This window comes from Panthera onca, chromosome B1 (genome assembly GCF_046562875.1).
Source record: "Panthera onca isolate mPanOnc1 chromosome B1, mPanOnc1 haplotype 2, whole genome shotgun sequence".
In the NCBI taxonomy this organism is placed as follows: Eukaryota; Metazoa; Chordata; class Mammalia; order Carnivora; family Felidae; genus Panthera; species Panthera onca.
Window position 1 is genome coordinate 100042738 of NC_138342.1, and position 288358 is coordinate 100331095.

Consider the following 288358-nt stretch of genomic DNA (forward strand, 5'->3'; position numbering starts at 1 on the left):
TATATTTATTTATTAATAATGATCTCATATAACCCATTTCTATTATTTGCCCATAAGGACATAATGGAGAATTTTTAAAAATGCAATTCTCAAGTACATGGTCTCTGATATTTCCTAGACTGATTTATTCACTTAACACTTCCCAACCCTCAAAAAAAAAAAAAAAAATAGTTTTCCCCATTTTTTCTTAGTGAGCCTTGTAAACAACTTTTATCCAAGACACAGTATGACCCTTATTTTAAAATCTCAAAATACCTAAAAAATGATCTCTACCTGTTAAGAGCATATGAAGTGATTTATTGGTACTGGTTAAGATCCATTATATACAGGTAGAAACCCTCAAAATTGTACAGAGAACCATTAAGAATATAGATAAAGACAGTTTTATAGACAAAACAACAACTGGAAAATAGTTTTAACATACACAACATATAATTATGAAAAAAAAATGTAGAACACAAATTGTTCTACCAAATAGATTCCAAGGTTATTAAAAGTCTGCTATGCAAACCTTAAGTTGAAAAACATGTTCAAGGGGTGTTACATGGTTTTAAAAAATTAGGTATAATGTAAAAATTGTTTTTTTTTCCCTCACTGCAAATGGGAGAGCCAAGACAACTTTTTACCCCAAATCTATACATTTTGAAAAATAATTTATATGTCTAGCACAAAGAAAGAAAATTAAGAATGTTTACAGTTCTGTAAACTATGCCTTTCATGAAATGCAAACTGTATCGATTTTAACAGTTAAAAATTGTGCAATCAGAAATAGACTGTTCCCTTTAAAAGGTACCACTGTACCTTCATTGACTTTATACCTGAGCACCAAAGCTGAAGTCCTAAATGTCCTCTTGGAAAGCTATTTTGAAAATGAGCAAGAAATCAAAACTAGCCTGTTATCATCTGAAGAATTAGGCACCAAGAAGGAGATGATCTCCTTAAAAATGCAACATCAACAACAGAGAAGATTCAATTAATTAAGCAGCTGGCAGATCTCTTTGTGAACACAACAAAGGAAATCCACATAAGATGATCCTCCATAAAGTCCTTTGTCTTCTACCAGGTACTGTCGGAAAACCATTTCTGGCTGCTCTCGCTGCTTTACTATTGTCAGCTAGGAAAAATAACAAGGTAGGTGATTTATAAACATTCTCTGAATGTGGCTCAATTATACATGCTTCAATTTCACCCAAATTACATAATGTCCACTGTGTGTAAGGCCTTATAAAATGATGGGACAGTGCTTATTATCTAGAGTGGAGGGAGGCACTGACCCCAAAACCATAAAAACCCAAGACATACAACTGTAAGTTCCAACAATGAAACATGAAAAACCATTATGTGAAAGGCTTCACAGTGGTAGTTAACTATCGCTTGAGCCTTAAAGAATAAGGTAGGATTTCCTTAAGGATGGGGGTGGGGTAGGGTTTAAAGAGCATTCCATAACGGGGTGCCATGTACCATGTGCCAAAGACAGACATGGCTAGATGTGAGTTAACAGTCTTACAGTCAGTGGAAGGTTAGGGACAAACTACCTTAATGAGTCTAAGCTTTTGTAGGGGTTGTGATCCAGTGAAAGTGCTGCAGAACAAAATGAGACAGTGAACTGGTAGCATATAGAATGCATTAGGAGATGAGGGAAGCTAGGTAGGAAGCAGTTGGGAGGTGTCTAGGTGGGAGATGGTCAGGATCTGAATTACAGAGCAGTGATGGTGGAAAGGGAGGAGATCTGAGAGGCACCACCGAGGTGGATCGCACAGGGGACTCTTGTTCCCTGCTTATAGAAATTATCTAGGGCCATGCTGTCCAGTACTGTAGACACCAGCTATGTGTGATTATTGAACACTTGAAACATGGCTAGTCTGAACTGGGTTGTACTATAAATGTAAAATACACGATGGATTTCTAAGACATAGTAGGAAAAAGAAAATGCAAAACTCAGTAACTGCTTATACACGTGGAAATGATATTTTGGATATACTGGATTAATAATATATTATTAAAATGACTTTTTTTTTTTTTACATTTTTAACATGGCTTCTAGAAAATTTAGAATTACATCTGCAGCTTGCATTATTTGGACAGTGCTGCTCTAGGGGAAGAAGCGCAGGGGAAAGAAGCCCAGAAGGGGGTAGCTTTGTCATGAACACTTGGAGCCCTTCTATCTAGCTGGTCCCTACTCACTCCTGTTTCAGGAAGTCAGAGATGATGGTCTGATGATCTGATTGAGCTGTGAGTGGAGTTAATGGAGCCACACATGCAAAACAATGTCCCCCTGCCTGCTTCCTGTATAATTTGGAGGAGCCATGGTATCCCCTCACTTCCTCTCACCAGGTGAAACCACCAGAAAGGTCTGCAGTTACCAGCTGCAGCAAGGAAGGTATCTGCCATTTTGATTAGGAGGGCCTGACCCTCCCCACTTTTGCTTTAGTTATCAAGCAGGATAATTTTGTCAACACAGTTTGCTTTTTTCCTTTATGTTATTTTGGCCTGGGCCCTAGGCTGATAAGCTTTAAACCACCCTGACCTGATTAAAATACAAAACTGCTGCTGCTGCTGCTGCTACCACACAACTCAGCTAATTCTATGTGGATATGGACACGTGTGATGTCTTGGCTTTCAGGTGTCAGTGCCTGGCACGGGGAGGCAGCACGGGAACAGCTATGTTGGACAGGTGTGCTCCACCCCAACATGGGGGAGCAAAACTAACCTTCGAGGGAAACTTCTCCAAAGGAGTTTAAGACTTGCATTCTGGTGAGCCTGAAGCCAAGGCCCTTTTCTTTTTCACTGGTGGTATCCACTTTTTCCCACATGCCACTTGGATTCTACTATTGGCCGTGATGGGCAACGGCAATGTGTTTGGCCTCAGTGAAACAGCCCAGGCTGAGGCTGGGCAGAATGAGACATTATGAAGAGAAGAATTTGAGGATCCAATTTCTTTAGAATTTAATTTCTCTATGGAAATTAATGGGAAGAAGTTCATACTACACATCTGAGGGGTATTCTCTGTTGCTGCCATTTTCCCATGATGCTCACTGTAAAACCTCCTTTGATGAAGTGTGTTTGGCTATGATCTGAGGTGGGAAATAGAATAGGAAATGAATTTCAGCCTTGGGAGAAACTGAGCTTTAAGTAACAAATATCCTGCTGTACCATTTGAGTCTCTACAAAGTTGAGCCGGCCACCACTCATTCCTTCATGGCACAGAAACTATAGTGGATGGTCTCAGGAAGCAGATTCATGGAAGTATGGCAAACTGTCTTAGCTGTCTTGACATGTTGGTGGTCTTAGATCACACAAAGATGAGGAAAAAAATACTGGGGTGGGTTGGGGAATCCATATTTTATAATCCTTCTCCCTTTACATTTCCATAGGGAGGGACATAGCTTTGTAGAATAGGAAGAGAATATTAAAATGATCATTGCTGGTGTTCCTCCCAACCTCTTAGGTACCCTCTTCATGGAAGTACTATTTCAAGTGGTCCCAGTTTATATTTTCCAGGTCACAGTACCAGTGGCCTTAAGGAATCATTGTCCTTCAGGGGCACTTGGGTGGCTCAGTCGGTTAAGCGTCTGACTTCGGCTCAGGTCATGATCTCACAGTCCGTGAGTTCGAGCCCCGTGTCGGACTCTGTGCTGACAGCTCAGAGCCTGCAGCCTGCTTCAGATTCTGTGTCTCCCTTTCTCTCTGACCCTCCCCCATTTATGCTCTGTCTCTCTCTGTCTCAAAAATAATCATTAAAAAAATTTTTTTTAAAAATTAAAAAATTTTTAAAAAAGGAATCATTGTCCTTCAAAGCCATTCTCATTTCTCATTGCCTGCCTCATAAGAAATAGATAAATGATGAGAGTGATTAGGGTGGCCCCCAAAGAATGAACTGAATGGGAAGAGAGCCACAAACACAACTAAGGGGAACACCAGCTCTTCTTAAGGGGCAGATAAATGAAAGGAAGCCAAAGAAAAAGTTCAGTGAGAAAGGAGCATCATAAGAATATGATGTTCTAAAAGCTGACAGAAGAGAACATTTGAGAAAACAGGTAGCATTTGATTTTGTAAATGCTGTAAAGGGACTGAGAATCAATTTCTTGGCGGTTTGGCCATTTTCAGATAACTGGAGACATGGGAATAAGGAAATAGAAGCAGTTAACAGATGACTTTTTCAAGAAACATGCAATGCCTGGTACATTGCTAGCATTTGATACAAATTTGTAGAATGAAATAAAAGGAAAGGGAAACAGAATCCTGGAGAAAGAAGATTCAATGAAAGTAGACTTGAACAGCTTATAAACTAGAAAGAAGCCAGTGGGAGGGGAGTTATGTAGAAAACACACGAAGAAGAGAATGGCAAACACTTGGAGCACAGAGAACTTTGAGCAGGGCAGGACTAGAATTTATCAGTGAGACGTTTGATTGAGGTAATATTCCCAGATATACTGTGAGAGAAATCTTTTTTTGCTCCTCCACAAAGTAAGACTATGCAGACAATGATGAGGTCTAAAAGAGTCGATGGTCTGAAAAGCTAATTAGCATAGCCTAGAAGGTAGCAGTGGCTTCTGGATTTGATTTTGTGTTCTTGACCCTTCCAGTCCAGTTTTTGTTCTCCTATTCAACGTTGACTCTTTAGAAGAGATTTAAAGATTCTATAAATGTGTTTTTATTTCCTTTATGTAGTCTACTTTCAAATGTCAGAGACAAAGGTATCAATGCTGAGTGCATTGGAGTTAGGCCTTCATCTGCCCTGATCTAGCTCTGAGAGAGTAACCAAGTGAGTGAGCTCCTCTGAGTCTCACTTTACTATCTGTTAGATGGTGTTAGAGGGAGCTGAAAGGCAGCAGGTGAATGAGGTATCTCCTAGCTTCCTTTCAACTCTAACATCTGTAGATCAAATTTGTTACACAGAAAATAAACCTCTTGAAGAAGCTAAAGAAATCTTATAAACAACAGATACATTTGCAAGTGGCACATAAAAAATCTGATTTAAGTATTCAACCAAAATTATTTAACATGCAACTGCTTTTATCTTATTCACATATATTCAGAGCTTATCCCAGATTGATTGATTGACTGATTGATTAAGTAGGCTTCATGCCCAGTACAGAGCCCAATGCAGGGCTTGAAATCATGACCCGGAGATAAAACACCTGAGCTGAGATCAGGAGTAGGAAGCTTAACCCACTGAGCAATCCAGGTGCCCCCCAGGTATTTTTATAATTAAAGCTAACATGACCTCCCACTATTGGAGCAGGTGGGAGAAAGCAGAGAGACAAGTTTTATCTTTCCTAGACGGAGAGGCTCTTGGGCACATGATCTCTATGTTTAGTCTAGACTCTTCTCTGCAAATGAGGCAGGTTGTGGGGATGTAGCTGCTGCAGCTAGGATAAAGGTATACGGATCATCACTGCTATGTATTCAATACCAGTGCTTTTCAATGTTTGTTTCATGAGACCTTAGGTTTCATTACATGCCTCGAGGGTGTTCAGTGTCATGTGAAGAATGTGTTTAGTTTGAGCCTTCTCTGCCATCTCTAGGTCTTTCCCTAAAACTGAACCCAAGTAGGGGCACCTGGGTGGCTCAGTTGGTTAAGCGTCCGACTTCACCCAGGTCATGACCTCACAGTTCATGGTTTCGAGCCCCACATCAGGCTCTCTGTTGTTAGTGCAGAGCCTGCTTGGGATCCTCCGTGTCTCTCTCTCTCTCTTTCTTTGCCCCTCCTGCAAACATTCTCTCCTCCCCACCCCCTCCTCTCTCCCTCAAAAATAAACATGAAAAAAATTTAAAACTGTGTGTGGTGTGAAAATAGTTCTGGAAAGGTTCTGTGCTCACCGAGGCACCCTAGAAGTTATAAAGCTCTTCATTAGTTCAATTTACCTAAGCTCTGCCTAAAGTTGATGTTTGCATGCATGAGTATCTTTCACAGTCAAGGATACTGACTTAGATTACTATCATATTTATGTTTCAGGGGAAAATGGCCCATAATATCCTGAATGTTGTAAAGGCCTGCATCTAGGTGAATGTCTTACACTTCTGCAGGGAATAGCACCATAATAAACCACCATCATCTGTACATTTCAAATTCTAGGAGACTTTAATATTGAATCTTCTCAATATTAACTTGAGAAGGAAGATGGGTGAGTAGCTGGGACTTGGTAATAAGGCATAATTTTCCTGAATTATAGATATTTTATATTCTTTTACCCAAATTTGAGGCCTTGAAGGGCTTAGAAGGGCTAGGATAACAAAACTCAGAGATCACAATTCTGAAGTTATAAAAAAATTTTAAAAATGTTCTGAATGATACTTCTGTAATTAAGTAGTTTTAAGCACTGAAGCAGTCATTCCACAGTCTGTTAATGAAATCAGTTGCTATTAAGCCATGAAGATCTGCATGATTACTAAGTTAGTACTTACTAAAATAATCCATGGTTAACCTGTGGTGATATCTATTTTTTTTTATGTTTGTATCTGTTAAGTAGGTAGATTTTTAAGGTCAGTGTGAGTTTTCTATCAAAGATCATGTTATAAAAATATAGGACATGCATTTTAAAAGTCTGTAATGAAATTAAAAAAAAAAAAAAACTTGAATAGCCAAATTATGGAAACAGCCCAAATGTCCATTGACTGATGAATGGATAAAGAAGATGTGGTATATATACACGATGGAATATTACTTGGTGATCAAAAAGAATGAAATCTTGCCATTTGCAATAACATGGATGGAACTAGAGTGTATTATGCTAAGCGAAATAAGGTAGTCAGAAAAAGAAAAATATAATATGATTTCACTCAGATGTGGCATTTAAGAAACAAAACAGATGAACACAGGGAAGGGAAGGAAAAAGAAGATAAAAACAGAGAGGAGGCAAACCATAAGAGACTCTTAAATATAGAGAACAAAGTGTTGTGTTGCTGGAGGGGAGGTGGGGGGATGGGCTAAATGGGTGATGGGCATCAAGGAGGGCACTTGTTAGGATGAGCATTGGGTGTTATATGTAAGCAATGAATTACTGGGTTCTATTCCTGAAATCAATATTACACTGTATGTTAACTAACTTGAATATAAATAAATTAATTAAAAAATAATAGTAAAATCTTTTTAAAAATTTGAATAAAGGAAAAAATAAAATCTCATTCTTACCTTCATTGAATATGGCCTCTTTTGTTGGATAATACTCATTATCATTCTGAGTGTTTGAGAGTACGGGTTTCCAATCTCAGGCAGTAATGTCTAAATTTGAGAAAATCAAAGTTTAAGCTTCAGTGTAATTGGTAATGAGATTATTAGAATGTTAAAGTTAAAAAAAAATCCTTCTAGACCATATATTTGATTTTTGGCTTAGTCTGTTTACCTAAAAACCAAAAATTGTGAAAAAATGCACTGAAAATTATTCATTCTTATTGGCATACATTTCCACCAATTTACTCTCCATCATTTGAAAATAAATATTGTCTGAAATTTGACACATGTACATCACTTAAATGACACAACGGGTATATGTTTTATGCAAAGGATATCTTTGGATCATACACCATGACGTTTAATCCCTCTGTAAGATGTCTCTTTCAAGGCTTTGTCACAGGAGAAAAGGATGTACTTTATTCCTTCAGTGGATCAGTTGCAGGACCGTGAATCATGACCATGTTTAGAAAACACCATCCAAATACTACTGTTCCAAGATTAAAACAAACCACCAAATGCTGATTTCTCAAGGGGAATGTGCCCCCTGAGATGTTTCTGAAATCTGGCTAATAGTTTATAAAAGATAACTACTGCACATGGCCTTCAGGGGACATGAAGAATCTGAATTTCATTTCTTCCAGTAAGACAGTAAAATTCAGGGCACCTGGGTGGCTCAGTCAGTTAAGTGACTTCAGCTCAGATCATGATCTTGCAACTTGTGAGTTTGAGCCCCGTGTCGGGCTCTGTGCTGACAGCTCAGAGCCTGAAGCCTGCTTCAGATTCTGTCTCCCTCTTTCTCTGACCCTCCCTCGCTCATGTTCTCCCTCTCTCAAAAATAAATAAACATTAAAAAAAATTGTTTTAATAAAATAAATGGGGAAAACTTAAAAAAAATGTAGAACATTTTACCACAAAGTCTCAAGCCTCAGGAAAAGATCATGGACGGTATTTTTCACAGGAATTATAAAAAAAAGAAAGAAAGAAAAAGGCAGAAAATTCATTATTTATATTTACATTCCATCCCCTATGTGTATTTTTTGACATTAAGGTAGATCTTTTTATGTAACAAACAACATAAGTATACGTCACATACATATTTCGAAGTGCCAACTGTCTCTAAAATCAAAGTGACATTTGCTTTTTCTTTTGTTTTATTTTTTTGAAGAAGGTCGAAGGAGGCACACTGGTACAAGCACAAACCTACTAGTCTGCTGCTCTGTGGTAAACAGACTGGTGATTTCATATGTACATTCAGCAAATTCAGCAAATACGCATTTAACACTTACTCTAACAATACATTGTGACAGATGAGGAGGCTTCCTTAAATTTTATATAAACATTCTTCAGATTCACAGTCCTTTGTCTATTGAACTTGAACTTTTTTATTTTTTAAAAATTGCATTTCTAATCATTCCTTAATTTTAACCACATGCAAAGACCTTACTATTTCTAAGTCTTTAGAAATAGTCTCTTAATGGGATATGGACACCTTTAATTCTTTTAAAATATAAATATATATATGTACACACACACATACACATATATATATACATGTACACACACACACACACACACACACACATATATATATATATATTTTTTTTTTTTTTTTTTGAGAGGGAGAGAGTGAGAGTGTGGGGGAGGGGGGAGAAGGGCAGAGGGAGAAGTAAAGAGAGAATCTTAAGCAGGCTCCACATCCGGTACGGAACCCAACTCGAGACTCAAGAGTCACAACAGTGAGATCATGACCTGACCTGAAGTCACGAGTCAGATGCTTAACCAACTAAGCCACCCAGGCGTCCCCAAAATATATTTTTGACATTCATAACAGATATGCAGCTCCCTAAACTGACCACCTACAGAGGTGGAATTTTGATCCTGCTCGTTCCTCCAGGATATTATGTATTTACCTTCATAACAGAAATTGGGGAATTAACTAGACTTAATTCATCTTGCCATCATACAAGTGAGGCATCAGGGAACAAACTATCTGCTGAGTTCTACATGTGAATTCGTAAGAAATGCACCATGAAGTACAATAAGACAATAACCTTCATAGCAATGGTGCTCATGCAACAATGGTCTACAAATAAGATTTGCAATAAATACTCTCAAACAAATTACAACTGCTGGTTTTTCCTAGGATACTTTAAAAATAAAGTCATTTGTATTCATTTTACAACAAATCCACAATCTCTTTTGTAATGAGTGGAGTATATAACTTATTTAAAACAAAGGGGAATAAAACCTGTTTTTGTGAGATTGTTATTCTGCAACTCATTAATCTGACACAGTTTTAGTCTGTAGCTAAATATGGATGCAAGATTTCTGCTTTCTTTTGAATATTGAGTTCAACACCAGAGAAGAGTACTGAGTGTAAGAACTGAATTCGCTTTCTACCTCTGCTACTTGCTACCTGAAAGAACTTGTCTCCAAAGCTCAATCGATTCATGCACAAAATGTTGATGATGATGTCTGTCTCACTGATTTGTGAAAGAATTAAATGCAATGGTGTATTTAAAGTATTTAGAGCACAGTGACTAACACATAGCAAATGATCTGGAAGTTCTGGCAATCCCTATTTAAAGTCATATATTTTGGTTATTTGATAATACTTTATACAAATAACTTTATACCAGCTCATTGTTATTCATTAAAACATGAAATTCTCTTTCTTATAAAGAACTGCATGCCATTATCGTTTCCTCTACTTTGTATTATATGGTTGCACATGAGCACAAAACATTCAAGACTTTGTGTGTTACCACAAAAATAATGAAAAAAAAATACTCACCATATCTGTGTTGACATGTGCAAAAGATGGCACGTTAAATATTCCTTGGATCAGTTCTGGTGGGCTACTAACTCCTAACCATAAGAACATGTTTAGACCATTAGCCAATAAGAATATCCCTTCTTCTGAAAGACGGGCCTCAGAGCAACGAATAGCAGCAGGTAGTGTAGTACTCTTGATATCTAACATGTGCTGTGCAGGCAAAGGCAAGAGAGTTAGTAAGTGTGTTCTCCTTCCCTTCCTTTCTTCCCCTCTCCCCCTTTTCCTTTCACCTCCCTCCTCCCTTCTTTCCATCCAGGGCATATTTAAGAAATGCCCACCATGTGCCAGGCATTATTCTAGCTATTAGACAGTCACTGTTTAAGCTGCCTTGAACAGTTAATTTTTTTGGGGGGGGGGAAGAAATAAGCAACAAATAAGAGAAGTAAAATACATCGAATTTTAAGTGGTTTTAAGTGCTGTGAAAAAAAGAAGCAGGAAAGTGGGATAGGGCGTGTCAGTGCTGGTGCTGGTGGTTACAATTTTAAATAGGGTAATCCAAGAAGGCTTGTTGCAAAGGTAACTTTTTTGAGTAGACTTAAAGAGGTGAGAGAAGGAGCCATAGGGATAACTGAGGAAGAGCATTCCAGATGGAGGGGACAGGTGGTGCAAAGGTCCAAAGCAAGAGTCTGTCTCCGATGTTTCAGGATCAAAAGATGAGGTCAGATAGAAAGGAGGGGAAGATAGTATAGATGACACTTGGCAAAGGCAGTAGGAGATTTGGTGTTTACTGAAATGGGAAATCCAGAGTGTTCTGAGTAGTGGAGGGATGGCCAGTTATTTTAAGAGAATCACTCTAACTTTTACGCCAAACACAGACTGAAGAAGCAAAGGTGCGCACATGAAGGCTTGTTAGGAGAGTACTGCAGCAGTCCATGGGAGAGATGATTGTGCTTGAACCTGGGTATGACAGACGAGGTGGAGAGAAAGTGGTCAGAATCTGAATATTCTTGGAAAGGAGAACTGACATGTTTGGTGGTAAATGAGATGTGATGGATGCGGGAATGAAAGCAGTCAAGAGTGACCGCAAGTTTGGGCCTAAAGAATTGGCATGAGAGAGTAGTGGTAAATGGGGATGGAGAAGACTGCCGGAGAGCAGGCTTAGAGAGGCAATCAGGGCTTGGTTTAAGGTGCCCATTGCACACCCACAGAGAGATGCTCAATAGGCTGCAGGATAGACACATCTAGAGTTCAGGACCCATATGGTATGTATGGACATATAAACATGGGTATCATTAGTATATAAACAGCATTGAAAGGTCAGATGAGGCCTACACGGGATTGAATGTAGATAGACAAGAGAAGCTTCCCAAGGACTGAACCCCAGGGTAGCCTGACAGAAAGAAGACGACAAGCTAGCAAAGGCAGAAAGGAGAAGTGGCCGGGTAAGCAGAGAAGCTAGGTGAAGAAAGTGTTTCTGGAGGGAGAAATAAACTGTGTCAGATGCTGCTGACAATAAGAAGAGAGAAGGACTGAGAACTGCCCTTTGGATTTAGCAACATGTCAGCCACTGGTGACCTTGGTAAGAGGATTTTAGTGGAGTGGTGATGTTCTTATCCCTCAGAGTTCTAGTTTCTCTGGCATACAGATTGTTGCCAATCCAACTTTATCTGAAAATCAATCATTTTGTAATAATTTATACCTAACATTCATATTGATTGAAAGAATTATAGCTTTCAATTTCCAACCTAATTTAAGTCTTTCTAATACTGACTGCATTGTTACTGAGAGCCTGAATATGAGTTTCAATATAAGAATTTGAAATAAGCCATCAGTCTTCCTCTCTTTTATCTCTCAATTATAAGTTGAACTTGTTAGGTCTCAAGGGGAAAGGGCTTAGTCTAGATTACAGGGGCATTCAAGACATTAACGACTGACTTCAAATAAGTAGAATACATTGCAAAGTAAATTCTCTGAGGGCAAGTGAAGTTGGTCCCTTATACAATGCAGGTGCCCTCAAATATATGCTGATTTGTAAATCCTTAATTGTATTTGGTCAAGGCTAATCATAGCCATTCTAATGAAATGTTGTGACTCTTAGACATTCATACATTGTATAGAAACAAATACATGTGTGCACATGAGATCCCATACACAGATACAAATCAGTTGCCTTTAATGCTGTAAGGTAGATTTCTTGAACAATTGAAGCTTGGCTTGCTCCAACTTGTTACTGACTTTTCAATCTGCCAATGTGGGAATGAGGAAAAGAAAAGCAATCATCTGAGCAATTCACTGAAGTAGGAACACCTCAAATCCCCCACCATCACCATCACCATCACCATACTGAGCACATGTTGACGCATGTACACAACTTGCTCAAAGAGCCCACATACACATTCTGAAGGCATTTGTGACTTTAAACTTCTTCTTAAGAAAATATTCCAGACATAACATATGGAAAGGACAAAATACGATTCCCTTCCAGACTCCTCTAGGAAATGCACCACCACAGTGTACTTACGATTGGCAAAAGCTGTGGGTAGAAGAAAAGCTGAGAGTCGGCCACATCCATGGTCATGACCAGCTGCCTCTGGTACGCCCGCTCATCTGTTGAGATCTCTGGTCTGCTAAGCAGCACACAGTTTTTTAACAAACAGTTCATGTACACTGGTAATACTTTCATGGAATCTGGTAAAATAAGCTGAAAAAGAAAGTCATTTGTTTCATGTGCTTGACCTTTATGAGAAAGAACCCCTGAGCTTTTATCCTTAAGACGGAAACATTAATTGTTTTTGAGGTGATTTTGAGGATTAAATGATAGATCATACAAAGCACCTGGACCATATAAACTGGCACACAGTAGGTACTCACAGAACGGCACTTAGTTTTATCTAGCACTTTGGCAGCTTGGCATGGTGGCTGTCAGCACACTCTGCCTAGAATGCAATCTCAACTCTGCCTTTTACCAGATGTGTGACCCTGGGCAAATCATTCTCTTTTCCAAGGTTTTCTCATCTAAAAATGGAATAGCCATGATCAACAGCATGATCATGGGATTAAATGATTATTAATTTGTGAAGCACATGTAATGGTACTTAGCATATAGTAAGTATCACACACGTTTATTAGATAAAGTTAAATAAATGATTCCTAATCAATTTTACCACCTTCTACCTCTTCAGTTCAAAAACAGTGTTTTTTTCGACTGCCTGTGAGATATCTCTTCCTTTATGCTCTTCATGCATCTTAAACTCACACAGTTAGTCATAAACTCATCAAACACTTATTGAATGCCACTGTGTCACATGTTCTATAGAGCAAAGTGTCAACGATATTCAGAGGAACGAGGGATAGTCTACATGACAAGATGCCTGAAGTCAAATAAAGATGAGAGACATATAAATAGATAAAACCTAACAAGAATATTGCAATACTACAGATACAAACTAAAATAGGAAATGCTTCCTGGATTTAGGTATGTCACTACTGAATGGTAACAAGCAAAATCAAACTCCCACAATTCCACAAACATGTTCTTCCTCTTACATTTCCTATTTGAGATACTTAACTACCAGATGAACCCTAATTTCATTTTTTCTTTACCTTCAATTAGTAAATGAATTATTTTAATTTTGTCTTTAGCTTATGTGACCTCATTCTACTTCAAAATACGTATTGTAATGTGATGCTGCAAATAACAACACAATGCAGCACTTGTAGAAACATAACTTGATGGGTAAAAAAATTACAAATAATCTGTCTGTGTTGTTTAACCTTCTCTCAACTCAATTTTATAAAAATAGGTAAGAATCAAGATTGATCTGAGTGTCACTTCCTTCTATTTAACAGTAGGTCAATGGAAAGGATATACTCAAAAGAAAAGGAATACATAGGGAGATAATGACAATTTACAAACAGAAACATCTGGTCTATAAATTCACGATTTATTTTTTAGTGTTCTATCTTAATGATGAAAAAGAATATACACTTATCAGAATCCACCCTGAAAAGAAAATTTCCTTTGGGGCTCTGTTAGGATTTACTCCTCAACTTAAACCTTTACACCCTAAGTTTCTTCTCATGATCTACTAAGTAAGGAATGTGTAAGACAGTTTTCCAACTGGTTTAGTAAAACATTTCAGGACATTTCTACTTTGCAGTTTGTTCCTCCTCTTCTAATCTCTTCAGAGAATCAAAGACAGTTAAATGCATGTTTCCTCATACTCTTCTTATAATTTTTTTTTCTCTAGTATAAAAGATTTTTATTTGACAACACTTGCTACCACTTTTTCAACCAAGGAAAAATATGATCAAATATGTAGGAACCAGATCATAATCATATCCCAGAGCCATCCAGCCTTACATATTATGGATTAAGAATATTCTTAGAAAAACACATGGTTTTTCAAATATTATCTTGTAATTTCACTGGTTGCTTCTCATTAATCAGGCCATATTAAGACAGTTTAGAAATCTGTTGACCTAAATGCCACCGAGGGATGAGCCTGGCTCATGATGACCCTACAGGACTAAAAGTCTGATCAGAGGAGCCTGGATGAGAAGGGGTAGAAAGAAGAAAACTGAGGAGGTAAAAAAGGAGGAAAATTGATATAGAAGAATGGAATTAGGGTGAAAGAAAACAAGGAGATAGCGGGAAGGAAATGTGGCAACAGATGGACACTATTCTTGGGGAAAAAAGGTACCGGTGAGGAAGGAGTAAAAATGAGGAGTGCCTGGGTGGATCAGTTGGTTGAACGTCTGACTCTTGATTTTGGCTCAAGTCATGATCTCACAGTTTGTGAATTCGAGCCCCATATGGGGCTCTGAGCTGAGAGGTCAGAGCCTGCTTGGGATTCATTCTCTCTCCCTCATTCTCTCTCTGCCCCACCCCCACACTCTCTCTCTCAAAATAAACAAATAAACTTGGGGCGCCTGGGTGGCGCAGTCGGTTAAGCGTCCGACTTCAGCCAGGTCACGATCTTGCGGTCCGTGAGTTCGAGCCCCGCGTCGGGCTCTGGGCTGATGGCTCGGGGCCTGGAGCCTGTTTCTGATTCTGTGCCTCCCTCTCTCTCTGCCCCTTCCCCCGTTCATGCTCTGTCTCTCTCTGTCCCAAAAATAAATTAAAAACGTTGAAAAAAAAAAAATTAAAAAAATAAATAAATAAATAAATAAATAAATAAACAAACAAATAAACTTAAAAAAAAATTCACATAAGTCCAGTTTGCTTGAATTGGGAGAATTCTTCTGTAGTTTTGAAATGACAGAAGTAGTAGTGAATTAAAAAAAAACTATTACATTGCAGTTAAGTCCATTTGACTTTCCTTTTGAAGTCACTGTACTCCCATATGATGTAACATACTTAAGTTCAGAACAGTGAGTTATTAGATTTAAGAATCTACCTTGCTTATGTAAGCTTAACAAATTGCTTTAATGTTGTTTGTAGTTATAGGTGTTAAACCAGCATCTATAATATGACCTCCAGAGTAGGGGCCTCCTTAAACTTTGCACACTAAGTGCCTCTCTTGCCTCAAGCTAGTCCTGGCCCTGGAGATTCAGTAAAAGCAGATCTTCCGAGATCCAGTGTCATATAATCCAAGTATCCAGATCCCTAATAGTCCTGCTTGGATCAAAGAAACTTTGGACTCTACAGTAAAGGAGTGGAATTCCTTAGGAATGTCTCCCCAGATATTATTTCTTACAAAGGAACTCTGGAAGGGCAGCACATTTGAAGTTACATTCTCTGAAGAGAACCCCAAGTCCAGTCATTTCATGTATTTAAAATAATGCTATATTTTAATATACTATTGTTACTAAGTTTTATAAGCCCTACATTTTCCCCACTCCAAGCTGGATAATCATATCTAAATTATGTCATTTCTTAAAGCACATCATTGGTTGAAATGTACCTTTTACATGTGCTCATGGAGAAAGTAAAATCTCATCATAAGAAAAATAATCTCTATCAACTTTTTCAGAGAAAATTTGGCATCATAATATTTTTCCTGCAGAAATAACTAAACTGCATGAACAGATGATCTAGTAGTAGAGACAAAGCTTTTAACTTTTAAATCAGAAGGAACGGACAGATTTCATTTCTTTTCTTAAATAGGCAACAGATTTGTTTTTAACTTAAGGTCTTTGAATCCAATTGCTTTAACGTTAGCAAATAAACTTTCTGAGGACACTAACTGTACCTGTTCTTCTTCAACTAATCCTTCTGAAGCGTGAGACACTCCAGAGACAGACTAATGTTTCCAGAGCCATAAAACAAATAGTAAAACCGGGGGTGTAAAGTGCTCATGATTGGACTGTATCCAGGTACATCTGGTGGGCTCTGTATAAATTGAACAAGTACACTGTGAAATAGTACTGGTATTGAAGTTTAGTTACTAAAGTTCCAAATCTCCTGGATAATAAACAAGATCGACACTCACATATAGATTCAAGAGTTGCTTATGCGACTGTCAACACCAGGAGACAGAAGAAGAGATGGCTAATTTAATCACTCAGAACAGCACAGAAAGGAATTTTTGTGAAAGGTCCAAGATAATAACTGTGTTTTATTTTCCTTCTTTACTAAGATTATGAAAGTTGGCCCCCAATTTTATCTACATGATCTCTGTTGCTAAGGGCTTACTTGTGAGTGGGGTTTCAGATGTCCTCTCAGCACCCACTTTTGACAATGAGCTAACCAGAAAGTTTCCCCATCTGTTGCTCCCTGTCTTCTCTTTCAATCCAAATTCTATATTCGGATATTCAACATAAAATTATGAAAAGTGGCATCTAGCTTTGACTGACATAGGGAAAAATGTGAATAAGAGAACAGATGCAAAAATAAATGGGAACATGAGGCTCTGCTTTTTCTTTTACAGGAAAGAGTCTAAATGAGATTTATGTAAAGGATCTTCTAAAATTTTCATATTAGTAGATGGTACCCAGAGACATTTCCTTTAAAACTCTTCATACCTATTATTAACCTTTAAATATAAAAAATTCTAATATTTATAACTTACATTCATGTTTATAAAATATAAAGAGGTCCTTCCTGCCATTTGCTCATGTCAACTATGATTGTTAATATGCCAAAATATATTTATGCATACACATTTCTCAACTAAATATCCCTCTTTATAAGCAAAAGAGAATCCCATTTATATTATGACATTTCTTACATATAACATTCTGTTATTTATATATAATGTAGTGACTGTCAACCCAAAATGCACACATATTTTTTGGTTCATGCATCTTGTAAAGCCACCGAGTTTTTTAATGTTGGCTATGAAAAGACGATAGCCTCTCCAAATAGCAGACTTGGTCTTCTTAGTTGTGCAGTTTACTACATATAGCATCCAAGTGCCTGGAACAGCATAAGCCTTCGGGAGCTAAATGCTGAAAGAACACCTAATCACTTGTAACGCTTTAGAATCTAAGTACAACAGGTGGCTTACCTGGCTTGCTGCAGATGGACTTGCACAATTCTTCCGGTAACATGCCAACATGTGGGCAGTCTGATTAACCAGAATTTCCCGGATGACCTTCAAGGGCTGGTATAGAACTGCTTTGAATGCTAGTTGCATAAAACAATGAAAAGAGCATGAAAGCTCTGGCTCAGAAATCAGTCCCTTCAAATGGTAATAATAATAACAATAAAAAAAATGCTCTTATCTTCAGACCATCCAGCAAGGAATAACAGTGTTTAAAAGGTTAAAGTCATCTGCTAATGTTCTCCATTTTACTAAGTATGACAACATACCCAATGGAGAACAACGGCCAACCTCTAACAGAAGGTAGGTCATTAGTTCAGACTTTTTCCACAGAATATTATAAACAGAACTCTACACACAGAGAAAAGAAAGACCAACGTGCCATCTTCTGATGTCCTGAATTCCTACGGACTGGACTGCTGTTTCTTCTAAACCTTGGTGTAGAATCTCAAACGGGGGTTATGAAGGGGAGAAAGAACCAAAGAGGGGTCAACTCAGACCCGTGGAATTTCATAATTATCATGGTGTGGATAAGCAAGTTCAGCCTAACATTAGGGACAGTCTCCTTCCATTAGCCCCAGGTGCCAGAGGGCATACTCATATACCATAATAAGAGTCTAAGTATCACCTTCCTAAATTTCAACTCAGAATGCCCCCATGCCCCCAAGAAGGAAACTTTGAATAGAACTGTATAGTGTGGGCCTGACGGAGATCTCTCATTATTAATCTAGAATTGGAGATGCTGAGTATTCTCCTTAACACTCTGTTTTTATAAATTCTGGATTTGCCCACCGAAAGGCTGTGCTTCCACAATAGTTGCCAGTTACTAATTCAATTAACCAACAAGTCTGACTGAATTCTTAGGCAAGATACACAGCAGCACAGGATTAGTGGAGTGTTACCTGACTTGGCGAAGAAGTTGATAAGGGCATCTGTCTCACAGCTCTTATAGAGATCAGCCAACTGGGAGCTGCAGTTCAAGCCAAGATTGTGAATCCGCAGTCTTCTCTGACCTCCGACGGTTGTGTAAAGCACAGCACACTGCAGAGGCGACATCAAGGACACATGCTTTTATGCTCAGCCATGTCCACCCACGCTAGTCTGATCTTACATTTACAGAGCACTATATATGGGTCAAAGACCTCTAAACCCCTCCACAGACTTTTTTTTGTATATTGTTGCTAATGACTGAATAACAACAAATAAGGGAGGAATAATGACAATTCATACATTGAGCATCTATGTAGCATTTCACTGGTTTAAACTTAAATTTTAACTGGGCTTTCACGCATATTAGTGTACTTTCACATATCTCAGATTTTATTACCAGGGGTTCAGGTCCAAAAATAATACTTTTCATGTTCAAAAACAAACATCTAACTTTGATGATGTACTTAAGTCTTATGCTGATGACATATATATTTCAAGAATGCAAACGAGTATCTACTTCTTCAAATGTCTGTGATCAAAAATAAATATTAGAGTTCTTCCTCAACTTAATGACAAACCTCTCTATTATTTAAGGGTGATGACAGTATCTGAAAACTATAACCATTCAATATAATTGTTCTTAATTCAAAATCTCCATGGCTTCGACTTAATTTTATTTACTACAAAACCAAATTCTATTTATAGCTGCATATAACATAATAATGTACTTAACATGGTGTCTAACATTTGGTGGGAATGCAACAAATGAATGAATGGGTTCTAAAGCCTTAAAGAATTGAACTCTGCTGGCAGTCAGTTTGCTAATGCTTACAATACTGACCACAGTTTGCTGGGCTCTCATGTGAGGACTTACAATTATTACTTCATACAAGCAGCACATATAAATCAGGCTCTGGAGAATACACAATGGAGTGCTATAATCTAATGACTTTTGTCTTTGGAGAAATAGAGTTCAACTTCTTTACAAAAAGACTGACATAGTTGATGGTATTTTAGTCTGCCCAGTGATCACTGTAACAAACTAAAACACAAAAGATGGGAATAAGCTTTAAATCACCTGGATTAAGGCTCCACTGTCTTCACCAAGTTTGTCATCATGCTTGAACTCCACAGTCACTGCCTTATCACAATCAATGGCTGCCATTTCTACATCAGTGGTGTTGTTCATAAAAATTCCACCAAAGAAATCAGTGGCTCTGAAACCTAATGATGAGGAAAAAGGGAATTTTTCTTCTATTTAATTTATTGTTATTTTCTCTGTTGGCCTATTATTAATTTGAATAGGAAACAATTACCAATGGAGACCTGAAAAACAGTATAATTGAAAATTACCTGTGCTGGTACGAACCCTCATAATAGCATCGAATCCTATTTTCTTTTCAATATCATTTCTGAGGTCATTCAAAAATTGTTGGCTATCCATATGCATCTAAAAAATAAAGTAGCATCAATCCCCACCAGATGGCAGCAAAACATTTAAAATAACAATCCTTATTTTTTAAAATCTTGATTAATACTCTTATCCAGAAGTCTTAAAAAGGGTTCTTAAAACTTTTTCAATTTTATTTCATTTGCAATCTTTGGCCTTAACAAATCCCTTAATTAGTTTACCGTATAAATCTGTAACTAGGTGATTAAAAATAATTTTATTGATGATAAATAAAAACAGATGATGATTAACATTTATCATTTATGTTGGGGGAACACTTATTCTCACTCCATGTTTCCATGTATAGGTACGTAAGTTAGAGACATTCCCCTGACCCCTTCCTCTCAGGTGAGGGCAGGTGATTTATCTGATTAGTAAGTTTGAGTAAAGGAACTGGGTGGACATAGCTCAGTCTACTCTGTATCTTCTTTCTGAGGAGACAGCCTGCCTGCAGGAGGCACACATTTATTACCTTTCAATTTGCTAAGTTTTGAAGGTACAGTTGTCCACAGGAGAAGCTTGTAATATGCCCACCTTGTGCCTGGGTATACAGGTTTGTCACATTGAAAGGTAAAGCATTAGCAAGCCCACTTGCCCTCAGACATATGTCTGTACAGTGCTGACATTTTTCCTATCTCATGACTCTCTCAATCCAGGGTTGGAAGAGAAAGGTATAATGAACTGACCCCAAAACTGTAACAATTTAAAACAAATACACAGTCACTTTTAAAAACAATTATCTCAGGGGCGCCTGGGTGGCTCTGTCAGTTGAGTGACCGACTTCAGCTCAGGTCATGATCTCACAGTCCGTGAGCTCAAGCCCCACATCGGGATTTGTGCTGACAGCTCGGAGCCTGCAGCCTGTTTCTGTTTCTGTGTCTCCCTCTCTCTCTGCCCCTCCCCCATTCACGCTCTCTCTCTCTCTCTCTCTCTCTCTCTCTCTCTGCCTTTCAAAAATGAATGTTAAAAAAAAATTAAAAACAATTATCTTAAATATATTTAAAACACTAAACTTTTTATATAGAATATATGTTTCCTCATCATGGAAGCTTACGCTGAAATTCACCTCTGAGACTAAATGAGCTCAATCTGTTCCCAAACACTTAGGGAATAAGAAAGCAATTGCCTAATCACATATACATGGTCTCCACTGGCTCTAGATTTACATTTGTCAGTTACCCACAAGGGGGCACAGCGTTCTTATGATTTAAGCACCAAAAGTTAAATGGCAGTACAAAAACCTGAGGTGAACGCGTTGCTGGCTTTTACCTGGAAATTGTTGTATTTGTAAAGGGTTCCTCCAGTGAGGTGAGGCACAAGACCCAAAGAGGCTACATCCACATACTGACTGGGAAAGAGAAAGAGGGTCACACAGCAGCCGTGAGCCACACAGTCCTTGGCCAGTGCGTCGTAGACATTTGTTTGGGGCTGGAAAAGTATCTGAAGAAAAAGATGCACAAAGGGAAAAAGAAAACCACAAAATGTTTTTGGTTTCAATTTTTTATTTCTGTTGAATTCTTTTAAAATGAAAGAAAATTTTTTTCCAGTCAAGTGAACTGGGCTGAAGGAATGAATTACGGTAATCATCAGTGCAGCAGCCATTTATTGAGCACCCAGTGTGTGCCAGGCTCATGTTGTGTGAAGTGTGTGTGTGTGTGTGTGTGTGTGTGTGTGTGTGTGCACGTGCGCGCAATTTTATTTGATCCTCCGACAATGCTAATGAAACGGGACATTGCTGTCTTACCTTTACAGACCTAGATGAAACAACCTGTCTGGTGTTATGTGGCCAGTAGCTGGATGCCTATATCCTGGTCTTATCCTTCCCACTGATTTGTCTACTCCCCACCCCATGGTGATTCTGTCAGAGGGTTTGAGCAAAGCACACTGTGAGCATCAGGCACCTCTATTTCCTGTCTCAGGAGTGCTATTATATGGTCCCAGCTACATTCTCCTTCTACCTTTATCTTCTTCCTGCATTTCCCCCCATTTCTCCCATTTGTATTATCCCAGTCTCATACACAGTTTATACATGAAAAGTTTGAGGCCTTATTTTAAGTTTATTTCAGACATTGGTTTCTCTGGGAATATAAAATTTCTTAAATTATTTGCAATTCAAAATACTCTCGTTAATATACAATGTCCCAGATTTATACATTACATTTAGCTTCTCTCCCTTTCTTACTCAAAGGACACATTCCCTCTTTCTTTACTCCCCTTTACAAACTGACATATGGATACTTCAAAGAGCCATTGTTTACAAATACCTTCTCTTTGTCCGTATTAATCAGTTTTTTGTCATCTCTGTTTTTGAGCTTCCCTGGTGCCTCTGCAGTGGGTAAGGAGGAATGGAAGATGAACAGCTTCCCAGGACAATCTGCTGCCTAAAAGAAAAAAAAATTACAGAAAATGTTTTGGGTGGGAAAGTTCTACTTTAAGGGACTCAGAAAATAAATTAAAATACAGGTATTTTCTATGAGCCAAGCACTATACATATCTCATTTAATCCTCTCAGTAACCGTTGTGTCCTTAGGCAGGTACTATTCTCTCCATTTTATAGACTAGGAAACTGAGGCTTAGATAGGGACTTGCTTAAAGTCATATAAGTTGTAAATGAAACAGCCAATATTTGATTGTAGGTCCATACACATGATGCTTTGATAAACTAAAAAGGATGTACTACAGGGAAAATACTTTCTTGTTTAGCCTAGACTTTCAGGGTCAAGTGAATCCCATGATGCAAAAGTAAAAGAATTCCTAGGATGATGATGCAACAGAAGCTCCTCTTTGAAACCTTTAGTAAACATAGATTAAACCTAAAGTGGTATTTCAAGGAAGAATGCACATGAACGTAGCAACAGTAGATATAAGGAACCAGCTATCAGACAAAATGACAAAAGGGAAAATATGTGACCAAGATTATGTATCTGTAGTCCCTGGGAAGCAATAAAAAGATGAACTTAGGTTCCACAAAAGTCAATTCCATATTAAGAATATTTAAAATCTTAAGGACCTAAGAAGTAATCTACTAAGCAAAATTTACTGAGATTAAATGATTCATTATATTGACCCCTCCAATCTTGCCTTTCTCCAAACTATCCTGACATATTGCTGCCAGGGCACTCTCTGAAATAAAGCTAACTGTTCTGATCATGTATGGGGCAGTTCTCCCTAAAAATCGTGGAGACTTTCTACTATGTGATAAAGTCCACACTCCTTTATCTGTGTGGGAACAGGAAGGGTAAAAAAAAGTGAGATGGGTTGCTGCAAGCAATTGCTGTGTGCAGCTAGCTCTGTGCCAGGCCCTTCACACACATTTCTTATTTAATACAACCTTGTGGAGAAGAAACTGTTTTCTGCATTCTAAGGCTAAAAAAACTGAGGCTCATCCACTATGCCCCAGGTCACACAGCCAGTGACCCTCTTGCCCTTCCAGGCCCTCTGGAGTTTAGCCTGAATATACCTTTCAAGTCTAATCTCTACATTTCCTCACCCCTGCCACCCCTTTCAGGGGAAGTTTCCGCCACACAAGCTTCTTGCTTTCCTGGAATATACCACGTGCTTTATACACCTCCACATCTTTGCACATTTTGTTCCATTAGCCTGGAATCCATTTCTCCCTCTTCTTGGCCTGGAGCTGTTGTGTGCAAAAGACGGGTTTAGCAGCACACAGTGGTATGTCTGGGTCAGCGGTAAGATGTGTTGTAAATTATTTGCTATTACTAATAAGACATGTGAGTTTGTGCCTACTTCCCTAAAATACAAATGGATAAAATTCAAGGTTAGCCCTGTCCTAATGTGTCTCACTAAGTGACATTCAACATGTGTGGTGAGTGGGTCACAGAGGTGGGGGTCACAGCTGACACATGGGGAAGGGTGCATAACCCATGCCCCGTCTTCTGTTCGTCATGGCCAGCAGTGAGCAGTGATTTTATCGCTGCACTAGTCTTCTACTTCTACAAATTATCGATACAGGTAAATGAGAAAAAAGGCATGGATGAATGAAGAAGCAAAGATAGTGACCCTACCTGCATACATAGGAAAAAGATGCTAACAACACTGTGGCCAATTAAGACACATTAGTTCCTATGACCTGGGTAAAATTTATGGCAATAATGAAAAAAACATGCTAAAGTTTTTAAATTCTATGACTAATTTTTTCATTTATATCACTTTCATTGTTATGAAAGTATTGTTATGTATTTCATTGTTATGAAAGTTATTTTAATTAAAGTAGCAGAAAAGGTATAAAATGTTTAAGTTCATTTATTTATTTTAAGAGAGAGAGAGAACGAACAGAAGAGAGGCAGAGGATCCAAAAAAAGCTCTGTGCTGATAGCAGAGAGCCTGATGTGGGGCTCGAACTCAGGAACCGTGAGATCATGACCTGAGCCAGAGTCAGGTGCTCAATCGACTAAGCCACCCAGGTGCCCCTAGAACATTTTTTAAAAGTCCATCTTCTCCCCAGCTTTTCTTGGCTGGCCCACCCAGTTCCTCTAAGGAGTTCACTGTCAACCCATCTAGATATTCCCTCACTTCTATCCATCTAGTCTCTGCTCATACAAGTGTTGTAACTGTATACCACAGTACTTAAAAGCATGAGTCCTGGTTCCTATCTGCATGGATAAGAGTCCCAACCATTTTATTAGCCGAGTGATACTGGGAAAATTACTTAACTTCTCTAAACCTCAGTTACCTAATATGCAACATAGAAAAAATAGTAACTATATAAAATATTGTTGAGAGAATTCAATGACCCAGTACATGGCGTTAATCATAACTAACTATATATAATTGCCTTGCTAAGATTACTCGAGAAAAATCAGGCTCATTAACAAAACAAAGTCAAATACTGAGAAAAATAAAGTAACCATATTTATTTCTAATTCATTAGCCAATTATAATGGCTTAATTTTAGATTTATAATTTCATTAATCGCATACTTACAAAATCTTCTGTAAGTAGCAATAAAAGAAAAAGTTCCCAGGGCATTAATGCCTTACATCCCTATAAAATGTTATGTTTTTACCAAAATCTTATTGTGCCCACACAAGTGTATCATATAGAATTGATAAATGACAATGACATATGACATTTTTATTACAATAGAAAACAGTTTGAGAAAGGCTGGCCTGGAGAACCCATTGTTCAAAATTTAACTCCAACGTCCATTCCTCTGACAGATGTGTTAATATCACCCTCAACAGAGTTGGCTGTCTCTACCTCCATGTCCTCCCTCTACTTTGCAGATAAGACTTAATAACACCATATCACAATTTATGTGTCTGACTATCTTCTATAAGTCACAGGCTCATGAGAAAGAAAGGACCTTAATTTTTCTACAGCGAGTTTCTCCAAGCCCTACAGGGTCTAGAGCTTTCACTCTATAGGTGCTCCATAAATTTTAGAAGGAATGGAAGAAATGCTGTGATGCATCAACTGGAAATCAAATTTAGATATACATGAAGATACGTTAAAGATAAATTTCCCAATTAGTGATATATTTGAAGCATAACCATTAAAGGCCACTTCCTTCCCATTTTTTGCCTAATACTACTTATTTAGTTTTCTGGTAGAAGTAATAAGAAACTCAGAAAACTATTGTTTGACCAAGTTAAAAGACAATGCCAGAAATTCACACATAATTGAGTTATAAGTGTCAAATTTTGAGAAGAGATGCAGATTTTGAAACACTGTGGAAAAAAGACACTGGAGAACAAGATGCTGTGATCACAGAAGCATGTGCAACATTAAAAAGTGTATCAAACCCTGCAGTTGAATAGTTCAGGGACTTTTGAGAAAGTATGTATAAGAATTTTCCAAATCTTCCCTCTTTATCTTTGTGACAAATCAGCACATGTTTTTTGTTAATTTTTGTCTACTTTCTGTGCTTCAAGAAGTTTATTACAGCTAATTATATATGGATTTTACTTGGCATCTATCTAGTAGAAAATAAAGCTCTAATTCAAATGGGGGAGTCCAGTTCTAAAATGTCTTCACTCGGACACATAAAAACGCCTACATTTGGATGTTCTTTCAGTTTCTACTCCCTGTCCACAGAGGGTGAGACTCTCACCTCTGGCCTCTTGTGCATAATACCCTGAGCAATTCAGCTGAACACCCACAGCCCTGGGCTTTCCAAAATTATTCTCTGCTCTCCCCCCACCTTTTGAGGAATACAAGCAATAAATATCATGTCTTGTGTTACAGAGTTACATCTCTTCTAGCACACTGTAAGCAACTTAGAAGTAGAAACAGTAGTCCTGACATGCCTCACAAAACATTTAATAAATCTTTCTTGATTGAAAGAACAAGTAAATAAATGATGAGGTCTCCTTAATATTTAGATAATACCCTGCAAATTGTCAAAAATGTTAGCTCTTTGCCTAATACTGACTTCAGGCAAGCATTTTAGTGCCCTTGTATACAAGGTACCCAAATTTAAGTCTGACTGCTTGTTGCCATAGAGGACCTAAAAAGATGATGAGATAGTATCACTGTCAGAGGTAGATAATCACACATACACCAGGTACACGTGTGCACACACACACGCATACACATTTTGACCTTATTTTGAAAAATTTGTCTTCATCCAAACCTATAAAGCTGCTACAAGGCAGAAAACACAAACTGCAGACACACTCCAATTATATTACAGCAGCTTCTGCTCTTGTACAATGAATTATAATGACCCAGAATCTTTCTGGCAGATGCAGGGGAAACTTTTTCATTAATCTTTTTTTTTTTTTTTAATCAACTATCTATTATTTATAGAAAAGTTTTGAGGAAACAGGGGCACCTAGGTGGCTCAGTCAGTTAAGTGAAGGACTCTTGATTTTGGCTCAGGTCATAATCTCACAGTCGTGGGATTGAGCCCCACGTCAGGCTCCACGTTGCATGGACCTGCTTAAGATTCATTCTCCCTCTCTCTCTCTGCCACTCCCATGCTCTCTCTCTCTCTTTCTCAAAAAAAGTGTTCAAGAAACAGATTAAAGATACATATACAATGGAATCACCAAAGCAAATGTAAAGAACTAGAAATCAGGAAGGTAGTCATGGAAAGAAAAGAATTAAATTTAGAAAATTTACCCTAAGTATCATTGGTATCTTTTTTGGTAGTTGAGGCTAGAAGAAACATTAAGAGTTAGAATGCTTATAAAATCTGACTCTAGGAAACCAGCCAGTGAATCTTTCTACATGTAAGAAATTGATTCATATGCAATAATATCTTCATTTAATGTTCTACACAAGGAAGAAACTGTCTTCTTAGTGTTTGCTCTTAATTTAACCATTAATGAAAAGCTTAGGGCAAGATGTTAAATCATGGTTAAGTGAAAGCATTCCTAGTACAAAAGTAACATACAAAGTTGTACGGGGCAGGTATGGGTCAGGCAATTTGCTGGTGAGTTAACATAATGCGAGGATGTTCTCAGAGACTGCAGAAGGAATCATTCCTTGTGCTGGTAGTCCTCAAATACGGATGATCAGTAGAACAAATTGAGGAGTTAATGAATTAGAATCTCTAGGAGTGGGGCCAGAAATCTGCATTTTAAAAATGTAGCCACCCTTTAACACATGACTCTGTGACTCCTTAGTTGAGGAGTTACTGTGTCCCTTACCCTTGCACAGAGCGGAGCACCATTCTGCTCTGCATGAAGACATGTGCTGGTGGAACAAGGTCTGCTCTGCCAGCAGGCACACGACAGCAACTGCCACCAACATGATGTCCAACAGTGTCACTTTATAGGCAGTTCCCTATCTTTTTAATAAGACAATTCTTTACCTTTTATAAAGATAGTTCTTCTACTTTGTAAGAAGAATGCTACTTACCAACTTTGATATTTGTGAAGTTATTCTGAGTTGCTACATTTAGATATGAATTCTTCTCATTTTTAAACTTCACTGTAAAAGTATACGTTACTCTAACAAAAGAATTGCAAATACAACAAAAAATAGCATGCAAAAGATACAAAAATCCACCGGATGAAAGGAACTGGCCTCTGCTGCATGAGCACTGAGACTGCTGACTGCTCCAGCTGTGGTGAACGAGCAGTCTCAAAGAACATTACAGTTATTACCAACACAGTGGGTTTGCAGTAATGCATCATAAGGAACATCACATTTTGGACACATGCAATGCATGTAGGCAAATTTGCTTTACCTATATTTTTCTTTCAAAGCTGCCTCTAGACCTCTTGTGTACTGCCAGTGTGAACCCATTGTTACAAGACAGTATTATTCCCTTTCAGAAAAAAAGGGGGTTGAGCTGGGATTCTGAACTTCGGTGCTCTAGAAGACATGCCCATATTCTCCTTTCCACTCTACTGTCTTAACTGATACACTGGCTTATGGATATCCATTCATCTTTCCTCTCAGGCACTAGCACATGAATACAATTCCCTGTACTAATATCTGAGAGTAGAAAAACTCATTGGGCCATGTACAGTGATCATAAATCAGGAAATTTACATGGCAGTTCTAGACACCTTACTGGAAGAGAGAACAACAACAAAACACTTTCAAACTGAAATAGAAAATATTTGCTTTTTGTAATGTGGAATAAAATAGGAATTCTCAAGTCTTTCTGTAGTTCAACCAAGATCACTGTTGGTTTCGACTACATGGACCTAACATGTCCAAATCACTTTATGATGTAAAATTTATTTTTAATTTTATGTTAAATTGACATGTATTCTGAGGCTTTTTGAGGGACATCTGCAAGAGTAAATACTCTGAAGATCAGAAAATCCAGGTAAGAATCAGCGTACTAAAACCAAACCACAATGTTTAGACACAAAATTTATGTGGAAGGGTTTCATAAATTCAGTTTTATGGCATTACTATTGCTGTTATTATTGCTATTGTTATTACCAATAGCCATTATATTTTAGAAGTTAATTTCAATTTAACTTTAATAATAAAATTAAAAAATAAGTTTTTAGGAACTAGCTATGCAGGCTAAAGTGATCTGACTCTTGTGCTAAGGTAATAATGATGAACAGTCAGTACCTGTCAATCATTTTGCCTTCTTCAGATTGCTGTTTTTATTACTATGAAAATGGCCAGAGTCATTAGGGCCCGGCTCCCCAAGTGAAGACATGACCAACCTCGCATCTGCTTTTGGCATTCAGCAATGCCCTGTGTGGCATTCACATCTGTCACTGTCAGAGGCCTTGCCCTTGCATGTTTGAAAACCCTAAGGAAGGAGAGGATAATACAGGTATTTTCCCCTTCATATCTGGTAGTTCTGATACTGCTGAAGTATTTTTAAAATAGATCATATAGGGCACCTGGGTGGCTCAGTCAGTTAAGCATCCAACTTCAGCTCAGGTCATGATCTCACAGCTCATGAGTTCAAGCCCTGCGTAGGGCTCTGTGCTGACAGCTCAGAGCCTGGAGCCTGCTTCCAATTCTGTCTCCCTCTCTCTCTGCCCCTCCCCTGCTTGCGCTCTCTCAAAAATAAACGCTAAAAAAAAATTAAAAAATAAAAATAGATCATATAAAGTTCATATAAAAGCCAAAGGGAGGAGCTAAACTGGAAATACTGACAAAATCAGTTACTCAGATGATAACAGTTCTGGAATGTAAACGCTGGGAGCAATCCATGATTTTGGCCATTTTCCTCCTGAGATTTGTAGGGAAGTTTGGAACGCGCCTCTAGCAAACTACATGCTCTAATGAAGGCTGTAATTTCTTTCATAGATGAAACTTCCTGTGTGTGTGTGTGTGTGTGTGTGTGTGTGTGTGTGTGTGTGTGTGTGTTCCTGGTTTTAAAAATTTATTTATTAGCAATTAAAAAAGACTTCTCACCTTTAGCGCTTCCATGCCAGCCTGGATGACAGGAGCAAAGACAGTCTCATTCTCATTAGAGTCTGCAAACATCTCTGGAATCTGGTCCAATAAACTGTAATAAGTGAATGAGTAAAAGGTTTTAAGTGTTAAGCATATTTGTAATAAACTTCAAGAAATAAGGCATTAACATTTCAAGTCTGAACACATACGGTTTTATTTTATGCGGAACACCTATGGGTGACCTTCACAGGTCATCCCTAAGGGAATGATATCTTGATATGTTCTGGAACCAAAATTTATGACTTATTTGTAACATTTACAAAAGCACACTCTTTGTAAATATTTTTTCACTATTTACATATTTGACCTCTTTGACCATTAATTCTTGGAACAGTAGCTATATCTTTAGCTATTACCATCATCATTGAATAGACTCATCAATATGCAGAAAATATTTCCTTTGCATAACTTTTTTAGCAAAGAGAAGGGACTGGTTGAGTGTATAAAAAAAAAAAAACAACTCTTCCTTCTAGATACTGGTGTACATTTAAAATAGAACTAACATAAACGACAGAGTTTTACAATCCATACATTAAAACTCCCTTGCTAATGCCAAAACAACATGTGATTGAATCAAAATAATTCAGAACAGATATCTGATTTTTATCTAAATTATAAAATACTTGATATTTACTTGTGAATCACAGATTGGGATTCTTGATAGTTGACAAGGAAACCATCCAACAGAGGAACAAAGACCTCTCCAACATCAGTCACCACCATCATCTGAGGCTGGGCCAAATTACTCTTTACATTAAAGAAATGCAGCACTTTGTTATATGTGATAAAACCAACTCGGATTGCAGAAGTTTCTTCTTGCTCTTCCCTATGAGAAAAACACAGTGTTTGAAGTTCTTTCATATATTTATGAGACATGTTTCTATCCGAAATTCAGTAAGTATACCTTCTATAAAATAAATGGAAGACATGTTTAAAGTTTTGCTGTTAATGAATGTTTACTGTATATAAACAATACTGAGTCACAGTAGGGGGTGGGGGATATTACAAAAATAAGTAAGCTGATAAAGGAAAAAATTCTCAAAATTCTAGGCAAAAAAAAAAATCAAACAGATATGAAAATACTTATTCTTTAAAATATTTCTTTAAAATATTTATTTCTTTAATATATGTATGCTCAATCCATAGCAATTACAAGATGTGCTTTTTTTTTTTTAATAAACAAGCTAGGCTTATTACATTCTTTATAAACAAAGTTCTCTCAGAAGTCACAACAAGGTCAGAAGAACAAATGGAACATCTGAAGCAAGAGAAAGGCACATTCAGATTACAAACAGGATAGCTATTTTTATCAAGAAAGGACTTGCTCCTTCTGTGTGATTCTTTTCTTACAGATTCTAGAGAATCGCAATAGAAATTGGACTAGATTTTGAGAGCTATATGCCATATAAACATATAATGTAAATATATTTAAAAAGTCACATATATGAATTGATGATATAGTTCTAATTAAGTAAACATTTGTGATGTCTTGGCAAGACAATAAAAGTAATAAAAACCCTAAAACTGTATTCATTTTGAGAGAGGGAGACAGTGCACATGCAAGCACGGGGGTGGGGGGGCGTGGGGGGGTGGGGGGAGAGCAAATCCCAAGCAGGTTCAGTGCTGTCACCACAGAGCCCAATGCTGCTCCATCTCAGGAACTGTGATGTCATGACCTGAGCTGAAATCAATAGTCAGTCGCTTAACAGACTGAGTCACCCAGGCACCCCAAAAAGTAAATTTTTTAAAGAAATCCAAGATAAGGCCTTAATCTTCCTGAAAAGAGTATAAGGCATGAATGTTTATTTAAGTCTACACTTGAATTGAGTGGTCTAAACTCTCTTTAATGTTTACCCAGGTTTCTCTTTGTCTCCCTTCCCCTCCCCCTTCCAACAACACTTCCTGATTTTCATTGGTGTATACAGCAGTGCTCAATGACATGACGGCCACAAAAGATACATGCCGTTTTCTTTGATCCTTAGATATCAGTAAAACTTATTTTGCTTAGGGACAATTTTTTTTTAAAAAAGAACCTAGTATGCTCAGCTCCTAAACTTTGTACATAGCATACTCGAGTATGAGAGAAAGGAAAATAAAGTACACAGATGAAAGTATCTGAAGTTCAAATTGTTGATCCCACTGCAGACTTCCCAATTTCAGCAGAGTACATGATGACAAACTATTGACTTTAAACTCTTTATTTCTTCTCTACTTCCTTTGCTAATTGAAGGTATTTGTTCTTCATTGTGGCCTTCACGAATGGGTGGGCAGTTTAAACAGATCCTCATAATCCGTTCCAAAAGTACTTGGTAAATGTTTATATTATGGACTCTTAGAACATTTTCAGAAATAGTACCTAATCCTTTGTAACTGCACATACACAGACTTATACACACACACACACACACACACCCTTGAATATCCTAAACTGGATGATTTCATGCAACTAACCATTATATGATACTGTACTCATGTTCTCCCTGCCCCCCTATTCATTAGAATTTTACTCTTTAAGACCAAGCACAGATACTCTTCCTCTCTCAAACCTCCCCTGATGCTACCAACCAGAAGTTATTTCCTCTTCTAAATTTCTACAAATCATTCTCACTGGGTTCTTAGTATATAGTACCTGTTAGTTAACATAGCATGAATCCTTGACTATAAATCAATAAAGTCTCAAAGTTTATGCTCCCTGCTCCTGAAGGGTCTAGTATAACGCAAAGAATTAGAGGTTTGCTCAGGATGATTATCGTGAAGGTGAAATGCTGTATTTATTTAGGATGGCAAGTTAGAGCCCAGATTGATAAACTGATTGTATGCATCTTTTCCCAACTCCTGTTTAGTGATGTCGCCTTGCTAGTTTAAAATCAGCATGGCTGGACATATTTTACACCACAGGAATGAGCAAACATTATAGTAAAGGCTTTATTTATTTGAGATCCAGTTTACCAGAGCACCACTGGTTAAGCTCCCATTTCCGAGTAAACCTTTTATTACATAAGGTGATAAATGTCCGGCAAATCCCAAGGGCATTTATTCTCTTTTAATAGTTAAGTTAGAGTCAATTAAGGCAAAAGACACAAAAGAAAAATTACAGAGAAGAGTCTGGATTGCTATTTCCCATTGGATTTGAACATTTTCAAGTGATGGGAAAGGAGTATCCTGGGATTCACAGGGTTCACTTAAAATCTAAATTAACATTTTTAAAAACATCCAATCAGAACATTTCACATTATTGCAAAATATTATAACATGTTTTCATGGGAACATATTTGTTTCAATTTGTTTGAGAAACAAAGAACTATCTTAAAATTTTCTTTTCAGCAGTATAACTGCCTTGTTAAATCATGACCAGAAGAAAATGAAATCTCAGCCTCTCCTTCATATTAATTCTATGCAAATTTTATAAAGGTATATAAGGGATATCACAGAAAACAACATGTGTTTCTTCTTCTGTTTTTCAATTACCACTCCCCTCAACACTTGTCCTTATTATTTTAATGGAATGAATCCGACAGAGCAAAACTGAAGATGTTAGTAACTGGATGAACTAGAATATTCCAAAGTCAAGCATTTTGAACATTTTTGCTACAGGAGCATTAAAAACAACAAGAAAAAACCCGATTGCTTGATCTGAACAACAGATAAGATATTTCAAATCTTTTCTTTCCTATTTCAGAGAAGTCAGACAGAAATGACATCTGGCAAAATCAAAGATGTAAATTCAAAGTTTAATAGTAAAGAATGGGGCCTTTACTTTTCAAAAGATCAGCTAAGAGATGAACATACCTTAGACAATAATCAAGACTTATACTGTGCTTTAAAAACACTATTTGGCATATTACCTGGTTCAAAGAAGTAAATCAAACTGATGGCTATCTTACAATAAAAAGTATAAAATTATGTATCTACAGATCCCAAAATAAACTTTGGGGAAGAAAAAAAGCAACCAGATTTGTTTTAAAATCGTTTTATTGTTTTCTCCTATCTTTTTGCTGAAGCCACAATCTGCTCTCCAATGAGATATAAGTCATAATGACATCTCAGGAAGGAGTGTGATTTCATTAACTCATATCAATAGGTTATACACTTCATATCAGCACTGTGTTGAAAAGGAGCTAGGGGTTGGCAAGGTAACCATGAGAATAGCATTGTCTAACTTAACCAGTTTGAGAGAAGGGAAAGAGAGAGACACCATTTCCAGAAATGATAGTTTTCTTTCATATGAATCAAGCTCCAACTTCAGATTTAGAATTAAAACAGCCCTGTGAGAGAAGTCTATTATAAAGTAAGTCCTATTCAGCAGAAAGTCCACAGTTCTCAAGTATCCGGGAGAATGAAGTAACAGAAACTAGAGTCACAAAGTGTCAGCAGGCATCACATGCCTTTCTTATGCCCCATCTTCAACTTGCTCCCAGCTCATTCTTCATTTTAGAATTCAGTTTGAAATCACCTCAATGTTTTTTAAACATCCCCAACTGCTTTTCCAAACCATCCTTGAGAATATTATGACTTTAGCTTCACAGATACAAACAAAACTACTCCTGGGAGGTCCAGAGTTCATTCATCTGAGCCTCACATGCACCAGTGCAGCAGCCACATGTGGAATGAATATAGAGGAATGGACACCCAAGGACTCAGGGAGCCCTAAGGGCTATGGATAGCCCATCCCTCAAAGCATCCCTTTTCAGAACAGAGATCATTCAGGAGATACGGAGGGGGGGAAGATGCTGAGACTGGTATAGACACTAGGTTTCAGATGATATTTCTTAGACTCTTTTATTTTCTTAAGCATGTCTCCTCTCATAAAGGAAGACTTTCTCCACTCCCAGGTCTCCTTACTGGATGGCAGCTCCCATCTTAAATAACTAGTTTGTATATTATGAAAAATAGCCATGTTTGCTGAAATACCTTTCCACCTTTCCTTTTGTGTACTGCTCCCTGTTGTGGCAAGGAAAGTGATCTACCTTATGCTTTAAGTCATAGGACCTAGAGGCAGTAAAGTGACAAAGGGGTTTGATGGTGTATAATACAGGAAAAAAGGAAATTTGCCTAAAAAGCTACCACGTCTGCCATACGACAATGGTACAGTTTCCTGGCACCCCTTAGAACTCTACCTACCACATGTCACAACTAGCAGTTTCCACTGAAAAACCAGCCCCTTTGAAAGCGGACAGCAGACTTCCAAAGTCTTTCCCAGCACACTGTTGGGATTCTCCTTATAATTAAAATGTACTCAGAATGTTGTTTACCATAGCATTAATTTTTATCAGTTTGTTTCTTTTGCTTTGCACAAAAGATAACTCTGACTTTTTAAGGACTCAATGAGCTGGTGGCTGTTTAATTTAGAAATACTTACCCAATGTCCTCATTAGCAAAAGATATCCACGGGGCATTCAGCACTTGCTTTCTGGCCAATAAATTAATTCAGTAATATTGTGCAAATTAGAAAAATAATGGCAGTTCCCTTACTTTGGAAGTTTTTCCAGCACAGTCTTCAGTTCTTCACATATGAGCTTCACAAGTCCATTCTTGATGTTACTATATGAAACATCAATCATGAAGATAAAGGCTGGTGGGTTGGGAGGCTTATTTTTCTACAGGAAAGCAAACAAATCACATAAATGTAATTAAAAAGTATATACATTGCATAATCAAATTAAAACACTCAAACCCTTGAAGATATCATCAAACTTTTCATTTAATATTTTAGGATATAACATCTGGGGAATTAAATCATTTTTTAGAACACAGTCTCTGATGCTATAAAAAAAGATAAAAGCTGTTTGTTTTCCAGGGTACGACCTGCGACACTGTATTGAATTTGGCAGGATTATGATATCTAACAGTGAAGCTTCATTTTTGTAGCACCCTGAAGACTTTCTCACTACAATTACCCAAGGGTGAGTACAGTCTAGTGACCAGCCTTGCTTACAACCCTCTCCTTCTAAGAAGAGGTGTGTCTGGAAACTTGACAAATTGTGCCCCCAAAGAATACATACAATAATTGGTATTTGTCTTGAAACTAGTAGAATTTCATTAACTGGATCATGCCATTTTCAAATCTCTTCCTTTGTAAGCTCTCTCAGTTTTAAGGATATGAAATTGTATACTAAAATATAATTGTATACTTTAAAATTGTACTATATTACCAAATATTTACCTATTCTTTACATATTTATGTTAAAAATAGAATATTGGGCCTTTTCTCTATCTGTTTCAAACAATCACTACAACATAAAGCAGCTGCTATATAAATGTTTGATAGTTGTTGGTCCCTTTACTGGCTGGTGTTCAAAGAGCTCTTAGGAAGCGATTATTCAGTTAGGTCTTACAAAATATTTAGAAAACAGCCTCAGGCAAATTTAGTGACTAAAAAAAAAAGAGTTAAGGTTAATTCAATTTTTAACTTTATGATAAATGACAAAAAATGTTCCAAAGTAAAATTCTTTTAACTATTATAATTATAAAATTAGATGATGATGTCTCCAATTCATCTACTGGTTCATTCTCTAGCCACTACAAGCTTAGAGGTAACAGCCTTCTAATAAAAGTCTACCATTTAAAATAAGAAAAGAAGTGCAGGACTTAAAAATCATCAACACAGAAGCTTCATTGTTTTGCCACATTCAAAATCAGGCCAACAAAGAAATGAAAGAACTCTACTGCTGTCTATCTGAGCAACTTTTTTGCAAATCATTCCTGATTCCCACCTAATCTAACTTATAACACAGAGTTACATTAATTTAAATCAAATAAAAATCACTCTCATTTCTATTAATTAAACCAAAGCCTCTTTGTGACCAACGCAAATGTGTGTTACCATTCTGTGATCTCTTAAGTTCAGCATTACTAGTTCCCCACTGAACAGTTTCCATAAATCTATGGAGTCCTTCACTGTAACTTGTTTTCTACATATGTGAAACTAATTCATCATTCCTCTAAATGATATTCTCTTCCAACATCTCTATCAATAACATCACTACACATCAATTCAAAGGCTTAAAAACATAAAATTAGATTTAACTATTCCTTTTCTTTCAACCACTGAGTCCCTTTGACTATTCTTTCAAAATGCTTCTTTTACATGTTTTACCCAGTCCTTACTCTTAACCATCCAGAAGCTTGTCATCTCATGCCTAGAAAACTCTAATGACTTCATTATTGGTTGTCTTTTTAATCAATTACTCCTTTTAATCCAGCTTGTTTTGTACAGTCAAGCCTAACAGGTATGAACTTTATAAAACCCTGGTTTTCCATGATACTTTACCAAAACCGCTCTGTTAAGGGTCACAGACCTCTTGACTGCAAACGAATGACTTTAAGTAAAATCCAGCTCTCATCCCTAACTCTCTTTTATCTATCCAATTTTAGGCATCACGGACCATTTTCACTTTTTTAGCTATCACAGCGCTGTGGTGTCATTTCCTCTCCCACTTTTCTGACTGCTTTTTCATTTTCTTATCTTCCTCAAATGATATCTTCTCTTTTGTTACCACCTGCTTTATCACAGAAATCTCTGTGCACCTCTTTTAACTAGCACCTCTATATAGGCAACTCCTCAAATTCTTTCTTATCATGGTCTCCTTTCTGAGCTCCAGACCAGCACTCCATTTAACTATAGCACACCTCCACATAAAGATCCTGTCAGCATCTTCATTCAGAATTTTGTAAGTAAGACAACATTTATCCCATCATATTCTTTACAGAAAGCATGATCCTCAAAAGTAATCTGTGTTTCAAATCTCATTTTCTCTGTGGAATTGTCCACCTTCCTTACCATCCGTAACCAGTTAATTGTGAAGCTTTTCTGGTTCCAGTACCCAAATTTAGACCCTCATTTACTGTTTTTAAAATTATTTCTCTTTTTTATAGGAAACTTTTTAAAAGATCTTATGTATGTATGTATGTATGTATGTATGTATCTTTGAGAGAGATAAGAGTGAGCACGCGCATGTGAGCTCAAGCGAGTGGGGAAGGAGCAGAGGGGGAGGGGGGGGGAGAGAGAGAGAGAGAGAGAGAGAGAGAGAGAGAGAGATCTTGAGCAGGCTCCACCTCTAGCATGGACCCTGACTTAGGACTCAATCTCACCACCATGGGATCCTGACCTGAGCCAAAATCAAGAGTCAGATGCTCAACTGACTGAGCCGCCCTGGTGCCCCCCAATTGGATTCTTATTGTGGTAAAATATACATAAAATTTGCCACCTTTACTATTTTTAAGTGTACAGTTCAGTGGTATTAAGTACATTCACACTGCTGTGCAACCTTCACCACCATCCATCCCCAGAACTTTTTTATGTTGTAAGACTGAAACTCTATGATCATTAAACAATGACTTACATTCCCTGGTCTCTCCAGACCCTGGCAACCACCATTCTACACTTCTACATTCTTGTCTCTATGAATCTGACTACTCTAGGTGCTTCATATAAGTAACAAGTAAAATCATAGTATTTGTCTTTCATGTGACTGGCTTATTTCATTTAGCATAATGTCCTTAAAAGTTCATCCATGTTTTTAGCATGTGTCTACATTTCTTTCCTTTTAAGGCTGAATAATATTCCACATATGTATATACCACATTTTGTTTATCCATTTATCCGTGTATAGACTCATGGACTCCTACTCCTTTTGGCTATTATGAATAATGCCACTATGAACATGGGTGTGGAAATATCTCTTTGAGACTCTGTTTTCAATTATTTTGGGTATATTCTATTTTTAACTTTTTGAGGAACTGCTATACTCCTTTTATTTTCTCCTGCATGGACCACTGCATTAATTTTCCAATATCCTTCTGTCTCCAATCTCTTTCCTCTCATTATACAAACTGCTGTCAGAATAAATGGTCCAAAAGACAATACAGATCACAGTACCACTGCCTCTGAGGACAGGATGTTTACTGAGTCCTCAGAGTCAAGCACAGAGCATGGCACAGAAGAGTGCTCAGTACTGCCAAATGAATGAATAAATGTATGGATGAAAGGATTAAGGAAACAACTTCCTCTTTACCTTTAAGGATCCTCATGACTTACTGAATTAACATAAATTTCTCTATGGCCTGGCATTTAAGACTCCCTATAATACCCATTTAACCAACATGTATAAAAACCAGAAGATCACAGCTATGATGCCAAACCCAGTGGAATATAAAAAGTTAGTCTGTATCTCAAAACAACTTCCCAGCTTTACTTCCCATTATTTCTCAATACACATTCCTTCAACTAATTTAAGTGTTTGCCATTTTCAAAACATTTCCTATCCAGAAGTCACAGTCTAATGGGTCTGGGCCAAGAATTTGGCCAGAAAAGTATTTTATTTGGCATAGTGTTTTAAAAAATATTCGAATATGAATGTGTTTTGGGGGAAAGGGAACATACTCTCCAATTATCCTAGTCCCCATACTAACTCCACGTCACTCATTTACAATACCGGCCTTGCCCCTGAAGAAAGTGGAGTAAATGGCAAGTCCTCTGCTTCTACTGACTATTTAGTTTTCTCTTTCATTTCCACATGTCCAGACTCTGCTCCTGGTATAACCAGCTCCAATATCACTTATCCCTGATCCTCCAAATCATACATTATCTCTTGTCTGTTTTGTTATGGCACTGTAATTATTTGACTCTTACAGCATTTATCATATTTGGATTTATATCATAATTATACACTTACCAGGTCTATATATGGGAAATATCTTGAAATCAGGTTCATTATCTTGCTAGCTTTGGTATCCCTCATAGCACATAACCAAGTGTTTTGGACATGTTAGGTATTCGTTAAATGTCACAATGAATTAAAATTAAGTGGAGGGGTACCTGGACGGCTCAGTCCATTAAGCATCCAACTCGTGATGATTTAGGCTCAGGTCATGATCTTGCAGCTCATGAGTTTGGGCTCCATGCTGATAGCATGCTATCAGCCTGCTTGGGATTCTCTCTCTCCCTCTTTCTCTACCCCTCTCCCTCCTTCCCTCCCCTCCCCCTTTCTCATTCTCTCTCAAAATAAATAAACTTTTAAAAATAAAATAAAATAATAAAATTAGGTGGAGAGATGATATCTTTATTTAGAAAAGAAAAAGGCTGGCTTGGAATGGGGTTTTATATTTCAGGTACAGTTTGTATGTAGATATATTCTGTAAAATTTTATATGAAAAACTTAAGCAACAGAGCTGGGATCTTTTCTTCCAGGGGAGCACCATGGTGATTTTCTAAATAATTGCTTACAGATCCACCCTATACTGATAAAGAATAAGGACATGCCAACACAGTTTTCAGTCTGGCTCCAGCATTTTCTATGTGTGTGATTTGAGTATGGCACGTAAGAGCTCTAGGCCTCAGGTTCCCCATGTAATGGTGGTACTTGCCACATGGGGTCACTTGAGAACTAAACGAAACAACACATAAAAAGCACTTAGCACAAAGCATCACAAATAGTAAATATTCAATCAATGCTAATTTTATTATATAAAATTGGTATCAAGATAAAATAAAATTAATACGGAAAAAATGTAATTTTGTAATTCTCCTTTAAGTTTGTAGTTAAAAATTAGATGGCAAAATTAAATAAAACCTTTTTCATTGTCCAAATCCCTAAAGCAACTAATTATTATACATTATTTACATTTTTAATTATAATTAAATTTGAAGATACTTACACCATCTTTTATTTTAAACCTTATTTGGAATAATAAAAGGTAAATTAAGCTTACAAAAAAATTCTTCAAAATGTATATAGATATTTTTTATTTGGTTCCTTGCCTGCTGGGTGAAATTTCCCATCAATTAGACATCTGGAACGTTTCCAGATAACAGAGTTTGAAGATACTGAGACTTTTGTTCCCAGAAATAGATTTGACTCTCTGCCTGAGTTTCTACTAAAAAAGCATAAAATCAAGATAATATAGCCTTTTTGGCAGAGAACTAGTAACTGAGAGCATAGTTATTTTTATACCATGGTTGCAAAGATCAATCAATAAATTTTCCATATCACTAGTTATAATGGTTTTATTACATTTAATTAGAATGCAAGTATTTATGGTCTACTTAATCATTCACCTTCAGTCAATAGCAGTAAAGAACAACAGTAGTTGGTACTTTAGGATTTTTTTGGTCTGTTATAAAGCATGTATACCAATAATGTTCTTGTGTTTCTCAAAATATGTTCAAAGGTTACATTTTGAATTAATAAAGTATTAACTCTTCTTTAATAACTCGTTATAGGTAATGTAGTGAAAAAATCATACAAAACACTAAAATACATGCAAAGTTATATGAACTGAAAAACATGTAAATCCAATCAGTTCAAAACACTTCTATTTAGGAAAAATGTTCTTTGCAACTTATACTCAATATGTGGACTAGGCGTGTAGTAAACACCTGATAGAATCCTGTGGGTCGGAGGCTGTTTTCTGAGAACTGGGCATCAGTAAACATTGATATTTGGAAGGGAAGTAAGAAAAAAAGTCAGGATGACTCTTTCTTCAGGTCTACCTACATATGGTACTTCAGATATAAGCCGAAATCTGAACTGATTGATACCCAAGAAAATATTTCCAAATCACTGAAGAATTTTAAAGGCCTGCAAGTTACCCATAATGATGTCACTTTCACTGTGACATTGGAAAAGGGAAATAGCCAGTCCTAGGAATAGTAACAGACCTGCAAATTCATTCATTCGTTCATTCATTCACTCCACATAATCTGATCAACTGTCTTTCCTGCACTAGACACTGTGGTAGATGCCATAAAGACAAGATTCTTGTCACCAAGGATATTGAAATCTATGAAGAGGGAAAACATTTAAGAAGATTTAAATTTCATGGAGATAACTGCAAAAACAAACATATGAACCAAATTCTATGGGGAAGAAAAAAAATAGAAGACTTAGTAAATAACTACCATAGTGAAATCAAATAAAGTTGTACATGTGCACACATGCACACACACTCACATAAAATAAAATTTCACCTGGGTATTACACAAAGAGTAGGAGTTTGCTATGTGGAGTATATATAGATGTAATAGGAGGATGCAAAGATAGTCTGGTCAAAACAATCTTGTCTAAAAGCATGGGGATGTAAAAAGGAGTGATGAGTTCAGAGTACGTGGTGAGTGTTTTATACAACTGAAGAGATAGCTGAGGTGGGAGTATGGAGTCCAACAGTTAATGTTTTCTTATAAGGAAAGCTAAATTTTTGAATTTAATTTTTTAGATTAAGGACGTGAGGAGGAGTCTCATGCATACATCATAAAGGAAAGAAACCAGAAGCCAGAATCCCAGGCTCTCAGATAGTCCAAGGAAGATTCTAAGAGCCTTAAATCATTGTGGTGACAACTAGCGTGCAGAAAGGCAGTAAAGAAACCTGTCATTGTCCTATTGGCCATATTGATTGAGCTTCTGCCCTGAAAGGGAGAATTTTCTGAGAGTATTGACAAAACAAAAAAAGCAGAGGCACTATATGGAACTGTTGCTTTAAGAACCCAGATTACATTATCTGATAGGGATACAACAATTAAATTACTGTTTTCTATTTCTGACACCACTTTTTAGTTTTTAAAAATAATCACTGCACTGAGCAGTTTGGCAATTTAATCATGTCAACAGCCTAGAAGCCTTGATCTGCATCTGAGGCATTTCTACATCCCCATGACACCACCAAAATCTTTGGTTGTGAATCAAGAGTCAGTTCTTTACATATGAAAGTTATTCACTTGAATTTGACATCAACATATAAACACTTGAAGTCCTGGGAACACTTACTCTGCAGTAATCCAAAGTAGCAACATATTCATAAGATCCTAGAGATAGTTCCGGCTTCTCATAGTGGTCCAGTCTTCTCCCGATGTGGTCCAGATGTTGGAAATAGAATGGTGGAACTAATAAAAACAAAATAAGAGAGGAAATCTTTTGTTTTCATAACACAGACAACTTAATAAGTTCTCAAAATTTATTATGGGAGGAAAAGAATTAGTTGAGGAAAAAAGAGTATTTTAAAGCTAGAATGTAGTATATTCTAAATATCCACTATTTAAAAAGCATGTGTTGGAAAGTACAAAGGTTTTCTAAAAAATCCTCTTGCAAGTTACTGATGACACATAACATTTATGATCTGGACCACTGTGAAGAAACAGGGGGTGTTTTTTAGTTGTCACAAAGAAAATTTAACTACCCCTATTTAATTACCTCTTTTAAAAGGAATTCTGGCTTTTCTAACTATTTAAATTTTCAATACACCTAACAGAAATATACATTGGTTATTTGGACTGTACTATTAACTACAATATTTATTATCCTTTAATTAATAGACGTCTTCAGCCATGGAAAGTTTGCATGGTAATCTTTTAATGTTTGGGCTTCAGAGTAGAGAGGATTACTGTATTAGGGAAAGACTATACCACTAAGACCTCAGCTGAGGAACTCTTAATTTGATTCAAATGTCTAAGAAGGTTAGTTCTGGCAAAGACCTGGAAGTCATCCAACAGCACAGGAACACTTATGAGTCACACACTGAACACTTGGACAAATATGGCCTGGTATCTCTGTGAAAACAAACTCCTGTTGCCTTGAGATTAATAGGGCTGGCTATTAAACCACTGACAATAGAAGTATTTAGAATAACCAGCAATACTCTGGCTTTAAGCGTTTCATAAAGAACAACATTTTCATTTGCAAAACCACAGAAGTAATATGTTTTCTGTTAAAATGAACAACTCAGTCTACTTTATTTTTAGTTGTGAACTAACACTTACAAGACCATTTTCGCAGTTTGGACTTAAAAATAATCACCAAGATTTTTCTATTTTCCTACTATATCGTGGCCATTTCTTTTAAGCAAGTTTTATAACATTCTTATGTACATATGGATCTCTGAATTTGGAAAATTCAATGTTTTGAAAAGATGAGGGAAGTGGGAAACTAACAGTCTCAGCTGAGATAAGTAAACTATGAGGGCCTAATCCTGCTATTTTGTTACTTTTAGTTGAGGTAGATGATGTTGGCTATTTACGATTATGGTGTGATAAATTCTACATAGTGTAACCTATAGTTAAGTTTCATTCACACATCTACATGTAACGCATGAAATTTTTCCTTTTAAAATGAATTTCACATTCATTAGCATTTAATATTATCTGTTGTGTTTATAAGACAAAATTCAAGTCACACTGTAAATTATGCACTACAGTTGTCTCCTGCATGCCTTTTGACCCTACATGCTTCCCACTGTGTCATCTCTGGACACTTTGAAGAGAAATAGAGTGAAACCATGTGATCAAGCTTGCCGGGTTCTTTCTAACTTCCATAAACCTCTGTCTTCTTTAGACCTAAATGAAGAATGCAGGTGTCAGTGTAAATCTATGGGAGTCTGGCTCCTCTTAGGGACAAATGTTTGAGCCTAGTATGAATAACCCTATAGGAAAATGAACATAGCAGCCTCCTAGGAGCGAATACCCAAGGAAAGAGAATTCATTACGGGGAGATACAAGAATTCTGAGTGGTTTTTCTACCAGGAAGTGGCTGTGCTCTGAGCTGACACTTTGGGTGTGAGGCCAGGGTGTTACACCAAACTGAGGATCTTGGATCTAGAAGCCACATAGATTTCTGATCACCTTTCTAAGAAAGTTGAGGGCTTGGATAAAGACACAGAGGTGTGGGTGATTTTGGGGGAGGCATTTATACAAATGCTGCAGGAGAGGTCTCTGCCTTCTCATCACTCTTCCCCAAAAAACTAAAGTATAGGGAAATGAATTGTCACAGGGCTCCTGAAATCCAGGTCCCAACATTAAGTAGTAGCCAATGACTTGGTTGCAGATTTCATCCAAGATGAAACAAGGAATAAATTCTTCCCTAGAAAGAGAAGTAAGGGTGGAGAACCAAAAGAATCTGGCCTCACAGGGAGACCCAACTTGCACTGAGTGGATGCCACAGTTATAGCAAGGAGAGAGACATCCCAAGAGGATGGCAGTTTTTGAGATGAGGCTAGAAACCAATGCTTCCACTCCATAGCAAGGCATTTTTAAGAACTGACCAAAGGTTTTGTGAGACTCACAGTGCCACTTTCTAGCCCTGTAAGTAGGACAAAACCATGGGCTGTAATAAGGGGGCAGGGAAACAAGGAGCTCTCCCACCAGAAAACACTCACGGAGCTGAGGTGCCATGAATGCAATGACCTAGGCAGAAAGTTGTGCCTTAGCTCACTCATCAGTAGGGAGTAGCCAGCAGCCACAGGACACATGGCTCCTGGGCAGATAGGGTACTATACATTCTTCAGATTTAATGATCTGCAGGGAAGCATGTCTACAAAGACAAGGAACAAAGGAAAACATGTAGAAAGTTCATGCTCTCATAATCATTACATGGTTCTAGAAAAACTCTAGAAACGTAAATGAATGTGGGAATGTTTCAGGCTGAGTATGTGCTTTACTTAACACAAAAAAACTAAAAAAAAAATAGACACATTATGAATATAATAAATGCTAAGTTGCTTTTACCAAGTTTGTGGGGTTTTTTTTCCAACATCAGTTAGTTCATACTGGAATGAAACTGAAAATACAAAGAATCTGGAAAAGCCCTTCATAATAATGTTTTTTTTTTTCCTTGTTAAACAATGCAACATTCATACTGAAGGGGAAAAAAAAATCTATACACATATTAAAGCCCTTAGTTATACCAGAGTTTTCCTAAATACTGATGAGCTCACATTCAGGAATAATTCAGAGGAATAAAGAGAAAAAAATCTCTCCAACTTATCGTCCATAAATACAGATAAAATAAAAGTTCTTTATAATTTCCATGGAAGGAAACCAATCAGAACGTGCTCTATGCCCCTCCCAGACTCATATAAGTGCATTCATTTGCACCTGCAGTTTCCCACATAAAGTTTCTGTGTTTCTCATTTTTATAAGAAACATTTCAGAAGTGGGTAAGTCCTTTTATTTCCTAATCCCCTTCCACAGAGGCTCAGTTAGAGGCAAAATAAAATTTTACCTCTCATGCTTATAGATGATAAAACTGAGAGACTTTTTCTTTCACAATGCCTCTGAGTTATTCTTGAATGTGAGCTCACCAGTAGTTAGGAAAAGCTCAGGTGTAATTAAAAGCTTTAATATATATATTTTCCCCTAAACTAAGAAGTATAATATATTTCAATTAATGAAGAGCTTTTACTAAGAGCATTTATTGGCATCACTTACCATCATTCACACAGTTGCAAAATCCACACTGATACCTCCTTCCTCCTTCAATGAACTGCATAAAGGGGCACATGTAGGCTTTGCACCTGTTGCATCTGACTGGTCCATTCTCTCCATGATTTACCAAGTAAAGGGGAGTCTAGAAGAAGTGAAATGAAGAGACAGGTGGGTATAGGACTTCAAGGTACTTCAGAATGCTATGCAATAACTGTAATTCGAAAAGTCTTCCAAGGGATTCATTAAGGAACTCTTAACTCTTAGTGTTTGCCAGGAAGGTAAAGATGCCTCTCTTGATACCTTCTGAATTCAAGGCCATACCCAAACAAAAATTAATTTGTATTTTTATCTCACTAATAAGGACACATGTATGTTTGTGTATTTATGTATATGTGTGTATATATATTTATCTGTAAGTGTGTGAAGACAGAGAAAAAATACAATGATGGCAATAATATTTAATAAAGCATATGTTAAAAATGTCCTGGACACCTTGTATCACATATTTTGCAAGGTTTGTTCATTGATTATAAATAAGGCAGCGAATTGGGTCTGATTTTAAAAGCATTCGTTTGTATACAGGTCTAGTTTGTCTAGATAGTTCCATCAAAGAATACAAAATGTTTCTTCAAAAATGCAACTATCTGAATAAATATGCAATAATATTCACTTATTTAGGCAAGGACGCTGATTCTGCCTTTTCTGCTTCTTTATCCCATGACAAAATTACTTTCAGTGTCATTGGTCATGCGTTGCCAGAACTGGAAAAATAAATATTTCCACTGCTCTTCCTATAAACATGCATAAAAACCATTACACAGCTTGAACGTGGAAAAACTCAGCATTAGAGTCTGCCTTGTTTTTCAGCCCTTCTGGCTTTCAGAATAAAACCACAAAGATTCTTCTTGTTTTTATAAATCTCCTTTAAAGATAACATTTCTAGAAAAGCTTGAAAATTACAGGGTTTGGCATGTTAACTATGTTTTTCTTTAAAGAAAAAGATGTAGCAGACTGCTTTTTAATGGAGACCTGAGGAGGAGGAAGAAGGTGGCGGATGAGGCTGGGTCATAAGGCCATTTTCTACTCAACTTACAAAACTGAGATTTATTGTTTGTCCCTGTCCAGATGTTCAGTGTGAAAACTAATCTACTGCTGAGGTTTGAGAAATGAGTTGTGAGGTTTCATAGCAGAAAACAATAACACAACACATAGCAGAAAACAATAACAACAACCACAGGTTTAGTATAATACATGAAAGAATCAGGGAAAGGATAAAAAAAAAAAAAATTCAGGATCACTTCCCATTACCTCTGCATTGGCCTCTGCCCCTCCTCTTGCCTCAAGGAAGCCAGAAAATGGATTGGATTTTCTTATATGGGGTCTCTTCTGATCCACACCATGGGCATAGCTCTCGTGCCCCACTGGTAGGATTGTGACAAGGATTAAATGATGGATACATGTGCAGTACAGAGCATTGTGCCTGGCACAAAATTGTTGGACAAAAGGTAACTGGTGTTGTCGTATCTATACAGAACAACCTTTCCTCTGTCAAAATCACTCAGTTCAGAAGAGACTGTGTTTAATGAGAGAATTATAGTTTGATAAGTTTAAGATAGGTTTGAGTTTCTAAAGGCATTTGTTTATATAAACATGTTAATTAGCTAACTTGTTACTGTAAACTGCCACTGTTAAAATGATCTAGAAGAGAGGGAACCTACCTTCCAGGATATTCTGATACAGGCTAATGGCTAAAGTTGAGAGCCATGGAAGATTTTAAAAACCCTCCCCAGGAATTTGACTTAAATGCATACATATTCAAATATTGACACATACAATACTTTTTAATATACACTGTGTTTGAGAGGCAAAAACTGACAAATGTTTGTCCTCTTTAGCTGGCAATGATAACTAATCTGAGGGAACAAAAGGAAAGCAAGCAGAAAGATACAGGACCCAACCAGAAATTGTCAGGACAGTGAATGGAGGATTAGAATAAGAAGTGAAAGATAACAAAAATGCAATAACAACATAGCTATTTCTGGATCAAAACTATCAAGCATGATTTTGTTGCTGTTCTTCTCTACAGCTGCAACCTCTGAGATCAGAAGATGTTTTCAAGAATTAAACCAGGGAGAAAGTCTGCAATTTGCCTGCACTCCAGCCAACTTTACTTCTCTCATCCTTTTATTTTGAGAGTTCAAAGACTATAATCAATTCCCTGAGAGACTTTAGAAATATGATGCCATTATTTGCCAGACAAAGCAGAGGTAACAGGAGGAAAATTAACCATATTTTTACTGATATGATTTACCCAAAGACAGGCCCAGCCTAAAATTACTGTGAAACTGTCGGCAGCTAACACCTTAGCATTCCAGTCCTGGCAGATTCAAACTTGCAGAACCAAAAAGTAATGTCTAGTAATAAACTGGAGTCGAGTAGTGACTGTATCTAGGCTGTTAAATACATTTACATTTTTTTTTTTCTATTTTCACTCTTTGGAAACTAGATGATGGATAGGTAAGTAAGGTCTTCAGACAATTGAGGTGACAGTAAAGAATGTTAAAAGCTTTTTAACTGTTTACATTTTCATTGGGGGCAACAGAACAAAGTTTCTAAGTTACACTGCCTTGTTTCATCTCTCTCAGGCCATGTTGAAAACTATCAGAGATTTTCTTTGCTCTCTCCAGATGTCCGCTTATCTGTTGTACAGTAGTCTGTGTGAGTTCATAAATAGCTAATCTCACTTTTCTTCTCAGTTCAACTTTAGTGTATATGGCTTTAAAAAAAAAAATCTAATTAGTTTCCCAAAAAATCTCTAAGTGTTTTTTCCTTATCAAGAACATTATATCATATTTACTTTAAACTTATTTCCAGATTTTATAATTTTGTTTATAAATGGGCTTTAATCTTTTGGCTTCTAGTATATTTCTGCCTGTTCTTTCTTTTCTGTTCTCCTCTTTAATAGAAAAAGTATTGTTGGTTCTGATCCTGTGTGGCATGAACTTATACAACATGAAAGTGATGGGGAAGCTGAGTTAGGAAGAGGAAGAATAACATTTGAATCTTTTGCTTGTAGTTTTGGATTACCAGGGCTATGCCAAATATTTTACTGATACTAATTTTAATTAGGATGCTTTAATTGAATAAAATGTCTCTCTTTTTTTTTTGTGCATGTATAATACCATGCTCAATTCTGGGCCACAAGAAAGTATATAACTCACTGAGAAATAAGGTTGAGTGTTAAAATGATGTGACTTAAAAGCAAAGCAAACAAAAAACCTTGGGGTTATTTTTCCAAGTAAAAGGAATAGATAATAAGATGTATCAATCAATAACTCCTTGGTACTACTACTACAATTTAAAATGTTTTCTCATATTAATATATTATCAGTTTTCCCAATATTCCTGTCATTCTCTCAGGTAACTGTAACATTTGTACAGTAGGGGCTGGGTATATGATGTGCCTTGGTGGGGTAGTCAGTCGATCAGGATAGAAAATACACGAAACAAACAAGCATGTAAATATGCAATTAAAAGAGCAAAGTAGGATTAGAATAGTTGAGAAATAGTCATTAGTAAGAATTGTCTTTAGCTTAAAAAGCAATGTTAAACTATTTGAATCGCATCCCCAAAGAAAAATACTCAAGAAAAATGAAGTACAATGTAGAAAGATCCCACATGAAGAATTCTTATAATTTGTAGCCTATGTCCTTTGTTTTGGTATCTCTATAACTAAGAAAAGTCTGAATACACAAGTCCTGCTGTGTAGTCTCTCTTTTAGGCAAGTAATGAATACCAGAAAGCACCTAAATATTAAAAGCTTATAACCAAACCTGGAAAGCTAAGGAAAATATGAAGGTGTTTTTATAGCACAGATCCAGTAGATGGCACTGTGCAACTAAAAATTAAAACAAAACTACATAATTTACCCGGTAGGTAATAAAATACTCAAAATAATTATGCTACATTCATTTAATGTAGCTCTAATAACATTAAACTTCTGTCAGCTATTACTGTCACAAAATTAAGAAACTTATACTTCTCTTGAAAGAAAAATTAATGGTTAAAAATATTGAGGGAAACAAAATTAAACAACATGAAATACAGGTTACTTTAAATATAAATTATATAGAAATTATAGAATCTGCCTAAATTACTGAAGATAATAGTCCAGAAAAATTTACGTTACGTTTCTAATCCCCTGCCAACTTTTCCTTGACTCCATGTGGGGAAACAGGCAGCCCCAAAGCACAGCGAGCAACCTGAAGACAGCCCAGCCCGGGAAGAGAAGGGCATGAGGAAGCTGATGCTCCTGCTGCCAGCGTCTACCTCCTGCTTGCCACATTAGCATTCCAAGCACAAAATAACAAAGCAAAGTCAGAGAAGCTTGCATCACGGTGCTCAGGAGCACACTGTGATGAAGAAATTATTTTCTAAAGCAAACATCTATTTCCTGCTGGAACATCAAACCATAGGCAGTGATGTGCGTGAAGGGAGGGGTAGGGCAGAGAGGCCAAATCGGAGATTTCAGGAACACCCTGCTGTAGGAAGGTTACACTTGCCCATATCCAGGATATGGCTGGGCAAAAACTGTCTCACATTGCCCCACTACCTGCCTCCTTATTTTTCAGCACCAGAGTTCTAAATAAGAGTCCTGGAAGTTCTAATCACGCACACACAAATTCTGTAACAACCTACCCTCCCTCTGTCTTTTAATACTTGTTTACTAATTGTGAAAAAATACATATTTTCCATTTTCAACATACATTTCTCTTTCCTTTTTTCTCCCTTTATTTCCTTCAATAGAAGTATCAAAAGAGGGGCGCCTGGGTGGAGCTATTGATTAAGCATCTGACTCTTGATCTCAGCTCAGGTCATGATCTCACAATTCGTGAGTTTGAGCCCTTCATCAGGCTCTGTGCTGATGGTACAGAGCCTGCTTGGGATTCTGTCTCACTTCTCTGCCCCTCTCCCATTTGTTCTATCCCCTCTCTCTCTCTCTCTCTCAAAATAAATAAATAAGCTTAAAAACATTTTTTAAAGTATCAAAGAAAGTAATCAGTCTCCTTCCTGGACTCTACCGTCGTCTTCACATGACCAATAGTCTACTTTACTTAGTGCCTGAAAGAAATACCTTAACAGAGAACAGAAGAGAACAGAAAAGAAAGAGCAGGCAGAAATATACTAGAAGCTAAAAGATTAAAGCCCATTTATAAACAAAATTATAAAATCTGGTAATGGGAGATAATTGTTTTTGCTTATAGTGGGCCCTAAATCAGATCAAAAGTTTTATTTTTTTTAAGTGTATTTATTCTGAGAGAGAGAGAGATGGTGAGCAAGAGAGGGGCAGAGAGAAAGAGAGAGAGAGAGAGACAGAGAAACAGAGAGATTGAGAGAGAGAGAATCCTAAACAGGCTCTGCACTGTCAGTGCAGAGTCTAATGCGGGGCTCACATTCATGAGCCATGAGATCCAGACCCAAGCTGAAACCAAGAGTCAGACGCTTAACCACTTAACCGACTGAGCCATCCAGGCGCCCCTCAGATCAAAAGTTTTAAAGTAAGATAACCTGCTGAAATGTAACACAGTCCTCCAGCTTGATAAAGGGTCGTATTTAACATCAATTATATTCCCCAGTAAACCACTATAAATAGATATCTCTAGCAGCAATAGTTTCATACTATCAAATGTATTTTGGCATGTAGCTACTTCTTGGGATTGGAGTACTGCTTATTTTTTGGATCTATATCAAGAAGAGGTCAGCTGATAACTTAGATTAATCAGGGGGATGTAAGGAGAAGCATGGAAATGGTATGTGAAAAGATAATCCAGAACCTGTGATGAACAACTACCCTTGAAAAATGTTAAACATTCAGACTATTAGACATGCTGGAAGACGAGCAGGGTTAGATTCCAGAGGATTATGCCCAGAAGCTAAAATGAAAAGAGAACCTGTATCAAGTGCACTTAGTAAAGACATTTCCATAGGACAGAGAAATAGGAAGCAGCTTGTACGTGTTTTCTATTTCTAGCCTTGCCATATAGGATATTCAGTCAGCTTACATGGAAAGAAAGGGTACAGAGCAATAGGTACTTACTGTATACATATTTCCTAAACAGCAGTACTGTTTTGTTTGACTTTTTTAAAATAACAAATATAGCATGAAAGAATATTTTCTGAATGCCTTTTAAAAATGTTATGCATCTTCTGAAAAGAAACAGAGCCTGATAATAAAAACATTCAGTGCACTGTACTAATTCTAAACATACACTTTCTTTTTTTTTTTTTTAGAGAAGTATGTTTTATTTATCATACACACAATGCACCATAAGAAAGCACGCAGATTATAATTGTCTCTGATTTCAGTCCAGGGTTGTCAAACTGTATTTTGGAATGAAGCAATCTTAACATCTCTTGGGAGTCATAAAACTTCTTCTCATTTTGTGAAAATCTTTATCCACCTTTTTGCCCAAAAGTTATTGCCTATACACAAATGTAGCCAAACTCTATTACACCACACAATGAGATGTTAAAAATGCCATGACGATGTTCCATATTTACTTTCATAGATTTCCTATATCAGCATTTTTATTTATTTTTTTAATATGGAATTTATTGTCACACTTTCTAAGGATGTTTGTAGTTGGCCTTTGTTAACCTAAAGCTTTGTGTTTTCATATTTCCAGAAAAGTATCCTCTTGTTAAATGCACTTCAAAGATGTTTTCAGCTTTTTTCTCTTCAACATCACTGTAAGCCTATTTATTCCTATAGCTATATCTAGAGCTTGTGTTGGATTTGAACATCTTTTTAATTTGAAAATGGATCCTTTGGGGCGCCTGGGTGGCGCAGTCGGTTAAGCGTCCGACTTCAGCCAGGTCACGATCTCGCGGTCCGTGAGTTCGAGCCCCGCGTCGGGCTCTGGGCTGATGGCTCGGAGCCTGGAGCCTGTTTCAGATTCTGTGTCTCCCTCTCTCTCTGCCCCTCCCCCGTTCATGCTCTGTCTCTCTCTGTCCCAAAAATCAATAAAAAACGTTGAAAAAAATAAAAAAAAAAAAAAAAAAAGAAAATGGATCCTTTGCATTGAGGGGATGTGTTTCGTCTTGTCTATCCAGCATTGAAAAATTCTGAGAAATTTTACCGATTAAAACCTACAATACATGTAAGATCATAATTATTATGTATTATCTATAGTTTAAAATGCTTTCAAATATATGAAAATATCAATTTGATATTGAGATACTCCACCTTGGGAGTTGGAATTGCCATCCATGGGTTGAGAAGGGAATGGAGGGTCCGTGACGAAAAGTGACTTGTCCAATAAATTGCAGGACCGCAGCTTGAATTCTCACTCATTTATTCCATCTATTTGCCTTCTCTGTGATACACATACAGAAACTGCTTTGCAGACTGTTTCTATAGAAAAGCCTATAGTTTCAGAGAAAGGCTCCATTATTCATGATCTTTGATTTGAATCAAGCACTCAGTGATCCCTGGTAACCATTAAATTTCTCTTGTCATTTTTCTCTTCCTCTACAGCAGCTACTTTATACCCTTCCAATCTCCAAATAAGCTCTCTTTCCACATCCCTTAGCAGATAATTTTGCTTCCTTGTTCAAAAAGAAAATAGAAGACCTCAGACAGGAACTTCCTTGACTTTCCTCCACCAATTTGCCAGCTTCTACCTAATATTTTCCTTTCTCTCCCTCTCGTTACAAGGGAAGGGGTGTCCTCCTCCTGACTTCATGGAGACCTTGTCTCAACCTGGCCCCTGAGGACCGGCTTAGACATTTGAGCTGTACATTCCCATATTATCTTGTGCCTGACAGCACTCATCACACTGCTTTACTTTTCAGTATCACTACTAAATTCTCAGGTCCTTGACTTGCAAGTCTCATTTGTTTATCATTGTATTTCCAAGAGCACAATACCTGCGAGAGTGGGCAGTCAACAGTTTTTGAATGAACAAACAAAACATCTATCAGGTACTCACAAACACACTGTTGTAAACCCAGGGCAGCTCATGATAGTCATGTAAGCAAAAGGTGCAAATAAGAGAAGAAACCACTTGTGCTGAGGGTCAACAAAAGCGTCTTTCAAAAAGAGATAAGCAGTTATGAGGAGTTATAGTTTCAGTGATTGACAGAAAAAGACAATTTCAATCAGGAAGAATAGTGTAACACAGGAGGAAAAGCTTGGGTATGTTGGTACTTAGTAAGCAAGTAGCCTAATTCAGCTGAGATGGAGGGCGATAAATAGGAAAGCTGGACTGATTTTGAGGAGAGCTTTCAAAACCAGGTATGTCCCAAATGGCTGTGCTTACAACACAGGCCACAAAACAGACTATATGGTAACGATTCAGAAGACAACTGAGATTTCCCCATTCAGTAAATTAAATGATGCCTTTAGAAAATTGGTTCATTCGGTAAAGGTCTTAAAACCTTCTTATAAATTAGTGAATTCGATCATGTTTTACAATCAACACGAGAGACTTGTAAAATTTGTTTCATCATCTCCTATATTTTATTCAATTCATAAAACTCTTTAAAAAATAAACTCAAAAGATATTTGAATATTAGTTCTAATTTTTATTTTTATTTCTTTAAAGTTTACTTATTCATTTTGAGAGAGAGAGCACAAGGGGCAGAGAGAGAGGGAGAGAGAGGGAGGGAGAGGGAGACAGAGGATCCCAAGCAGGCTCTGAGCCTCCAGTACAGAGCCATGCATGGGGCTTGAACCCATGAACCGCGAGATCATGACCTAAACCAAAATCAAGAGTCTGATGCTTAACTGAATGAGCATTTTTAAAATAAGTATTTTTTAAGTAAAGTAAGAATTTTTAAAGTAAGTTTCTAACTTAAAGAATTCACTCCTTAATACTATATGTAAGTTTCAAGTTCACCACTGATCCCTAGGGCCTTAATTACAAAGTAAATTCTCAAAAAATACTTGTTGAATGACTGATAAGGAGGGAAAGATAGAAGAAGAGAAAAACAGGTTTAAAAGAAGTCTGAACAGGGGTGCCTGGGTGGCTCAGTCAGTTAAGCATCCGACTTTGGCTCAGGTCATGATCTCATGGTTCGTGAGATCAAGCCCCATGTCAGGCTGCGGCGCGAAGCCTGCTTGGGATTCTTAGTCTCTCTTCTCTTTCTGCCCCTCCCCCACTTGCAGTTTCTCTCTATCAAAATAAATAAACTTAAAAAAAGGTTTTTAAATAAATAAGTAAAAAATAAAAGAAGTCTGAACAACAAGAAAACTAAAAAATGAAGGAAGAAGGAAAATACAGAAGTCATGTGTAAACCTGAGGATAATCACTGAAGATTAGGTTTGGATGAAATAAATCCTAATATGCTAAGTTCACCCTAAAATATGCACAAATAGGAGACTCTTTTCCTACAATGGCCAAAAGCATCTCAAAGCAATATAGCTGTAATCTTTCTATTTGGGGCCTCTAATGCCAGGAAGGCTCTTTAGTGGAAAGGCCAAATTGGACCATATGCTAAAGTTTAAGGAAGGGGTGCTTTTCTAAGAAGGTACCCATGGTTTCAAAAGAGAAAATAAATACAGTGAAGAGAGCATTATATCAGTTTTCCTGACTGGCAGTCCTACTTCATGACTAGATTATAAATGGTAGATAATGATCCTAAAGCAAAAAAAAAATGGTCAGTTTAGATTGGTTTTGCTGACCCAGGTTTTCAAGTTACAGGTATATTTGCAAAGATCAGCACCACTTTTCTTGCTGGAACAGATGTTGGAAACTTCTGAGTAAGACACTCCTTCTTAAGGAGCTATGATATTTAGGAATTCTACAGTTGAGAGATATTTTCCCACAATGCATTTAAACCTTGACCTATTATAGTTTATCTTTTATCCCTAAGGAAGAATTCTATTTTGTTGTCTAATTATAGACCAATTGCAGAAGATATATTTGCTATAAGAATGCGTGGATGAAGAAAATATATTTTAGACTTAAAAACTCTATGAATCAAGTTTGTTTCTTCCATAAAAAAATAAGTGGCAGTTTTCTGTTCCTCAAAGGAAAGTTATAAAATACTACACTTTAAAGGTGAAAGTGTTAAAAATAATAAGCCTAGGAGCACACTCCCTTTGTCTCTCAGCAGAATTGTAAGTTAACCAAAGTCTTCCCTCATTTATATCACTTCTTCATATGGCCATGAAAACACCTTCAAATCACTGTCCTCTGTGCATAAGTCAAGTCTGTATTTAAATGGCAGCTTCTCAATCAGGCCTATCCAACCACCCAACTTAATCTGAAACCTGCCAACTGCCCTTTTCCCAGGCAGCCCTCATCTTCCTAACCCTGCTCCGTTTTTTCCTTTCTCCATATGTTACATCATTTTCTCATTTTCAGGTTCATAGTCTTGTCTTCTCTCAGTTAAAATGTAAGCTCCATGAGGGTAGACAGAGATCTTTATCCGTTTTGTTCACTGACATGTCTCGAGTAACAAGAACAGGAAGTGGCACATATTGGGTGAACAATAAATGTTTGTTGAATTAAATCTTCATTGAATAAGGCAGACTAAGTAAATTACTGGTTCTTCATGCAATCCAATCTGCTGTCAATGTAAATACTGCTCAGTTACCGTCCCTGGTGGGCAGCCCCATCTACTGGCTAGACCACTTCCCAGTGACACAGGATATCATCCTTTATGAGCTAATTTCATTTGGGCAAATAACCACAAGCCATTTGGAGGAAAGACTTAAAAACAGGGTTAAAAAAAGTTGAGAAAAAAGTTTTCACTTAAAAAATGCATGTGACCAATTCAAAAGCATCTGGAGGAATAAGTACATCTATATATTTATTATATACCATTAATGAGTTGAGAGGGAAGATGGCTGCATAATTTATCAAATAAATAAAATTGATAAATATGATCTAATATACATTTTATACCATTTTCCTTTAAGGAGAAATGTGGGGAAAAAAGGAGAAAAATAGTCAAAATTATATATTTGAAGTATTTAAATAAAAGGTTGGTTCAAAACTTGTAAAACTGTAGCAGCAAGAGAGTATGGAACAAAGTAAGCCAAAAGAAGTTTAGATCTCATCCCATGTTCAAGACTATGATACGCTACTTCAGTTTACCTCCGTAGTTCAGTTTAGGTCTAATAAAAGTGATTTCTGGTGGAGGAGTTCTATGATATCTACCTACACTAGATTTTATAATTATGGCTCTTCTATTTTACCTGCTTTTGCAGAAATATTGTCCCAGGATGCTCTTATTTTCCCAAACAATGAATAACATTTTAAAGACTCTACTCTTCTTTTTTTTTTCACATGTCTCATATATACCACCTTTTTTCTCACTCTTCATAAATATACACACATATACACAGTATATATTTTCACATTTATAGTGAAATAATACTGAAAGAAACAACCATCGGAGGGATAAAATTGAAACCTAAGCTAAACTTAGGAAGAATTTAACTGTCCAGGAAATTCTTTAAGCAACTGTTACCCAGTCAGCACAGGTGGTTTTGTCTGCCAGCAACACTAAAAGCAAGGATAATTTGCAGTGAGTCTCCAAATGGTGATTTTTCTTAAGAACATATGTGTGGGAAATAAAACATTTTCTTTGATATAGAACACAGAGATGCAAGTAAATGTCAGATGCCTGGATAGAGATGACTCCAAAATGCAAGTCCTAGCCTTAGCTTGGTTCCTAGATAGTTCAATTTTATTTACTTTTAACTCATTTGGTTAGAAATATAGCATTTACACATGAAGTGGATGTTCAATAAATGTTTACGCAAAGATCTCTATTCTGCAAATCTCATCAAGTTACTTGGCTTCAAAATTCTAATTTTACTCCCAAATATAAATGATATTGTGTAATGAAAATGTATTAAATATTTATTTAGCGCAAAAATGTTCCAGGAACTATTTCAGGCCTTGGGAAAGCAATAGTGAGGAAAATTCACATGTGGTCCCTTCCTTCAGTCAAATACACAAGCATAAAACCACAAACTGTGACGTGCTATAAGGGGAGCTACAAGGAGTATAAATGTGGGGTATCCTGGAAAGCTCTCCTGAGAATGTGACTTTGAACCAAAATCTGAAAGTTGAATAAAAACTAATTAGGCTAAAAATACAAGACAGGGTGTGAGAGATTGAGGGGAAATTATTCCAGCAAATGTCCATGAAGCATCTTATGGAAAATCAAAAGTTACATAAATGTTTATGTAATGGTGAGTGTTTATCATTTGAATAAAAAGAAAATTATGATATACTATCCAATGACAGGTCCTATGCAACACTTCTTTTTAAAAATATAAATGAGCAGCCAACTCTTTCCACTTATAAATGAATATAAATGTGGCATATCTAACAGTTTCCTCCTTCTTATGTAAGATGTATAACTGGAATCACTGAAGGGGTGTGATAACATCTCTCTTAAATGTCCATTTCCAGTAAACCTAAATTACTGTAGTTTTTGTTTCTCTTCCTTGTATATAGTAGACTCCCAAAATCAGTGATTGCTGAGTTAAAATTTTCCATGGAGGAATTTAATATCATATAAAAAATAACCACGACAATAATGTAAAGATGATAATAAGAACAGCTATCGTTCCTTATAACAGCTTATTTTATTTTTAAGTAACTGTCATGTAAGGAGGTTATCATAATTTCATTTATGAGAGAAATGAAACCCAAAAAGTTAAGTAAATTTTTCAAGGTCGCACTACTAGAAGTGGTAGAGTGAATTTGCAGACCCAGCTTCGTGTGATTCCTACACTCCTGCCCTTGTTACCTTACTTGTAGTTATGCTAGGGGCGCCTGGGTGGCGCAGTCGGTTAAGCGCCGACTTCAGCCAGGTCACGATCTCGCGGTCCGTGAGTTCGAGCCCCGCGTCAGGCTCTGGGCTGATGGCTCGGAGCCTGGAGCCTGTTTCTGATTCTGTGTCTCCCTCTCTCTCTGCCCCTCCCCCGTTCATGCTCTGTCTCTCTGTCCCAAAAATAAATAAAAAACGTTGAAAAAAAAAAATGTAGTTATGCTAAACTCCTGACAAAGAACTGCTTCAAAACTCACTTGTGGTTCAGAAAAACTTCGGAGTCATTTTCAGATATGAAAGGTTTGCATAAGGTTTTCTTTCTTCTCTCCTTTCCTAACTACTCTCCTGCCCTCTTTCCTTCCTTCTCAAAATAGGATTTAATTTAAGTTTTTTGGTTTTAATCAGTGGGATGCCTAGTAAACTTTCAAATATGAAACTTTGAAATATTTGCTTTTCTCGTATTTGAGCACTACAAGGACATCAACTGTATACATTTTAAGCCCTTGTATTATCAAGTCCACAAAATTTGAGCAAAGTTAGTAAAGCAAGGCATAATTAGTGCATTTCACTAATTCTAAAATCTCATCAGTTATAAGAGACAGAGAAGCTTCCAGTTGAACAGGACACAATGCTAAGAAGTCATTGTTAATAGGAGATATTCCTGTTTTAGAAATGTTAAAATGTGAGGAAATGTGGACCTTAGAATTGATGAAGGGGCTCTTGGGTGGCTCAGCCGGTTAAGCATCCGACTTCAGCTCAGGTCATGATCTCACAGTGTGGGTTCCAGCCCTGCATCAGGCTCTGTGCTGACAGTTCAGAGCCTGGAGCCTGCTTCGGATTCTGTGTCTCCCTCTCTCTCTGCCCTTCCCCCACTCACACTGTTTCTCTCTGTCTCTCAAAAATAAACATTGAAAAAAAATTAAAAAAAAAAAAGAATTGATGAAAACGGTAGCAAGAGGCACTAAAATATTTCCTCTCCAGTGCAGCCCCTCATGAGTGCCCAGCGCTCTATGTCTAATGAGACTGGTCTTGGCTCCTACGTTATGGATGTTGCACACTAAATCACCAGGCATGGAAAGTCATAAAACCCACAGCCACTGAAAATTAAATCAAGGCATGATATTCTCTTTTTTATTCTTATTTCTCCTGAAGGTATTCTCCATTTACTAAAAAAGATTCATGTGAATAATTTAGTGACTAAGAAAATAAGCTTGGTGCAGTTAGCTTCTAAACCATAACTTAAAATAGAATTCTAACAACCTTTGCCCTGACAAATGTGACTCTTTCTGTATGTCTGCTATAACACCATTCTAAAAAGGGACAAGATTCTGTTCTTCAGCTGCCAAACTTTTTCATAGCACTATATCAACAGTAACCACAGTCATCAAGGGATAAAATTCAGTTTCTAAAGTAACTTTATACATTAAAGTATTTTAAATGTTATATTCATAATTCTACTTCTATTTGAGTATATGCATTTTATTTTTCCAAGTTTTTATGTTAATACCTTTTTAAATACTGCATTAAAGCAGACAACTTCAGATTATAATGCTCATATTAAAAATAGATTCAGACTCTTGAAGCTTTCCTGTCAGAATGAAGTGAAATAACTTCTAATTTAAGTTATAAGCATTCTTTAAGTTTTTTAAAGGACACAATATTATGTTGTAATCAATTTCATTTCAGAGCATGTTTTTCAGTAAAGCTAGCTAAATTTGGGCTATATGTAAAAATGCGTAGTCTCACAATCTTCATGTGTTTTTTAAGCAAATAATACACTTCAGATTTCTTTTATTAAAAGTATAATATAAATGAAACCACTTTGGGTTAGATTGTGTTAGATTGTTCACAAGAATTTCTAACAATATATAGGATGTGTGATAAGTTCATGATAATCCACACTGAATGCACCATAGAGTGGAAAAGTAGACACTAGCAGTCTTCTAGATCTATAGGACATCACAGCCAGACTTCTCCCTCTTGGGAATAAACACCCAAGATCATAATATAAGGCACAGCAGAGACCTAAGTCATTTCCTGGATCCTAACCCTGTGTCCCACCATTTGGTTACCATCTATTGTACTTTGGAGAAGATAGTCGATTTTTATTGGTTCTGGACATATCTTTATTATGATCAAGATTTCTTCCTACTTGTTTCACTGTTCTGCTCTTTATAATGAAATATAACCCCTCATTAATATGTGATGGAATATACTGATATGTGTATTCATTAGTATGTGCTAAAATACATCTATAATCTCTCAAATGATTTTTTTTCCTTTACCCACAAAGTCTGATCAGACTGTAGTCATTCAAAAGTACAAAATAAAATCAGATAGCCAAAGTAAGATAAAACCCTTACTTCATTAAGTGACATGTTTATCAAGAGACTCAAAGTGCTACCAAGGAACTTAATAATTAAGACTTACTGTACAAAAAATATTATTAATTTAGAGGCTTAAAATATCTAGATATCAACCACCACTCTATAGTTTGGTTTATCTTTGTCTTTTAAATATCTATCTAACCCTGAGAGTGCGTTTATTCAACTAGTAACTTTACTGAATGCCCAGCCTATGGATTTTGGATAGCCTTTGCCTTCAAGGAGTATGAAGCAGTAGCTTAAAGTCACAAGGCTGCAAGAAAAGAGGTTAAGACAGACATTTCACGGTAACTCACAAGTTTACAGGAGGAGCAAGAAATCCACTGCTAAACTGACTGCCAGCAAGAAAAAGGAATGCTATTTTATATGTTTAATTAAATAAAACCTCAACAAGCTCATTTATAGCCAGATGTAGTAAAAGAACTTGGAATCTGAAATCTCGAATTCCAGCAGCATTGCTCATTAGCTCTGACTTTAATAGCCTCAGAACCTGTACAGCTTCTACATCTATAAACTTGAATAACACCTATTTCACAAGTTGCTATCTTCCTGAAAGAAGGGTAACACACAGACATAATACTATAGTGAGACAGAATTGTTTTTCCTCTGATGCTTAAATTGCAGTGCAAACTCTGCCAAAATGTTAATTCATGCCGGCAAGACTGAAAAGTCAAATGCATGACCAAGCAATCCCTCCCGCAAATGATGCATAGGAAGTCCAGCCCTGATGTAATGTGTTAGTGTTGGGTCTAATCTGACAGTCTTTTCCTTTTTTGTTAACCCCATTTGTCAGTTTTTTGACATCCATTCCTTTTTCTTTGCAATCACTTCTTCATATCTACTGAATCTATGAGAATATGAATAATCGTTAAAGAAAAAGAATTTAAGGGCACCTTGGTGGCTCAGGTGGTTGAGCATCCGACTCTTGATTTCAGCTCAGGTCATGATCCCAGGCTCATGGGATCAAGCCCCACATCAGGCTCCATGCTCAGCATGCTTAAGATTCATTCTCTCTCTCCCTCTCCCTCTCTCTCTCTCTACCTCTCTCCCTCTCTCTCTCTCTCCCCTTCTGCCCTTCTCCTCCACTCGCACTGTTTCTAAAATTAAAAAAAAAAAGAAAAAAGAATTTAAATAGTATTTAATAACAGAACAAGCTTCTTCATTAAGTCATAACTAAGGTAAAACTTCCTGAAACCTAAACTCCACAGAACAAAGTTGTACCCATCAGAGTTTTTTCCACACTGCACCAAAATTAGCTGGGTACTTGGAAATTTTCTGTAAGTCCTAGACAAGAGTAATTGTCTTGTCTTCCCTCATATCCCTAAAGTTCACCTCAGTTCCTAGCACAGAGTATTAGGGGATTATAAATCAAGTGAAATTTAAAGACTTGGATAAAAGCTTATCTGCACTATATTAATTCAGCAAGAAATTACTTTGACTATTATATCCATTTACAATTTTAAAAATATACACATATTTCAGATTTCTAGTCACAGATGTAGTAAAAGCTTCTGTCATCTGGTTTATAGGTGAAATTACTAAATGCGATGTATAATTAAATCTATACACTTGTCTAAAATGTAAAGATTTCCTATTTTGAAGAAAATGCAAAATTAAGTATAATCTTCAATCCTTTTACACTGAAACCTGTGTCTACCTCCATTTTTAAAATACAGCATCAAAAATAAAATCACAAGTTACTAAACAAAAGATAACCAATTACTTTCATAGTTAATTACACTGAATGTGGCAATGGGTTTCACTTGAAAAACATACAAAAATTAAAATTTATGGTAAGGAACATGAAATCTTAAACAACAATGATATATATGCTCTTGGAAATAGCATACATCTCCAAAGCAAATGCTCACAGGGAACATCCTCTGATCATAACTGCTTGGATTAGGTTTATTTTTATCGGCCGTTGCTAACACAGTGGCATGCTTTAAAAGGTTCTAATAGAAGCAACTAAAAAAAAAAAAAACTGTATTATATCCTTTTGATAGATGCCAAATCAAGATATCTTTAGAGATATCCTTTTTTTAAATTGCAGCAATGATGGCAATTATTACTCAGATAAGGAGTAAAACCTTAAAGTTTACTATACCTAAAAATAGTAAATAAAATATTGTTCATATGGAGAATAAAAGTATTCATATAACCCACTTACCTTTAAGAAAGATACTTTAAATTTTATTTACTTGATTATAGATTATAAATATCAAATTTCAGCATGTTCCTCATTCTCTATTATTAACTATAATTGCTTATTTAATTTTTGGTTTCTGGCTCAAGCAGTTAAATATATAATAGTATCACTTATAGATACATGGAACAATGAACTGGTTTAGGGTTAGAGATCAGAAATCCACCATTGAACATATTAAGCTTGAGGTTTCTATGAGGTACCTAAGGAGAGATTTCAGAAAAGTATTTGGGTATGTGAATAAGTAGGAATGACTGAGTGAGACAGTAACAGCACAGTGACTGGAGTTAAGGACCTGGGTGTCTGACTGCCTGGGTTGGAATCCTACCTCTGTGACTTAGTAGCCATTGGCCTTAATGAGTTACCTGACTGTGCCTCATTTTCCTTGTATCTAAAGTGGGATAATAAATAGGTTGATGTGAAGAACAAATAAATGAACATACATTAAAAAAAAAACAAAACCCTTAGAGGAGTGCCTGCATGGCTCAGTCAGTTGAGTGTCAGATTTTGCCTCAGGTCATAATCTCAGGGTTCATGAGTTTAAGCCCCGCATCAGGCTTCGTGCGGACAGCTTGGAGCCTGGAGCCTGCTTCAGATTCTGTGTCTCCTTATTTCTCTGCCCCTCCCCTGCTCACACTCTGTCTCTCTCTCTCTCAAAAATAAATAAACATTAAAAAGTTAAAAAAAAACAAAAAACCTTATAGGGGCACCTGGGTGGCTCAGTCACTTAAGCCTCTGACTTTGGCTCAGGTCAGGATCTGACAATTCGTGTGTTCAAGCCCCACATCAGGCTCTGTGCTGACAGCTCAGAGCCTGCAGCCTGCTTCAGATTCTGTGTATCCCCCTCTCTCTGCCTCTTCTCTGCTCACATTCTGTCTCTGTAAAAAATGAATGAATGTTAAATTTAAAAATTAATATAAATTTTTTAAAAACCCCTATAATTTTACTCATTAGTACTCTGTAAGATTGACTACTATTATTCCCTTAAGTAATATAGAGCAGCTGTTACAGATGATATTTGGTCTTTGGAAGGAAAAGAAGCCTAAAGAGAGAAGAGAAGATCCCAAGTCCATGCCTTGGTGAACCGCAATATTACATCAGGAAAAAAAAACACAGGGAACTAAAATGTTTCCTGCCTGTGAGGTAGAAAAAAATACACCAGTAAGGTGTCATGGAAACCACAAAGTGAGAGTCTGTCAAGGAGCCCTAAATCCTACTTCACCCAGCTCATCACTAGTGGAGCAGGGATGGTTCCTTAATGCTAGTGGCTCGCCTCATTCAGGTGAAGTTAATCCCCAAAGAGGAAGACAATTTTTTTGAGAACACAACCTTTAGGAACTTCTTCCTTGTGTTTTAATATCCCTTTAATATTTCTTATTTTTTTTTTAACTCTAAGCCTATTTCAACATATAAAAGTAAGTGTAGTTCTTTAAATGGAGAATGTCTTCATTCAACCCAGGAGACACTGCTATGTAAGAGACAGTAATCCTTTCTAAATATAGTATATTCATTAAATATCTTACAATTTTATTTGTCAATACATATATATATATATATATATATATATATATATATATATATGTCAGTACATATATATATGTATACACACACACACAGTGTATTCAGAGTAATCCTGTTTTTAAAGGTCTAAAGAAAAGGAAGAGCTTCTGTAGAGAGAACTGCAATAGAAAACACAGTACTGTCAAAATACATTTACTTAGTGTGCAGAGTCTCTAGCAACATGAAAAGAATAAAGTGTGTTATTTTCTCAAGCAGAGCTTCTCCCTAAGTCAGATTCCAAAAATAAGCCACCACTCTAAACTCATCCATTTATTACTTTGGGAAGCACAAGACTAAAATGCAGCATAAATTTTCACCAAAGGAAGGAAAACCTCATGCTGGTGAGGAAATAGTATTTGGTCAGATCAAACAATTTTGGAAAATAGAAAGCACACACATTTGGTCTGTGTGAGAAATGTGTATATGATGGGACGCCTGGGTGGCTCAATCAGTTAAGTATCCGACTTCAGCTCAGGTCACAATCTCACGGTTCATGAGTTTAAGCCCCACATCAGGCTCTCTGTTGGCAACGCAGAGCCTTCTTTGGGTCCCCCGTCTCCCTCTCTCTCTGCCCCTCCCCTGCTTTTGCTTTCCCTCTTCCAAAATAAAATAAAAACTTTTAAAAAAAGAAAAAGAAATGTGTATACGTATTGGGGGTGGGGCTTGAACTAAGATTTGAAAGCTTTTCTCAACTAAATACTACATTTCATTTTCAGGAACCTCTTACTGAATAATTTCATTGTTAATACTAAATGGTGATAAGAAGGTGGTTACAGATTCTGGTGTTGGGTATGAATAGCTGTTGAGTTTTGTTCTGTTTCGTGGGAGTTTCGCCTGGGGCACCTGGGTCATGGGGAGGAGCAAGGAGGAGAGGTTTTTACTAGTGTGTAGCTGAAAACTGTGCAAATTCATTGCTGTGAACAAAGTGCACAGAAGCTAATACTGCCCAGGGGCAGAAATCCCACGTAGCACACACACTGATACATTACAAAACTGCTGCACAAGCCTCTTTCAAGGTCCAAGTGTTACCTTCTTATTATGAACAGATTACTGCAAAATGATTCAGGTGGCATAGGAATGAGTGAGGTAGAGAGTGTACATCCAGAGCAATCCTTCCTCCCCTGCTCCCCGGCCGCTCCCTCCCGGGAGATGTGTCAAGGGTTTGATCTGACATTCTTTAAAGCACACTCATGTTACTATATTTCCCTCAATTTTAGGATTCACATTTAAAAATTGTAAATCCCTGGGATCTTACATATTTTAAAATTGATACATACAGTTGACAACAGTGGTTATCTTGCTAATATATCATGCCACACAGCTGTTGGAAAGAATAAGGCAGCAGCTCTGTAGGTAGCAACATGGTAGGAGTGCCAGATGTTTTGTTAATGTTTATTTTATTTATTTTGAGAGAGAGAGAGAAGGGCAGAGAGGGAGGGAGAGAGAGAAAATCCCAAGCAGTCTTTGCATTGTAAGTACAAAACTGGACGCGGGGCTCAAACACACAAACCGTGAGATCATGACTTGAGCTGAAATCAAGAGTCGAACATTTAACAGACTAAGCCAACCAGGTGCCCCCCAGACACTTTAATTGAAAAAAGAAATGTGAAAAAGAGTCTCTATGCTATACGACCATTTATGTATTTATTTTTTTAAAGGATGTATACTTACATGCTGGTATATGCATTTTTCATTTCTAGAAGGAATCATAAAGAATAGGTAAAGGTCATCTGTAAGGGGGAGGATAGAATGGTAGGAAGAGACCTTTTTTCACTGTAGACCCCTTTCATATAAGTTTATATTTTACTTATTTAAAATTAATTGATTCATTAAAAAGCAAAACAATACTATGTATTACCATGGACCCATGAGCATGAAGTCTATATATAAAGTCACATATAGGAAGGATAGATACAAATTCATTATAGCATCTGCCCCTAAAGGGGAGGGAGGAGAGGAATGGCCTGATAAAGGAAATACCCTTTATAGCTAGGAAGATTTAATTCCCATAAAATTATTTTAAGAAAATATCACAAAATATTAATATTTGTTAATGATGGGAAGTAGGTATGTGAGTGTGATATTATTCACTAGTCCTCTTTTAATTTAAATTTGTTCAAAGTATAAAAAGTGAAATTAAAAATACATCTCACAGTTACTACTACAGAGCCATCAGAACTTCCTAAAATTAAAAAGACGACTACGGCAAACAGAGAGGCTCTCTGATACAATGTTAGAAAGACTGTAGAGCGGTACACCCATTTTGGAAAATGGTTTGGTGGTTTCTTTTTCCTTTTTTTTTTTTTTTAAGTTTATTTATTTATTTTGAGAGAGAGAGAGAGGAAGAGAGAATGCACAAGGGAGGAGCGAAGAGAGAGGGAGAGAGAATCCCAAGCAGGCTCCGTGCCATCAGTGTGGAGCCTGACTTGGGGATTGAACTCACAAACTGTGAAATCATGACCTGAGCCGAAACCAAGAGTCAGATGCTCAACTGACTGAGCCACCCAGGTGCCCCTGGCAGTTTCTTATAAAATAAATAAACATGTACCTCATGAGCCAGCAAACTACTCATAGGTATTAATCCAAGAGAAATGAATATATGTCCACAGAAAGACTTGTACAAGAATATTCATGGAATCTTTATTCACAACAGCCAAACACTGGAAACAGCCCAGATGTTCATCATAAAAGACTAGCTAAACAAACCGGTATGCCCATACAGTAAAATACTATTCAGCACTAAAAAAAAGAACACAATACTAACACAGGCAATAGCATGTTTATGGTGCTCTAAAACATTAAGCTGCTGGCAGAAGCCTAACACAGAAGAGTGCATACCCTAGAAGTCTGTTCACATGAGCACCTAGAAGAGACAAAACAAATCTATGGTGGAAAAAAAATCAGAACGATGCTTGCCAAGGAAGAAAGGTTGTTAGGGGAGGCTGGTGGAAAGGGCAGGAGACACTTCTAAGAATGACAGTAATGTTTTTCATCTTCAGAGGAGTTTGAGTTGCACAGATATATCCATTTGTCAAAATTCAGTTAATCGTATTTATGTGCATTTTACTGTAAATCAATTTTACCTCAAAAGGAAAAACAATCTGTAAGAAAATATTGAACTCTTATTAATGCCATGAATGCTGGAGTATTTAGGGGGAAGTGTACTAATTAATGTCTGCAATTTACTCTGAAATGCATTTAAAAAAGGCAGATTGATGGACAGATGACTCAAACAGTGACAAAGCAAGAATAGTTAAATATTAATGGTGGAATCTAGGTGGCAGATATATAGGTGTTCACCATAAAGTTCTTTCAAATTTTCTGTATGCTTGAAAATTTTCATAATGAAATGTGAAAATAGCTAAAAAATTATTTCTAGCTATTATTTGAAACACATATCATATTTAAACATGGATCTCTTTGTCATTACATATTGGTCTACCTTATCCTTATTAAGCATAGAGATTCAAAGAGAACTTTATAGCCATTATATTAAATTTCTGGGTCCATCATATAAGAGGCCACACTTAAAATAAGTATAGTAAATACTGAATGTACTTCTTGATTTACAAATATGAGACCATAGTGCATGTAATATTGGCTTCCAGGAATAGCCCCTTCTATGCTCCACTCTAAACCAGTTCACTCCACTCCCAAAGAGAGGGCAGCCTTCTGCCATACTACAAGGAGAATGAGTGGACATCTCAAAGGGCATGAAAGCCAGTGTCCACACGGACGCGTTCTCTCTTCTGTTTCCTCCATCCCTGAGGTGATGTAAAGCAGACCCCTCTTCCCCTTCCCACCATGCTGCCCATACCAGCTGGCATGGCCAGACCACAAAAGGGGACAAATCTGTTCTCCTGTGCAGATGGTCTGCCTTTTGCTCAGATGCTGTTAGGTGTTCACTAGATCAGCCAAGCTCAAAGAACCATTAAAGGGAAGCTGAGGGTTCAGTTGGGAAGAGAATCTGGGTGCAGCAAAAGGAATCCAGGGTTCAATGTAGCTGACTGGACTAGTGCAATAGGGTTATGGCCAAAGCTCCAGCCAGAATTAAAGCTTTTCCTAACCTATTTTACTAGCTCTACTATAGTACCTTATGTCTCTGTGTATATGTGGGTATCCACCATTCAGGACATGAAAAGAAAGAATCACAGCAGTGTGGGGGGATGTCTTAATCACAACATCCATTAACTCCATCCTAATATCAGAAATTTAAAATAAACACCCAAATGAATTATATATTGGCTACATCTTTCCAACTCAAGACATACGCTTTCTAATCATACCGACTTTTTAAGTAGGAGTTTATGAACAGCTTGGCCCCATGACTATTAAAGCAGCTTAATAAGACCATGAACCTTGGGCTCTGTTAACTTCCTTCACCAGAACACCTAGATGCTGGGGCTTCGAACTAGGCTATAAGGGCCACATGAGAAGTCTGAGTATATGACATTCCATATTTTCTGAGTATTCACATTGTTACAACAGAGCCAAAAGTGATCCAGTCCATTAGTGTTTGGTACACAGGTTGCCAAAAAAGATAGCTTGTCAGATTTTTGTCTTCCTAGTGAATTGAATAGTTATTCTATTGAATATTCATCTATTTAGATGTTTTTGCATTATATAAATATTCTCCAATTTTCTGTTTATAATACAGAATAAGAAAACAATGATGAAAGAAGGATTTTGAATTGGTAAATTGTTGAATTGCTTTTTTTTTTTTAAGATTTTATTTTAAGGAATCTCTATACCCAACATGGGGCTTGAACTCACAATCCCAGGATCAAGAGTCACATGTTCCACCGACTGAGCCAGCCAGGCGTTCCTTGAATTACTATTTTCATCATTCTTACCTCATTTGAAGGAACTGTGGCAAAAGGTTTGATGACAGCAGCTAATGGAATCTGAGCTTGCTTGGCCATATCTGATGTGCATGGGAAACAGTAAGTTGTGCAACGAATGTATCGAGGACTAGCATTGCCTGAAAAGGTCAAAGGAACACACTTAAAATTTGCAGAGAAAAAAAATCTGCCCTATAATGTTTAAATATTTATCAAGGTAATTCTAGATAACACATTGCCTTATTTATATAACTTTCTTCATGATTTCTAAAAAAAAGTAGTATTATGCAATTCTACAATCTATGCTCATATTTATATTTATTGAATGTCTACTAAGTTTTAGACATTGTCTAATTGCTCCCTTGTAGAGCTTATGTTCTTACAGAAGATACAGACAATAACTATAAAACCCAGTAAATGAGTAAATTACATAGGTCATTAGAAAATGATAAATGCTATGAAAAAAGCATATCTGGTTAAGGTGAACTTTGGTGGGAGGCAGACTGCAACTTTAAATAGTTATAGAGTAGGCCTTATTTAAAAGGTAACATTTGAGTAAAGACTCCAAGGAAGCAAGGGATTTACCCAAGGAGGTGCCTGGGGGCAGGGCTTGTCTGGCCTGATGGAAGATGAGTATCAGGGAGGCCTGTGTGGCCGGCATGGAGCATGTGTTGGGCACAGCAGCTGTTAAGGAGTTCAGAGAAGTAACAAAATTTGTACAGAAACCAGGGGAGGAATGGTGGTGGTAGGGACCAGCCTGATAGCAGTAGAGGTACTAACAAATGGCCAGAATCTGCACACATTTTAAAAGTCCACTGATTGTTGATAGGAGTGATGTCTGAGGTGTGTGTGAAGATGGGAGGTGAGATAGAAAGAGATCAGGAATGACTCCAAAGTTTTTGGGTTGAGGAACCAGAAGCATGAAGTTGCACCAACTGACAGAAGAAAAGCAGGAAGGGAAGGAGTGTGTTAATGGGTATGTAGGTGGAGATCAGGGATCTGGCTTTGGACATGTCCACTTTGGGAACTCTATTAAGCAATCCCACAGTGAAGGTGAGTAAACAACTAGATATGTGAGTCTGGGCACTGGGATGAAGATATACACTTGGGAGTTTTCAGCATATAGATGGTATTTGAAGCCATGAAACTAGGTTAAACCACCAAGGGAATAAGTGTGGCCAGAGAAGAGAGGATGGCCAAGAACTAAGCCCTGGGTCCTCTAACATAAAGAAGCCAGAGAAAAAGGAGAAACCAGCTAAAGGATTGAGAAGGATAAAAACAAGCACTAACCGGATGTCCCAGAGGTGAAGAAAGCACATCAAGGAAAAGCATGATTATCTGTTCATGGTGGTGCTGCTGGATCAATAAAACCACTGGATTTACTTGTCATTTGAAATGACGTGGATGGAGCTACAGAGTATTATGCCAAGCAAAATAAGTCAGAAAGAGAAAGACAAATACCATACGATTTCACCCAAATGTGGAATTTTTTTTTAATGTTTATTTACTTTTGAGGCAGAGAGAGATAGGGTGCAAACAGGGGAGGGAGGGGGAGAGAGGGAGACACAGAATCTGAAGCAGGCTCCAGGCTCTGAGCTGTCAGCACAGAGCCCGACACGGGGCTCAAACCCATGAACAGCACAGAGCCCGACACAGGGCTCAAACCCATGAACGCAAGATCATGACTTGAGCCGAAGTCAGATGCTCAACCGACTAAGCCACCCAGGAGCCCCCCCAAATGTGGAATTTAAGAAACAAAACAAATGAGCAAAGGGAAAAAAAAAGAGAGAGAGGAAAACCCAGAAACAGACTCTTAACTACAGAGAACAAGCTGATGGTTACCAGAGGGGAGGTAGTTGTGGGGATGGGTGAAATAGGTGATGGGCATTCAAGGAGGGCACTCGTTGTGATGAGCACTAAGTAACCCATAGAATTGTTGAATCACTATATTGTACACCTGAAACTAATATAACACTGTATGTTAACTAACTGGAATTTAAATATAAACTTAAAAAAAAAAAAAGACCACTGGATTTAACAACATGGAAGTTGCTAGAGATCCAGAAGAGAGTTTTGGCAGAATGAGGGTGGGGTGGGAAACCTGCCTATAGTGAGCTTGAGAGACTCCTAACTTTTAAGGAGAGGAATTGGCAATAATCCTTCCAAGTTTTGTTGTGTAGGGTAGGAAAGAAAAGAAGGGTAGCTATAAGGGAAACAGGTCATGAAAACATTTTTATTATTTAAGAGGGGAGAGTGTAACACAATGGGATAATCGTGTAAAAAGAGAGATACTGATGGCATAAGAGAAAGAAGGGAGACTTATTGCAGCAATATACTGGAGTACTGCACAGCAAGAGAGGCTGGCTTCTGACTGGAGCACAGATCATTCCTTTTCAGCCAAAACCAGAAAGGCAGAGCACAGGTGCACATTTCAGCAGGGGCTGATATGATGGTGAAAATTCATGGAAGGGTACTCATGACTGTGCAGTTCTCTCACAAAGGAGGTCATATGAGCAGGTAAAAGGTTGGGAGAGGAGGAGTTGCAGGTTTCAGGAAGGAGTGTGAAACAGGAGAGTGGAAAAGTGAAAGGACTTGGCAAGTACAGTGTGCTGGGAAGCGCATGGTCCTGAGTTTGCATGGTTGACTGGGTACTGTGGCAGGGCTGGGAGCCTTTCCCTGGCCAGGTTTTGTGGCACAGGTAGGCCTGGAATGAGTGGAAGGTTGGACATAAAAAAGCTGAGTTTCTTCTATTTAGCTTTAAACTATTATTGCCAAATTTTACTTTTTAGGACTCGCTAGAAATCTGGATTTTACATAAAATATTCTGATTTTACATAATGGCAATGACTTCAAATAGAAATAAGACAAAATACTGTGCATGACAAATTAACATGACTGCAGGCTGAATCCAGCTGTTGTTGGTACCATGTTTCTGTTGTCTCTCAGATTCTCTGCAGGAGAGCCCAAAACGGGACTCATAATTATGACAGTAATTGCCAGTATATTAAGCATCATTCTAGGATGGTTACATGTGAACCATTTTAGTCTCACAACTGCCCTATGAGATTGATACCTGTAGGACCCCATTTTACAGAGGAGAAAACTAAGGCATCAGGATGTTAACTAACTTGACAAAGATTAAGGAGTCAGTAAATGACAAAAGTGGTATTAGAACCTATCACAACTCTTTACTATATCCCAAGTAGGTTGGGATATAGTTATGAAGGCCTTGAATTCTGGATGAAGAATTAAGATCAATCCTTCTGCCCACAGGCAAAGATGGGACCTTTTCTTTTTTTTTTTTTTTTTTTTTAGCGCGGGTAAGGTAATACTTGAAAAAAAAAACCTAAACTAGCCAGGCAGCTTCTGGAGGCAGGAAACCATTGGAGACAGGTGGGCTGGTCATTACTGTTAAGAGTCCAGATAAATACCAACATGGAGTAAAACAAGAGTTTCGGCAACAGAAATAAAATAAAAAGAAATATTAGCAATAAATGTAAATATGCTCGAGCCCAAACCCTATTATTTTACACATTTCACATAACTCAAACCAAAAAAAAAAAAAAAAACCAACTTAGAGAAGATCTTCCTCATCACATGATTTTACAGACTGTGAAATAAAGATTTTTGAAAATTTTCAAGTATATTTTAATTTTTCATTGTACTCAATTTTTACTAGCCAAAATTACCACTAACATATTGAAACTGAGTATTTGTTCTTTGAAAGGTTTAGTTCTTGAAGGTGCAATATGCACACAAACGAGCTCCTAACAGTGACTAAACAAACTTTTGTTTCAGGAAGATAATGTGCACAAAGATAATTTTGAAAAAAGCCACTGAGCATTTGTGTTCATAAATTGGTATGCAAAAGTGGGGCATGAAAGATATGGCTAGAGTAGATAATTTTGCAAGTTCAGTAATTAAGATTCAAAACTCTTTGAGATGCTTAATAAAGAGCATTATGGGATAATCTGACTGGAAAACATTCAACAGATTAATCATTCAATAAATATTTATGAAGCTAAGCCCCCTGCTACAGGCTTAGGGACAGAGCTAATGAAGCCTTTGGTTTCAAAGTCTGGTAGGAGACAGCTTTCTGCAGTGGCAGTATTGTAGCCAAAGAGGTTTATCCGTGATGCGATTATTGCTAATTCAAAGTCTGGTAGGAGAGAGTGATAACAAAAACAGGTAACTGTAATACAGCATAGTAAGTATCATAGAAGAGCAAATTCATTAAGAAGTGGCCCAGGGAGGCAACGAGCCACCATGTGGATCAGAGGTGACTATACAAAGTATGTGGTACCTGAACAGGGTCTCATAGGATAGGCAGAAGCACAGAATCAAGGGACAAGTTGGGTCTTACATTCGATACTGTAGCCAAAGAAACATTATCTACATTTTTTGTAGGCAAACAGTGTTTTTTAAGTAGATGCTTTTCTTTATAGGTGCCACTCCTAAACAGTTGTGGAGTTTTGGCAAGTCGCTTAAGCTCCTTGGCCCTTAGTGCCCTCACACCTGTAAAGTGGAAGAGCTGAGCAAATGGAGGCCAAGGTTCCTTCTGCCTCTATATCCTACGTGTGTCTGTGACTTTCTGCACATGTCTGAGATTTGGGCTCCATCCCGAAAAATGCACGAGTAAGTATCGGCTAATAAACCAGGCCGGACAAAGGGTCGTCACAGCAAAGGGATGTGGCTGGGCCAACTTCAGGGCTCCAAGGCAGGCAGCTGTGTCTCCCCACCATGGGCGGGGCTACAAGAGACATGATGAAGACCTGCACCTTGCCACCTCACCAGTCCTTGCTTCTCTTCCTAGCCTTCCTCATACTCTTCCTTACGTCTTCCTTATGTCTGTATGATCTCAATTCCATGTCTCGAGATACACCCCAAATAATTGAAAACAGGGACTCAAACACATACATGTACACCAATGTTCACAGCAGACATATGGCTGCTATGGCTATTCACAATAGCAAAATGTCCAACAACAGGTGAACGGATAAACATAATGTATTTACATAAAAGTGAATATTATTCAACCTTAAAAAAGAATGAAATTCTGATACATTCTATACCATGGATAAAAATATTATGCCAAGTGAAATTAGCCAGACACAAAAGGATAAACATTGTATGATTCCACTTACACGAGGTACCTAGAAGAGGCAAACTCATAGAGACAGTAAATAAAATAAAGGAGACCAGGGGCTGCAGGGAATATAGGAACGGGGAGTTATTGTTTAACGGGTATAGAGTTTCAGTGTAGGATGATAAAAACACGTTCTGGAAATAAATAAATAATGATGTCATCAGGCTGTGTTTTAACTTGCCACAAGCGGTAGAAAAATAATATATTCCTGGAAAGAACAAACCTGTACAAGGGCAGATATATTAAACTGGCGGTACACACAGAGGACATCTAGGTAGGGATAGAGCTCAGCCTTTACTCATCCCAATTCAAAATTGGAAAAACAGAGCACCCATGTTAAAGAACCTGCTGAAAAAAAAAATATCACTGGGGCTAGAATCAGGTATGCTGATTTCTCATGTTCAATCCCCTACTGCTCTACTCATGCTATCTTTGCCATGTTTCTAAGGTAGTAAACAAATTAAGCCAAGGTACAGCATGTATTATTTTAAGCTCATAACTTAAAATAATTTTCTTAAATTAGTACATTGAACTATATCTCACCAGACACTCTTTAGACTTCTGTAAGCAGAAAATAGAATTAAGTTGATAATACATTCTCAGAACTTGAGCAATTGATGGCAAAATTGGTCCCCATTATCAGCTATAAAGAGGTTCCCTGTCAATGATAGGATTACTGAAGGGTGTCAGTGTATCTGCTTTTTTCAAATGGTGAAAAATTTTGGGGCACCTGGCTGGCTCAATTGGTTAAACGTCTGGCTTCGGCTCAGGTCACAGTCTCATGGTCAGTGAGTTCGAGCCCCACATCCAGTTTTTTAAAATGGTGAAAACTTCTGGGGCGCCTGGCTGGCTCAGTTGGTTGAGCATCCAACTTTGGCTCAGGTCAAGATCTCATGGTCAGTGAGCTTGAGCCCCGCATGGGGCTCTGTGCTGACAGCTCAGAGCCTGAAGCCTGCTTCAGATTCTGGGTCTCCCCCTCTCTCTGCCCCTCCCCAGCTCATGCTCTGTTTCTGTCTCTCAAAAAATAAACAAACGCTAAAAACTTTTTTTTTAATGGTGAAAAATTTTTAAACCTCAATGAAAAACATTTTTGAAAATAAATACCTTGGTCTTGTATCACACAATCTGTAGTGACCAGGGGAGGGACTTGGCCTCTGGTATTGGTGGCATAAACTTGTCCTCCTCTGGTGGCTCTGTCATTCTCGATCACTTGAATCTGATATAAGATATCAAGAGCAAGTTAGTTAAGACTCTTCTAAACATTCCCTCTCTCTCCCTCCTTTCCATTAGTCACACACATACAAATAAGTATTTTCTAAATCCTTTCAGTTCATTTCAGATCAAATTCTCACTGAGAGCCTACCAGGCCTTCAGATCCACCTTTGTTTACTTTCATAATTTTAGAGCAGTAGCTGCTAAATTCTGTTCTGTGATACTCTGAGCTCTGACTTTTCAGAGAACTTTTACTCAATTTGGTCACTGGGACCTTAGATAAGCATTAATATATATAAATATATATATTCTGGTAGAAAAGGAAATTGAAAATAGTTTATAAAGAAAATAACTTTTGTAGTTAAAGGAAATATACAAGGCTAAAATCATTAAAGGCAGAATAAATGATTTACAATATAACCTAAAACACCTTTTTACTTTAAGTTCCTCTTGATCCTCAATTTGCCATTCAAGTTCTTCCACCCCCACCTTGAGACTGTAAAAAACGAACAACATAGTGTTTCCACATGGAAGTTGCCTATTGTACAGATATGAGAAGACACGAAAGTCCTTAGGTTTTGTCATCTAATTTGGACACATATGTCTCTAAAATATATATTGATGAATAATGTAGAGATAAAAATTTGTCTTTCTGTTGTAGTTGTCTAGGGATGAAAATAATAAGCAAAATCTAGTAATTGGAGTTAAGAAGAAAACAAGAAGGCATCCTAATAATTACCTTCCTCTACCTCTTTATCTTCTCCCTGCCCTCACTTCTTTTGTGACAAGAGACAAGGGGTTAAAAAGTAAAAAGAGGGAAAAAACAGAAAAATGTGACAAATGCCCAGACTGTACTACACAGCTTTGGAGGATATATAGTTTTTCATATTCCTAAAGAAACTATTAATATGAAAATTGTCTTCCCCAAACTCTGAAATGTTACCTTCTCCATTTTCCCCTCCCATCTCATCCAATCCGGGCCCTAGCTGGCACTGACATCATTGGTTTTATGGCATATCAGAAATAAATTTAAACTGCTTTAAATCCACACATTTCTGTTTTTCTAATTTCATAGGATTTGAGTTCTTATTAATGATATAGAAAGAATATGCTCCAAACAGAACTACCATAAGATACAGAAGAGACCAAAAGCTACCATGGACAGAGACAAGAAGCAAACAGAAAAATCAAAACACTATTACATCCTATATTTCCACCCTAAGGTTAACCTGGTTCCTTCAAAATTGGAGTACTTTTTATATAATCAAAATTTATGGTAATCAATTCAACCAATGAAGTGTCAAATATGAAAGCAAATTAAAAGGCATAATAATCTACATATTGAACAGTTTCCAACCTTAAAATAGACTATATTTCCAAAAAAAATTTGTTTTTAAATTAGTTGTCTGCAACTTATAAAGCACAGGCTCCAAAGAAACAATGTCATATGTGGTAATTATATTTCTAAACTAATTCACATCTTGGCTAGAATATTATAAAGGGAGTAAGAAATACTAAAACACTTCTAGTAATTTTGGGGGTGCCTGGGTGGCTAAGTTGGTTAAGCATCCGACTTTGGCTCGGGTCATGATCTCACAGTTTGTGAGTTTGAGCCCTGTGTCAGACTTTGTGCTGACAGCTCAGAGCCTGAAGCCTGCTTTGGATTCTGTGTCTTCATCTCTCTCTGACCCTCTCCTGCTCACGCTGTCTCTCTCTCTCCTTCAAAAATAAATAAACGTTAAAAAATTTTTTTTAAAAAACCACTTCCAGTAATTTTTAAAAATATACTATAGGTTTTTAATTTTACCTCAAATGCATGTTCTCGAAAAACAGGCCTGGAGATTTAACAATGCATGGAAATTTCAATAGAGATATTTTACTATGACTTGGTACTTAAAGGATTTTGATTTGATGACAGTGACTTTTGATAATGTCAAAGATACCTCAAAATGTATAGATTTCCTTTTCCTTCAGAAGATCTGCCACTAGAGTTACTTTTATACTTCCCTGCTATGAATAGAGTATTCTGGGATCACAGAATTGGGAAAGAAAAAAAGAGTGGTTCTCTTGAGATAAATGAACAATAAGGGAGAAGCCAGGTAGGAGATGTGTGCACACTTAAGGCAGGTTGCTCAAAGCAGAATTATGTAAGCTTCAGGGTGGTGAGAAAGAGGGGAATAGGAAGAGCCCCACTTCTCAGTGGTCCTCCTGCAGATACAGAAAGGGAGTGAGGAAGAGTTTCAATGGTGATACCAGTGATCTCACTCTCAAAAGGTGGATAATAGCACTACCTAAAAGGATTAGAGTGAGCACTTAGCTCAGGACTAGCATGTAACAGGAATTTAGTAAACATGATTTTACATTTTCTTCCCAGAAGGAAGAGATTATTTAGTCAGTTAAAGCAGGTAACTTTGGGAATAGGAAAATAAACAGGCTCTATCTGGTATTGTTATTTCATTACCTTAATGATAAAAATTATACTGGACTGACCTGTATGTATATATTTTAAGGGTCTCAGATGAATCACAGCACTACTGGTTATTATTGCTTTTGTTGTTAACACTCATTCATTCATTCATTCAACAACTGTATGAATGTATATACTATGTACCAGCCTGTGTTCTAGCTGTTGGAGACACAGTAGAGAACAAAACCAAATTCTTGACCTCAGGGAACTAACACTGTATGGAAGACAGACAATAAATAAATATATAAATAAGATGGATCTATGTCAAGTAATAATAAGTACTGTGGATATGGAGTGATATGTACAACAGTATAAGGGACACTGGTGATGAGTAATGAGGACAGGAAGGAATTGTGGAAATGAACCATGTCCTGTATATATCTAGGCAGAGGAAATATCAAGTGCAAAGATCTTGAGGCAGGAGTACACTTGGTATGTTTAAGGAATAATAAGGAGGCTGGTGTGGTTGAAGCAAAGTGATGGAGAAGAGGGGTAAGAGACTAAGTCAGAGGGGTGGTGTGTATGTGTGTGTGTGAGAGAGAGATGAGAGGCATGAGGGAGTCAGAGGTGGCAAATAATGTAGGGTCTTTCGGGTCATTGTAAGAACTTTGGTTTTTAACTGGAGGAGTACTGGAGAGTTTTGTTCTGAGTCACAGCATGATCTGATTCAAAATATGAATGGATAAACCTGGATGCTGTGTGCAGGCTGGAAGATCAGGGAGATGAGTTATAATAATTGATATGGAAAGATGATAGTGGCTTGAACGAGGATAGGCACATAAGGCAGGGCCAGGACCAGGACCAACAGAATTAGGTAAAGGACAATGTGCAAGAAAGAAAGTACAAAGGATGACTCCCGGATCTGGGGCCTGAGGAACTGGAAGAATGGGATTGGAATCTGGATTTCAAGGAAATACCTTGACTAGGAATATCTGAATCCTCATTTAAAGCCATGTGAATAGATGAGATCACCTACATCAGTGCTTCTTAGTATAACTAAGAATCATCTGGAGAACTTGTTTAAACACAGATTCCAAGGCCCCACCCCTAAAGATTCTGACTCAGTAGGTCTGGGGTAGAGCCTAGGAACAGGAATTTCTAGTGAGCTCCCAGCTGATGCTGATGGTGCCATCCTGGGAGCAGCATGCTTTTGAGTGGCAATCTATAGAGTAAATGTCGACAGAGAAAGGGACAGGTCCAATGACGAAGCCTTGGGACACTTCTAATAGTAAGAGGTCAGAGAGACAGGGTGAGACCACAAAGGAAATAAGAAAGAGCCATCAGTGAGATAAGCAGAGATTGAGTGGTGGTATCCCAGAAACCAAATGAAAAAAAGTGTTTCAAGGAGGATGGAATGAGCAGATGTGTCAAATTTCTGCTGATATGTTGAGAAAGATGCGATCTGAGAATGGACCATTAGATTTGGTAATGGAAGTCACTGGTGACCTCGACAAGCACCAAGTGTTGGTGGGGCTGTGGTAAAGAGATCTACACTGGTGTAGGTTCAGGACAAGAAGGGAGGAGATGAACTGAATACAGCAGAATCAATTCTTCTGGAGATTTCTTGCTATAAAAGAACCAATAAATGAGTAGAAACTAGATAGAGAATTTGAGAAAATCCAAGGGAGTCTTCTTTTATTAATGATGAAGGTATTACAGGATGTTTATATTCTGCTGAAAATGATGTAGACAGTGAAAAATTAAAGTTTACCTTCAAACAAGTATAGATGATGCAGGAAAGAGGAATGTGATGGTTAATTTTATATGTCAGCTTGGCTAGGCACAGGTTTTGGTCAAACACCAATCTAGATTTTGGTTATTTTTCTGATCTACCCACTTATTCTATATTTATTTGAATATAAACTTGAAGTTTTGTGATCAAGTAGCTGATCCTATAACATGTTAGAAATTTAGGTTTAATGACTCTTAGTGCCTTAGAAAAAAAATGTTTTAATATATTTAACATTTAATCAGTGGACTCTGAGTAAAGCAAATTAGTCTCCATAATGTGAGGACTTCCAATCATTTGAAGTCCTTAAGAGAAAAAGACTGAGGAATCCCAAGGAAGAGGAAATTCTGTCTCTAGATGTCTTTGGACTTGAGCTGCAAAACCAACTCTTTTCTGTGTCTCCAGTCTGCTGGCCTGCCCTTCAGATTTCAGACTTGCTAGTTCCCACAGCTGAGTGGGTAACTTCCTTAAGATAACTCTCTCAGTAGAAAGATAAATGGATAGATGGATAGACGGATGGATGGATAGACAGATAAAGATATACATACACATCCTGTTGGTAGATAGATAAACAGACAGACACATATATCCTGTTGATTGACTGATTGATTGAGTGATAGCTAGACAAATAGATAGACAGACACATACATCCTGTTGATGATAGATAGATAGATAGATAGATAGATAGATAGATACACACACATACATCTTCTTGGTAAGTAGGTAGGTAGATAGAGATACATACAAATATATCCTGTTGGTTCTGGTTTTTTGCAGAACTCTAATACAGGAGATACTTGCTGAAGAGTTATCCTTGAGAGGCCATAAGGAATCTAGGAGGTGATAGCCTTGGTTGGGAGGAGAAGCTCAGTCACAGTAATGGGAGAGGGGGATAAATGGGCACAGATGCGGGGAGACGTGGCAGCGGAGCATGCAGAGGTTCTTTTTGGATTGCTACTATTTTCTCACTAAAATAACAAACAAGATTATCAGTAAAGAGTCAGAGAGGGGAAGAAAGTGTTAGGAGTTTGAAGAGAGAAGAAATGATAGTCACCAGGAAAATGAGTGATGGTCTTCAAACTTGCTACACATTAGAATCAGCAAGAGAGCTTCAAAAAAAAAAATCTCCATGTCCAGTCCATATCCCAGTCTAATTAAATCAAGTTAGCAGGGGGCAGCAAGGCACCAGCACTTTTTTTTTTAATGTTTACTTATTTATTTTTGAGAGATACAGCAGGGGAGGGGCAGAGAAAAAGAGAGACAGAGAAAGAATCCCAAGCAGGCTCTGCACTGTCAGTGCAAAGCCCAATGTGGGGCTTGACCCCACAAACTGTGAGATCATAACCTGAGCCAAAATCAAGAGTCAGACACTTAACCAACTTGAGCCACTTAGGTGCCCCAAGGCATCAATATTTTTATGGCTCCACCATCAATTCTTTTGTGCAGCCAGGTTTTAGAATCACACAACTATAGGTTCACCTTAGTTTAGTGGTCAGAAATTAAAAGTACGGTGTGATTTTTCTCAAGTACCAGGAAGCATCTGGGGTGCAGGCATGGAGTAGGTGGAGAGTTGGTTTACTAACAAATGGGATTTTTCTAGATGAATGCAGTGGAGAGAGAGGGGCAAAGGAGTTGAGAGTAGAGGATATAAGGGACAGACCTATAATCATGGATCAAATAATCTAAGTTGCAAAAGATAAGAGAGAAGATGAAGGCGATATAAGAGAAAAGGTGGTGAGTTATGTCCTGATGGGTGAATCATTATTCAGGTTTGAGTAGTCCTAAAGGGAATGAGCCAAAAATATATGAGGCAGTGTTGGAAAATAAGATGGTTTCAACTGAGATGTTGAAGTTTCCTGTAATTGGTTATGATAAGATTAACGGTAAGACTATGGATAACTGAGGTGGGGTGGATGAAAAGAACACTGGGAGCAAAGAAGATCAAGAAAAGAAAGTTTCTAAAGATGGATAGTAAAATTGCCAATAATTGTGACAAAAACTAGTACTGGAGAGATTAACAGTGAACCTGGAGCTAAAAACTTCAGAGAACAAAGTGGAATGAGCCAGAGGGTCTATAGATGTTATATAGAAGCAGAGAAACAAGAAGTTAAGATAAAATGATGAATTCAATGTAAATATAGGATATTCCTTTAACTAGAATAATGAAATAATATTAAGCCATAAAAGTAATGGCTGGTAACATAATTATGTATAAAGGCACTAAGAGTCATTAACCCTTAATTTCTAACATGTTATAGGATCAGACACTATCACAAATCTTCAAGTTTATATTCAAATAAACATAGAATAAGTGGGTAGACCACAAAAATAACCAAAATCCTCTACCCTCTGTGTGCCTTTTTCAAGGACTTTTCAGGTCCTCCCATCAAAAGGCAGAGTCTTATCTTTCTACTCCTTGACTCTGGGGTGATCCTATGACTTGCTCTGGCTAAGAGAATGCCACAGAAGTGCAATGTTCTAGTTCCAAGTCAAGGAAGGCCTCAAGAGGCCTTGTATATTCCTACTTTCCCTCTCAGATCTCTCCCACAGTCACATGAACAAACCCAGGCTAGCCTGCTTGGTAACACAGCCCAAGAATTCCCAACTAACAAATGGGTCCAAGTACCAGGCACATGAATAACACCATCAGTGGTGGCCCTCCCAAAAGATATGTCCATGTTCTAATCCTTGAAACCTTTGACTATTACCTGTGATATGGTAAAAGAACTGATTAGATTAAGAGTCTTCAAAACAAGCACTTCTCCTGAATTACCTGGGTGGGCCATGAAAGGATCATGCATAACTTCCTCATGGAGAGGAAGAAAGAGTTTTGAGATGGCAAGAGGAGAAGACACAAAGAAGAGGAGGAGGCGACAAGATGACACAGGCAGAAATAAAAGTAATGTGGCCATAAGCCAAGAAATGCCTGCAGCCACCAGAAGCTAGATGAGACAAGGAATGCGTTTTCCTATAGAGCCTTTCAAGGGAGCACAGCGCTGCCAACACATTGATTTCAGACTTCTGGCCGCCAGAACCACAAAAGAATAAACTTCTATTGTTTTAAGTCATCCAGTTTGTGTAATTTGACACAGCAGCCACAGAGAGTTAATATACCATCCTGGGCCATTCAGGTTCCAGCCAACCCTCCAGCTGACCCCAGGTGCACAAGCAAGCCCAGACCAAATCCATTGAACTTGGCCCAGACTAGCAGAACTGCCCAGAGGACCCATGACTCATGAGTATTAATAAATAGTGGCTGTAGGGTACTAAGATTGGTGATGGTTTATCACATAGCAAAAGTTGGCTAATACGGTAGCTCTTTGTACTCTTTGGGCTATCTCTAACTTTTTCTACTCATGTTTATAGAACCACTTCAAAGACCCAAGTTAACTGTATCAATTTCATTATTCTTCCAAAAGGACTATACATATGGGCTCATTGATACAGACTTGCAGTTTCTCCTGAAGCAGGAGTATACATCCCTGCCCCATTGACCCAGGGCTTTGTCATGACTTGCTTTGGCCGAAGGCATGTGAGTGGTTGTGACATGTACCACATCTGAGCAAAAATTTTAAGAATTCTTGCACCTTTTGGCCAGTTCTCTTTCTTTTCTCCCTTTCTCGTGATAATAACATGTCCCAAACACAGGATTCCCCTTCATGCTGGTTTCTGGAATGATAAGGACACACAGAGCAGCACCTAAAGCCAAACTGCAGCTGCTACAGCCTACAGGTCACCTAAGCAATCAATAAATCTTCATGTTTGGAAGTAAAACTGGGGATTGTGTGTTATGGAGAATAACCTAATAAAAGCTGACTGATACAGTTACGAAAGAGTAATCTTCCAAAGAAAATCACTTGGATGGAGAAGAATGAAGTTATAGCTCTAATTTTATATAGAACAATTTTCAATAGGCAAAATGTAAAATACCTTGTGCTTCCACTTCCTATGGGTATCTTACCCTTATTGAAAAGGGTCCTTTATTTATTTAAACTAGTATGTTTATATACTCTACTAATTATTCATTAAACAATCAATAAGCACTGCTAATATATGCCAACATAAACATCAATAGTATTGTTAAGTTTATGTGATAACAACAACAACAAAAATCTACACAGGCTTTCTGTGATGGAGATCCCTGATATGCCAGAACCCAGTTTCCCCACCCCCATACATAAAGAAGGAAGCCTCTATGTGATGGGTATTGTGCTTCAACAATAAAGGACAGGATAAATGCTAACAAACTGAAGAGTTTCCGAGACAGTGAATAAAGAATGGTCCTTTGTGAGGGAGATGGTGGGAGTGAGAGAGAGCACTTACTGGGCTGGGGATGGAGTCAGGATCCAGCTTCTTCTGGAGTTGTGGTGGACCAGCCATCTGTGCAGGACCTCCAGGGAAGCCTCCTGGGTAGGAGAGCTGCCCACCTGCCATCTGGGGACCATAGTTGGCTGCTTGGAAAAAATTTAAAAAAGAAATGACTAGAACCCAAAGTCCCAGATGCAGTGTTCACTGACCATATTACACTATTCAGTCAAGCATGCTGCATTTTTTCATCTTATTATATAAAGGCAGAGAGTTAAGTGTGAATATCTATGGTTCCCCTTTTCTCTGCATTTGCCACACTAATCGAAAACTAGCTTTCCTTAAAAGTTAAGTGATGGATGCCTAGTAACACAGAGCAAAGCTGCTTACCCTGCTGCGGTGGATATCCAGTGCCCAGGCTCTGTCCTGGAAGAGGCGGGGGCTGGTACTGGGTATTCAGAGGAGCAGGCCCGGGGAACCCGTCCTGCCTGTGAGTTGACGGAGGCAAGGGTGAGGCTCCAGGGCCATTCAGTGTGGTGGGTGGTGGTGGGAGAACCTGAGATCCAGGCTGCATAATAGATGGCTGCGGAGGTCGTGGAGGACCCTGGAAGGAAGGCGCTGGTGGAGGGCCGGGGGGCCCCTGACCAGGGGGAGCCATGCCTGAACCTGTGTGAGAAAGAAGACCAGACCACTGAACACTGAATTTCTCAACTCTCCAACTTCTACAAAGTATGTAACAGGGACACCTCTTTTCCTGACATAAAACAAGAAGGCACACTTATACACCAATTTCTTTTTTTTTTTTTTTTTTTTGCCACAAGATGAATTTTCATTCAGAAAGCTATACAAATGCTATTTGGGGCATTTTACACAACTGGAGAATTTTTAAAGAGTAAAAGCATTTGATGAGAAAATTAATGGGATGAATTTTAACTATGTTGCATTAACTTTACATGATACATGTCACTAATTAAGGAATTGTATTTTGGTACAAAATCTAGAAAATCATATAGAAGAAAATTTTATCATGTAACAAGCATGATCCAGGTAACTCATACATTCAATAAATTATTTGTGGCCTGTGCTTGACTTGGTCAAATAGATTTCAGAATTAGGTAGAAATAACAAGGGAGAAGGGATGGGCCACTAACATGTTTTCTAATCATATTGGAAATAGATGTGACACCAGATTATTTTTTCTATTTCTGATTATGTGAAATTTAGTTGCTTCACTGGAGACTTATCCATCTTGAAATCAATAAAAGATAGGAAATAGAGGGGTTTTTTAACAGATACTTCCAGAAAACTAACTTTAAGTAATGGAAACATTCTTCATCAAGATCAATGGCTGACTATGCTCCTATTACAGTGAAGATTCCTATGACACTTGGAATATACAGCATTTCTATTGATACAAATCTCAGTACTGTAACTGTTTTCTCTCCTATTATTCTCCTTTCTGCCTCACAACATCTGAGCTTCCATTCTTTTCATGATTTAAATACAGAATCAAAACACACTGTGAAACAAGGAGTATTATATTTTTCATTTTAGGGCCCCATTATAAACAACACAAGGTTAAACCTAGCCTCACCTTTCTTATTTTAACTTCACTGTTCTATGTTTATTTGTAAAGTCAGAAATTTTTTTTGTTTTTTTTTTTTTATTACTCTAATATTGAACATAAGGTTTTCTGAGGGTCTTCAAACTATTTTGAAATAAATGGCAGCATCATCAGGAAAAAAATTAATTATAGCCATACGTAATAGATGATTTATATAAAAATGTCAAAAAAATTACTTCAGTATGGTGTGCCAGAGTTATGTACGTTTTAAAGATGGAGAAAACCTTCCTCATTAAAAATGCTAATGAAATAGACAGTCAGTGAACACTAATAATGAAACTGTTACCATAGCTGTTGACGTGCATAGCATTGAGCTGACTGCCCAGCTGGGTGATGGATGAAGTGGAGGCAGGACTTGGATAAGATGATTGTGTAGAGGGTGAGTATGGTGCATAGGAGGATGCTGCACTGTTGACAGGTGGAGGACCCGGAAATCTACGAGAGAAAAAAGAATGTTAAACAGTATCATAGTTTCACACGAAATGATAAACAACAAATGTCAAAAACTTGTAAAATTAAATAAGCCCATCTTGTGGGCACTAGGGCAATGACTGATATTTTAGGCTAAGTCTTTAATTAATCTGAGTGTAAACTTAAAATGAATCATGTAACATCATCTCATATCTATGCTCACAGGTTCAACATGTCAAGATACTTAGCAAAAAATTCCTAATGTAAACAGAGAACCAGCTTTGGAAATGCAGTTGGAAGCTGAGTCCACCACAGCCTTATCTATACCAGGGTTAATGATCAACAGAACGGAAACTAGAAAAATAAAATGCTTTGTAGTTGTATCTTTATGATCATTATCCTTATACCCTACCCAGCTTTTTAAAATAAAATGTCAACTGCACACTAATTTCAGCAATCAGGACATTCCCTGCAAAACAGGACCTGACAGTGAACAACTCAGTAAAAACTTTTGAAGTCATTCATTCTTTTTCATCTAAAAATTTCACCATGCTTTAACCTTTAATTTAGCTTGGACTTACTGTATGTTTATTCCATCTGAACAGTGTTCCTATTGTAGTTCATCTGCTGAATAAAGTTAAAGCTTTCCCTTCAAATTACATTATAACTTCCTTTTAATTTAGAGTGTTAAATAAAAATGTTAAATGAAAATTTCCCAGATAGTATACTCTGATTTCAATTTCTCCATAAACTGGAAACTATATCCAGAGTGGCCCACGCTCTTGCCTTCCATCCTTCACTGCCACTGAGGGAGGCCAGTGGCTTGCCTGAAGTCCCACAATTTGTGTGTGACAAAACCAGGACTAACCTCTCCCTAGGTCTTAAGCAAGCACACTTTCCAAAACATCACACTAATTCTCTTCTGTCATTTTCCTCCATATATCTTAAACTGAATAATTACTATAACAAAACTTACAATTAACCTTCAGACCATTATGCTGTATGGTGTTAAGTATATTACAGAATGATGATATCCCACACTTTGAGTTAAATGGATGATGATCAAAATGCTATTTCTATGTAAAAGTACAAGCTATCGTATAGCAAATACTTGGTTATAAAGGGTTATAAAGTTACAATGATTAACACTTTAGCCCAAACAATATTGCTTAGCAAAGCTGTCAATTTCCTCTCCTGCCAAAAACTGAAACCAGACCAACGCAGTTACATTAAGCATCTTTTGATTTAAATAATTTGTGTAACAAAACTGAATAAAGATAGAAAATACAAAAGTTAACTTCTCACATAAAAGTTTCCTTTATCTCTCTAATTTATTAATGACACTAGGAGTAAAAAAGGCAGGGCAAAACATAACTCTAGTGTTGACACATTTAAAATATTGTTGGTCACTTAGAAATGATTTCAAGAATTGTCTTAATATGTTTTATAAATTCACTGATTAAAAATCTTTTTTTGAAGAAATGGTATTGTCTTTTTACAAAAGTTATGAGAGATACATACATGAAATACTTGCACACAGGCAGAATGTACATTCTATATAAGAATATATTAGTAGATGTAGAATGAGGTATTGTTATAGGAGTTGGATCTAATAAGCAGGAACTGAGAACTGGCAGTTAAATTGGGTGCAGGGGGACATTATTCAATTGCTTAAGAAAAAAATTATCTAAAATATATTCACAAATATTTCACAAATGTTAATCATATTTTTAAAATATAAAATTATATGAATAATTTATTATATAGATAGTACAAACAGGATGAAGTATGTTTCAAATGGAAGTTACAACACAAGCAACCTTCAGTATTTTTTAACTTAACAAAAGGCTGATGATTTAAAATAAAGAATGAGAGAATACACAACCATTAGGCCATGCTTTTAACCCATAAATGCCACTTATCCTTCATTGCTTAATATATGTCCTGGGAATGAGGCTTTAGAAATAAATTGTTTTTCTAACCAACTTAAATGTTATAAATCTTAAACATATTTGAATTTTAAAAGCAATTTTAATACTACTTAAGAGTAAAGTAGTATTAAAGGGCTAAATAAATAAGGGAAAAGAAATTAACAGAACATTTTAAACATACAAATATATATTTTTTAACGTTTATTTATTTTTGAGAGATAGAGACATGGCACGAGTGGGGGAGTGGCAGAGAGAGAGGGAGACACAGAATCCGAAGCAGGCTCCAGGCTCTGAGCTGTCAGCACAGAGCCTGACGTGGGGCTCGAACTCATGAGCTGTGAGATCATAACCTGAGCTGAAGTAGGACACTCAGCCGACTGAGCCACCCAGGAGCCCCTAAACATACAAATACTAAACATGGTTTAATATTTTTCAATTTCATTTCTTTACTAACTTAGTTAATCCAAGGTCACACAGCAGGGAGGTATCAGAGTTTTAAGTGTGAATCCAGGTCTTAAGGCTCCCAGCCTGGAGACCCTGATGTGTGACTATAGGCAAGCCACTTAATCTCCATAGCTCTCAGCTTTCAAACTGAAAAAATGAGCAGATAGAATTCAAAGATCCCCTTCTGTGCTATAAATATAATGTGGTTAAAATTAAGAATCCTATGATTTAAATATTTCTCCTGTTGATTCCTTCATTTAATAGGTTTCTGGCCTAAGAAAACATTCAATTCTATATTTTAATTTACTGTTTCAATGAATGTCAGAAAAGGGCAGATTCACCATAAAAAACAAACAAAAGTCAAAAAAAAATTTTTTAAACGTTTATTCATTTTTGAGAGACAGAGAGAAACACAGTGTGAGTGGGGGAGGGCAGAAAGAGGGAGGCAGAATCTGAAGCAGGCTCCAGGCTCTGAGCTGTCAGCACAGAGCCTGACATGGGGCTCGAACCCACAAACCATGAGATCATGACCTGAGCTGAAGTTGGACACAACCGACTGAGCCACTCAGGTGCCCCCAAAAACAGCAGTCAATAAAGAGTTACTATCAGAGGGTTAATAAAAACATGAATATTTAGGCTCAGTTTAGTCCTAACCCTCTGGAGAGTTGACTCCATTGTCTGTGGCCTGTTCAACTTCAAATACTTCTTATTTTTAAGTTTGCAATGAATTGTTCAAGTAGTGAGTTTTGTGCTGAAGTTTGTTAGAATGTGGAGATAACAAATTTTTCAAGATTGGCCTGAAGTAAAATGGCCTGGGTTTTAAATACTCAGTCCACAGAGTAAACAAAACCTGTACCAAACATCACTGCTTTACACACACACACACACACACACACACACACACACACAAAGAAGAAAGAAAAGAAAACAAAAAAGAAATAAAGAGAAAACAACTATTTCTTTTATTTTTCCTGATACCTCCTTTTCACTGCAACCAAGTTCTTAGCAGGTTTCACCCTATCAGCTTTAACTGGGGAAGATGAGTCTCCTCTTCATACCCTCTCCACCCCAATCTATCATTTTTTGATCAAAATAGATAACTTAAAATTGACTTTTCCTCTTCTAATTAAAAAATGGATTTTTAGTTATAGATTTTATTCATTAGGTTAATCCCACCCAGCAGTAACAGTTTGAAGATAACTTTGGTACCATTTACACGTTTAAGACATTTATTCTGCCTCAGCCAAGATCAATAAAACAAATGACTAAGTATGATTTTTAAATTTTATGAAGCATTGCCTATGAAGGAGCAATATTTAAAACTAAAAATTATAAATTTTTAAATTTTAATCAACATAATAACTGATTTATATCTTGTTTTTAGTAGACAGTTTAGATATGGTAAAAATTAAGAGATTTTTTTGATGGGTTCTCTAAGTACAAACAACACCTATGAAGTGCTATAATCATCAAAGAAATTGTGATGTCACACGAAGATGTCGTGAGCCATCTATACTCTCTGACCATTCCTGTGTGATTCACCTGCATAATCATTGTGTCCTTTGCCCTTTCATTTAACTATATACACATAAATATGTCCCATGAGGGCAAATTAACATGGAAAACATGGACGCTGAGTCTGAATACTTGACTTTTCCATGACTTTTTCATTTTTAAACCCATTTCCAATCTTTAATTCAAGTTCAAGTTGAAGTAAGCAAATAGTAGAGAGAGCGGGGAAAAATCTGTCAAGGTTTCCCTGGGAATCACAATAAAACCAAATTCCTAAGTTAAGTTGTCATGAGTAGCTAGAATGAATGAGTAGGAAGGACAAGCTACAGACAGTAGACTTTCTATATCCACTGAAAATGGTACTGATAACTGCTAACACATATTGAGTCTTTCCTGGGCATTGCACACTATGCAAGATTCTCTGCAAGCATTAATCATCAAAATCCTTACAACCACATTATTACTGTTAAAATTGTGATGAGGGAACTCAGGAACAGCTGCCTCAGCCAAGAGTAGCAAACATGTCCTGACTCTACACAGTCTACACTCTTCACTGTGCCAGACTCTGTGCTGAGCTCAGAACCACACAGCGAAGGTCTGTCTTGATGGCAAAATCCACAGTTTACTTATTTCTAAGGAACCTAATTCAAGTGAAACAAATGGAAAGAACCAAAAAGATCAATACAATGAAGGCTAATATCAGTGACCAAAAGCTTTCTTAGCTTCAAACCAGATGTTTAATTTCTGCATTTCTTCTTAAAAAAAAAAAAAATCTGAAATGCTGGCAGTTCACAATAAACTTTTCCAGATCTTCTCCTCTGTATTCTGGACTAGGAGTTCTATTTCTACATTTTACAAGTGAAGAAAATGAGGAGGCCTAGAGGCCCAGGAACTTCACCAGCATCACACAACTAGTTTGTTTTTGTTTTTTGTTTTTTGTTTTTTGGTTTTTTTGAGCCGGAAAAGGCATCTTGGTTCTTAGCCTTTCTACTCTGATCCTTGTGCCCCACCACCACTGCTAAGGAGACTACTCAGGTCCTGAGTCAGGTCCATTGACTTTGTGTTCCTTGTTAAACCACATGTAAACCAAATTACTTAGACTCACTCATCCTGTTTCCTGCATTAACCTTCACTCTGTATCTCACAGCAACCGTTCCAATGGTAGAAGTTATCATGACAAACGAGCCAGGAAGTACGAACCTCACCAATGGCCTCTAAGAGAATTAACTTGCCGATTTTTAAAATTCCAGAGAGTTTTCCCACTAACAGGGACTACTCTCAGGCTCCTTGAAAGGATAACTAAATGGCTTCAGCAGCAGCAGGGTCCAGATTCACACTGAGGGGTTACTCCTCCCACCCAACCCTACAGCCTAACAGCCTGGGAAAGGAACCTGGGAAATGAAGCCTCCAGGTAACCCTTGGAGAAATTCCAAAGTGAACACTACATACAGCTTGGCACTAGGAGTCTCAACAGTGGCAGCTCACAGGACAAACAATAATGGGACTTCCAGCAGGGAAGGTGTGATGTTGGCTCCCCTCCCAGGTGACAGTCCCCAGTGGGGTGCACATCTCTACATATCTCCTATATCTCCTATCGTGGCTTCTTCAGGCCTGCCTCCAACTTTCAACTTTTTCCTTCCTGAATTCATTATAAAAACACAAACAGAAGATTTATTTCCTCTGTTGTTTTTACTATTGTCCTGCAAAAATCCTTCATCGGCATCTGTGTACCTTCCACATCAAATCCAGTTTTTACCGTTGGCCACAATCTGATTTAATTTTTAAAATATTTATGAAGCACCTACTGGCACTGAGATCTGTTCTATGAAGGATTCAAGAGGATAGAGAATTTAAAATTTATTGGGGAATACAGGCCATAGACATCTGAAGGAATTAGAGATTAATACAGAACTCTAAAACAAGAGGAATATAATCCAAAATTAAAATGTGGTATTGATACAAGTAATTTTTTATATATTTTTTAGTATGTACTAGCATTGTTTTTTTCTTCCCCCTCCTACCTTTTCTAAATGCTTTGTCTCCTAGGGCAGTCTTCTAGCAAGTCCTTTCAAGGGTGTGGGCAGAATCAAGAGGTCAAATTTTCAATCAATAAACATGCAAGTTTAGAAGGGACTTGTGAGACCATTTTAGTAGAATATACAAATGAGGGTTGAAATCTACCTAGCTCACCTTTGGGGAGGATGCCCTTGGGCATGAGCTCCATTCTGGCCAAACTGATGGGGTCCAGGATGTGAAGGGCCCTGAGGCAACATCCCCCCAGGGACAGCAGCCCCCAAAGGCCCTGCTGGCTTCATCATACCTGCAACAGAAGGGCATGAATTTAGAAGAGTATGAATGTGCAAAGAGAGAGGATGCCATGCCATTAGGTTAAAAATGAAAACTAGGAGGGGAAGGAGGGGAAAAAATGGATTAAGACAAGTTCTCCTTTAAATTTGCATTAACCATCACAGACCTATCAACACCAGGTTCTCCCATAGTTATTTGACCATCATAATGATAGGAGAGCAGAAAGAAGAGAATTATCTCAATACTAAACAGAAACTAAGGGACGCCTGGGTGGCTCAGTTGGTTAAGCGTCCGACTTCGGCTCAGGTCATGATTTCACAGTTCGTGAGTTCGAGCCCCGCGTCGGGCTCTATGCTGACAGCTCAGAGCCTGGAGCCTGCTTCAGCTTCTGTGCCTCCCTCTCTCTCTGCCCCTCCCCTGCTCATGCTCTGTCTCTCTCTGTCTCAAAAATAAATAAACATTAAAAAAAATTAAAATAAAATAAACAGAAACTAAAACAGAAGAAATAAACTTGCGTTTGGTAGAAAAACCTTGATAGAACACACAATCACACAAAGAATGCTAGAATATGCAATGAAAAATGCCATTCTGGATTTCAGAAAATAACTCCAAAAACAACAACAACAACAACAACAAAATAATATGAGGTATCATAAAGAGCCTAACTCTAACTATGGGAAAAAAATTCTATGAAAATGCCTTTGTGTTTTATTATTTTTATTTTTTTTATTTTTGAGAGAGAGAGAGTGTGCACGTACACAGGAGGTGTAGAGAGGGGCAGGCAGAGAGAGAGAGAGAGAGAGAATCTTAAGTAGACTCCACATTCCGCAGAGCCGGACACAGGGCTCAATCCCATGACCCTGGGATCATGACCTGAGCCAAAATCAAAAGTTAGAAAATGTCTTTGAATTACAGCATGAGGAAAACAAAAGGAAAGTAGCATCTGTTTTTCCAACAAAGGCAAAGCAAGCCTTCAGAGTTAATAATTCTTCTAAGATTCCAAATAGCTGGGTGCTAAACTGCTGAAGTTATCACACTCAGTCATACACAAGGTGGGATCCCTTGTGATGATGAAATGCTCCTGGCAGTAACTGTTTTCATTTACAAGCAGCTCTTGTCAAATAGATCTTTAAAGGTCTCTCTTTAGAACCATTTGCAGACATTTTTCTCTTCTAGAGTAATTGCAGTACAGAAGAAAAATCACTGAGTGTGGGTCAGAGGAGTTCAAGGCCCCACGTGGCCATTTACTAACACATGCACGGTGTGGGTAAGAATTTTATCTTTAAAGACCTCAGTTTCCCTCACTGCAAAATGAAAGGCTTCGATTAGATCATCTGTGACAACATATGTCTTTATTCTCTCCACTTCCAACCTGCTTGGTTTGTACCAGCTCATTCAAATTACTTTTTCTTTTTAAGTTGATTTATTTACTTTGAGAGAGAGAGAGGCAAAGAGAGAGGGAGAGAGAAATCTCAAGCAGGCTTCAGCACTGACAGCGCAGTGTAGGGCAGGAACCCATGAACCTCAAGACCATGACCTGAGCCACAACCAAGAGTTGAATGCTTAATCGACTGAGCCACCCAGGCACCTCTTGTTCAACTTACTTTTGACTCTACCCTTCTCTCTGGCACCATTATCAGTGACCTCCTAGATGGCTTCTATGCACTCCTCCACTTGATTTCATGATGGTATTTCATATCCAACATCTCCTTTCTTCTTTTATCTTCCTCTAGAGAGCTTATTCTCTCAGATAGTAAGAGAATTACCTGGATGACCATGTAGTTGCCCAATTAAAGTTTCTTATATTATCATCATAATACTTTTGACAGCAAGCTTTCAGATGCTTGGGTAATACAGAATGTAATACAACCAGTGAAATGGTTGTATTCATGAATATTATCAAAACTTTCAAAAAGGTTTTATTTTCTTAAAACAGGATTCCTCAAACTTAAGAAAAATGTTTTATTAATTTTATAGTCACAGTCTTACTTAGCAATTTTTTATATACTAAGAAGAAAAACAATATTTTTTTAATGCTTATTTATTTTGAGAGAGAATAAGCTAGTGCAAGCATGGGGATGGTCAGAGAGAGAGGGAAAGAGAGAATCCCCAGCTGACAGAGCAGAGCCTGACTCAGAGCTCAAATTCACGAACCATGAGATCAGAACCTAAGCAGAAATCAAGAGTCGGACACTTAACTGACTAAGCCACTCAGGCACCCCAATAGTCTTATAACACCACATTTTTATACAAAGTTCTAAACTCCAAAGCCAGCAAAGTTAGAAAAACACGAGATTTGCAGTTACACAGACTTGGGTTTGAATTCCTTCCCCCATCAGTTAACAGCTGTGACCCTGATAAGATACCTCTGTCTTTTGAAACCTCAACTTTTAACACTGTGTCATGGCAGTAATGTTCCCTGTCTCCAAGGACTGTTCTGAGAATTGAATAAGACAACAGGTATAATAGCACCCAGAAATGCCTGATAAATAAGGTAATCAATCAACAAATGTTGGTTTTCTCTCCTCTGACCATATGCCCCTGTCCTCCTTTTTTCAAGGATTTATATTCTAACAGAACATATACACCATAATTATATGTACACTTGCATTTTCATTTTTGAAACATTATTTTGGACAAAAGTAGAAAATCCACAACACTAGTGCCAAAATAATAATTATATGTACTACAAGAAACCAGAAATATTCGAATTCCTTAAGTAATAGCTAAATACCACTTTCATCAACAATCCTCATATATAGTTCCAGAAAATAAAAAAACAGTTTTCAGCATTACTTATGGCTGAGTATTCCCGTATGTATCCATGAGACACACACATTAATAAATTGCTGGTTACAAAAACAAAATTTAAAAAAAAACAGCTTAATATATTCAAGCAGTATTGTTATATACCAACTTCACTAAAATGTTCTTTCCTTTTTGTTTTTGAAAATCAACTCTATGGCAACGTTTCAAACTCATTCTTGTTCAATATACATTCAATGTGCCTTTGAGACACTGAGAGCTCTTATGGAATTCACAACCATGTAAACAAATAATGGCAGTGTCATGTGATGAATGTTACAACATGCAGAAAGACAAGCTAACTCTTCCTAAAGAAATCAAGGAAAAGTTCAAAGAGAAAGGACTGGTTGAGCTGAATCTTGCAAGTCAAGCAAGAGTTTTCTTAGTGTAGAGACGGGAGAGAGGGTTTCAGGCAGAAGGGAAAACTTGAGCAAAGGTATGAGAGAGCATGGCATGATCAGGGACAGGCAGAAGGTTCAGTGCAGAGAGATTATGAAGGAAAGTGGCTGGAACAGAGGTTGTCCAGGTTGGTCGGGTCAGGCTGCAAAGTCCTGTGTGCCATTTGGACTCTATCCTCAGGGCAAAGGGAAACCAGTATCACTTTTATCTGCAAAGTCACAGTCTTCTCCTGATCACGTTACAGGTATTTTCAAAAGTGGTCAGAGATAAAGAGAAATTGAATTCTTTATAGAGCAGTACGAGAATTTTAATAAGAAAAACCATACCAGAAGAAAGAACTAATAACTATGCTTATGCCAAAAGAAAAATATCTAAAATCACAAACTGGTCTTTAATATCATGGCAGATATAGACTGGCTTACTCAATACCAATTCCATTTTCCTTTCTGGCTTGCCCTTCTGTATGGTCCTGAGCTAGAAAGACGGAACATCCATTGCATAAACCTCTTACAAATGTAGTTGCCATGTATTCTAAATTCAGCATGAATTCTTTATAGAGCAGTACGAGAATTTTAATAAGAAAAACCATACCAGAAGAAAGAACTAATAACTATGCTTATGCCAAAAGAAAAATATCTAAAATCACAAACTGGTCTTTAATATCATGGCAGATATAGACTGGCTTACTCAATACCAATTCCATTTTCCTTTCTGGCTTGCCCTTCTGTATGGTCCTGAGCTAGAAAGACGGAACATCCATTGCATAAACCTCTTACAAATGTAGTTGCCATGTATTCTAAATTCAGCAAAGCAACACATCACTGGGAGACCCTGGCCAGGAAGCGGAAATGGTGGTTCTGGGGTAGAAAGGCAGTGGCTCCTAATGGTCCTGTGTGGAGTGTGCATTTCTATGTACCACGGACTCCCAAGCTGGTTCTGGCTTTCTCTATATTCTCTTAGCTTCCTGATACCTTTAACAAATCACTTTCTACTAGAATAGTCTCTGCTACCAACAAAAAAAACTCCTGACCAAAAACAACATCACAGAAAAGTATATCTTGGACTTGGCCCTGGATCTGATAAACTAAAACCAAAATTAAAAACCACTTGTGAAAAAAAAAGTTTATCCCTTTTATTGTTTTCTGTTGTCTAATTGCTGTGGCTAGGACTTCTAGTACTGTATTGAATAAAAGTGGTTGAGAATGGACATTCCTGTGTTGTTCCTGACCTTAGGGGAAAAGCTCTCAGTTCTTCGTCGTTGAGTATGATATAACCTGTGCATTTTTCTTATGAGGTCTTTATTACATTAAGGTATGTTCCCTCTAGACCCACTTTGCAAAGAGTTTTTATCATGAATGGATGTTGTACTTTGTCAAATGCTTGTTCTGCATCTATTGAAATGATCATATGGTTTTTATCCTTTCTCTCGTTGACGTGATGTATCATGTTGATTGTTTTGCAAAAAGTGAACCACACTCGCATCTTGGGAGTAAATCTCAATTGTGATATATGATTTTTTTGCACTTTATTTTTTTATCTTTTTAATATAATTTATTGTTAAACTGGCTTACATACAACACCCAGTGCTCATCCCAACAAGTGCCCTCCTCAATGCCCATCACCCACTTTCCCCTCTCTTCCATCCTCCATCAACCTTCAGTTTGTTCTCTATATTTAAGAGTTTCTTATGGTTTACTTCCCTCCCTCTCTGTAACTATTTTTTTCTACTTCCCTTCCCGCATGGTCTTGTTACGTTTCTCAGGATACACATATGAGTGAAAACATGATATCTGTCTTTCTCTGACAGACATTTCACTTAGCATAATACCCTCTAGTTCCATCCACATTGCTACAAATGGCATGATTTTATTCTTTCTCATTGCCAAGTAGTATTCCATTGTATATATAAACCACATCTTCTTATCCATTCATCAGCTGATGGACATTTAGGCTGTTTCCATAATTTGGCTATCGTTGAAAGCGCTGCTATAAACATTGGGGTACATGTGCCCCTATGCATTAGCACTCTTATATCCCTTGGGTAAATTCTTAGCAGTGCTATTGTTGGGTCATAGGGTAGTTCTATTTTTAATTTTTTGAGGAACCTCCACACTGTTTTCCAGAGAGGCTGGACCAGTTTGTATTCCCACCAACAGAGCAAGAGGGTTCCCATTAGTGTATGATTTTTTTAACATATTGATGGATTTGGTTTGCTAATATTTTGTTGAGGATTTTTGCATCTACATTCATGAGAGATATTGGCCTGTAGCTCTCTCTTTTTTTTTTTTTTTTTTTTTTGTGGTGCCTTTATCTGGTTTTAGTATCAAGGTGATACTAGCCTCATAAAATGAATTTGGAAGTTTTCCTTCCTCTTTTATTTTTTGGAATGGTTTGAGAAGAATAGGTATTAACTCTAGCAAAATTAGAGAAAGAAAAATGCCATATGATATCACTCATATGTGGAATTTAAGAAACAAAACAAATGAGCAAATGGGGAAAAAGAGAATGATAGAGAGACCAATCAAGAAATAGACTCTTAACTATAGAGAACAAACTGATGGTTACTAGAGAGATAAGTGTGGGAGGACAGGTGAAATAGATGATGGTGATTAAGGAATGCACTTATCATGCTTAAATATATATATGTGTCTGTATGTGTATATATATGTGTACCTACACACACACACATATAAAATTTTAAATAAATAAAACAAAGATAAATTCCCTACTGCATGGACATGTAATGACTACTTTTCCCAAGGCACTGTGCCCGGTAGTGTATGTATATAAGTTTGCTATTTATTATAAGCCTCACCACTTCCATCTCCCTACCTTAGTTCCAGGACATCAATATTAGTTCTTGCCTCTCAGCTTCCAGACCAGTGGTCCTCGATCAGGGATGATTTTTCCTCCGAAGACACATTTGGGCAATGTCTAAGATTTTTGGTTGCCAAGGCCTGGGGATGGGGATGGGTCAGGTGGGGATAGGAGGGGGAGTACTGGTATCTACTGAGTAGAGGCCAAGAATGCTATTAAACATCCTACACTCCACAGCACAACCTCCCACGACAAAGAATTAACTGGCCCCAAGTGTCAACAGTGCTGAGGATGAGAAACCCTATTCCAGAAAGCAGTGTGTCCAGGTCTTATGCCTTCTCCATCCTTTCTAATGTAGAATATAACTCTTCTTAAAACATACATGGGATTATGACCCTTCCTAGCTTAAAATGCCTCAGTGGCATCCTACTGACCTTAAAATAAAGCCTAAATAAAGTCTTAAGATGGCCCTGCTTTCCACTCCAGGCATACCCCTCACTGCTGGCACTCTACATCTCAGCCATGCTGAACCTCTTGCAAATGGCTCAAAAGTGCCACCTCCTGACCCCACTAAGCTGCCTCACTACCTGGCCAACTCTTACTCATCTTCCAGGTCATTTCTTCCAGGAGGATGCCCTTTATCCATAAGTCTTGGTTATGTGCCCCTGACATGTACTTCCATACCACCTTCCATCTCCTTTATCATACTACTACACCCCCTGTATTGCCACTATCAAGGTACTTGACACATGTCCCACTAGGTAAGTAAGTACTCTAAAGGCTGAGATTAGGTTTATTTTATTCATTGTTATATTGCCGCAAGTATTTTTCTCACTCAATAAATGTGTTAAATTTTACTACATAGCCCTAGCATCACACAATAGGCACAAATGGAGGTATGATCTGTGAGAAACACAAAACAAGAGTCAGCACTGCTCATATCCATGGCAGAACAGATACTTCAAAGAACCACAACTAGATTGCCTGTATCTGCCAGAAAACCAATAAAAGGGTCACCAAAAGACGAGAAAAGAAGGCACCTGATGACTGAAGATTAGGAGATCTAGGGTCACTCAGCCCAGAGAAATAAAGGCTAGGGTAATGTAGTAACAGCCTCAAATAATTCAACAAAAACACCGTATTTTATAAAAAGGTATATTTATAGAGTCTGATAGGCTGGTATCCATCTGAGAATTGAATAAGCAGAAAAAGGCTTAAACTAAAGTGTGAAGGTTTTAATCCAACAGAGGAAGTTTCCTTGTTATTATTGTTTTAATACTGGTAAACACCAGAGAGTTGCTGATGAATGGAGCAGCTTGTCATTCACACACTCATTTAATGGGTACCTTCCCTGCTCCAGGCACATCTATTAAACTGCAGTGTGGCAAATGGTACAGAGGCCTGCACAGATGTTAGAAGAACACAAAAGGAAAAAAGGACTTATAGACAAGCCTGAGAAAGAACAGTGGTCAGAAACATCTGTAGGCACAGCGCTTGAAGTGAGTCTAAAGCAGGAGTGTGGAGGACAACATGAAGGCATGGATCCACCTTCTGGTAGTGTGGAGTGCAAATGAGAGCACCAGTACAAACCAGACTCTAAATGACTAATGGCTTAGTACCACTGCAATAACAGGCATGATAATTTGGCAGATGAAAAAAAGAAAATGGGTAAATTAATGAAAGTCTATGGAGCCTAAAATTCAATCAGAGGCAATGGGAAGCTATAAAAGGTTTTAAGAAAAAGAAAGGCAAAATCCCTCCAGGGTCACCTGGGTGGCTCAGTGGGTTGAGTTTCCAACTCTTGATTTTGGCTCAGGACACGGCCTCACAGCCCCACTTTGGGCTCTGTGCTGGCAGTGCGGAGACTGCTTGGGGTTCACTCTCTCTTTCTCTGCCCCTCCCCTGCTCACATTTGCATGTTCTCTCTCTCTCTCTCTCTCTCTCTCTCTCTCTCAAAACAAATAAGTAAGCTTAAAAAAAATAAATAAATAAATATCCCTCTAGCACAGGACTGGATGGTCTGGAGAAAGGCAGTACTGAAGATAGAGAATGGTTAAGAGACTATTTTAGTAATCCAGATGAGAAATGGATGGCTTGAACAAGACGAGTGACAAGATAGAGAGGAGGAAGCAGGTAGGAAAGAGGTTTACAATTTCCCCAAAAGAAATAGGGAGGGGGGCGCCTGGGTGGCTCAGTCAGTTAAGCATCCAACTTTGGTTCATGATCTCACAGCTCGTGGATTCGAGCCCTGCATCAGGCTCTGTGCTGACAGCACTCTCTCTCTCTCCCTCTTTCTTTCTCTCTCTCTCTCAAAAATAAATAAACATTTAAAAAATTGTTTTTAAAAAAGAAATTGGGAGGGCAGTTGGATTGAAGAAGGTAAAAGGGAGAGAATGTTTTTAATAGTGAAAATTTCTAATTTGGATAACTGAGTGAATGATGATGATGCTGGGTGAGATATGGAATGCCAGGGAAAAGTAGGTTTTATGAAAAACATTCTGAATTATTTTGGATATGATGAGTTCAATGTGCCCACGTACACAGGTGGGCAATTGAAAATAAGAGTCTGTAGCTTAAGAGAGACATATGGGCTGGAGAAATAGATATGAGAGATTAGTACTTCATATGGAAGGTTACAGCCTAGGGAAATACCTATAGAGTGAGAGAAGAGGGGTGATGACAGAACAAAGAAGGAGAGGGGTACCTCGCTGGCTCAGTTGGTAGAGCATGTGACTCTTGACCTCAGGGTAATGAGTTCAAGCCCCAAATTGGGCATGGAGATTACTTAAAATTAAAAAAAAAATAAGAAGAACAAAGAAGGAGAAACAGCAATACTTATGGTCATATAGAAGGGGTAGGGGACTCCTTAGAAAAAGATGTCCAAAAAGCCACCAAGAAAAATAATAAAATATGGTGTCACTGGAACCAAAGGAGAAGAGAGTTTTGTACAAAGAAGAGCCATAAGCAGTGTCAAATTCAAAAGATGACAGGAGAGTGTCTACTGCATCTGGTGTTAGGGCCACTGATGACCTTGGTGGGAGAAGGGGAAGAGTGGATGGGGCCCAAGCTATGGAGCAGACTACATTGAGCCATGGAGGGACTGAGAGGCAAGGATGGAGAGTCACTGAGGAAAGCAAGTAATTTCTTAAAAACATGGCTGTCTTGAAGAGAGGAAGGAAGAGTGAATGATACTGAATGTTCTACTTAGGTGTGTATTAGGGTTTGTTGTTTGTTTTCTTGAGATACTTGGGTATGCATCCTCGCTACCCCACCAGCTCTGTGACCTTGGATAAATCATAGTATACCAGCCATTCAGTTTCCTTAGCTGCAAAACAGGGCTAATCTATTGCATAGCACTGTGTGAGGATTAAATAAAATAATGCACATAAAGCTTTTAGGACCAGTTTTTGATACATGGTAAGCACTCGAAAAGAGCAGTTTATAATCTTCATCATATACAAATGCAGAGGGGCAATGAACCACCAGATAGAGAGAAACAAGAAAAAGTTCCTACAGGATCCAGATCTATAAATATTATGGGGAAGATTGGTTCTGGACAAGAGGGGGATGCCTCATCTGAAGGTTTTTTTTTTTTTTTAATTTTTTTTTTTTTAACGTTTATTTATTTTTGAGACAGAGAGAGACAGAGCATGAACGGGGGAGGGTCAGAGAGAGGGAGACACAGAATCTGAAACAGGCTCCAGGCTCTGAGCTGTCAGCACAGAGCCCGACGCGGGGCTCGAACTCACGGACCGTGAGATCATGACCTGAGCCGAAGTCGGACGCTTAACCGACCAAGCCACCCAGGCGCCCCTTTTTAAATTTTTTTTTTTAATTTTTTTTTTTTTTAACGTCATCTGAAGGTTTTTAAAAATTAGGGGCAGACTAAATCACAAGAGTCACTTTCCACAGGAAATTCAGTCTTTAGAGCATCTTCTGAAACAAACTTTGTGTGGCTGCTGCAGTCAAGCCTCCCTACAGGGCATTCCCCAGCCCTCAGTGATTTGCACTCCATACATGCTATCCAGCAGAGCCCAGATTCTACATATCCGAGTCAGTCCTAGTGATCCCCAAGAGACACTCACTGATTTACACAACGATTTGAGATGAATTCCTCAGCATTCTGTCGGAATTCCTAATAACTGTCTTAAACAAATATTTTTAGGAAATTTGGGGCCATTAGACCTGAAACAAGCTCTTATTAGCCTCACCCCTGACCCTCAAACTTGGGTCCCTCAGAGCAGCCTCTTGATAAAGGGAGGTGGCTTCATGGTGCCAACTTCCATCAGAGCAATGGTAATCCCACTCCATTAATGATTTCAATCACTAATTATTTCAAGGTAAGGCCATGTTTTTGTTATTATCACTTTGTAATCTTTGACATACGAATCTAATCATATTTTTCCAATATCAAGCCTGATTTTTTATGATTGCCAAAAGCACTTTAGTGTATGTATATATATATATAATATATATAGTATGTATGATATATATGTACATATTTAATTCGGTTTTTTATTAAATGTTTAAATAACCCCACACAACTGATTAATAGCAAGAACAAGTCTAACAGTAAAAACAAAACATTCAGGAGCTTCTTTGTTTTAATCTATTTTTTTTTTTTAATAATCAAAGGTCATATTTATTTTTTTAATTTTTTTTTTTTAAATATGAAATTTATTGTCAAATTGGTTTCCATACAACACCCAGTGCTCATCCCAACAGGTGCCCTCCTCAATGCCCATCACCCCCTTTCCCCTCCCTCCCACCCCCATCAACCCTCAGTTTATTCTGTTTTTAAGAGTCTCTTATGGTTTGGCTCCCTCCCTCTCTAACCTTTTTTTTTTTTTTCTTCCCCTCCCCCATGGTCTTCTGTTAAGTTTCTCAGGATCCGCTTAAGACTGAAAACATATGGTATGTGTCTTTCTCTGTATGATTTATTTCACTTAGCATCACACTCTCCAGTTCCATCCACGTTGCTACAAAAGTCCATATTTCATTCTTTCTCATTGCCACGTAGTATTCCATTGTGTATATAAACCACAATTTCTTTATCCATTCGTCAGTTGTTTTAATCTATATTTTAAAACCAAACTCATTGTATTCCAAGCAATAACCAAACTGATGATGCAGGCTTCTTCTATAATATACTTTTCCAAATAAGCCTATACTCTCAAACCACTGCATTATATAATGACCATTCAACACTCCCAAAGCTGCTCTTTCAGAATGTCTTAAGTCCCCGAGTACTGAGAATCAATAATCACATACAAGCCAAAATAATGCACTTTACCTGGTGGAGAACCTGCATGAGATGGGTCCACATAGTGTCCATAATGTGGTGGAGAAAGACCTATTCCAGGCTGGGACTGAGAATAGGGGGGTGTAGCCACATATCCTTGTTGACTCATTATGAAAATATCATTCCAAGGGATAGCTCTAAAAAAGAAGCCTGCAACAGAAGAAAAAAAACGTCAACAAGAGAGTTTTGAGTTACTTAATGCTATTAAAAATAAGAATGCCGTTAGTAAATATTTACAATGGTTTGAGGAAAATATCAGGTGCACGAGACGTCTTCATATCACACAACATATCATACCATTATCCCCTAAACAGGCTCTAATCATAGCTCTATGGAACTCAGTAACTCGCTTCTATAGGCAAATTCTCAGGCACAAAATATGAATAAGAACTTGCCAATCACTTTTTCTTTGGAAGAATGAACTATTTCACAGATAGTCTCCTATGTTTGTGCCTTTGGTTTCCATGGCCCTGTTTCAGCGCAAAGCATGCCACTGGCAATAATCACAGTCATTCAATTCACTGACCAGCACAACTGCCAGTGGTCTGCAACCAAATGTTTTTTGGCTCCTGTCATTTCAGTGCTATCCTAATTAGTAATTTTCGTTAGGCAGTTAGGACGAAGAGAGATCAATAGTCCAACAAATATAGCAGAAGATAAAGGAGCGGATAATGGACTCACTCTGTGAGTCATGAAATGACTAAGGCAGGTTGCAGCCTACAACAATTTGGGAGTTGTCAGTGGTTTCTCATTCAGAGATGACAGACTCTCTTTCTAATTTAAATATCACACTTCTGAAAACATATGCACATATATTTAAGGAACAAAGAAAAAAAGCAATTTCATATATGTTCAGGCAACACACACACACACACACACACAAATGTAACATACCCACCTTGATTCTACTCAGAAGCTAAACATCAATTTGTTTTAAATTTTCCATTTTTTCCAGGTTTCACAAGACAAGAGACATTTCACACAGAACTACTGTCAAAAAATCTTTTGTAACAAAAAAGGCTGTGAATCCTAGCAAAGGAAGTAGGCTTTCACTATAAATATACTAATACTTAGCTGTGTGACATGGGATAAGGTGAAGAACCTCTCTGGGCCTCAGGTCCCTCTTACAAAATAAAGTTTCTAAAGATTTGGCAGATATAAAACACTGATACTACGATTTCTCTCCGGTTTCTTTTATCTGGCATAGAAATACCCTTCCCGTTGTTATTTTCCGATACTACCTTTTAAGGTAAATTTCGGTGATACCTGCTAAGCCTTGAAATAGACCTACATTCAGGAAATGTCATTCTTTATTCGGTTTCATTTTCCTATTAAACTACGCGTTTCCAAAATTAAAAGCACCAAGCGAAAATATCGTAAGATCGCTTTCCTCTCCTTGGAAGAAAAGAACTGCAGAGAGGAGAGACAGGAAGAAGCCTGCTGGTCCACTTTGTTACTGACAACACTTTTTTCCCTCCTCCCACTTCAGCAGAGAGAGACGTGGCAGCCTGAGCTTTGGTCAAGCTCATCCAACCAAGCACATTTCGGAAGTCAGCAGGAGCACACACCTACGTAGCAGCCTGTTGCTGAGTGACGGAGAGGCAAGGCCGGGATGTTCACTCTGAACAGCAGGAAGCAAGCAGTCGGGTCCCTCTCTACTGGTCCTGACAGGAATTTGCTTCCTCACGCAGCCGGGTTTGCCACGTCAAACTTCCTCACACAGCACCAAGTTACAGAAACCTGACTCAGCTTCAAGCGGCGACATGGCAGAAAGCCACTTGGCAACAGCAGGCCTAGGATCAAAATCTGGGGAGCCCCAGGCCATTGTCACTGGTCGATTATCGCTGAGGTGTGCCTCTCACCCTGGACCAGGTTCGGATTTGGACAAATTGGTTGCACTCTCAGGATGTCCCGAAGCTTGAAGATACAGTTGCCATTTTTACTATCAATATTTCCGATATTGCCTTCCTCCAAAAAGGAAATTAAGTTGATACGGAGACAAGAAAACCGCTGGCAGTGTCCCTGGAATCTTGGGGCTGGTGAGGACCCTAAGCACGCAGTCCCAGCATCCCAAGACAAAAAGATGGGGGCGGGGGCGGGTAAAAAAATGCCCACGCCCACCCACCCCACCCCCATTATTAAACTGCACGAAAGGGCTGTACGAGCTAAGTATGAGGTCTCCTCCGCTGCCCTGCCACAGCTTAGCATCCAGTCTCCCGCCAACCCCCATCCCGGGCCCCGCACCGCACCCCGCTCCAGCTGTGCCTGGGGAGGGGCTGTCCCGCCAGAGCGTAGCTAGGCAGGGCGAGGCATTACCTGTTCTGCTGCCGCACGCCTCTGAACTTCCGAGAGCCTGCGCTCAGCTCCTAGCGCCAGCTGCCCCCGGTGACCCTGCTCCCGCTGCGGCCGCTGCTCCCGCGGCGCCTTTCCCCCGGCCCTGTGTCCCCACAGGCTGGTCTCGCGCACAGAGTTGCAGCTGGGCTGGGAACTGCCACGTCAAACACTCTCCCGGCTGCGCGCCCCCAGCGCCGGGGCTCAGACCAGCTGCCGCGCACACGCCGGCGCACGCGCACAGACGCGACGGAGCGGGGCGGGGCCGGAGGCGGGGCCTGGCCGAGAGAACTGCCGGAGTTTGGGCAGCCCGTCCTTCCTTTTTTTTTTTTGTCTATTGTCCTCTTTCTGTGTGTTTTGTTTGTTTGTTTGTTTGTTTGTTCCCCTATAACAGGTCAAAATGTTAACGCTGTTGATAAATCAGTGTTTTCACAGCGGAGCTGTGTAGGAAGGCGGGAGTGCGTAATGAGGGTTCATTCATTCTTTCATTCAACAGGTTGCAGCTTCAGCTATTCATTACGTATTACTTGAGTAACTGATATTACAGGTATTGCTTGCTAATACTGGAAGGTACACGATTCAAGACTCCGAAGAGATGAGAGTTTAAAGGCGAATCTGGCACGTGTACACGGACAATTTGATGACGCATTTGTGCAATGCACTACAGAAGAAGGAACGTCCGAAGCAGCTTGGCAACGCGTAAAATAGGTAGACAAAGATGTCCTAACTGAAAAGTGTGGTAAGAGGTGCCTTCATTGAAGCTGAAATTGCTAGACTTCTGTGTATTCCTTCAAGGAATGTCTACAGATTCATAGTGAAGGAGAATGATTGAACCCACCCCAAACAGGAATCAATTCATACATAAGGACCCAGTGTTTAGCTCACTGTGTTGTTAAGAAACAGCTGAGAAAGACAACCTATGTGAGACCTGGGACTTGACTTCTCTATCCAGCCTTAAAAACTAGGACCATCTCGCTGGTTTCTCACAACGCCCCACTGCTAGATAGAAAGGCCTTCAGCCAACCCTAGGTTTGGTATAGCTACCAAACTTACACAAAGCAAACCAAATCAGTGTTTTGTTTTCAAAATATGCTTTTCTCTGGACTACAAGAAGATAAAGACTGCTTGACAAATCCCTTTACTGATGAAATCCTTGGGCAAACACTTGCATGGGTATAATGCTACTGCTGAAATGCTACATGAGTTTTTGCAGGCATTTTAAGTTATTCCAGCATGGTGAAGTCTAATGGTCTCTTTCCCACTTCTCCTTTTTCTACAGCTTTAAAGTGTGATGCCCTGCCCATTGGTTAGATTTGAAAATCTACAATAAAAATTTTGTTTTAAATTTGTTTCCTGTATTCTCAGTATAATGAAAATGTTTGATGAAGTTTAGGAAGCTTTGATCTGTGTTGAAGCAACACAGCTTGTAAGAGAAATAAAAAAAGTTGTCATATCACAGTTATGTCACAATGTAAGAAACAGTAGTCTCTCAGAGATAGGAGAGCTGATTCCTATCAGCTGGTTGGCTTGTTGCCTCTATAAAACCACTAAATTTGAATTTGTAAATTCTTTCTAACTCTTTGTCCAGGGATATCAGACAAACAACTTGTGATTTCAGTACTAAGTGTTGAATTCCTAAATATTTAAAGCTGGAAGGGATTAGATATATGGATAAGTCAGTATTCAGTGAGAAGTGAATTCAACTTAATCACTTATAGATTAATAAACCAAATTTCAGAAAATGAAAATAACCTCCTAGTCTTTTAGTTGGAAGTCATGCCTTCTAATTGTATTTCAAAGTAGTTTTTACCTCATTTTTCTTTCTCTTAATATTACTCTGATTTGCTCTTCTCTATTAAATGGTTTTGCCTTTCTCTCCTGTAACTGCCTTATAGTTAAGCTTTCAAATAACTAAGATATTAATAGACCATACAGTTCCACCAGTTACTGGAGTTACCAATCACAAATTTCTTTTTCTTATGAAATAGACTTCTGGTTTCAGGCCAGTTTCCCTTCTCGTGACCTTATATACCACCCCTTTAGTGACTAACTTCTGACATTACACTTTTTGTAGGATTGTTGGCCTTTACCAGACAGGAGGATCAGCCTGGATTCCCAGCCTTCCTTGGTCCAAACTACCCCACTGTCACCTGATGTCAGCCTCTGATGTTCCATGTATAATTAATGTGGTCACCCTGGTAACCAAATCCTAATTGAAAGGTGAGGTCACAGGGAGTGTCCATGTGCTGGAGTTCTGTGTTCTTTAGGGTCTTTCTGTTCTAAATTTATTCTTATTTATTTACTTTTTAGTAATCTCTTCACCCAACGTGGAGCTGGAACTCATAACCCTGAGATCAAGAGTCACATGCTCCACCGACTGAGCCAGAGCCAGGAACCCCTCTGTTCTAACTGTAAAAGGAAAATAAAGAAGATAATCGATGGTGCAAAAGATTGTATAGAAAGAGAATGAATTACCTGACAATACTCAGGGTTCTTTCTGTTATATATATCCTTTGGAAAAAAACTATGGTGCTCTAAGCATTTATGTAACTTAAGAAATTTGGAGTCTCTGGTTGAAAAGCTACAGTTTGAAGAGGATTTATATTTTTTAAAAATGAAATAGCCAAGACTTGGACTGTATTAAACATCTGAAAACACAGTAAATAAGGCCAAATTAAATGGTGGTGGGGAGAAGGGTACATGGTAGGCTAACTTGAGCAGCAACCAATAACAGTAACAATACAGTTTAAATGATCATCAAGAGCCAGATGCAAAGGTACTTCTGGAAATTACTTCTTTCTCTGTTTTTTTAATACCAGTTTTATTGAAATATAATTAACAATTCGCCCATTTAAAGTATACAGTCCTATGGGTTTCAGTATGTTTACAGAGTTGTATAGCCATCACCACAATCAATTTTAGAATATTTTCATCCCTCCCCAATAAACCCTGCCCATTAGTAGTCACTGCCTTTTCCCCACTACCCTCCCATTCTACAACCCTAGGCAACCACTGGTCTACTTTTTATCTGTAAAGATTTCCTATCCTAGACACTTCATATAAATGGAATCATATAATACATAGCCCTTTGTGACTACCCTTTCACTTAGCATAATGTTTCCTTTTTTTTTTTTAAGTTTATTTATTTAAAGAGAGACAGAGACAGCACACGTGGGGAAGGGCAGAGATAGAGGGAGAGAGAGAGAATCCAAAGCAGGCTCCATGCTGCCAGCACAGAGACCAATGCATGGCTCAAATCCATGAAACTGTGAGATCATAACCCGAGCTGAAACCAAGAGGTAGACACTTAACGGACGGAGCCACCCAGGTGCCCCTAGCATAATGTTTTCAAGGTTCATCCATGAAGTAGTATGTATTAGTACTTATTTCCTTATTGCCAAATAATATTCCATTGTATGGATATAACACATTTCACTATCCATTCATCAGTTGATGGGCAGTTAGGTTGCTTCCCCCTTTTGGCTATTATGAATAATTTCATGAACATTCATGTACAAATTTTTGTTTAGATATACATTTTTAATATTCTTGGGAACTTCAAATAAACAACGTAGTTTCAACGTAGTTTTTGGAGCAGTCTGGCTTCAAAGGCTGTGCTCTTAGCAATTAGGCAATGTTGCCACTCTGTATGAGATTTTATTTTTAAAATAAAAGAGGCAATATTACCCCCCATACAAAAAGACAATAAAAAAATAATTAAAATTGAAATCTCTGGTGACAATGTAACTTACCAAAGCTGATTCTAGAAGAAATATTTTTTTAGAGTTAAAATATAGAGTTACCATATGGCCCAGCAGTTTCACTCCTAGCTAGAATTACTTTGCTAATATCTTGAATATCTTGCTCTGAGTATGCTGCATTACTTATGTCATCAGCCATAGATTGGGCAGTGTGACATCACACTGCCAGGTCAAGTTGACTCAGGTTTGAATCCTGAAACTATCACTCACTACTAGCTATATGAGTTTTACTTATTTAACATTTATTAAGCACTCACTATAAGCTGGATACTGTACTAAACACTGTGGATATGAAGTTGGATGAGACACTGCTCTAGCTATTAAAAGTTCATGGAAGAGTACAGGGATTGGCAAACTACAAAATCTGGCCCACCTGCTTATTTTTGTACAGCCTGCAAGCTGAAAATGGTTTTTATATTTTTAGATAGTTGAAAAAAATCAAAAGAAGAATAATATTTCGTGACACATAAAAATTATATGAAATTCAAATTTCAATGTCCATAAATAAGGTTTTATTGGAACACAGCCATGCTTTTCATTATTATACTCTCTGTGGTTGCTTTTGCACTACAGCAGCAGAGTTGAGTAGTTGTGACATTTCCCACAAAACTCAAAAAACCTAAAATATATACTACCTGGCCCTTTAAAGAAAAAGCTTGCCGACACTTGGTCTGGTGGGACCTATAAGTATGGTACAGTGGATTAGAGTTCTATGAGAAGACTAAGTTGCCGTGGGAAAATGTAAGAAGAGACATTGAGCCCAGACTTGGAAAGTGAGAGATATCTCCCTGATGGAGGTGGCATCTGAACTGAGTCCCTGAGGACAAAAATGAGTTAGAAAAAAAAGGAGTGAGAGGTAGCAGGAATGAAAGAGGGAAGACAAGGAATCTGGGGCATTCAGAGGTGAGATGGTCTAGTACAGCTCAAAGGTGGGGTTCTAAAGGAGTGAGGAGAGGAATGAGATAGATAGATAGATAGATAGATAGATAGATAGATAGATAGATAGATTCATCTCTATGAGATCAGGTAGGTGGGCTAGGCTAGCTCTTGAGGGCCCTCAAAGGCTCTGGAGAGGCAATGAAAAATTTTAAGCAAAGGAATGATTCAATGATTTTTTTTTCCCCAGAAATCAATCTGGCAGACAAGGGATAAGGCTCTGCAGTCAGACCAAGTCATGACTTCTGTTTCTGCCAGTTACTGGCTATGTGTTCCCTCCCTAAACTTCAGTATTCTCATCAATAAAAATGGGAGTAATTATAATACTAATCACAAAATTTTTTGTAGTAATTAAAGGAAATAATGCAGGTAAAGTACTTGGTACAGTGTTTGGCACATAATACATGCTCAATAATGTTGTTATGGCACCATCAAAATAACTATCATTATTAACAGCATATCTGTGACGATGGAATTAAGGAGATAAAGTCTAAGGATGAAACCCTGGGGAATCCTGTAATGAATGCACATTCTAAGCTTACTAACCTTGGTGTACTCGTAAATTTGGGATATTACATTCTTCTCATTGTTATCATGAACATTTAATGATATGAAACAAAGTGTTATGGAACAAAGTAAAAGTAGAGCAGGGTGAGGGGGATTGGGACTGCCAAGTGGGTGATGGGTTGTTTTATATGGGATAATTAATGATTGTAGTACTTCATAGAGTACTTAGGGTAGGGGTCTGTGGTGCCTGAAGGCATGCCACTCAGAGCTCCCTCCAAGGTTACCTACTCCCAGGCATGTAAATGGATGACATCCTTCAGCTGTTATGCCTTTCACAACACCATTCATCCCAAAGCAAATATTCTTCTCAGCAGTTCAAGCCAATGACTGAGCATAGTAAGCCTACTGAAGTCAGACTACTTTTTCCCAGCATGGGACCCCTCTAGTAAGACATCTTTCCTCCGGGGTGCCTGAGTGGCTCAGTCGATTAAGTGGTTGACTCTTGATATTGGCTCAGGTCATGATCTCACGATTCATGAGTTCGAGCCCCACTTCAGGCTCTGCACACTGACAGCGCAGACCCTGCTTTGGATTCTCTGTCTCCCTCTTTCTCTTCCTCTCCCCTGCTTACTCTGTGTCTCTGTCTCTCTCAAAATAAATAAATAAACTTAAAAAAAAAAAAAAGGAATCTTTCCTGTGGGGTTTCCATTGTCCTGGCTGAGGTTTTCTCAGAACTGCATCGCAATACGAGGCTCATCCTACCCAGACCTCCTACCTCCTTCTCCTCTTTTCACAGGTGTTGGATCTGCATGGTACCAGAAGCCTTTTTCCCGTCTTCTCCTGCTCTTGTTCCCTCTCTTCTACTCTTCAAAGGTGGTTTCCCCAGTCACTCTGTTGTGTGTCTAATTCCATGTTGGCATCTGCTTTTTGGGAGACCTGGATTGACACACCTGACAGAGGTGAGATTTGAACAAGACCTTAAAGGAGGTAATAGAGTTAGCCACGCAGATCACCTGGGGGCAGAGTATTTCAGGCAGAAGAGCCCCCAAAAGTCCCTAAATCAGAAAGGAGGGTGCCTGGCATGTTCCAGGAACAGGAGTCCGGCAAACCTGGGGTGGAGGAAATGAGGGGAAAGTTGTAGGAGAGGAGAGACAAAAGGTTAAAAAGGGAAGTGAATGGTGTAGGGCCCTTTAGTCCATTTTAAAGAGTTTTGAGGGTGCCCAGGTGACTCGGTTAGACATCTGACTCTTGATTTTGGCTCAGGTCATGATCTCATGGTCTATGAGTTTGAACCCCGTATAGGGCTTTGTGCTAACAGTGTGGAACCTACTTAGGATTCTCTTTCTCCTTCTCTCTGCCCTTCCCCCCCCCAGCGCTCGCTCTCTCTCTCTCTCTCTCTCTCTCCCCCTCTCTCAAAAATAAGTAAAAATAAACTTAAAAAAATAAAGAGTTTTGTTTTTTCTCTGATTTAAAAAGGAGTCATTTCAGGTTTTAAAGTGAGGAATGAGGGAGCACCTGGGTGGCTCAGTCAGATAAGCCTCTGACTTCAGCTCAGGTCATGATCTCATGGCTCATGAGTTCAAGCCCCATGTAGGGCTCCATGCTGACAGCTCAGAGCCTGGAGCCTGTTTTAGAGTCTGTGTCTCCCTCTCTCTCTCTCCCACCCTCACTTGTGCTCTGTATCTCTCTCTCTCAAAAATAAATAAACATTAAAAAAATTTAAAGTGAATGACATGATCTGACTTACTTGCCTCTGTGTGTGTGTGTGTGTGTGTGTGTGTGTGCGCGCGTGCATGTGTGTATTTGCTAATATGGGAAGCAGCATCTCTTTATAAAGAATATGGTGTTCAGAAAACATTTCTTTTACAAAGTCTCAGTGAGATTTTAGGCCTCAGAAATTTATCCTTTAATCATTTGGTTTCTCACAGGTTTTCTTGATGGTGGCTAAGATTTGAGGAGGAATAGTAAATGTAGTTTTATAACCTGCTTTAAAAGCTGGTGGAGGGGCGCCTGGGTGGCGCAGTCGGTTAAGCGTCCGACTTCAGCCAGGTCACGATCTCGCGGTCCGTGAGTTCGAGCCCCGCGTCAGGCTCTGGGCTGATGGCTCGGAGCCTGGAGCCTGTTTCCGATTCTGTGTCTCCCTCTCTCTCTGCCCCTCCCCCCTTCATGCTCTGTCTCTCTCTGTCCCAAAAATAAATAAAAAACGTTGAAAAAAAAAAATTAAAAAAAAAAAAAAAAAAAAAGCTGGTGGAAAATTGAGTCGTGCCTGCTGCACAGCCATAGTTCTATATTCATAGCTCACCCCTTACTCGGACCACATTTCTGACTTCAAAGATTTTCCAATTGATGAAGTCAATGATATATGTCTCAGTATTTTCACTGCACTGATTTTCTTGATCAAAGAAGGAGAGCAGACACTTACGACATGGATGAAACCCAACTTTTGTTTAACAGAATGCTTACAAGAAAGGTACTCTCACCTTTCTAATATTGAAAGCTTGGGGTGTAGCAGGTTTCTCACACAGAGAGTTATGACACCGAGGCTTTTCTTTCCAGGAAGCAACTTTATTTGTGCCGGTATGCGCTCAGTTGGTTTGTACCCAAAAAACTGAGCCCCGAACACCAGGTGGCATAGTCTTTTATATCTTTTCTACTTCTTTGTTTTCCAAATATGGATAATGTATAGGCATACACTCTGATGTTACAGGCTCATGAGGGAAGTCACTCTAGCCAGGTTGCCTTCCCTTAACGTGAGGTCTGTTTCTTTAGGGAGGGGACTCTACCACAGGGGCACCTGGCTGGCTCAGTTGGTAGAGTGTGCAACTCTTGATCTCAGGGTCCCGAGTTCAAGGCCACATTGGGAATGGGGCCTACTTGAAAGAAAGAAAGAGAGAGAGAGAGAGAGAGAGATAGGTACTCAAAGTGCCCTGTCTACCGATTTGAAAGCTTATGATGTGCTATTCTGTAACAAATATTTCCCTTTTTGCTATCAGGATTGAACTGAGAAATAAAAAGGACCAGATAACTCACTGAATAATGGTCAGAAGAAGTAGCAATGGTACTAGCTATTTGAAGTCACTGCTTCGATATATGCTTATTAACAAGAAATTATTTTCTTTTGATTCCTTCCTCAAATCCTCTTACTTGATTATCTAGAAGTTTAATGCAATTCTGTATTGTTATTCTGCAATTCTATATTGTCATTGTAAATAACAATATAGAATTGCATTATATAGTGTTAGAAATTTAAATTGCCAGAAATTTAGATTTGGAATATCACATTGTGGCAGAAACTGCTAATATTTCTGGAGTATCCATCCTTCTTCTGAGTTTTAGCTGATGTGGGGCTGCGCAGCCAGGAGACTGCGGCTCCAGCCTTCCTTACAGCTGGTTGTAGCTCTGGGACTCACTGACCAGAGTGGAAATTATATGCAACTTCTTTGTTTCATCCTTAAAATTTTCAGCCTGATGAATTTTCTCTCACTTTCCTGCAGGCTGTAATGTAGATGGTAGTGGTCAAGCCAAATGAACCCTTGGGGTAAGGACAGTTCTCTGGGATTGGTGGAAAGAATGTGAAGGAAACTTTGGTGCCTAGGTAGCTTCATGAACCAGAGTCACCAACTCACCTTGAGCCCCATGTCTGCTTCTGAGCTGTTACATGAGAGAAAAATAACTGTATGAAGGTTGAGCCACTGGTTTTGTGTGGGGAGGGGGACCTCTTAAACAAATAATCATATTCTTACAATTATATTAAAAAAATTTTTTTTGATGTTTATTTATTTTTGAGAGACAGAGAGTGGGTGGGTGAGGGGCAAAGAGAAAGAAGGAGACACAGAAGCCAAAGCAGGCTCCAGGCTCTGAGCTGTCAGCACAGGGCCCAATGCGGGGCTCGAACTCACAAGCCATGAGATCATGACCTGAGCCAAAGCCTGATGCTTAACTGACTGAGCCACTCAGGTGCCCAAAATTAGTGTATTTAAAAATTAAATAAGACACTTTTAAATTTTACTTATCAGGGTAAATCTACCATAAACCAACATACAGAACAGCATATAGACTAGAATCACAAAAGAACTGTCGATTAGAGTGAATTAACCACAGAGGAGCAAATGAGTGGACAGTTTGGCAATTCTATTGTTTTAATGGAGTCTCATGTTGAAAACATACCCTAATGGGTAAGGGTGGAGTTTTCTTTTGAAAGGAGCTGATGTTTCTATTGTTCACGGTTCACTAGCCAAGAACTAAAGGTGACTTTTTGGACTTTCTCCTTTCCCCTAGATCTAAGAGTTGATTCTAAATACAAGAGACACAAAGAAGACTCCAAATATACTGATCGAACTGGGAGTAGGTCTGGAGAGCTCATCCTGACCTCATAAAGGTTCTGTGTTGGCAGCAGTGAGAGTGGGAGTCTGTTTCCTCTGGTGCACCCTTCAGCCTCCCAGGAGCCCCATCTCCATGAACGCGAGCCAAGAGCAACTGTTTAGAAATGAGAAGGCCAGGCAGGGTTCTCTTTACAATCTGAGAAGTGGAGAAGTCATAGGTGACTGAACATGGTGGCAAGACCCAGTCAGAATGGACGAATCTGAGGACTGTATTCAGAAGTGTATGGAATTCAGCACCCAGAGGAGCCTTCAGAAACAGCTGCATTGCCCTGAATGGGGACTGAATTTAGTGAACGGGTGGCTTATCCCATAATAATTTGGGCTATTTTTAATTTTTTTATGTTTACTTATTTTTTTTTGAGAGAGAGACAGAAACAGAGAGACAGAGGGAGACACAGAATCTGACACAGGCTGCAGGCTCTGAGCTGTCAGCACAGAGCCCCATTCAGGGCTGGAACTCACAATCCTGGAGATCATGACCTGAGCCGAAGTTAGACACTAAACAGACTGAAGCCACCCAGACGCTGCATGGGTTATTTTTTAAAGTGTAACTTTATATTACAATCACAGGCATCTAAGATTTTTATAGATACATATACAATTGTGTTGGAGAAGGTCATCCAGAGGACATGACCGCCAGTTGACCCTAGAGCTGAATCCGGGCAATCAGAAGCTCCTCTTCCCAGCCCCTGTCCTTGCAAGTATGTTCTGCCCACAAGGGCAGATGGGACCAATTTTCAAGGATACAGCCTTTAGAAAGGTTGTTGTTGAACTATCTGGACAGTGTATGTGATCAAATCCCATTAAGGCCTCTATATAAACTTTAAAGATTCTGTCAGCAGGTGCAGAAATCTACTCCTCTAGCGGCAGCTGAAGACAAGCCTCCTAAGTAAGTTCCCTTACTTTTTCTTTTTTTCTTTCAATGTTTACTTTTGAGAGAGACAGAGTGTGAGCAGGGGAGGGGCAGAAAGAGAGGGAGACACAGAATCTGAAGTAGGCTCCAGGCTCTGGGCTGTCAGCACAGAGCCCAACTTACGCAGGGCAGAACCCATGAAACGTAGGATCATGACCTGAACTGAAGCGGGACCCTTAATCCTTAACTGACTGAGCCACCCAGGTGCCCCAGTTCCCTTGCTTATTAAAACCGCCACCTTGCTATCTGGAGTGGCCGCTCAGTCCTTGCCCTCTGTGTACTCCACCAGTTTGTGGACCAACTATGTGTTTACTTCACTAACAAGTGGTATTTTATTGCCTCCTAAGGAAACACCTTCTTTTTAGAGTTAGGTTTTCAAGACTTGTTTAAAAGTTGAGAGTTTTCTTATCTGGTGCAACTGTAGGTTCAAACTTTGTTCTAACTATTAAAAGGAAAATGGAATGGGGGTTGTGAATTGCCTCAGAAATTGCGAAAAGTCGAATTGTTTTTAAATGGTTAAAGATGCTGAACGAATATCTTTGTTGAAAAACTAATAAAATGTCAATATAAATTTATGTTCATTGCCTTTAACAGACATATAGGAACATAATAATTAATTACTTATTATCTTTCTTTGGACCTTCTATCTAACTGTTCAGGATTTATAGGCAACTGGTTTGAACAATAGTACACTTTACTGAGGTGGAGAAAACTATGTGAGGAGGGATGAGGGTGGGGAATAGGGTTCAGGTTAGGACATGTTATATTTGAGATTTATATGAGACATCAAATATTAATATTAGGTATGAATTGCAATATTTCAACCTGAGGTCAGAGAAGTCTGGTCTGGAAATACCAAATGTAAGAATAATCATCTTGGATAAGAAGTTCTGACTGTAATATTTAACAAACTTAGTTTAGGTTCATGGAATATCTAGTTGTATTTCACATTTAAATGACTAACAGAATTGGAGTTCAGGAAAGAATTGAATAGAAGATAAAGAATGCAGCCCTATGTACATCACCAGAGCCCTATGTACATCAAAACAGAGCCAGCTGAGTGGATGCATAAAAGATGTTCTAAGACCATGTCATTTCAATAAAGCAAAAGCAAAAGTTGTTTTCTGAAGGCAACAAGTTAGATTTAGTTTGCATTCTTCCATTGCTTTTTTTGAATTCTTGGCTTTTAAAGTGCACTCATATTTAATTTTTATTGCTAATTAATATTAATATTTAGTTAATTGAAAATTTCATTATTTGAAGAGTGTTTCAAGGTGATATAAAATGCATACATCTTAATTTAACTTGAATAAAGGTTTAGGCTTCAATGCAGCATAGAAAAAAGTAGGAAGGAAATGAAAGAACCGTTCTAAGTTGAAATAATTCACTCAATAGTTTATTTTTTAGCTGGTTGTAATTTTAGACATATTATGTAAATATTAGTGAAACACAAATATACATTTTAAAATACTTTATGCCTTGTATTTCACATCAGAAAACCAATTTTTAAAAAAAATTTTCAACATTTATTTATTTTTGAGAGAGAGAGAGAGAGTCAGAGATAGAGGCTGAGACAGATCACAAGCAGGGGATGGGCAGAGAAAGAAGGAAACAGAGAATCTGAAGCAGGCTCCAGGCTCTAAGCTGTCAGCACAGAGCCCAACACAGGGCTTGACTCCACGAACCGTGAAATTATGACCTGAGCCAAAGTCGAACGCTTTACCAACTGAGCCACCTAGTCGCCCCCAGAAAATGAATTTTAATGAATGCTTTCATATAAAAAAGCCATTGTTCAAAAAAAATAAAGTTTTAATTAAACTAATATATTCTCTGGAATTGAAACAAAACCTAAAGGATGATTTATGAAATAATAAATATTAAATTCATGTTGCTAGTATTGAACTTTAGTTATAGCTCCTTTTTATTTTTTAACATCTTCATTGACATATAACTGACATACAACAAGCTGCACATACTTAAAGTGTTCGATTTGATGTTTTTGACATATGTACATGCCAGTGAAATCATCATAATTAAAATAACAAATACACCACCCCTAAAAGCTTCCTTGTACTCCTTTGTAATCACTTCTTCCTTATTCTCTCTACCCTTCAGCTCCCAAGAAACCATTGATCTGCTTCCTGTCAAAGATTTGTTTGTGTTTTCTAGAATTTTATACAGGTAGAATCATATTGTATATGCTATTTTGGGGGTGGGTGGGATGACTTTCTTTACTTAATTATGTTGAGATTTATCTATTTGTGTATGTGCACTGGTAGGTCATTCCTCTTTATTGTTAAGTAAGTTGCCATTGAATGGATGTATCACACTTTGTTTATCTATATTGGCTGATGGACGTTGGATTATCCACTTTGGGGCTTTTCCAAATGAAGCTGATATAACCATTTATGTACACATCCTTGTATGGACATATCCTTTCATTTCTTTCAGAGAAATACCTAGGAGTAGAATAGTTGGGTCACAATAGTTGGGTTGATGTACGTTTAATTTTTTAAGATATTGCCAGACTCTTTTCCAAAGTGGTGTGGCATTTCATGTTATCACCAACAGTAAGTGAGAATTATAGGTCCTCCGTATCCTCTCCAGAACTTGGTATGGTCAGTGTTTTTGATTTTAGAAGTTCTCATAGTTGTTTAGTGGCATCTCACGGTAGTTTTAATTTGCATTTCTCCAATGCCTAAGGTTGTCAAGCATATTTTCATGTGTTTATTTGCCATCTATACATCATACTTGGTAAAGTGTCTGTTCAAATATTTTGCTCATTTTCATTTGGTTGTTTTATTTCTTACTATTGAGTTTTTGGGATTTCTTCACAAGTCCTTTATCAGACATGCTATTTGCAAATATTTTCAGTCAGACTGTGGCTTGGTTTTTCATTCCTTTTTTTTTTTTAAGTTTGTTTATTTATTTATTTATTTATTTAGAGACCGAGATAGCATGAGCAGGGGAGGGGTAGAGAGAATGGGAGAGAGAGAGAGAATCCCAAGCAGGTTTGGCACTCACAGGGCAGGGATTGACTCATAAAACTGTAAGATCATGACTTGAGCCAAAATCGAGAGTTGGACACTTAACCAACAGAGCAACTCAGGCACCCCAGTTTTTCATTCTTTAATAGTGTCTTTTGAAGAGAATTTCTTAATTTTTATGAAATTCAATTTACTAATTTTTCTTTTATAAATCATGCTTTTGGCATTATATCTAAGAAATCTTTAACTCAATCACAAAGACATCTATGTTTTCTTCTAGATGTTTTATAGTTTTAGGTTTTTCAGTTTTGTCTGTGATTTATTTAGAGTTAATTTATGAAGATAGATCATTCTAAGTCATGAAATAAATCTCAATAAATTTAAAAGGATTTAAGTCATACAAAATTTATTCTCTGTAATTGAATTAAATTAGAAATCAGTTACAATGATCTGGAACAATCCCAGATATTTGGAAACTAAATATTATATTTCTGTGTACCCACTGGTCAGTAAGATCAAAAGGGAAATTAAAAATGATTTTGAGGTAAATGAAAGTATGGCATGTCAAACTTTGTGGGATGTAGCAGAAGCATTATTTAGGGGAAAAATCTATAGCACTAAAATGCTTATTGGAAAAGAAGAAAGACCATTACATTAATGATGCCAGTTTACAACATAAGGCGCTAGAAAAAGAAGAACAAATGAGACCTAAAGTAAACTGTAAAAAGGAAACAATAAAGATCAGAGTTGGGAAACCCGTCAAATAGAGAACAGAAAGATAATAGATAAAAGCAGTGAAAATCAAATGATGGCTCTTCAAGACAGTAAAATTGGCAATCTTCTAGCCAGACAGATCAGGAAGGAGAGAGATGGAGTGGGAGAGAGACAGGACTAGAGACACAACACAAATTACCATATCAGGAATGAGACATAACATCACTATAAATTATACCAATATTAAAAAATAATAAGAGAATATTATGAATAACTTTATGCCAATGAATTTTATAGTTTAATTAACAAAGTTCACTGAAAAAGAAACAAATAACCTGAATAGTCTTACATCTATTAAGCTGAAATTGTAATTTAAAACTTTCTGAGAGATATATTCTAGGCTCAGATGTCCTCATTACTAAATTCTACCAAATATTTAAGGAAGAAAAAAACCCAATTCTATAAAAATTATTCAAAAAATTGAATAAGATATGATAACTCCCAAATAATTCTGTAATGCTCCATTACCTAATACCAATACCAGATAAAGTCATTAAAAGGGAAAAATATACAAATTAATATTGCTCATAAGTATAGGTACAAATATTAACAAAATTTTAGCATGTCAAATGAAAACAATATGTAAAAAGGATAAATATATTTTGACCAAGTGGAGTTTCTTCCAGGAATGCAAGACTAGTTTAGCGTTCAAAAAAGCAATGTACTTTACCACATAAAGAGATTAAAAAGAAAAAAAAAAAGTACGATTATCTCAGCAAACACAGAAAAAGGCATGTGACAAAATCCAGCATCCATACTGATGAAAATTCTCAGTGAACTAGGAAAAAAAAAATAAACTTCTTAAACCTTATAATAGGCATTTTCAAAAAATTTTCAATGATGAAAAATTGAATTACTTTCACCAAAGATGAAAAATGATACTAGAATGTTTGCTCTTATCTCCTTATTCAACACTGTACTAGAGGTTCTAGACAGTGCAATATGGCAGGGGGAAAAAGAGCCATCTTGTTTGGAAAAAATAAAATAAAAACCCTTGTTTGCACACAATGTAATAGTTTATATAAAAATTCATTGGATTCTATAAAAAAAGCTGCTAGAACTAATACACAAATTTTGCCAGGTTGAAGAATATATGATCAATATTTGAAAATCAATGGTATTTCTATATATAGTAGCCACAATTAGAAATTAAAGTTTTAACAAATTTTAATGAAGCAATGCCATTTATATTAGAATCAAAATATGAAACATTAGGGTTAAGTCTGACAAAAGATGTGTAGGCCCTATACATAGAAAAGTTCAAAACATTGCTGAGAGAAATATAGAAGATCTGAAATTTTCTAATAATTTAAATAAATGAAATATACTGTATTGATGAATTGGAAGCTTAGTATTTTTAAGAAGTCAACTCTTTCCTAATTGATTTATAGATTCCATACAACTTCAGTCACAATGCCAGCAAGAGTTGTTTTGAAACAATCACTAGCTATTCAAAAATAAACATGGAAATACAAAGACCTACATGAGTTAAAACAACTTTGAAGAAGAACAAAGTTGAGGGTTTTATACTACCTGACTTTAAGACTTATTGCAAAGCTACAATAATCAGATCAGTATGGTATTATCATCAAAATAGACAAAAACATTAAGGAAACAGATTGGTAGATTTCAGAAATAAATCAACAAAAATATATAGTCAATTGATTTTCAATACAGGTATAAATAAAGGAGGACAGATACTCTTTTTATCTTTTTGACAAATGGCACTGGAACAATTTGATATCCACATACAAAAAATGAACTTTAATTCCTACTTCCTACCTCACCATATAAAAGAATTAATTCAACATAGAACATAAACCTAAATGAAAAACTCAAAACTTAAAAGTCAAGATCACAAAGATTTTTCTGCTGTTTTCTTCTGGAGACTTTTAAGTTCTGAAAACAAAAACATGTCCATACAAATACTCATACACAAATGTTCCTAACAGCTTTATTTGTAAAAGCTCAAAACTGAAATTAACCCAGATTTCTATGAACAGGTGAGTAGATTGACAAATTGTGGTATATCCATATAAGGATAACTCTCAAAACAATTATGTTGAGTGAAAGAAGCCAAACCAAAAGGAGAATATATTATAAGATTTCGTTTAAATAAATATTGGGAAAATGCAAACTAATTTATCGTAACAGAAACTAGATCTGTAAGTGGCTGGAAATGGGGAAGGAGGAGAGAGAAGTGAGGGGGAGAGATTACCAAGGGGCAAGAGTTATACCTCTAAGGGTGATAGATATGTTCATTATCCCAAGATAAGATACATCTTATAGATGTATGTGCATGTGTTGTATCTCAAATTTCATATTTAAATATGTACAGTTTACAGTATTTCAATTATACCTCTATAAAGCTGTTAATATTCTTTCATTGAATTTATTATTTTTCCCAGAGGCTTGATATTTTTGTGATGTTAAGATTTCCCAACCCAAAACATGCTCTGTTATTTGCTTTGTATTTGGGCCCTTCAATAAGTTAGTATAGATTTTTGGGGTTTTGTTTTTTTCAACATATAGGTTTTATATGTTTCTGTTTAACTTAATTCTTTATTGTTATCTGTTTTATGTGGTTTGCTTTTTTCCATTTCTATGTCTCTTGATTTCCAGTAAAGAAAAAACTATAGATTTTAAAATATATATTTATATGAGTAACTGATCAAATTATCAAATTATTTGTTTTTATTTTATTACTTTAAAACTGTAATTTTGGGGGGTTTTAGATGCACCGCTGTATCAACAGCCTACATTTTTTTTTGTATTCCAGTGGTGTTATAAATAATCATTTAAAATTTTTTATTGCATTTAGTGGAACTCCCAAAATAATATTAATTAATAAACATGATGGTGAATATTTCTGTCTGCTTGTGCTCTTAAAGGAAATGTCTTTAGCACCTGTGTTTCGAATGATGTTTTAGGTAAAGGTGATAAGCCTGCCAAATACAGATGCACCAGGTTTGTTCTGGTTTGTTTTCCTTTGCTGAAAAGTCAGAAAGCTAAAACTAAATTTTCCAGAATTCTGCGCATTAAGACTTTTTCCCATACCTTGACATTTTCCTATATTTTCCAAGTTTTCCAGAATAAACACATAATTAATGTGCCCATGTACACAGTGCCAGTAAGTGATAAGCTAAATAAATAGACATAAGCAGATCTGTCAAAGTGCTGTTCTATTAAGTGTTTGCTTCTCACTAGATTACTATTTTATAATTGCATTGTTTGATATGTAAATTTTATATGGATTATCTATTTTACTTGAAAGATTTAATAGGGGCAGCCTTGCATACATGTTGGGATTTGTCTTTTGGTGACCTTAGGTATGTGTTCTTTGGCTTTACTATTTTTAGCCCTGTTCACTTGTAAAATATACTACAAGTGTCTATTAATTGATGCTTTTGTTCCTGTTACAAAGCAAGCCACTCATTTGAAGTGAAGGGGCAATTTCAGTATTTCGGAAGTTGATTTTGTTCCTTCCTGCTCTTACACTTTAGGGGTGCCTCTACCAGGTGATGACGTGCTACACAAAAGGTGCCTCTCTGCTTAACCAATTTCACAGAGCTGGAAGAAGCCCTAGAAATGATTCTAGTCCAATACTTTCATTTCCCAGGTGGGAAACCTGAGGTTCAGGTAGTCAAGCCAACAGTCACATGGATTTTGAAAAGCTGGGACTAGAACCCAGATCTTTTGACCTGCACTCCAGTGTCTTTTCCATGACTGCAAACTCTCTCCACATTTTCTATACTTTCATTATAAAGGCTATTTTAAGAGTTATGCAAACTGAAGTATAATTGCATGTCAAGAGGATACCTTGAAGCAAACTTTTTAAAAAAGGAATCAGCTCCTAAAATACGTATACATTAAGATGTATGTATGCATGCAGACACGTGCTCCTCATCCCCACCTCCACACACAAGTCAGAGAGAGGGGAGGGGCGGAGGAGGGAGGGATAGGAAAGTCTTCCATTTATGGCTCACTTTAACCCAACACCGTACACAGTCCTTGATTTCCTGGAATTTGGCTCTCAGCTTCTGTCTTTCTAGGCGCTATGCCTTCTTTCCGTGGCTTGCATAGACAGTTTCCAAGCCATCCAAAAGAAGGTGTAAATCCGCTTTTGTAGCATGGTGCTTTAATTATAAAAGTCAATTCTTCTGCCTCCAAATTTCAGCTTTAAGATGTCATCTTTACATAAAGCAGGCACAAAGCATCTCTAAGGGAGTAGCAAAAGGTAGAAAACCAAAATCTTCTTGGGATGGTCCTGCAGCTACTCTCACAGAGAGATGGGACAGCCTCTTCCTTTTTATTTCTGAGGTTGAGAGCTTTCTGTCCTATTTAAAAGCACAGTGGTTCCCCACCCCCCCTTCAACGCCCACCGCCCTTATCTACGTTTCACTTTCCGTGGTTTCAATTATCTGCAGTTACCCACAGCCAACCACAGTCCCGAAGCAGATGATCCTCCTTCTGACATATGGGCAGAAAGTCAGTTGCAGCCTAACACTACATCACACTGTCTACATCATTCACCTCACTTTATCTCATCACGTAGGCATTTTATCATCTCATATCGTAAGAAGGGTGAGTACAGTATAGTAAGATATTTTGAGAGAGAACATCACACAAATTTTATTACAGTATATTGTCGTAATTGCTCTATTTTATTATGAGTTATTATTGTTAATCTCTTCCTGTGCTTAATTTATAAACTAAACTTTATCACAGGCAGGTATGTATAGGAAAAAACAGTTATATAGGGTCCAGTGCTCTCTGCAGTTTCAGGAATCCCCTGGGGGTCTTGGAACGTGTCCTCCATGGATAAGAGGGGACTACTGGGTTACCATTACCATTTGTACCACCTTCCCTACCATCGTTTCAAAATGTGGTGCCCTAATAAAGTGACCACGCAGCTTCAATGCAACAGAAACTTTTAAACAGAAGAATAAATGGAGAAAAATCCAATTTGTCAGAGATCTCATCACTGTCATTACACTTTTGCTTCATTAAATCTTGATTATTGTCACTCTCAACATTAAAGGCCCTAACTTCTAGAATCCTATGTTCTTTCCACAAATGCTGGATAATTTCTTAGTCAGTTTTCACATCTTTTATTCTTTTCTAATTCCTAACTGTCTTCACTCCATTACTTATTTCTTGCCTCTCTCCATAAACCCTTTAAAAAAAAACACTCCCCTGCTTTCATGCATAAGATACTTACAAGGCACTGAAAAGCATCACCAGCATTATAAACCTATGAAAAATCTCATGTCAGCAAATCACCTGAATAACAAATAAGTGATGCTTCCCCTGCCCTTATGATGATTATTTTTACTCTTAAAATGAATGTGATGGCCCTGAAGTCTGTATCAGTGAATAAATGTGTGACCTGTCATTTCTATAACTGGGATAACGTCTTCTTGACATAATTAAGTATAAGAGCTGTGAACATTCAGCATCTCCTCAGTAATTTATATATATTTATAAATTTCCATTCAAATTTGTTTTACTAAAGGCAAGACAATAGGCTCAAAATGGAGTTGCTCATGCTAAGCTCCATGACACCAAACAGATGTAATTTAGTTTTAGGTTTCCCTAAAATGGAATCTTAAACCAGTCAGTCAGAAGTTGCCTGATCATCATTAGTTAGGTAGTCTGCCTGATGGACCCCCACCATCTCCTAAAGGAAAGGAAACTTGCAATAAGCCAATCCACTTTTGCCCTACTATAACTTCCTTCCTTCTTTCTTTCTTTTTTTTTTTTTTTTTTTTTTTTTTTTGCCTATAAAAGTCTTTCATTATGTTCAGCTCTTTGGAGCTGTTTGTATCTGCTAGATTGGATTCTGCCTGACTCACAAATCACTGAATAAAGCCAGGAAGATCTTTAACATTTATTCAGTTGAATTTTGTTTTTCTAAGTCTTCAACAAGTCATTTCTAGCTCTCTGTTTAGGCAATTTTTAAATTGATAGAGTCTCCAGGCATCTTATTAAGAACATTGTGCCAGCATTCTGCCTTTAAGACCAAGAAAACAAAAGACAACAAGGATATGAGACTAACATCCTTGCTGGTATCACTATTAGCAATCTTTTTTAAAACAGAATTCTTATTAGTTGTGTGTGTGTGTGTGTGTGTGTGTGTGTGTGTGTGTGTGTGGTAGAACTAGAAATGCCTTCAGAAAGTTCAAATTATTAGGAGTTCATATTCAATGTTAGATATAAGTGAACCATTTAACTGAAGATACTGTATGAAACTAAGCATGTTTCATTTTTTTCAAATTGACTTCATAAAACAGTTTCAAGTTTTTATATTTTTCACAGAAAGCTACAAGGGCTCACTGCTTTTGGGGACTGGAGCCCAATGATGCAGTGAGTCTCTGGCAGGCTTATCTGTACCTCTGATATCACTTGAATTCAGGCGATGGGCAAATACAGCTATGATGTTGCTGCTTAAGAATTTTAATCCTTTTTAAAGTGAGCTGTGAATGAATAGCTATGTTAATATGAAAGACTAGAAATTTAGCTCCGCTTGAGAATAAAAATCTCTCAAAACAAAATATCTTCTGTGATATAAAAGATCTTCTGTCAAATCTATTAAAAATTAAATTTGCATATTTAAGGAACTCCAGCAATACAAAATCATTTGTGAAATACGTTTTCAAGGGACACGATACATATTTAGATATTGCACATGTAGTCTATAAATCTTAGCTCTTTGTTTACCAGTTTATATGTTGGAATGTTAGAATAAAAAGCCTATTTGGCTTCTTTCCCCTAGATAATGAAATTTTCTTTGCTTCTTATTTAAAATGACATGAGGTTATGTAAAGTGCTTCATATGGTAGAATTTTGTGCTGTGGAGAGGGGGAAATCAATAAGAATCAGTTCAGAAACAGATTTTAAATTTTCATAATCACTTTAAAAATGTTATAATTAAAAGAGGATTAAATATATTCTTTTGCTCAGTGTAAAGAAAATGATTTTTTTTTAATTTTTTTTTCAACGTTTTTTATTTATTTTTGGGACAGAGAGAGACAGAGCATGAACGGGGGAGGGGCAGAGAGAGAGGGAGACACAGAATCGGAAACAGGCTCCAGGCTCCGAGCCATCAGCCCAGAGCCTGACGCGGGGCTCGAACCCACGGACCATCAGCCCAGAGCCTGACGCGGGGCTCGAACCCACGGACCGCGAGATCGTGACCTGGCTGAAGTCGGACGCTTAACTGACTGCGCCACCCAGGCGCCCCAAGAAAATTATTCTTAAAGGAAATCATGAGAATAATCATAAATTGGTAGTCTTTGTTAATGGAGCAGGGAAGGGCATTCCTGGAAGAGAAAGTACAGGAACGAGTACATGGCAAAGTAAAACAACCTGGAGACATTTGGAGGACGGCCTCAAGCTCTTTGATATGGCAGAAGCAAGGGATATGTTATGGGTTGAGGAGGGTCCTGGCCAAGCATAAAGAATGGAAAAGTAATCAATGCCAGATAAGGGTTGGCATTTTATGTTCCACTAAGATGCTAAGAATTCCTGGAGGGGGCCACAAAAGGGTTTCAAATTAGGGAAACGACAATATTATATTTTATGTGTTGCTCTCATACTATTGGCTTTGGCAGCAATATGGAGGATGGAATTAAAGATTGTAAGACTAGTGGCAGAAAGAACTAAGAAAATAGTCAAAAGTTACAAACTTCTTTTTTTAAATATTTATTTCTTTTGAGAGAGAGACAGACAGAGAGCACGAACAGGAAGGAGGGCAGACAGAGAAGGAAAGAGAGAATCCCAAACAGGCTCTACGCTGTCAGGGCAGAGCCTGACGCAGCTCTCAAACTCAGGAACCATAAGATCATGATCGGAGCTGAAACCAAGAGCTGGACACTCAAACAACTGAGCAACCCAGGCACCCCAAAAAGTACAAACTTCTAGTTATAAAATAGATAAGTCACAGGAGTGTAAATACAGCATGGTGACTGTAGTTAACAATACTGTATTGTATATTTGAAAGTTGCTAAGAGAGTAGATCTTAAAAGTTCTTATCACTAAAAAATATCTGTAATTATGTGTGGTGTTGAATGTTAAGTAGATTTATTGTGGTGGTTATTTCATAATATATACAAATATCAAATCACTATGATCACCTGAATTAATATAATGTTATGTCAATTATATCTTACTATAAACAAGGGGGAAAGTGGTGCAATAGTATAATAATAATAATAATATATATATAATATATATATATATTATATATATATATATACATATATATATATAATATATATATATATATATATATATGAGAATAACAGCACAACAGTGGGATGGAATTGAATTAATATGGCGGAGGAAGGTGAGAGTGGAGACTAGGGGGAGTCTGCTGTTTTGACCTGAGCGACTCCTGAATGGAACGTGCCAAGAAAAGGGATGTAGGAGAGACAGTGTTTTCCAGGAAGACCTTTATTCCACATGAGTTTTGTTGTGTTTAAGAGGTTCAGAACATATAGTTCTGGAGCTCAGGAGGGAAAGTAAAATGAGTATCTAGGATTTGAAGCCAAGGAGTGAAGTTCCAGTTTTGAGGATGGATGTGATTGGTGAGGGACACTGTTAGAGTGAGAAGAGAGATCCAAGGACAAAGCCATTGGAAGCATCAATATTTATGGAGTGAGAAGGAAGAAAAGCCAAAAAAGAGACAAAAAGAATGGTTAGAAGGTAAGAAAAGAAGCAGGAAAGAATGGTGTATTTTAGCAAACGGAGCTCATCACTCATTATTACCTGAGAATATCATGTGCTTTTCTGTTTCTATGCCTTTACTTGTGACCTCTCATTCTTTTAAAAATAGTTCCTATTAAGATCCTAGCACTTCTCAGAATCTAATTGGCAGACTAGGTCTTTTGTGAAAAACTTTCCTGATCATTACTGCTATAATCTTTCACCTGTTTTCTCAAAAGCCCCAGTGTTATGAAATTGGATTCAGTTGTATTATTTAAGGCAAACTTTATTTATTAATTCATTTAAAAACAGCAATAATAAAGCCATTACCTGTCAATATAAATAAAATTTTAATGAAAAAAATATAAAATAGAACAATTTGTGAGAAAAATGGCATTGTCTTACATTTTTGCAAATCTCTTTAATGGCTGGTTTAAGAGAAGATAGCTGGATTATTGTAAACTTTTCTGTGTTCGGTCTGTCATGATTAGCTATTTTGGTTAAAGCACAGGAAGAAAATTCAGCCTTACACAGAAATGTCGTTGGAAAAAGAAAGCTATGTTGTAACAGTCTTTTCAGAAAACACTGAATATTCTTTATTTTTTTTGGATACTAAATCAAAACTTAGCAAGGTGCTGTGTATTAAAGGTTAGTCATAATGTGTAATGGGAAACTATATCAATAAAATATTCAAATTGTTATATTAAAATCCATTGGTCTGTCTTGCAATTTGAATGGCCATGCATGATTTTGTAATATTACTTACAAATTTGTCATTTAGAAAACAATGATTCACTGAGTTATGCAAGTCTTTGGAGTATTGACATATGTTATGATCACATTTGTTACTATTACATCAGTCTCATCAGAAAAACCTTTAAATATCGGGAAACTGTCAAACTCACAGTAGTGAATATAACTTTTCCAAATTCCCATTTTTACTTGAAAGCTCAAGTTTTATCATTGAAAACAAATACCATCAGTTACTTTCTTCAATGTAGGAGGCTCACTTCCTTAGTTTTCCAGAAAATGTCATGCCATTCTACTCTGAATGTGAACCCTTGAATATATTTCCTGTCTAGAGGTAAGAGGAAGGAACTAGCTTAATTCTTAATTGTCTTTCTTTTCAGCTTGTAGCAAAGGTTCTTGGGATTAGTAGGTCCTGAACAAAAACCTGGGAATTTGAATTAAATTTATTTCCTCCATGAATTTAGACTGCTGTATGGTTTCCATATGTCCCAGTTTACCTGAGGCAATCCCCATTTATGCCTATTCCTCAATGTACCATCCAGTTTAAATTATTTTTTTCCTGATTTAGGCAAGTAGTATTCAGTATTATATTAAAATAAGTGAGGATCAATTTGATGGGCCTTTATTTTGTACTTGCAATTTCTACAATAGTTTCATCTAGAAGTGTGAGACTAGTATGCAGGAACAAGAATTCTCACCTTAGCACATACAAAAACAACCAGAGATAACTTATCTTTCTATTTCAGAACGTTTTAAAATGCAAAATAACAATTGCTGTTCAGGACAGTGTGCAGAGTCTTCACGATAAAATGATACGTGCTTGCACTTGAACTCAAGTGGCTAGGAACAGTTAAATCTTTCTAGTCTTGGGGGTGGAGGAAGAGGCATTCAACACAGTTGCCCCTACAGTCTATTTGGTGTTCTAGCCAGTTATGCCATGACCCATGCTACAGGTTTCAAGATGTAACAAACTTCCAGGCTGCTAATCAGAAGGATCTTAAGGAAATGTGGATAATTATAGAGTAGGTGTCCATGAAATACGTGCAGGAAATAGAAGCTGGTTACCATAATGTAAAAATATTGTAATGATTGAATGCTCTTGCTCCTGCAGTTTTGTCAGTATCCTATGCTATAAATCCTCAAAATTCTGTTTATTTTGTTATCAGTACTTTTTTAAAAAAATTGCAATAAACTCTATGGGCAGTAATGAGTTAAAAGCCAAGACTATTTAATGACAAACTAAGTACTAACTTTCTGTTTCTCAAGAAAGCTTTTGCAAGTGTTAAAACTCCCTATCCAACTAGAGGGCCCTAATGACTGACCACCCGAAAACTGAAAGAATCCACTTCAAAAATTAATATTATTTTAAGATGATTATGCGTGTAGGTCATGATTTAACGTGCAGTTGCAGAAGGTGTATTTACGGTGTCACTCTGTGAAGCATGACTTTTCATTTGGATCGAATGATTTCATTTTAGATTCCAAATTTTCTTATGACCATACTTTTTTTTGTATTACTATTGTATTTTGTATTACTATTTGTAGCTATTACTTTATTGGTTCCTTTAACAGAATAACTTCACGGATAATTAAATGATGCAAGTCTTATAACAACATATCAGGTGTTACAAATAGGACACCAACCAGTTTAAAATGGTTCAGTTTTTCCCCCCCATACAAATCATGGAATAAAAGTAAAACAATTTAAAGTTCATTTTGTTAAGACAAAACATCTGACAATATTGTTAAAGCCATTATAAATTTAAAAGTTCAACACTGAGATAAAATTATTTGTTTTATATATTAATAAAATGAATTTAAATTGTGATGGAGAACCTTGTAAAAACATGGTAAAAATAATGTTCCACTAAATTAAGAAATATACATTGAATAAATGTGATTTTGTATTGGTTGTGCTACCTACAAAATTCATAAATGCATCTTTAAAAGGCTATGATAATCTAATAACTGAAATAGAAGCTATAGTTATCAAATTTCATAAATATTTTGTACATACGTGCATTTAGAGTAACTGAACTTTACACACACACACACATGCACACACACACATATATAAAATAACATATATATGTTATTTTATTTGAGAGAGAGAGAAAAAATGAGTGGGGGAGGGGCAGAGAGAGAGGGAGACAGAGGATCCCAGTTGGGCTCTGTGCTGTCAGCACAGAGTCCAAGGTGGGGCTCAAACTAACAAATTGTGAGATCATGACCTGAAGCTGAAGTCAGACGCTTAACCAACTGAGCCACCCAAATGCCTCAATGTATATTTTTTACAAGCTTGATGTTGAAATAAAAAATAATTCAGATTCAGTGTAGAAGTAGGTGCTTTTTCTCTTTGCTACTCGTTATTAATCAAAGTTTAGAAATGTTTGAAGCTTTAAAGACGTTCTTTGTAAATCAGTATAAGTGTAGTACAATAATATTGAACTCACTTGTAAGTGTTTAAAATTACTTGGAAATGTGAAAACAAAGTACTCAATACATCAAATCCCCAGAAGTTCAACTTTTGAAATGGTTAGCAAGCAGCAGTTACTAAAATCAACACAGTTGATACTTGAAAAATTGGGTTTAAACTGCATAGGTCCACTTATATGCAGGTGTTTTTCAATAAATCAGTTCAGCACTGTTAAATGTATTTTCTCCTCCTCATGATTTTCTTAGTAACATTTTCCTTTCTCTAGCTTACTTTATTGTAAAAGTAAAGTGTCTAATACAGCATACAAATTATGTGTTAATCAACTATTTATGTTATCACTAAGGATTCTGGTCAACAGTAGGATATTAGGAGTTAATTTTGCAGGAAGTCAAAAGATATAGATTTTTTACTGTGCAGGGGTGTTGGGATACTTAAACCCTACATTGTTCAGTGGTCAACTGTACTTGCCAGTAGATGACTTTGCAATTTATTTTTACTAAAACAAAAGAAGAATTAAACATATTAAATAAAAGCTCAAATGGTGCAAAAGATTTGATTTTCAAATTAGATAATAGATCTTTGGGCTGTCTTGAATCTCTTTTGATTATGCTCTTACTTTTATTTGGAGAAAGTAATTCTCTCTGTCAAAATAGAGTGAAATTTGAAAGAATTTAAATTTGGCAAAACATTCAAAGGAATCACAGAGAGAGATAATTTGATGAATTTTTTTGGGAAAACATTTATTGAAGCAAATATACTCTGAATGAAGACAAAATATATTGAGGTTGTTTCCAGTAACTGTGCTTATTAATCCTAACAATTAGTTCATACATTCATTTGGGTTTTTTACATACATAATCATGTTATCTGAAAATAATGACAACTTTACTTTTTCTTTTCTAAAAGAAGTATTTTTGTTTTTTCTTCCACCTTTTGTTTCTTTTATTTTTCTTGCCTTATAGCACTGATTCACTAATTCCTCTAGTACAATGTAGAACGGAAATGGTAAATAGTGATCACTCCTGTTTTAATTCCAACTCAAGAGGCCAATATTCAAAATTCACTACTAAGTAACATGTAGTTGCTGATTTTTAGAAAAGATACTTTTGATGAAATTAAGGTAGTTCCCTTCTTACAGATGACCTTTTACTTACATGGGTATGAACTGCATGGGTCCACTTACACACAGATTTTTTTTTCTTTTATAAATGAAGTGAAGTACTATAAGTGTATTTTCTCTTCCTTGTTACTTTCTTTTTTTAAAATTTTTTAATGTTTTATTATTTATTTTTGAGAGAGAGAGAGAGACAGAGCGTGAGCAAGGGAAGGGCAGAGAGAGGGGAGGTACAGAATCGGAAGCAGGCTCCAGGCTCCAAGCTGTCAGGACAGAGGCTGATGTGGGGCTCCAACTCACAACTGTGAGTTCAACCAACTGAGCCACCCAGGCACCCTGCTTCCTTATTATTTTCTTAATAACATTTTCTTTTCAGGGCACCTGGGTGTCTCAGTCAGTTGAGCGTCTGACTTAGGCTCAGATCATGATCTCACAGTTGGTGAGTTCAAACAACCCCTCAATCTGGCTAGGTACTGTGAATTTGGGGTTCTCTCTCTCTCCCTCTCTCTCTGTCCCTTCCCTGCTTGAGTGCATGCTCCCTTTCTCTCTCAAAATAAATAAATAAATTTAGCCTTAAAAAAAAAGGCTAAAAAAATTTCTTTGCTCTAAATTACTTTATTGAAAGAATACAGTATATAATGCATATAATATACAAAATATGTGTTAATCAACTATACGTTATTGGGAAGGCTTCTGGTCAATAGTAGGCTATTAGTAGTTAAGTTAATGGGGAACCAAAAGTTATATGAGGATTTTTGAATGCACAAGAAGTTAGTTCCACTAACTGCTACATTGTACAGAGGTCAACTGTAGTTAGTTGATATATTTTTTTCTTGATCATACTTTCTCTGCATCTATTGAGATAACTGTATATTCTTTTCCTTTATTCCATTAATGAAATGAGTTACAATGATTAAATTTTAAATGTTAAACCAGTCTTGCATTTCTGAAATAAACCCCACTTGGTCTTGATGTATTATCCTTTTTATATGTCCTGTATTAGATTTGCTCATATCTTATAGAGGACTTTTGCATCTATGCTCATGGAGATATTAATCTATAATTTTATTTTCTTATAATTGCACTTAAGTCATTTTTAAATGTTCAGATAGTCAATATAAAAAGTTTTGAATTTCCTTTAATGTATAGATACATATTCGTTTTTTCCTGGAAAGACTTATATTTGAAAACAATTTTTGAATAAAGCACTTTTTGGTGACTACATAAATATTTAAAGTATTAAAAATATTAAAATGAATATTAATGTATTTAATTTTCATCAGTTTTACTTTTCTTTTAGTTCTCATAGGTGTCACGGATGAATGATAAATTTTTATGGTCCTTTACTAATACATAGGGAAACTGTTGAGTTAGGGGCAAGGCTGGTTCTTCCTTGCTTTTAGGCTCTTTGAAGAGCCCAAAAATAACTTTTTTTCTGTTGAAGCATGACCCTCTGAACGTTTTGCTGGAACCTGAACATATATCCTTTCTGAGTCTTTGCTCTTGCTATTTCCTCCACTGGGAGTACCCTCTGAACTCTTACAGTCTTTGCATTTTGGCATTTTTCCTACACTTTACATTTCAAATTAAATGCTCTCTTTTTCCTCCATTCCAAAAGTATGAGATTTACTTCTCCTCTGAATAGACAATATTAATAATTATGAATGTTTACATGACAATCACTATGTGTCATGTACTGTATATTCTAAGTGCTTTAAATATATTAACTCATTGGGGCACCTGGGTGGCTCACTTGGTTGAGCTTCCACCTGTTGATTTCGGTTCAGGTCATGATCTCAGCATTTGTGAGATCAAGCCCCACATTGGGATCTATGCTGACAGCACGGAGCCTGCTTGGGATTCTCTCTCTCTCCTCTCTCTCTGCCCCTCCCCCTGCTCTCTCAAAATAAACATTTAAAAAAATAAAAAATAAATATGTTAATTCGTTTAATCCCCTTAGCAACCTTATGGGTAGATATTATTACTCTTTTACAGAAACTGAGTTATGGAGAAGTTAAATAACTGGCAAAACTTTATGCCATTAACAACTGGAAATCAAAGAATCCAACCTAAGCTGCTTGTCCTGGAGCCTGCCATCACACTACATCACCCCTCAAAGCAATAGCTGGTAAGTGTTTTCCATTTCTGTTGTCATTGATGTAGTTTGTTTGTTTGTTTGTTTAATTTTAGAGAGTGTGCTCAAGCTTGGCAATTCTTAGACATTTAATTTGGGGGGTGGAGGGGGCTAAGGGAGAGAGAGAGAGAGAGAGAGAGGATCCTAAGTAGTCTCCATGCTTAGCATGGATCCCACACCTCTGGGATCATTCCCTGAGCCAAAATCAAGAGTTGGAAGCTCAACCAAGTGAGCCACCCAGACACTCCTCACTGATATAGTTTAAATCCTCTCCTCTGTCAGTAGCTACTTTTCAATATCCAATTCATTGCTATTAGTAGCAGAAGCAGTATAGAACATACTCTCCCTCCCATACTATTCCCAAAGTAACTTTCCAAAACATGCATCTAAACAGCAGCATCTGGGACACCGGGGTGGCTCAGTCAGTTAAGCAGCTGACTTTGGCTCAGGTCTTGATCTCACGGTTTGTGAGCCTGAAGCCTGCTTAGGATTCTGTGTCTCCCTCTCTCTCTGCCCCAACCCCTGCTCATGCTCTGTATCTCAAAAAATGAATAAACATTAAAAAAAATTAAACAGCAGCTTCCAAAACATAACAAAACAAAACACAGTAACCATAAAAAAAATCCCTCAATGTCTTATTTATTTGTTTAAAAACATTTGTTAGCTCTTCGTTGCTTTAAGATAAAGTCTAAAATCGAGGGGGCACCAAGGACCTTTTAATCTTATCCCAGTCAACTCTTCCAACTAGCCTCTAGCACTTGGGACACCCCTCACTGTCCAGCTTTTATTCTCTAGCTGCACCTGTCAGTTAGTCCTTAAATGTTCATGCCTACTTGTGTCCCCGTGTTCTTGTTAAGATCTCTCTGCCTGCAGTATCCTTCATTCTTCCTCCCTCTCTCTTTCCTTCTCTTGCTTTCTGCTTTCCTCCTTGCCTACCTCCTTACCTTTTACCTCCCTTCTACTCTCTCTTTCTCCCCCCTTCCTTTCCCATCTCTTTCTGTCTACAAAAGCCCAGCTCAAATATCAGATTTTCTCTTGGCAGTGTCCCATAACCACTCCTTTCATCACCAGCAAATTTTTTTATTCTCTTCTGGGATACCATAACATAGCAAACCTCTACTGTCACACATATCCTATTGTATATTGTGATTTGCATTTCTTCCTAGACCCAAAGATTTCTTTCTCTATAAAGGCTTGCTTTCCCAGTTACATAAGCTTTTAGATGCAAAAATAGAAGGTATATGTCCAAATCAGTTTTAAGATACCTGGTTCAGGGCCTTCCAGTATTGACTCCCTTCTTAGTGGCTTCGCAAGTCAACATAGAGCATGTACCCCTTGTGATGTTACCACATCTACAACCTTTCTTTGAATAGTCATGATTCCTGCAGTCTTGAAATTATACAATAAATAAGCCTGAGTGAGGCATGTGTTTCAGATGTCCATAATTTAGCCCAAAGATGCTTGTTCTATCAAGGTTTATAGTCACCAAAAAAACCCAAAAAACAAAAAACCACCCTCTGTCGTTCAACCTTTCAAACTTCCAGTTTTAGGTCCACACTCTGCCTACACTATAACCACCCTCATCCAATAACAAGTAATGGAGGTCTTATCTGGAGGCTCTATGAAAGGGTGAACTTGGCTGTGAGTTAAGCCTCAAGAGGCCAAACCTTTTCCCATGATTAATATCAATTTCAATGAACATCAAAATTTTATATATCCCTCATGTCAGTTAGGGGAAAAATACATTCAAAATGTTTCAAGATAAATGCAGTTACATCACTCTCCGGTTGAATAAACAAGACGATCATGGCTATAATAATGCCAATTCTCTGTATTTACTGGATCTACTAAGTAACTGAAAAGACAAGTAAGAACACCTGGGCATTATGGAGTTAGCAAGTGCAAGAAGGCAACTCTGTCCCTGTCCACCAGATAGGTCTAGGGGAACAAAGGGAAGAAGGTGGAATTACTAAAACATGGAAGTTTGAAAGTGGGACTAAGTGGGGCTGGCCCAGACCTCTGAGGGGGGGTTGCCGCTTGCCTGGTGCTGGTGTTTCTGAGGGGAGTCATAAGACTGTTTCTGCAAGTGTTTGAATAGGTACAAACTGGAATTAATGTCTGCTACTGGAACTTACTGCTGTAGGAACAGGAAACAATCTGATAGGAGCAAGCTGCTTCTCTCTTACCTGGCTTTGCACTCTCCCTCTAGCGCCCCCTATTGGCAGACTTAATAAGGAGCTGCAGGCAAAGCCAAAATGCAGTTTGAGAGTCCTAACCCAAGCTCAAGAATCCTACCCAAGAATGAGTGGATTTGAAGCCAAGAAGCACAGTATGATAATTGGTATACTGAACATAGAGCCTTGAGGGGCGTATTTAGTGGGTGGGGTGGTGAAGGGGGAAAAAGGTTATAGAAGGAGAATCAGCTTAGTAAATGTAGAGAAGGACATAGGAGGCTTTTAGCAGCGCTAAGTACTGTGGCTAAAGGAAGACCATTGGTTTCACAATTGAGATTTGGCTAAGAAGGCACTTGTAGAGTCACTGAAACTGACATTAGATTAGAATAAAGTGGACAAAGTACATGTTGACTGCAAAAGGAAGGAGATAGGAGAATAATCTAAAAAGAAGAAAGACTATTAAAGATGGAAAAAATGAGTGAAGTTATAGAAAAAAATTATGTGGAAAGGAAGGAAGTAGAGCCATTTGTAGGATGATTTTAACCTCATCATTAAGGTAAGTGATAAGGTGTTTTGCTGAGAACGAATGTATCTGTAATGGGATTGGGACCTAGAGGAATGAAGATGTGGAATTTAATAAAGGCAGGAATATTCCAGACCTGAGACTGTAAGAATATAACACAGTGATTTCTAGAAAATGTCTAAACCAATTCAGGATTAAGAATTATATATACTTGGGGGGTATGTGTGTGTAAGATTCTAAGCCTCTAATTTGTTCCCATAGCCCAGGGTTTTTCAAATTAGGTATTGTTGGCATTTGGGGCCACGTAATTTTTATTGGGAATGGGGGTTCTGTGCTTTTTAGGGTATTTAGCTGCATCCCTGGCTGTTACTCAGTAGATGCCCAAAGCAAACCATCCCCTCCCCCACCTTATGATAATCAAAAATGTCCCCAGACATTGTCAGATGTCCCCTGGAGGCAAAATTACCCCTGGCTGAGGATCACCGAGGTAGCTCCAGGAGGTCAACAAAGGTTCTGCTGATTTGCTGGTTCCCAGCTGTAGTGCCCCCTTGGCAAGTCCATATTCTCAGCTTCTCATCTTCTCTGGAACCTCCTTATCCTGATTGGTTCAGCACTTCTGATGTCTTTAAATGGATGTTTAAAAAATTTGGCTTGTCTGGTAGCCTCTGTCACCATTTTGTTCTGCTGAAAGAAAGATATTCTGCTAATATTTAGAAACACAATTCCAAGGAAATATCTTTTAATATTATTATTTTGCTAGTTAGTTATATTATTTTTCCTTTATTCTAACTACTGATCATCAAGCTTCAGCTCATAGGCCAAATACAGCTCTTGCCTGTTTTGGAAATAAAGTTTTATTACAACACAGGCACACTATTACTTACAGATTATCTGTGGCTGCTTTTGTACTAAGACTGCAGAGTAGTCACCACAGAGAGCTAAGGCCCTCACTTCACAGTTTGCCAACGCTTGCTTGAATACCTTGAAGGTAGGAACCAAGAGCTTGTGTCTCTAGTGTCTAATATATTGTAGCCAAATGACTGCAGTTTTGAATTTTCTTAAATTAATCCAAAAATATACATGGAACTCAATAATTTTCTTCTAAATGTCTAAAGGCAATGAAAGATGTCACCATATTTGTCTACATTATTATGTGTTGTTTAAATCAAATGGCATGATTGGTTAAAGAATAATGCCAAAGATTTATTTTAAGAGTAGAGACCCAGTTCCTGGATGTGCCCATTGTTTTATTTTTTTTTGTTTTCAGTCATAGACCACCCTTTTCACTATCTATGTTACAAAAAATATATATATTATTTGTGGAGTGCCTGGGTGGCTCAGTTGGTTAAGCATTCAACTCAATTTCCCCTGAGGTCATGATCTCATGGTGTGTGAATTCAAGCCCTTGCTGATAATGCAGGACCTGCTCAGGATTCTCTCTCTCCCTCTCTCTCTACCCCTCCCCCACTTGTGCTTTCACTCTCTCTCAAAATAAATAAATAAACATTACAAACAAAGGAAAACAGTTTCATCAAAAATAAATATATTATTTGTTACAAGGAGAATAGGACAAAGTGAATAAATTCTTCAGTATGAATCAGTCATTTCTACAGAATTTTTAAAAACTGTATTTATCAAAGGTGGTCATTTACTTCCTTCTTCAATTAACAGAACAGTTCCACATTCATCTTTTATATGATGCATGGTACACGTTTTCTCTGAAATTCTTCTGAACAATATAATAATTTATATTTGATATATTTGATAATGTATTACTTAATAAGAATGTCTTCTATGTAGTTTCCTTCAAGAGTAGATAGCCTTTGAAACAGCTACCTTTTTCTTTCCTTCTTTCACAAAAAACAAAATAAAGGTAATTAGTATAATAGTAGCTCACAAATGGACTCACGAACCAAAGAAAGGAAATTATTTACTAAGATTTACAAGGTTGCTGAGATTAGTTGTCCTTGGACCAAAATATTAGTGTTGTTGTATATACATTTGTTACCTGTATGGTTCCACTTAAAAATCTTGTAATTCTTATTAATGATTTCTTCTACTAATTTTTAGTGATTAATATTATTAGTTGGATGTGATCCTAAATTCATTTTGCATCTTGAATATTAACATTTGTGTATTTGTCATTCCATTAATTCTGTGAGAAAAAAGCACATTTGCCATACTATAAATCTTATCAGTCTTTGAGCAAAAGTTACTTAAAACTCTGAGACAGTGTTATTTATGATTTGGGGTTGTACCTGGGTAGTATCTATCATTTATTTACTCATCTCCTGAGTGCTATTGGTAACCCTTAATGATTTACATCCCAGAGTTTCCTTAGCTAAAGCAATTTTATAAAGAAACTAAAGAGTTTGTTTTTGAAATCGATGGTTATACTAACTAGAAAGCATGCCTCTGCTTTACAGGGCTTAAAACAAAGTGTCTTGCATCATTCGAACATCTGGATTTCATTTCTTGTTAAAGCAGTATAAGATGGATTTGGAAAGAATGAAGTGAAATCAGTTCTAATGATCATTATCTTAATTTTGGACTGAAAATTTCCCTGCAAGTCAGGCTCTGTCATGTTTAACTTTGAATGTGCACTTCATAGGAATAAAAGTTGCAGTGACCTAATCCACTCCAATGCTCCCTCTGACTTTAAAAAACTATGTAATGAAACATTGTGGAGTAAGAGACATAATCTTACTTGAAATTTCTGTGCAATGGCTCTGTTGGATTTCACATTTATATTTTTCATTGCCTGTACTTGCTAAAAATACTTTATTCCTCCAAAAGTACAGTACACTTGCTCTAGATTTTATAGCTTTTTAAATTGATTATCTAAATTTGGGTAATTCTTGGATTTTTAAAAAACATTAATAAATGAGATACCTCAGAAAGAATGTGTTTGAGGTTTCTCATGTGTGCATTAAATTTTCCTGTAATGATAACATAACATTTTTAAACCATCAATCTATGCAAATGTTCATGCATGTTTATGCATGCCTTTCAAAAATTTTTTCCTTTCTTAATTTTATTTTTGATGTCTGATCTTATTTATTTGTTACTCTTTAAAAAAATCTCATTTTTTTTTTATTGGACTCAGACTTAGAGGTAGAAGCTCTCAGAGAAGACAGCCCCTGTCTCTTGGCAATCTGTTCCAGGCATTTTTCTTCGGCCTCCTTCATTCTCTTGGCCAAAAGTTTGGCATATTCTGCAACCTCGTCCTTATTTTTCTTAGTACGCTGTTTCTTTAGAGGAATACACCAACATTTATGCTGGAGGACACGTGGAGTAACAAGATGTTGAATCTTGGGTGCTTTGGTTCTAGGTTTCCTACCTTCTTTGTTTAGGGACTTTTCACAACATACTGGTGAATATCATCTTTAGAAAGACTGAAAAGGTTGTGGATTCTGCTAGCTCTTTTGGGCCCCATGAGACAAGGCATAGTAGTATCAGTAAACCCAGGAATATCCTTCTCCCCCTTTTTTTTGTTTTTACAATGACCAAGTTGAGCACGGTGAGATTGGCATCCACAATGCAACCCCAAAGAGATTCATGCTTTCTTTCCCAAATGCCCCCCATCCCCTCCCAGTCCTCCTTGGTCTGTAGCAGGAATGCCTCTTACTCAGCAGTAGTCAGACAGGGCCATGGGTCACAACCCTCTGCTTCATGGGGAAGCCTTGTTTGTCATTGCCACCACAGATTCAGCCCACAAAACCCTTCCAGTCTTCACCTAGAGCATCAGCAGCCATGGCCGTTCACTTCTCACGAAAGATATGAAGTTTGTGTTCCTTGTCCACTTCAATGAGTTTTGGGCAGCCAGTAGCTGAGAAAAGAGATGCTCTGCTTCATCCTGAAGCAGGCTACTGCCTCCGAGGTGCCACGAAAAAGAGCTCAAAAAAACTTTCCTTACATTTTTTTGAAATTCTATAAATGCTTGACAGGTGAATTTCTCAAACATGACTTTAAAGTTTTTATTTTTGGGGTGCCTGGGTGGCTCAGTCTGTTACGCTTCTGTTCAGGTCATGATCTCACAGCTCATGAGTTCAAACCCAGCATCGGGCTCTGTGATGACAGCTCAGAACGTGGAGCCTGCTTCAGATTCTGGGTTTCCATCTCTCTGCCCTCTCCTGCTCACACTCTGTCTCTCTGTCTCTCTCTCTAAAGAATAAATAAACATTTAAAAATTTTTAAGATTTTCTTTTCTTTTTTTCTTTTATTTTTTTAAAGTAGGCTTCACACCTAACTTGGGGCTTAAACTCACGACCGTGAGATCAAGAGTTGGATGCTCTACTGAGGCACCCAGGTACCCCAAAAAGTTATTTTAAAAACTGCTTTTTAATTAAAAATGGAAAGAAAGACTTTTCAAAGACATTTAAAATTGTTGCAGAGAAGGATTTTTCATATATTATGGTCCTATTCCCAGTAATCCTAACTGTTACTAGTTTCAGCACTAAAAAGGAAGAAAAAGATAGGAAGAGTAGAGCTAGAGATATGATAAGAGACCTGGAAATTTTATTTCAAATGACAAACTTCTCCTGGAAGTCAGAGCTCTTAGATGCTGGCATAATTACACAGATTGAAAAGAAGGAAAATGGAAGGAATTGCTATCCTTAGATATTTTTAAGGCCAGATCTGGCAAAGCGCTGGAAAACAAAATTCAGGAAAATACCCAGAATGTGTTGTCAGGGCAATGGCCTAAGTAACTTCCATATAATTTCTCTCTGTGTACCACTGATATGAGAAGAGGGCTCTGGAGTTTGGTTTGCTCTCTCACTGATTTCAGTGTGACCTTAGGCAATTTATTTGATCTGACTGCCAGTTTTCCCTCTCTCCAGAGAGTTTAGAAAATGACACATACTTGGTGGGGCTTAATGTTTGTAACCACTTCAAGATTTCAAAGAGAATATTTTCATGATGGAAAAAGTATTGTTCTTTGTCACTCTATGTGTTGGTTTACGAAAGTTGAAACCTGGAATTAAAGTCCAGGTTTAATATGTTAAACCAGGTTTAATATGTTAGTTTAAGACTGCATTTACTGTGTTTCCATTGCATTCAATGTATTTCTATGCAATTTCATTCCATGTGTATTTACTGAGGAGCCACTATTGCTTTCCAAAAAACTCAAAATCTTGGGCCCATAGAAATTGGTTCATTGACCATGTTGGAAGTCCACAGGGTTCTCTTGCTTGCAGAGCAGAAAAAGAATCCCCCAAGTCCCTTTCTGGTTTAGCAATTTCATTAAATCTGGATGTGATGCACAGTGGAAGATAGTATAGTCGCCCCATCAGCAAATATATACTATTTGAGATGCTAGAGAATTAGGAGAACCGAAATGAAATCCCAGTCATGGATGAAACCAGGTTCTCTCTCAGGAGCTCATTTCACAGTTCTGCTGAAGAGTATAATAATATTTCTACTACTTCATGTTCTTCTGAGAAACCTGAAAGATAATGAATTGGGAAAATGTCCTTAATCAAAAAATTAATGAATCACTACGAATTATAATAACAACCAAAATACCGAGTGCCTCCTGTATTCCAGTACAGTGATAAGCATCAATTTGCCTCATCATTTCTTACAGTGCATGTAATTTTTTCTACACATGAGGAAACAGAGGCCAAGGAGCCACAGTAACCAGCTAGTGAGGGTGGGGTGTGGTGGGGGCAGAGCCAGGACACAAACCCAGGCCTGTCTAATTCCAAAGAGGTATGAAAAGTCATGAATTCCGGTCAACTGAACATATGGTCCTCAAACACAGTAGTGGCCATTTTACTTTCTCTTTCCTCAGTTATTGCTAGCTGCCTTGTAAGTAATTATCAATTTTCCAGGAAATTCCTCACTTTTGTGGGAAGCCTATTGCACTGACCTGCAATGGAAAGCTATTTCCTTCCAAAACCTGTCAGCTAAGGCATCTGTGTTCCCATCCAGAAAGATCCACCTTAGATAGCCAAGGGAGATGTTAAAGGAAAGGTTTAGGAAGCAGTTACTATATGCCAGGCACTTTTTTAAAAAATAGATGTTTAAAAATGTTTCACTTATTGCTAGAATGACTTTGAAAGAGAATACCAAGGTTCAGGAGAGAAAATGATGCATCCAAGGCTGGGCAGTAAATAGCAGCAAAGCTGGGGTTTAAAGTCACATCAAGCCCCTGACTCTTCATCGCCTCCTCATGACAAAAAGCTTTCTGCTGAAGTAGCCAACCCCATGCCCACAACTTTATTGTTCTTCATAGCACTTGTCCCCATCTGACAGAATATAGGTTGTCTTTATTGTCTGCCCTACCTACTGCAATATGAGCTTCTAGAGGGCATGGGCCTTGTCTGACTTGTTAATTTCCATGTCCCTCCTGCCTAGAACAGTGACTTAAATAAATAATAAATATTTTTTGCATGAATAAATAAATTAAGGCAGGTTTTAAAAACCAGGGTAGATACCAAGCTTGTGACAGGTTGATAGAGTATGGTTTAGTCTGGAAAGCCTTACTTTGATACAAGAAAATGCAGCAATTTGATCTATTTTTGCTTAATAGGTTAAAAGTGATTCCTAACTTAAACTACGACCCATATTTAAAATTTGTCTTCAATATAAAGTTTCACTTAGGAACCCCCTTAGTATTATTTATTTATTAGGCATTATTAATACTACTATTGAAACTTCTAGGCATTTTGACATTATAAATGTAAGCGTATCCATTTTTAATATTATTAATTTCCAGAAGCCTAAGGGCAAAGCAGATATTTTAATTCATTTTGTGAAGCTTTGAAGTAAAAGAGGAGATGGAAAAATTGATGAAAAATGAAAAGATCAGAAGAGGGACAGCTAAGTTATGAAAATCAAAAAAGTGTTTGTTTTATCTATTTAAAAAAGCCCCACACAAATTAGCTAACTCCCACAAACATATCAAAATTCAGATAAATAATACATATATATTTAATATGAAATTTATTGTCAAATTGGTTTCCATACAACACCAGTGCTCATCCCAAAATGTGCCTTCCGCAATACCCATCACCCACCCTCCCTCCCTCTCACCCCCCCATCAACCCTCGTTTGTTCTTAGTTTTTTAAGAGTCTGTTATGCTTTGGCTCTCTCCCTCTCATAAATAATATTTTTATTAACTATGACACACCTCTTTTTCCCCTACTTTTCTTCCTTGAATGTTCTTTGATCTCCTCTCTGTATGACAAAAATTTCATGATACCATTTTTTTCTATTAACATGTAGCATAGTTAACCGATAGCAGTTTTTATTATTGGTAATTGGGTTGCACACAACATGGGACTTCTCATACAGAACTAATCACTGTAATATGGCTACAAGTTTGTGCCCATAAACATAAGAGTTCTAATAAATTCTGTTTTTTATAATAGCCGTGGAGAATGTATGGTGCATTTATAATGTGTGTGCTGTATTATCTGGCATATTTCTGGAAGGGGGCACCTTTGCATTTGAGTAGGCATCAATAAGAAATGAATTCTTCCCTGGCAATTCTTATATTTAGCTATGGGAAGAGTCTTCCACAGACTAGTTTGTGGCGCTGTACATTTCAACCTGTTTTCCTCTACTACACAAATACATAGTGTCAGCACCCTAGTATGGGCTGATGCTATGATAGGACCTCTGGCCCTGCCCTTTAATGTTGTCACACCAGGCGAATGGACACAGCACATGGTGGGACTATGCCTGGAAGCTATTCATTCCTATGCTTGGCAGCTGGCAATAACTTCACATGAATGTGGTTGTGAAGCACATGAACATATTTCATGAAACCCAAGCTCAACAAATCCCCACCTCGTCTTCCCTTTAGCTGGATTCCAGAAAGGCTCATGGCTCCTCCACCATTACTTGCAGGGGAAGTTGGAGCGAAAAAGACAACCATCTTAACCGAATTTGGTTGAAGTATTTTACCTTGGCAAATTTTACAGCGGCATATGAACATGTAAACACATTGCTGGTGTTCCTTCCAGAGACTTGGAAGGGATCCCAGAAGGGAGGGGTCATGAGCTTGAGGTTCACTAACTTCATATTACATTCTCCAGTAATGGGCACACATCTACAACAGTTCAGCTACACTAACCTTTATCTCTTTTTTGTACAAAAAGCATATTCTGCCTTTCCTGCCTCTCTTCCAGTCAAATCCTTATTTGTGTCTCAGCTCTGGGAGGTTTTTCTGATCTCCTGTGTGTATTACTCCCCTTACTCTCTGCCGAATCATCCCGTTCTCTCTTCTTAGCATCTATTTCTCTCTGAAGCTATTTTGTTTACGTACTTATTATCTGGCTTCTCTGGTAAAATGTGGGCTCCGTGAGAGCAGGCATGTTGTCTGGGATGCTCACAAAAAATCATTTGAATGAATGAACTATAAGCTTAAAAATGTGTATCTTTTAAATTAGCTCAAGACTATTATTTTATCGTTTTAATAAATTTACTCCAACTCTGGTCCCCATCTCACTGAATTGGCCACGTCCTTCCCGGGGTTTGCAAAGTTGTTGGGATTCAGCAGAGCAACTGGTCATCAATCATTTTCCTTCACTGGTCACTGAACTGTCCATGGTCTTGGCCAGCAGTCAGGTACCTAACTGCAGCTTCTTGACATGTATGTGGCTGAAGAACGTTGGCAAAGGTTGGGAGCCCTCCTCTTGGTGTCTGGCCTCCCTCCAGAGACCCTATAGCTGTTGCCCTCTTGCCGTTAGTTCCCTGGCAGCAGCATGGTGATCAGCATTACTGGAGAGACCCACAGACAGTTAGACAATCCTAGCTAGGACTAAAGCCCTGCCTTGCTTTTCTCAAGGGAACTTTCTTTGCTTTTCTCCCCTCTTGGGATCTCTTGGAAAGTCATTTCATGGAGGTTAGGCCTTACAAAACAGGGAATCACTGGTGTTACCTTCTATTCTCCCTCAGCAAAAGTCCCTGAGTTAAGGAAGTTGTAAGGGTCTGACTACTTTCTTAGAAGAAGAAGAAGGGGGAAATCTAAAGAACAAAATTATCAAAATCTCAAAAATTATTCTGTCACATACCTTTTGTATATCGAAAAGGAAACTAACTGGTACTTAGTTACATACTCTCTGTAGGCTCTGCCTCCCTGTTATGGGCTGAAATTTATCCCCCAAATTCGTATGTTGAAGTTCTACCCTCCAACATCTCAGAATGTGACTGTATTTAGACATAAGGTCTTTAAAGGTAATTAAGTTAAAATGAGGTCACTAGAGCAGGCCTTAATCCAATATAACTGATTCTATATAAAAAAGAGGGGGTTAGAATGTACAGGTACAGAGAGAAGATGATGTGAAGGCATTTGGAGAAGACAGCCATCTAAAAGCCAAAGAAACAGACTTCAAAAGACTCTGTGGACACCTTTATCTCAGACTTCTCATCTTCAGAATTGTGAGACAATGCATTTCTTTTCAAGCCACCTTGTCTGTAGTACTTTGTAAAGTACTTTGTAGTACTTAGCATCTGCCTAGCAAATGAATATACTTCCTCATGCTGCGAGGTTGGGTAAGGCAGCGTCTCTGGGCTCCACGTAAAGGTAGGAGTTGCCGGTGTATCTCCTTAGCTCTGCAAGCCTCAGTGTTGGGACTTTGAGTCACCACCAGCAGCGGTGGTAGTTTCTCCCGAAACCACATTCAGTCTCCAAGCAAGAGAGGGCATGTAGATGAGCAGGGAAAATGCTGTTGGACTGTTGGAGGGTGTCTTCTTTCACACTGCCCCTTCTCTCTTGTACTGGAATGCGGCAAAGCAGCATCACCACCTGCTCAGATGGCATTTCATGCACGTGCATTCCAGGAAACAGCACAAATACTCGAGTCACAGCAGGCCCTAGTGGGGTCAGCAGATAATGGATTAGTGATTCTCCAATAGTCGCAAAGTTTCATAACTGCTTAATAGGAGTTCGCAAATAGTTGTCATCATGTTGATTATCTGTGTATGTATTTTTTAACACTTAGGATAAAATTCTGTTATCTGTAATTAATTCCAACTATCATGTTTCATCCAAATGTTAAGAATGATCACTTGAAAAGATCTTGTTGTCTTTGTCTGGGATATGAATTTCTTCCCTCATATGCAATTTCATGCCTAATTGCTCTCAGTCCCTTTTTGCAGAAGGAAAAATTAAAACAAAACAACAATAACAAAATACATTGTTTCAAAGCTCCAAATTTTAATCCTGATTTTGGAGGTTAAAATTTAGTGACAGTTCCAAATATTGATTATAACCCATGGAAAAAATGATTTTGTTTGTTTAAAAATATAGATGCTATCATTTAAATTTTATCTTTAATAGTTCATTGACTTTACATTGTACTTAAAAATTATCTTTACTCTTTCTTATGTTTCAGATAATACTATCCGAAATACAAAACATGCTTTGTTTTGTATTTACTAGCATATTTACTAGCTGAAACATATTACTAGTAAAACATATTTACTAGCAAAGTAGCAAAACGATATAGTCAGTAGACATCATGAGTCACATTTTCAGTTCATTTTTTGAACTGAATGCCCTCCAGTCTTTTGGAGAAAACAGATGTCTGAAACTATTTTTTTCTAATATATTTATTTAACCCCATCTTCATTGTCCTAAAATGTACACACACACGCACACACATTGCACGTTTATAAAATATGCTTTTGAAACTAAAACTCTTAATGTGTATGTATCCCATAGGGACTTTAATCCGCGTGGTTTCATTTGGTGATTTATTCAGATTTAACTCACATAAATACATTAGCTAATGTTGTAAGATACCTGCTAGGTTTCTGTTTTGTTTTTTTAAAGCCCCTTTAAAAACAAATGTTTAATAAGTTATTTGAGGGGGGGGGGGTAGGGCAGAGAAAGAGGATGAGAGAGAATTCTCAGCAGTCTCCATGCCATCAGTGCAGAGACCAGAGCCCAATGTGGGGCTCAGTCTCTTAGTTCATTAGATCATGACCTGAGCCGAAATCAAGAGTTGGATGCTTAACCACCTGAGCCATCGAAGCACCCCAAACCCTTTTAATTTTCTAAGTGATAAGAACACTAGGAGTGCCTCTTGTTTTTATATTGGTCTTTGACCTTTGTTCCTGATACAGAATTCCCGAAATCCTTGTAATTTCTGGGGTGGTGAGAGTGTCTTTTGTTCTTATGAGGTGATTCTGGGTGGACTTCTGGATGAGAGCTGGTCATTGGAAAGATCAAGCCATGATTAGAAACTTGAATTTTCAGCCCTGCCACCCATTTTCTTGAGAAAGGAAAAGAGCTGAAAATAGAGCTAATGATCCATCATGCCTACGTGATAAAGTCTGTATAAAATTCCATAAGTACCGGACTTGGAGAGCTTCTGTATTGGTGAACACATGGAGGTGTTGGGAGAGTGGTGTGTCTGGACAGGGCATGGGAATTCTTCATCCCTTCTCGTATACCTTGCCCTACCTTTCTCTTCCATCTGGATGGACATCTGTATCCTTTATTATATTGTTTAATAATCAATAATCATTAATTAATCAAATCCAAGGAGGGGATCTTTGGAACCTCTGATATATAGCTGGTTGATCAGAAGCAAAGGTGATAATCTGGACTTGTGACTGGTGTCTGAAGTGTGTGTGTTGGGGGAGCATATCATGTGGGACTGAGCCCTTACCTATGGAATCTGATGTTATCTCCAGGTAGATAGTGTCTAATTGAGTTGAATTCTTAGATATTTTGCTGGTGTAGTGAGAATTGCTTGCCGGTGGTGTGGGGTACACTACCCACTCCCACCTCCACATATTTTTGAGTAAAATATTGAATTAGAAAAATAACAAAGAGGCATGAGCCAGCATAGGTAGCCAATGTGAAATTATTGTAGAATAAGTCATTCCTAATGCAAGATTTTTGTTTTATAATGTGGCTTCGCAATTCATGTTAGGCTCATAATCTTACTGTGCTGTCAACGTTGGGAAGGATAATATAGGTATTATTTGCTGAATGAATAATAAAGTGAAAGAATTAGTGGATGGTAGTATAAAACAACAGATGATATATTGTTAAATTCTTTAAATGGCATTGAAGTAGAGTTAGTCTAAGAAGGTAATTTTTTAGTTGAAGTATAATTGACACATGTTACATTAGTTTCAGGTGTACAACAAAGTGATTTGAAAAATCTATGTTATGCTATGCTCACCATAAGTGTAGCTACCATCAAAGAAGATCATTTTCAAAAGCACTTGTCACTTTTTTTTCCCTTAAGAAAAAGAGTTTTTACACTTGCCTTGATTCTTATATCCCAAATAAAATAAAGAGCAGGCTGTGTGCTGTTTGACCAGGGCTCTACTTCCATTTCTCCACTAACGTCTTGTTTACTTTGTTGGGTCTGGGACTTGATTTCACCCTCCTTGCAGGTGACTAAGTTAGCTTGTTAGTGTTTCATGGATGCTGGAAGAAGAAATGAGATTCTTCAATCAGAGACAAAGAGCTTTCTTACTCAAGATATAACAAGCAGCATGAACATCACCATATTTACAAGCTTATATTGCCTCAAATTCCATTTATAGGAAATGACCCAGATGCATGCCACACACACACAAAGGATTTCCGTATCAGCTAAGGTACACTAAGCCTGTTGAATCCATTGCTTTTATTTTACTTTTTGTTTGCAATCAACTTGCTCTTTGACCCACCTTGAGATATTACCACATCCTGCTACAAACATAACCCTGAGAAATAGCTCAGGAAATAAGCATTAGGACCTTGAATTCTGACACATCCAGAAAGACCTTCAGGAGCACTGAAGAACCAAGGAAGATTCTCTCTCCCAATATATCTTGTGGTAGTTTCACCTTCACATTGACTTCTCCCATTGGATGTTATCAATATCTATGGGGGGTAATGATATTGCCCCTGACAGCTTTCTGGAAGGCTCTTAAGCTTCCCTATGGTTGGACCATATACAAATTAATCACTAGAGCTGGGGGGATGTCCTTGACTCAAGCCTAGGTTTTGTACCCATTCCTGATCTAAGCTCTGTGTTACAGAGAAAAGATTACTCTGATTGTCTTAGATCAACCAGCTTATCTGTGCTGCTGGGGTGGAAGGATCAATCTTACTGAATCTGGTAGTTACTGCCCAATGGGGGACAGGCAAGATGTTAGGGAGACAGGCACGAAATATTCCATATGGTCTCTAAGTGGTAGAATTCAAGAATTTTGCTCTCTTCCAGATTTTTTTCCAAGTCAAATGAAGTAAGAAAAAAAGAAAAAAAAAATGAGAACTCTTTGACTCTCTCTTCTACACCTTTATTCTGGGAAATCATATCTAGTCTTTCATTCTACTCATAATGAGCACCAGTTTGGCATCAAGAATTGTATTAGACCTGGGGATACAATTTCCAATAAATTGGGGACATCTGCTAATCTCACAGGGTTAATAACCTAGTGTTGGGTTCAGACAATTTAAGAGACCATTCGAATGAGAGGGAAAGTGCAGAGTGATGGCAGCACATGGAAGGAATACCTGTGGGGGAGGAGGGTTAGGAAAGGCTTCCTGGAGAATGTGACCTGTAATCTGAGGCCAGAAGGATGAGTAGGACTTATCAGGTGATCTATGTGTGGGGTGGACTAGATAGCTTAGAAGAATGACTTAACAGATGGAACCAAAAAAGCAGGTTATAGAAAGGAAAAATAGTTCTGTGTGTCTGAGTCATAAAATTCAAGGTGAGAGATGAGGTGGGAGAAGAAGTGAAGAATGGGGGGCAGAATGTGTTCTCTATGCAAAGGAGTTTGGGCTATTCTGAAAGTCCTTGAAGACTTTATTATTATTTTTTTAAACTTTTTTTTCATGTTTATTTTTGAGAGAGAGAGAAGGAGAGGGAGAGAGAAAATGGGGGGGGGGGGCAGAAAGAGAGGGAGACACAGAATCCAGAGCAGGCTCCAGGCTCTGAGCTGTCAGCACAGAGCCTGATGTGGGGCTCGAACTCACAAACCACGAGATCATGATCTGAGCCAAAGTCAGAAGCTTAAGGGACTGAGCCACCCAGGTGTCCCAGCCCTTGAAGACTTTAAACAGAGGGATAAAACAAGATAAACATTGCATTTGAGAAATTTCACCCTTGCTGTAAAGTCAAAAATGAATTGAGGGTGAAACAAAGCTGGGACAGATTAGTTAGGAGATTGCTGAAACCAGGGCCAGAGATGGAAATAACCACAGTAGTGGGAATGGAGGGAAGGGGCGGATTTACATTCTACTTATAAGTTGGATCCATAGGTCTTAATGAGCAGTTGGATATAGGAGATGTGCATTAGGGAATACACAAATCGTGGAGATAGGATGGCAATGATAAGAACAGGCATTTTAAATTCAGGCAGGCAAAGGTTCAAATCTCTACCATGTAGAATCTAAGACTGAGTTAATTACCAGTAAAAGAGAGACACTGATAACTACCTAGCATGGTTACTTTGAAGATAAATAAAACACTCTCTGTCAAGGTCCTGACCCAGATTAAATCTTCACATTAAAGCAATATTTGAGCCCCCGGTTCTCTGGAGGAACTGGTTGGTTGGATGGAGAAGCTATTCCTCGAGTTAGCAGATAGGAGTGTACCTGCTGCAAGTAGCGATGAACTGGACCTACAGCAGGTTAAACAAATAGGGTCATTTTTCTTGCACAGTAAGGAAACTGGAGGCGCACAACTATTGGCATTAATTTTATCAGCACTGGAGTCTTTGCAGTTTTCTTCAGCTTTACCTCATGGTCACAATATGGCTACCCCCGTTCCAGCCTCCAGCCTCACATTTACATTTAAGTCAGGGTTGAGGGGAACCAGACATAAGAGAAAGGTAATAAGTTTGCCGATTATCCTGAGATGGGAAACAAAGGAGGAAAAGCAGAATTTGGAGAAAAAAAAAGGAACTTGATTTTGAGTATACAGAGTTTTAGGTTTCTGTGATAGGTTCACATAGAAACAGGTTTAATGAGCAGTTGCATATATTGGCCTGGAGTTGAGGAATTGTATCTGAGATTGAGGGGGAAGGTTAAATTCTATGGGGTGAATGAAAGAAGCCATAGAAAGGATGTAAAGTGAGAAAAGTAGACCGGGACATAGCCCTGAAAGAGAACACATACATTTAATGAATTAGTAGAGGCTGAGGACTACCCAAGGCCAAAGACGAGTGGCTAGAGATGCAAGAGGAAAGAGCGTGTTGTGTTCTCGAATCGAAGCCCAAGAGAGAAGACAATCTAAGGGGGACATGGTTAATAATCTCAAGTGCTCACAAAAGCAAGGAGGTAGTAAGTGACCTTGCCGAGAGTTTTCCCTCTTGTGGGGATAGAAGCTAGACTGAATTGGGTTGAGGAACAGGAGGGACACGAGAAGGTGGAAAAAGAACATGTAAAAAGTTCTTTTTCTTTTGTTCTCAGCAGTCATACTTTAGGATGTCACTTATAAAATGATATTTTTTCAAAGAAAGACTTTGGGGAAGCCAATTCACCTCTCTGAAGAGAATCAAACTTGAGATGCCTGTCTGCTCCTCATGCCCTTCAAAGGGTCTCTTTGAGAGCCAACAGTCTCTGGTTATGTTGTCTTCCTTACCCCAGTGAGAAAGCACAAACAAAATCACTTGACACGTTTGGCTTCTGGGGAACAAGGCTGTATGGATGTTCACTGCACAGTGCTTCCTAGTACTGAAACAGGCAGAGCGTCTGGAAGTCAATTTTGTTTGGTACCACATGTAACACAAATTACCGTTCCCTACAGGGATGAATGTCATGGAAAATAAAAACATTATGGGAAAATAAAAATGTTCCATTTGTACGATTTTTGGTAGATTGTATTCAGATTTTAAAACATTGAAATCAACTTTTATTTTGGACCACCCAGACTCAGAAGAAGTGATGAGGGATTATAAAAATAAGAAACTTGTAGGTGACATTGTATGTAGTTGGCTATTTTGGTTTAAGAAGTTTCCTTCCTGCTGAACAGGGAAGAAAATGAAACGCTTATTTAAATTTAAAGCAATCCAAACCATTCAAGAGCGCTGTTAAAAGAATATAATTTCCAGGGGGAAATCCTTCCCCTCAACTTTTCTTCTCCTCCTTCTCCCTCTCCTTCCCCACCCCCCAACCACATCCTCCGGCTCTAAAATGTATATACCTATCTGATAGTTCAAAAAAAGCACTTTTCAGAGTAGGAGGTTTTGAGGGAAAAACTCAAATGTTTTGCTTTCTTTTATTTCCTCTTATGGGATTAGTTCTGCAGGCCGTAGACAGTAAAAACTTAGAAAAATAATAATTTCACCCACTGTCACTCCCTTTTGTCTGTTTCAAACGTCAATGTGGTTCTTCTTAAAACATTTATTTGAGAGAATGGAATTGTCTAGTAGTTGAGTTCTCAGAGCTCATATTGGGAGATGACACTCGTGGCCTGGAGATTAAAACCTTCACGTGTTCTCTACTATTTATATGATTATTTAATGAAAGTTTTTCAATCATTCTTTAAGTGCTGGCATTAAATGTGAGTGCTAGGGAACTCTTGCTCCACCGCCCCAAACCCGCCCCAAAAGAGGACCTTCTGCGGTGAGCGAGTCTCCTTCCCTTGCTTGAAGTGGGCTGAACAAAGGAGCGTGACGCAAAAGTGGGCGGTGTCCTCGATGCCAGGGAGCGCTTCTGCCTCCTTGTGAATGATCCTATTAGCTGCGCTAGTTCGCGGCAGCGGCGGCCGGGACCGCGGCCGCAGCAGGAGCTCGGCCTCTGCGCTCCCCAGCCCTGCCACCTTGGAGGCGCCTGGGGCTAAGCACACATCTCAACCGCACCGAAGCCTCGTCTGTCTTTTCAGGCTCTTCATGCTACCCAACTAAAAGGAGAAAATGGGCACGGGGGATTTTATCTGCATTTCCATGACCGGTGGAGCGCCCTGGGGGTTCAGATTGCAAGGTGGCAAGGAGCAGAAGCAGCCCTTACAAGTTGCTAAGGTAGGACCTCCGAAGAGATGTTATCACCGCTCTGTGCGGGGAGGGAATGAAAGCAACCTGTTGATGGTTTTTTCAAGGGCTGATTCAGAAGGTTATGTATGGGTCTGATTTTGGCGCTGATGCTAACTTTTCCCAGGATGCGGGTTTGTTCGTGTTTCGAAAAAACTTTCGAGTAACATATAGCATATATACAATTAACCAGTAATTGAAAGAAAAAACAAACAAACAAACAAACAAGAGTGCCATATTTATCAGCTGAAGAAAAGTCTAGTTAATCAGCTTCTCTGACAACCGGCAAGACACTTGGGAAGTTTCTTCTAGGCAATATAGAATATGCAGTTGCGTTATTGTTTCATGTTACTTTACTTGGTTCTGGCAGAAGAGGAATGCTCAGCTCAGCATAACCAATTAGCTTGGCTTTGGGGGACTCTTACAAAGCGTTGGTAGTGACATTTACAATACAGCATTTCTTAAAAGGCCGATTTGGGGCAATAATTTTAAATATATGATGAAATGTCATAAAATCTATTTGAAAGAATATTCTCTTAAGGGTTTTACAAATAAATGCAAAAATCTACCATCATGTGTACTCACCTAGTTAAGTGCTCAAAATAAAATTCAAAGACATTAGAAATATATTGTAAGTAACTTATAGGAAACTTTGAAATGCATGTAAAAATGATTTTAAATGTTTTAGATGTTTTTGTTTCCATCATATTGATTGTTTCTTGCTACCAGTTTGCTGGAAGGGATCCGATATAGTTTACATTGGGATTCAGATAAAATAAACTTTAAAATGCATGAAATTAATGCAGACTTTTACCTGATTTGGATGCCAAATTGTAGTATTGTATGAAAAACATGTTTGATTAATTTCCTCTTTATAATTATATTAAAAGTGGATCTAGAACTTTATGAAATATGTGGACTACTGGCCTTTGTAGTTATTCTTTCTCTTGGCTTTGGCTTTTTTTTTTTTTTTTTTTTTTCTGTTCACTCTGAGGAAAGGAGTTTCTTTGAAATTTTCTGCTCCCAGGCTTCCATCGAAAAATCCTTTTGTAATGTGATGGTGGAATCCTGCCACCTAGTGAATATTTCAAACATCAAGAATGAAGCATAAGACAGAGGGTGAAAAGCAGAATTTTTAGAACTGGAAAGTTTTTCAGAGACTTCCAGTTCAACCTGCGGAGTTTAGATAAAAGCCCAGAAAGTTTAAGTAACTTTCCTCTGCTTTAGACTAGCAGTGATCGAAGAATCCGGAAAGGAGGTTTCATTGTGTTGCTTTAGGAGTCCATGGCAGGAAGCATCAGACAAAACAGTAATGACAAATTTGGAGTATGCAGAATTCATGACACTGAACTGGAGTTGTTCTGAGTCTAGAATAGCAGTTGGCTGGCTCCAGTTACTGAGATTTGGGTTCTAATTCCAGCTCTGATCTAACTTGTAGCGGGCCTGTGACAAATCTCTCACCCTTCCTGACTCATCTGTTGTGAGGTGTTGGGGGGTGGGGGGAGAAAGAGGCAAAAATTTTGAGTGCTGTACAAAAAGAGAGAAGTAAAGAGGAAATTGTACTCTACCATCAGTGAAGTTCTAATATTGCTCTAGTTTTACTGTCCTAATAGTATGCAACTTTAGAATCACTTGCCTCCCAGTTAAAATGTAGGGACAAAGGTGGCTAGATGCTGTTATTCCAGTAGTTCTTTTGTGGCCAGACCTTAAGAATGGGTCGGGTATTGGGCTTCTCCTGAGTCCGCGATGTGCTTGTTTCAAAGTGGACCTATTGTCCCTCTCTCTCTGCCCCTCCCCTGCTCACACTCTGTCTCTCTTTCTCAAAAATAAATAAACATTAAAAAAATTTTTTTTAAAAGGGAGGTTACCTGAGTAGCTCAGTCGCTTAAGTGTCTGACTTCAGCTCATGTCATGATCTCATGGTTCCTCTGTTAGAGCCCCGCATCGGGCTCTGTGCTGACACCTCAGAGCCTAGAGCCTGCTTCGGATTCTGTGTCTCCCTCTCTCTTTCTGCCCCTCTACTGCTCACACTCTGTCTCGTTCCCTCTCAAAAATAAATAAGCATTAAAAAAATTCAAAGTGGAACTATTGTGTGGTGATTTTTTTTTAAGAACTGATTTTGTTTTTGAAGAATTGCTAGTGAACAGTGCTTTGGGAGCATTTCTCTGCCGATGATGTCTCTGTTGACAGGATTCAGAGAGGATATTACAAGTCTGAGTGTAAAAAAATTCGATCTTTCTCTTCCCCCCAAGTCGAACTTTCCTAAAATACCCTGGCAATATATTTGTGGTTTTAAAAAGACCATTATTAAAGCATTTGAATGTTTGCTTTAGTTTTCTAGTTTGTGATAGTATAGTTAATTGTTGATTTAAAAGTATTATGAAGTCGTCTGGATGTTTGCATTAATTCTTGTGTGTGTGTGTATGTGTGTGTGTGTGTGTGTGTGCGTGACAGAGAGAGAGAGAGAGAGAGAGAGAGAGAGAGAGATAGAGAGATACACTACAGACTACAGTCTGCTTTTCCCCATATGTAAAAAGTGACTAGAAAGCCTTCAAAAGAAGAAAAATTTCTAAGTTACTATGGCAATGCCTACTTTTGTTGGTCTATTTTTTCCACTTAACTCAAACTCACATTTAATTTCTTATGCTAGCATTATTTGTTCTAGAAAACTCTTGGAGCAAAGTGCTTGTCACTTTGTATGTTATCAAGTCTATGACCTCACTGGGATTACTGTTTTTCATTTAAAACATCGAGTCCACTCAGTTCCAGGAATGGTCCCTGGGCTCAAGGTGAAATGAACATGGCATGGACTTCCTCCTCTTCCGAGTTACCTACAAGAAGGAGGATGGAGAGGAATGGGGTAGAAAGGCTGGGTAGGGATGGTTGCTAACAAACACAATGCTCACAGTTTTGAAGAACATGCAAAGGATGAATTTGGAATTGAAGAAAATATACATTAACAAAGAAAAGGAAATTCCAGACAGTGCTTGAATCATGCTCCCTTAAAATGGGGACACTACAAAGCAGTTCTATAGATAACAAATTTTTGGCTTGTTTTAAAATATCTAGTGTTCAGATTTTTTATAATTCTGTATAAAATGAGAATCTAACAAGCTGAAATAGTGAAAAAAAGCTAATCTAATGTTATTAACAATGAGTAGAAGTTGAGTAGATTATAATTCCCTATAAATTATAAATTTATAAATATATATATAAATATATAAATTATAAATATCCTTCTAGTGACACATTTAGTCACTTTTGAGAGATGTTCAAACATTTTTAGTATTTGACTGGCTGACTGAACTGTAGGCAAACTCCAACTTTTAAAGATCACTAAGAGAAATATTAATAATCAAATTTTTATAACATTGAAGCTCAAAGCCATAAAATTTGGATTTGTTTCAAGAATAAATTGAATTTTGGGGGCTCCTGGGTGGCTCAGTCAGTTGAGTGTCTGACTCTTGATTTTGGCTCAGGTCATGATCTCATGGTTTGTGAGATCAAGTCCCTTGTCAAGCTCTGCACTGATAGCACAGAGCCTGCTTGGGATTCTCTCTCTCCCATTCTCTCTGCTCCTTCCCCACCCATGCTCTCTCTCTCTTTCTCTCAATAAATAAATAAACATAAAAAAAGAATAAATTGAATTTTTACAAGGCCCAAATAATCAGTAACAGTTGTCTGGTTTTTAAATGTTTATATATCTTTTAACTTATGTTCTAAATAGATGTTATAGAAAACAAATATCTCTAATACAGAATCATAGGACAATATTCTGTAAGGTATACTTTGAGAATATCATTCATAGAAATAAATTTATTGAGATCTATTTATAACATAAAACTCCATTGTATGTGTGCAAACATTCTTAGAAAAACTATGTTAGCACTTTTACTTTACAAAACTCTTTTTTTGGAATATGTACTTACGTGGCTTTGTCTCTGGGTATGCTCTTGACAATTTGGGAAACCTTCATATAAAGAAGTGGGGAGAAATTTTTGTTTTACAAACAAATCTTATGAGCAATTCAGAAATAACTCACATTTTAAATATAATAAAGAAAGAAATGTGCACACTGTATCCTTTATATGTTAGAATGTTTAGCACTTTAAGCTTTCTTTAAAACATATAGACACTATGGTACTTATAATTCTCTTATTGAATTTCAATTCAAAGTTTCAAGTAGCTTTTATTAAAATTGAGATGACAGATTACAGTCATCTATTTTATGGGCAGAAGTGGATTTAATGATTCTGTTTGTCCTCTCTGTAAAACTTTAAATAAAGATGTGGTATTTAGGTAAGGCACAATCAAGTAACATCATCTTACCCATTAGTACCATCAGTGAGGTCTCTAAAATGTTTCAAATAAAATAATTCCAGAAGCATAGCTACTTCTAAAGGGAAAAAGAAATATTTTAATGTGTTTGAATATGTGTATTTGAGGATAAATGCTCTTTACTACATATGGAAAGCTGGTAACATCTTTGTCACTTCATTTTGTTAAGTTTTTGAGAGCTTTCTAGAAATTCTAATAGCAGGTATGTTTACAGAAGTCAATGCATGCTAGGTAAATCTATTAAGCATATGTTATTTAAATCTTTGTTTTGGAATTGTGGGTTTTAAGACAGAACACTGTTGAAAGACAATGAGCTAAAATAATGACTATGCATGAACTTTACCATTATCGGGACATGGCATATATGTAACCAACATTTATCAAGCTCTTTTCAGGGAAATGTTCTTTGTAATATTTTCTTTGCAGGTATTTTCAAATGACCCCCAAAACCCAAGAAATAGTATGAAAAATATCTTCATTTTAGAGATGAAGGAATTCAGGCACAGAAAGGCTATGTTACTTGCCAAAGGTGAAGCTGTAAAAAATGGTGGGATTTGATTGCAAATCTGACTTCTCCTGAACTGATAGAAAGAGGTACCTGAGAGAATGAAAGTAGGCTAAGATGGTGCCCCAAAGGAAGTTTATAGAAAAACAAAAAACAGTGTGGTCTTCATCCAAATCCGATTTAATTGGCCAAGGGAGCCCTAGGTATCAAGATTTATAAACACGCTAAAGACAATTCTAATGTGTGGTCAAGATTCAGAACCGCTGCTGTAGAAAGTTGAGGCCAGATATGTCAGTCACCACAGGGCTTACTGAAGGGTGGCATGAGACATTCTTCCGGCACTTTCCCACTGCCCCTTTCCCAGCTGATACAAGAGAAGGACCAGAGAGACTCAAGAATTGTCTGGGTCTTTAGCATGGTGATTAAGTCATCATTAGTAGTGGGAAGATTTTCCCTTTCTGAAGCCAAGATCTATGAATTGCAGGGAGGCAAGGAAGTGCTGGGAAGCTTAAAAATGATCATTGTAAAGACTGGAGGTGCCTGCAAGAGGGGAACCTGGCAAGCTATTCCCTAGCAGGACGTCCTCTTTGTCAATAGAATTGCTGGCTTTCCTAGTGCCATGTGAACGGTGGAATAAGAAGTAGGGAGTGGTGGGTGGGGAGAATAAAACTGGATAAAGATGTAAGAAGAAGGAGAGAAAAAGAAAGACAGAGATAGAGACAGAGAGGGAGAATGAGAGAGAACAAGTAGGAGCTTAACTGTTTGCTAAGGCAAGGATTCTTGCATTTCCCAGGTGTGAAAGACTGTCACAGAAGTGATGGGATTTGAACTGCCATGACAGTACCCTACCCAGATGGGCCAAGCTCTTAGCTAGGGATTGGCAGGTGCAAGCTGGCATCCTGAGGGACTGTTAGAGGGCTTGGAAGGGAGCCTAGCAGGAGCCCTATTTCCCAAGTTAGGGAACTGTGGCAAAGCTCTCCATGGCTCTTTGAAGAAACTACACAAGTGCCCTAGCATCTGGACGCTGGCCACAGAGTGGACAGAGATGGCTACTCAATATTAACCAGAGAGAAGTGCAACAACCAGGGAGAAATGCCACCTCATTCAGTTATGAATAAATATATCTACCATCCCCCTCTTTCTCCAATCTTCCTGCCTTCAACTTGGGAGGAGTTCTAGAGAGGCAGAAAAAGAACAGCCAACACCCTCCTGCCCACACCAAGCCCTGGAGCCACAAACCGGCCATGGTGCTTAGGGAGAGAGCCTAGAGACAGACATTAGACTGAAGCTGTAATTCAGCTAGACTGTTTTAATAACCAAAAGCCAACAGAAATGCGTGGGATTTCTGACCAAAGTATTATTAAGGGAGGGATTTGGTTTTATCATAGTTGAAAGCAGTTACTGGAAGACATGAAAGTTTCCTGTTTAGAACTGAATGAGTTGACACTCCTCAAAGACATCAGTTCCGTAGGTTCATATTATCAATTACATGCATTTCATGTATGTTAGCTTGAAAATTTACCATCTTCATCACCCATAGAAGGAAGGTGCCTACTTTCAGTTAGTCTAAAAAAGTGTTTCTCGAACATTACTGTCGGAGTCCAGAACTCTCAATTTAAAAGTAAGTACTCTGGGGTGCCTGGGTAACTACTGGGTTGAGTGTCCAACTCTTGATTTTGGCTCAGGTCGTGATCCCAGAGTCGTGGGATTGAGCCCTGCTTTGGGCTCTGTGCTGAGCATGGAGCCTGCTTATTAAAATTCTCCCTCTCTCTCTCTCTCTCTCAACCCTCTACCCTACCCCCCAAAATTGAAAGTAAATACTCTGAACTTTTATTGGATATTAATCAAGGTGATTGTTGTTCTTAATGAAAGTTTTTGCAAGTCCAAAAGTCAGTATGTAATGTCATTGTGACATACATATTATACCTATCTAAATAATATTTGTATGTTTCTCATGGCAATGGTTTTAAAATATGAGCTTCCAAAATAATTTAAACTTCTTCTATCAGTTAATAAGTGTTCAAAAGTAGAAGCTAATTTATACATTTAGCTAAAAATACTTCACATGTGTATATCTTACAATCGTCCAAGTGCGTTAACATGTGTTATCTCATTTGATGCCACGTGAATAGACAAAGTTTTATTATCCTCAGTTTTTGGATGAAAAAACTGATTCTGAAAAAATAAATTATTTGCAAAAAGATTATATAAAGCAGCTCAAAGTCAAATGTAATTCTTTCCCTATGGCAGGGGCATCATGCCTCTCTCTGTATCACTTTGGATAAAGCGAATGGGCTATCATTTAGTAATGCTGAAAACTGCCATAACTTTGACTTGGAGTTTTTTTTTTTAATTTTTTAATGTTTATTTATTATTGAGAGACAGAGAGAGACAGACCGTGAGCAGGGGAGGAGCAGAGAGAGAGGGAGACACAGAATCTGAAGCATGTCCCAGGCTCCAAGCTGTCAACACAGAGCCCGACGTGGGGCTCGAACCCACGAACTGTGAGATCATGACCTGAGCTGAAATCAGACACTTAAACAATTGAGCCACTCAGGCGCCCCTGATTTGGAGTTTGTATGAAATAGCATGTCACCATCTAAGACTTAACTCTTAAAAGCATTTATAACAATTTTTTCTTTTAATAGGTTCAGGGAGAAGGATTATGGGAAGTGTATCCCCAAGATCATGTGCATTGAGAGACAAGACTGGAAAGCAAACCAGTTTAATTATAAATAAACCTAAAAAATACATGGATTCCAGAAATTTTATTGTATCTATTCTAACAGATTAATGATGAATGCCATGAGATTTTTGTAAAAGGAAATGGGGGGATGCCTGGGTGGTTCTGTTAGTTGGTTAAGAGTTCGACTCTTGATTTTGGCTCAGGTCATGATCTCACGGTTTGTGAGTTCAAGCTCTGCACTGGCAGAGCTTGCTTGGGATATTCTTTCACTCCTTCTCTTTGCCCCTCCCCTGCTTGTGCTCTCTCTCTCTCTCTCTCTCTCTCTGTCTCTTAAAATGAATAAACTTAAAAAAAAAAAAAAAAAGAAAAGGAAATGGAGAACTCCCGCATTAGCCTCATTAAAGAATCCTTAAGAAGGGCTCCTGGGTGGTTCAGTCGATTAAGCGTCTGACTTAGGCTCAGGGCATGATCTCGCGATTCGTGAGTTCGAGCCCCACGTCGGGCTCTGTGTTGGCAGTTCAGAGCCTGGAGCCTGCCTCGGATTCTGTGTCTCCCTCTTTCTCTGCCTGTGCCCTACTCGCTCTCTGGCTCTCTCTCAAAAATAAATAAAGATTAAAAAAAAAGAAAAAAAAGAAAAGAGTCCTTAAGAATAAATAGCTTCATGAAGTTAAAAGCCTTATATGAGAAACGAAATATATTTGATGTTTGGTGGATATTTCATTGTTTGACCTCCTCAATGAGAACATATTTATAGTATTGAATTACCTTAGGCATTTTATTTTTTTTAATTATTTACCATTCTTTGTCATTATGAAAAAGTATAGTTGCTAGGTTCTCAACAAATTGTCTTCAGTGTCTTGTGAAATCCATGGATATGTAGCAGATCTTTGGTGATAGTGGGTATAGTTTGGTGTTATGACAGTCTGGATGTAGTTTTCCTTAACTGGCTTTTATTTTTTTTTAATTTTTTAATTTAGTTTTGGAAAAGAGAGACAGAGTGCCAGCGGGGAAGGAGCAGAGAGAGAGGGAGACACAGAATTTGAAGCAGGTTACAGGCTCTGAGCTGTCAGCACAGAGCCAGACGTGGGGCTCGAACTCACAAACTGTAAGATCGTGACCTGAGCGGAAGTTGGACACTTAACCAACTGAGCCACCCAGGCTCCCTGACCTTAACTGGCTTTTAAATCCAGTGTGTTTCAGATAAATATACTAAAAAATATCATAGGTTTGCCATTTGAAACATTGCGTGAAAGATCCTGTGAGTTAATTATGTAACAAATAGTTTTCCTAACCTTGGTCTCGGGTGTTTAGAATCTGCTGATCCATGACTAGCTTTTCCACTTTTATTTGAAAGTAGTGTGGGTACTGGATTGATAAAACAATGGGGTGGGTGAGTTTTCCTGAAAATAAATATAGGTTTATATTCTGTCTAATTCTGTCTAGGCAACATTTCTTCTTTTACTGCTCTTCTTTCATTCCTTTAAATTTTTTTTTAAAAATTTTACTTATTTTGATATAGAGAGCTTGAGTAGGAGCAGGAGAGGCGGGGAGAGAGACAGGGAGACAGAATCCCAAGCAGTCTCCAAACTGCAGAGGCCGACATGGGGCTCAATCTACTGAACTGTGAGATCATGATCTGAGCTGAAATCAAGTGTCAGATGCTTAACTGACTGAGCCACCCAGGCATCCCTCTCATTCCCTTTATCAAAATTTACCTGGCTTGAATTTCACCATTTTAGGATACAGATTATTTTTTCCCTAAGAAATTTATAACAACAGTCAATGTGTATCATTTTCCCCAAACATCTTACTACCTTTAACAGTATTTTCTGGAGATAATTTTTATTTAAGAAACTCATTCATATATAATGTCTACTGGATGCCAGTCACTTCTTTAATCACGTTTTAAACATGATGAGATAATTCTATGAGGTTATCCCTGTTTGAGATCCCCATTACAGAAGCACGAGGTTAAGTGACTTCCCCAGATCACATATGTAGTTAGGGTAAACTTGGGATCCACACCTGGAGACTTTGACTCCAGGATTTGTATTCCACACACACAACTTTTGTGGGTCTAGTGTAGTTTACTTTAATCATTTTCACAAAGGGGTATAAGCACAATGGATTTAGGCGGTACTGACTATGTCCTCCATGGCTCTTATTCTGTTTCCTGCTCTATGTGTCTATGCTTACTACTTCAGCCCAGGCCCTTATTCTTTGTCCTCTAACTAACTATAAGCCTTTTAACTGTCTCCCTGCTCTAGGTTTCACATTCCTCAGATTTGTGCTACAGAGAGCTGCCAGAGAGATTTTTCTAAATCACCTGTTATATCACTGCTTGAATTACTTCAAAGTCTCCCCATCATAGTCATCAAAAGAACCATAACATTTAAAAAAATCTTATTATGTACAGACAAGTAAGCACTTTATGACTTCTATCATTCACAATAGCTTTACTGTCTCCGCTTCCCCCCCCCCCCCCCCCCAGATGAGGAAGCTGAGACTTAGAGAAGTTAACTAAGTAATTTAAGATCACATAGCTGGTAAATGGCAGATCCAGGACCGAGGCCAGTTGGATGCTCCCTGCTCTATGGCTTGTTCACTGGCTCATGGCTCCACTGTAGCACCCATAACCCTCCATGATCTGGTCCCTGCCATACTGTCCAGCCCCATCACCTGGAACTCCCCTAAATGTGCACTTAGCTATTTGAAAATATGACAGTTCTGTCGGAATGCTCTGCCTTTCTTGCTACCAAGATTCATCCCTGCTGTGTCCTTGGCTGGAGGGCTTGTCCACCCCTTCCTCTGGCACCCACCCGAATACCTTGGAGACATTTTACTCATTCTGGACAACTCTGTTCAGAGTCAGTTCTCTAAGAGATTTGACTCAATTTTCTGGTTGTAAGTAAGCACTTGCTCTGCTGTGTTGCCTTTGTCACACATACCTTTCACCTCATGCTTCCATATCCTTCACTGCCTGTGGCTGTAATTTTTGCTCACATGTCTGTTTCTTCCATTAGACCAGAGGTGTTCAAAATGTTTTGATTGTGCCTCTTTAAGTAAAAGAATTTTCAGCATATCCCATTTATATATCACGTACATATAAATGATGTGTATATATATATATATATATGGAATGTATAAATGAGATGTTATTGACATACATATGTAATGCTGTGCTAATATTTTAGGTATAGTTTCCAATATATCAAAAAAATTTAAAGAACAAAATAAAGATGAAATCAGCAATATTTTAAAAACTGATTTTATTTTACTTTGACAACACAAAAAATCTTCTTACTCTTACAGAATGAGAAGCAGAATGTTGTTGTTGTTGTTGTTGTTGTTGTTTTGTTTGGTGAGAACAATGTGATTGACAGACTCTATGATTCTGAAAATTGTAGTGTGGCCCCATGCGGTGTAATTCAGAGGTCTAGTAAAATTTTAGTTTATTTCAACACTTGAATCTAAAGACTGTCATGACTGAAAAAGATAACCTTTTAACATAGGTAGATCCATATTAAAGAAATTAAACACTAACTGAAAATTAGTTTTCATTCCCAACTGATAATGCAAATGTTTTTGTTGTAATATGATGAGTAGATCTCCATCTTCCCTACTAACCATGACTTGTTCTCACAAACTAATGAGAATAGGCTACATTTTAATATTTTAGTGTTACAATCTCACTGATGTTTTTTATTTGAAAGATTGAAAGCCTGTTAGAAATTCTTTTTTTTTCCTAGTTAAGTGTGCAGATATGAAATTTTAAAGAGTATCAAACACACTTAAATAATTTTCAACTAGAAAAATCACATAGTGATAGAAACATTATAACAGTTGTTCAAAATCTCCTCTCTGTTTCTTCTATTTCTTTTTTTTTTGGAAAGTTGCTTTCCAAGCAATTAATTGTAAGCCGGACATACTGTATTTATTATTCTAAAATACAGGCCAGGTAACTGACAACTAAGAGCCACTTATTATTCCAGAAAAGATCAACAAATTTGGAGTATTCATTTATGTGATGAATAAAACTCTGGGACATCTTTAGCTTCTACAACTCTTACAAAAATTTGCAAGGTTACCACTTGAACCTCAGTGATACAAATTTCTAGGACACAAAACTTTCCTGGTCATTCCCTATATCACTGCAACATGTTTTAAGGATTCTAGTATATTTTACATGTGAATTTTTATAAAATTAATCATACTGATGACATCTGTAGCACTTTTACACTCTGTCTTCAGTTTATTTTGCTGTATGAGCTTGCCTTCAAATTATGCACTGAATGAATTTTATGGGAGGCACCTCCATAACCTTACTCTAGAATCTTTTCTTTGTTAAAGACTGTTAAAACTGCTACTTTCTCAGTGGCTCTATGTACATTTTTTTCCATAAGACATTGATTCTTTAAAAATTAAATAATTCATTAATTTCTGAGAGCTTCTCTCCATTTTCTTCCTTGTTGGTTCTCCAAAAGAATAGTTCTTCATCTGTGAAAGTATTGAAATAGAATCTAGAAAATACCATAGGCTGGGAAACACCAGAAACATGTTCTTTTATTTAACTTAACAATAAACCTTCAACATGTAGTTTGTTCTAATATTATTTGTACCAATTTCTTGGGGTTTTTTTTTTTGCATCTTGAACAATATTTGCTAACAAAAAATACATCTCCGTTTGTTGTCAGTTGTACTGTTTAGCCATTTTTAATTGCATCCACGAAGAACTTTCTAAATATTATCATTTGATTTAAATTCTGTAAAGTTTTAAATTGAATATTGTCTGACTTCAACCATTGTTGACAAAATAAGTCTAGAATGTTTTTATGTTATGGATGCTTTGTTATTAAATATCTTCTTAGTTGACCACTTGACGCTAACACTGGCTGCCATAATTGAGGACAGTGAGTTAAGCTCCTCTCCAACAACAGTGAATATAAATCCATATTCCAAATAGTCTTCTTGGTAATTTGGCATATTTTACCTACCTGTCATACGATTAGGCAGTGATGGTTTTCAATCTCACAATATGGCTGATGAAGAGTAGGATTATAAAGAAGGGTTAACTCTTCAATACTCTTGTTCTCTCGTGCTTGAAATAGAAGTGTTATCTTTGTTAATAGCTTCCTTTCAAGAATATTTTAAAACTTTTCTCATTTTGTGAGTGTGGAAACTGGATAGTAACATGGGGATTCACTTAATCAAGCACTGTAAAACATGATATATTATACTATGCTGAGAGAAAATGAGCATGTGAGGAAGCACATTTCCTTGCCGCTGTGTTGGGAGGTCCTCAGTTCAGTGAGGTCACCTCAGGTACTGTATGAAATTCATAACTGCTTGGACCAGACTAGACCAGGGTACCTGTGTCAGCCTTTACAATAACGTAAATTAAACATTATTTAGCACTCATTTCCTTCTCATTTCTTAGATGAAAATAAATGTCCATAGGCATTCCAGTTGGCTTGGCAGATATGTGGGGGAAGCCTTCCAGGTGCAGTACCCTACAAGTACAAAAGGACCCTGGGACAGAAACATGCTTGGCAAGATCAAGGAATCCCAAAATGCCAATGTAGCTGGCACATATTTCCATGAGAAATTGCTATAAGAAGTCCAGTGATAAAAATGAAAAACTCTCTCTCCCGGGAACCCTGACCATGTGGTTATTTTCCCATGGTGAAATGATTAACATAGTATCCTACTAGAACAACTTGGAACTGTCCTCTTCCTGTTTCCTCCTCATCCATTTCAGCTTTTCATAATGCAGCAGCCTACTGACCAGTGTCTGGAACACTTTATTTAAATGAATAATTGCCATTGCCTCTTATGTAGAAGTTTGGTTAAAAATTATATTAAAGTAATCTTTCTCTGCCTCTGAAATTGATTCTCCCAGTGTGAGGAGAAGAATTTAAGGAGTGTCAAGGAGAATTTGATACATAGATCCTGTTTATTTTGACCTTGATGTCAGGGTAAAGAAAAGTTTTATTATATTTTCTAGTGTCTTAATTTCCTTTCTTCTTCAAAAAAGAGGTCATCTTATTTAGATATTGTTTGAGAACTGACCCATTGAAAGGACGAAAGCATTTGTTTTCATTTGTTTTTATTTTTTTAAATTTTATTCTTAAAAAATTTTTCTTTTAATGTTTATTTTTGAGAGAGAGAGAGAGAGAGAGAGAGAGAAAGGGGGGTAGGGGCAGAGACACACACACACACACACACACACACACACACACACACAGAATCCGAAGCAAGCTCCAGACTCAGAGCTGTCAACACAGAGCCCAAAGTGGGTCTAGGACCCAGGAACCATGAGGTCATGACTTGAGCCTAAGTCTGAAACTTAACTGACTGAGCCACCCAGGCGTCTCTATTTTTTAATTTTTTAAAAATGTTTATTTTTATTTTTGAGATAGAAAGTGAGCGGGGGTGGGGCGGAAAAAGAGGGAGACAGAGGATCCAGGGCAGGCTCTGCACGCTGACAGCAGTGAGCCTGATGTGACACTCGAACTCAGGAACTGCAAGATCATGACCTGAGCCGAAGTCCAAGGGACAGAAGCATTTTAATACTGGCTACCATTTCTATGTATCTTTAAGCACATTTTTTTCTGAGACTTAGTTTCTTCATCTGTAAAATGGGGTGCTATGTAATGGAATTGCTGTTTTTGTAGATAAAAAGTGTCACCAATTTGACTGGATGAATTTGAGATCCAAAGAACTGGTTAATAATATCTTTTTTTTTTATATTCATTTCTGAGAGAGAGAGAGAGAGGGTACATGAGTGCCTGCATGTGAACAGGGGAGGGAGGTAGAGGATCCAAAGCGGGCTCTGCACTGACAGGAGAGAGCTCAACACAGGGCTCAAACTCACAAACCATGAGATCATGACCTGAGCCAGGGTCAGACACCCAACGGACTGAGCCACCCAGGCACCCCAATAATGTATCTTACCATGCTTTGTAAGTATTGTGTATTCAGATATCACCTGGCACATAGTAATCATGCAGTAAAGGAGTCTGTTATCATCATCATTATTCTAATTAGAGGAAGAAGTAACTGTCTTCCATACAAGTTTATTTTTTCTTCATAAATTAATAAAGCACTCAACCAATTCTTTGTACTCCCAGTATACAAATGGAAGAGCACAAAAGGCACATAGAATGATATGTGATGTTTCTTTCACTGAGTGCCAATTTTCTTTTTTGATAAAATGCAACATTTCACAAAATGTTTGCAGTATCAATTACTAACCAAGATTTCTTTGTTCTGCAGTTTAACCAGTTTAAGGCAATGGGTCCTGAAGTTGTACATTTTATAAGGCCAAATAAAATTAAATGATTGTCTCACTTAAAAATAGTACAGATTTTTTAAAAGGAAAATACCCGACAATATAAAGAATTGCATGAAGTTATGCTGAGCTCTAGACTCTGACTGGTTCAATCATACTAGACTCTGTGCCTTGGTTTCCTCCTTTGTAAAATGGGGATAGTGTTAGGACCTATCTCTAAGGATTATTTTCAGTGATAGAAAAGTAAATATAAATGATTTCACAGAGAGGGAACATTCAATGGTTTTAAAAAATTACAAGTATCACCTTTGTGTTTTTTAAATTTTTATTTAAACAACTTTTGTGAAGTTGAAGGAATAGCTGCTGTCTTCCATGCAATGCCTTTTGAGATCTGGATCTCAATGTCATTGGAAGGGCCCCTGCAGTCCTTGGGATCCCTCCCTGTGAGATGGCATTTAATGGTTTCAGAATGTGGCCTTATACTGACTGAGTAAGCCATGCCCCTTTCCTTGGAAACAGCATATGGAAATCATCACAAAGAAAAGGAATCATTTCAAGTGCTTTGAAAATGTAAAAGAAAATAAATTGTCCCTGGTAAGTAAATATAGGACACTGATCTCTGAATAGTTAGGAAAATTCTGTGCCAAGGCCTTTGGCAAAGGCTAATGAGCATTTCATTCCCTCCCCCACTCACCCCCGCACTCTTGTCTTCTAAATTAGAAGAAGTTATTACTATATAAGGCTGTTTTTTCTAAGTAAATGATAATACATTAAGCTCTTGGTGTTTTTAGCTTTCCAAACAGTGGTGAGTTATTTTCATCAGTCAAGCTCAAGCTGAAATGAAAAACAAAATTTGTGAAAGGCTCAGGCCTTGGGAATCAGATACTACCTTAGAAGTCCCCTTTATTTGTATTTCTTTTGTGAAAAATATAACATTTCCCATCAGATGGTGCTTAGCATGACTGATATTAGATTGAATTGTGTAAATATTATATTACATTTATTGGCTGCTGCAGGGAGTCCAAAAGCAGTGATCCATTTTTGGGTCTCCAATCTTCTGGCTGCCTGCCTGCCAGATGGAAAAATGTGGATCAGAACGATTTCATCCTGAGGCAGAGCTGCTGCGATCTGGAAAGGAAGCACTTCACTGGATGCTTCCTCTGTGCCTAGATGACCCTGTGGCTTCATGTTGACTGAGTTACCAAGGTTCCTTCAGGGCTGAGAGTAGACACAAATTCAATTAAAGATCCCATTATGATGTTTATTCCTTCCTGTTCTTTATCACCTTCAGGACCCTGACTCTCTGCTCCTCTTTCTTTTTTTTTTTAAATTTTTTTTTTTTCAATGTTTTTTATTTATTTTTGGGACAGAGAGAGACAGAGCATGAACGGGGGAGGGGCAGAGAGAGAGGGAGACACAGAATCAGAAACAGGCTCCAGGCTCCGAGCCATCAGCCCAGAGCCTGACGCGGGGCTCGAACTCACGGACCGCGAGATCGTGACCTGGCTGAAGTCGGACGCTTAACCGACTGCGCCACCCAGGCGCCCCTCTGCTCCTCTTTCTTATTTGAGAAGGAAAATTCCTTCTTCTCAGTCCTAACTGCGCCCATTATCTTAATTCCTATTTTTCAGTCTAGTTCTTTTTATGCTTCTCATTTCTCACGTAGCTTCCTAAGCAAATTAAAACATCAAATCTGATGTTGCTTTATCTGCAGAATACGCAGGATATACTGTGTGTGTGTGTGTGTGTGTGTGTGTGTGTGTGTGTGTGTGTGTGAGAGAGAGAGAGAGAGAGAGAGAGAGAGAGAGAGAGATTGAGAATAAACAGGAAGTTATGCATAAGTCATGGAAAGGTAACATACTGGATTTTTTGATTCAGGCATAAGATGAAGTAGTATGGAGAATTATTTTGTCTTTGTAAGCATTTTCCAGGAGTGTGTTTTCAATAGTCATAGAAACTCGTTTTTAAGTTTTTTAAGACCCTTTACCTCCTTTCACTGTTTCTGGTCTGAGCAGCTTTCTTCCTCCTGTGAGGCTGTTCTCATTTTGTCCCAACACAACATGCTTATTCTTTCCCCAGTCCTCTGTAACTTTGCCCATGATCTTTTCTGAAGTAGGATGTTCTATTTATTTCTCCCAGGGACATGGTAGGTATGCAATAAAGACTATTACTTTTTAATTGATCAGTTAATACTGACTCCTATTTTTAATTTACCGAGTGATAAAATTACATTCAGGCAAAAATAAATACATGTTATTTGAGGAAGTTTATAAACTTCATCAGAATCTTTAAGGATGAAAACAGGAGTTGAAGTTCACAGTCTGCATCAAAGGCAAGTGGGAGCCTGAAGACACTTATGCTTCAGGATTGAAGAAAAGGGTAGAGAGCAGGGAGAAGGGTACAGGGATGGCAGGGACAGGGGTCTGTAGCACAGCATGAAACAAGGACCTCCTTGCTTTAGGTTTTCACAATACTACTAAACTGGAACTCTTGCTCAGGTCCCGGTGTCCTGGAGCCAAGGTGGCAGAGGGTGACATCAGGGCATGATAAACCTTCCTATTTTGCACTCAGACAAGCAAATATTACTGTTCTGATGGAGACATTTTCATTAGTATTTCTAGTTAAAATATTTTCATTTTTCCACATTTATATTGGCACCTTACTCTTTGAAAGCAAAACCATAGTCATTGGCATCTTCTAAAATAGCGCTCTTCAAGGTAGATCATATACATATATGTTACATAGATGTGTAACTAGGTACTTAAGTCAGGCTTATATAATCATTGAAAGGTTGTTGTGTAAATAAGTGAATGACTGGATGCACATTTGTTATTCTTTAGTGTGAGAATGGCAACCTCTGAAGAGCCTGGTTTTGCTGAAGCTTTGTCTGATGCTTTTTTTAAATGAGCAATTTATTTAAAGGGTAATTAGAGTAATATATATGTTTTATATGTGTGTGTTCATATTTTTATTTGATATTATGTAGTAACAAGATACCAGTCCAAAGGGTGCAGTGAAAAGACTGAACTGAACAGGAAATCAGGAGGCCTGAATTCTAGGCATGGGTCTAACTTGACTTTACTCTGTGACCTTTAAGTATGATGTCACTAAAACTATCTGGCTCTCAGTTTCTCTATTTATAAAATGAAACATTTAGAATAGATGATTTTAAGTTCATTTCAGCTAGAATCTATTTTAAATCAAGAAGATAATAGGTGAAAGAAACTGCCCATGAATGGTCATATTTTCTCCGTTAATTTGAAAAATAAAGCAGTATTTTTTTTGAAAAGGGCAGTTCTTTTTTTAATGTTTATTTATTATTATTTTTTTTTTTGAGAGAGAGAGAGAGAGAGAGAGAGAAAGAGAGAGAGAGACAAAGCTGGGGAGGGGCAAAGAGAGAGCGAGAAAGAAGAAATCCCAAGCAGGCTCTGCACTGTCAGTGCAGAGCCTGATGTGGGGCTCGAACTCATGAACTTGGAATTTATGACCTGAGCTGAAACCAAGAGTTGGATGCTCAACCAACTGAACCACCCAGGGACCCAGAAAGGGCAATTCTTTATACAGCATTTTATGGGAATTTGATTTGCCTTTCTCCAAATTATAATTTACCAGACATTTTGTAAAAAAAAAAAAACCAAAACAAAAAAAAAAAAACAAGATAAAACAAACACTTTCAAAATTATATCAATTTAATGTGTTCTTTCACTAGATTTTTTTTTATGCTTAAAATTGTTTTTCAGTGAATTACCATTGAACTCTGCATTTCTTATGCTTCTTTATTTTGGGGAAATATTTGATTCTTTCTTTTTCTTTATATTTTTCTAAATAATGAGAGTTCCTTAGCATATGCTAATATAACCAATATATTTTTAAAAATATCATTAAGAATTTGTTGATTTAAACACAATTGATGTTTTTAGAAATGTAACTTCTTTACTCAGACTGTGGATCTGACATGATTTATAACTTTAAGTTTTGTTCTCTTTACCTTACTAGAAACCGCAAAGAGACGGTGGATGTGAACCATCTCAAGTAAAACCACTCATTCTGACCTAGCTCTTAACTTCTATGAAGTATTTTAATTAGATGAGGAAGAGGGAATGTATTTGATATTCCTCATCTATTCCTTAAACCTCTCTCATTTGGGGGGCGCCTGGGTGGCTCAGTTGGTTGAGTGTCCGACTTCAGCTCAGGTCACGATCTCGTGGTTCACAAGTTCGAGCCCCGTGTCAGGCTCTGGGCTGACAGCTCAGAGCGTGGAGCCTGCTTCGGATTCTGTGTCTCCCTCTATCTCTGCCCCTCCCCCGCTCATGCTTGCTCTCTCTCTCTCTCTCTCTCTCTCTCTCTGTCAAAAATAAATAAAACATTAAAAAAAATTTAAACCTCTCTCATTTGGGAAAAATGTATCAGAAAGAAAAAGGAGAAAGTTTTTAGCATAGTTGGACTTCATTAGTTTAGTTCCCCACCTCAAAGTGCAGGATTTTGAATCAAATCACGTCTCCATCCTACAAGTGGATTGCTCATGGTTTATGTTTTTTATATAAAAGGAAAATAGCTAGAATTCAAGCCGGCTTTTATTTTTGGATTATAAAAGATGACACATTGTTATTGTTAAAGAAAAAGGTTTCAACATTTACAGAAAAGCATAAAAATAAAGTAAAAATATTACAAACCCCAAATGACACATTATTAACATTTCAGTGAACAATTTTTTAGACCCCTCTCCCACTTCATGAGCTACTACCTTAAATCACACTTACATTCAATTCTATGTGAAATTAATGGTACTAAATGTACTTCCTTATTAAACAATACAACATGAATACCATGCTGTGTCAATGAATATTGGTTTATATCATAATTTTGAAAAAATTTGAAAACATTTGTCTTTTTGAGAGACAAAGAGAGACAGAGCACAAGTGGAGGAGGGGCAGAAAGAGAGGAGACACAGAATCCAAAGCAGGCTCCAGGCTCCGAGCTGTCAGCACAGAGCCCGATGCGGGGCTCGAACTCACAGACCGCAAGATCGTGACCTCCGCCAAAGTGGGACACTTAACTGATTGAGCCACTCAGGCACCCCCTACATCATAATTTTTAATGGCTACATTATATGGACTCACCATAGTTTATGTAATGCATTCCCTATTGAACATGGAGTAATGTCTAACTTTTCGCCATTAAAATTAGTGCTTATATCTATAAAATATATTTGTGCACTCTTCTGATCATTCATATGAAATGGATCCCTAAACGTAGAATTGTAAGTCTGAAGGTATGCTATATTTTAGTTTTGGTGAAAATGAAGACTACCTGAATAAATTTGAGGGCAACTATTATACATAAAGAGAAATTTTCTTATTATGCATATGCTACTCATTATTATACTGGGTATAATTATATACTGGGTATATAATTACATACTAGGTATAATTATTATACTGAGTGTAATGTTTTTTAGCTGATAAAATAAGTAAACATAAAGGTCAAATAATCTATGTAACATATTTTCATTTTCATATCTAATCTTTTAAAAATACTGGTACTGATTTGAAACTTAAAACATGTCTTGAAAGAAAAATTTTTGATAGAAAAAATATCCCACTTGTTTCAGTTCTATTAAATTTCTGGATAGTTTCAGGATAAAGGATAAAAATTTTCAAAAAAGATGATGAGGGTCTTAAAAGTAATGGACAAAAGGTATTAATGTCTATATTTATGATATCTCAATAAGGCTATTTAAAAGACCAAAAAAAAAAAAAAAAAAAAGAGGGGGTGAGAAACAAGAGAATTTATTGGAATTATACCAGTAACCACCACCCTTATCCACCATTCTCATTGAAGGGCACTCAGTAATACAGTATTCTTCCAGGCAAAGCCCAAGGTATCTTTTCTCTAAAGACATTAAAAAAAAATGTGTGAGGGGGTGCCTAGGTGGCTCAGTCGGTTGAGCGTCCAACTTCGGCTCAGGTCATGATCTCATAGTCCATGAGTTCGAGCCTGTGTCGGGCTCTGAGCTGACGGCTCAGAGCCTGGAGCCTGCTTTGGATTCTGTGTCTCCCTCTCTCTCTGCCCCTCCCCTGCTCATGCTCTGTCTCTCTCTGTCTCAAAAATAAATAAAAACATTAAAAAAAAATGTGTGAGGAACATGAAGACATTTCGTGTGGATAATAGTGCCTCAAACACACAAAGCTTCTAGTTAAAAATTGTACAAATGGGAGGCTACCCAAGGATTACCAAGCATGTGAAGAGAGTCAGCAAGATGGAAGGGAAAGACCTAAATATGTAAATGGTAAACATGACCCTAGAGGAAACAGACAATTTTGGGAATAGAAACATTAAGAAAAAAAAAAGAAAGAAAGAAAACGCCTAGTGTAGTCAACAAGATTCAATAAGATTTATAACCATAAAAGAAAAAGGATGATTTACATTGATCAATTAAATACAAATAACATGAAAGAATAGAAAATATGGAAAGCAAAGTTGAGATAATCTTCCAGAATGCAGATAAAAAGACAAAAAAGTATACAAAAACCATCCAGAAGATGCAATAAAAATATGGAAAGCAAAGTTGAGATAATCTTCCAGAATGCAGATAAAAAGACAAAAAAGTATACAAAAACCATCCAGAAGATGCAATACCTAATAGAAGTCCCAAAAGAAGAGAACAGAAAATGGATGGGAGGAAATGATCAAGAACTGGAAAAGACTTTCTCAGGCTTCCACAAGGACAAAAATAAATTCATCTATGAAGAACGAGAATGAAAAAGAAATAATATTTCTCATGATTAACCTTGGATATTAGAAAACTAAAAACAAAAAACAAAACAAAGTAAACCAGAATATATTTTGAAAGAATGTATGGAGATAAAGTAGTTATACATTAAAAAAAAAAAGTGTTAATCAGGGTTTGCAGCTTTCCATGGAGTTATCAAGAGAGGATAATCAGATAAATCAGATTTCAAAAATCCTATTCTAAAGGAGCACCTGGGTGGCTCAGTCCACTGAGCACCTGACTCTGGATGTCAGCTCAGGTCATGATCCCGGCAGGGGTTGTGGGTTCGAGCCTTGCATTGAGCTCTGTGCTGGACGTGGAGTCTGCTTGAGATTCCCCCTCTCTCCCTCTCCCCTGTTCGTGCTCTGTCTCTAATTAAACAACATATTGCAAAACCTCTATTTAATTTGTATAATTTTTAATATAGTTTATGTATTTTTATGTTAATATAGTTTAAAGGTCTTTTTTTGTTCTTAGAAAAGGAAAATTTATTTTGTAAAAGATCAGGACTGTATAATATAAAGCATGGAGGAATGACCCCCCTCTAGTCCACTATTCAGTTCTCTGGCACGACAGAGAACTAGGCACAACAGCAGCCTAGCCTGGAACCCGTGTCTCCAGGAATGACTTTGCGCTGAGATATGAGTGCACGGCTTATATGTACTCTCAAAAGTACTAGCGATTGTAAATTCACTCTGAGGGAAACATAATATGAAAGACAAATCTCCTTTCATGGAAACATGGAAAGGATGGGAACTTATATACATGTGGACCATCTAGTCCATTTACATGGCCGTTAGTTAGTTAATTTGTTTGTTTGTTTATGTATGTATGTATGTATGTATGTATGTATGTATGTATGTATGTTGACACTTGGTTTATTTCTGTGGCGGTAGCGGAGCTGGTCCTGAGGTAGCCCAAGATAAAAACGTATCCGTGCGGGGCTTGACCTGCAGGCCTGTAGGAGTGGACGTGTTTGGGTGTGTGGGAGAGGAGCAGAGCCTGTCGGAAATGGAGATGCCTGTTTCCTGGTCTTGCCCAGGGACAACATCTGGCAGTTGCAGGAAGAGATTAAGTGGCAGCAATAGGAACTATTTTCTGTGAAACTCGGGGCCTTAGCTCTACCGGAGTCCAGGTGACAGTGTGTGATACAGCACTGTGGAGGGGGGTGTTCCCGCCATTCCTTCTCATGGGCAGTGAGGCTAGGGCAGAAGGAGGGGTGACAAGGGTGGAAGACACTGCAGTGTAACCCCTTGAGGGCTTTGCAGCTGTACAGCTTTGTACACGGGAGACACAACTCTTCTGACAGAGAGGCAGCTTTGTCTTGGGGGCCTCTGCAAAGAGTGGTGGATAGGGGTGTCCAGGGATGGATGGGGGGCTACGCCTATTCGCAGGAAGGTGGGAGCTCAAGCATGTGAATTAACTCTACCTGAGCATGGAGGAGGTTGCAAACTTCCAGTTATTGGCGTCCCCGGGGGCATTGTGATTACACTTATATCTGTGTGATTCCCAGAGTACCACCGGCCTGGGTCCATATCTCTGACTCCTCCCACAAGTTGGTATCCACATACCGAAAGCTGTCTGTAAACTAAAATAACTCCAAATGAAATGAGACAGCAATTGCACGATGGCATTTACTGATCACTCACAGTGAGTTCTGGGTCTCACCCATGTGTTGAAAACAGATGAACTGAAGATGATGCCCCACCCCGTTTTTTTTTTTTCCATTTTCAGAGTCTGTGTTCTGCAGTGACCCCCAAATCATTAATCTAGCTAAAGTATTGAAGGTTCACCAGTTCTGTGTTGCTGCCTTTAATCTTAGATTCTGTCTTTGCAGCAACACATGTTGCTGTTTCTCACTCTTGATTTAGCTGTAAAGGTTGCTCCAGGTGCAGAGAGAAACTCTGACATTGTAACTGCAAAGGCTTCCTTTGAACCCATTCCTCCTTTGGATAGGATGGCATTATGAAAAAGGATGTCAGTGTAGAATGCAGACGATATCACTCAACCTTTCCTTTTCTGTGTTGCCTTCTGTCCCCTAATTTGCTTTTGACCTTGCCTACACTCATATCTAAAAGAGGAGCCTTGCACTGGGGATTTCCAGTTTCACAGCATTCAAAATCAATCTTCATGAGCACAAATGCTTAGAAATGACTTTAATTTGGTGTATGTGCATGTGTTTATGGGAAATATGGTGTTTTTAAGACTTGCCAGTCTCAGTTAATTGATAAGAAGGGGAAACTTGTGCATGGATGTCCAAAAAAAGAGAAGAGTGCTTTTAGGGATTAAGTGACTTTAGAGGACTTCAACTGACTACCTGTAAACATTTCATAAAAGGAGTTACATTGTTTAAAAGCTTAGTGTGTGGGTGGATGGGTTGTAGGGGTGGGGAGACCCCTATAGGATAGTTTAAGATAAATTAAAGAGCACAGCACCAGAACAAATCTTTCTTTCTTGTTCTATGCAGCCATTTCCCCCCGAATCTTTTAAATTTTTTTTTTTTCAACGTTTTTTATTTATTTTTGGGACAGAGAGAGACAGAGCATGAACGGGGGAGGGGCAGAGAGAGAGGGAGACACAGAATCGGAAACAGGCTCCAGGCTCCGAGCCATCAGCCCAGAGCCTGACGCGGGGCTCGAACTCACAGACCGCGAGATCGTGACCCGGTTGAAGTCGGACGCTTAACCGACTGCGCCACCCAGGCGCCCCCCCCCCCCCCGAATCTTTTAAAGTCAGCCCAGTTGTTTTAGTGAATCCTTCCAAACAAAATCTGAGTACTTTATTTTCTGAAACTGTCAACACCTCATATTGTCAGTGTGTCTGCATTTGGTATTTGATCATATCCTGTTAATTTATTTGATTTTTCACAAGTGTGTAGTTTCTTCCCCCAAAATGCTAAGTCACTTAAAACACAGGGAGTATATTTTATGTTTCTTTTTTCTCATGGTTTCTTACACGTAGAAGACCCTCAATAAACACCCAAGAAATCTATTCTGGATTTTTCTATTCATCATCTGTCTCTTAGTTCTTTCATTACTGGGTACCACCATTACTGTCATGTGGATAGAGATAAGAAAATATTTTCATTTAGGAAAGTCTGATGGAAACATAGGTGGAATTTTGAAGCAAATTTCTTTGAATTATTGAGATTGCTATCATTTTATGCTATCCTTGGTTCCAATATCATGGATAATTGGAAATTGCATGTGTTATACCTCCATGAACTTTCTTGGGTATCCATTAATATGGATCAGTCACATAGACTTCTCTGCTTCTCTCTTATAAACTCCAGATGTATGTCTGAGATTAATTCAATCTTTGTTTTTCCCCCTTCACCATTTGTTTTTCTATTGAATCTAGTCACCTTTCAAGCAGCTGGAGTGGAAATATCAATATGTTCTTTTGCCTATCCTTTGTTCTTTCTTTCATTGTTTTATTTTCTTCGTGCATGCATAAAAGTTTCTTGGCATGCTCCTAAGATAACATTAAAAACTCTACACTCTGTCTCTATAGTTTGCAGTATATGTCTGTGTCAAGAGTCAAAGGAATACTTTTTGCGTGAGAGGGCATAATGAAGGTCTTGCCATTTCACCATCGTGGGAAGAGTTAAGAAATACTAACATTTAGAGGCTCTGTAGATCATTAATTCTAGGAGTTGAGATGAGACATGTACTGAAAATCATTTTATTTACAAGTCTCATTTTTAGCCAGAGATCTTTTTTCTCCCTTTATAATAGATGTGTATACAATGAGAACACAGGCTTATTTCATAAAGAGAAATTTCCCTTGAGGCACAGGCATGAATTAACAGGTTACACCAATTGCCGGGATTAAGTCTACATGTGAAATAAGATTGATTGCAGAATGCAACAACTGAAAAATAAGGAAAGTATTAATGGGGTTATAAAAATTTAGAGTTGAAAGAGACCTCTCATTTGATGCAACTGGTCTGTAGATAGAGGACTTCTTTTTACAACATCCCTGGTAGATAAACAACCAGCCTTTTAAAAAATAGTCTGGTAGGGGCGCCTGGGTGGCTCAGTTGGTTAAGCGTCCGACTGCAGCTCAGGTCATGATCTCACAGTCTGTGAGTTTGAGCCCCGCATCGGGCTCTGTGCTGACAGCCCAGAGCCTGGAGCCTGCTTCAGATTCTGTGTCTCCCTCTCTCTCTGCCCCTCCCCTGCTCATGCTCTGTCTCTCTCTGTCTCAAAACTAAATAAAAATCATTGAAAAAAATAGCTCTGGTAATGGGACCCAATGAAATCTAAATTATTGTTGGTCACCATTACTCAAAGAAAAATTTTCTTTATATTTAGATGAACTCTTTTTCCTTATAATTCTTGCTCATTGGTTCAAAGTCGCCATCAGTGAAATATAGAATAAATGTAATCCTTCCTATGACAGCTGTTCAGATAAAGACTTCTAGGAATGTCAATTGTTCTTTCCCTATAACTTATCCTTGTAATGGAACACATATACTTCAAAGCTTTAGCTGTACAGGGGATTTATTTAGTTGGCTAAGCTCACTAATTAACACTGAGATTCAGCAGTTATAAAATAGTCCCAGGCATCATTAATAAAGAAAGTGTTGAGCTAAGTGCATGGTTATCATTTATGTTTATAGTTTCAACTTCATACTAAGAATTTTTTTCATGTGATTTTCCAAATTGTGCCCACTATCATTAGGGTTGCTATTTCAGGGTAAAATCAACCTACTTCCCAGATTTATGGATTCCATGTAATTTTTAGCTTCTGCTTCTGTTATTCATTTTAATTCGACAAGCATATTCACCATTTGCTTTATGAAAAGTACTATTTCAATGTGTTTTTCCAATACCATGAAGCATTTCTCCTTATCTCAGCAGACACTGAGTATCCTACAAATTTGACTCAGTTTTGAACTGTCTACCTGGAATAGCATCAGACCCCACAGGCTGAGGGCTCCGTCCTACGAGACTGCCGCCTCTTTAGGCAATCACAAGTCCAGATTGTTTTCTATGCTTCTGACCAAATGGCTACAAATTAGAGGCTCTCAAGCCCCCCTCCTTGGTTTGGGTTAATTTGCAGAGGGCTCACAGAACTCAGAAACATTTACTTACACTTATCAGTTTATTATAAAAGACATTATAAAGAGTACAGATGAACAGTCAGATGAAGAGGTACACAGCGTGAGGTCAGCAAGGGTCCTGAGTGCAGAAGCTTCTCTGTAGCCATGGAACTGGGGTATACCACCCTCCCGGCAAGTGGATGGATCACCAACCTGGAAGTTCATCAAATCTTATTGTGCATGAGTTTTTATAGAGCTTAATCTGCAGTGCTCCCCTTTTCCTTCCCAGGGGTCGGTGGGTGGGGTTGAAATTTCCAATCCTCAAATCACTTGGTCTTTGCTGGTGACCACCCCATCCTGAGGCTATCTAGGTATCCCACCCTAAGTCACTTCATTAAATAAACTCAGGTGTGCTCACAAAGGCTCCTTGTGAGTAACTAAAAACATTCCTATCACTCAGGAAATTCCAAGTGTTTAGGAGCTTCATGCCAGGTGTCAAGGACAAAGGCTAACTATATTTCTGATTATACCACAACTATGCTAGATTTGAGGTGAATAAGACATTGTCCTTGGATTTTAGAAACTTAAACATCCATGGAAGAGGCAGATTTATAATTATTATACAAGATACCCAGGCTTTAAGGATAAATATGTATAATATAAAATAAAAATCATGAATAACCCAATTCTGTATGGTAGCATCATGGAGCACTACAGTGGAATCACTATTCAAACTAGACCCTGAATTGGACAAAGCCATTCCAGGCCTAGGGACCCTGGAGTCCATTGAACAAGGACACAAGAGCTGGTAAGAATAAGGCATGTTTGGTGAATGATAAGCAGCTGCAGAAACCAGAACTGAGACATTGTTCATTTCTGGTATGGTGATGTCTTTTATGAGTATTCGATAAATCTTTGTGAATTATATATAATACAGAATGCAATCAGATCGGATTCAGAATGTTCCTCTTTTATACCTGAGCCTTCTTTCCTTTATTGTTTTGTTTTCTTTGTACATGCATAAAGGCTTGTTGGCATGTTCCTGTGATAACATTCAAAAAAATCTACACTCATTTTCCATAGTGTGCATGAAGTCTAGTTGTCACAGTCAATAGGAAACTCTTCATGAGAAAGATTGTAATGAAAATCTTCCCAGCTCACCACCATGGAAAGAGTTAAAAGAGACTAAATTTAGAATCTCTTAAATTTATTGTCTGAGAAGTTGAGAAGAACAAGAGATTAAAAGTCACTGTCTTCTTCCTTTCAACTCATCATCTTATTTGCCACAAAGTCTTCCTCTCAAATTCATATTAAAGATTTTTAGGGGCACCTGGGTGGCTCAGTCGGTTGAGCGCCGACTTCGGCTCAGGTCACGATCTCGCGGTCCGTGAGTTCGAGCCCCGCATCGGGCCCCTGTGCTGACAGCTCAGAGCCTGGAGCCTGTTTCAGATTCTGTGTCTCCCTCTCTCTCTGCCCCTCCCCCGTTCATGCTCTGTCTCTCTCTGTCCCAAAAATAAAAAAAAAAAATAAATAAATAAATAAATAAATAAACGTTAAAAAAAAAATTAAAAAAAAAAAAAGATTTTTAAACAGGGGCATCACAAGATCTCCTGTGTGCTCAGAAAGATGACCTAATGGCAGCATGGAGATGGCTTGAAGGGTGGAGCTTGGAGGATAGAGAACAGCTAGGCAGAGTTTATAATACTCCAGTGACAGATAATGAAACTAGACTAGACTATAGCACTGGGCTGGAAAAGAAGAAGCAGACAAATTAGAAAGATACAGGATGTGGATGGCAGGAATAGTGGGCAATAATTTGGAGGATGGATGTGGCATTTATTGAAATGTGTAGGAGGAAAAGTTATGAGGAAACATTTATGAGGAGCAGTTATGAGGAAAAGAAAATCAATTTAATTTGAATAAATTGAAGTTGAGTTATCTGTGGGACACCCAGAAGAAACTATATAACAAAGAGCTAAGAGAGTCAATTTGGGCTCAGGAGAGTGGCCAGTGCTAGAGGAAATGTAGGGTTACTAGTTGAAATGGATGAAGCAACAAGCAGAGAACAAAGGATGGAACTGTGAAAAGACCAATATATAAAGTATGGACAGAGAAAGAGGAGACAATGAAAGAAGTTAAAGGAGGTCACTGGAGAGCTAGAACACAAGCATTTCTGATAAGTTAAGAAAGGAGAATATTTCAAAGAATGGGTTATCAGTTACAAAGGAAGAAGACTGTAAGACCATACCATACATACCTGGGAGGTTGTTGGTGATTGTTTCTCTCTGTAATGATAGAGACTGAAGTCATGTTGAAGGTGGCTGGGAAGTGGATGGGAACCAGAGGAGAGCACATGGAAAGCATGTGCATAGACAGCTGTGTTTAAAATTAGCAGTGAAGGAAGGATAGCAAATAAGATATGACTGGTGAGAAGACAGGAGGAGTAAAGATTACATCTATTTGAAGGAGAAGATGGTCCAGGACAGTGTTTTTTCTGGAAAGAGAAAGACAGAAAAAGAGTGTAAGTAAGAAAAAGCAGTTACTCTTACAGCAAAATCAGAGGAGTTGGGAAGGATTAAATCCATTGAACTTAGCGCTAAATGTGTTGGTATTTTATATATTTCATTTTGATAGTTGGAAGTGTTTTTTATATAATGAGAAATATTAAATGTTAAAAAGTCCTATAAAAGAAAAGAAAAACGAATAAGATCATTATCTGAAAGCTTGCTAAAGCATTTGAGTCGTGGACTGTGGAATTAATTAATTTATTTATTTATTCATTCATTCATTCATTTAAATTAAACTTTTTTAATACTTCGGACAACATGAGCCCAGAATTGGAATAATTATACTCCTCAGTTCATAGCATATTTCTTAAGTTATTTTTAATAATATCATAAGCACAGACGACCCCAACTCTCGAAACAAAAACTAAAAAAATGGCCTACATCTAACATTATGCCCCCCTCCATAAATCACTCTACCTCTCCCCACCTGAGATGGTCATCATCTTGAAATATGTATTCATCATTACTTACCTTTGTTTTTATGGAATATTTATGCATACTTAAGAAGTAGGTATTTTAATTTTTGTTGTTTTTAACTTTAAAAAAAGGTATGTTTTATGTAGTCTTTGGAGACTTTTTTTTCTCACTTAAGGTATTGTCAGTAGGATATATGTGTATGGCTGCAATTCTGGTTCATTGGTTTTGCAGAATTCCATTGTGTTAATAAGCCATAATTTACTCACCATTTTGTTTTGTCAATGGGCATGTGGGTTGCTTCAGGTTTTTGCTATTGTGAATAGTACTAATAGAATGTATCTCTGTTGCACATGGGCCAGGGTTTTTTTGTTTTTTTTTAGTTGTATATCCAGGAGTGGAATTGCTGGGTCATATTTGTGAAAGATCAGGTTTAGAAAATGCCAAATTCTTTTTCAAACAATGCATGAGTTTACAATTTATCAGTAATGTATAAGATATCTTGTGGCTATACATTTTTTCCAACACTTGCTATGTTCAGAGTTTTTAATTTTGTCATTCTTCTGGTTGTAAAATGGTATCTTGTTATGGTGTTCATTTGTATTTCTTTGACCATCATGCAAGTTGAATATCTCTTCATACGTTTACTGGCTATTTGTGTTTTCTCTTCTGTGAATTGCCTATTAGTATCTTTAGGATATTTTTTATTAGGTTATTTGTGTTCTTCATATTGACTGGTATAAGTACTTTACATTTCCTTTATATGAAATCTTGTCAGTTGTATGCACAGTGAATGACCTCCAATTTTACAACCTGTCTTTTCATGTTATTTAAGGTTTCTGTTGATGAATAGAAATTTTAATATAATCAAACATAAACATAAATATTTTTCTTTTATACTTAATGTTTTTGGGTCTTGTTAAAGAAATCTTTTATGTATGCCATGCTCTAAGAAATATGCATTTATATTTTCTATAAGATCTTAGTTTTTAAACTATTACTTTAGAACTTTTTTTCCCCGAGATGTTTTACTGGATATGTTTTTAAATAAACTTTTTATTTCTCTTAGATAATGCTGTTCTTTAGATTACAGAGCATTTTGGTTGCTTAAAAATTTTTTGTTTCAGTCATCTTGGAGGTTGAAAGTAATTTGGTTAAAAACAGACAAAAAAGGGGTGCCTGAGTGGCTCAGTTGGTTAAGCATTCACCTTCAGCTCAGGTCATGATCTCACAGCTCATGACTTCAAGCCCTGTGTTGGGCTGTGTGCTGACAGCTCAGAGCCTGGAGCCTGCTTCAGATTCTGTGTCTCCCTCTCTTTCCTCCCCTACCCTGCTCATTCTCTCTCTCTCTCTCTCTCTCTCTCTCTCTCTCTCTCCCTCTCTCTCTCTCTCTCTCTCCTTCTGTCTCTCAAAAATAAATATTAAAAAAAATTAAAAAACAAACAAACAAAATACCCCCTTAGATTCAGAGAATTCTATCATTGCAATTCCCTGACTGAATAATGGTATCAGGATGTTTTGACTTAGCAGATGGGAATCAAGTGTTTTAATTTTTGAATTCTTTTCAGGTATAGTTTTGTTGCTCAGTTGAGAGTAGAAAGAAAGAATTTAGTCAAAAGCAAAACCTATTTTTATACTACGTAGATATGTGTGCATATATGTAGATGAGTGTCTCATATTATATATGACTTCTAGGCAGCAACACTAATAAAATATTTCAATCTGTAAGAATGATTTTGTGTTACTGAATAAACATTAATTACTTGTGCTTTTAAAAGAAGAATTTCCTTATGTCAGGAGTCACTTTCTAGATCATTCTAAGACACTGACAAAAAAGATTAGTGTTAGAAACATTTTGATACAGTGTAAGGAGAAGAAAATGATTACAAAATTTTGGAAACATAGGTAAATATCCAGCCACCATGTACTAAAATTTTATATTCTCTAATTTCAAATTCAGAGAATGAGAAGAGTTACAGAGAAGTTCAAACTGAAGTGACAGTTTTCCCATCAAATTGTTGAGTCAAAGAAGAGGTTAGTTGAATGGTGCCTGCTACATGACCCTTCTTTTAATAATCTTTCCCATTTAGCTTTCTATGCAAACTCTTTGCAAAACCAATTCCTTTATAAATTTCCTAGAAACTGCAGGTTCTCTTTTTTCGCTTAAAAACAAAAAAAACAAACTTCTTTAACAAAGTAGCCAAAATAAATAATTCCAAACTGCAATCAGATGCTTCAATGTTTACAGAAACAAAGCCATCCTTTTATTTTACCATTTTACATATAGCCAGGTGCATATATTTATGTAATGTGTTTATATAATAGAGTATGGTATAGGAAAAGCATTAAACAAACCTACAGATGTATTTGGCTGGGTGGCTCATCCGATAGGTCATGTATTTTGTAGTATTCTCGTTTTCAGTTGTTGAGACTATGTTCAAACAGAAACAGAAAGAGGTTTATCTCTAGAAACAGGTTTGATTTCCTTAAAAGGCAGTTGTTTCTTTTTTCCTTTGCGTCTCTGGAGAATTGGCTACAAACTGGGAATAGTTATCCTATGACTCATTTGTAGAGCTGCACTACAGCATATAGAGTTCAGATAAAATTATAATGAAATAGACCCTCGTAAGACTATGTGGAACAAGAGAGTAATTTTTAAAAGGAAATTTTTAAGATTGTATATTCTTAAATCTACTTTGTAGATAAAATAAGTTGTTCCTATTTTAAAAATGACTTAATCTAAACATTGGAATAACATTTTCTTTTGCCTTTTTAACTCAATACCTAGTTTTTGTATTTGACAAAAGGCATGACACATACAGTTATATTAGGTAATGATAACTTAATTCTTACTCAAGTATTTTAGAGGTAATGCAATGACTATTTTAGATTTCCTAGTCCATCAAATTACATTTTAAAAAATAATTGTACCAATCAGACTTCATTGGCTAAAATTAAGGCTATTATAAAGTTAAATATACACTTAATATAGTAGTATCAAACATTAGTATCAATTAGCCAGTTTTAGCACAGTGCTTCCAATGTGCTGTGTACTCTTAGAATGCAGACACTCCCTTACCCTTGTGCACAAAGTGAGATCTTTAAAAATATTTCCTGAATACTTATTCAAAAAGGCTTGCTTATTGGACACTTGCATTAAGTGAAGAAGAGCAAATATAAGGCACAACCATGACAGAAAGTACTAATCATTGTACTCATTCTTCAGTGCCTTGATTGGACCCTCTGTGTTCCTCAAGCTTGTACTCTACCAGCCATTTGCAATTGATTAAGGTTGGACTTTGAGCCAAAAATCTCTTCGCAATCACCATACTTAGCCATTTCCCCCTCATAGTTTGTATATTTTTATATACCAAAGCGATTCAATTAGAGAAGAAAAATGCACTCATTTAAATATCAATTTTAAAGCTGTTTTGATGTGTTTTGATGTCAATAAACATCAATTACGGGGTCACCATGAATCAAACTAGGTCCCAGGAACACAAAGATGAGTATTATAAGGTTCATTTCTTGAAAAAGCTTGCACTACAGTAGTGGGAGTCACATATGGGATGCAATCAGTGTAATAAGATTTGCAAGTGTTATTGTAGAAGAGGGTATAGAGAACAGTGGAGGCAGGAAGGGAGATAGATGATCAGAACATTAGAAGATGGAATACACAAGCTTCAGCTTGAAATACAAGATGTCTATGAGGACGGAGAAGGATTACAGAAAGTATTCTAGAAACAGGCTTGAGGCAGTAAACCAGCATGGCCTGTAAAGAGCCTCTGACTGCAAGAGCTGGCTACAACCAGGGCTTTGGTGTGTAACTAACTCTGTGGCACAGGCTGAGGGTGAAGTTCAGCAGACAAAGCATATAGCTGGGGAATTAGGCAGAAGGCACATCATGGAGGGACTCGTGGCCCCTAAAGGCAATGGGAATCCCATTAGAAATATTTTATGCATTTAAAGAATAATATGATTGACCCATGGAGAGAGGACAGGTTGGGTGAGAGACTGAAGGCTGGGTGAGCAGTGTAAGATTATTGTCCTAGTTAGTAGGGGACAGGAGATGAGGAGTAGAAAAGAGGAGATGGATATCACTGATCAAAATCATTAATTTTGTAAGATAATGTGGTTGAAGGAATGTAGAATGTAGTGAAGGAGAAAGGAATCTGAGATGACTTAGGTAATTGAGCAAATTTTAGCATCATTCTTGGAGACCATAACTGTAGGAGAAGGAACAGGTATACAAGAAAGATAACGAGTTTACTTTCATGCATTTGAAATGTGAGGTTCCTGGAAGCCATCCACAGTGCCTTGTCAATATTTGTGCATAAGAATCCAGAGCTCAGGAGAAAGGGAAGGACTTGGAATTCATCTGTGTACAGCTGGTGGTTGAAGTCACTGGAGTGGGTGAGATCACCCACATCATGAAAAACAACTTTTATCTAAGTAATCCAGCTTCACACATATTAAAGTAGATATAGCAATACTTGGCACCTACAGTGGGCACACCACCAGGTATTTGTTCTGTCTTGGACCGTGGACTCTAAGAATAAAATAATCCACCATGGACAAAAGGAAAAGCAATCACTTCCTTAGGCATTCTCTCTCAAAACTGAGAAGTAATTTAAGCATCAAAAAACCTCCTTGTAGTATTAGTGTGATATAATAAGAAATATGTATTTCATATTCCGACTTTATTTAGATTGCATACTGAAACAATTTTGCTGCGGGTGCAATAAATCTTCAATCAAATGAACATTTTCACAGTACACATATGAAACCATTTCTTTTCTGGACACCAGTCTAATCATGAAATAACCAGGCAGAATGTGGGCAAAATGGCCTGATCAAGAATAAGCACTTCTGGCCAGGGAAGATTGTTATTAACATCCACCTAGTTTCTTACCTAGCCTTTAAATGTTGGGTTTTTCTAGGGCTTCACAGTTAGCCCCCTGACTTCTCACTCTGGACACTCTCCCTTGCAGATTATGTCATTTCAGAGGTTCTACTATCATCGTTATGTTTATGATGCCCACATCTGTGTTTCTAGCACACATCTTACCTTCAAACCTGTCCTCTACAGTGTCGCCTGTGTGGCTCAGTTTGTTAAGTGTGTGACTCTTGATTTCAGCTCAGGTCATGATCTCATGGTCGTGAGATCAAGCCCCACGTGAGGCTCTGTGCTGACAGTGTGGAGCCTGTTTGGGATTCTCTGTGTCTCTCCCTTTCTCTCTGCCCCTGTCCCCCTCAAATAAATAAATAAACTTAAAAAAAATCTTCCCTCTACACAACTGCCAGGCTGATGTATCTAAAACACATATGGCCCATGTCACTTCCTTGATTAAAACCCTTCCCTTCCAGGCTAAAGCCAAAGCTCTTCAATTTGGGAAGATAGATCCTTTGTTAATGATGTTCTAAATCTCCAGCCTTATCTTTTTTTTTTTTTTTTAACTATTTGAGCTTTGAACTCCAGAAATACCAATTGCTTCTACTTATTTTTCATATGATTTTATTTATTTATTTATTTATTTATTTATTTATTTATAATACACTTTTTTGCCATCTTGTCTTCATTCTTGCTTCTCCCTCAATATGCAGTTCTCTCCTCCACCTGGCTAACTTCTGTCACCTCTCTAATGTAGCCTGTATTGACCCTGAATTAATGACCTCATCCATGTGTCTTCATAATACTCTGTGTATCTTTGTCACTTAACACTTTGTTTCACAGTTATCTGTTTCTTTGACTTTTTCCTTCAGTACCCTGGGAGCACCTTGAGGGTGGGGAGTATATCCTAATATCCTATTCATCTTGCATCCTTGGAGTCTACCATATACTTATAGAATGGTTAAATAAATGAGGAAGGAGTGAAGGTCAAAGGCAAACTCACATGGGAAGTGTGTCTTTGTACTTCAGTGTAATGTTTTAGCCACTGAGTAGTTCCAGTTAACCATGTGAAGATTTGTTTACTGTCAAAGGCACCAGTTCTAATAATTGGATCCTAATTAGAGATACTGCCTGAAGTAGGCATACCTCTGTCTCATAGACAAAGCTGTTTCATTCCCTCAAGAAATCTTTCTGTTTTAGAGAAAAAAGATTGGCTTTCTGCTCCAAGACCTATAAATGATCCTTCTGGAAGTAAAAACATGCTGTATTTGTGGTGCTCCTTATTTTATCCTCTAAAGAATTCCCTATAGAAACTCTAAACTTGACTGACAGGATGGTCAGCAGGCTTTGCTCTTAATTCTTTTTTGATGTACATATTCATGGAACGTACATATTTTTTAAACTATATATTCTGTGGGGACCTACATATTCATACAAAGAGACACATACCATATTTATTTATGAAACCAGAGAAGGTTAACAGACTTTTTCTTGTACATTAACTCCTGGCATTTTAAAATTTCCTTCAGTTATGAATATAAGACTACTATTATAATGGGACAGAGAGACATACTGTTGTCTTACATTTTAAAATTCCAAGGAAAAATGTCCTGTAAGAATCACAGTATATTTAGGGATCTCGGACAACTAATAAGCTCAGCCTGTCAGGAAGAAATAAGGTGTTGTGTGTGTGTGTGTGTGTGTGTGTGTGTGTGTGTGTTTGTTTAACTAGAAGTATCATCCACATAGTGTAGTTTAGCCATATTTGGATTGGCTGGCCTCATCTATGCATATATCTTTAATTGTATACCTGTGCTAATAATAGCACAGAGTAAATCTTTTAAATAAAACAAGAAACTCCCTGGAGATATATATATTATATATATACAATTATATATATATATGGTATATATATATGTATATATATATACAAAATGTATATATATACAATTATTATTATATATAATATTATATATAACAATATATATAATATTATATATATAACAATATATATAATATTATATATAACTGTATCTATAACTGTATCTATAACTGTATCTATAATTATATCTATATCTATATTATATATAACAATATATATAATATTATATATATAACAATATATATATTATATCTATATCTACAACTATATCTATATCTACATCTATATCTATATATCTATAAAATAAAGGAACTGTGATATCCAGGTTCCTTGTATATATTTTGGGGAAAAAAGTTTTCTCTGCCATACATATAGTATGGTGGCTGCTTCAGAGATGTGTTAGCTAAATTTCACATGTAGTGTAGTCCCAGAACCCAAATATTGACCTTGAAGGTTGCTTCCTAGCTCTAAGTACAAATACTGACTCATGTCATCCCTTCCAGGGTGCAGATGGTAACTGTTGAGTGCAGCTGAGGAAATTCCTGCAGATTTCAGCCTACTGGAGAGGATTCTGGCTGTTAATATCACTATAACCTTTGTGCTCTTCCATTATTCAGTTGCTTCTCCTTAGCTTCCTGAACCTTTCCCTGTGGACAAATCCTTGCATGAGGAAAGGACAGACATCTCAACATGGTGTACTAAAACAACAACAAAACTGAGTCCATGTGGCAACAAATTTTTCCAGAAAGTCTTAAGGGGATTGTTATACTACGTTTCAATTAATGCTGATCTCAGCTGGAATAATTTGCACTTCTATGTTGTTTGTGTTTCAGTACACCTGTAGTTGACAGGAGCTGTCTAGATACTAGATAGATTTTACACATCTGTCAGTAAATCAAAGATACAAATGTGAGAGATAGTACCCAGTGGCTTTGTGTGGGTGTTTAGCATTCCCTGGTGCATTAAGGACCAACAGATCGTGCAAAATTAGAGCCATATATCAAAGTCAATCCCTTCTGGTACAAGTACACCCTTACTCCAGGACTATCCAGGTCTGCAGGAAATCTTTGCCCATTCTTTCTGATTGAGAATTGGCAGAAGAGGGTCTTGTGGCATGACTAATGAAAAATATAAAATCTTTTAATTTATCATTGCCTTTTTGGTGCTACCATTTGGGATGGAACAAAGCCATGAAAATTCTGAGTTGATCGTTAGTAGTAACATGGACTTTAAGAGAGTAGAAATAAGGATGGGATGTGTGATTATAATTCTCTGCCCAAGTAGCTTGATAGGGAACTGGTGCCCCGAAAGCTCATGTGACGATTTCCCAACTTTGATGTTATAGAATTCCAATACGTTTTTTAAATGTCTAAGAAGTGCTGGCGTGCCTGGGTGGCTCAATCAGTTGAGCATCCAATTCTTGATTTAGGCTCAGGTCATGATCCCAGGATGTGGGACTGAGCCCCACAGCAGGCTCTGTGCTGAGCTCTAGCCTGCCTAAGATTCTCTCTTTGTCTGCAAGCCCCACCCAAAATTAAATGTCTAAGAACTGCCAAGCTTTTTGCTGGGTCCTGGGAAAAACAAAGATAAAATAGGCACAGGTCCTGCCTCCAAAACGTACACAGTCCAGTCCAGTAGGGGAGAAGCTAACAGATTTTTTACCAGGCAGATGAGGAAAAATGCAACCGGAGCAGATAGGACAGTATTTTCAGTGACAAGGAGGCATAGCATGGCATGCTGTGTTTCCATCTGTGTGGATGGAAAACAGAGCTGGGGATTATAGGAGGTAGACTGGAGAGGTAGGCAGGGGCCAGATCAGGAAAGCCTTTGTAAGCTGTTATATGGATCTTGGGTTCTGTCCTGTGAGTGTGTGATAGGGGCTATTAGCAAGAGTGAAATTTACTCACATAATTCTTGGGTTCTCATGGAGAAGAAAAAAATCTTTTGCTTTTCAATTCACGTCTGGAGGTGCTGGAAAGCTCTTGGCAACCGTGGAGTATGGTGAAGACCTGAACTGTGGCTGCCGTGGTCGGCTGAGGAAAATGGGACGTTGTTAAGATACGTTTAAGTAATGCAGTGGAAAGGTTTTGATGATCAGTTGGAGGTAGCAGGAAAGAATAATAAGAGTGATTAAAGGAATATTTCTTTCTGCCTTGATTAAATGGTGCTGGCAAACCTGTACGACTATGTACGGCAACCCTGAGAGCCAGGCTGCAGCTCAGTCCCCAAAGTCTCTAGCAGTCAAAGCAAAAAAAAAATTACAGGCAGTTAGAGTCACAATAGTAAAAGATGTAACAAAACAAAGACTGTAAAGTGCTGTAAGGTATAAGGTGTAATAAATGTAAATTATTGTTATTATTGTCAAATATGCTTTTCACTGTAGAGGAGCTGGGTTCTGTCTCTCAGCTCTCCTAAGTCTGGCAGAGCCCCATGGGTTCAGGGGCTCATGTTTCCAGAACGAGTGAGGATGCTCTCCACCTCATGGCATCCTGGGTAAGCAAGCGGATGCTGCAGTAGCATTGGCGCACCCTCTTTTGGCCCCCGCGTAGACGATCCCTGTCCCTAGATTGAGGTATACTTATGGACACACCAGCTGTCCTCCATCACGTTTGCTCCCTCTGGAGTCTTCTCCTTGTCCTTTCACTTCACCAGAAACAAAGACCTGTGGTCTCATATGTGGATGAACTCCTCTTGGTCCTGTCTTACTAGTTTGCCTGATGTGCCCAGCAGGTGCTGGTCAGAGGAGCAAGATGAATCTCCTGCCATGGGCATTTGCAAAAAATATGAAATTTGACATTGTTCAGATATTTACTCCCATTTTCCTAACTTGTGGTGACTACGAGATTCTCTTTGTTTTATATTATTAACGAGACATAAATTGTTGGAACCAGAAAGGACCCTGAAGAGTACCTTGACCAGTGTTGTCCTTTTACATGTGAGGAAAATGAAGCCCACAAAAGTAAAGTGAATTGTGGATTGCACTTAGTTATACAACTGGGTAGTGTCTGAGCCAAGTGTTGACTCAAGCACCCTGATTCTCAACATTACCATGCTGCTTCCCAGAGCTTTTTTGAAATTGCACTGGGGGAGAGAGAGAGATACAGGGAGAGGGAGAATGAAAGAGAGGGAGAGACAGAGAGAAATGGAGAGGAAGATAGGGAAAGGGAAAGCAAAGTGTGTCTCTTCAGTTTAAAAACATTGGCCCTCTCTGCTGGGCCGGAAAAGTAGAATTTTCAAAAAATGTCGTTTTAATTGTCTACCATAGTAGTGTGGCTTTAACGTGGTATTGTATTATGCCCCTTGTAGAAACTTGTACTTGCTTTATCATATGTCCTGGTGGTCATGCTGTCTCAGGGTTGCTTTTAATGAGGCTATTCTAGAGTTTGTTTTCTTTCCTAAAAATGATTGAGTTACAGTTGTCACAGAACATTGGGAAATGATGGATGTTTAATGTTCCATAGATGACTGCAAAGTTTGTGAAGGCTGTTGCTGCTTCTGGTATCGAGTAGTTGTTATTGGTTTTATGTATATATTTTATGGGTGTAATTTGAATTTTTGGATACTTTAGCTGTGCTATCAATCTTGGGAAGAAAGCATTCTGCTTGTGTATGTTGTACTGGTATTGCATAGAAATTGGTCAGGAGACTATGTTGGTCTGGAACGATTAAGCTTCTCCCCCATTTTCACCTGTATAATGTTCTGTATTCAGTATGCCCATAGATTGATGACAGAAATGAACCAAGTGTTCCCTTTTTAAAAAAGCATTTGTGAATGCTTCTTGCACTACATCCTGGGAGGAGGAGGGTGTCTGCAGGGTGCTCCAGATCTGCAGAGGCCAGGCTGCCTTGCTCCCATGACAGGAGGTTTGCTAGGCAACCAGAGTGAGCTTTCAAACAAGCTTAGATATTCCTGCCTGGCGTACCGCCATCCTCCAAGAAGGCAAGTAGGCGCAGTAAATTAGAACTGACCATAATGCTTGACGTGTTACCCTTTAAGAAGTGTTGATATTTTATGGCAAGAGGTTTGTTTGTGCAGAACTGATCAGCCCATGTAAGGGTTTATTAGCTAATTGCTCAGGATCAAAACTTATAAAAAGCATTTGGAAGACAGTCTTATGTGATTACACTGTAGGAAAAAGAACTCTTATGATGAAGTCAGAAGTGTTGATCTTTGAGAAAGCTTGCCAACCTGCATATAAATTTGTGTGGGAAGAAATACATTTGAAATATGTCCTTCTATAGTAAACTTTAAAAAGCTTCTCCAAGCAAGAAAAAAAACAGATGGCATAGGTCTTATTAGGTCATAACTGATACTTTGAGACTTGGGAATCCAGGCTAGTTCCAACAACATCCAAATGTTTAAAGTGACATTTCTTTAGCAAGATTAGACATTATTCAAAAAGTCTCAGATCATTACAAAAAAAAGTGCTTTAAGAAAACCTCCTTTATTTGTTCCTAAATGTCTGGTGAAGGGGATTAGCCCATTTATTAGAGTAAACCAAAATGCTTAAACCTAGTTACCCTGGGATACTGTGAGGCAGGGTTTGACTATGTTGTATTTTTATATTCGTATACTTATACATTAATACATAGTAAGATGTAAAGCAACTTCAAAAACCCTGGGTAATGAATTGTTTCTTGTTCGTGAACAAAGCCACATTCCATAGCAACGTGTTCTTGTCCTATACTGTACTTGCCTGGTTATAGCACTTAATGTTGTAATAAATATACTTATTAATGAACAGTTTTCCAATGGAAGATTGTAAGCGCTGTGAAGGAGGAACCATATCTGTTTTATTCACTGTTTCTTTGCCAGAACTTAGGAAATCTACTGGTCTGTGGCCATACTGAGAAAAATAAGAGGTAAGAAAGCAAAAGGAAAGAGGGAAAGGAGGCAGAATGGAAAGAAAGAGAGAAAGGGGAGGAGGAAAGGATAGGGGGAGACAGACAAAGGAGAAAAGGAAAGAAGAGGAAGGGAGAGCAGAAACAAAAATAAAGCTAGCTGAGTGGCTGTTTCTTATTTGCAGTAAATATAAAGAACTGGCCAATTCTTTGGACTTTTAAAAACTTTGAATGTTTTCAGGTTTGCATAAGCATCTGAGTTGTTTATATCTCTAAATTATATTAACATAAAGGATTCAGAATGTCCTTTAAGAAAATCAGATAACCTCTCAAAGTTTTAAAAAATCAAGAGGTTTCAATCTTGTTTTAGCTAATTATGCAGAAAAATATATAAATCGTTAAATTTTCTCAAGCTATTAAAGCTTTTAATTTTTAATAAAATAATTTATACTTCATTTCTTCTTCAGTTGAATCCCACCCCTCACCTCAGCCAAATTATTTCTTCTAATCCTCATTTTTGTTGTTGTTTATACAAATAGAGTTCTTCTATGATCTCCCAAGACCCTACACAATTGAACCATCTTTCACTAGGTTAACTACGATGGAAAGCTCCAAAAGGTACACGTGCACTTTGTAAAATACATAGAGATAGTGATTATTGTATCTTGTAGCTAGATTGATGTGGATTAAGTCAAATTCCATTAATTAGAACCCTCCATCAACTTATTTGTCATGATGAATATATTTTCTTTCTGACTTATTTATTTTCTACATTCTGCACTTAGAAGAAAAAGGCAAAGAACTGAGAAAATAAGGGGATAGTATTCATTTAGTAAACAAAAATTACATCTTTAATATTATATTGTTGGACTCATTGTTTATGATGATGATCCTTTAGATTAGCATTCATAATCACCCTATAAGATTGTAACTAAGAATTTATAGAGAACGTGTTAAGTGTATAACATTGTATTGGGTACTCAGGCAGGGGCATATAAGCGCTAACAATGAACATTTATGAAGCATTTATTAAATGCAAGGCTAAAGCTTTATCTGTATTGCCTCATTTAATCCACACAAATGTCCTGCGAGGAAGATAATATTATTGTTTTCCAATTTTACATATCCAGAAAGTAATAAAACAAGTAACTTGGAAAAGATCATGTAGCTAGAATTTTAAAATAAATTCGGTCCTGGTCTTTTGCATCTGTTGTTCTGGTTACCTTACTTTAGAACTTACATTGCTTCCTTCCCATCCCTACTCTTAAACTATATTGTGCATACTTCTGTATGCACATTTATTATGTATTGTATGAGCATGGTTTGCAGCTTTAAAAACAAACAAACAAACAAACAAACAACTCTTTTTCATTAGAACACAAGCTCCTTGAAGTCATGATATAGGACCTTTTCATATAGGTAGCAAAGGACCTAGAATAGCACCTGTCATCTAATAAGAATTTAATAAACATTTGCCATGAAATGAGTGGTTGAATTTGGGTTTCTCATCTTCATTAGATTATGACTACCTTGAGAGCAGAAAAGTATCTGACTTGTAAATTTTTTACCCATGATGATGACTCAAATGAATATTTACTGAGTTAAATTAAGGGCTAAAGTGAGTGTTATTTTGTTGTATTAACTAAGATATGAAAATACTATCACATCTTATGCAGATTTTCAAAAGGGTAGATCTAACACCTTACAGGGCCTTCCAATTTAGAAAGAACATTATTGTGTTCTCAGAATAAACTTGAGAAATTAGAAACTCTTAGATAAGGAAAATTGACCATCAAAGAGTTGGCTTGTCTGCATTCACAGAGCCATAAGTGGCAGAGCTGGGATGGGAATATAGGTCTTCTGACTACTACTTGAGCTGTAACCATGATATTAAACTATTTCATAGATGACATTTCAGTTTGTGAGCACATTTAATACCCCCGTATCCAGGGTCATTAAGCTTTTCTTATTTTTAATATTTATTGAACATTTACAAATTGGTAGGCTCCATTGTGAAAAATTATATACATCTATGCTATACTCCCAAGAAGTTTGACTCCCCCTGGAAGGGAAAAAAAATTCTATATGAAACAAATCCGTATCACACCTTTTCTCTGTGACCTAATCTACAAGGATCTAGCTCTGCTGCATAGACCAGAAATAGCCTGTGATAAGTGAGGCATAGAAAGTTATGTAAGCAAGTCAGTGGGATCACAGATTCTCTGGAATCAACTCTGTACCCAGTTTATTACTATGCACCTTTATACAGTGCATCTCTTTCCATTCCTGTGGCTCACTGAATCTCTGGTTGGGATTGCCAATGCATGTCTTAGGCTTTTATGGAATGCCTAATTTGGGCCATTGTTACACATAATTTTAAAAATCAGCAAATATTTATTTTTGGGGGTGAAAACCCCTTACTATGTCAGTCATTAATTTGACTTTATTCAGTGACAGGGCTTTTTACCCACCTTTAATTAAACACTGCTAAAAATGTCTACATGTTTGAAAAATACGCCGTTTCTATTACCCATTTTGGAGGGTGTGAATCTAGCACGGTGAAGCATAAGCAGTGTGCCAGGTGCTATAAATCATTTGATTTCGTGGTTATCCACAACCTTGTAATCTTTTCCCTCAGCAGGCTATCTTTTTTTCTGACCAAAATGGTTTCCAGGCAGACTTGCTTCCAACTATTTATGAGTTTTCACTTCAAAGATCGCAGAATGTTCGAAAATAGATGAGAGTGTTTTCTTTGACATACCTGTATCCTGAGATTGGGGCAGCACTGACCACACAGGGGATAAGGCAGCATTTAGAGTGGGATTAAAAGAAGATTCCGGTTTAGGAAAAGTGCTCTGAAAAGCTTCCCATCCTTGCTGTCAAAAATGTAGAGGCAAGAGTTTTGAGCTTGTAAATATACTTGTTTGTATGTGATGGGTTATTATTAAAAAAATAAAATATTTTATCCTGTGACAGTGAGCATTTTCAAGTAATGTATCTCCTGCTAATTGTAAATTTTAAATTCCCTTGAATGATGCTTGCTTACTGTAGCTAACAATACGTAGATTGCATGCACTATACATAATTAATTATTTTATACTGGTTAAATAAGAAACCTTCATGGGAAGTGGGCGTTGAAACTATTTAAGGTTAGTATTCGCCACATAATGATGTTTTCTCTGTGAACATTGAGTTGAAAGGTAAGAACTTCTTTTTTTTTTGAACCAGAAATATTAAATAACTATTGTTAATAAAAATGAGAGAGACGTGCTTGACAGTTCATAGGCATTATCATACCGGAACAAGAACCCATCTTTCTAGAGTGTTTCTTACAAATTTTCCAAGAACCCCTTTGGGCGGTCTGCAACATTTCACATTTCTCTGTGTCTGGCTATAGGAATCTTGTCTGTGAACAGCAATAGTATGAAGAAATGTACCATAACATGTTCCACCCTGAAAATCCACAACTTTATTTTTAAACCAGAACTTGCTAAAATCCATTTTTCTAAGAGGAAAACTGAGTAAAGGGACATAAAAGTAATTTTTAAGGGAAAAAAACAAGTGAAAAAACTTTATCTCGACACTGAAAAATAAAATAAGGCTTGAATTTTCTTGAATTCTTTGAGTTCAACTAAAAGGAGAGTCTTACTTTCCTTTAGTAATGTTCTGGCAAGACAATGTTTATCATAGGTTACTGAAACTATAATCTATGAGAGTCAATAAAAGAGGAACATGGTAGAGCCTTTAATAGTGTTACTTAGGGTAGCATATCCTAGAATTTTTGTTGCAGTGCCACACAGAGGAAATGAAAATATTCCTATTGCATTTTGGGTAAACAGACAAGCTGCTCCTGGCTGGAGACTACTGATCTGGGGTCTCTCTGAGGACTGAAAAAAAAAAATCAATGTCTCAACACAGTAATGGGACATAAGCCAGCAGGCAAGATTGATGCTAATATTTGGTTGCAGTATGAATCTATATTTTTCACTTTATTTTGAAATTTACATACAGACATAGATAAGTAAAGGTTGGTAAAATTTGAACCTAGTTGAGGATAATCTGCTGATGTGGCTCAAAAACCATCCTATAGAATCAAAATATGAAATACTGAGAAACAGCATTCAAAATAGTTTATGGTTATTATAACTTTGGTGTTGAGAAGTGACCAAAACTTTAAGCAAATTAAGACATTATTTAACCATTTAGTATAGTAAACTCACAAAGTCATTAACACTGTAGGATTTATAAATTAATTGTAACTGCTTTCTTTTTTTTAATTGACAGTAGCCATGTTTGGGGGAAGAAAATTTAAGTTTATACATGTGGAATGAAAAGTTTTATGGACAGCTGCTTAGCAAATTTTTAGTTGAAATGTTGGTTAACATGGTTTATTCTGAAAGAGATACTAATGGTACTGAGACCAGTTTTTGACACAAATGGAGATTTTTATGATTCAGGGATCAGTATTAGAGAAATTTCTTGGTTGCTAAGTGGATCTCTGAATGCAAAATGTAGCTGGTTTCTTTTTCACTTTATTTCTGAGAATAGGTTACTTTACACATACTTAGATAACAATCAGAGTTAGGAATCTTCTGTTTGCATGTGTAGAAAGCACACTTCCCGTTTAAACCAGGAAGAGACTTCACCGGCTCATGTGATTGAAAGTCCACTGGAAGAACTGGCTTTAGTCATGGCTTGAACTGCTGGTGTCCATGACATGACAGTTCCAGGTCTTTCCGTCTTCAGTTCTTTGCTTGGTTTCTTTGTTCACCTCATTCCTGTGTGGCCCTAAGCTGTCTACCAGTTATTACAGGCTTCCCTATCTCTATTTCCTATGGTGGGAGCAAAGCATGTCTGTACCAGCGTGCCTTTTAAAAAAAAAATGCCTAGGGGCGCCTGGGTGGCGCAGTCGGTTAAGCGTCCGACTTCAGCCAGGTCACGATCTCGCGGTCCGTGAGTTCGAGCCCCGCGTCAGGCTCTGGGCTGATGGCTCGGAGCCTGGAGCCTGTTTCCGATTCTGTGTCTCCCTCTCTCTCTGCCCCTCCCCCGTTCATGCTCTGTCTCTCTCCCAAAAATAAAATAAAAAACGTTGAAAAAAAAAATTTAAAAAAAAAAAATGCCTAAGTTCATTTTTTTAATTAATTGCATTCCTAAGAAATCCAACTGGATTAAGTCACATGGTCACCCCTAACCCAATCACTATGGCCTGAGAAATGGAATGCACTCATTACTTAGCCTAGTTTCAAACCCCTCCCCACACTTGCAATGTGATACCAGTGAACTACATAAGTCACCAAATGGGAATTTATGACTGTTAGAATTATCTTTAAGAAGAATGGATGCTGGAGACAACCATTACATGGTGAATCTTAGAAATAGGAGACTTTAGAATCTTTAGCCAAATGCCTTTCTGATTGATCAGACTTTACAAAACATTAATGTAAAATGGTCATTTAGTCTCTAGGGGTCCCATTTATGACAGTGAGTCACCATAACCTGTTTGATTTTTGAACGGTTGTGTTGGGAAAGGCTTTCCTTACATTGAGCAAAAATTTGCTTCCCCTTGCCCTTCATCCATTGGACCCTATTTTGCCCCTAGTGGCCACAAAAAGTAAATTCAATTCTACAATGCAGGCTTTCTAATATGTGTTAAAGTAGTTAAGGTAGTCATCCTTAGTCTTTCTTCTCCAAGCTCAACATGCCCCATTCTCTCATCTGTCATTGTTGTTGAAAGGTTTAAAACACCCTCACTTTTTTGGCCTCTCTTCTTTGTATGAATTCTGGCTAATCAACTCCAAACTCAGACACGCAGTTCCATATACTGACATAAAGACTTCCAGTGTGGCCATTGGAAAGTGTTTTTTTGCCCATACGTGTGAGCAGAAAGATATTGAGGAAAATAAGGCTACACCTTGTGAAGAATAACTTTAACAGCAGTCTATAGAAGAAGCCAGTTCCAAAACTGATTACCTAAAATAAATGATCTGCAGCTAGAACGTGTGCAGAAAATATGTTTTGGAACATGAGTTCTCAAAACTCTAACCATTAATATTGGGTTTAATTACTGATTTTTTGTGTTGGAGGCATACTATTTAATTTGTAAAACATTATGAGTTTTTTGTATTTTAATAAGTAAGTGCTTAATAATATCTATAATATAATATATATACTATTTTGTTTTTAAAGATAATTCTTTTTATTTTGTCTTATAAAAGTGAAAGTATTACATCAAGATGCTCGGTCAGATTCTATTTGTCATGAGAGAATTCTCAGTTCTCTTCTAAATGTACATGTTCTCCAGCAGAGTGACAACATCCCAGGATATACAACTTGAAACACTCGAGTATCATGAAATATTTACACTGATATTACCTCTGAAAAGGACTGTTGCCCATCAGACACAGAAGTGGGAAGGAGTTGAGCACTGATTTAAGGAAAGCCTCTGATGAGGTATGTAATGCCTCCCTCTTCATCCAGTCCACCACCAGGCCCTTTAACCTACTTGCACGGTATGCCGCAGGCACATTTTCTCTCTTCCAACTTCACTACCACTGCTAGTCCACGCATCATCCCAGCCATTTGAGACTCCTGCAATGACCTCCAAACTGGTCTCTTCCCATCCTCCAGTCCATGGTCCAATAGCAGCCAGAGAAATTTAAAATGCAAATAGGATCGTGCCCTTCTTTACTCATAAAAACAGTCTTCAATTGCTTTTTATTGGACCTAGGATGATACAAAATCCCTCACAGGTCTGTGAGACTCTGTCTACTTGTCCAAGCCCATTTTTCTCCGTTCTCTTCGGTTGTTCAGTATATTCCAGGAATACTCATTTTCTTTTAGTTCCACTACTGAAATAAACTCTTCTGCTTCAGGGCCTTTGCATATGCCCTCTTTGCTGCTTGGCATACTCTCCATTTCTTTGCCTGGTTACCTTCTACTGATCATTAGCTCTCACCCTGAGGGTCCTTAACTCTCCATTCTTCCCTGACAGCCCATTTTCAGATCCTATGTTTTATTCTCTAACAGTATCCTCTACCTTTCTTTCAAGCACCTATGTGTGTACTGTTGGACTGTTTGAAATCCACCTCAGTTGATAGACCACAAATTGCAGGAGGAGTGGGTTGGCTCACTACTGGATCTCGAGGGTATTTTTGGGCTACGTGAGTTTGAATCCCTGTGCCCTCACTTGGCAGCTATACCTTGAATGCTCAGCCTCAGTTTTTTTTGCCTGAATGATAGAGAATATAATAATATTTTTATAGGATTTTTGTAAGGATCAAATTTCAAATTCCATGTAAAGTGCTATATGGAGTGCTTCTCATGTAATAACTGTCAATCTATATTGGTTATTACTATATTATTGCTTTTAGGATATATTTAGTTATTGTAGGCAAAAGCCACTAGGAAATTATTTCAGTTCCTTGAATAATTCTAAAAAGTCTCTAGAAAAGCTGTTTTTATACAAGTTAGAATAGCACCAAAAAAAGTGTTTTTAACTGATAGCCTCACTGTTCTGTTTTTTTATACTTGTCAAATATTTCAACTTAGCAATGCTAATACATAATTTAACCTCTGTTTCAGAGGTTGTCTTAAAATATGTTGAGCTTTTTTTAGTGTGAAGATTATGTGCATATATATATATATAAACTTATATATATAATATAAAATTAATATATATATATTATTTTCAGATGCTTTGAAAAATAATCCATTGTTACTTTTTATTTTTATGCTGAGATTTTTTTAGTTTAGCAGATTTCAAACACAGGGCAAACTGGTCGAACCTCTTGACAAAGACATCTTGTTTTTATAAACTTCAACTGTTGAATAATGATAATTTTCCTTTGTTCTTTCTCTCTCTTCATAATGGGATTTTCATAGGGGAGCTTTTAATACCTTTGGTAAGATCTATACAGTAAAAATACTGCTCTGTGTAAAAGGGTTATGACAGTGTATAGATTTTCACTGTCAGACACCTTCCTTTGGGTAAATATTTATATGAAATGGGGCACAGAATTTAAAATAGCCCTAAAGAAGGTGCATACTCTCCTTGACAACAACAACAACAAAAAAGTTTGTGTATTAACAGTTGGTTTAACAGTGTCTGGCATAGAGAAATAAAGACAAAAATATACTCTGGTCCTGTAATATTTATAGCATTGCCAGTTTAACCATTGTGCCCTATTTAGGAATATTTCTTGAGTGAATTTTATTTTCATGTCCAAGAACACAGTCCCGAGTTGGTGGCAGAGAAGCTAACTCTCTGCAAAAGGCAACAGAATACACGTCTGTGTTCTTCCATGAAGGACAGGGAGAGAACTCACATTGCCGAAATCTTAAATTCTTGTACCTCCTGACACAGAAGACGCCTATAACAATGGGGGCAGCCACTTGGAAATGTTGTGTTATGCTTAATACGCTTTTGTAATAAACACTGTCTTCATGAGTTTATAAATGAGAAAGGCAAGAGATTCCATTCTGTAATTCTGAGTAAGGCATGTCCACATATGGCAGCGACGTGTTTGTGTGGCATTCCTGTTGTTACAGAATGAGCTGTTCCACATAATGTGCATATTCTAGATAGCTGGAGGCTCAGCTACGAGGCGTGATCACTTTATATTGTGAATCTTTCTCACATTTATATAGCCTTTGCTTTAAATGCTAAACACTAAAAATAATTGCCATTGTACTATAAGTCTGTCAAAAATGCACACTCTCTTGACTTACTTAGAGTTTTACCTGTCATAATTTCGAGACTTGAAGACTCGATGTTCTCACAAGAACATCATTTTCTTTTTTTTTTTAAATTTTTTTCAACATTGATTTATTTTTGAGAGATAGAGACAGAGTGTGAACAGGGGAGAGGCAGAGAGAGAGGGAGACACAGAATCCAAAGCAGGGTCCAGGCTCCGAGCTGTCAGCACAGACCCTGATGCGGGGCTTGAACTCAGGAGCCGTGAGATCATGACCAGAGTGGAAGCTGGACGCTTAACCAACTGAGCCAGCCAGGCACCCCACGAACATCACTTTCTGAACTGCAGTTGTTAAAATTTGTGAACACATTGGCACTTACACTGGAGGACACTAGACTGCTACATACAAAGCTTTTAAGGTTTTTTTCTTTCACTTTTAAGCTGCCTTGTCATTTTTAAGTGCTCTGTCAGTGTGTGTGAGTACGTGTGCCTCTAGTTCCATCTCCCCTCTGTTTTTAATCACCTGTGGGTTAGAAAATTTCTTACAATTATTTCCAAAATAAGATTGGGGCACTTGGGTGGCTCAGTGGTTAAATGTCCCATTTTGGCTCAGGTCATTATCTTGCCGCTCGTGGGTTTGTGCCTTGCGTCAGGTTCCATGCTGACGCTGTGGAGCCTGCTTGGGATTCTCACTCTCTCTCTCTCTCTCTGACCCTCCCCCCACTTGTGCTTTCTCTCTCAAAATAAATAAACTTTTAAAAAAGAGTAAATTGGCTTCAAGTGATTACATAAGGACTATCCTAGGCATCAAGCATGAGAACTTACTTTTCTTCTTTTATTCAACAAATATAAATTGAATGCCTACTATGTACTCATTGTTGGACTGGGGGTACGATGATGAGAATGGTCTCTGCCCTGGGCGGGGGGGGCACGCATATGCCAAGACCCATACTGTAACTGAGAAGAGACCCCTTTGCCTACCTGGTGTTAAAGAAAGCACCACAAAAGAGGCAATGCTTGGACGTGAGTTTTCAACAAAAAATCCTGACAGAATAGTTTTTCAGATAAATAAGGTAGTGATGATGGCGTCAGGCTGGAAGGAGATGGAAAAGTAAGAATTCCAAATAAAAGTTTGCCTCCTGCCTCCCCATCACTCCAATTCAGCCTCCCCAGAGAGCTCCTCTTTTCCTATTGATTAATGTGGATGTTTTCTTGGCTTCTGACTGAACACTTCTCGTGTCATTCAGCTTACTCTTCCAAAGTCATTCCTGACTGTCATTTCTATTTCTTGGAGATGACTTTTCAATCATTTAGACGTGATTTTTAAATGTTTTGTCTCTAGAGCATCATCTCTCTTCTCGCTCCAGACCTTTATATCTAAATGAATGCTGGACATCTACTTTCATGTCTGACAGACATTTCAAGTTCAACCTCCCTCCAGATCTGATTCTCCTCCCGAGTTCTTTACCTCAGTAAGAGGCACCACTAGACACATCTAACCAGTTTCTTAAACCAGAAATCTTGGCTTCTTCCTTGCTCCTTCTTTCATCAGTTCTGTTCAGTTCTTCATCTTCATCTACTTCTGTTCATTCCCAGTCACCAGTTTCATTCAGGACACAGTATATTCCTATATTGCTTTAAAAACCTACTAACCAGTCTCTGTCTAGTTCTTTCCCACTAAGAGCTGTCTTCCACAATGCAGCCAAAAGGATCTTCCTAATAAAACAGATCAAATCCTGTTACTCACCTAATTTAAACATTTACTGATTTCCAGTTGCCTTCAAGATGAACCTCTGGATGGCTCTGCCCTTCCATTCTCCTACCTCTACTTGTCACACCTGGCCATTTATATATTCTTTTCTCCCTGTGTGAAATGTATCCCCATGTATTCACCTAAGTGTAATCCTTCCTCAGGGAAGCTTTTCTGGTCTCTTTTACTAGAGTAAAGTATTCTTTCTATGTGCTGTCTCAATGATTGTACCTGTGGGGTTTTAATTTTTAGAAGTAACTAAGTGGCACCATAGAGAGGCTAATGCCATTGAAAGATTTTTATTCCTTACATTTCCAGAGAGGAAGGGGCATACCATGCCATGCACAGCCACATGGGGAAGCACCAGTGTCAGTCAGGAAGAAAAAAGAATGAGGAGAAGGCATAGGTCACAGCCCTTTTTGTGTTTTCCGTGGGAAAGGCAAAGCAGGCCAAACAGCTTAGAACTGGTTAGTTTGGATAATTCTTGTGGGCTTTGGGCATAGGAGTTGTCCTAGTTGTCTGATACCTGGACTCATGTTGATTTAGGGCAGGAGAAATCTTGGTTTGGAGGGTGAGGGTTAAAGGAGGTGGTTGAGGGTAAGGACTTAGGATTGGTCAGTTTGTATATGAAAGGAGTGCTCTCAGGTTCGCTGTTTATCCTGTTAGGAATTAGCCACCACTAGGAGGGACAGTCTCTCTCCAGCCAGTAATCCTCACCCCTTCCAAGATGTCAAAACATTATGAAATATAGAAAATAAAAACATAGTTAATACACTTCTCTATTGCCCGTTGCAGTACAGTTCATATTTCACCGTATTGTTTACATCTCCCAAGCTTGCTCCTTGTAGGTTTCTGGAGAGCAGGGGTCCTGTCTGTCTTGTTCACCACTGTAAGCCCAGGGCCCAATGTGGTATTTCTCACATGATAGATGCTCAGTAAATTTTAGTGGAATGAAAAAATGAGTGGACATCTTTCTGCCTGGCACATGTGGTTAGTGTTTAACCAGGAAAACACTACTTTTTCTGAACATAGATTTGGTTATATCAGTTAATTGAGTAAATTTGAATTAATTGAGTATATTTTCATTTGGTTTAAACGTGAGGGTCTTTTTCCTCCAAACTAAGTAAAATTTAGTCTAGCTCAGCGTAGTGTACATTACGTAAAATTCTCTAAAGACAGCAATACATCTTTATGTTTCCTGTGTTAGCTGGTGGTTACTAGGAGATATTTTGCCCTGTGGGGATATTTGACAATGTCTGGAGATGTTTTTGGTTGTCACAACTGGCATCTAGTAGATAGATGCTAGGGATCCTGCTAAACATGCTACAATAAGCAGGACAGCCCCTCATGACAGATGCTTATCCAATCTAAAATGTCAGTAATACTGTTGTTGAAAAGCCTTCTTTTAGAGGATAATGTGTTTGACAAGTTTACCTGAAGAGACTTCACACAACCAACCTTGTCCCCTGACTCTCCCATGAAGCGATTACAAGTTAACTAGCTGATATCTTAGAGGTAAATATAGCAGCCCTGAAGGGAAGAGTAGTTTATAGAGAAGGAGACATCACAAGCTACAAGCAAGGGGTTCAGTGTTGGGATAGATACCTTTCCAGTTTGAAAGGAAACCTAACTGGATTGAGATATAGCATGACAACATTGAGGGCTGGGCTTAAGATGAACACCAAAGCTATAGGCTTTTTAGCTGACAGTTAAAGAGTATGACTTGAAGTTAACATAAGTGATGTGGGGGGAAGGGAACAACCATAGAGAGCTTATAACTTCAGAATTGCTCTCTTTAAAATTGGGAGTTGTCTTCTCAGGCCAACATGCTGCCACTGATCAGAGCAATGCTGTCACACCTTCTTGGAACAGTCTTCTGAACTTGTGTCATGTTCTTTTGACAAACATCAGAGGTTGCAAACATTGCCCTCTAATTCAGGAGTTTAAATTTAGGGGAAAAATCAAGTTATATGGACCTGTATATGGCAAATAAGGAGAATAATCCACTTTCCTAATGCCATGCTCATAAAAACTGAGGATGAGCTATAAATTAAATAAATCTGACTCTAAAGTCAATTCTAAAAGAAGTTCAAGAAATGTCTTGAGCTAAGTCAACATCACTGGAGGAAGTTTGGGGAGAAATGTTCATATTAAGGCATGAGTGTTAGCAAAACGTTACTTGATTGTCATGTTGCTTTCAGTGCTACAAATATCTGGAAGTATGAATATGTGTGAACAACCAAATTTCTGATAGTGAGAATATTTAGCACAGGTCTTATTACACTTTTTATATACTGAAATTTAATTTTTTTAAAACATTTTTAAGCAATGTCTACGCCTAACGTGGGGCTCAAATGTACAACCCTGAGGTCAAGAGTCGCCTGCTCTACTGACTGAGCCAGCCAGGTGCCCCTTAAAGTTTAATTTTGAAGCTGACACCACACTTCAAATTTAGAATTTCTACTATAGGCAAGGAAGTATTTAATTTTTTCCCTCAGACGTTAGCTTTACTTTGGCTGTGTAGGTCTGATCTAGGATAGCTTTTCAGTGTCAAATCAGGTGCATGTTTAGTGTATTGTAACGGACTAGGAGAGATAGGTATTGTAACAGAAGAATTAATGAAATTAGAAGTCCATTCCTGGTACTGATACATGGCAGTTTTCCTAAGACTGTCCCGATTTTAAAACTGAAAGTCCTGCTTCCTGGGAAACTCGTCAGTCCTGGACAAATCAAGACAGTTACCCACTCCCAGCTTCTTAGCTAACTCCTCCATTCTTTTTTGGACTATCTGCAGTGAAAACAAAACAATGACTCTTGGTAGTAAATAAAGGAACAAGGACACATACCAACTTGAGTCAAACAGCAACATTCCTTAGCTGAAAGTAAGTTGGGCTAATCACTAACTTTCATGCTGATGCAAACTGAAGTCAAGTTCTATTTAATGGTGATGGTGATGGCTAAGGCCATGTTTTACCAACCAATGACAGAAACAGTTACAAGGATAATAATACAATTGGGCAAGTTTTACCCACCATGCTTATTATATTTGTTTTTGTTGTTTAGGAAATATTTTGACAACTTATGTCTTTGGGCAAGGAAATAATTGGCTTATTTAGTCCTTCAAAGGCTTTGTATGTAGTTCTAACAATTATCTATGATGCCTTAAAAATAAATTATGGGTGGAGTTTGAGTCAACACTAAAAGTATACATCATTGAGAGGGAATTTAGGGTTATATAGATAGGGGAGAGGATGGTGTGGTGGTTAAGCATGAAGTCAGGAGGAACTGTGTTTGTATCCCGCCTTACCACTTAGGTGTATAACTTTGAATTAGTTGCTGGCCTTTCTAAACCTCAGTTTCTTCATAAAACAAACAACAGGCACAATTATGGTACCTGTCCCTTGGACTTGCTGTTTATTTAATGATAAGGAATATATAATGCTGTGCCCAACACATAGTAAGGATTTAAGAAATGTGAGCCATTATTATTTTCACCTACCCAAGTTCCTATAGTAGTATATCCTGACTATATTAAAAAAAATTTTTTAAGTTTATTTATTTATTTTGAGAGGGAGAGAGAGCACACATGTGTAAGCAAGCAGGGGAGGTGGCAGAAAGAGAGGGAAAGAGAGAATCCCAAGCACATTCTGTGCTGTCAGCACAGAGCCCAACACGTGGCTTGAACTTATGAACCATGAGATCATGGGCTGAACTAAAACCAAGAGTCGGATGCTTAACTGACTGAGCCACCCAGGTGCCCCTATTCTGACTATATTTTAGAGTCAGGTTGTCTCTTTAATTCCTTATTATCCATTGCTCTTTGCAGTAGGATTTTTTAAATTATTTTAAAATTATTTTAAAATTATTCAAAGAGCATAGAGAATTCTGATAAAAGATGTTTTACTATATACCAGTCTAGGTTCCAAAGATCACTGTCGTGTTACTATAGGAGAATATTGATAGAAATAAATCGCCCATGACTAAAACTCTTTGTAATTGTCCCCAAAACAAGATGAGTTAAGGAAGAAAGAAAAGAAATTCTAAAAGCTAAGACTGCATACTTAAAAAAAAAGACTTGAATTAATAACATTGGAACCAGATTTGAACTACTCTCTAGCAGTTCAAGATACTGCAATGACTTTTTGAATATCTTTAGTTTATCTTGCAAGGCAGGATACATTGAAACATACGTTACTTGGGACAAGAAAGTAAGATGTGTTATTCTTATCTATTAAGCTAAAGATATTAGAAACTAAGACATGACATTGCAGGGTCGTTACTACACAGGTTTTAAAAAGCAAGATGAGAGGCACCTGGGTGGCTCAGTCGATTGAATGTCCGACTTCAGCTCAGGTCATGATCTCGTGGTTTGTGAGTTTGAGCCCCACATCAGTCTTGCTGTTGTCAGCACAGAGTCTGCTTCATGTCCTCTGTCCCCCTCTTTCTGCCCCTGCCCCTCTTGCACATGCTCTCTCTCTCTCTCTCTCTCAAAAGTAAACATTAAAAAAAACAAAAAATAAAAAATAAAAAGCAAGCTGATAGGCCCAAAATTGTCCTATATAGCTATCTTCTAAAGTTCTATAATATACTGACTTCAAAATTAGGGTGCTATATATATGGAAACAAAATAGTCAACAATTTATCCCTCAAAATTTTCTCTTACAGCTGGTTTGAAAACAGCTATTTGACCAAATAACACTTTCTTGAAAAACACGAATAGGAAAATACCTGGAAAAGGCAAGATGTGTTCACTGTAGGGCATTCTAGATAAAGGTAGGTTGAGATCATGTCATCTACCAAGATAATCAGAGGTAGACTGAAAGAAAAGAAATGGGAAGGACAGGCACACAAAACAACTTCCATCCAGAAACTTCTCTACATAAAATGCTGTAAGTAGCTCCAGATGCCATAAACTTAAAAGCATGTGTTCTTCTGTGGTGTATATGGGTTTTATTTTCCGTGTAGGACCTGACATTGATGGTTTAGAAAGAAAGGTAAGACATCAGGCAGAAACAGCACTTTCTTGCCAAATGAGGGCTCAAGCAAGACGTGCTATTTGGTAAACTCCAGTGCTCTTTTGAAAACAGCTGACATGATCAGGAGAGGTCACTGACTTTCTCGTTCTTTCTGTGACCCAGTTTTAGAAAATTGCCACCAAAAGAAGAAGAGAAGAGGTATCAGAGGATGTTACAGTTTGGCCTTCAGATCCTGGGTTAGGCTCTGCCTTCTTGTATGAGTCCTGAATGCCGTTGCTTGCTCTCCCTTGCATTCTAATTATAAAATTAAAGTAGTAACTTGTTACTCCTTTTATGTTCTTCAAACTTCATTAGAATTGCTCTAATACATTTTATGTCTTCATTAATATTGTTGGAGATTGTAAAATCCTAGAAAGTTACACTAAAGTGTGTTTAGTCTCCTTATAATTTCACTCTAATGTTGTAAATCCATTATAAAATAATTTAGTATGTTGTCTTTTCTAAATCTTTTATATAAAGGGCAGAAAGAATTCTATGAGTATTTCAAGAACAAATTCAATAAAAGGCTTTTATTTTTCTATTAAAAGCATTATGATTAAAAGAAATACATTTAGGTTAGGACTTTTGGGTCAAGTACTTTGAGCTGACCAATAGTTTACTGAATTGATTGTCTTGCTCTCGTGTAGCTAGAAATTTGATCAAATACCCTTCTTAATCTCTGTGTTCTATAAAGATGAATTTTTTTTTTACTGTTTAAAACCTGGTGTTTCAAATCTTTAAAAAAATTTAGGACTTTTAAAAAAAAATTTTAGGACTTTTAGGCTTTAAGTCCATTTAATTTATCTTTAAGCAGATTGACTTAATTCTATGAACTTCAGAGTCTCTAGTGATAAACTTCTCTATCATCTTTGTATTATCTCTTTTATAGCCAGATGGGGAAAATGGTTTACATCAGGCACAATGTATATTTGAACAATAAGGTCACAAGCAGAGTTATATTACCTTTTATGGGCAGTGAGACATGTAATGTGTTGCAGCTTTCTCTTTTAAGCTACATAGCAAATCTGATACAGCACTTTGTTTTAATGCCTGGATTCCCATATGATATTATTTCCTAAGCATATTCATGTCAACAACCTGAGCCTTATTAAAGCAACATTTCCTCTTGAAATGCAGAGGAGGAGGATGGCCTTCAGTTCCAGTCCTCCTAAGTTTGATTAAAGCCACCTGAAATGAGTTTATTGTCTCACACTCTGCTCTTCATCCTCTGTTGTCTTCAGCTCTCTCTGTCCCTGTAAGGTTGGAATCAGTATGATATTAATAATTCCCAGGGGTGCCTGGGTGGCTCATTTGGTTAAGTGTCTTGCTTCGGCTCAGGTCATGATTTCATGGTTGGTGAGTTCAGGCCCCCCTTCAGGCTCTTTGCTGTCAGTGCAAAGCCTGCTTAGATTCTCTCTCCTCCTCTCTCTCTGCCCTTCCCACCAGCCTGAAAAATAAACATTATAAAAAAATAAGTCACAGCCCTAAAGAAATAATCATCACACTTCTGCTTTAGGATCTATTCCTGTGTTAAAAGGCAATTTCAAACTCTATGGATAATTAAAACAACAATGAAAGCAACTTAAGGGAATGGAACAGTTTAATTCTAGCCTGCAGGATATGTTTTAAGTTTTAGTAGGAAGTGCTACCATAGCATTGTCTGTGTGTATGTATATACATATATATATACATATGTATACAATTTTAGGAGGACAGGGTAGGTTAGGAATTGGCATGATTTAAATAATACCAAGAGACAGGATGCCATTATCACCATAGTCTAAACTGCTTTTCATTTAATGTCACCCTAGCTTTGGGGGATCTGATTAATATTTGGTATTTCCAGCAAAAGATAAAGAATTTTACATGTCTATAATGGTCCAAAAGGAAACTTCTTTGGCTAGTTAACTCTATAAGCAAAAGAAAAAAAACCCTCATTCCCACTCTACCCTCACCCCCCACCCCCACAGAAATTATATAAAGAGAGGTACAAAGTGGTTGGTTTAGAGCTTTGTCTGGTTTAATATAACCAACTGTGGTTTATTAAAGATGGAGTGTTTAAAGTTAATTGATTGCACGAATATGATCCAGGTTGTTACGATCCTTGTTCATAGGAATTAAGAACAAATTAATCAAGTACAGGATAAAAATTAGCAGTAGGAATGAAAGGTAAATTTTCTTAGGTAAGAAAGGAAGTGGTTGGGACATGAAGTGCTCAAAGGCAGGTTTTACCACAGTGATTCTCAGACTCCCAGAGTGCTTTGCAATCACATGGTAGGCTTGTTAATACCACAGATCACTGTCCCCACGCCCCAGGGGTGAGGTCCAATAACTGCAATTTCTAATAAATTCTAAGATCCACACTTAGAAAACACTGTTCTACCAAAACAGGCCCTCCTGGGGTCAGACGGCAAACTGAGTGCTCTCCTGCCAGTGCTCTTAGGCCCAGGTAACATCCCTGTGCTGACCCCGAAATGAAAAGGGGGGATTTTCTCCTTCAAATGCCATGTTCCTGGAATCATGATCACTGCCCACTTTCTCTTTTTATTCCAGAAGCATTTTCTCCACTACATCCATCTCCTGACTGTACATGGGAATCTGTATAAATATATAAGTTTTCATTACAGTGTGAAGGAATTGATGTATGTAAATTTATAATCAAGGTAAATTATAAACAGGCCATATCATGTTATTTGCTTAGCTTGGCACAACTTAAAGCATTGGGTAAGCACTTAGAATAGTCCTCTCTGGTTAGTAGTTGAAGGATCTTTATTTATCCACCAACCCCCGCCCCCCCCCCCCCCGAATTTTAAAACAACAAAGCCTGGGTCCCCTCTCAAGACAAATTGCATAAAAATAGCTAAGTGGGGGCTTGGTAATTAAAAGCCTTCACGATAGTACTAATGTGCAGCCAGGGTTAAGAACGATTGGTAACTCACTGGTTATCAATGGGGTGATATCACTCACAGGGGTGAAAATTAGTTCTTGGGGGGCAAAAAATATCTTGGCTATTATCATGGTTTGTGGGCCTCCAAAGTGCTGCAGTACCTACACAAGGGTATAGTATATCTGTAGTATTAGCATTTCGTGGGATGAGGCAAAATAGGAAAAAAAAATTCTTTACGAAGTAATTATGAAAAAAGGTTAAGAAATATTGCCTTAACCCTGAAAGACTGCTGTAAGTTTTCCATAATGTTTCTTCCTTCTAAAATGCAACATAGAGGCACCTGGGTAGCTCAACCTATTGAGTGTCTGACTCTTGATTTTGCCTCAGGTCATGCTTCCAGGGTTTTCGGATCAAGCCCCCCATCAGGCTCTGCACTGAGCATGGAGCCTGCTGCCTGCATAAGATTCTCTCCCTCTGTGCCTCTCCCCCCCCTTATGCCACACCCCTGTAAAAAAATGCAACACAAATCGAGTTGAGTGCTATTACAGGCACATTGGTAGGAAAAACAATTATTAAAAATTCTATTACATGTTGGTCATCTAGCTAGCTACTTTTATTTTATTTTTTACTGTGTATTTCTGAGAGAGAGAGAAAGAGAGAGAGAGAGAACATGAGTGGAGGAGGGGCAGAGAGAGAGAGAGAGAAAGAGAGAGAGAAAGAATCCTAAGCAGGCTCCACACAGTCAGTGCAAAACCCAAGATGGGGCTTGAACCCACAAACCATGAGATCATGACCTGAGCCAAAATCAAGAGTCGGACACTTAGAATCGACTGAGCCACCCAGGTACCCCTAGCTAGCTACTTTTAAATGCATTATTGAGTTAATCCTCATTATCCTGTATTTTTCCTTTGGAATATACATCAAACTTATATTTAGTTTAGTTTGATTCTGGCTTCATTCCATTTTCAAAATATTTTATAATGAAAATAATTACTGTCTTCATGAGGCTTATTGAAAAATTCTGTTTGAAGCTGTGAGGCAACCAGGTGGCTTCAGATTTCTTTCACTCTAAACCACTATCAAATAAATGCATTTAATCAATTTTGGAAAGCATAACATTCCATTAAAAGAAATCACAGAAGCAAAAAACCACCATATCCTCATCTCAATAGTCTTATTTTTCTAAAGAAGTCTAGAAAATGATCATTTCATTGATTTGTAATACTATAGTTTTCAGAGTATAACTTGCCACAAGAAAGGCGAATATATTAAAATACCTGTGGTATATTGCTATTTGCAAGGGTACAAGATTGTTTTAAAAGGTACCCAAGGATTTGTTACTCAGGTATGGTGAAGCCAACAAATCAGGAGACAATCACCTTTAAAAAGGTAGTTTGTTACTCACAGTTCCCAAGACGAGGGGACGTGCCAAGCCATGAAGGACCACAGGGGAAGAACCAGGGTTGGTCAGGAGGCAGAAGGAGAAAGGGGAGAGCATGGGCAAAAGCCTTCAGTGTGGTTTTCCAGCTAAGGATGGGCAAGGCAGGGTGAGAAGTTTAAGTAAGGTTGGATAGTTGGAATCATCTGAGTGCTGTGGGCTGTGGTGGTATGGGAAGGGGACTGGTCCCTATTGTCTAATACTTGGCCTTGAGATGATTAGAGCAAAGGAGTGCCAGATAGAGGTGCAAGGGGGTTATGGACCCAGGATTGGTTGGCATATCAAAGGTGTGCTCAAAGGCAAGGCAAGTTGTTTACTATCTCTAGGAATTAGCTAACCTGGGAAAGGCAGTCTCTGCTAGTTGGTAAAACCTCAGATGTCCGAGCATCAAGAATACAGAAAATAAAAAAACATATAGTTAACGTAGTTAAATATAGGTAATACCAAGGTGTGTCCCAGAAAGTCAGAGCCATAAACTAGCCGGGCTGTGGAAACAGAGAAAGATACTTGAATGTTGTGAAAATAATGTAACCAGGGGACTATTAAGTCTTCTGGTCTACTTCTATCCAAGGAGAAAGTTTTAACCAAGTATGAAGATGTTCAAATCTTCCTTATATTGTATACATAACTCAAGAAAAAGCACTTGTCCTGAACAGTGAGACTAGTTGGGAGGAAGCAGATGGCGGGAGGAATTGATAGACATTACAGCCTGGATAATTCTGTCCTGTCTTATTCTGTGTGTGCTTGGCTCATGCAGACACAGTGTGTACTGATGGAAGTTCAGAGCAGACACTTTCTGTTACCGACAGCAGCAGTACATGAAGAAACAGCAAGTTTGTTGGGACCCAACAATGAAAATTTATAGCTTCACAATAGGACCAGGACTTTCATTATTGCTGTAGTAGTTATCTTTACTGTTTAACAGAAGGAAGGCAACATTGTGTCCTGAAAAGAAACCTCATTGTGTTGTAAAGCAGGCCAAGGCTGAAATTCCAAGTCAGCTCTTTACTAGCTGCATAACCTTGGGCTACATATGCTACTTCTCTGGACTTGGGTTTTTTCATCACAAAATGCAAATTACATCTATTCTTGAGATTGGAAACAACTGAGAAACAAAACATAGGAAACAGATGAAGATTTAAATATAAAATAAAAAAAACCCAAAAAACTGAAGTTGGGGCCCCTGGGTGGTTCATCTGGTTAAATATTGGACTTTTGGTTTTGGCTCAGGTCATGATCTCACGGTTTCAGGAGTTTGACCCCACATCGGGCTCCCCGCTGGCAGTGGGATTCTCTATCTTCCTCTTTCTCTGCTTCTACCCCACTCATGCTGTCTCTGTCTCTCTCAAAATAAATAAATAAACTTCAAATAAAAAACAAAAACAAAAAAAACTAAGGTGAATTTGGGGATGTGGCTAAATGTGTAGCCATAATGAGCTTCTTTAATATTTTACCCCAGAATTAAATTTCCTCACCCAATCTCAGGCAAAGCTGGAGAGAGCCCATGCTTTCAAACTTATCACAAGGACCAGTTGAGTAAGATTCTTGGGGGATGCAGAACCAGCAGGGGATGGCTTGATCTAAGCTTGCTCAGTACCTCCTCCCAGTCACAACAATCAGGGAGGCAACTCATCCCCCTGCTTGAAGAGTGATTGAGGAAGGGTGAACGAGTCAGTAAGTCCCCACCTCCCTGCCATGGAAAAAGTACAAGTGGGGACTGGAAATCCCCCTTCACTAGTAAGTAAGCATCCTAAATGGAAAGAGATAAAATTCATTAAGACTTCATTTACCATATATGGATTATTCCTTCTCCTGATATTGAAATTCAGTGAAATGGCTGTCTTTTTTGTCTTTAGCTTTTTCCTTCTGAAATATCCAAAACTGATTTTTTTAATGTTTATTTATTTGTTTTGAGAGGGAGGGTGAAGGTGGGGCAGAGAGAGAGAGAAAGAGAGAATCCCACACATGCTCCCTGCTGTCAGCACAGAGCCTGATGCAGGGCTCCATCCCACGAACCATGAGACCATAACCTGAACCAAAATCAAGAGTCGGATGCTTAACCAACGGAGCCATGTAGGCGCCCCAATGAAACAAAATTTTTTAATTTATGAGAAAAGGGTCTCTTTTTTTGTTTTGAGAAAAAAGGATGTTCTGTCTGAATCCAAGTTACTTGTAATTATGTATTCTGAATTAACACATTGATTTTATACGTGATTCTTGAATTCCACTCCAGTAAGACTGCAGATTGGTTAAAATGCCAGAAATAATGTAATAGCAAGCTAAATATGAATATTAAGTTTTACCATTCAGTTGTTCTTATTGGTATTTTAATTGATCACATTGGATGGTAGGTATTTAATTCATCTTTCCAGATAGAACAATTTAGCATATTCTTCATTAATATATGTACAGGTCATCAAAAATTGAGAATTTGGCATTTTCCAGCAATGATACTAAAACATACTATTTATTAAGTACTTTGTCAGGCATTGTGCCAAATGCTTTATAAAGCTTTACTTCTAATTGTATACCAACTCTAGAAAGAATTATTTTTATCCCAATTCTATAAAAGAGAAAACTGAAACTCATAGAGAGTTGAGTAATTTTCCCAACACTACACGGTTTGAAAATAGTAAAGTCAGAATTCTCACTCAGACTCCTGCAATGCCCACATTCTTTCCTTTCCTTTAATAAGTCCTTGGCCTCCCCCTGGGAAGATTCTAATGTGAAAAAAAGAAAAAAAGGTCTTGGTTCCATTAGCATAACTAACAGAAGTGACCTTGGAACTTCACTATAGTAAGGGATAGGAAGACGATGCTTTTTTAACCCTCACATATGAGTTTGAACACATTATTCATTTTCAGCTAAAATGTTTGGTTGATTATCTGAACTGTGTTGAGAGTTTACAAAAACATGAAATAAGTTTTTTTGCACTGGTTCTATTTTGAAGTTTTTAATGGGCACACCATTGTTTTTAAGATTCTATAATACCTTGCACTTCTCTCTTCATAGGCTTCATCACTCTTGGGACAAGAGAGGTGCTCATTAAATATTCACCGACTATTTGAAGGTATTAATTGGTGATTAAAGGCATAGTGTTCTCAGAAATAAGTGGTAGAGGTATCAACTTCAGGCAGGAAAAGGAGACACTCCTTGGGACCCAGCCTTTCTCCAACTGTAGCCATTCCTTTTGAAAATTAAAAATTGCTTGAAAAAAAAAAAAAGGGAAAAAATTGCTTGAAATTGTACACATCATGAGGCTTTCAACACTTCGTACTATATAGAATATGTTATTATAATTTCATAATTTGCAAAATTGCCATGCTTATTATAGATTCCTAGGAATTAATATTGACTGCCAAGGATCACTAACGTGAACGTCCTAAGCATGAGCTTGAGTACTGGTGAGCTCCGTTGAGAACCAGGGATACTTGGTCCTCTCTAGTAATTTTCCTCTAACAAAGCTCGACCCCTCTGGGCTAGGTGAGGAATGGATCAGAGTGTGAAGAGGTAGGGCAGAGCCCCTGTCACTGGCCTCCTATCCCCCTCATACCTTCCAGAAGGCCAGGATTCCTGCCAGGGCCTTGTTCCTCCTGACACATAGCCCTTGTCTGTCTACACAGTGACTGCTGCTCTCTCCTCAGATCCTTCACCTCCCTTCTCCTCAGTGTTACCAATTACATATGTTCTTTTCATACAGGCTTTACTTGCTGTATTATAAAATCACACTTTTATTTCAGGTTTTAAAAATATTTAAATATATTGATCTTCATGTAATCATATCTTGTAATCTGTACATATCTTTAAAACAAAAAAAAAGATATTTTAAAAACTGGAATTTTGCCTACACATGTGCCTCAAATGTCTTCATTATCCAACAGTGGGGACTTTTCCCCAGTTGTTTCCTCTTATTTATTTTTTTAAATTGAGGAAGATTATTCATGGGTAGAGTCCTAGATCCTTTTTCCAAACTGAACATATAATTTGAACACAAATTATAATACAAAAGCACCCTTTTATATAGACTCATGATTGCCGTCTAAGGAATATGTATGTCTCAAATGCAAAAGTGTATTCAACGAAAATGGGCATTTCAATGCCAATGAAATTCTTATTTTTTTAATGTTTATTTTTATTTATTTTGAGAGAAACCATGAGTGGGGGAGGGGCGGAGAGGGAGAGAGAGAATCCCAAGCACTTTTACACTCGGTGCTCATCATAGAGCCTGATACACAGCTTGATCTCACGACCCTGAGATCATGACTGTGAGATCATGACCTGAGTCGAAACCAAGAGACAGATGTCTAACCCACTGAGCCACCCAGGCGTCCCTTTGCTAGTGCAAGTCTTGACTGAAAATAAATAAGTGTGCAGCCCATCTCTCTGTCCCAGAAGAACACTTGCATGCAGTCAGGAAGAGAAGAATGAGCAGCTACAGCAGTCCTAGACCTAAAACTGAGCTGGAGGGGAGCATATATATATTCCTAAAATAGATGGAATTTCCACACTCCCCAGATTAACTGTTTAACTGATCAAGTGTCCTTCTATATATAGATATATAGATATGAATATAGACATATGTGTATATCGATATTCATATGTGCATATAAATGTGTCTATATGCATCTCTATATATATCTATATCTATACACTGGGAAATATGTAAGGAAGAATAATAGGTAACATGTACAAAGTACTTACTATACACCCAGCACTGTTTAAGTACCTTACATTCATTAACTCATTTAATCCTCACAAGAAGTCTATGAGGAAAGTATAATATTGTTCTCAGTTTTACAGATGAGGAAACTGTGGTGTGACTGGATCAGGTAGAGGCCAGCAGTGAGAGCGGTAAAAGAATTCACCCAAGGCAGAACAAAGGAAAAGTTTATTGAATACACTGTGAGGGAGTAGCAGGCAGGACAGCAGAGGGGAGACCATCTGCCAGGAGGCAGTGGTGGGGGGCTGTAGTTAAGGCGGGGAGGTGGGTGAGGAAGTATGGGAATGGACAGAATTTTCCTTTCTTGGAACCTGTGCCTGGGTGTGAGTAACCCATTGGTCAGCTAGGGCTAATGGATATTCTGAGGTGGGTCACCTGATGGGCCTGTTTGTATTCAGTCAGGTGGGCCCTTTTACCTACTCAGGTTTCTATGGCTCAGGTTGGTTGCCTAGAATGGCCTCTACAGAAACTGAGATGTAAGAAAATACATTGCCTAAGATCAGCCAGGTAGTAAGTGATGACTTGAACCCAAACAGTCTGGCTCTAGTCTTCATGTTCTTTTCCACCATCCCAAACTGCTTCTGTCCTCAGAGAAGGTGTAGCGTAATGGAAGTTTAAATATTTACATATGAAATGTTAAATACTTCAATTCCATAATACAAAGCATCCCACATAGTGTGTGTGTGCTTAGATGGTGCATGGGCCCTGAGGCACTTATGGCTGGGATTGAGAGGGTGTGTTTCCCCATATTTTACCGTGGACTGAGATAACCAGGGGAGGCTTTTCAGGAAGGCAAGAATTGAATTGGGTCTTCAGTGGAAGATTTGGAAGAGAGAAACAGAGAACAGAAGGGATTTTAAGGGAGAGAAAGCCACTGTTGAGCCACTGTTTAGAGATCAAAATGCACAAAGCATTATTTATAGGGGAGCAGTAGAAAGACAGTCTGCCCAAAGCAACAGGTTCAAGTAGAGATAGGAGATGTGTTTAGAAAGGTTGCTTATATCCAGATGTTATAAGGACGTGACTATCAGGCAAAGAATTTTGGCTTAATTTCATAGATAAAGCAGAGTTGGCTAAAGAGGTCAAGAGCAAGAATGGGAAAGTGAAAAAAAAGTATTTGGGGAATATTAGTCTGGCAACCATGTACAAGACGGATATAAGGGGTAACAAAAGGGAAGCCTGGCCTTACTTGGAAATTTGTGTCTTTTTCAAAATGAGGGCCTGGAATTCAATTAGATATGTTTTAAATAAAAAGGAAGGCATAAATCTAGAAATATTACTAAGAAATTATCAGTAGGAATGGTCTGAATGGTTAAAGAAACGTAAGGGAGAACATCAAAGATGATTTCAAAGGTCTTAAACATGGCTAACACAAATTAAGATGGAATCCAAATAAGAAGTAGATACAAACTGAAATGACAAGAGTAATTGTTTTTGTTAAAATTTTTTTTTCAATGTTTATTTTTTGAGAGAGAGAGACAGAGCACAAGCAGGGGAGGGGCAGAGAGAGGGGGAGACACAGAATCTGAAGCAGGCTCCAGGCTCTGAGCTGTCAGCACTGAGCCCTACGAGGGACTCGAAACCACAAGCTGTGAGATAATGAACCTGAGCTGAAGTCAGATGCTTAACTGACTGAGCCACCCAGGCGCCCCAAAGAGTGATTGTTTTTATTTCATCATACTCAAACGTATTTCTTATTGGGTCAATCAGTTCTTACTCAGCCAGCCAATCAGTAATGCCCCCTGAGCACTCATATTCAGAACACCACAGGAAGGAAGCTTGGTGGGAGAGGTGGAGGGAAGTGTAACTCAGAGTAAAATAAAATGTAGAGCTTGGGTGATCTTAGCTCTAATTCCGCGCCCCCCACCCACTTTTTTTTTTTTTTTTTTTTTTTGGTACATGGAGAATAGATGTAGGAAGGTGACAGGTGATAAGAAGCTTATGGACTCACTCACGTATTAGATCCCAAGGGTGTCCTGGCAAATTTCACCCATGTAATGGATCTTTAAATTGTGGTCTTTATTTGGAAAAGCCAATCCCCATAAACACAGAGGGTCCTTCCCAAGGGAAGTTCACTGTGATCTTCCATGCAGGGACCTACTGGATGCTTCTCATTTGAAAGGCTCTTGAGAATTGGTGAAGAGAAGTAGGAAGTAGGCTAGGGTCCATCAACATACTCACCCATGAAGTCAGGGGCCAGGTTTCACATCTCTCTGGCTTTGGGTCTGTATGACCTAGTGTATAAGAGTATGTGCTTAGGAATCAGATTTGGAGTCAAAGCCCAATTTCTCTATTATCAGAATTGTGATTTGGAAAGCCATTTAATCCCTCTGGACTTTATTGCCCATCTATAAAGATGAAAGTAATAACCCTATATCAAAGATCAGTGTTAAATGCTTTGTTCATGTATGTGACACACTAAATACATGATAGCTACTCTATTATTCAAGGAGGTCTAATGGAAAGAATAGTGATTATCCTAGCTGCTTATAAGGCCTGGGTAGTGTCAGAAGGTCTCAATACAGATTCCATATACTACACAAATGGCATGCATCTTTAAGCCTTCTCAAACCCTTCCATATCCACTAATATGTTTTTCTCACAACAAACTTGTGAATGAGTCAGTGTGTTCATTATTACTCCTATTTTGCAGATGGACAGAAAGGACCTTCAGAAACGGGCAAAAACTAGTTTCAATCACAAAACAAGGTCACAGAGCCTGAACTGGAACCCAGGGCTGCTCACTCCTGTCAGAGCCTGATGGGAAAAAGCCTGCTGCCACTTTTCTTGCAAAAATACCCTTCCACTTATGTAGTGAACACAGTGCAGAAAAAGCTAATTCTCTAGTCACATCAAAGAGCTGCTTGTTGAACTCTTTGACTTTTGGCAAGCCGTGCATCATTTCTTAGCCTCAGCAATTCCTTGACATTCTTTCTACTTTAACTTTCATTTTTTCAAGGCATTTTAAAATTTACTTTTAGCATTCTTAAATAGTAGGAATTATTTTAGTTTTTTTTCTAAAAAAAGTATGTGGTTATGTTTCCATTAAATGCACATTACCCATCCAAGTACTTACTCAAATCAGATTATTGGTTTGGATATATGTCATATGTTATATTGGGGGTGGGTATAGGGACGTGTGTTAGTTAACATGAGGAGAGTACAAGTGAAATTTAATCTCAAAGATTTGAGATATATCATTGTACTTTAAATACTCTGATTTTAAATATAAAATATGTTTTTTTCAACTTTGTACACCAAGTTAATTAATTGGTCCATTATTTAATAACTTTTGTACTTGCTTGGGAGTCTTAAGTAATTTTGTTTACCTCTTAGGACCTTGTGGCAGCTAGGAGAGAGGATGGAAGATGTAGGAGAGGGGGTCAAAAGTTTAAGACTGCAATTTCCGAATCCATCTCCCATGAAGGAAATCAGGATCCCAAATAGCTCTACCTTGCAACTTGTCCACAGTTGCATGGCTAGAGGGAAACTGTAGAAAATTCCTCACACCTCATCTGGTAGTCTTCAACCATCTCAGACAGACTACTTCAGTCATCATTTCCCTCGTAGAAGCAAGATGACTTTGTTAGAAGAAAAGTTGAAATTTTCCCTCACATTGCTCCCCCTGGAATTTTTGAGGGTTAAGTCCTAGAGTGCTCTGCCAGCCACCAAGGGAGCCATACTTGGGGGTGAGGGGAAGAACCATTCTGAATTCTGAGGTCATACATTCAATTTTACTTTGATTTAAGATCCAATTTTGACATTATAAGATAGATGACATTTTGACCCTATGTATTTCTATTCAAAGGATTTTAGGGTATGTTTGTTCATCAGTAAGTAAAGCTGAGATGTATTGACTATAGAGTTACTGGTAACACAGAATCTATTATTTTTATGACAAGGCAAGCAGTATATTTTCCCTAGGAGTGAGGAATTAATTACATCACTGAGATGTCTATCCCATCCCCACATCAAGGCATTAGAGGAAATCAGTTCCCTCAAATCATCACTATCCTTCCTTTTCACTTCACAGACCAATCATTGAGGTTTGGATCCTAAATTTAACTTTGGAAGTTTGCTGCAAGTTCCAAAAATTTCCTAAATAGGTTTCAAATGTTAGCACTTTGTGGGCTTAGGAATGAAGAATTAAAAGAAAAGTGATGATTACTGTTATAATAAAAACCTGGCACAAAATGAAAAGGTTCTTTCTCTCTCTCTCTCTCTGTCTTCCCACTTGCAAAGGGGGAAGTCCGTGAGTTTTTCTGATAATCTCAAAGCAGTTTAATGGCATGGGCAATGGGCTTTTTCAGAATATCACTGTAAGTAATGATTTCAATTCAAGGATCATCTTTTAAACTTATACTGGGACAAATCTGGTACAAAGAAACATGGGAGATACAGAAGAAACATGACCCACAGGCCCTCTCTAGTTGTCTGTGACTGCCATGCTGCCCAGCCATTTTTTCCTAGTTCCTCCTCCTTTACCAACTTCTGTATGTTGGAGTCTCTAAGTCTCTATCCACCTTGGAGGAACCTTTTGTCTTCTCTCTCTACACTCTCTCTCTGGGTGTAGTGGGCTGAATGGTGGTCCATGAAGAGATGTGTCCACACCCTAATCCCCAGAACTTGTGAATGTTAGTGAATGTTACCTTACTTGGGAGAAGGGGTCTTTGCAGATGTAATTAAGTTAAGAAACTTCAGATAAAGAGATCATCCTAGATTATTCAGGTAGACCATAAGTCTAATGGTAAGTGTCCTCATAAGAGACACACAGGGGAGAATTGAGACAGAAGAGGAGGAAGCAGTGTGACAAAAGAGGTAGAGCTTGGAGTGATATGGTCACACAAGGCCACAAGTCAAGGTTTGGTGACAGCCACCAGAAGCTAAAAGAGCAAAACATTTTCTCACCTAGAGTCTCCAGAGAGAGTGCAGCTCCTATAGACACCTTAATTTTGGACTTCTGGCCTCCAGACTGTGAGAGAATAAATTTCTGTTTTATTAAGCCGCCAGTTTATAGTCATTTGTTACAGCATCCACAGGAAGCTAATACAGTAGGTGATCCCATCTAATCTCTCATCTTCTAATTCCATCTCTAGACTTAAATTTTCAAGCCTGACCTCTCCTCAGAGTGCCACACCCCATATACATCTAACTGCCTACTGGATGTCTCCACTTGGATACTAAGATATATCTCAAACTTAATATGGCAAAGGGAACTCTTGATTTCCAACCTTTACATTGGCAAATCTACTTCCAAGTCTTCTGCATCAATAAATGGCATTGCTATCTCAGGTTTAGGGCTTAGCTCCAACTACTTCATGGCTCTGGCAAAGAACCTAAGCATCTTGCTTGATTCTTTTCTTCTTCTCAATACCTGCCACCTAATTCCTAGATGAATCCTCTTGGCTACTACCTTAGTCCATCATCCCGGACTCAAATTTCTGTTGTGGCCTTGTAATTTCTGCCCTGCCTCTACTCTTGTCTCTCTCCACTACAGCCAGCATGAACATCCTACAGTGTAACTCATTCTATTACTCTCTGCCTAGGATGTTTTGATAGCTTTCTATTACTTAGAATATTTATCAAAATTTATTACTTTGGACTACAACAATGGTTCTCAACTGGAGGCTTTTTTGCTTACCATTTGGTAATTTCCAGGGACATTTTTTGGTTATCACTAGGGAGAGCCTACTGGCCCAAAGTGTGTAGAGCCCAGGAATACTGCCAAATATCCTACACTGCACTGAACTCCCCATAGCAAATAATTATCTGGCCCCAAATGTCAATGGTGCTAACGTTGAGAAACCCTACAGAATCCACACAAGCTGATTGATATTTGCCTTCTGTTGATTCATTTCCTTCTACTCTTCCTCAAATATGCCAAGCTTGTCCACATCTCAGAGCTCTCGAATATACTTTGGGTTGAGACTACATTCCTAGATCTTCGTATTTCTGTATCTTCAGTATTCAGGTATGAGCTCAAATATTACCTCCTCAGAGAGGCATTCCCCATCTAATGTGGCCTCTACCATCTTACCCCCAGTTTCTCTGTCACATTAGCCTACTTTTAACTTCTATATTGATCTTATGAGCACTTTAATTTAATTACGTCATTGTATGTGTGTTGTTGGCTTCTGTGCTCCAAGCTTATATGACCCTGTAAGGTCTTTCAAGATCCTTGCTATCTGCCTGCACCTGCAGCAGTACCAGGCACAGAGTAAGTGCTCAGTGAGTATTGGTCAAATAACTGGCATACAAATGGAAAGCAACAGAGGATAATTACATAACTTATAAAAGGCTTGGTGCTAAAAGTGATGTAGTGAATCACCAGGAAGGAGGGTTTATTTCTAGCCCTTGTTAATTTCTAGTATATGGCTCTTTGGATGTTATGATGACTTACCTCCACTGACAGAATGAGTAGCTGGGATGTTCAGCCTAACTTGTTTATAGAAAATATGTAATTTTACTGTTGGCTCTATTGTTCTGAAGGTGAAACAGGCTTTCAGGTAGTAGATGGCTGGTAACCAGTTGTCAATATGGTTGTGGATTTTGAAGCATTCACATAGAAGTAACAGATGAATTCCCTGAGAGCAGAGAAATCCACTGAGGGATTGCTTTTGGAGAGAAAAACCAAGGATTTGCTCTAAAAGAACCTACTGTTAGGAACAGAGAAGAAAGAAGAGTTGTCAAAGGAAATAGAGAAAACTGGTGAGAAAAATAATAGGAAAACAAAACAAGACAAAGTCTCTGAAACCCCAAGTCATGGAGTGATAGAAGACAGACAATATATAAAGAAGTATTGATAACCCACCTAGAAGCAGTTTCTCAGCTCCTTCTTGAACCTCTGCCAGGTTCAGCCTGCTTGCCTCCACTCCAGCCTCCACTATGTCCATCAGGGTGACCCAGAAGTCCTGCATGGTGTCCACCTCCAGCCCCTCGGCCTTGAGCAGCCACTCCTACGTGAGCGCACCTGGTGCCTGCATCAGCTCCTCCACTTTCTTCCAGCAGCAGCTTCCTGGGTGGCCTAGGCACCAACATGAGTGTGGTCAGGGACTATGGCAGGGCCAGAGGTATATGGGGCATTACAGCTGTCTCAGTGAACCAGAGCTGGATGTGGACCCCAGCATCCAGGCTGGGCACACCCAGGAGAGGGAGCAGATCAAAACTCTCAGCAACAAGTTTGCCTCCTTCCCTGACAAGTTGTGGCATGTGGAACAGCAGAACAAATTTCTGGAGACCAAGTAGAGCCTCCTATAGCAGCAGAAAACAACTTGGAGCAACATGGACACCATGCTTGAGAGCTATATCAACAACCTTCCGCAACAGCTGGACACACTAGGCCAAGGAAGCTGAAGTTGGAGGTGGAGCTTGGCAACATGTGGGGCTGGTGGAGGACTTTGAGAATAAATATGTGGAGGAGATCAAAGAGCATGCAGTCATGGAGAATGAATTTGTCCTTATCAAGAAGGATGCAGATGAAACTTACATGAACATGGTAGACCTGGAGTCCCACCTGGAAGGGCTGATGGAAGAGATTAGCTTCTTAAGGCATCTGTGTGAAAAGATCTGTGAGCTGCAGTTCCAGAACTCTGACACATCCATGGTCCTGTCCATGCACGACAGCTGTGCCCTGGACCTGGACAGCATCATCACTGAGGTCAAAGCCCAGTATGAGGACATCACCAGCTGCAAGCAGGCTGAGGCCGAGACCATGAGGCCAAGACCACATCAAGTACAAGGAGATGTAGACATTGGCTGGGAAGCCAGGCGATGACCTCTGTAGCATAAAGAGGGAGATGCCTGAGATGAACCAGAATATCAGCCAACTCCTGGCTGAGATCGAGGGCCACAAAGGCTAGAGGGCTTCCCTGGAGGCTACCATTGCTAGTGTTGAGAAGAGCAGGGAGGCTGTTAAGGATGCCAATGCCAAGCTGGCTGAGCTGGAGCAAACCAAGAAGAACATACACGGCAGTTACATGAGTGCCAGGAGCTCATTAATGTCAGGCTGTCCCTGGACATTGAAATCACCACCTACTGCATGCTGTTGGAGGGCAAGGAGAGCCAGCTAGAGTCTGGGATGCAGAACCTGAGTATCCATACTAAGATCACCAGCAGCTACTCAGGTAGCCTGAGCTTGGCCTACAGGAGCCTCATGAGCCCTGGCCTCAACTATGGCCTGAGCTCCTTCCAGTCCAGCTTCAGCTTTGGCGGGGGCTCCAGTCCCTTCAGCCGTGTCAGCTCCTCTGAGGCTGTGGTTGTGAAGAAGGTTGAGACCCTTGATGGGAAGATCCAAGTGGTCTGATGTCCTGTCCAAGTGAACAACCACTGTGGTCCATTCCAGCTCCTTTGGCTGCTATAGAGCCTTAGGGGAAGGAGCTGTGCAGGGAAGTGTCAGGAACAGGAGACCCACTTAAGGCTCAGCCCCAGTCCTCAGCCCACCCTTAGGGGGAGTCTGCTGCCCTGGGTACCCCCTCTTGCCCATGCCCCCAACTAAAAGCTAATTCAAGTATCTTTTCCCAAATAAAGTTTCAGATGGCTCTGCCAATTCCCCCAAAAGATAAATAAAATAAAATAAAATAAAATAAAATAAAATAAAATAAAATAAGCACTACTGATGCATTTGTGGAACTTTGTGCTTTTGTGTTGTGGGTACATGTTCCTTCCATTAATCACGTAATGAAAGTAATGAAAATATTCAGTTCTTACTTTCTAAAAATGTTAACTCTGCTATGATATTCCCATGATTGTAAAGGGTTTGGGGATAATCTTCAGACCCCTAGTTTTTCTAATATCTATTTTACTTATTAGGAAAAAGTCTGATAATTTCTAATAGCTGCAAAGTGTTGGCAGTAGAAGTTATACTGTTCCCTTTTACCCTTTGTTGAGTGGTTGAGAAATCATCTAGGGAGATTGGCAAAATTAAGAACTGGCAAAAGCTTCCATATGCCCCAAACTGATTCAGTCCTGTTTCCATGTTTGGAAATGGTTTCTTGAGCTTATCCACACTTTGCTGGCAGGTCATATCTTTGCAGAATGACAGGCACTTTTCTTTCTACCACCCACTAGCCATGATCCTGGCTTTGGGGAATGCAAACCATTGTGATGTCCAGAATCTGAGGGCAAATAAACCATGGACCAAGTGAAATTGTGGGTACAGCCATTGTGTAAGAACTAACTATATTGCAACCACACATCACTGAGCTTGCCTTATAGAGATGTGTTTTGTCCCATCATATGAAGAGAGAAGTGAAGGAGAGGACATTTTTGAAACATGGGTGTAGATGAGAGTTAAACATATCTAAGAATGAACTCAATTACTCCATTTCATTCTAAGAAAGGAGAACTTCTATAACACTTTTAATGAGAGAGTACATTGTTGTGTCCAAAGTCAGATACTTTGTACGAGGCGTCCTGGGCAGATACCTATCCTGTTAGATCATTACAGTGAGTATGCAGACAGTACTTTATGTCCTACTTAAGCATGTTTTCATCTAGGAAGAACTAAACTTTAATCCTATCTACAATTTCAGAGGTGGATTATTTCAGTTTAATGGTATATTCACACAGGCCACCAGAATCAGAAATCATTTTGCCTGACTTACTGATCTATGTTATCAGTAACCGCTATGTCAATATTTAATATAACTTCAACAATAAGAAAAACACAATGACTTTGGGATTTTCATGTGTTTAGATCTGGTGCCAACAATTTTTTTTAAGTTTTGTACCTTTAACTTCTTAAAAAATATTAGATTTTACTTATTCCTTCTGTCGATTAATCAAAAACACAGGGAAATGAGGATCAACTAGCTTGTTAAAATTAGTATTAAATGTTGTTAAGATTCATTCCATTGTCTGTCAGACCTTCATCATAGGGTTGTCTCTCCTGATCTTCTGACCTAACAACTTGCATTAAGCTTTTTGCATACAGTTCTGGAAAACTTGTATTCATTTTTAAATACTAGCTGTAGGAAAACTCAGTAGTTTAGAGGCCAAAGCTGTCCTGGATACATCCTGTCCTTGAAATGTGACTATTTCTAATCAAGTCCTGTCCAGGCAATCCATGGCTTTCACTGAGTTGGGACTGTAGACTAGTGGGATGTAGTTGGGCTGTGCATAAAAGGAGGATCACCTGTAAAGACCATTCCCCAGTCTTTGGCTCCACTCAACCTAATTCTAGAACATGGAGCTGATGCCAAGGGAAGTTTTAGAGATTGAGAGATAAACCAGAGATAAGGAGAAAACATTGCCTGAGGAAACCTTCAGATTTTATATATTAGGGTACAATTCTTATTCTTTCTCCATATTTCTCTTTCTCTTTCTCTCTCTCTCCCTTTCTCCTTCATTCCCATCGGATTTTTTCATTAATTGTAGGTAGTTCAAAATGGAGAAGATCCATGATAGCCATTCATCTATTCATTCAATGAATAGTAACTACTCTCTGTTAGACACTGTGCTAGAGATACTGATGTTCTTACAAATAAGAAAATCCCTGCCTTCAAGGGACTCATAATCCAAAAGGCATCACAGATGAGAACAATAACCTTTATGGCAAAATGCATAATGTGTCCCAGGTATTAGCTGGGACCTCCTGGCCCTTTGAGATTAGCAGCACAAAACTCCCATTTCGTGTCTCTCTGAAGTCCAAAGCATGTCCCCAGGATTCTTGTTACATTCTCCGTCAGCTTTGTCTGATTTCCTGCTGTCTGATATTCTCTGTCTCTTGCAGCTGTTCTTTTATTTCTGTTCTGACACAGACCCAAGGTTGGGACACAACTCTTTCTCTTCTGTTCCCTCCCACACCCTGGTCTGTCTCTCCTCCTCCCACACAAAGCAATCATGAAAACAAGGTTACTATACTGACTCTGTGTTTCAGAACTTGAACTGAGAGTTTTGGGGTCATGGGAGAGCACAGCAGTAAACTTCAAATGACGCAGGGCACATTCCTGCTTTAGGTCTATCTGGTACCCGTCACCAGGGCTTTCTCATTGTCTGCTTCCCCTCACAGAGCACTCTGATGTCTGCCAGTCTTCTCTTCTGCCTCCTGATTCTCTTCCTCATGTCATCTTTCCTGCTTCTCCCCCACACTCCAGTTCTGGGATATTCTTGCTCTCTGTTGTTCAGAGTATGCCTTTCCTTTTCATGCACCCCCAAATTCAAGTGCAGGCCCATCTTGTTCATACCTAAGTCCTTCCTGGTGTTCAGGCAAGGGGCCTTTCATGTTCTAGAATCCACTTTCTATTTGCCATATAGAAGGCAGTGTGGCTGCGTAATATTTTCTCCCTTCCTTTATCTGTACTGAATAATTTATGTACTCATTCAACAATATTTGCCAAACGTCCGCTATGTATCAGGTACCGCTGTGGGTGCTGAGATTAAAACTGTGTACAAGATAGGCATAGGTCCTGTCCTCATGGATTTACATTCCAGGAAGAATGTCCAAGATGCAAAGAAGAAATAGAAAGGCCCTACCTCATTCTTGGATGGGATTGCACACCATGGAAATTTAAGTCTGACAGGACAAGCAGGATTAATCTAGGTCAGTCAGAGGATAGAATTTCAGACAGAGGGACTCAATGACAAAAGTTGGCTATGAAGTTCTTCACTGTTCATTCGGGCTGCTAGAATGAAAGGGGAGACAGAAAATGTGGTTTATTTCCATCATCTTTCCCTCTAACTCCCACACTTCAGTACTCAAGCAATACCTTTGGGGCAGAATTGAGGTATGAGCTCTCTAATGAGAAAGAAAAGGAAGAGTGTCCCATCCTTTTCAGTTTCTGGGTGGAGTCCCAAGGTTTGAGAGGCTTGTTTGAACTGGTTCCTCTTTCCCAGAGTCTGGACCCTGGAACATAGCTCCCTCCTTACCCAGGTAGATCCTAGGGAAGGAACTTCTCTACAGTCTTATCTGGAGAATGGAAGTCAGGGTATGGCTGGAGGGTTTGGTCATAATCATAAAGAGCTGTGGGATATGGGGGGCACCTGGGTGGCTTAGCTGGTTAAGCACCCAACTTTTGATTTTGGCTCAGGTCATGATCCCAAGGTCCTGAGATGGAGTTCTACATTGGGCTCCACCCTGAGAGCATGAAGCCTGCTTTGGATTCTCTCTTTCCCTCTCTCTCTCTCTCTCTCTCTCTCTCTCTCTCTCTCTCTGCCCCTCCTCCACTTATGCTCTCTTTCTCTCTCCCTTTCTCTCAAAAATAAATAAATAAATAAATAAATAAATAAATAAACAAATAAACAAATAAAAGCTGTGGGATTTGGAATTGGGTCCCAGGGCTGCTGCTAGTTCATATGGAACATTTATGCAAAACTAAAACCAACAAACAAAATTGCCATTTCTTTTTCTGGGGTGATGCAACCCATAGCCAGGGTGCAGGCCTTGTGAAGTGAAAGGTCCCCTCCACCAGTTTCCCTTGTTCATGGTGCAGCCTGAACAAATGGTGATCCACTGTGTCCCAGGTTCTAAATTCTATACACGTAAGTTGAATAGATTGATGAGGTTCTTATGGCACCCGAATTCACTGATGTACTCAGATTGTTGGTCTTTCCTCACAAGGCTCTGAATGATTAGCTAACAAAATGGTAGTGTTTAAGGAATTGTACATCACGATAGGCACATCTTTTCCCTCCTTCTTATTTAATTACTTAAAAATAACAGTAATAATGGTTAACCTTCACTGAGCATACTTGACATGTTCCAGGCACCGCACTAAGTAGTTTATAGAGATTACCTCAATGAATTCTTAATAGCAATTCTGTAACTTACATATCATTAATATTTGAGAAGACAGAGACTTAGGTGATTGAACTCAGCTAGTAAGTGGGTTTTAACTTAGAGCCCGTTTTAACTCCCACTTTATACTGCCTGTTTTGTTTTCTTTTCTTTCCCTACTTTCTTCCTTTTTCTCCCCTCCCTCCCTGTCTGTCTCCCTCCCTCCCTCTCTCTCTCTGTCTCTCCCCATGGGAACAAACCTTACAGAGGAGCCGTGTAAATAAGGTATTCATTGAGCTTCCCGATAACTCTACAGTTGATCTCTTAGTTCTGACAGTCCTTGAGACTGGACTTTCCAAACAAATAGCTTCCCTTTGTTGTTTGGGGTATGCCTAAGAGGCGGGATTCTGAATATCCTGGCTTCAGGTTTCCAAACCAGCAGGTCATGCCCAGAGCCTAATCCTTGCTGGATGGTAACACATGTCAGCACACAAGAAAACAAAGCTCCACTTGGTTATTGGCAGGAGGCTCTGTGGCTTTTCTGGCCAGCCCAAGTGAAAGCACAATGGAGAAGCCCCCATCCATGGTCATTTTTAGAGAATTATTTGCCATCTGGGTAAAAGAGATATAGAATAGTACTTGATAGTTTCTCTACAAAGAGGCTCCGTGTTTTCCCTATGATTTTGGCACACACCTCTGGATAATTCCCTTAGGTATCAGGCATCTCCTCAAAAACTAATAGGATACACAGCATTTTAACTAAAGTCTGTAGTTAAAAACTGGGCCACTAGGTGGTATTCCTGTTGACTTGGCTTGAAAAACTTTTATACCCTAAAAAAAAAAAATGTAGTGTCTACTTGAAACATAGATCTGTTCATGCACCTTTAACCTTTGTTAGAGAATGTGATGTAGTGAAGATACATAGCTAATTCATAAAATGTCTAATTTTGGTGAAAAATGTGCAACATCCAATATATTAACTTCCAAATAAGACAACCTAGTGCTCTTGGTTATTGGTTTCCAAAGACTCGTTGAACATTTCCTTGTTTGGCTTTGGAGGAATTTGCTCTGGGAATTCAGCCTGGCCCTTGACTCACTGAAAGACTACAGACTTAGAACAGAGCAAGCAGGCTGAGAAGCCAACTAGTGAAAATGAAAGCAAGAGGTCCTGGGCCCCAGGCTTAGTGTGTGTTCTTTAAAGAAGGAAGAACTCCTGCAGGGTCAGGAGAATGTCACTGGCAACCCTGGAGCTTGCTTATGCCAATCAGACATCATGTATTCCAGACAGATCAACAAAGTACAGAGGCAAAATGTTTCATTGGATCTGGTGTAGCAGTGTTGTGGCTTCACGGAGATCTTCTCCCCTAAAGGTTATTATTATTTTACTATTAGCCATTTAACCATTTTACCTGATGTTGACATACCTAACTCAGTAAGGAAAGTGAGTGACAGATCTTTCAGACTGAAGCCCAGGCTTTAGAAGGTCACAGCTAAGAAAGCATTCATATCCACGTCCAGTCCCCTTTAGTAAGATTTCTAACCACGATATAGGGCTGGAGCATGCCAAGAATGGGACCAGATATGCATGCATTTGCTGAGGTAAAAGAACAGTGTCTTCTTCTTAGCTGGCGTTGGAGTCAGGGAGTGGCGGGGTCTTACTTTTGAAAACCATGGAATATATATTGATTAAAATGTGTAACATTACTGGGTTTATTTTGTCCTCACCTCTTGAGAACTTTTGCAGAAACAAGATTGGAGTGATTTTGAACACTACTGCATTTTTCACCTAAGGATTCCTAAGACCTCTGAACTCTGAGAAAAACATCAGAGGTCCTGAATCTAACTCTTAAGTATTATGAAATCCTGTACGGCACAAACTTTAAAGTGAGAGGCGCGAGAAGACCTCTGTTCTGATTATACCTTAGCCACTGTCCAGTTGAGAGACTCTAGTAACCTTTCCATGACCATCAGTTGACCTTAAGGGCCCCTTGAAGCTCTTAAACTCTATGCTAATATAAATAAGCACAGCACTGTGTCCGATAGGTTAGCACAGTTTTAGTATCTCCTGCACCACACAGGTAAATTTTAGACCAAGGTCACAATGTAGTCTTATCCTCTAAAACATTTTTCTGTTATATTAAAGTGAACTGTCAGTCCCTGAAATGCTGGATAGATATCTCATTGCACTTTCTAAACGTTCTAGATGGCTTCAAAAATGCATCTGACGCTAAAGATGTATTGTTTTTCAAACTACTGACATGTGTGGTGTTTAAAATGGAAAATGCAGTTGTAAGTTGTAATACAATATTTCTCTCCAGATTGTAATAAAAGGTTTATATGATCAATTAACAGTGCTTTCACTGCCCTCTGCTGCCTGGATTTGGAAAGCTTAGCCTTACATCTGACTGGGAAAGGCCAACTTTTCATTTATGGTCATTGTTATTAATGCTCGCTAGCATATTCCAAGTGTAACGCTATCTGACTTGGAAAATTTCAACAATGAAGTAGCCAATAGCCTGAAACCAAATAAGCACTATGTTCTTGTGAGTCAGGATTTTCTAAAGTCTTCTGGGGTTTTATTAAGTCCTGAGTGTTCTTTCTATAAGATCATTAATATATACAGAAATAGCTGTTTATTTAGAAGTTGATTACAGAGTTTATTTTTTAATACTTTATTTTTTTTTTAAGATTTTTATTTTTTATTTTTTTTTTTTATTTTTTTTTTTTAATTTTTTTTTTCAACGTTTTTTATTTATTTTTGGGACAGAGAGAGACAGAGCATGAACGGGGGAGGGGCAGAGAGAGAGGGAGACACAGAATCGGAAACAGGCTCCAGGCGCTGAGCCATCGGCCCAGAGCCTGACGCGGGGCTCGAACTCACGGACCGCGAGATCGTGACCTGGCTGAAGTCGGAGGCTTAACCGACTGCGCCACCCAGGCGCCCCAAGATTTTTATTTTTAAGTAATCTCTACACTCAGCATGGAGCTTGAATCCACAATCCCAGGATCAACCCTGAGCATCACATTCTCCACCTACTGAGCCAACCAGGTGCCCCCATACCTGTTATTCTTTAAAACATTAAAAATTAATACAAATGGCAACAGAACAGATGAGAACCTTGCTTTTTTTAGGATGTGGAGTGAAGTTTAATAGAATTGCTTTGTGGGAATATTTTATTATTTGCATTTAACTATCAGGTGCTTAACATAAGGAAAAGATTGGGTGCTTTCATAGTTTCAATTATAGTTTCATCTACTTTTAATTAACAACATTCAGTGCCATGTATGTCTGTTCCCTAGGGCTTCTGTTTAATAATAAACGCAAAAATGAATAACTTATATTCATCACCCTTCCTGCAGACGTGCTTGATATTTGTATCCATTACTCATCTAGCAAAAGCTTTACCTGAAATCTATTTTACCTCTGACTCATAAATTATCAACAGCTTTTATTCGCTTAACAACTTGTCAAGTGCCTACCACATAACAGGCACAAACTTATAGATGGATATAAACTGCACTTCTGATTTAAGGTGCTCACAATTTAGTGGGAGCAAAATAGAAATAGACACACCTTATTGAGAAACTTTTGAATATTGGGCTTCCATTTGTGCCAATCAGGAGTCCCAGTAGTCCGATTGTTTCTGATCGGGACCTATGACACAGTTGCTAGTGACTAATTCTGTTTGTAGTGCTCCTCAGTACTCACTAACAAAAACAGGATTGGGTTTTGCAAATCTCTCTCTCTCTCTCTCTCTCTCTCTCTCTTTTTACTATATACCTTTAAAAATTTTGATACCTCCCTTAGACAAGGTGTATGTATCTACCCTAACCACCCCCTTTCCTCCCCAATCACAATTGTGTTTGCAAACATTAGAAAGATAAATATACTTCCAAGTGCAGATAACTGTATTTTATTGTTGTAACTCTGGAGGGTTGGTAATAGAAAACTGGTTCTGCTATATCCAGTTATTGCCAAAGCAGAGAGCTACGGACCCAACACTCCAGAACCAAGGTGGGTATTTTTTTTTTTTTTTTTTTTTAGTGGATGATTCTGACATTTAACTGGCTAGGAGTCAATAACCCTTTTTAGCAGGTTAGTTTATTTGGTTACCAAGAATATGTTTTGAAAACACAGGAATACAGAAAGAGCTTTGCTTGAAGTCCTCAAATGCCACGTAAGGAACACGTAGGAAGTGATTGTTCAAAGTTAAATGCTTGGATAAAGTTTTTCATTTTGTTATGGGTAAGGTAGGCATTTAGTTATATTTGCTTCAAGAGTTTTCTAGGGTTAAGTCATTGAAGTCATTCTGCATGGTGTGCAACTTGGAATGTAGCAGGATTCTCGCCCAGAAAGTCGTGGCACTGAGGTTTTTCTTTCCAGGAAGCAACTTCATTCCTACCAGCACCACTCAGTTGGGTTCATACCCAAAGAACTGAGCCCCGAATGCCACATGGTGCATGGTGTAGTTTTCAATGTATTTTTTACTTCTTTGTCTCCCACATATGGTAACACACAAGTATGCAGTCTGATTAGTGGTCTCATGTTACAAGGTCATGAGGGATGTTGTCATGTATGTGTATACCTAGGTTGCCTTGAGGCTTCTTTTTCTTTCCTTAGGGAGGGGACCCTACCGCAGGCACTTTGATAATCTTTCCATATATATAAGTCCTGAATGGAAATCTTAAACTTCTTGAGAACCTTAGCCAAGCACAACCTGTCTTCAGTGGTCACCTCCATGTGGAAGCAGAGTGACCTTATATTTGGACGACTTCTTTTGGTCTCCTCCATGCTATGGCTAATATGGTTCTTCAGCTAGTTGCATCATAGGAATGAACATGGCAGGGAGTGTAACATCCAATTACTGTCCATCAATACTTACCAAGAATGTGGTTAGTGGAAACCTGTCTACACTAGCAAATGTTTTAAGAAAAAGTTCCATAAATTGTTTTTTATTCAGTAAGCATGTTTTGAAATTTTGAGGGGCAATAAGTAATCATCCTCTTCTTCTTTTAATTTCTGAACAAATTAAGAAATAGACCAGAAGGGAGCACCTGGGTGGTTCAGTCAGTTAAGCTGATTTCGACTTCAGCTCAGGTCGTGATCTCATGGTTCGTGAGTTCAAGTTCCGTGTTGGGCTCTGTGACCACAGCTCAGAGCCTGGAGCCTGCTTCACTTTCTGTATCTCCCTCCTCTCTGCCTCTACCTCGCTTGCACTCTCTCTCTCTCTCTCTCTCTCTCTCTCCGTCAAAAATAAATAAACATTTAAAAAAGAAAAAAAGAAATAGACCAGAGGGGCGTCTGGGTGGCTCAGTTGGTTAAGCGTTGGACTTTGCTCAGGTCATGATCTCATGGTTCGTGGGTTCAGGCCCCACATCAGGCTCTGTGCTGACAGCTGTCAGCTGGACCTGCTTCAGATTCTGTATCTCCCCCTCTCTCTGCCCCTCCCCCACTCACACTCTGTCTCTGAAATGGACCAGAGTTAGGTGGGTGGACCTAAAATAAATGAGCTTTAGTATTGGTAAAGCTTGGAATCATACTTGGAAAGTATGATTTGACCTATGACCACATCAATCTTCCTACGGGTTCCCTTCCTTTTGAAGGCATGTGCATATGCAGAGAAAACTGTTTTACCTAAAAGAGTAGTTGCTTTATAATTCCTTGTCAATAAATGAGTGAATGAACCAATCAATCACAAAGGTTCCTTGTGCTTTTTTTCTCAGAGGAATGTCAGTATAAATTCCAGGGTACACTGAATCTTTTCACTTGTTTTGAGTCCCATGACCATTTACCTCTTTGGACCTGCCTGGCTGATAGCATAACACTCTGAGAGGTGGCAGAAAACCATAGTGGGTGAGCACTTTCTGGTTCCAGTGAGACCCATCAGTACTTTTTCCTGTTTCTCCTCCCCCTTCATCTTAAAATACAACATTTTGTTCTCTGATGTGAAGATGACTATGTCTGATTTCAGAGATTTGCTCTGTGCCTTAGGCCAGTGGTCTTGGCTCAAGTAGGATTAATTTAAACACCAGTTGCTGTTTAGCAACTTACTCTAATCAATCAACAGATACTTGTTATGTGCCTTTTGTGCAGGAAGCAAAGAAAAAAGCAGAACAAACCCATGACTCTTAAGAATAGGGAGCCAGATCCTGCTGATGGTTATGCTATGCCAACGTTTTTAAGACAGCAGAGGAGTAAAATGCCTATCTCAAAGGTCCCAAATGTTCTAGGCTTAGAATAACACTCACACATCCCACCTTCCTTTTAGAGGTTTTAACTACAAATTACCAGTTTTACTCACAGTAAAGGTGGGCTAGACAATTTGACTTGGACCTGAGGCTAAACTAGCACTTCCTTTTAGGGAATGAACATTTATTAAGGCTATTTGGCATTTGGTGATGGGCCAACCTGACTCACCCATTCACAGCCAAGAAGGCTGGCAAGGAGAACAGAAGCCCAGCTAGGCCTACCTGGGGAAAATTTAGTTGCTTCCTAGATCTTGAAGCATAAGTGACCCCACCACCCATGAGCACAGCCAGTACAAGACAACAAGAGAAAGGATTGGCCATCACAAACTTTTCCATTCACTAACCATAGTATTTGGAAAAATCATGGTTCAATGGTGTTCAGGCTCTCCACCAATCAAATTATCTAGCCTTCCCTTCCCATGAGAGAAGGGACAGGAGGCATCTAGAAGTATATTGTCCTATCCGTGAGAGGTATGGAATTTCCCCTTTTTTGAGAAAGTATGAGAAGGGAAATAATGGTGTCCCCAAAACTGAATTATTCTGAGGGGTAGACCTCACAATGCAGTCCTGGTGACCTTTATAGCACTCTGAAAATTGTCCTGAACACCACTGCAGGTTTACTTGTAGAATTCTGTTTAATCTCTGCAGAAATTCTGATGTAGGAGTTATTCTAGCTTCTTCTGATGGAGACCTTCATGAGAACATAAAAGAACGAAAGAAGACAGAATACTATTTACCATATATACAAAAAGAAATCTGAGCCTGCAAGCAAAATCTGTACCCTTATGTTTCCCATTTGGGAAAATACAATATTTTATATATATTTTTCTTTCTACCTCCCCGTCCTTGCAAGATGCAAGAGCTTATTTGTCTGAAATAACTCACAAGGAGGCCTAGCAAATCTGACTCTTATGTGTTGACTCCAATTTATTTCTATAATTTCTAACATTCTTCTAGGATTGTTGTTGGATTTAAAGGAGTATCAAGGGTGAAAATGTTTTGCCTATTACCTGAAATTTTAAGTTACATATCTCTCAGTTCAAATTCTGGCTCTCCCAGGTCACAGGTCTTGTGCTCTCCCACTAGCCTTGTGACTTGCGGCAAGCCACTACAATCTCTGTGAGGCTGAGTTTATTTTTCGTCACTGGGTGAGTGATTGCTAATGTAGTGCCTTTCCTTTGAATGTTAGTAATGATGTAGATATAGAATCAGCAAGATATATCTTGTAGTCTGGCTGTTCCCCACAGCCTCCTGCTTTGTGTCTCCACTTGCACCATTTTTCTTACTGTAGGTGGCAAACGTAGTGGAAAAAAGCTTGAACTTTCAAATGAAACAGCCACGGGTTTGAATTTCTGTTCTCTCATTTATTAGCTGTGTGACTAAAGAGTCTCGTTTTCTTACTGTGCTAAAAATGTCATCACAATGAGAAAAGAGACCTATCTTCAGACTCATATCTTAAAGCAGAGAATCATAGCACACACATCAAATATCAGATTTTTCCCCTGCATTTTAGAAAGTGGTTTCTATATTATAAAAGGTCTTCATTTATTCAATGATTGATTCACTTGTAAGGCATAACTGTGCACTAAGTTTGTACACAAGCACGCACACACACACACACACAGAGCTCACACAGAAGTCAGATTCCTCTCAGGGTGGTGCTGATTTCTTAGAGAAAGCCACATCACAGTGCCAGTGATAACTGGCAATTTCTGTTATGGTGATGAGTGAAGATGCATTAATCATGTTTGGCCCACTACCCGCCCCCCCAAATTTCCCTTCATCAGATGTAAATATGTGTCCTGCCAAGTACTTTCCATTTACTTTGTAAGCTCCGTATTTTTCATTGGAAATTTAATCCATGTGTGCTGAGTTATTTGCTGAACTCAGAAAACTGTTGGGCAAATGTCAGTTCATATCCAAAAAGTTTCCTCCCCACAAAAGAACCCCCCCCCCCATAAAGATCCTCATTTTTCTTTCTTTCTTCCTGTTATTTTTTTTTTTAATTTTAATTAGGATCAGAATTAAAAGAAGCCTAGTTTGGTCCTGAAGTTACATAAAAGTTATATGGGCTACCCCAGTCAGTAGTCTCTGAGCACACAATCTAAAAGTAGTACGCCAAAATGAGCAATCCGCAGTTCCTCAGAACATCTTGTTCAAAGTGTAAATTCTGTATTGACTTAAGATTCCTCTTTCTTCACCAAAAAGGAATTCAGTTCTTACTGTTCCCATTTTACAGGTGAAGACACTAATGAATCAATGGCTTGCTTATTGTGGTCACATGATATAAATTTGGAAAGGAGAATTAAGAATAAGAAATAAACACAGCTGAGGGTTAAATTCAGGTAATTGTTGCATTTGATCTAAGAAAAGAGGCATTTGGACACCTCTTGTGGGAGAATACATTTTAGCACCCAAAGGGAATGATCCCTTGAGTAGTATCTGCAGCTTTTCTCAGTGGGAAGAGATCAGAAACGCTCATCCAGGCGTAATATCATCAAACTTCTCAAGCACTAGAAAGACCATGTGTAAGTAGAGAGGTGGATTTTTTTTTTTTATAGCCAAGTTATACAACAGATTTTCTTATTTATACTTATTCAGTCCATCTGTAACTCGCTTGCCTGTTCTTGGCCACCAGCCTAGAAGAGGCCCAGACCCAGAAGAATATTGTGTAAAACTGTGGGATTTTTGACAAATTAGGTTTTAATTCCCTTACAGTTTTCTCATCCATATTTATGGCTTCTACTCCCAAATTGATGTGTTTAGCCCTGATCTCTCACTTGCCTTCTAGCCTCATTTCGACAATTTAACTGATTTTAACACGCCCTTCTGATTGAATACTTGCTAGCAATGCTCTCAAAAATAATCAGTATTATTAATGAAACATCTTGGAAAGAAAGCTTGGGTTTTATTTTTATTTTCCGATGTTTGATTCCCCTTCCTAGATTCCCTCGCTTCTACCTATGACTCCACCATAATTATGAATTTGCAGTCATTCCTGATTTCTGCTTTCCTATAAATCTGGTCTGTTCTTGAGTCTGTAGTTTTTGCTTCAGATTGTGTCTCTTATCTCTTTCCTGTGGGTTATCACAGATGAACTCTAATCCAGGCTCTCATCACTTCCTGTTTGCACAACTTTAATGGTTTCCTTGTTTCTCTGTCTTTAGTCCTCTCTAGTCCATCCTCCATACTGGCTAATCTCTCTAGGGGGCTTAGGATCCAATAATAATTACTCATCACTACTGGGTTATATCCAAGATCTCATCCTGTCATTTAAAACTTTTTAATTGCTACCCCACTAATCCATCTTTACTTTCAACACCTGTCATACACACTCTCCCACTCTTTTTAGGTCAGCTCTGCACCTCTCCAGAACACACTCTGCTTTTTCCCAGTACTGTTCTGCCATGCTTACATTATGGGTCACACACAGCCCAGTTACACAGCTAAAGGAACTGGCAAAGGACCTACACATGGAATTGTAAATAATTTGGGAGACAGATCCCCAAATGTAGTTAGTACTAGAGGGAACAAGTCTAGCCAATAGAAAAGAATTTGGGACAAGTATGGGAACAGAAAATTTGGGGCAATCCAGGCAAGCAGTTCCCCTGAGAAAAAGCCAAACTTCAAGAGTGGGAATGGACTAGCTTATGGATGACAGACAGAGATGAAGGGATCCAAGACAGCCATCTGAGAAATCTAGGGATACAGACAAACAGAACCTAGAATATCTACTGACAGGTGGTAGTAGGGTCCAAGAATTCTTGGTGAAATCCAAGAGTAGGATTTTCGTCCCTGGGAGGATGAGGAAATATGACAATAGCAAGAAAAAGCTCCCATCCTAGAAGAGCTAGGTTATCATGCAATTTATCAAGGGCAGGATGAAATCATAAAGAGTAAGACAAGCAGAAATATAGTTATAGAATTTGTTCCCTATAATAAGAAAGAAGCTTGTGAAAACTAGGTCACCTAATCAGCACCAAATAGAATCAAGTGAACCAGTCCTGTGTCCCCAAAACCACAGGGCTAAGAATGTGTGTTTGGAGCCTGAGAGGGAATCTACCATAGTAAAAGCCTTTGAACTTGAATTTTATCCTCCTGCCACTAACTGTATGATCGTATGCAAGTTCCTTAATTTTTGTAAGCCTCAATTTCTTCACATATAATAATGAGGAAAATAATAAATATTTTATAGATTTGGTATGATGATTGAATAAAATGCCTGCTATGGCACCTGCCATTTAATAATAGGCTTACTGCTCTTTGCCAGAACTGCCCAAGAAAAGGTTTGACTCTCAGGTTGAGGTGGTGCTAAGCCTGGGGGTGGGAAGGGTTCAGAGGCAAGAAATCAGGCATGGCCTGACTCCTCACTGGGATGCCTTCCTTCCTCCTTCTTTCTCCCCTTTCCATTCCTCCCTTCTCTTATCTCTACCAATCCTGAACACAACTCATTCCCAATACAACTGCACCTCTTCTGTGAAGCATAAACTCTGTTCTAGGGATTTCTACATTCTTTTCACCCCCCTTTGAACTGGCATTTTGCTAATCACTTGACAATGTATAGTATTAGAAATCCCAGTTTTGACTTCTTTCAAGTAATCCATGAGGTTCATGGCATTGCCATTTGTAATTGTGCAAGGGTATAACTTCCACAGAAGTTTGCAAAACTGGTTTGAGGTAGTGGGTCACTAGCCAAGAGAGTGAACCCAGCAAATTGGCCTCCATTATAGTCCAACATAGTTTTGATGATATCAAATTGTTGTGGCATGACCATTTTGTGGGGGAATTATATACCATTTTGGAATTTGAGGATTGGGAATTTTCTAAGTTCTCTGAATGAATTCCTTGATAATGTCAATGGCCTACAGTGTTATAATTTATTGATTTTTAGTTTCCTCTTGTTTTTTAACCAGATTTGTTTAACCAGGTTAAAGCCTCTCTATGGTTGATCTGAGTCTCTTCTTTCTCATGGTTGCCCCCCAAATTTAGCCCAAAGTCACCTTCATAGTGAGCCCTCAACCTGCAGTCAGTGATTGATTCAAACACTACATCTTGTTACCATTTTGTTTAATTTTTGGAATTTTAGATAGTCATTTTCTTCAACTATCTAGTTACATCTAAAATAAGACATTTTCACTAGCATAATAAAAAGGTAAGTAAAACACAAAAGAGTTGGGTCTGTTACTCATTTCTCTTTTTTTGTAAGAAAAGCATGACAAGCCGTTTGCATGTCACAAGGAATCAGGGTAATTTGTATTACCCTGTTCTGTTTATGGACTGGATATCTGTACTCCAGTGGATTTTTCCACTTGTTCTAGTAATTTGCTGAAATGGAAAAATACTCAACCTCGTTTACATAGTAATGACTAACAGTACCCAATTACATCTCCCTGCTTCCAGATTATGATTATTACTGTTTTTGCTTTCAATTTTTTAAGTTTATTCATTTATTATTTCTGAGAGAGAGAAAAAGAAAGAGAGAGAGAGAGAGCAAAAGCGGAGGATGGGCAGAGAGAAAGGGAGACACAGAATCCAAAGGAGGCTTCAGGCTCTGAGCTGTCAGCACAGAGTCTGACGTGGGGCTCAAACTCACTAACCACAAAATCATGATCTAAGCGGAAGTTGGACGCTTAACTGACTGAGCCACCCAGGCACCCCTTTTTTGTTTCAGTTTTAAAAAATGTTCTGTACTTTGGAAAAAGATGCCAGGGATTTCTGGCTACAAATATACCTGCATATGTCACATTAATTATTTTTGACATCACACACACATATATATGGCCCATCTGTTGAAAAGTGGCTAAAACGTTTTTATGTGTAGGACTCTAACCTTTTCCCTCTTGTCCAATTTGTTCTACTGTATGCAGTGGCCTTGAATTAAATTCCGTTTTTCTTTCTTTTTTAAAAAAAATTTTTTTTAACGTTTATTTATTTTTGAGACAGAGAGAGACAGAGCATGAGTGGGGGAGGGTCAGAGAGAGAGGGAGACACAGAATCTGAAACAGGCTCCAGGCTCTGAGCTGTCAGCACAGAGCCCGACGCAGGGCTCAAACTCACGGACCAAGAGATCATGACCTGAGCCGAAGTCAGCCGCTTAACCGACTGAGCCACCCAGGCGCCCCTTTCTTTCTTTTCTTTAATGTTTGTTTATTTATTTTGAGACAGAGGGAGAGAGAGAGAAAGAGAGAGAGCAGGGGTGGGGCAGAGAGAGAGAATCCCAGGCAGGCTCTATGCTGCCAGTGCAGAGCCTGATGTGGGGCTTGAACTCACAAATAGTGAGATTATGACCTGGACCAAAGTCAAGAGTCAGATGCCTAACAGATTGAGCCACCCAGGCGCCCCCAGTTCCATTTTTCAATATCCACCTCCCACATACATACACTCACACACCATTTCCAATGCCAGCAGTCTAGCTCAAACCTTTATTATTTTACAGCTGGACTAACATGATAGTTTTCTAGAGGCATTCTTGGATTGTCACTTTCCCTTTTAAATTTTTTTTTTCAATGTTTATTTATTTTTGAGAGAGATAGCCAGAACAGGGGACGTGCACAGAGAGAGAGGGAGACACAGAATCTGAACCAGGCTCCAGGCTCTGAGTTGTCACTTTCCCTTTTAAATCATTGTGTATATTGTTTCCATGCTTGCAGCCTGGACAACACCTATTACCCACTCAGCACAAAATACAATTACCTCTGTAACATGATCCCAACTTTCCTGTCCAGACTTGCCTTCTACTCCTCCCCTGTCCCTCTCACTCCCTCTGCACCCCTCTGCCCACCTAGCTGTCCATTGAATGTTGGCCAGTCTTTCCTACTGTTACAGCTTTGCTCATGCCATTCTGGCACGTTCCGTCTTCCCATCTCTACCTACAAAATTTTATGTATTCTTCAAGACCCAGACCAAATGCAATTTACTTCATAAGCCCTTTCCCAAGCAAATTACCTAAAATCCTACCTTCAGCTTTATATAAGAAGCACATATTATTAGCCTGTGTTTCTAGTAGTCACTATATACTAGTGACTATTTTTGTAATTACAAAACTATTATTTTGTAGTTGTTCACACACAATGCTTTTTACTAGACTGTATATGCTTTGTGTGCAAGGACTGTGCCTGTCCCTTCTTTGTATTTTCCATATTGTTTACTTAAATGCCTTTCCTCCGCTAGGTGCTCAATAAATATTTGCTCACCGGATGAATATTCTCTCACTATATCTGTACTACATTTTTAGCATAATAATGGGGTATCAATAGAGGCATCAATGGAGGAGCATACAAATCAGGCCTCAGAAATTCGTATAACTATGAACTACAGTTTGGGCAATTACTTTCATAAGTTATAATCCCTTAATAAATATATCAAGAGATACAAAACTACCAAGAGGAAAGACATTTTTTTCTGCAGTTGCTCAGCATACTTGAATGACAACAGTGGATATTTCATGATTCTGGGTCTCTCAACCTGTTGCTTAATCTGTATCCTCTGTTATCAAGAGAGGAGACTGGAGCCCACCTATCACTCATCCATACTTTTATCATCCTGACTTAAAAACTGTAGAGGAAAAAGCACTCTGTGTTTGAGAAATAAAGTTGTACACACTTTATATCATATCCTGTTTTTAAGCTAACTTAAGAGCAAAATTTTCTGGATGAAAATAAATCATACTAATTTTGTTAATGATGGCTGCTACTAATAATGCTACAAATCCCCAGGTACAATGTAGTAGAAACTTTTCCTCTATTTTCTAGAAATCTTGATTTTCAACTCTATAAAGAGTATTTTTCTTTATAATGTACAAGACCTTGTAATTATATATTTGAGGCACACAGTGATAAGAGATGTTCTGCCTGTTCTCCCTCCTATTTTTTTCCAGACCATTCCTCAGCCGTGACCATTTTCTGGCTGGCTTTTCTGGCAGGGTATAACCACATACCCACACTCCTCAAACTACCTTGTATTTGCTTGGTCAGTTCTACCTAGTTCCTTCCTTGACCTGTGTCGTCCAAGGGGCTGTGGGACCACAGTGGTTCATACTCCTTCCTTCTTCTCTCCTCTTCCAACACACACATGTGAATCATCCCAGCGTCAGATTGGACTCATTTTATGGGAAAGTGTTTGGATTTAGAGCTATATGTGATTTCACTTAACATAAAAAAAAAAAAAAAGACAGGGCACCTGAGTGGCTCAGTTGGTTAAGTGTCCAACTTCCGCTCAGGTCGTGATCTCACAGTTTGTGAGTTTTAGTCCTGTGTTGGGCTCTGTGCTAACAGCTCAGAGCCTGGAACATGCTTTAGATCTGTGTCTCCCTCTCTCTCTCCCCTCCCCGGCTCACACTCTGTCTCTCTCTCTCAAAAATAAATGAACATTAAAAAAAATTTTTTTTAATATATTAACAAAAAGACACAAGATTGGGGCACCTAGGTGGCTCAGTTGGTTAAGCGTCTGACACTTGATTTCAGTTCATGGTTCCTGAGATCAATACCTGCGTTGGGCTCCATGCTGAGCTTAAGATTCTCTCTCTCTCTCCCACTGCCCCTCTCTCCCACTCACATGCCCTGTCTCTAAAATAAAATAAAAAATAAAATTAAAAATACATCAGAAATAACAAGTGTTGGTGAGGATGTAGAGAAAAAGGAACCCTTGTGAGCTGTTGGTGGGAATGCAAACTGGTGCAGCTACTGTGGAAAACAGTGTGGAAGTTCCTCAAAAAATTAAAAGTAGGATTACCATTTAATCCAGGAATTCCACTACTGGGTTACTGGGTATTTACCCAAAGAAAGCAAAAACACTAATTTGAAAAGATTTATGCACTCCTATGTTTATTGCAGAATTATTTACAATGGCCAAGATATAGAAGCAACCCAAGTGTATATCTATAGATAAATAAAGAAGATGTGGTATATATACACAATGGAATATTAATCAGCCATAAAAAAGAGTAAAATCTTGCCATTTGCAACAACATGGGTAGAACTAAAGGATATAATGTTAAGTGAAATAAGCCTGTTAGAAATGGACAAATACCATATGATTTCACTCATATGCAGAATTTAAGAAACAAAACAAACAGAAAGACAAACAAAAAAATAGACTTTTAAATACAGAGAACAAGCAGGGAAGAGGTGAGGTGGGGGAGGAATGGGTGAAATAGATAAGAGGCATTATGAGTACACTTATTGTGATGGGCACTGAGTAATGTATAGAATTGTTGAATCATTATATAGTACACTTGAAGCTAATGTAGCACTGTAAGTAAATTATACTTCAATAATTTTTAAAATAAAAGAACTTCATCAATAAGTGTTGCCATCACATTTCAACTATCTTTCCCAATCACAGTATAATGTAGCTGGAAAGGAAAGATGTATAGACCATCTAATCCATTGGTTTTCTTTTTTTCTTTTTTTTTTATTTTTTTTTATTTTTGAGACGGAGACAGAGCATGAGCAGGGGAGGGACAGAGAGAGAGCGAGACACAGAATCTGAAGCAGGCTCCAGGCTCTGAGCTGTCAGAACAGAGCCTGACGTGGGGCTTGAACTCACAAACCGTGAGATCATGACCTGAGCTGAAGTCGGATGCTCAACCGACTGAGCTACCCCGGTGCCCCTAATCCATTGGTTTTCAAAGTCTGATTTATAAAATGAATCCAAGTGGGCCTGGTTGCTTAAAGAGCGAGGGAAGAATGGACCCTGTGTCCTGGTGATAGCCTGTGAGGCACACCTTCTCTGCTCACCAGTCTGTAAACCACTAATTTGAACTCAATGTCACAGTTTGCAGATGAAGAAACAGAGCCCAGAAAGGTTAAGCGACTCGCTCATGGTCATGCAATGAGTTTGTGGCAGAGTTAATTCTAGACCCCAACTTACTAAGCACAGAGTCCTTCCCAGGGCTTTTCTCACGGATAACTGCTACAGAATGAATTCAGTTTACTCATTGGACTATCCCAATTTATCTCTGTGCCCAAGAGCAGTGTACAAGAACTGCTACAGTTCTCCTTGCTACAATCTCCTTGCAGATTTCCTTGCTACAAATCTTTTATTTTTGAAGGAGACTCACAAGGAACTGAAATCACCCAAAGTACCAGAAACAATGTGACAGACCACAAGGGACAACACAGTGTGCATTTTTAGCTGGCCCACCTGTTCCAGGATGGGCTTTCTAGCTGAGTAACCTAACAGCCCTGCAATGGATCTTCTTCATAAAGCCCAGAACAACCCAGCAAACCCTGAGTCTGCTGGTCTCTTTGATGGGTGGTCTCCTCCTTTCTCCATCAACAACCTGGGAAGCTAACCATATGCATCAGAGGGACTTGATGGTGGCCAATTAGAGCAAAGCCCCCTCAAAGCTACCATTATAGGTCATCCACATCAGTACCATCCTCCACAGCCTTCCTTGTGATTAATGTAATCACAATAATTACTCGTCTCCCTTTTGAGGTCTTGGCCACAAGAGGAAGAGTTTTCCCTGAGTGCGTTGTTTCTAAACAACTGTAAGTCCTTTGTTGTGGAAGATGATATCATGAGTTCTGATGAGGGGGTTGCCCTAGAGCAGCTGAGGATTGGCCCCAAAGGCCCAAAGGAACCAATTCAACTTAGATCCCACAGCTGCATCCCCAAAGCCACGTGCAAGAAGCCAATTACTCTACACTTAACAAAAACAAGCTTGTGACTATTGCAATTATTGTACTCCTATATCTTTTGGAGGAATTTTGGGACATTAAACCCTCCTTTTCTTTCATGCCTTTCAGACTTGGCACATAATAATCAATCTCCCTTCCTCCCTTCCTCCCATCCTCCCTCACTTCCTTCATTCCTTTTGTCTAGAGTTAATGCTTATGTCAAATAAGTCAGACGGGAATTTCCCTCCAGAAAAAAACTAGTTGGTTATTCTCCTACTCTGCCACTTGAGGGCAGCATAGCCTTAGAAGCATATTTTTTGACCAACTAATAGGTCGCCTAAGGAGGAAATAAGCATTGTGACTTTCCTATACACATTGCTGTAATTCAGGGAATAAACTATAAACAATGAGAAAACAGTCTCTGGCAGTCATCTCAAATTTAAGGATGAAGGAATACATGTCTAATTTTAAATGCTTTTACATTGTTTTCTTATATAACAATTGCTTGAGGCAGGCACGATTCATATGAAAAAGAGATTTAAAATGGAGTGCTCTCCTGTTGGTGGGAATGCAAACTGGTGCAGCCACTGTGGAAAATAGTATGGAGGTTCCTCAAAAAGTTAAAAATAGAACTACCTTAAGTAGCAATTGCACTACTAGGTATTCACCCAAAGAATATAAGAACACTAATTCAAAGGGATACATGCACCCCTGTGTTTATAGCAGCCGTATTTACAATAGCCAAGATATGGAAGCAGCCCAAGCGTCCCCTGATTGATGAATGGATAAAGAAGAGGTGGTGTGTGTTTGTATGTGTGTGTGTCTGTGTAGTGAAATATTACTCAGCGATAAAAAAAATGAACTCTTGCCATTTACAATGACGTGGATGGAGCTACAGAGTAGAATGCTAAGTGAAATAAGTCAGTCTGAGAAAGACAAATACCATATGGTTTCACTCATATGTGGAATTTAAGAAATAAACAAGAAAAGGAAAAAAATAAGACAGAGAGAGAGGCAAATCAAAAAACACACTCTTAATTATAAAGAACAAACTGATAGTTACCGGAGTGGTGAGGGTAAGAGAATGGGTAAATAGGTGATGGGGACTAAGGAGGACACTTGTGATGAGCACAGGGTGATGTACAAAGTGTTGAATTACTATACTGTACACCTGAAACTAACAAAACACTATGTTAACTGACTGGAATTAAAATAAAAACTTTAAGAACATTTTTGTAAATGAAAACTAAAACAAATAAAACCTAGTACTCTCAAAAAAAAAGGTCCCGGACAGTAAAAAAATAAAAAAGCTAAACTAAAATACACCCCATAATACACCCTATAATTGACCTGGGAACAAGATCCTGGATATATTTGCAGGTCCTTATGTTCTCCCTAGGGACACGTAGTTTTTCACAACTAACATATCCCTATTACTACCTCTTTTAACCTAAGCAGGAGAACTGCCTCTCTGCCTTTATTCTGTATTTTGGAAGCCAATCCAGGATGGGCAAGAGAAGATAAAAGGAGGAGGTTTAGGAGGGAAGAGAAGTAGAGAGGCACTGCACTCTCTGTCCTTGGAGAATCAATGGGAGTGACTGTATGGAAATGTCTACAATGACCCAAATCATAGGAATCATAACTCCACTCATCTCCAATAAATTGTTTGTAATTACCTTTTAGTAGTTCTCACATGATGTCAATTAACAAATTGCACTTGATTAGCCTGAGATATTTATGTTCTCTTTCCAGATATCACTGTATAAGCTAACTAAATTACAGAGACAGATAACGGACTCCCAGAAATCTCTGGAAGACATTCTACATTCCTTACTCTGCTTCCCTTTATGGGCCATAGAGGGAATGTGATAGTTTTTGAGTGTATTTCCCAGATTATCTGAAGAAGCCAAACTCTTAACTTGATGCACAGGGTGTTTTGAGATGGTGATTGTGGCAGGAAATTGGAGGAATGATCTAGAAGCTAATAGAAGTTACTCATATGAGAAACTTCTTTAATCCAACCTCAGCTGGACCTTCAGTGTCTCTTAAAAATCCCTTCTTTTATCTCAAATCCATATGCTATCAAATTCCTTTCTGTATTTTTTTTTTTTTTTTTTTTTTTTTTTTTTTTTTTGCAAACCTCCAAAATCAAACTCATTCTCCCTGGATCATAGAGGTGACCTCACCTACTTTGCTGAGATGGCCAAGGTCATCAGGCATGAAGTCTGTGGCTTTCCTCCCTTCACTTCAGGTTTTCTCCTTCACTTTCTTCCAGGATCTTGTTCCATCAAATATCTCCCTAAGTCCACTCTTTTCTCCCACCCTGAAGAAAAAGTTTTTTCTCCACCTGTTTACCTTCCCAGCTCTGATCCTCCTTCTCTCCATTTGTGGCAGATTTTTAAAATTTTTTTTATTAAGTTCGTTTATTTATTTTGAGAGAGAGAGAGAGCACAAGCAGGGGAGGGACAGAGAGAGGGAGAGACAGAATCCCAAGCAGGCTCTGCACTGTCAGCACAGAGCCTGATGCGGGGCTCAAACTCACCAACTGTGAGATCATGACCTGGGCCGAGATCAAGAGTCGGATGCTTAACCAACTGCGCCACCCAGGCACCCCTGTGGCAGATTTCTTAAAAGAAAGATCTACACAGGGCCTCCACATCCTTGCCTCCCTTTATACTCTCCCTTGCATTATTCCACCCTGCTCCCACTCTTCACAAACCACCCTTTAAAGCTCATTAGTAATCTGCTCATCACCAGGTGGTCCGGTGATTTCTTGTCAGCTCTTTACTGCATCATATGCCTATCACCAATGTGGTCTCATTGACAAGAAATTCTCCCTCACTTCTCTCTTTAGAACTCTTTCTTCCCTTAGATTCAGGAACACACATACTCACCCTCTGACCATTTCTCCTCAGTCTCTGTTGGCCCCACTTCTTCTTCTTTCCCCTTACATGTAGAAATTTTTCAGTACTGATCCCCTTTATCTCCTTTCTGTGTCCTCTTTTATACTGAACTCAACTACTCCTGCAGCTTTAACTGCCACTTCTTTCCCTTGACTCCCCATATGCATTTCTCTTCCAAGTTATGTACCTCACCTTCCAATGGAATATTTGTTGTGTCCACTTTGATGTCCTGTATTTCACTTTGCTGCACAGCTCCCCCGTCTCTCTGTCCCAAACGAATTCTCCTGCCTTACTATCCCTCAAGTCTCAAGACAAAATTTCAGTCATCATTGACTCCTTCTGTGCCATTTGTAAATTATGAATTATTTTTGCAGAACCTCCCTTTTATTCACAGTGACAGTGCTCCACTTCTACCCTTCATCACTGGGACTTTTGAAACAACCAGCAGACTGGTGTCTCTGTCATTTATCTCTTTCTCTTCCTTGTTCCTGCTCAATCAATATTTGGCCATTAGCTAGTTTCCCAAACAGTCCTCCCAGTACAAAAGAAACCAGTGACATCAGCTGCTTCCAAAATAAATGGCTGGGGGACAAGGGTGGAAGGGAGGAGAGATTTACACCGATATACCATCTTGTTTCTTTAAAAATCTGTGCTTCATGAATATATTAGCTGTTAAAAATAAGGTTTAAGTTAAACAAATATTGCCAATTAAATTTATAAAATTAAAATGTTTTTTTCAGTTACTCTTCTCAAAGTCTTACATGGAAAGTCAAATTTCATCCCATCCTTGAAAGCTTCTTTAGGTCTGACCACACCCATCCTTCTAGTGTGCTCTTTCTGTCTGCTTCTCTGCTCCACAGGCCAGTCACATGCCATTACTCTGGATTCTGAGGCTTCCATGCCCTGTTTAAACCATCCCTCCTGTGTGAGGTGCCCTGCTTCATACCAGATGCCATCCTACCTTCCTTCCAGCCTCACCTCAGACGTCACCAGTTCAAAGTGCTTTCCCAGACCCTAGCATTTAAAACCACTCCTTCTTGGGGAGCCTGAATGGCTCAGTTGGTTAAGAGTCTGACTTTGGCTCAGATCATAATCTCGCAGTCTGTGAATTCAAGCCCTGCATCTGGCTCTGTGCTGACAGCTCAGAGCCTGGAGCCTGCTTTGGATTCTGTGTCTCTATCTCTCCCTGCCCCTCCCCTGCTCACACTCTGTCTCTCTCTCTCCCTCAAAAATAAATGTTAAAAAAAAATAAAACCACTCCTTCTCTTCTGTAGGTCTCCTAGCCTAAGCAGTTGAATCTATCAGAGTCAGCCTATGCATGTGACTGTTCTTATCTTTGTATGTTTTGCACCCCTTAGTTCAATGCTTTTCACACGATGAGTTCTCAGTCAATAGTTTCTGAAAGTCATTGGCCCCAGACACTGAAAAATCCAGTATTAGAACTGTTTGGGTAGGGGGCCCTTTGTGTCATCACTGGTGTTTGTCATTGCCATCCTGAAGTACAAAGATGATGGATTCCCTCTTAGGTTAGTGCTTCTTCAGTTCTGGTCCTAAACACCTGCTGCAGGAGTACCTGGAATGCTCACTAAAATGTAAATTCCTGGGCTCCAACCGAGCCCTGCTAGTTCAGAGTCTCTAGGAGTAGGGTTTGGCAATCCTGTAATTGAAGCAAGCATCTCAGGTGATTCTCATGCACACTCAGTTTTGAGAGCCTTTGGATACAGCAGGGGTAAGGGGGAAGGTTTTAGAGAGTCCCTGAGGTTTCTTTACTACGATAGTGCTTATGTGCTCAATGTTCCTCGGCTTCTGCCAGTCCTTCAACCCTGCAGCCCAGCCTGCCCCATGTACCTGGCTGTGCCTCATGCTCCTGGAACGGGGCTTGCCCTCTGTCTCTCCTTTCAGGAGACTGACAGCTGAGCTGTCAAGCTCTGATTCCTTGCAGAAGCTGGTGCTGGCACCTATTGATCGAGTGCCTCAGACTCCAACAATAATCTCGTCTTTTTTCACTCTTCTCTTTTCTCCTGTAACTGCTGTAGGCAAGTGATTATCTCTGTGCTGTAGACATGGGGATCCTGAGGCAGGAAGATGTTGAGACTTGCCTGAGCCTCTGACATATTAATAGAGTTAATGTCAAAAGCCCTGTCATCCAACTTGGCATTCCCAGTGACCATTTTGTCAATCAGTAAGTCAATCAGTTAATCAACGAGTATTTACTGAAGGCCGAATAGGCATCCAGAAATGTCCTGTTTAACATCTGCTGGCTGGGCTGAGCCCTGAGCAGAACACAGTTCAGTGACCTTACATTATCCCTGTGTGCCATGCTGTCCACAGTTTGCTGCCTTTATGGTCATGCCAACTTGCTGAGCTATATTTCACATTAATACCTCCATTTACTACATAATGCTGTAGCCTTTATTGAAGTTAAGAGGAACAGGGGTAGGCCAGCTCATCCAAGGTGACCAACTGTTCGGCAATCTTAGCTTGACATTGTGCCTCTGACAATGGTTTTCCTTAAACTTCTATTGAATTAAAAGTAGAAAAGTAGAAGTTCTGTAGCTCCATGAAAGAAATCTTTTTCTTCTCTCCTGCCAATACATACACACTTAAAAACCTCCACCCTCTGCATAAATGGCCTTCCTTTTCACAATTTGAAACCTCTATACCTCTTTTTAAAACCAATAGGCAGAAGAATATTTTTGTGCTACAGGCTACATTTACTGACACTTACAGGTATTTTCATTTATTTTCCAACAGTCACAGTGGAAACCATAACAGTATATATACCATTTTGCTCTCTTCTGCCAGCTTACTTTTTTATGAACCAAAGATAGTAAAGTAAATTCAACTAAATGTTTAAAAATGTCAACTCAAACTAGAATATCTATTCCCAGTGTCCTATAGGTTTTCATACATTCTGCCAGATCATCTGAGGTACTGAAAATCAAAATTCAACTATCATAGATTACCCATAGGAAATCAGTATCTGGACCAAACTCCCATGGATAAGAGCTGAAAATTTTTGGTCTTTTTTTTTTCTTTCTTAGATTCCACATGGTTTTAAAAGTAGCCCAAAAGCTTGACTCTGATTTCAATTAGTATTTGTGGTCCAAAGTTATCTATGGGGAACATCACTGGCCCAACTCAGGTTTGAGAAGTGATAATAGGCACATGTGGCCATTTCCACTATCTCTAGTCTGTCAGTGGGCTGGATTTAGAACTAATCCAAATCACCTTGGGTGGCAGGGAACATAGTCCTTTGCTGAGAGGGATTTGGGCCAGTAATTTTACCTCTACATTGTTCGACATTCTATTTCAGGCTTAATGTTGTAACATGCTCTTCCTTTTTCCATCTCATCTAGCCATTAAATAAATGCCCTGGCTAGATCAGAGGAACCAGGAAACAGAATGTTACTCAGCAAGCTATTGATATTGCCCCCTAAAGCTTCCAACAACTTCCCCTATCAACATCTCTGACTGGGCCAGAAAATTCCAGTGGATTGCTGTTGTCCATTCATGTGTATTACAAATGTGTTGTATGTCTCAATAAAACTACTAGACTTTTGCTGAATTATATCAAGACAAAGTCTTCTTTAGATATCTCATTGTCCTTATCATTGTTCTAGGTAACATTACAAATAAAAAAAACATCTGTAATGAGTTAATTATAGATATCCAAATGGACATGGGAAAAAGTTAATTCATGGATCAAGTTCATAGTACAAGTTAGTAAAGGTAGAACAGACCAAGAATTAAGGTCTAATAATTTTTGTCTAGGGCTAATAAAATATATTTTCTCTTGTAATATAGAATGTCTCACACAACATCAGAGCGATTGAATAATTTTCATTCTTTAGGATTTCCCTTTGATTTAAAGATGATGCTGCTTTAGTTATTTTTAATTTTACTTTCTTACTCATTAAAATACCTAACATGCACGAGAACTGCTGCTTCATCAGTATATTTTACTTAATACTTAATGCCCTTAAGAGTAGAAAAGAATTAGATTGTGGTTTAAGTATCCTAGCAGTACTATTACTATGTTCCATTTTTATTTTTAAAATACCCATTTTTATAGTCACTCACTCCATGTCTAGGTGTTTTATATGCTTTTTCTATATTCTTCACAATGATGTAAAAGTACATATTGTCATTGTAAGTCTAACTCAGTACCTAACATGTAATAATTTCTCAGTCAATATTAGTTAAAATAATCATTGTTTTTCCCAAGGTCACACAGCTACTGCAGGGGAGAATGTGAGTTCAAAATATAACAGAATGCTTTCGCCATTATAGACACACTGCCTCGATTTTCACACTTGATTTTATGAGCAAAGTTATTTTAATCTTGTTTATTTGACCAACTAGAGCAAATGTTGCATAAACTATATTTATCCGTCAATATCTCTTAACATTAACTTATGTACATGTGTGCCTGTATGTCTTCTTATTTTATTTGTTATGTTTTGCTTTGTTTTTAGGTTTTTATATTGTATGCTTTCATATGTTTAAGAAAATTTCTAGATTAAGAGTGAAGCTTTTTTTCCCCCTGGGAATGGAAAGAAGGTGTTAATCAAGAGGCATATAAATGTGAAATGAAACAGTCCTGCTCCAAGGAAGGGCAGGGAACTTCCCTAATAGCAGAAGTTCCTAGCACAGCCTTATACAGCAGGTTGAGTGACACCTCATTCTAAAAATAGGACTTGCTTGGACATTACTAAGTGGGACATTTGGGTTCTGTTTTATTTCGAACTGACATTTTAGAAAGTACATCCAACATTTCCTTTAGAACTCCAGTGATAGTTATTCTATGGGTTATTCTGAAGAAATCCTGTAAGAATTTGGACAACTATTTGTAAATTAATAAATGGCCACAGCTTTCATTCTGAGAGAAGAAAGGCATTTCATTTACATTATAATGAAGAGTTCCAGATCAGACCTTCAGCCTCTTTCCCTGTAAGCACAGATGTTAGAGCCACAGGAACTTCACATTTGGCTCTGTCCAAGTGCTGTTCACGCTTCTATGCAAAGGTCAATGGCTAAGGAGTCTCAGTAGGCAACATGCACCCCTCCTCTCTTTCTGCCTCACCCTCCTTTCTCTTGTATTTTTTTTTTAAATCTCTTTTTCCCAAAGTTTAATCACTTGGGTGTTAAGTCTGAAAACTTTGTCAGAAGGCTCAACTTTGGTTAAAACTTCTTTACAAGAACACTCAAGTGGTGTTGATGACAAGCAGCATGCCTTGCAGTTAGTTTCCATCTTTGATTTAAAAAAAAAAAAAAAGAATAAGATAGTCATACAAAAAAGGAGTCATTGAATTAGCCAGAACTAGGCTTGGGAAATGCATGTGAAACCTGGAACCAGTGCTCTTATCCTGTATAATTTCATGTTCACACACAAAGGAGTTGATTAGGAAAAGCATCTCAGCCTGGTCTGGGCTGAATCATGGGCTATGTTAGCCTGGTGCTCTCGCTGGAAGCCTCTGAATATATACTTGAAAGTGTCAGACCCTGGGTTATGATTATGCATGTGAGACCCTGTACCCACTGAGGAGATTATCAGCTTGTACGGGAGTGAACAGCATGTGCAGAGATTTCTGGAGTGCAACTGAGAGTAGCTACGACTTTGGTAAACTTAAGACTGAGAGCCAGGTCCTCAAACTATGACTCATATTGGCATATGACTAAACTTGTCTGTATCATTCTCTAATTGTTTCATGTGTGATCATATGTCCCTTGTAAACCTAAAAGCATCAGAAGACAGAGACAATGCTATTTTTTGATTTCCCAAAAGATTTTGTCAGAGTCATGGGCTCACCTTGTTGACTGACAGTCACTGGTAGCAGTGACTTCAGCTGCAAATAAAGAAAAATAGTTTATGTTCCAAGTGATAAAGGGATGTGTCATGTAGTCATGCTTCCCTGGTATTGAATTGATCACTAAGATGGAAATACCCTATGAGGCAGAAATAGGTGAAACACACTCAGTATCTTGGAATCTTGTGGCAGAGACAGAAGAAACAGGTGGCTTGGTTAAGGGCCAGGGACTTGGAGGATACCTGATTTGTTTTCAGGCAGAGACCCTAGCAGAAGCTCTCCGGGGAGTCCATGGTCAATACCAACAGTCCTTGAAAGAAAGTCTTGAGGCCTTGAGGCTGCAAAGTCTACTGTCCATTGGTAGACAGACCCACATAATTCATTCATGTGCTCTTTAATTCAGATATAAAATATGGGCATGGTGGGCTCCATGCCCAGTGCTAGGAACACAAAGATGAATATGCACGGTCCCTGCATCCAGAGGTGAGACTAACCTGTAAACAGATACATTATGGCATCAAGCTTCATACCTATGGTAGTGTGATTTAATGAAAAGGGGTTTTGCAAAAGAGGCAAATGGAGCTGGCTTTGCATACGGGCTTTAGCACCTATTATTGGTTGTGTAACTTGGATATTTTGAGCCTGTTCCATCATCTGTAATCTGGAAGGTAATACCTATCTCTTAGGATTGTTGAAAGAATTAAGTAAGAAACATATAAGTAATAGCTTCCATGGTGAATATGATAGACCCTCAGAAAATAGATCTGATTCCTTGCTCTGTAACAGCAGAATGTGCAGTGTGATGGACGCTCAGAGACAAGAGCCACTAGCTGCTTGAGAAAGGAGAAGGCACTCCACCTAGGAAATAACATTTTCACTTGATCTTGAAGAAGTAAGTCCCTTGTTCAACCATTTATTCAGCACATATTTACAGAGCATTATTATGTGCCAAATATTATGCCAGATGCTAGGGGCACTTCAGTGAACAAAACAGACATGATGCTGGACCTCATAAAGCTTATCTGCCAGAGGAGGAGACAGACCAAAATCAAACAATGGACACATTAAGAATAAGCAGGGCAGTGGGGATGGGGAACTGTGACTCTCAAATGTATTCAGTGTTCTAACAAGAGCACCAAGCTAACATTGCCCGCAACTCAGCCCAGACCAGGCTGAGATGCCTTACCTAATCAACTCCTTTGTATGTACGCATGAAATCATGCAGGTAAGATCACTGGTTTTGGGGCTTCAAATTCCATACCCAACATCCAATTCTGGCTGATTCAATGACTCCTTTTTTTGTGTGAACACCTTATTCATGTTTTTTTTAAATCAAAGAAGGGAACTACATGACCTGCTATTCATACTCAACACCACTTGAGTGTTCTTCTAGAGAAGTTTAAAAAAAATTTTTTTAATGTTTATTTGTTTTTGAGAGAGAGAAAGAGAGGGAGACAGAGTTTGAGCAGGCAAGGGACAGAGAGAGAGGAAGAAAGACATAGAATCTGAAGCAGGCTTCAGGCTCTGAGCTGTCAGCACAGAGCCTGACGCGGGCCTCGAACCCAGGAACTGCGAGATCATGACCTTGGCTGGTCAGATGCTTAACCGACTGAGCCACCCAGGTGCGTGTAGTTTCATCTTCTTAAGACCACTAAAAACAGAGAAGACCTGAGAGTTAATGGGAAGCCTTTGTTAGTCCTTGAATAGGAAAGCAACATGAGAGAAATATTTCTTAACCCATTTGACATTGACTTGCAGAATTCATTAAAGAGGGAAGAGACTAAAGGCAGGAAGCCAAATGTATAGTGTGTGTGTGTGTGTGTGTGTGTGTGTGTGTGTGTGTGTGTGTGCGCGCGCGCGCGCATGTGTGTGTGTTTAAAGGAAAAACTCTTTTACAATGTGAAAATGAAATAGCAAACCTGATAGAAGGTGCGGGATTGGCCATCATAGAGAAACACAATTTTAGTGGACAGAAATGTTATTTGGAAACATTTTCCTTTAGACAAATTTACCTCATTTTATGAGACCTCCTTCATTTGTTTGGTTTATAATTCAGAGGGAAAAAAAAAAAACCCTATTCCATTGGATCAAATTGTCAGATACAGCTTGTTAACATGACTGCATAAATTTCTGAGGTCCTCTAACAACTCACCATTCAACTCTTGGATCCATCCTCTTGCTGAATACTCATCTATGAGCCAGCAAACTCCCTCCCTCCTCCATCTTGCTCTACAAGCACAATTCTCTTAGCACACAAATCTCTGAGCCTACAGGCTCTTTTGACATAGGTATCCCCTTGCATAACCTGCAACTTACTAAGATGTTTCTAAAAGTCTGTTTGAGAACACTGCTCTGAGGGTCTTTTCTCCCTCTCCACACTTTTCCTCTCAATATATAGAATATATACTTTTTGCATTTGAAATATTACTCTGAATTTTCCAAATTGTAAAGGAGTCTCAAATGTATGTTCATTTATATTCAGACAGGTTGAGAATTTATCCCATTAACAAGTTTAATCCCTGGGGGCGCCTGGGTGGCTCAGTCGGTTAAGCGTCTGACTTCTGCTCAGGTCATGATCTCACGGTTCATGAGTTTGAGCCCCGTGTTGGGCTCTGTGCTGATAGCTCAGAGCCAGGAGCCTGCTTTGGATTCTGTGTCTCCCTCTCTCTCTCTGTTCTTCCCTGCTTGTGTTCTGTCTCTGTCTCTCAAAAATAAATAAAAGCTTAAAAAAATTTTTACCAAGTTTAATCCCTGGAGTTACAGTGATGGAAGCATAGAATGATTTAATGCTTTTCCTAGTCTTACTCAGCACGTTGGGAGAGACTTGGGCTAAAGTCTGACTGGCTGATCTACAGTTGGGTGGATTGTCCCTGAGCTAATTAATGTTCCTTGTTATTCCTGTTGAACATTTGGTTCTTCTAGGAGGCCTCTGGCTCAGTCACTGCCGCTATATCAGGCAACATTCTAATAAGTAGTCTTATTCCTACAGAGAAGCTATCTTTCTCTGGAGCGAGGCCTCCTCAGACCACTGGGCCCTGCTGGTGATGTGTGAACTTCCCAGGGGATGAGGCAGGTAGCCAAAAATACACCAATTTTAGCAGAAAACACTGACATCAATGACAGCTGGAGCACCACAAACTCTATAAACACACTTGTTACTCATCTGCTATGCCTGTTGGGCAAGACAGGTATGTGGCCCTCTTGAACATCTTGCAAAGGAGAGGTTCCCTAGGCAGGCCTCCTGATGGAACCTGAGATGAGAAGCATCAACTAAGCTGTGATTAGTTTAGCCCTGACTTGAAAGAGGAGATGTACCACCTACATGGAATTTACAGTGTTGAGGGAAGGGATGATAATTGGATTGGATGGATCAATGGAGCACTTGTTGATTCAACATATGGACTGGGATATTGGAAGAGTTTGAGTATTAGCTGGCTGCTGAGGTCTTCTGGAAGACTCTTTAAAAGGTTCTGCATCCAGCATCTCCTTATCTAGAAAAAAGGCAGTGTTTTATAAAAGGCAAAGCTAATTACAGTGCAAACTTAGATCACATGACCATAAGCTTGGCAGGAAATGGAATGTAATTAACATTAACATGTTGGAAATCTACAGTTAAAAATGCCAGGGATTGCAGAGCAAGATGTCCTCTGTTTATGGTTTTTGGTTATTTATCTTATTTAATTTGTCTTTTGTTTTCATATCCAAATGACTGCCCATACAAGAATGAGATTATCTGACTGGGAGATGTGATAAACCTAGACCTTGTGATTAAATTTTCTTGAACTTTAACCAAATAACGATAGATCTCTGTTGGATAAATATTTTTTATTTGCTATGTTTTTATCACTAATAAAAGTGCACACAAACAAATGTGTTCTCACGGTGTATTCAGTCTGTTCTTTTATACTCCTTTCTGAAGGGAAGAGCAAGATTTTACTTCCAGTGCAATTCTCCACAGTGTCTAAGTGCCATGAACACTCAGCTGTGCTGTCTCATGTTCTAAATGTCCATGATTGTTTTAGCTTTTGATGCAGGATGATCCCAGCCTATAACTCTCATCTAGGAAGTTCTTTAAATATGTGTCTTTGTAATGAGCCAAAACCATTTCTTCAAAAGATAGAACTCAGACCAGTTAGTGTTTTAGGTATTGAGGAGAAGTGTATATGCCAATTTGGAGTTCTGCGTTGAGTTCCAAACCCAACACATGTAATAATAGCAGTAGCTACTATTTACAATTTGTTGTATACCAATTGCTGTGATGAACATGTTGTATATATTATGTATGTCAGTCAGTCGTTTCTCTCAACAAACCTATGGAGTAGGCATATCATTCCTGTTTCATAGATGAGAAAACCAAAGTTCAGTCATTAAATAACTTGCTGAAAGCCACACAGTTAGTAAGTGAACCCAGGTTTGGGTGATTCCATAGGCCCGGCTTGTGAGTGGCAGTACAATGTGCTGTTGTTGCCTTTGACCCTGAAGCCAGACTGGGTTTCGGTCTTTGCACTGCTGTTTGGTAACTGATGACTGAGAATCTGGGTCAAAGAAATTATTCTTTCTGTACCTGAGTTTTCTCACTTGTAATGTTGGTGGTAATACCAATCTCATAGTGTTGTTTTGAGGATTATGTGTGTTCGTACACAAAAAACACAGAACTTGAAACGTAGAAGCATTACATAGGGTAAACTGTTCACATCACAGTCATGATGGCCCCACCTCAAATTCAGCAAGTCCCAAACACATTCACCACCTTATTTTCCCTAAACTTGCTTCCCTGGCTTGGCTGAGGAACTGTCATCCCACAAGTTTTCCAAGCTATAAGACTCTATATTCAACTAGTATTTCATTATTGATATAAATCAGCTCCTAATCTGTCAAATTCATCTTGTAAGTACATTATAAACATATCCCATCCTTCCCATTCCTGCATGAATCGCTGCCTTGTCATTTATTGTCTGAGCCTTTGCTGCCCAGTATGGTAGCCACCAGCTATATGTGGCTATTTAACACTTGCATCATAGCCAATTTGAATTGAGATACACTGTAAGTATACAATACACATGAGATTTCAAGGACTTAGAATGGAAAAATAACATAAATTATCTCAATGACTTTTTATATTGCTTACATGTTGAAAGAAAGTATTTTTGATATATTGAAATACATATATATTTAAATTAATTTTTCTTGTTTCTTTTTATGTTTTTAACATGGCTACCAGAAAATTTAAAATTATGCATGTGGCTTACTTTTGTAGTTCCCTATTTCTACTAGCTAGTGCTGGTCTAGATGTTTCCAAATTTCTTCTTTCATTATCTATCTATCTGTCTATCTATCTATCATCTGTCTATCTATCTCATCATTATCTATCTAATTCTATTTATTTCTGTCTTACCTCTCTCTATTCTCTTGTCCACAGTAGTATTAAAAACATCACCCTAAACACAAATCTGGTCCAGTCTCTTTTGTAATTAAAAACCTTTGTTAGCCTTGGTGGTCACCTACAAAGGAAAGTCCAAACCCCATCTGAGGCATACACACAAACTTTCAGCCTCTCTCCACGTACCCAGACTTGTACCTTGTACAGCTCTGTTTCATGCACTTCACATTTTAGCAATACTGAGCTGTGTTTGGTTCCCAGGTCATTTCACACTTTTTTTGCCTTTACACCTGTTTTCCCTTTTGTTTTAAATACTCCTCTTTTCTTGTTTTGTTGGTGAAGTTATATTTATTTTCCAAAATCTAACTCAGACATCACCTCCACTAGGGAGGCTTCCCAACATGGTCCATCTCTCCCTCTTTTGTGATACACTTGTTCTTTATGAATACTTTTATTATTTCCTTTACCACATGTATAACTTGTTTTTGTGACTGTCACCCCTACTAACCTGAGTATATAGAGGACATGTAGCATATAGAGTATATAGACTTTATTCATTTCTATATTGTCATTCAAAAATCAGTGAATGAATACACAAAATCAAACAACCTCCTCTCAACAAGAGAGGTACACTTTTGTAAGGTAAAAATAACACAAGGCATAAGCTATGCCCTCAGAGACAGGTCAGTGAGGAAGAGAAGAATTCAATTAATTTTGACTGAAATTTGAAAGAAGCTATGATGACGTAGGGCAGGTTTGGTTGACTGGCTGAGGAAGGGTCTCTCAAGGGTGGCCTGTCTTTTACAAATTTAACATAGTCCAGGACCTGACCCTCGGTTATGCACATTCAATAGCAATCTTGTCATTGGTCAAGCAGTAACCCAGTCTGGGGATACTAAGTCATGCTACCTGAAGACACAGAAGACTGAGGGTGAGCTAGATCTGATTTCTTCCTTTAGAGAGAGGGGAAAAGCATAACATAATGACAAGAAGACTAAATACTTGCATCTACTGGAGAGTGCCTATATTCCCTTAGAAACCACATTAGTATGTAAATCCGGAATTTGTGAGTGTGGAATCAGAACAGAGTGTGTAAGTTGGAAGATTCAGTGGTAGGTGCCTCCTGGGCCCCCCTCCACAATTGGAAAGCACCTGTTATTGTGCACATCAAGCCCTTGATCTGGATACCTTCTCATCTGGGCAGTATTTTTATGGGCACTGCTTTGTCTCCTATCCTTTTCTAATTTCTATTTCTGGACAACTCATTCAGAAAGACACATTCTTTCCTTTGATATAGTAATACCTCCCATTAGGCTGCTCTGGTCTATGCTCAGTCCATTTATCTAAAGTTACTTTGAAAATTCCTGTTCTCATCTGTTACTCTTGACCTTAGAGTAACTCTCACATACCTGCCCTTCCTTATTTCCAAGATCTTCCTTGTCCCTGATTCCTGCCACAATGCATTTGCTGGGGATAGGGAGAGGAATTGAGGAAGAGAGAAGAAAGCTTCCTGGAGGACACTATGTTAGGATTCTGGAGAAGGTTGGGGGTGGGGCATTGGTATGGAGCTAGGAAAACCCAGAGTTCTACACTGGGAGTCATCTAGGACTGGGTTAGTAACTGTCTATGCTTGCTAATCACATTTTTTCTGAAAGTATGTGTCAGCTAATTGGGGAAAATTACAAGGCCCTGAACTTGGCCCTGAATATACATAGTCATCTCACCAGCTTGGTCATATTCTAAACTTTGCTGCCTTTGTATTCAAAACTGTGAATCTGGCAGGTTGCTGACCAATGAGGCATTCACTATTTGTATTGTAATGACTACTAAGTAGCAAAGCACATTTTAAAGGCAAAATATTCCCTTTTTTGGTGAACCAACAAAAGAGATTCATATTATTTAGATATTATCCTATATATTTGGGAAATGAGAAAGCTATGCAAAAAGACTTTTAGAAATTATAATTCTTGCTTCTTAGTGGCCAGAGGACTTTGTAAACAAAACTTTAAACAAACAAACAAACAAGCCTGTATGTCTATTAGTTGCTATCTTGTTTTAAATGTCTTGATGTTTCAGTGCCTGGTTCAAAATTTACAGAGAAAGGAACTTTGGGGTGAGAGTCAGGATCCTTGGGGTCTGCATGAGTCCCAGCTATGTTACATGTTGTGCAACCTTGAACAGGAGTCTTAACCTCTCTGGTCTTAGTTGTTCTCTGTATAAAAAGCAGAGGACGGGTTGTGTTAATTTCTTCAATCTCTCACAATTCTACAGCTCTGGGAGTCTGTGAAGTATTATTCTAATAAGCGGAGAAAAGCCTGAGATTTTAAACTTTTTCTTTCATCTCTCCCTCCTTTCTTCTTTCCTTTCTTAAAATTTGTTCAATGTTTATTTATTTTTGAGAGAGAGAGAGAAAGAGAATGAGCAGGGGAAGGGCAGAGAGAAAGGGAGACACAGAATCCAAAGCAGGCTCCAGGCTCTGAGCTGTCAGCACAGAGCTTGACATGGGGCTTGAACCAATGAACTGTGAGATCATGACCTGAGTTGAAGTTGGATGCTTAACCGAGTGAGCCACACAGGTGCCCCAGTTCTTTCTTTCTATGTTATAGCAGGGTGTGAAGAGAACAGATTCTGGTTGAAATGACAGGTTCTTGAAATACTGGCCACTTAACTGAGAGTGTAATCTTGGGCAAGCCACTTCATATCTCAGAGACTTTGTTTCTTCTTCTGCAAAATGATTTAATACTCCCTGCCTCCCTCAGGGTTGTTGTGAGGATTAGAGACAACATGTGCAGAGTAAATGGTTTAGCAGTGGTTCTTGTTATTACTAATTGACCATGTCAAATGATAAGGAGATTAAAACAAGGTTCCTGTTTTCATGAAGATACAATTTAAGAGTGCAGATAACATGTTTTCTAATAATTAAAACATAAGTTACAACATGCCAGAAGAGAAATTCAGAGTCATTTTTAACAAGTTCATAGACTGCAAGTATTTCTGTCTGGACGCTAAAGGGAAATCATCAGGGGAAGAGCTTCAGGGAGGAGCAGTCATGTGCTCTGGACTCTGAAGGGAAAATCAGATTTCAAGACAGGATGGACATTCTGGGAAATAACACAGAGAAGAATTTTCTTCTAATCTACTTCCCTCTTCAAGGTTTGCACTGTTCCCTGACATTTATAAAAGGTTTTGAAGTAGAGGTGTTAAACACTACCATGTTCTGGCCCAAGAAGTTATTTTCCCTCTGGAGGATCTGGCAAAGGAAAAGTTAAAGAGCTTTGGAGAATGGCTTGTTAAACAGAAAGGAATTTCAGGATGTGGGTCTATTTGGGAAAAAGCAAGACTCTTTTAATAAGCAAATGGAAATGCACTGACTGCAGTGTTAAAAGAGAGTTGCCAGTTATCACTCCATCAATCTTTCCTTCCAGGTAGCAATGTTTGGTGACTTAATGAGGTGATAAGGAGCAAGACACTGACACATGCAGAGGTGGAGTCTAGAATAGAAGGGGATGTCAGAAAAGGTCATTCTCATTTGAACCTTTCTTTGCTTTTAAGGTCAAAAACCTTGCTAATCGGTGAGCAGAGTTAGGGTTAATACTGAGTCATCTGCATTCTGTCCTTTCCATGTTCAAGAAGAGGAAGACTTCTTGATGACTGCCATATAAAATAGGAAGACTGCAGACACACACACACACACACACACACACACACACACACACACACAGGTAATGCAACACCCAGGGATCACCACCCTGGATTAATAAAATAGCACGAGCTCATAGTTGTTCACATTACACAAGGTTCCCTTCTCGGCACTGTGGTGTGGTGCTGAAATGCTGTTTAAAAATTTGTGCTGCTGCCTTCATACCATGGCCATATTTTGGAGCCTATGACCTCATCACCATCTGAGTTGCCAGGGCTGGATTCCAGGAGAAAGGGGAAGGGAGGTAGACAGGAGGTAGAGGAAGCAGAGATAGGCAGGTTAAATGAATTAAAACATTTAATTCCACTTTTTAGTATTCAGTTATATCATTTGCACAGAGGGTCTGTGACTTCTTTCTCCTTCCTCCTTCCTCCCTCCCTTGCTCCTTCCCTTCCTTTTTTTCCCCTTTCTTCCTTCTCTTTCTCTCTTCTGCTAATACGTAAGTCTAGAAAGTCTCTGAGCACCAAAACTCTTAAATCATTCACTGGGGACAAGTCTGTAAGGTCTAAGGTTTCATGAGTGAAGTGTAATTTTATTTGAGGTCTCCATTATAGAATTTTTATTCCACACTGGTTTTCTTTCTGTCCTCACACTTTCCTCTCAGAAGATCAAAAATCACTCCCATTCCGTATCTACCATTTGTTTTCTCCTTGATTTTATGCCCCACAAGGGGTGTCACTAACATGTATCCAGTGTGATGGGTGCCTCTTAAAGCTGTGCCATGTCTTAGCCCTATGGTATTTCAATATATAGTTAAAGGAAGAATGGATCAATTGACCAGAAAAAAAGGAAAACTGCTTTTCACCTCAAAATTTTATAGAGAACAGTTTTTTATACATAACACACATACATTTATATACATTTATATGTACACTCATGTTTTGATACTAACCTGTACATTAAGAACAGATACTAACATAAAAACAGCACTTTAATATTTTCCTTAGCTAGATACTTGGTGTTCACTGAAGAATTAAACAAGAATTAGGCTAAATTTTCATGCCCATAAAGCCCAGATTATTCAATATTCTACAGTAGAATTTTGAGTAAATCAAAACAGTTTTTATTTATACAAAGATAGATTCCCAGGTTACTCAAATCAAGTATACCTGGGAACCAGACTATTAAAAGTACAAAACTTCGGGGAAAAAGTCATGATGCTTTTTAAATTTAGTTTTTATTCTTTATCAAAATTGTATGCACCTAAGATCTGAATAGTTCTAGAAGACTTGTGATGCTATTTTCCTTCTTATTTCCAAACTACACACTTATTTCTGTTTTTCCCTTCCTCCCTTTCTTTCTTTCCTTTTTTCTTTCTTTCTTCTTTTTCTTCCTTCCTTCCTTCCTTCCTTCCTTCCTTCCTTCCTTTTCTTTACCTTCCTTCTTTCCTCCCTTCCTTCTTCCTTCCTTTTCTTTCTTTCTTTCTTTCTTTCTTTCTTTCTTTCTTTCTTTTCTTTCTTTTTTTTCCTCTCGCTCTCTTCCTTCCTACCTACATCTTTTTCTTTCTTTCTTTCTTTCTTTCTTTCTTTCTTTCTTTCTTTCCTCTTCTTTTCTCTTCTTTTCTTTTCTTTTCTTTTCTTTTCTTTTCTTTTCTTTCATCAACATTACCCATTGGCTTACCAAAATGGAAGATGAAGATAAAGCTGTGCCACCCCTCCCTACTCGTGGCCTCAAGCCCACATAATTCCTCTCTGCCCCTATTCTACACTTCCAATACAATTATATCATATTTTGTTTGAATCAATATTCAATGCTTAGCTAGATGTTAAGCTAAGCTAACATTATGATGTTAAGCTTTATAATATGCTAGGAGTAGTTTTTCCTTTCTTGCACAAAAATTTTTTCTCCCTAGAATTAACAAACTGTCTTTCCTTTTTAGTGTTCTAAGTTTTTGTCATTAATTTATCCCCAAACTCTGTCCATGTGTCTAAATAATTCTCCTAATGTTTTAAATCACATCAGAAACTTTATCAATATTATTGTATTTGGATGATAGAGTCTTCTGACTTGCTCTAATTGGAACTGGTAACTCTCTTTGCCAGGTGCATGTCTGTTTCCTGGAATCTTTCTTTGTAGTCATCCTGCTGATTCCTTTTTCCTCTTGAGCTGGTTCCTACTTCGTAGATCCCATGTTTCCATCTTTTTTTTTCCTGGTTTTCTTCCTCATTTATTTATTTAAAAAATTTTTAAACATTTATTCATTTTTGAGAGATAGAGAGAAAAGAGGGTGAGCTGGGGAGGGGCAGAGAGAAAGGGAGACAGAATCCAAAGCAGGCTCCAGGCTCTGAGCTGTAAGCACAGAGCACGACGTGAGGCTCGAACTCACTGACCGCAAGATCATGACCTGAGCCAAGGTCGGACGCTTAACCGACTGAACCACCCAGGCACCCCTCTTCCTCATTTTTATGGCACCCTTCCTCCAGTTGCTTCCTAAGAAAGGGTGATGAGAGCTAAATTTTCTGAGATCTAGAATATTTGGTAGCATCTTTATTCTATCCTCACACTTAATTGATAATTCCTCTAGGACTAGCATTCCAGGCTGGAAAGACCTCAGAATTCTGAAGGTTTTAGTCTGTGCTTGAGCTTCTAGTGTTGCTGTTGAGAAGTCCAAAGCAATTCTGATTCTTGATCCCTTGTATATAACTTTTTCTCCTGGGAACTTATAAGATCACTTTGTGAAATTCATGATGATGTGCTTTGGTTCGTGTGTATTCTAATATAGTGTATAGGTTCTTTTAATTTAGAAGCCTTGTCTTTCAATTTTTGAAAGTTTTCTTGAATTATCTATTTGATGATTTATTTATTTTGTTTTCTTATCCTGAAATTTCTACTATTCAGATATTGGACCATTTGTATCCATACTCAATTTTTTTAATGTTTTATTTTGTTTTTGAGAGAGAGAGAAAGAGAGAGAGTGAACATGAGCAGGGGAACGACATAGAGAGGGAGACACAGAGAATCTGAAGAAGGCTCCAGGCTTTGAGCTTTCAGCACAGAGACTGATGCAGGGCTTGAACTCATGAACCATGCGATCATGACCTGAGCCAAAGTCAGACTCTTAACTGACTGAGCCACGCAGTCACCCCCATTCTTAATTTTTCCTTCTATTCTCATGTTTGTTTTGATATTTAAACCTGTTTCATTCTAGGAGATTCTAAAAAATTTCCTCAACATTATCTTCCAAATTCTCTGTTGAGCTATTCATTTCTCCTGACATATTTTTAATCACTGAGTGTCTTATTCTTTTATATATTGTCCTATTTCTGTTATATGACTTTCATATCACTCTGAAGATATTAGTCATAATGTTTTTTGGCATTTTCCTCTCCGGAATAGTGTTATGTTTACTTTTTGGTTGTTTTTGGTCTGTATTTTACAACAGAAGCTTTCCTTTAGATTAGAAGATAGATTTCCTTCCTTACTGTAGGGTGGTCAAACTGGGGCATTTCTTGGTCAAACCCTAATATTGCTATTTTTACTAATTGGCTAATCAGAATCTTTCAATCTCCTTTCAAAGGGGTATAAGTTCAGCTGCCAGAGTTCTGGGAGCCCAGACAGAAGGGGGCTTAGGGTCAGGGTGCTATCTCGATATTCAGTAGTTAATCTTTCACTTAAGTCCTTATTTTCCATATGGGACATCCACCTTCAGCTGCACCTGGTAAGGTTAATAAAGGACATTTGCTTTGCTGAGGGGAATTAGGAAATGGTATTGGGGGGTTCTGATGTCTTCTTAATATTCCTGTTTTCATCCCTACCCTCATCTTTACTTCAAGGGGGAACTGTTCCCACAAATTCCTGAGTCTTTAGGGAATTCTACGGAGTGAATTATGTTGCTTCTTGGCTTTCTCCTTTCCTTACAGAGAAGTCAGCATTCTCGGGCCTGCCTGTTTGTAGAAACTGTTAAAAATTACCTTTCTTTATAACTGAGGAAAGTTTTAAAATGGCAAATAAATATATACCTTTGGAAAACAATATGGGCAGATAGCATCGCTGAGAACAACTAAACAATTGTTTTGAAATAGCATTAACACCAAGCTAGTCTAGGAACACATATCCAGTTGGAGTATTCAGCAACTTTAATTATTGTATTCTACAAAGAGAATAAATGGCTTGATAGTAAAAAGAAAACATGTTGGCGCTTGGAATGTCCATAGAGAGAAGCTAGGGTGTCCTCTGAGCTTTAGCCAGAGGCTTTGGGGCACCAGAAAGATGTCAGCTTCCTTAACAAGAAGAAGCCATGAGCTGAGGGTGAGGGGAAGCAACGAGCCATCCAGGCCACATTCACCCTGATACCGTCAGCAATAAACAATAACAAAATTCTCAAAGAGAAACCTGAGCATGATGGTGTGAAAGTTGGTGTCCTAGCCATTGCCTTTCTTACACTTTACAATATATGAAGACAAAAGGAGATTTCTATGAAGTGGTTCAAGATGGAGTCAGAGTATTCATCAAAAAGGAAGCAAAACTAACACTCTTAGGAACAGAAGGTCTTTTACTAGATTATAAATTATCCAGTAAATTTGTGTTCAACAATTAAAATTTCGAAGAAACTTCTTAATGCAGGGGTGTCAATCTATATTTATTCCAGTCACACTCTTTCCCATTTTAATATGGATTTCAGATTTTTTAACACTGATATTGGGGAACAGACAGAACATCTTGTCGATACATTTATATGCTAACAACATCATCTCATACTTTTGCTTTGAATATTTCACATGTCAAATATAAATGTGTTAATAAAGGAATCTGTATGATATAGAACCAGGCACAAAAAACCATTGTTTACACCCTTGAAAATGACAAGCAAATTGAGTCCATCAACCATAATTGTAGTCTATGAAGAATTTGTAAGACACCACTATTAGAGTGAAAGATAACGGGAAGGGGATTGGAAGGGACAAACGAATGAAACTAAGCACATACTAGGTGCTTAATGCCTATTTGTTTTGGACTACATCTGTTCTCATGAGGTAAGGTGCCTGTCTCACTATGGGTCCTGGCATATAATCAGCTTTTTAAGATGGAGGTCCAATTACCAAGTTCTTTGTAGTCTCCAGAGCTAGCCTGGAAGGTAAGCCTAGAACAGTACCTGCCTCTGGAGATACTCAGTAGTTGGTAGATGAATGAATGCCTTCAGAAGGAGGTGAAATGAGCTGTGGAAACTTGTAAACACATTGGTTTCATTTTCACAGGCTTTTTCTTTCTCTGTAAAGCAAACTCTGAATGAAAGAAACCATGTCTTAGCAAATATAAATGAGATTAATCAGTGACAATTAGGTTATGTTATTGTAAATGATGAATACCAAACCATTCATTTGAAAAACAATTAGAGATTTCATATTTTCTTTGAAATCCAAATTGTTTCATAGGAATAGGAGAAAACTCAGTATTTCATAAATCTTCTTTTACATTTATAAATTAGGAAAGTTTATGTCTCAAAAAATTTAATATGGTTTATTTTTTCCTTTAAATCGTAATTCATATAGGCTGTTATATAGTTTGGCTTGAGTCATACCAAATGTTTCTATACTGCACTTTAATTCATTAAATTACTTTAATATATTTATCTGCTATTTGACTATTCCATTTCCTCCAAATATCAGAAGATGTATATTAGTTATGCGCAACTAATTTAATTAATGTGGAAACAATTTTTCCTATAAAACAAGTACTTAGTAATTCCATTTCTTTGCTTTAGGCTTATGTAATAATAGAAAGGAAATTGAAATTTCATCATATTTAGTTTCAAACGAAAATCAAGAACAAATGGAAATCCATTGTCTTTAGCATGTTAGATTTTGTGACCAGCTAGAGAATAAAAATTATAGTTAAGGTAAATCAGAATTTGAATGTTTTGTTATATTTGCGTTGTACATTTAGCACAAGTATTGTCAAATGGTAGTTGGAGCTTTTTGTATGGCTGGAGGCTACACGAGATATTTTTGAAGAACCAGTTATTTGCCTGCATGATCTCCTTAGGGATAAAATGTAGGTAATGGTGCTTCCACATAAGCAGTCTTTAGCAGCACTCTGGCTCACATTACGTTTACCACTTCTAAAGCAGACAGATGCTTTGGAACATCTTTGTTTTCAGAATGATAAAAATTGTATAGTTAAAATAGAATAATGTGCAGTGAAATCTGAAAACAATCATCTTAAACTCATCTTCTAGTCTTTTTGAGAAGTATGATTACTTGAAGCCCAATAGAGTTAATGATAGGGCCCTCAAAAGAAAGTCACTCAGTCCAGATCTGCCTATTTGTCACATCCACACATACAGACACACACACACACACACACACACACACACACACACACACAGAGAGAAATGGCTGGCCCCCTACATATTTCCCTATAGCATTTTATAGACAATAATACCAACTTGAGGGGTTCCTGGGAAAGGGTTTCCATGGAGGATAGGGAATAAAAACTGGGTTTCTGCATTTTGAAAGTCCTACCAGAGATCTAATGTTCTCCAAAGGTTATAAACCACTATCACTGGTTGATGAGCCTTTAGGACAGCATTTCACAAACCCTAATATATATATGAAACATGGATGATCTTGTTAAATGCAGTTGACCCATTTGGGTTGGAGGCTGGGATTCTATGGTTCTAACAAGTTCTGGGATAATTCCAGTGCTATGGTCTGTGAACCTCACTTTGAATAGCGAAGATGGGATTTTTATAGCCATCTTGTAGGCAAGCTAACAGGCATTTGTTTTGAAGTACTCAACAAGATACTATAGTATTAACTGGAGTATTGTGTGGTGAAAGGATATTTCCTATAACAGCACTCACTGAGCACTCCCTGTGTACTACACTCTATGCCTTTGCCTCTCAGATCTCCCTTGCCTCCTCCTTATGAGGCTAACGATTATTTGTCCTTTGGGAAACCTTGCCTCCTCCAAGAATCCTTGCCATATGGCCCTGCTATGTGCTCCCACTGCATGTTGTGTTGACTTTAAGGATAGCAGTTATCATGTTGGGTTACACTTATCTACCAACTTATCTGTCTTAGAATATAAAGGTCTTGAGGGCAGAATTCATTATTGTACTTCAGAGCCCAGAACACTGTCAGTCACATAAAGACAATCAGTAAATATGTAGTATAATTACCTACTTAACTAACCAAATGAGGTAACAAAAACAAACCTCGAGCCTTGCTCCATTTTCTTACAGAAATTCAAGAAAGACCTCTGGCTGGGTGAGGAAAGAGAGTAGCTGAGGGCTCTCATCTGTCCCTGCAAGTCTCTCCTTGGCTGGCTCTGGCCCAAGACTTTTTGGCAAGATGACGACATTCATGTAGGCTTTCCTCAATCAGAAATAAATAGGAGAAGTATTAGTCAATCACAGCAGGGAACATGACTGGTTTGAAAATGCATCAACAGAACACTTACATGGACACAGAAGGCACTTGGCATGACCCTGATTTCCCTTCTTGAAGTACAGGATTTGGAAACCACTCCCACTGTCCCGCTCCACTCACGTGGACCTGCCCAGGCAGACAGAGCTTATAGGAACTGCAGGCACCTGCGGTATTGCGTCAGCTCTGGCGCCTGGTGCTTCTTCACCTCATGTGCTTACCTCCATAAATTGCAACCAAGCCCATACTTAGGAAAGTTTTATGTTTTACTGATTGCCTTGTGACTTTGCCCTTTATGGGGCCAGAAGGATGATGGCGAAATGGAGTGATTGGCAGGAGCAGCTGTAGAGTTGCTTCTTGAGTCATGGTGTGACCATTGCCTTTGCTGGGGAAAACTCAGTTATCCCTGATGTGCGGTGTTCAATAGACCAATTCATTTCCACGGATACACTGGGAATTCCCCATTTATTCCATGATACCGGTGTTGTAATCTCAAACCTAAAAGAGACTGTAAAGAGAGAATAAATTACAAAGTATACAGTAGGTTTGGGAGTGACTATTGGCCCTGGTACTGAGGGAAATGAGACAGACTTTAGAGTAAAATTCAATTTTCTCATATTGTCATTTATTCAGCTTACTATGTGCAAGATATACTTTAGGTTGTAAACAATATATTGCAATCACAGCTCTCAATGAATTTCAACTAGTCAGTAATTTGGAACTGAATGGGGGTTATTTCCAATTCAAGTTTGACATTTCAACCCTGTGAAGATTTTCTTTTCTTTTTTCTTTCCTTTTCTTTTCTTTCCCTTCCCTTTCCTTTCCTTTCTTTCTTTTCTTTTTTCTTTCCTTTTCTTTTCCTTTCCTTTCCTTTCCTTTCCTTTCCTTTCCTTTCCTTTCCTTTCTTTTCTTTCCCTTTCCCTTTCCTTTCCTTTCCTTTCCTTTCCTTTCCTTTCCTTTCCTTTCTTTTCTTTTCTTTCCCTTTCCTTTCCTTTCCTTTCCTTTCCTTTCCTTTCCTTTCCTTTCCTTCTCTTCCCTTCCCTTCCCTTCCCTTCCCTTCCCTTCCCTTCCCTTCCCTTTCTTTAAAATTTTCTCCTCTTCTGGGGTGCCTGGGTGGCTCAGTCGGTTAAGCGTCTGACTTCAGCTCAGGTCATGATCTCACCATTTGTTAGTTTGAGCACCGTGTTGGGCTCTGTGCTGACAGCTCAGAGCCTGGAGCCTGCTTCAGATTTTGTATCTCCCTCTCTCTCCACCCCTCCCCAAATTGTGCTCTGTCTCTGTCTCTCAAAAATAAATAAACATAAAAAAAAAATATTTTCTCCTCTTCTTTGTGTCTCATCTCCAAAGACAGTAGACTTTGGATCTCCAGAACTGGGCTGAACAGTGAGCTTCTTCATTTCCCCCCAGGTCGCCAGAGTTGCCTTCAGTCTGAAATTGCAGTTGGTTTCAGGTGTGCAAGGTTTTCAAAAGGCCTCCATTCCTGATTTCTGTCAACCTTTTCCTCCCTGGGCTGTTTGCCCTTGTGTTGCCTTTGATGGAATTTTCTCCTCTCCAACTCAGATACACGGGATGCCAATGATGCTTATCACATATGTGTGTCTCTTTAGATCAGTGGTTCTCAGAGTGTGGTCTGCAAACCTCTAGGGGTCTCTGAAATGCTTTCAGGGGATCCATGAGTTCACGAAACAATTTTCATAATAATACCAAGTTGTTGTCTTTTTCTCTGTAGACATTTGTGCCTATGATACAAAGGCAAAGGTGAATGAAGCCACTTGTACCTTAGCATTCAAGGCAGTGACCCCCACCTGTAGTAGGAGTCATTGTATTCCTTACTGTCACCATTCCACTTAGGAAACAAGTTTCTGGTTTCATATAGGATGTTCCTGATAAGGCAGTAAAGGTTTGCATTTTATTAAATCTCAAGCACACATCTTTTTAATATTCTGTGTGGCAAAATGAAAATATACATAAAGCACTTTGACTGAATCCCGAAGGACAGTGTTTGTCTTGAGGAAACACTATACAATCCTTTCAATTGCAATCTCTATAAGCCATTTTTTTCCCATGGAACTCCATTTTTATTTTAAAGAATGACTGACAGACACACTGTGGTTAATCATACTGGATATTCAGCAGACAGTTTCTTAAAAATGAACAAAATGAACCTGTCACTTCAAGGAAAACACTGCCAATATTTGAAAATTAAGTTTCATCTGCCAGTGAGAATTTGATAGCTTCTCAATACTTAAAGACTTCTCTGGTGAGATCATCGACAATATTAAGGAGTGTGATTTTGTTTATTTGTATAATGAAATGTGTCACTATTTGGAAGATCTGCAAAACTCAGTGAGTCAGTATTTACCAAATAACAATGCATGGTGTAACAGAATCATGAATGGGTAAAAGGTCCATTCAAAATGCAAAACAGACCAGTGGATTTTAATGTAACAAAGTATGAAAAGTTCATTGTTATGATTTTTTTAAATGTTATTCATTTTTGAGAGAGAGAAAGAGACAGAGTATGAGTGGGGAGGGACAGAGAGAGAGGGAGACACAGAATCCAAAGCAGGCTCCAGGCTCCGAGCTGTCAGTGCAGAGCCCCACATGGGGCTCAGACTCACAAACCGCGAGATCATGCCCTGAACCGAGCTGACTGAGCCACCCAGGTACCCCTCCTTGTTATGATTTTAAATTTCACATTGCAACTTTAGAAACTACCACTTGTTGAGTTTGATGTAGTATCAAAGAAGAATACCCAAAACTATCTGAAAAGCTGTTAAAATACTCCTCCCTTTCCAACTAGATAAATGTGTGAGGCTAGATTTTCATATATGCCTCAATCAACACAATGTAACACAATAGAATTAATGCAGAAGCACATATGAGAATCCAGCTGTCTTCTATTAAGCTCAAACATTAAAGAGATTTACAGAAATAGAAAACTATTCATACTAAATTATCTTAGTTTAAAAAGCATGGTTATTTTTCATAAAAACCTATTGTTCATGTTAACATACCAGTTATTGTATTTTACAATTAATTAATGAACAAAAAATTTAAATGTCTCACTTTTTATATCTCACATGGTAAATATCAATAGATCCCCCAAAAACAAAATATTTTTAAAGTACACCATCATTTTCAAGATTGTAAATGGGTCCTAAGACCAAGATGTTTGAGAATTGTTGCTCTAGGTCACACACATTTAAATACTGATGATGGTCTAGATGAAATTCCAGTTAACTAAAGCTTTGGAGGTGATCATTTAACCCCGCCCTTGAAAGGGCACAGTCCTTGATTAACTTCCCGTGGCCTCTGCCTCAGCTAGTTTTCTCCTTTGTGCAGCCAAATGGCTCAGCATGTCCTGTGGCTGGGGAGGTGGCAAGTATTCCAATTATGCAAAGACCGTGTTGGCATTGTCTTTTACCCCCGTTTCCTACTAAAATAAATGTTTAATGCAATTAACTTAACTTTCTTGGAATAAAACTATGCAAAATATTTACAAATTTGTACTGTTGACAGTTCCTTAATCAAAACCTCCTTGGGGCACCTGGGTGGCTCAGTCGGTTAATCGTCAGACTCTTTATTTTGGCTCAGATCATGATCTCATGTGAGATCCAGACCTGGGTTGGGCTGTGTGCTGGCCCTCCTTCCTCCCCGCTCTGACCCTCCCCTTCCCCCCTTGCACTCTTGCTGTTTCTCAAAAAAAAAAAAAAAAAAAAAAAATGCTTTAAAACCTCCTCAAAAACTTTATATGATTTCCAAAATGGAAGCACCATGATGCATCTTACATGTATCTTATATATACACATACATATGCATATGTTATGCATATGTATGTGTATATATGCATATGTGTATATTACAGTTCAATAAGGCATAGCATTAACTATCTGGAGGGGATGCCTTTGTTCTCCTATAAGGAAAATGATTCCCTGAGACCCTAAATGCCTTGTCACATGGTTTATTTGCTTAATTAAGGTGCTATCTCCAGTTTGCTACTAGAGCAAAATGATAGAACTTAATACATGTTTTAAAAATCTGTACTCTTGTCATGTAGAGGACATTTTTTCAAGTTATGTCTACCTTCTTTATCCGTAGTTTTATGTAAGAGCAACCTGGAAGAAAAAACTGCTTTATCTAGTTTAGTTAAATATAGTAAAACTTCAGATGTCTATAGAGCTGTGAGAAAACAGGACAGATATATTTTCAGTGTCTAAAACTAAACCATTTTAGTAAAAACAGCAATACAAAAAAAGTACTTACGACCTCAAATTATGAACTCTAATCCAGTACCTAATGTGTTGATGCCTCAGATCCAGTTATACAAAACTTTTGTTTAGCTATTTAGGATACTACTCTCTAAAAGATGTCACAGGCTTTCTGCATCTAATCAATCTAGTAAAGATAATTTAAGCATTTTAAATGACTTGAGATCATAATTATTAATGTCCTTTCTTTTACTCAAATGCAATAGAGGCATCAAGTCCTATTGAGCATGTGAGAGTTTTTTTACACATTCATTAAATTATCCAGTATTCCAAGTCTTTTTTTTTTTTTTTAAGATTTTCATGTGTTTTTAAATTTTGGCTTTTATCTTCTTGCTTTGGCATTGTATTAACTATAACATCTTCCTTTATATAGGATGTATGCTTGTCTCTCCATTTCTAATTTTCTGTAAACCAAATAAAAAAGGTATTAGAATTGTATAAAATTGAGCAAATAGAATGAGAAAGAGCCCCTGACACTTACAGTGATGCATAGATGTCTTAGTGAGCTTTATTTAGTACTGTATTTTGACCTCAAAAGATGGTGAGCTTACTTATAGGTTCTTTAGATGACTAACTAAATTATTATTAGGTGAGGTATTCTAGGATAATAATTATTTTGTTAGGGCCACCTGGCTGGCTCAGTCAATAGAGCATGTGACTCTTTTTTTTTTTTTTTTTTTTTTTTTTTTTAATTTTTTTTTTTTTAAATTTTTTTTTTTCAACGTTTTTTATTTATTTTTGGGACAGAGAGAGACAGAGCATGAATTGGGGAGGGGCAGAGAGAGAGGGAGACACAGAATCGGAAACAGGCTCCAGGCTCCGAGCCATCAGCCCAGAGCCTGACGCGGGACTCGAACTCACAGACCGCGAGATCGTGACCTGGCTGAAGTCGGACACTTAACCGACTGCGCCACCCAGGCGCCCCTAGAGCATGTGACTCTTAATCTCAGGGTTGTGAGCTTGAGCCCCATGTTAAGGTATGGAGCCTACTTTAAAAATATTTTAAAAATTATTACTTTGTCAATGGTTATGTGTACAGTTAATAAAAATAAACAGATATTTTAAAAACCAAAATAGTGAATTCTAGTTCTGTTCTCTTTTTTAAGTAATTCTGATTCTACTAATTACTTATCTAGTCTTTTAGATTTTACATGTGCTTTTTAATGAGTTCTTTAAAAAGTATTTTAAAACTATTCTTTTTTAAAAATTTTATTTATTTTGAGAGAGTGAGAGAGAGTGCGCACAAGCAGTGGAGGGGCAGAGAGAGGGGAGAGTGAGAATCCAGAGCAGAATCCATGCTCAGTGTGGAGCCGAACTCAGCTCGATTTCACGACCATGAGATCACAACCTGAGCCAATATCAAGAGTTGGATGCTCAGCCAACTGAACAATCCAGGCACCCCTTTTAAAAAATATTCTTATATTATTTTTTATACAATGTACATAGAAAGAGTATGCCTATAGGTAAGAAGTCTTTATTAAATCTATCACATTTCATCCAACAAAAAAGCAGACAGGAACATGTCCACATAGGCTCTGGTCCATCAATGGTTTTCTGAAAGACCTAGGATGTTTACATTCTTAGGAAGGAAAGAAGAGCAGAGAATACCATTCCATATTTGTACTTGGTTTTTTAGCATAATGGTGGCTGCTTAATAACAGCTCAAGAGCAGTTCTATTGCAGCATCATTTCTGCCTGTGAAATCACATTGGTATGCAGATTCTTAAGTATGCAGCCCCATGGATTAGGGCCCTCATTCCTGTCAAAGACAGTTATTTACTCCGGGAATCCTTCCAAGGTTGCTACCAGGAATGCTTTTTACTTTTATGGTGACTTGGTCCCTAAGGATAAAGACAATTATCCAAAAGGAAAACTTTTCGCTCAGTATCCGTACATATATTAGTGACCACAGCAGTAAAGTTCATAGTCTTCAAATGAAAACTCAACATGAGAACAGACTATTGAGCTTGAGTTGAGGTGCTGAGTATAGAATAACTGAAAAATCCTAGTACCTGTTTGCATTTGCACCCATGACCTGATTTGAATATACAGTTTAAGATTTATTTTCACTATTTAGACAAACATTTTGTAAATTGAATCCCTTTTTCAATTCTTTATGCACTTATCAATGTTTTAATGGAGAAAAGCCTTATTTCCTTTTAGGAATCAACTATTATCCTTTTAGAACATTTGTCTAAAATAACTGTGCATGTTGATAACCATCTCACTTTTTTCCTTACAAATTCTTCACAGAGTTCTTATTTCTCTTGTATTGATTTCCTAGTATGTACTCTATAATGGCTTTTCTGAGCTTCGTTCATTGTCCTCAAGTTTGAATCTCCTCTGCCCTTCCTCCTTTATTCTTAGCAGATGGTGACCTCATACAATTTATCCAGTGTACATTTCTTCATTGTCTCTCCTGTCTTGAAGTACAAGTCTCTGCATCCATAGTTTCTTCATCTTATCTGTATTTGAGTAGCTTCCCCTTCCTTCTTACTTTCTGTGTTTGCCCTTGATTCTATCACTGTGTATCAGTTCAGAGTTTATTTGCAAAAAGTAGAAACCTCTATTTATTTTAGTCAGAAATGAATTTAATAAGTACTTACAGACTTGTTGAAAGATCTGGAAAGTCAGGCTTTAGGCAGGGCCTCTAGGAATGACTTCAAACAACACTGCAGAACTGGCTACCCAAGGGATTGGCAACATTTGCCACAATATGGAAGCAAGAGAGTCAGGAGCCATTGGTCCTGGCACTGGGTCTAGGGTTACACGTCTTAGTGGTGATCTAGGATTATGACCTGATGGAAGCTGCCAGCAGAACTGCTGTATCCAGAGTAAAATCATCTCCCAGATCTGCACCAGCAAAATGGATACCTCACAATCTAATGTCTCTCCCTGTTTAACTCAATCCCTAATACAAGTTTCTTGCAGCTACACTTGCTGTGTTAGAACTATATCACACCCTGAGCACTCGCTGAAGGAGAGTCTGGGAAATGCTCTTATCTCCTCAGCCTCTGTAACATACAAGGCACACTCAAACGAGGTTGGGACACAAGTTGAGCAATCCATCTGACTCTGCCACGGTCTTCTCCACTGACTTTTGATTTACCCAGTTATTAGTTATATTGCTTATTTACCATATGCTAGGTATTTTCTCAAGTCTTTTTCTCCACTTTACTATTTGAATTTTTTGCAGTAGGTTCCAGGATGTTGTTTGCTTCCCACAAGAAAGATTTTCCTTGGGTTATTATTGCTTTTATTCCTTGTATTCTGGTCCTTGTTTTCTTTTGCCTTGTCATCCTGAAACTATATTGCTATTTGCTATTGATTTCCAGAAATATTGTACCACTGTAAACATGAGTTCCCAACAACTTGTGAACTCATCTTTGGTACTAGGAAACTCGCCATCAAAGACTGAGTTTGGAGTTCAGAATCTTGAGAGCAAGCCCTGTAAAAGTAAGATTATTTCCTTACTTCTAAAACTTAATTAACCACCATCATTGCTCTTGCTGTGGCTCCCAGTGACCATTCTGACCATTTCTCTGGTCAGTTGAAGAATACAGATCCACCTAGGGCTTCAGTGTGAGAGCCAGCTGGGGTGAGGGAATGCTTATTAAGTCTTATCTCAGAGATAAGGGAAAGTTTTGTTAAAGCCCTGGGAAACTGAGGAAAGGCTGGAGCTTCAGAAAGAGCTGTTAGATCATAGACTACTTTCCAATTGCCATCAATAAGTTTTAATTTCTCATACTTTCCTTATCTGAGATCATCTCTCTCATCCACTTCTGATTATCTCAAGGTCCCTAAGACTTCATGTTATGGATTGAGAATAGCCCACATAGGAGAGTTTAGATTTATGCTAATTTCCTCTTTCCTTTTCATAAAATTTAATAGATGTAGTAGTGGAATCTAAGGAAGAGATTGTCTTGGTTCCTACCACATACTCTGACATCTTCCAAGAGGACTTGTCAATGAGTTATACATGAAAATCAGCCCATGAGGTAAGATTTAGTTTCACTGACAATAAGCTGACACAACTGACATGCCATGTACACAAGACAAAATAGTTTAACCACAAGATTCTATGAGAATTCAAATCTGATACCTGTTTTCTAGTCAGTTCTGGAAGACTTGGAAATGAAGGTGAAGACAGAGAATAGAAAAAGAAGCTTTTTGCATTTTTCTAGGGAATTATTTCTTCCTAAAACCAAATTAGCATACCTGAAACTCTTCTCAGATTTATTCTGTGAAATGAAAATAACACTGTTGAATTTCCCAGAGAAGCTCTAACTTTCCATTTTCACTTGGTGGTAATAAAATAAGTCTTGCCTGGCATGGATCAAGAAGCAGTAAGCAAAGAATACAGTATTTGGTAAATATTTACATTACCAACATCTCTTAGTTCTGTGGTCTGATTAAATTGAGAGGCACTTATAGGGACTACAGTATTTTAAGGATAGAAACTCCTTATCAGTATGTGTATTAGATGTGGAAAGAGGTCTCTGAGGGAATGTTCTCAAGAAAAAGGCATTACATCACACGCTCATATAGGTATGTTGTGTCAAATCACAGTTTGAAAAAGATAATTATACTCAAGTTTGAATTTTTAACATATTGGGTCAAAATATTGATTATTTTCCAGTCATTAAAGAATACCTTATATATAAATGTTACAATATAAGAAGAAGAAGGAAAATCAAATGAAACAAAACCTGTCTTTCCCAGTTAATGGGCTGACAGGGCAAATCTTTGTTACCTCTGCCTTATCTCTTCCATTTTCTCCATGACTTTCCTTAACTGCCTATACTAATTCTTGTTATACTTCTCCTCCCTCCCTTTACTCTGATTCATGGTAGAGAATTCAGACTATTGACTACAGAGGCAACGTGCATAGTGGTTAAAAACACATGCTCTGAAGTCAGATTCCCTGGGTTCAATTGCTGATTCTCACTCTGTGATTTTAGGCAAAGTACCTAATTTTCTGTTTTCTTATCTGTAAAATGAAAGTGAGGGAAGCCTGTTTGAACATACACAAATGGAATTATATTTATACTTCTCACTGAGGTTTTGTAGGGATAAGTGGTTGAGCATGCATAGGGCTTAGCATAGTAAGTGCTCAATGAAAACAAGCCACTAGTATTTAAATAACTGTATTGTTTCAAGCAATAAGTAGGCTTGTCTTCTTCCACCTTTCAGCTATGAAATGTGTACTTACTGAGGAAAAGACAGATACAACCTTTATCTTTAGATTAAGATGAGTTAATGCCAAATATATGCATAAAAACTGAAAATAAATCCAGATGTTTTCAAACATCTGGCAAACTACCAACATTCTATAGCTTTTCTTCATACTTGGCACGTTCCTTTCAAGTGTGTGTATGTGCTGGAAGCTGAGTCATTTTTATCCATTAGCCCTTTCTTGGGCACCTCTAGGAGTTGTATATGCATCATGGAACTTAATACATATTATTTCTAATCCCTTTTAACCATCTAAAGAAGTAATATTTATTAGCTCTATTTTACAGTTTAGGAAACTAAAGCTCAAAGTGTAATATAACTTATCTAAGTTCAGTCAGATCGTCATTATTGGAGCTACATGATTGAAATCCGTCTTCCTTCAGAGTTGGTATTCTCTCCCACTTTGACATGTATTTTATGAATCTATGACTAATGGCCTTAGAAGAAGACTGGTTGATAAATTCACTGAGATTCAGCATCATCAATGCTAATGATCTGTATATCCAAATTTATCACTGACAGCATATTTCATTTTCACAAATAGGACTATTTTCAGGAGTTAGAATTTTTACTCACATACATAATAATACTCAAATATATACATTTTAACAGTATATAATTATACACAATGTAAGGTAAGGATCTTTTGTACACTAATAAGTGTTTATCCATCATATGAACAGAACCTATAACAGAACCATTTTGGTAAAGTTGCTGACTGCAAAAGATATGTCTGGGCATAATAGACACTGTCACACAATCTTTGTTTTGCTAGTCCATTTAAAAATGGAGAAAGAATAGTCCTACAGAGAAACCTTTGTGGCAAGGGAAGTATCATCATACTTAACATGGTCCTTGAGGAAAATATTTCTTGCTGTTCAGACAAATGTAAAAGGTCAGTGAAACACAATCACAGCAGTTAATTATGAATGTTGACCTCAGAATGCATGCTCTGAAGGAATGCTAACTACTCCTACCATAATGCTTTTGCTTATTTGGATACCATTAAAAGCTCCACTTGACAGGCATAATGATGAACGGTACTTTTCCTGTCAAGCAACACATGTTTGGATGATAGACAGCTCTCTTAACTTGGGGATTTATTTATCTTCCAAGGACAATTTTTCAACTTGCTCTGCAAACCCATGGAATTGCTTAAAACTCACATAACTTATTACTGACAAAGGGAAACCCCCTGTCCTCACACATAAGATTGGGCCTTGAGGGGTACAATGATACATCTGTTTTATAAATATAAAACCTCTTTGGTCCTCCATAAGCTGAATTTTCTGTGTTCTAGTACTTCTGACTCAATTGACTGAATGGGTTTATACTTCAAAAAATGCCTTGTTATCCACCTAATCTTATTTTATAAAAAAATAAATAAATAAATTTAGATGATTGAAATGTGAACTAATAACTCTAACAGTAACTTAAGTGTTCATTATTGGGTATTGTTTTATCCCTGATTTATAAACAACTCTCTTGTGATTCTTTATTTTAATTATTTCATGCAAGACAAAACAAAACAAATATATTTGGCAATTAAATAGATATTTTTCAAAACTGGGTGCATATTCTTTTTCTCATTTCTTTTGTTGCTTCCTTATAGCCTTGGAAATATTGAATTCATTTAACATTTTGCAATAAACTAGTGTGTTCTTCCAAAAAATAAGAATGAGATAGATTTATTAGAAAAGGGAAAGCCACTTTAGATTATAATTTATGATGATCAATGGACAGATCATCCCAGAACAAAACTAACTGAATCACTTCAAACTTCAATAGTGTCATAGTTTTGGCACTTAAAGGTATTCTTTTACTTTCAAGAGTACCACTTAAAATTTAAATGGACCAGGAGAGGGGCACCTGGGTGGCTAAGTTAGTTAAGCATCTGATTTCGGCTCAGGTCATGATCTTGTAGCCCATGAGTCTGGTCCCCATGAGTATGATCTCACGGTCCATGATTTTGGTCTGTGCTGACAGCTCAGAGCCTGGAGTCTGCTTCAGATTCTGTGTCTCCCTCTCTCTCTCTCTCTGCCCCTCCCCCACTCTCATTTTCTCTCTCTCTCTCTCTCTCTCTCTTTCTCTCTCTCAAAAGTACTAAGCATTAAACATTTTTTTTTTAAATAAATGGACCAGGAGATATAAACTTAAGCCTATGTTGGTCAACATATTGATTATCATTAAAACCTTAGCAAGAATCAGTGGGCAACTGTTGTAGGTAAGTTGATATATGTTTCATGCCTAAAATGAACCTGGCTATGAAAATATTCTTCAAGAAGCATTGCTTACCAGACTGAGCTGTCTGGACTTAGAATCTTGATTTTAATAAAAAGGGATCATCTTGGTAGAAAACATCTACAGTAGTATCTGAAAGTGTTCTTAAGTTTGAAATTGTATGACATGTTACATGGTTCATTGAAAACTATTAAACTCACATTATAAAATGAAACCTAAACACATTAGTATCACTTAGGGTCCCAGCAGGAAATAGGTGGCATGCTCAAAGGAGTAATTAAAAATAATATAATGCAGGGACTAAAGGCAGGTTTAAGTGAACCAACAGATGATACTGAAGCACTGGGAGATAAAAAGCAGAAACTACTATTACCTTTAGGCCTGAAGATACAAGAAGATGGAATGTGTTATTTCAACATAAGAGTTAAGGCATCGTAGAGGAGCTATGACTCTCTAGATGGAGGAACAGAGCCATTGCCAAACCGTGACCCAGCAGGTTCAGCAGGGAGAACATCTACCTGACCTCTCATTCCTCTGCTCTTTGATGTCTTAACTGGGGCTTCCTGTTGACCAAATCCAACCAGGGGCACACTGAGGAGCTCAGCCTGTGCTGTCTCTAGAGGCCAGTGCCTGGAGGGTGGAGAGTGGAGAGGGTGGAGAATGAACCTGGAAAGGCAAAGGGAGAATAATCAGCATAACATTTTACCA

General features: G+C 38.1%; 2 protein-coding genes, 3 long non-coding RNA genes and 2 pseudogenes across 12 annotated transcripts in view; 4 read left to right on the plus strand and 3 right to left on the minus strand.

Moving 5' to 3' along the window:
• Positions 1 to 276: 276 nt before the first annotated feature.
• On the minus strand, positions 277 to 108522 carry SEC24D (SEC24 homolog D, COPII component). Of its 5 annotated transcripts, none has more exons than XM_060654294.3 (23): positions 108477 to 108522; positions 104047 to 104205; positions 92616 to 92745; positions 86414 to 86562; positions 84894 to 85169; positions 84522 to 84652; positions 75895 to 76006; positions 69657 to 69784; positions 45862 to 46000; positions 42431 to 42546; positions 35142 to 35266; positions 30304 to 30495; positions 29628 to 29721; positions 22085 to 22201; positions 21090 to 21260; positions 19724 to 19820; positions 19449 to 19594; positions 18343 to 18481; positions 17405 to 17523; positions 12475 to 12654; positions 9972 to 10163; positions 7136 to 7225; positions 277 to 1114 (listed from the first exon to the last, which is right to left on the minus strand). In XM_060654294.3, exons 2-23 carry the CDS (start codon positions 104162 to 104164, stop codon positions 974 to 976), a joined length of 3102 nt encoding a protein of 1033 aa, XP_060510277.3. In that variant the 5' UTR covers positions 104165 to 104205; positions 108477 to 108522; the 3' UTR covers positions 277 to 973. The 5 variants fall into 5 exon arrangements, with proteins under 5 accessions (XP_060510277.3, XP_060510279.3, XP_060510280.3 ...); XM_060654296.3 differs by having other exon boundaries at positions 84522 to 84649; positions 108477 to 108521; XM_060654297.3 differs by lacking the exon at positions 108477 to 108522 and adding an exon at positions 106372 to 106560.
• LOC144616147 (uncharacterized) lies at positions 106581 to 110102 on the plus strand. 2 transcript variants are annotated; one of them, XR_013555175.2, is made up of 3 exons: positions 106581 to 107125; positions 108461 to 108606; positions 108697 to 110102. It is a non-coding gene; the product is annotated as an uncharacterized LOC144616147 (long non-coding RNA). The 2 variants fall into 2 exon arrangements; XR_013555176.2 differs by having other exon boundaries at positions 106581 to 107094.
• A 5872-nt stretch (positions 110103 to 115974) lies between these two features.
• LOC132693271 (uncharacterized) lies at positions 115975 to 138511 on the plus strand. The gene is made up of 3 exons (XR_009616697.3): positions 115975 to 116861; positions 135649 to 135781; positions 138382 to 138511. It is a non-coding gene; the product is annotated as an uncharacterized LOC132693271 (long non-coding RNA).
• Positions 138512 to 141555: 3044 nt separating this feature from the next.
• Positions 141556 to 144650, minus strand: LOC132693021 (small ribosomal subunit protein eS6 pseudogene; annotated as a pseudogene).
• A 10468-nt stretch (positions 144651 to 155118) lies between these two features.
• The window catches only part of SYNPO2 (synaptopodin 2), a 172158-nt gene continuing 38918 nt past the window's right edge, over positions 155119 to 288358 (plus strand). Inside the window, exon 1 of one of the 3 annotated variants that reach the window (XM_060654293.3) lies at positions 155119 to 155414. In XM_060654293.3, coding sequence (XP_060510276.1) covers positions 155310 to 155414 — 105 coding nt within the window. In that variant the 5' untranslated portion in view covers positions 155119 to 155309. Of the gene's footprint in view, positions 155415 to 187059; positions 187078 to 288358 lie in introns of those variants that run through there. The other 2 variants (XM_060654291.3, XM_060654292.3) reach the window with 2 other exon arrangements.
• Positions 225795 to 231560, plus strand: LOC144616143 (keratin, type II cytoskeletal 8 pseudogene; annotated as a pseudogene).
• Positions 288037 to 288358, minus strand: part of LOC132692155 (uncharacterized) — a 22882-nt gene continuing 22560 nt past the window's right edge. Inside the window, exon 3 of the long non-coding RNA XR_009616208.2 lies at positions 288037 to 288316. This is a non-coding gene — a long non-coding RNA (uncharacterized LOC132692155). The remainder of the gene's footprint in view (positions 288317 to 288358) is intronic.

Bases quoted from the DNA above. Each gene is read 5' to 3' on its own strand.
- SEC24D (XM_060654294.3), bottom strand. From the start codon at position 104,164: ATGAGTCAACAAGGATATGTGGCTACACCCCCCTATTCTCAGTCCCAG. The intron at 42,547-45,861 runs GTAAGTGATGCC...TGTTTTTATTAG, and splicing joins TTGCAACTGTGTGAATGATG to TTCCACCATTCTATTTCCAA. The intron at 10,164-12,474 runs GTAAGTACACTG...TTGCCTGCACAG, and splicing joins ACCCACAGCTTTTGCCAATC to CACATGTTAGATATCAAGAG.